General features: G+C 44.8%; 5 protein-coding genes across 9 annotated transcripts; 3 read left to right on the top strand and 2 right to left on the bottom strand.

Annotated features, from left to right (window-relative positions):
* Positions 1-5,809: 5,809 nt before the first annotated feature.
* CIMIP1 (ciliary microtubule inner protein 1) lies at positions 5,810-13,370 on the top strand. 2 transcript variants are annotated; one of them, XM_075993347.1, is made up of 4 exons: positions 5,810-6,011; positions 8,261-8,342; positions 9,808-9,909; positions 12,912-13,370. In XM_075993347.1, exons 1-4 carry the CDS (start codon positions 5,812-5,814, stop codon positions 13,071-13,073), a joined length of 546 nt encoding a protein of 181 aa, XP_075849462.1. In that variant the 5' UTR covers positions 5,810-5,811; the 3' UTR covers positions 13,074-13,370. The 2 variants fall into 2 exon arrangements, with proteins under 2 accessions (XP_075849462.1, XP_012625919.1); XM_012770465.3 differs by lacking the exon at positions 5,810-6,011 and adding an exon at positions 6,183-6,335.
* Positions 13,371-67,822: 54,452 nt separating this feature from the next.
* On the bottom strand, positions 67,823-77,646 carry ANKRD60 (ankyrin repeat domain 60). Of its 2 annotated transcripts, none has more exons than XM_020282062.2 (4): positions 77,198-77,646; positions 72,045-72,175; positions 70,350-70,524; positions 67,823-68,281 (listed from the first exon to the last, which is right to left on the bottom strand). In XM_020282062.2, exons 1-4 carry the CDS (start codon positions 77,619-77,621, stop codon positions 67,971-67,973), a joined length of 1,041 nt encoding a protein of 346 aa, XP_020137651.2. In that variant the 5' UTR covers positions 77,622-77,646; the 3' UTR covers positions 67,823-67,970. The 2 variants fall into 2 exon arrangements, with proteins under 2 accessions (XP_020137651.2, XP_075866961.1); XM_076010846.1 differs by having other exon boundaries at positions 70,359-70,524.
* Positions 77,647-80,089: 2,443 nt separating this feature from the next.
* On the bottom strand, positions 80,090-163,009 carry LOC105874526 (serine/threonine-protein phosphatase 4 regulatory subunit 1-like). 2 transcript variants are annotated; one of them, XM_012770455.3, is made up of 20 exons: positions 162,977-163,009; positions 162,801-162,845; positions 134,541-134,673; positions 119,836-119,942; positions 118,412-118,554; positions 108,141-108,287; positions 100,393-100,500; positions 99,526-99,591; positions 97,392-97,550; positions 96,597-96,781; positions 95,060-95,520; positions 92,808-93,001; positions 89,840-89,935; positions 88,768-88,953; positions 88,347-88,508; positions 87,331-87,431; positions 85,074-85,194; positions 84,136-84,270; positions 81,737-81,878; positions 80,090-80,916 (listed from the first exon to the last, which is right to left on the bottom strand). In XM_012770455.3, exons 1-20 carry the CDS (start codon positions 162,981-162,983, stop codon positions 80,759-80,761), a joined length of 2,856 nt encoding a protein of 951 aa, XP_012625909.1. In that variant the 5' UTR covers positions 162,984-163,009; the 3' UTR covers positions 80,090-80,758. The 2 variants fall into 2 exon arrangements, with proteins under 2 accessions (XP_012625909.1, XP_075866960.1); XM_076010845.1 differs by lacking the exon at positions 84,136-84,270.
* A 91-nt stretch (positions 163,010-163,100) lies between these two features.
* Positions 163,101-219,650, top strand: RAB22A (RAB22A, member RAS oncogene family). 2 transcript variants are annotated; one of them, XM_012770460.2, is made up of 7 exons: positions 163,101-163,427; positions 164,729-164,808; positions 197,010-197,091; positions 206,203-206,274; positions 206,360-206,466; positions 207,061-207,170; positions 212,541-219,650. In XM_012770460.2, the coding sequence occupies exons 1-7, from the start codon at positions 163,392-163,394 to the stop codon at positions 212,636-212,638; spliced, it is 585 nt and encodes a 194-aa protein (XP_012625914.1). In that variant the 5' UTR covers positions 163,101-163,391; the 3' UTR covers positions 212,639-219,650. The 2 variants fall into 2 exon arrangements, with proteins under 2 accessions (XP_012625914.1, XP_075866959.1); XM_076010844.1 differs by lacking the exon at positions 206,203-206,274.
* A 17,425-nt stretch (positions 219,651-237,075) lies between these two features.
* VAPB (VAMP associated protein B and C) lies at positions 237,076-285,807 on the top strand. Its single transcript, XM_012770453.2, has 6 exons — positions 237,076-237,290; positions 263,414-263,566; positions 275,567-275,670; positions 279,123-279,203; positions 281,106-281,282; positions 284,333-285,807. Exons 1-6 carry the CDS (start codon positions 237,233-237,235, stop codon positions 284,489-284,491), a joined length of 732 nt encoding a protein of 243 aa, XP_012625907.1. The 5' UTR covers positions 237,076-237,232; the 3' UTR covers positions 284,492-285,807.
* The last annotated feature ends 2,551 nt before the right edge of the window (positions 285,808-288,358 follow it).

The raw sequence follows: 288,358 nt of genomic DNA, 5'->3' as shown, positions 1-288,358 counted from the left end.
TGTGTCTGTGGGGCAGTGGGGACATGGTGGGGACACAGTGGGGCGGTGGTCCTATGACATGCCCAAAGTCAGCAAACCTGCACGCCAGACTGGACAGAGCTGTCCAGATGCACTGAGGACTCCCCACTGTGCTTGGAATAATGTCCTAACTCTGCCCCCCAAACCAGCAAGGCCCCTAGGCCCAGCCCCCAGGGACAGTCCCCTCTGCTGTTTCTCAGGATGGCCTCCCTGCGTCACTCGGGTCTCCGTCCCCACATCACTCTTTATATTTGTATAGCATGTATCCCCTTCCGAGACTGTCCTGGTGCACTTCCTTACTGGTCGGGAAGGTTCCTGGCGGTTGGAACTAGGTCTGTCTTGTCACTGCTGGGTGCCCAGGATCTGGTACGAAGCTCAGCACATACAGGGACCGGATAAATATTTACTGAATGGGTGAATGGATGAAGGGCCACTCGAAGCTGTCCTGCTTCCAGCCAGCAAATGAGAGATGGAGGAAGTTTGCCTAGCGCCACCCAGCGAGCAAACGAATGGATGCCCTAATTTTGTGGAAAAGAGCATAGAAACCATCTCCCTCCTCCCCCTTCTACCCAGTGATCCAATTTCCCTTGAGAACCCTGGGTCCGGCTCTGGGTGGGTAGGACCCAGGGCAGCTGCCCTCTCTGGGCCGCCCTTGCCAACCCAGCTGAGCAGAGTATCTCTGGATAACAGAGAACGACTGCACTTAACTTCCCGTTCAAGTTCAGCATTTGTGACTCGAAGCCACATCTGAACCCTTCAGAGGCGCGACTTCCCTTCCCAGAACATCCTTAATTTCCAAGCAGGCTCCTTCCCGAGCGTGCAGACGTCGTGGCAGAGGGAGATGGGCTGCCCGCCGCCAGCGCACGGGCTCCCTCTCTGCCGTCTCCTCAACAGCCACCCAAGGAGCGTCCTGGCCCTGGCACCCCGGATGCCCAGGACTGCCGAGCAGGATTCACACGTCCACATCCAGCTTGGTTCTTCTCCCTTGCGATCAGCTTGCTCTTCTTTTCACGCAGGGGTTGGGCTCTTCTCACATCCTGGGAGCTGGCAGCGGGGAGGGCGGGGAGGAGGGCGGCGGGAGGAAAGAGGGGGCAGAAGCCGCGCTCAGCTGCTGCGGGCCGCTAACCGGAGCGGTGACTGGAAGGAGGCCAGACGGAGAGGGAGGCTCCTGGGTGCCGTGGGAGGGAGGCTGCGTTCCGTCCTCAGCGAGACCCAGAGAGGGACGTTAATTGTTACTTTAGGTGCGTGGAGTGCAGACTATCTGTGAAGCAAGGGACGGGTTCTTGGGCTGAGAGTAAAGACAGCACAATGAGTGGGGGAAGAGGAGAACGTCTGAGTCCCCCAAGCCGAGGCTCGAGGGAGCCGTCAGATGCATCCCCTGCAAATCGCACTTTCCACTCCAGCCTGCGCGTTGCTGCTGTGCAGGGGAGGCCACGATCGCCCGTGCCGCGGCGAAGGCACGCGGGCTGGCAGAAGCCACCCAGTGCACAGAGCATTCTTTGGTTGGAAAAAAAAGAAAAAGAAAAAACTGTTTAGGCTTTTAAAACCAAAAGAGAAGCGGTTGGCTCCAGTTGTCGAAATGTTTTATAAAGCGAAAGCAAAATGAAAAAAAAATAAAAAGTAAACTGTCCCAGAGAACTGAGAGAGAGCCAAAAATATTAATACACGGGAACATGGTGAACCTTCTGCAAGCTGTAAATATTTTCTTAGTTTCCCACGTGTGATCAGCAAGCATGGCAGCCCCTTTTCTCCCTCTGCTCTTCCCGTTCGAGATCTCTGCCGAATAACAATTTTGCCAAAAAATAAAAAAGTATCAGGTAAAGAAACTGTGTCTGCCAGAGGCCCAGGAATTTCTTGTTTTAAATAACAGAGGGAGTTTCAACCCCGTGAGCCAGGAAGGAGGAGGAGGATCTATAAAACAAACAGCAAACAGGCCACCCAAGCCCAAAAATGCAATAGAATTGGGCATATGGCGTGCACACCGGCGAAGCAGTTCACAGGGGGTGGGTGGCCACACAAGACATCTGGCTAAGTCTGAATTTCAGATAAATGACAAGTAAGTTCTTGGGAGAGGCAGGTGTCGTCTAAGTATGCCCCACAACACTCAGACGTAAGTGGGCGTCCCGTGTTTCCGTGTGCTGGACCTGGCCGTCCCCGCCAGGCGGGACAGGTGTCTGGTGGCGGGAAGAGGGTCCTGGCGGTTCTGCTGGGCAGTGCCCGCCCCAACCGCCCCCACCTCGAGCCCGGGGCCGTCTGCGCAAGTGGAGGGGTGTCAGGGGGGACCCGGGAGGTGGGCGGCGCGGGGTCCCTAAATTCCCCGTCCTCTGCCTGGGAGCAGCTGCAAGGAGAGCCACGATGCGTGCTGACGGGTCCCCGAGACGGCTGCTACGGGGACTCCGCCTGTCACAGACGCCACCCCAGACACACCAGGGCCCGAGCTTCTTCCCGATTCCCGCTGCTCGGACCCACGGCTAGGCTGCAGCCGCCCGAACACGGCCTAGGGAGACAAAGGCGTCTTCGCCAGCTGAGAGAGAGGAAGACCCAGAGCGCCGCCCCATCTCCTGCCCCTGGGGAGGAAGCGCCACCTCTGAGGCCAGAATCCCCAGCTGCACAGTGGCCACAGAGGAAGCCCTCTGCTCCAGGTGGCTGTGACCACGGAATTGGAGACGTGGGGGAGCGCCCAGCCAGGGCCTGGTGAACGCCGGCCCCTGTCGCTCACCAGGGTGGCCTCGGGTGGCCCCGAGGAGCCCCCCATCCTCTCCCGCCTCTCAGGATGGAAGGAGCCCAGCCTGCCCAGTGCTGTGAACAGCCTCAAGGCGCAGACCCCGTTCCACGCAAAGCCCCATTGACCTTCCCCCCCTCCGACCCCCAGCCCTTAGTGCCGGGCGGGCGAGGAGCCCGCCTGAGCCAGCCAGGCGGCAGGATGTCCCGCCAGCAACGCTCAGAGCCCTTACGCTTGCCCCCACAGCCGCCGAGGAGCCCTACAAGGGAGGTGCAATCGTCGCCCCTTTTACACACGAGGACACTGAGGGCAGAGAGGCTAAGCAACTTGCCCAAGGTCACTGAGATGGCGCAGGGCCGGCACCTGAGCCCAGGTCCCCAAACCTGTGCATTTAACCACAATACGCTACCCGGTTCTGGCCCTGGACCCAGCCCCCAGACTACCTCGTGCAGATATTTCCGAGGAGAATTGACAGGCTCGACAAACTCTTATTCATCCTTCAAAACCTAATTCGCTCATCGCCTCCTCTGCACCTTACTGCCCCGTCTGGGCTCACTCTGAATCCCACACACCCTACCGTCACTCCGAGCGCAAGGCCGCACGCACTATCACGCAGTTGCATGCACATCTGTGTCCCCACTAGACGGCACTCCCGGAAGGCGGGGGCTTGCGCTTCCATTTCTGTGCCTGACTACTTCCACGCACGCCCCAGCGGCCCCGGCCCCCTTTGTGCCCCTCCAACACCCCACGCTGGTTGCCCTCAGGGCCTGCGCCCTGCATGGAAAACCATCTGTTCCCTTCCCGTGGGCCCTCCGTCACCAGATCTGTGCCCAACGTCACCTCCTCAGAGAGGTCTTCCCTGACCGCCCATTTAAAACGGCCCCTTCCTCGTGCCCGCTGTCCCACTGTCCCCGCTGGCTGCATGCCCTGGTGCAGGTCCCCCTGGCAGTATGTCGCACGTGCCTTCGCTTGTCTGCTTCATCATCTGTCTTCCCACGTGGCGTGCCAGCCCCAGGAGGACAGGGACTCGCGGGTCTGCCCCTCCTGTGTCCCCAGCCCTTAACTGGCACCAGCCACACAGCAGGTGCTCAACAAACATCTGTAGGGTGCATGAACCCTCCGTGTCTGGCACGCACAGTCATCAGGAAGTGAATGTATTCTTAATTAATCACTTTAACAGAAATGTCTTACAAGCTTCCCAAGGGCGGGGCAGAATGTGTCCTCCCCGCATGACGAATCTTGCTCTCTTCCTGGCCATCCCCTCAGTCCTCCCCAGGATATCTTCTCCGTTGCAGGAACGGGGATCTCGGAGAACAGGCGGGGATGAGAGCCCCAGTGCCCTCTTCCCTGGAAACCTGTCCCCTCCCCCAGCCCGCCGGCTTGCTACTGGCTCAGCCACCCGCTCGGGGTGCTACCCAGTCATTAATCAGCCGATTCTGCTCCACTTCCAGCCTCGCTAATGTGACAGAGGGGCAGTTGGGACCACCCCAATCTTGGGGCTCAGCCAGGCATTTCCAACAGCCAAGAAGAGCCACCGTGCGCCCTGGATGCAGGACCACCGTGAAGAGAAGAAAACACACCAGCCGAGCCACCCTCCCACCGCACCCAAGTGCACACCTGTTGACCAGGAGAAGGCGGGGCGTCAGGCCAGGAGAGTCCCAACACCCAGCTGGAGGATGGAACCCTCCTGCCCTCGTGGAGCGCTGCCTTGGTGACTGCCCGGGGGTCGGCCTGCAGGTCAGCCCAGGCACACGGCCTCCTTTCCCTCAGCCTCCTGAGGCTGCCGACACCTGCATGCCCTTGGCCGCTCAGCCAGAAAAAGGTCCCCATGCCCCCTGCAGACGTTCCCCTGGCTGTCGTCTAAGACCCATTTCCCAGTTCCAGGCCCTGACAATGTGGTGTGGGAGGGGCCTGGGGGTGTCAATGAGTCAATCAACGAACACCGATTGAGTTCCCCGGGTGGCAGTATGATTAATGCTGATGGGCATGAAAGAAGAGGGTGGGCCGGGCGCTGCGGCTCACACCTGTAATCCTAGCACTCTGGGAGGCCGAGGTGGGAGGATCACTCGAGGTCAGGAGTTCAAAACCAGCCCGAGCAAGAGCCAGACCCCATCTCTACCAAAAATAGAAACAAATTAATTGGCAAACTAAAAATATATAGAAAAAATTAGCTGGGCATGGTGGTGCATGCCTGTAGTCCCAGCTACTCGGGAGGCTGAGGCAGTAGGATTGCTTGAGCCCAGGAGTCTGAGGTTGCTGTGAGCTAGGCTGACTCCACGGCACTCTAGCCGCGGGAGACAGAGTGAGACTCTGTTTCAAAAAAAAAGAAGAAGAAGAAGAAGAAGAGGGTGTAGGCTGGTGGGGTCTGCAGGCAGTATCATGTGTGGACTTCATTTGGGAACGTTATAAAGAGTGGGCGCCAACAAGCGCACGTGTCCTCCGAAACCATGCGCACGGCAACGTCCACAGCAGCACTTCTGTGATGGCCAAAAACCCCGAGGCCGCGTCCGTCCCTGGCGGACCCGCGCGCCTCCCGGAGAAGAATGCGCCCACTGCCGCGCGCCTCCCGGAGAAGAATGCGCCCACTGCAGCCCGCCTCCCGGAGAAGAATGCGCCCACTGCAGCCCGCCTCCCGGAGAAGAATGCGCCCACTGCAGCCCGCCTCCCGGAGAAGAATGCGCCCACTGCAGCCCGCCTCCCGGAGAAGAATGCGCCCACTGCAGCCCGCCTCCCGGAGAAGAATGCGCCCACTGCCGCGCGCCTCCCAGAGAAGAATGCGCCCACTGCAGCCCGCCTCCCGGAGAAGAATGCGCCCACTGCAGCCCGCCTCCCGGAGAAGAATGCGCCCACTGCCGCGCGCCTCCCGGAGAAGAATGCGCCCACTGCAGCCCGCCTCCCGGAGAAGAATGCGCCCACTGCAGCCCGCCTCTCGGAGAAGAATGCGCCCACTGCAGCCCGCCTCCCGGAGAAGAATGCGCCCACTGCAGCCCGCCTCCCGGAGAAGAATGCGCCCACTGCCGCGCGCCTCCCGGAGAAGAATGCGCCCACTACCACGCGCCTCCCAGAGAAGAATGCGCCCACTGCCGCGCGCCGACCGACCGCTAGAGCACAGCGTTGGGCCAGAGGAGCCGGGCACAAAGAGCCTCTGGACGATTCCCCGAAGTTCACTAACCTCCCCGGAGGCGTCCGCACGGGCCAGAGCGGGTGCGGGCCGCGCCGTTAAGAGTGGCCGTGGAGGCTCTGGTTCCCAATCTCTAGGTGGCGGTTGCAGGTGGCGGTCAGGCCCAGGGGTCCCCCGGGGTTTTCCGCAGGGGAGCAGGTGGGCGAAAAGCCCCTACTCAAGCAGAGGGTGGCGGGCGCCAAGCCCTGGACCAAGGACGCGGCGGGGGCCCAGGGCCCCGCCCCCGCCAGGTGCGACCCCGCCTCCGCCTCCACGCCCTGCGTCGCCTGGCAACCGGTCTCCCGGGCGACGCGGGACGCCGTGCCCTGGGCCTGAGCTTGCCGGGCGCGCAGAGAGCCCAGACCCCATGGCGCAGAAACCCATCAGCACCGCCGCCGCGGAACGCATGAACTTGGTGGCCCAGGACCGGATCTGGTAACGCCGCAGGCCGGTTCCCGGTGGGCGGGGGTCCCACCTGGAGTGCGCGCACCTGGCGCCCTGTTTCCCCACGAAGTCCGGGAGGTGCTCGACCTCGGGCGCGAGGGGCGTGCGCCGAGCACCGTCAGGGGCCTCAGGAAATGGGGGACAGAGTTAGGGACACACGAGGGCGGCAGGAGAGCCCCCCTCCCTGTTCTGGCATGCCCACCGGGAAGGCGGAGAAGTGAGAGACTCTGCACCAGCTGGATTTGCTCTTGAAGGCCGACTATCGTGTTCTTGTTTTATAAATTGACCCGATTTAAAGAAAAAAAAATGAAAATCTTAATATTTGCCCAGTTTGAATGAGAGATACAAGTGTACTTTATCTCTCGATTTTCCTGGGTTTTTAAGTAATAAGAACTTTTAATTTAAAAAAAAAACAATTTTCTCAAAGATTTCCCATCAGCAGACATTTGTAATGGGTATTTTGAATTGATATTCTATCAGATTGCTAAATATTATCCCATCCCTTTGAAGTTTTAACCCATATGGGAAGTTACAAATTTAGGTTTCGTTTTAGTTACAAGGAAGCATAATTGCTTACTGCCTAAACTACCATTTCCTTGTAAAACCTGTGTTAGTCACTTCGTATTTGTCTTTAAATTGGGTTTTACTTAATAAATATATAGGCAACTTTACACACTCTCGTAAATGGAAAACCTGTATCATTTGGCATAATATACATAGCTGTTAATTTAAAAAAAATAACTTTAGCCAAGTAGCCCCAGTGGGAGATACTGCCATAGCAGGGTCGTTCCCTCTGTCTGAACTGCTCTTTCCTTCCTTCTCCACCAAACTCCTACTCATCCTTCAAGACCCAAATCAGATGGCTCCTCCTCCATGAACAGGGCACAGGGCTATTTAGCACTTGAAATGTAACTGGTCCAAATTGGGATGAGCTGTAAATGTAAAATCTACAACAGATTTCAAAGGCTCATACACACACAAAAAAAGGCTTATTAAAATGAATGTCATCTGTTTACTTATTTTATTTTTAATGTGGCCACTGGAACATTTAAAATTGTGTATGTGGCTCCTGTTTGTGGCTCACGTTTCACCTTGACTGGACATAGACTCTGCCTCAGATGCTCAGTGCTCAGGGCAAAGACCTTGGCCGGGGCCTCCAAAACTGTAGAGACCAGAGGGGCTGGGGACATGTGCAGATATTGGCTCCAAAATGAAAGGAAACTAGAAACATCAAAATGACTACATGTTTAATCAGATGTTTGCACAATGTAAGACACCAGCTCATCTACTGCAATTCAACTCTCAGGTAGTTGTGTGTAAATGACATTACTGGGGACAAAAGCAGGGCTGGATTAGGGTGGGCAAGTGAGGCCCCTGTTGCAATATGTAAGGAAGCACTCAATGTCAAGGTCATGCGAGTGCTGACGCTGCTGCGCTGGCAGGAACTGGGAGTGTGGGAGTGAGCCCCTCCCTACATTTTGCACCCTCGTGCCTCATGCACTCCCTGCGGGCTTCCGCCCTGAGGACAGGGGTATTTACTGCGTGCCTCCACAACCATTCGATATGTGCCCGTCGCTGTGGGCCACAGGGCCTCCAAAGTAAGGGCTCTGGTACCTAGAAGGCCCCTGGGGCAAGTCAGCCCAGACTTGTCTGCTCCTGGGCACCTTCCCCACCCCACCCCCGTCACGTCCAGCCAGTATCTGTCCGTCAGCCGTGGGAGTCCCTCGGGGGTGGGAGGTGCTCAGTGGTGGGGCCTGGCTCTAGCACCCAGCTCCGTCCTAGCACCCAGCTCCGTCCTTGGCACAGAACAGCTACCCGGTCAACGTGCACAAGGAAGGTGAGATCTTCCCCAACGGACCTTTGCTGCCTGAGCCCCTTTCAGAGGTTGCCCAGCGCTCAGGAACCTTCTTTTTCAGGAGATACCGTCTGAAGGCTGAAACCGAAGCACGGCAAAACTGGCCCCAGAACTGGGGATTTTTAACAACCCCCTTCGAGGAGGTAAATATAAATTTTATGAGCCCTGAGGTTATAGAATCAATCGTTTCGAAGCATGAATGGTTATGAGGTCTACGATTTGCGAGAATAAAATTAAAGAGCATGTTGTAGGCAAAGATTGCTAACTCTGAAACCAGAAGGTTTCCTCCTCCCACCAATTACCTGAGCACTTACTACGTGCCGGGCACGTTCCAGGTGCCTCATCGGAAACAGCTCATTAATCTGCACGAGGCCCCCTGTGCAGAGAGGGGAGCTCATTTAGGCCCATTTTACAGATTGGGAAATTCAAAGAAATGCAAAGTCACACAACTAATAAGGACCACGCCAAGGTGAGAAGCTGGTCAGTCTATTCCATGGCCACCTGCCCTTGGATTCCCATCTATAAAATGGGGTGATCGTCCTCCCTGCCTAATTGGGCAATTATGAGGTGCAGGTGGGAATAAGACGGTCTGTGGACACCTTAGTCATGCCTGGAGATGGAGTGGCAGATGAGGGGTTGTTGGGAAAATACTCTGGGCATTCCCTAAACCAGGGATGGCAAGTGCAGACGTCTACAGGGACAAGACAGGTGACAGAAACAGGAGAACTGCCATGCATGATTAATAGGGAGAGGTGGGAACTCGGGCAAAGAGACCACAGGCTTTGTCCAAAGTGGCGCCACCATCAGCCCAGCAGAGTGCTACCGTATGGGGAGGCCGACTGCAGATTCCCATTGCCAGAGAGTCCAGAAACCCAGGTGTTCAATGAAATCTTCTGAGTCTAGAATAAGTGGCTCGGATGTATCAAACACTGTAGAGACACACAGGCTGCTTATGTGGGCTTCAGTGGAGTGGTGGCCACCGGTTTGCAACCCCGAGCACTATCTCCAGGACAGAACACGAGGAAGGCACACTTTCGGAGGGACACGGTATTAAAGAACCGCATAATTCAAAACATTCATGATTCAGGGCAGCGTAAGCTCCATTTGTAATTCATCCCACCCCACTGGCTTTGAGATTATGCCATTCCTAATGAGTTTTGTTAATTCTTAGAGAGTTATACAGTTTGAAATTGTATGCATAAAATGAGTTCTTATTAATATAATATGCATAAAAGAGTCTATATTAATATTCCTGATATGTAATTAAATTGGGCTTTCAGAGAGTTCAAAATCACTTTAAAAATTAACAGGGGGAGTGGAGGCTTTCCTCCGGTATTTTAAAGGTGGGTCCTGGAATCTCTCTGGCACCTTTTGAGTCCATAACCCGTCAAGCTTTCTGCAGTTCCTCCACGGGGGAATGTAAATCAGGGGGCTGCAAGGAGCAGGGGAGGGGCTGCAGTCCCACCGCGCGCTTTCCTGGCTGCGTAACCGGGACAAGCCTGAGCCCCAGTCTCGTCACCTGCCACGTGTGGCTTTCTGGGGGGAGGATAAAGGGAACATGTCCCCTGCCCGGGCCTGAGGTTTCCGTCTCTGGGGATTCTGTTTCAGCTGATCAAGGGTGAAGAAGAGCCCGAGACCCCAAAGCCCAAAATCGAACTTCCCGAGCGTTTCCGCATCCGGCCGGTGACCCCCGTGGAGAAATACATCAAGGTTGGGAGTCATTGTTAAATACTCATTTTTCTAAGTAAGAAATAGGCCCCACTGGAAATGGATCCCTCCGGGTGTGCAAAGCCAACCGCCAGAGGTAAGAACCCAGCAGCGCCCGGCACGTGGAGTCCGGATTCCCCGCCCTTTCCAAGCCCAGCTGCGCGAAACTGGCCGGGTCCGGCGCCTCTGCCCACGCGAGGGCCGTCACTCTTGCTCTGCAGAAGTGGAGGGAAGCCAGGAAAAGGAGGGGCATACGGTGTTCTTTCCACTGACATTATAGGGTGTGGGCAGGAAAGCAGAGCGGGTCCGGGCCCAGGCTTGGAGGCAGACTGCTGAGATCCAAGTCCCGCTCTGCTGCTCATCTCCTGTGTGGTCTTGAGCAAGTGGCTTGACCTCTCTGTGTCTCCCTTTCCTCCCGGGTTAACGAGGCACCTACTTCGGGGAGCAGCATCGGGTTTCCTCGGGGTGATGTGGCTGAAGGACTTAGAACAGTGCCCAGCATTTCTAGAGTGTGGTTGGTGAGTCTCAGCTGTTACCAGGCGCCAGGTGCCTGGTTGGGCAAACGGTGATGAACAAGAAGACAGGACCCAGCCCATGTGCCTGAGTCAGGGGAACCGACATTAAACAAGAAAATCAGCAAAATCCTTACCTGCTATGCTAGTCGCCATGGAGGACACGGGCAGGTGGCATGTTGCAGGACAAGAGAGGATGGGGGAGTTGAGTTAGGAAACGCTCCCTGCGGAGGTGCCTTTAGAGCTGAGGACCCCCCAGAGGCCAGAACAAACCAAAACATCGTTTCTTCCTAAGTGAGACTCCTGCTTAGGGGAAAGGGCCGGAGGTGAAGGCCGCACTCAACAGACAGTGCCTGTGGGGTGGAGGGTGGGGACAAGGACCTTGATCGGGTGAGAAAGGTACTTGGCCTCTGCTTCCCTCCGAACCTAATTCCTTGCCCAAGAAACGTTAAATGGTTTCCAGAGAGAAAGAGTGGGGGCCAAACCACATGGCTTTCTTATACACTTGTGGACGAGGTTCTGGGGCCCCAAGAGAGGGGAGCCCCAGAAGTCACCTCCGTTTGAAGGGGCTGAGGCCTTTTATATCCTTTGGGCGGGGCTAGGGACTTTTGTCGGGAAGAGCTGGGGATTTTCCGTCGTGACCTTGGGTGGTCTTTTGAGAAACAGGAGGGACTGGAGGTATTTGTGGAATCCAGGAGCTAAAATGTTCTTACCCAGGTGTGGATCCTCTCAGCCAGTGGGGCCTGGCAGTTTTGTCCTTGGCGGGTCTGATCTCATGAGCCTTTTCTTTTTGATCTAGGGAGAGGAGGGGGCCCGCCACCAGCCTTACACCACCTTCCCATCCCCCTCTTCAGGTGACCAGAGTCTTTAAAAATATACCTATTTTTAACAGGTAACCTTAATACCCAAAGGGCAAGCTGTGAAAAGCCGCCTTCCCTCCTCCCGCCGTCCCCAGCCACCTGTGCCCCTGTGCCCTGGCATAGAAGCAATGCCTGTGCGGCTCCCCAGCCTTGCTTTCTCTTACTTACACAGCTTGTACCGTAGCTTGCGTATTTCTGTGTACCTCTTCTCTTAGAAGTTTCTCTTAGAGGTTGTTCCGTCTTGGAGCAGGCAGAGCTGCCTCCTTCTTTCAAACTGTGCTCCATGGTGTGAATGCGTCCCCTGTGCATATGGACACGTGGCTCCGTCCAGTCCTTTGCTGCACAAACAGGGCTTCGAGGTGTCTCTCGAACTCACATAACTGTGCACCTGTGTGGCTGCCAAGATATCTCAGGACAAATGCCAAGCGGTACAGTGTCAGGCCAAGTGGGTGTTTGCAGTGGCGTTTTCAGAAGACACTTGCGATATTGCCCTTACTCCTGCAATGCCCTGGTTAACTGGTGTTTTCATCTCTCTGCCAATGTGGTGGGTGACAGGTGACCTCTCAGGGAGGATTCCGCCTGCATTTCGTTTGCAAGCCGGAGAGGGGTGCAAGCCGGTCTCTGTGCTCCCGAGGGCCTGGCTGGATGCGCTCTTTGAGAACGGCTTCCCTGTGAGCAACCTGCCCCCAGCCGGCTCAGGGACACTTTGGCCACTCTGGCGCTCACTGACGACCCTCCCTGCACACACCCTCTCAGGAGACTGATTGACACTTCAAGAGCATGCGCTAAGGGGCTTCGTCCACCAGGGGCCGCTGGACCACCCAGGCCCCTCCTGCCACCTCCTCACTGCAAGATTCTGTTAGAGTGAACTGTAACCAAAGCATATTAAACCCCTCTATCCTGGGTCTTCCATTAGAGCAACTATCCCTCACTGCTGCCCTTCTTCAAATCACCAGAGAAGAGCAGAACAGATTATTTCAAAAGGAGACGGGGGAAACCTGCCTCAACATTTACCCTCGTTTTCCAAAAGTGTCAAGTCTGTCCAAGAAATTGACAGGCGAAGGTGTGCTTTTTCGTTCCGGGGGGGAAAAGTCCTTTTTCCTTTCGGTTTTTCAATTAAATTCAATTGCTTTCCATTCCCACGGTCTCTACGGTTTGAAGTGTGCGCCCAGGTGGACGTGCGTGTGTGTATAAACACGTGTCATAGAGCCTTCTAATAAAAACAGGGTGATTTGTAACTAACAGAGAGCCACCTAGCAACATTGCCCTATGTTTTATAAAGGGCAATGAGAACTGCAATATATGACGTTTCTGCATCTCACCTTTTTTTTTTAATTTTTAATGTATTTACTTATTTTGCTCTATTACCAAATAAAAATCATTTTGCCGGATGTCATAAATTAAATGTGTTAAGCATCACGAGATAAAGAAACACGTCTGATGTCCATGACTTCCAGGGAAGACGTGAGCCCTGGAGCCCAGCGATTGGAACGTGCTTATTTGCAGCACGCATCAGGGCCGCTGACTTTCGCCTCCACCTCTCCCGCCCCAGCCTCCCACGCCACGCGGGCCCTGGTCCCTCTGGGGACACGCTGTGGCCCAGGGCGTCTGAACCGCTGCCTTTCCATTGCAGGTCCTCCCCTCCCCGCCGGTCCCGAAGACGTCGCAGGGCTTCATCGGCTGGAGGTCCGCGGTGCCAGGCCTGAACAAGTGCATGGAGCACGACAACGAGATCCGGAGCTGCAAGGGGGCGTACGCCAGGGAGCTGCACTGGCCCAAGCAGGGCGTGCACTGAGTCCAGCCCGCGCCCGCCGGGCACCCGGGCCCAGGCCAGGGCAGGGAAGGACTCGCCCGCGTCCCTGAGGACCTCGTTCCCTGCAAACCTGCTCGTGGGATGTTGCGAAGAACACAAAGTGTGCCTCAGACGGCCCCAGTTCAGCAGCGCCTCCCTTCCAGAGTGTTCACGTACATACCCGGTCTCGGCTAATGTAATAAGGAAGGCAAAGCAGAGTCCCAGGTTTTTGGGTTTTTTTTTTTTTTTATACTTTGGGAATTTCCAGGTATGGCTTTTAAAAGATAAACAATAATTGATTTAATTTTTAAAATATTTGTCTGGGTCCATTAATGCGGTTTTCCGTTGCACCTGTCACCGTCTGTGCTCATAATGAACTTGTTGCTCAGGTATTCCTGTACCCTGCTGTCCCTGGGCCTGCTTTTCAGGAGGAATAAAACACTTAGAGGATCCCTTGACCCTCCCTTGCTATAAGACAACAGCTTCAAAGGCAGAAATGAGACCAAGATTTGCCAATGAGTGTAGATTTCCAGGAGAAAATGGGCTTCCCGGGCACTCTAAGAAAACCAGCCTGGCCAGCCTACCCCTGCCACCAGATCCCAGCACCGACAGCACTGGGCTGGCCCACTGGGCCATCTGCCTTCCCCAAGAACATCACCCTTAGTCAGTGTGTTATTTCTGGTCCCTGCCTAGCTCCGTGGGTCTCCTCCCAGTCCTACAATTGGGGGACAGGGTGTCCAGCTGGCCAGAGAGTTCCAGAACAAAAGGCAGCCTGTCCTCAGGCCTCATGAATGGGACCCCAGAAAGTAGGGGCACAGAGAGTGCAGAGGCAGCCCGTGGAAGCCGGTTTGTGCTCTGTTTCGTGGCAGCAGAGGACTGGAACATCCTTCAGACCTGGTGTGGACAGGGCAGGGGAGCCTGCTCAGCCACCTGCCCTCCGTGGGGCACCTGCCTCCCTCCCCGCGGTAGCTCAGGCCTCACTGTTCCCGGGCCGGAGTCCTACTTTTTCGTGGCCGGCTGTGGCCTGAGGGGCTTCCGTTTGGTGGGACCCACTCACAAGGCCCATCCACCCAAACATTTCCTGCCCACCTTCCTGCCCAGGCATGGGTGGGCGTGCTGCGGCCCATCCCAAATCTCTCCTGTTAGTCCTTTGCGAACCTTCCCAGAGCCCCGAACATGGGCCTGCACCCCCCCTGGCATGCTCTTAAAGGGGTTCCATGCCTCCGGGGACACCAAGCACTAGGGGAGCAGAATTCCTACCGAGTTGGAGTCACCCCTGCAAGTTCTGGGCTCAGGAGCCTCTAAATCCCAGAAGCCCCAGCAGAAGAGCTGCTTTTATTCAGGGACATTGTTCTCTGTAAACGTCTCCAGAGCATGATTTGAGGTACCAGCCTTCCCACTCCAAGGGGCTGGCGCAGTCACCTTCAGAGCCTCGTACCTGGCAGTGAGGGCACAGCCACACGGCAGACACCGTCTCCCCGCCGCCAGATGGTTCTCTGTCTCCCCACACCCCTCCTCCCAGCCCAGAGCGGGGAAACTCCGGGGTCTCCCGGGCTGCCCAGCCGGGACGAGCCATACACGAGAGAACAGCCCTTCCAGAAGCCTTGTCACTCCCTCTGAGTGTGGCACCCACGTCATCACTGGCGACAGGGGGCACGGACACCAAGAAACATCCCAGCCCTTTGGGCTCTGAGAAAGGGGGAGCAGCCTATTATGGGGTGAAGCGTGCCCCCCAGAAAGATCCGTCGGAGTCCAGCCTCCACCCCTGTGAGTGTGAGCGCACCTGGCTCGAGGGCGCCGCAGACGTGACTGGCTGGCGAGGGCGAGGCGCGCTGGAGCAGCGAGGCCCTTCTCGGCTGGGCCCGGCACCCGCGCGGGAGCACGAGAGAGGGCGGCACGGGAGGACGGGGGCACAAACCGGAGTGATGCCGGAGAGTCGGGGCGGCTGACAGGCGGACGGCCAGAAGCCGGGAAGAGGCAAGGAAGGGTTCCCCGAGACAGACTCCAGAGGGAGCGCGGCCCGCGGCACCTCGCTTCTGAGCTCCAGGATGGCGACGGAATGCGGTTCTGTTGCTGTCAGCCACGCGGTCTGCCGTGCATGGGACACGAGCGCGAGGACACGCCAGGACACGGACACAGCCTGGCACGTGTCTTGCCCCGCCTCTCGTCCCCTACTCGGAAAACACCTTCCTGCACCACTCGTCTTTCACTGGCTTGACCCGGGCCGTGTGGAGACCCGATCACGTGGCCCCTGCAGCTCCAGAGATGCTTCCAATCACCCGGGAGTTTAGCCCGATGTAGACTAAACAACCGCCGCTTGGCCAGGCCCGTCCCCGTTACATCCTGGTGTTTTGGCGTCTGGGTCCTCGCCGCGGGGAGGCATCTGCCCTTGCAGACACACTCGTCCCTTCTTGTGCCCAGACGCCTGCGGCGCAGACGGGCAGCGGGGCCGGCAAGAGCAACTGCTGGGTGCCCACGTCCGCCCCGGCCTCGCAGGGCCCACGTCCCCCCCGGCCTCTCAGGGCCCACGTCCGCCCCGGCCTCGCAGGGCCCACGTCCGCCCCGGCCTCGCAGGGCCCACGTCCGCCCCGGCCTCGCAGGGCCCACGTCCGCGGCCGTCACCAGGGGTCGGGCAGCACACTGTGGTGGGGGGTAGCCTCCAGGGCCCGGTTGTTGTTTTTTCTAATCCTTGATCACAAAACAAATCTGTGTCATCTGCAGGCCCCAGCGGTGGCTCACGCCTGTAATCCTAGCACTCTGGGAGGCCTAGGCGGGAGGATCTCGCAAGGTCAGGAGTTTGAAACCAGCCTGAGCAAGAGTGAGACCTGTCTCTACTAAAAAAATAGAAAGAAATTAATTGGCCTACTAAAAATATATATAGAAAAAGTTAGCCGGGCATAGCGGCTCATGCCTGTAGTCCCAGCTACTAGGGAGGCGGAGGCAGGAGGATCCCTGGAGCCCAGGAGTTGGAGGTTGCTGTGAGCTAGGCTGAAGCCATGGCACTCTAGCCCGGCAACAGAGGGAGACTCTATCTCAAAAAAGAAGAAAAGGCCGGGCGCTGTGGCTCACGCCTGTAATCCTAGCTCTTGGGAGGCCGAGGCGGGCGGATTGCTCAAGGTCAGGAGTTCAAAACCAGCCTGAGCAAGAGCGAGACCCCGTCTCTACTATAAATAGAAAGAAATTAATTGGCCAACTGATATATATATAAAAAAAAATTAGCCGGGCATGGTGGCGCATGCCTGTAGTCCCAGCTACTCGGGAGGCTGAGGCAGAAGGATCACTCAAGCCCAGGAGTCTGAGGTTGCTGTGAGCTAGGCTGACGCCACGGCACTCACTCTAGCCTGGACAACAAAGCGAGACTCTGTCTCAAAAAAAAAAAAAAAAAAAAAAAAAAAAAAAAAAAAAAAAAAGAAGAAAAAAAAAAATATGTCGTCTGCATGCCCTCAACAATTTGGCAACAAAAATGTCTAACAAACAAAGATGACCCCTGACCTGTCCCAGCCCCAACCCTGGACAGGGAATCAGCATGTCCACTTTGACTCTTCTGAAACTTGCGGGTGGACGTACGTCAATTCTGATTTTCTCTGGCCGGTGTGTGTTTACTGGCAGCCCTGCCGTTAGGGAGCTCTGTGGTCAGCAGAGGCAGTTGGCGGAAACGCTCAGGGTGGGGCGGAGCAGCCTGCTCCACTGCACGGCAGCTGAGCCTGCACAAGAAACAGAGATCCCCGGGGGAAGCCTCCGAGGCTGGCCTGCACTTCCAGAGCCCCCGGGTACCAGTGGAGGAAATGGGCGCGTGTGGACCCACAGCAGATCTGCTCAACTCTAGCTCCTCCTGACAACAAAAGTTCGAGAGACTCAGCTCAGAGTCTGAAGGCACACAGTCCTCCGACGATCAGCATGCAAGCACGCTTAAACATGTGGGAAACCATGTGATGCTTTTTTTTGCTACCCTTTAATTTAAATGAAGCTTACACCAAGTGTACGTACATGTATTCAATGCCCCTTGGCACTACTTCTGCCTGAAACAGTGCAGTACTGATTCTTTCTCAGCCTTTTGCTCCAATCAGTATACAGATGGTTAGATGTTTTCAACTAATCAACATCTAGGAAAGCTCAGTTGGTAGGTTTTTGGTTCTGTTTTTTTTTTTTCCTTTTGTCTCCAATAATTTATTCACCAACTAGCCACATGTGCCTTTCTGTAAAAAAATAAAAATGAGGCAACATTTCTGCAGGTGTCAAACTACACTGCCAAGGTCCTCTCCCCCGCCCCCCCCAGCACCCACCCCCCCACCCCCGACTCACGGTCTGACGTGTGGACGTGGAGCAGTTGGAACCACACGCCTGGGCTTGTGCCGCAGCTCGAACGTCCAGGCAGCGGCCCCAGCTGGGAATCAGAGTGGACAGTTACCCCAGACGGTTTCAGACTTGACACTTAATCTATGGAAATCGACCTCTTTGGGGGTGTCCAAATGGGCTCATAAATGTCACCACACACCGTAAAATACCACAACATTTCCAAGGTCGAGACGAGGCCAGCGAACCTGCACACCCGGCGCCGAGATACATCACGGCAATGAAGCACCCGACAGGCCTCGGCCAAAAGGAGCAAGCAGTCTCTGAAATGACACAAAGTGCAATTGGGTCAGGGACTCAGAATGGATTCTGTCACGAGCACATTTCAGTCCAAGACAAATTAGAAACTCCTCTGTGCTAGAAGACAACGGCATGATCAAAGGCAAAATAAAATTATTGGGAAACACGACTCTTGCTCTTGCAATACACGCCAGGGTGTAGCTGTCCTGACAGACTCTGGGTTCCAAGTGTCCAAAGTCTGGGGACCAGATTGTTTGGGAATTTAGAGCTTCGCACCTTTGAGAAAGTGCATGCACTATACGTTATATAATCCCTCTAGCAAGGTCTGGGGCAGCCCCCAAAATCAAAACCATTCGTATTTTTATACCCAAACTTAGCGATATTCACATCAAATGGAATAAAGGCTCAAAGGAGCCACATTTCAGTTTGTTTCAGATTTTGCCACCAAATGAGTGTTGGTGTCAAACTAATTAGAATATGTCTAGGTATTGGAGCATTTTGGAGTTCGGAACTGATAATCGATTTTGAATATAAAACGTTGCTAATCCAGAAAATATTGTGGGGGTGGTTCTTTCGGATCTGCCTTTAGTTATGAGCTTATATCAGAACTCTCTTGAATTTTTAAGAGGAAGAAACCCAACCCCAACCAGCCACAGCACGAGAGGGATGTAATGACCCACATACCTGGAAAGCCCTAGGGAAGGTCTGCTTCAGGCACAGCTTGATCAGGGCTTCAAACAGCATCACCAAGACCCAGGATCCTCCTGCTCCAGTTTCCCTCAGGTTGGTCCCCAACCTTTTTGGCACTAAGGACCGGTTTCATGGAAGACAGTTTTTGCATGGACTGGGGTGAGGGATGGTTTCGGGATGATTCTAGCGCATGGCATTTATTGTGCAGTCAGACCTCTCTGCTAGTGACAGTCTGTGTCTGCAGCCGCTCCCCGGCGCTGCCGTCACCACCTCAGCTCCCGCTCAGACCACCAGGCGTCAGATTCTCACAAGGAGCCAAAACCTACATCCTTGGCATGCACGGTTCACGGCAGGGCTCGCCCCTGTGAGATCTAATACTGCTGCTGACCTGACGGGAGGCGGAGCTTACGCAGTGCTGCCTGCGAGGGGCGGAGCTGCAAATACAAGGAAGGTTTGCTCCCTCCCCTCCCGCTGTGAGGCCAGGGCCTAACAGGCCAGGGTCCCTGCTGGTCCACGCCCTGGGGTTGGGGACCGCAGGTCTATCTGACTGCTTTCTACTACAAGTAGCATGGCTCAGCTACAACACAAAGTTAAAACACAGAAAGGAGGTCCAGAGGCAGGCTGAGCATAGGGCTAGTCTAGGAACGTAACGTGTGCGCTGTTGTTTTCAGCACACACCGTGTTTAAGATCTGGCCATTGCCAAGGCTCGAGAGGAATCTAGGTGTTGCTTCAAAATAACACAGAATAAATTAAACCCCGCCCATGTCCACATTTAAAAAAAAAAAAAAAAGCTTTAATATCTTTCTGAGGCCATTCATTTAAACTTTAAAAGTGGAGCCCAGAATAATTCCAAATGTTACGCTTGCTGCACTCAAGTGCATTACTGTGAGGGGACCTGACGGGGCTTCAGTTCCAGAAGACGGCCGGTGGCTAACGAGCTGTGTTCTGCATGGGTGGGTAATGCTTCTGATTAGATGAAAGTCTAATGATGACTCTTGGATAAGCCACAGGCGCGGAACCCCAGGCACCCAGAGAGAGCTGCCTGCTGCCCCAGAGAAATTAGACGCTCGAGTCAGCGACTGTTTTCTGAGTGCCGAGTGCTCTCGCCTGGGTATGATTGATTGATTGCTGTTCGGGAAGCTCCCTTTCAATTAGGAAGTAAATCTCGCTTCTTGATGTCTGACTACAGCATTCCATCAAGGATACACAGGGAACGTTGGCCAGGAGTGAAGGAGGAGCCACTCAAGCCGTGTGGTCGCCACAGAGCCATGGGGCAGGGCTGGCTCCACAGAGGCCTGGGCACGGGGTGCCCTGCGGATGGGGTGCATGGGGTGCCCTGCAGATGGGGTGCATGGGGTGCCCTGCGGATGGGGTGCATGGGGTGCCCTGTGGATGGGGTGCATGGGGTGCCCTGCGGATGGGGTGCCCTGCAGATGGGGTGCATGGGGTGCCCTGTGGATGGGGTGCATGGGGTGCCCTGTGGATGGGATGCATGGGGTGCCCTGTGGATGGGGTGCATGGGGTGCCCTGTGGATGAGGTGCCCTGTGGATGGGGTGCATGGGGTGCCCTGTGGATGGGGTGCATGGGGTGCCCTGTGGATGGGATGCATGGGATGCCCTGTGGATGGGGTGCCCTGTGGATGGGGTGCCCTGTGGATGGGGTGCCCTGTGGATGGGGTGCATGGGGTGCCCTGTGGATGGGGTACATGGGGTGCCCTGTGGATGGGGTGCATGGGGTGCCCTGCGGATGGGGTGCATGGAGTGCCCTGTGGATGGGATGCATGGGATGCCCTGTGGATGGGGTGCCCTGTGGATGGGGTGCCCTGTGGATGGGGTGCATGGGGTGCCCTGTGGATGGGGTGCCCTGTGGATGGGGTGCATGGGGTGCCCTGTGGATGGGGTACATGGGGTGCCCTGTGGATGGGGTGCATGGGGTGCCCTGCGGATGGGTACATGGGGTGCCCTGCAGATGGGTACATGGGGTGCCCTGCAGATGGGGTGCATGGGGTACGGTCCATCCCCACACTGGACCAAGTCCTGGGTGGGTCCCTCCTGTCTCTGCAGGTCGCCGGCTGGTCCCAGCCCATTTCGCCTTCACAGAAACCCTGCCACCGTGATCCCACAGGAACCCGCATTACAGAGGGAGGGATGGAGGAGGCCACTCGGGGTGAAGTGACTTGCCCAAGGTCACACAGCAGTGGAGCCGGACGGCGAACCCCGCTCTGCGCCTCTCCGGAGGCACCGCGGAACCACGTGAGCGTTCTGCAGCTTCACTGAGATCCAACCAAGCACCCACACCTGCGGCTCCCTCCACCTGGGGCTCACCTGCCGGGAGCGCTGTCCCCCAGGGGCCCTCACCCGCCGACCGCTCTGGCCAGGTGTGGTAGGTGGGATTCTCAATACACTCCCACGTGCACACCCAGATCCCACACCCTTATGCCCGGGACCCGACTACGGGAGACGTCATGGCCATGGTTTTGTGACATTGCGTGGCGCCTTTGACCTCAGCACAGGGAGCTGACCCCGGACCGTGCAGGTGACCCAGTGCGACCACGTGAGCCCTTGCGAGTGGAGAGTTTTCTCCAGCCGCCGGTAGAAAGAGAAGCCAGAGAGGCTGAAGCCCAAGGGGGATCTGACCTGTCGTTGGCGCTTTGCAGACAGCGGAGGTCACGGGAGAGGGAGGCAGCAGCCTGGGGAAGCTGAAAACGACGCCTGGCCGGCAACCAGCAGGGAGACAAGGCCTCAGTCTCGCAGCCGTGTTCCCCCAAGCCCGAATGCGCTTACAAGTGGACTCTCCCCAGGAGACCCCGGAAAAGAGATCAGCCTCTTGACACCTGGGCTGTGGCCTTGCAGGACCCTAAGCAGAGAATGGCAGCGCCCATCTGGATTTCTGGCCCACAGAGCCGCCAGATCATAAACGGGGGCTGTTTTAAACCCCGGAATCTGTGGTAATTTGTTAGAGCAGCAATAAAAATCTAAAAGCTGCTACACCGGGTGTGCCGAGTCCCTGGCCGTTCTTTACGCCGCCCTTCCTCAAGGTTGTCCCTGCGGTCGGCAACCTGGATGGGCACGGCAACGTCTCCCTCCAGGCCAGGCCAGGCCTGCTTCCCGCTTGCCGTAGCTCGGCGGGTTCCCAAGCCCGGTGTCCTCGGCTGCCGCACAAGCCCACCACCTCGCCCCGCGGGACTTGGGAACCGACACACAGTGACGCCGGCCGGTGCTGGCGACTGTGCCGTGGGCAACTGTGCCGTGGGCAACAGTCCCTTGCCCCTGACCCAGGAGTCCCGTGTCTCCCGCCAGCACCTGCGAGTCAGCAGTGGGCTACATTACTCGCTTACAAGTAAAGGAAGATCCAAGCCCAGACCCCACACCTGCACCCGCCTGCCCACGCTGAACGCCCACCCGTCTCTGGCTCCCGCCGCCGCCCTTCCTGAGAGCGCTCCACTTGCCCTGCAACAAGTACCTCTCCTTCGTAACTGCCGCCGGGAATTTTACATCCGCTGTGTGACTGTTTACTAATGCCTTACTTCCCGAAGAGCTCGGTGCTCCTGGTAGGCCAGGTGTCACGCCTGACGTTGCTCGCTCTCAGGTGCAAGCGCCCAGGACGATGCATGCCCAGCCCGTGGCCGGCGCTCCACGTGTGCTGAGTGAGGGGGGGCACTGCTGCCGGGAGGGCCGGGGGGGCCACGCAGCCTTTGAGACGGCCACAGCCCGACACAACTCCACAATATCGCATCGTAATAAATTGCAGACACCTCCGTGTTCGGACATAATGCTTTCCTGGAAGCATGTGTGAAGGCTAAGTGTTAAAATGCCAGCGATCCCCTTACATGCCATTAGGGAGCCCCTCTTCGCTGAAAGGGAAAACGTTTATACAAAGTTCCTAACTACGCCTTATCCTTAGATGTAATAGTTAGTGCTATCTTCCAGACTCAATGTCTGTTCTTTAGTCGTTTTTGTTTTCAAGACTGAACAGAAAACCATCAAATTTACCCCACCTGGGCCGGGCATGTGCCATGCTGCCACGTGGCACCCACCCTGCTTGCAATGGCATTGGTGTGGCAGAACTTGACCTCTCATCCCTGTTCCACATTTCCTGTTTCCCCTACTTGAGTTTATAAAATAACGATGCCAAAATATAGGAGGATATTCAAATACTCGCACCAACCAAAACCAAGCGAACTACCAAGAGGGTGCTGGGGCCCATCCCAATTTCCGGGGTGCAACAGAGACCAGGTGGCAGCTCAAATTCACCTGCAAGGGCTACCCTCCAACACACACCAAAACGAGCCACGTGTAAGAAGAAGTATATGCCACCCTCTTATCTTTAAAACCCAACCCTCTTGCACCAGCTTTCGTTTTCCAACTGTCAGTAGACACATGGGTGTGGAGAAATATTTCCGGTTTCACTCTACTACAAGGAAAGCCACATCCTGAGCAAAAAGGTAAATGGCAACTGACATGGAGATTCAGGATCGAGGGTCCTGCAAGGAGTGGCAGGGACAGAGGCAAGCCGTAGAGTTCACGGCGTGCTCAAAGGGGCAGTTTCTCCTCCCCCAGATCACTGCCCTGGGGAGGTAGGGTCCGCATGGCCAGATCTTCCAACTTTTCGAACAATTTGGATGTTATAAATGTAAAATCTCCCAATTTTTAATTTTTTTTTATTTTTTAATGTTTCAGTTATTACCAAATACTACGCAAGTTAAATATGCCAGCAGCCCCAAATTATAATTTCTAAAATTAACTCCTATTTCGAACTGCTTTTCTGACATCTCCCTTTGGATATCTAAGCAGCATCTCAAACTTGACACGTCAGGGGTGAAGCCCTTGATTCCTGCAGCCGCCTCTCCCTCCCACCCCAAGGCACCTCTGCCCCCTCCCCAGGACCCACAAGTGGCATTCGTGCCCAGCCCGGGCAGTCTCCTCTTCCTCTCCCTCAGCCCCACCCCGACAATCCTTCCAGCGTCAGTCAGCGTGATTCTCCCCCGCCCCCTGCCAGCACCCCCATCTCCACGAAAGAACAGGCATTTTAACTCCACGACATACACCTTTTGTAGAGACGGCAGTGATGGCAGACAGAGTGGTCCGTGATGGATGCTGTTGTTGTTTTCACTGCACACCGGCCCCAAAACGCTTCAGCCTGGAGGTGACATCTGTCTCCTCCACTCACATCTCAGAGCCCAAAGCAAGTCACCTGACTATGCCTAACTTCGAACGACAAGAACTCTTCATTAGCACTAGTAATGTCTACCACAGGGACTCGTAACTTCCACCACTGCTTAATTTCTATTTTTGCAAGTAAAGAACGTTTGAAAATACATCACCACCACCACCACTATCTATTAAATCAGGGGTGGGCAAAACGATGGCCCACTGGCCAAAGTCTGCCCCAAACCATTTTTGTAAATAGGGTTTTGTAGGCACACAACCGTGCTCCTTTGCTTGCACATCGTCTGTGCTAGGACAGCAGAGCTAAGTAGTTGCAGCAAAGACTGTAGGTCCCGCATGGCTGAAAATACTTATCATCTGGCCCTTTGCAGAAAAGGTTTGCGTGCCCTAGACTAACCCGTTTACTGGCATAATTATCTCATAGAAGAACACTGCAAGGCTGAGAAAGTAGAGGAGATGGTCTCTCGGAACAGAGGCCCATCCTTAAATCAACCTTTGATGGAAAAGACACGATGTCTTTATTTTCTTCCTATATCTGCAAAAAGACGAGACCCGCTGTGGGGCACAGACAGGTGTTTGGGAACCCCTGGACTGTGAAATCCTTGGGGTTACAAAGGCCAGGGCAGGCAAGGAAGGAAGCAGCAGGCAAGCAGAGTGGGCCAGGTGGGGCCCTCCGTCTGCAGAACTCCAGCTCACCTGAGGGGCGGGGCCTCGTAGCTGCAGCCAATGGCTGCCTGTGGGGCTGGGCTCCAGTGTAGCCTTGCCTTCTGATTGGCCAAAAGAAGATGGAGGCACGGATGCTCATCCTGGGCGATGTGTGTGAATTTTTTTCATGTATTTTCCCCAATTTCTGATAAATGTATGTGTGTGTATGTGTGTGTGTGTGTATATGTATATATATGTGTATATATATGAATGTGTGAACTGAAGTGAAATTTTAAGGCTCAACCCCCACTGGCTGACTGAATGGACCCCCCTCGTGGCCAAAGGAATATCCTAAAATTAAATTGTCTGCCAGGAGGAGGGAGGTCAGATGTGCCTTATGCCCCCCTCCCTTCTTAGAGACATCCTTTGTAACCCATTAACAGGCCTAAGGGTATTCGAGACACACCTGCAGGCCCTCAATTCACACAACAAATCTATGTCCTGGTGGCTTGTCTCTGATAACAGCTCCTTATGTTAAAACATTCCAAGCCTTTAGACAAAACTTCATGTCTTTAACGAATTACAAGCCAATGAATCTTCAAACACACCTATAACCTGTAAGCCCCCCCACCCCCAGCCCCGCCTCCACTTGGCCCACCTTTTTGGGCCAAACCAATGTATGCCTCCCACGTATTGATTGATGACTTTACCTGTAACCCCTGTCCCCTGAAGTGTATAAAAACCAAACTGTAACCCAGTCACATCGGGTCCACTTGCCCAAGGCCCCTTGGCAGTGGCTCGGGATCCTGGTCCTCAAATTTGGCTCAGAATAAATCTCTTTAAAATTATTTTACAGAGTTCAGCTTTTTCCGTTGACAAACGTATGGCGCCCACGGCACGGATCAAATTCTACACAGCACCGGCCGCGACAGGCGCCAGTTTGCCACATGGGTTCTCCGGTCCGAGCGGCGGCCTGGCATCCCGCCGTGGCTTCAGTCTTTGCCACCACCCACGGACGGGACTGCTTATGGGGATCGTTCCCCGCCTTGGGGAAAGTGCTCAGGTGGGGTTAGAGATGAAAGTAAACCTGGCGGGTGTTGGGCCAAAGATGCCGGACACGAGGGAGGACAGGCTATATGATTCCGTTTGTGCAAAGTGCAGACCGGCAGCACCCCCCGCTGCTGGCGGGGTCCCCGAGGGGCACCTGGGGGCGGGCTGTGGTGCTGGCCACGTTCTGTGTCTTAACCTGGTGCCGGTGACACACGTGTGTTCTGTCTGTGAAAATGCATCATCCAGCCGTGCGTTTACGGTGTGTGTGCCTTGCTGCATTCCTTCAGAAACATTTTAAAATAAATAATAAATGCACAAACCCACCGGATACATTTAATTTCCTGCCAAACCTTCAAAAAGGAGGCCCAGGCCTTGGCTTTGGGTTGCTAGCCCCCGAGGGGCGAGTTTGTGAGTCCAAACCTCCGGACTGCGGGGCGATGTTCAGACGTGGGTCTCACACGCCTATTAATAATACGGCATTTTTGTGCAAAGAGAAATTGTCTCAGCCCCACTCAGGCTCCCCTCTGGAGACCAGTCTCCTAAAAAGAAGGGTACGAGTGCAGTTTGCCACTGCAGCCTCGCCCAGCAAAGGGTCGGAAACCACACACGCCCTTCCTTGCGGACTCCGGGTTGGGAGGTTGCCAGCCCAGACCCAAACTGTTCCCAGCCTTGGAATCAGGGAAGCAGGCCTGCAGCTGCAGAGGGCACACGCTTCTCTGATTTTCTGGAAAGAATCTGAGTGCATTGGTGCGTTACTGTGTCCCCAACCCCCCCCACCCTCCCCCACAGAGGGAGCCCAGGAAAGGCTGTGAAGGGTGCACAGAGTGGCCTTCCAGAGGCCCCTCGTCCCCTCCCGGACGCAGGCGAGCCAGCACACCAGCCCTTGAAGGGGTCCCACGGCACCAGCTCAGAGGCTCGGTTTTCTCGGCGTTTGCGGGGCCACCGGGGCCTGGGTAAGGCAGTCGCCCCTGCTCCTCCCCTGGTGCAGAGAGGGCCAAGGCCTGGAGAGGGCACAGGGCACAAGCGCTGCCCCCGCCTCCGCCTCCCACCCAGGGCGTGAGAGGAGAGAGGAGAGGACGGAAAAGAGGGAGGGAGAAAAGGGGGGCACGGAGATGGGGGGCAATAAAAGAGAGAGGGAGACACACCAAGAACAGGAGGAGGGAGGGGGGGAGGTTGGGTTTGTCTTTTTTTCTTTCTTTTCCTTCTCTGAACTCCCAGCCAGGGAGTCTGCACTCCCGGGAAAGGAACCGCCCCAGAGCAGCACTGCTGTGTGCTGGGCGGCTGGGCAGGCGGGAACCAGACTGCCTGGGTCCTAGTCCCCGCCAGCACCCCTGGCCATGCTGCCCTGCCATCCCGGTGGGTGGGCTGCCTCCTGCGTGATCAGGGCCTCATCTGTGTCCTCCCTGAAGTCCAGGGAGAGGGTGGACTGATTCCACGTTTATGCCTTGGCATCCTGGCGCGGTCTCTCACTCTTTCCCTGGCGACGGATAGAGCAGGGTGGCGGTGGTGGGCCCATGCTGGTCACCCTCTGGGAGCCAGCCTGGGTTCGCGTCCCACCTCCACCTCTTACTCAGGCTGGCCTGGGGCACCAGGTCTTAGAGTTGGGCCTTGAGCAGAGCTGGTTCCATCACTGGCGACACAGGGCCCAGACGCCCCCTGTAAAGCCAGTGTCCTCATAAGGGCAGTTGAGACCAGCGTGGAGGGCCCTGATGGAGACCTCCAATTCCAGTCCCTGGACCCTCGCTCACCAGCAGTGCGTGCTGGGCAGCCCCTGATGGTGGCCTGTAAAATGGCGGCACACGGCTCACTTCAGAGGACCCTGGGGACACTTATGAGATGGTATGCAGGGTGGGTTTCCCCAGCGGGTGCCAGCTGTCCCCCTCATTGCCCTTGGAGATCACAGCCCAATCCAGCGAGCCTCCTGCAAGACAGGGCAGTGAGTCTGGGGCTCACTCATCCCTCCCCTTCCTCAACCCCCCAAGAAGTGCTCCAGCCCCCCTCCCACTGGGCTGCCGGGGAAGCCAACCCCAGCCGTAGGGAGGCCCCTCTTACCCCAGGCCTTCCCAAAGCGCCAGGGCCCTAGCGTGGGGCCCCACTCTCAGGGAAGCCCCAAATCCACAGTCTGCACTGGTCAGTCATTAAAAGAATAGCAAGGAGGGCACTTATTGAGCACTTGCTGTACACCAGGCACTGCTCCAGGTGCTTTGTGTGCTGAGATAACCCTCACAACAGATCACGGGTGGGCACTCCTCCAATGCCAGATTTGCAGATGAGGACACTGAGGCATGACGAGGTCCAGGGGCTTGCCTGAGGCCGCCAGCAAAGTGGCTGAGCCTGCTTCAATCCTTGAGGTTTGGCTCTGGCTCATGGACTCTGGGTTTACATGACCCTCAAGGTCTCTTGAGGGCAAAGGGCAAAGGGCAAAGGGCAAGAGGTGAGGCGGGGGGGGGGGGGACCTTTAGAGAAGCAGGGGCCTCTGTGTCCAGGCTCAGGCCGGGCAGGAACTCCTGGCGGCCCTGCCAGTGCAGACCCTGCCCCCTGCCCAGGAGGCTTCAGGCTGGGCTGTGGTCACCCCAGCCTTGGGAACCCCTCCCCAGCTTGGCAGCTGTTCCTTTCGCTCTTTTAGTCGTGCTCCCTCCTTTCGCAAATAAAAACCAGGAGTGGGGTTGTCCTCAGGCAAATTCAGTTTTCTACTCCTCACCACAAAGCCCTGACAAGAGTTCTGTTAGCTCCTATGACACACAGAGACAAGAATAGGTCACAGATTAACATCCCAACAAATCGGGTGGACGCGTGTGCGTTTTGGAGGGCACGCTTGGGCTCCGGAGCCTGCGCAGCCCTGGCCAGCCCAAGTCCCGCCAGCACGCACTTCCCGCTGCCATTTAACGGTGAGCCGGCGACCCCCCCCCCCACTTCTCTGAACTGTGCCTCGACAAATAGCAGTCACTTCTCAATCCATTCCTCCAAAAGGTCACCAGCCAGACGCCCAGAGAAAACCCCGCCATTGCCGCCACCAGCCGTCGGTCTTCCACCCCGCCCCCCCACCCCCCGTCCGGCTTGTAGAGCCCTGCAAGGGTCGGGGGGCACCAGCCCCGACCCCCACCTGCCGGGGCCTGTCACCTTCCCAACTCCCAGCATCCGTTCCTTCCCCAGAAACTGCCTTTGACCAAGCATCCTGCTAGGGGCATCCTTTAGCTACCTGTTCTCAGTTAACTTACATCTAAGTGGGCTTTTATCTGAAGTCTTACTTTTCTACGGTTTTCTTTTCAAATTATGAAAAGTAATGAAAACTCACCCACAGTAGAAAATAAGAAAAATAAAAAGTGCACATAGAGGAAAATAAGATCCCCCCACCAGAATTGGCTGGGATTGGGATGGGATCCCCCCTCTGGGGTGCGACTTTCAAGAGCTTTGGAATACGCCCGGCCTCCCCAAACACGCCCGCCGTCCTCTGGGATTCTCATCTCTGTCTTAAGGACCACCTGGGAAGAACCCAGGCCCCATCATTAATTCACCCCTGGATTCATTCCTGGAAAACCCCTTATTCTCTCACACCTTCATTGGACTTGCTAGGAGCGTCGGGCCAGGGCCCACCGGACCCAGGTTCAAATCCCCACAGCGCTTCCTCATCAGTAAAATGGGGCTGTTGTGAAGATTCAACGAGGTAAACCCCACAAAGACCTTTGCACAATGCCTGGCATCCAGTGAGTGCTCGATAAAACACCAGCAAATGTTAGCATCACCACCATCGTGGTGGTGTTCAAGGTCAGCTACCTTCGAGGCCCCCCCACATCATTGGCCCGGGGCTGCTCCGGGGGACCTTAACGGCCTGGCAGTGGGCCGGCCTGGGCAGGGGAAGTGGGGAGCTGGGCAGGTGGAGCGCAGTGCCGGACCGATGCTCACGGGTGGCACTCGGACAATACATGTTCTAGGCCAGGGGTCCTCAGACTTTTTAAACAGGGGGCCAGTTCACTGCCCCTCAGACCGCTGGAGGGCCGGACTATAGTTTAAAAACAACTATGAACAAATTCCTATGCACACCGCACATATCTTACTTTGAAGTAAAACAATGAACAGGCAAAAACACCCTCGCGTGGCCCGCGGGCCGTAGATCGAGGACGCCTGTCTAGGCTCTTCTCAAGGGACTCGGGCGAGGCTGGAAGGGGAGGCTCGTGTCTGGCTCCCGCCTCTGCAACCTGCCTGCTCGGAGGAAATCACGCAGCGTGGAGCCTACATCAGCCGGGGTTGACAAGACCAGGGGACAGAGGAAACGCCTGCACTCCCATTTGGACACTCGAGTTTGGATCGCCCCTTTCGCCCAGGGGTCCCGGGCCCCCAGCCAGAGACGTCACCCTGCTGGGAGCCTCAGGCCCACACCTACAAGGCGGGACTCGCAGGAGTGACCCTCTCCTTAGGGCTGCGGGGAGGAGGCAGCGGGAAAAGGCCCGGGGAGAGAGAGTCTGGCACGGGCAAATGTTCAATGCACGACTGGCAAACTTTCAATGCACAGCTGGGTAAGTGTGCACCTGATGAGTTTACCCCACTCAGATGCAAACTTCCAGTGCACAACTGGGTAAGTGTGCGCCTGCTGAGTTCTCCCCACTCAGATGCAAACTTCCAGTGCACAACTGGGTAAGTGTGCGCCTGCTGAGTTCTCCCCACTCAGATGCAAACTTCCAGTGCACAACTGGGTAAGTGTGCACCTACTGAGTTCTCCCCACTCAGATGGAAACTTCCTGTGCACAACTGGGTAAGTGTGCGCCTGCTGAGTTCTCCCCACTCAGATGCAAACTTCCAGTGCACAACTGGGTAAGTGTGAGCCTGCTGAGTTCTCCCCACTCAGGTGCAAACTTCCAGTGCACAGCTGGGTAAGTGTGAGCCTGCTGAGTTCTCCCCACTCAGATGCAAACTTCCAGTGCACAACTGGGTAAGTGTGCGCCTGCTGAGTTCTCCCCACTCAGATGCAAACTTCCAGTGCACAACTGGGTAAGTGTGTGCCTGCTGAGTTCTCCCCACTCAGATGCAAACTTCCAGTGCACAGCTGGGTAAGTGTGCGCCTGCTGAGTTCTCCCCACTCAGATGCAAACTTCCAATGCACAACTGGGTAAGTGTGCACCTGCTGAGTTCTCCCCACTCAGATGCAAACTTCCAGTGCACAACTGGGTAAGTGTGCGCCTGCTGAGTTCTCCCCACTCAGATGCAAACTTCCAGTGCACAGCTGGGTAAGTGTGCGCCTGCTGAGTTCTCCCCACTCACATGCAAACTTCCCGTGCACAGCTGGGTAAGTGTGCGCCTGCTGAGTTCTCCCCACTCACATGCAAACTTCCAGTGCACAACTGGGTAAGTGTGCGCCTGCTGAGTTCTCCCCACTCACATGCAAACTTCCCGTGCACAGCTGGGTAAGTGTGCGCCTGCTGAGTTCTCCCCACTCAGATGCAAACTTCCAGTGCACAACTGGGTAAGTGTGCGCCTGCTGAGTTCTCCCCACTCAGATGCAAACTTCCCGTGCACAGCTGGGTAAGTGTGCGCCTGCTGAGTTTTCCCCACTCACATGCAAACTTCCAGTGCACAGCTGGGTAAGTGTGCACCTGCTGAGTTCTCCCCACTCAGATGCAAACTTCCCGTGCACAACTGGGTAAGTGTGTGCCTGCTGAGTTCTCCCCACTCACATGCAAACTTCCAGTGCACAGCTGGGTAAGTGTGAGCCTGCTGAGTTCTCCCCACTCAGATGCAAACTTCCAGTGCACAACTGGGTAAGTGTGCGCCTGCTGAGTTCTCCCCACTCACATGCAAACTTCCAGTGCACAGCTGGGTAAGTGTGCGCCTGCTGAGTTCTCCCCACTCACATGCAAAATTCCAGTGCACAGCTGGGTAAGTGTGCGCCTGCTGAGTTCTCCCCACTCAGATGCAAACTTCCAGTGCACAGCTGGGTAAGTGTGCGCCTGCTGAGTTCTCCCCACTCAGATGCAAACTTCCAGTGCACAACTGGGTAAGTGTGCGCCTGCTGAGTTCTCCCCACTCACATGCAAACTTCCAATGCACAACTGGGTAAGTGTGCGCCTGCTGAGTTCTCCCCACTCAGATGCAAACTTCCAGTGCACAGCTGGGTAAGTGTGCGCCTGCTGAGTTCTCCCGACTCACATGCAAACTTCCAGTGCACAGCTGGGTAAGTGTGCGCCTGCTGAGTTCTCCCCACTCAGATGCAAACTTCCAGTGCACAACTGGGTAAGTGTGCACCTGCTGAGTTCTCCCCACTCAGATGCAAACTTCCAGTGCACAACTGGGTAAGTGTGCGCCTGCTGAGTTCTCCCCACTCACATGCAAACTTCCAATGCACAACTGGGTAAGTGTGCGCCTGCTGAGTTCTCCCCACTCACATGCAAACTTCCAGTGCACAACTGGGTAAGTGTGCGCCTGCTGAGTTCTCCCCACTCAGATGCAAACTTCCAGTGCACAACTGGGTAAGTGTGCGCCTGCTGAGTTCTCCCCACTCACATGCAAACTTTCAGTGCACAAGTGGGTAAGTGTGCGCCTGCTGAGTTCTCCCCACTCAGATGCAAACTTCCAGTGCACTGCTGGGTAAGTGTGCGCCTGCTGAGTTCTCCCCACTCAGATGCAAACTTCCAGTGCACAACTGGTTAAGTGTGCGCCTGCTGAGTTCTCCCCACTCAGATGCAAACTTCCAGTGCACAACTGGGTAAGTGTGCGCCTGCTGAGTTCTCCCCACTCAGATGCAAACTTCCAGTGCACTGCTGGGTAAGTGTGCGCCTGCTGAGTTCTCCCCACTCAGATGCAAACTTTCAGTGCACAACTGGGTAAGTGTGCGCCTGCTGAGTTCTCCCCACTCAGATGCAAACTTCCAGTGCACAACTTGGTAAGTGTGCGCCTGCTGAGTTCTCCCCACTCAGATGCAAACTTCCAGTGCACAGCTGGGTAAGTGTGCGCCTGCTGAGTTCTCCCCACTCAGAGGCAAACTTCCAGTGCACAACTGCGTAAGTGTGCGCCTGCTGAGTTCTCCCCACTCAGATGCAAACTTCCAGTGCACTGCTGGGTAAGTGTGCGCCTGCTGAGTTCTCCCCACTCAGATGCAAACTTTCAATGCACAACTGGGTAAGTGTGCGCCTGCTGAGTTCTCCCCACTCACATGCAAACTTCCAATGCACAACTGGGTAAGTGTGCGCCTGCTGAGTTCTCCCCACTCAGATGCAAACTTCCAGTGCACTGCTGGGTAAGTGTGCGCCTGCTGAGTTCTCCCCACTCAGATGCAAACTTCCAGTGCACAACTGGTTAAGTGTGCGCCTGCTGAGTTCTCCCCACTCAGATGCAAACTTCCAGTGCACAACTGGGTAAGTGTGCGCCTGCTGAGTTCTCCCCACTCAGATGCAAACTTCCAGTGCACTGCTGGGTAAGTGTGCGCCTGCTGAGTTCTCCCCACTCAGATGCAAACTTTCAGTGCACAACTGGGTAAGTGTGCGCCTGCTGAGTTCTCCCCACTCAGATGCAAACTTTCAGTGCACAACTGGGTAAGTGTGCGCCTGCTGAGTTCTCCCCACTCAGATGCAAACTTCCAGTGCACAACTGGGTAAGTGTGCGCCTGCTGAGTTCTCCCCACTCAGATGCAAACTTCCAGTGCACAGCTGGGTAAGTGTGCGCCTGCTGAGTTCTCCCCACTCAGAGGCAAACTTCCAGTGCACAACTGCGTAAGTGTGCGCCTGCTGAGTTCTCCCCACTCAGATGCAAACTTCCAGTGCACAACTGGGTAAGTGTGCGCCTGCTGAGTTCTCCCCACTCAGATGCAAACTTCCAGTGCACTGCTGGGTAAGTGTGCGCCTGCTGAGTTCTCCCCACTCAGATGCAAACTTTCAGTGCACAACTGGGTAAGTGTGCGCCTGCTGAGTTCTCCCCACTCAGATGCAAACTTTCAGTGCACAACTGGGTAAGTGTGCGCCTGCTGAGTTCTCCCCACTCAGATGCAAACTTCCAGTGCACAACTTGGTAAGTGTGCGCCTGCTGAGTTCTCCCCACTCAGATGCAAACTTCCAGTGCACAGCTGGGTAAGTGTGCGCCTGCTGAGTTCTCCCCACTCAGAGGCAAACTTCCAGTGCACAACTGCGTAAGTGTGCGCCTGCTGAGTTCTCCCCACTCAGATGCAAACTTCCAGTGCACTGCTGGGTAAGTGTGCGCCTGCTGAGTTCTCCCCACTCAGATGCAAACTTTCAATGCACAACTGGGTCAGTGTGCGCCTGCTGAGTTCTCCCCACTCACATGCAAACTTCCAATGCACAACTGGGTAAGTGTGCGCCTGCTGAGTTCTCCCCACTCAGATGCAAACTTCCAGTGCACTGCTGGGTAAGTGTGCGCCTGCTGAGTTCTCCCCACTCAGATGCAAACTTCCAGTGCACAACTGGTTAAGTGTGCGCCTGCTGAGTTCTCCCCACTCAGATGCAAACTTCCAGTGCACAACTGGGTAAGTGTGCGCCTGCTGAGTTCTCCCCACTCAGATGCAAACTTCCAGTGCACTGCTGGGTAAGTGTGCGCCTGCTGAGTTCTCCCCACTCAGATGCAAACTTTCAGTGCACAACTGGGTAAGTGTGCGCCTGCTGAGTTCTCCCCACTCAGATGCAAACTTTCAGTGCACAACTGGGTAAGTGTGCGCCTGCTGAGTTCTCCCCACTCAGATGCAAACTTCCAGTGCACAACTTGGTAAGTGTGCGCCTGCTGAGTTCTCCCCACTCAGATGCAAACTTCCAGTGCACAGCTGGGTAAGTGTGCGCCTGCTGAGTTCTCCCCACTCAGAGGCAAACTTCCAGTGCACAACTGCGTAAGTGTGCGCCTGCTGAGTTCTCCCCACTCAGATGCAAACTTCCAGTGCACTGCTGGGTAAGTGTGCGCCTGCTGAGTTCTCCCCACTCAGATGCAAACTTTCAATGCACAACTGGGTCAGTGTGCGCCTGCTGAGTTCTCCCCACTCACATGCAAACTTCCAATGCACAACTGGGTAAGTGTGCGCCTGCTGAGTTCTCCCCACTCAGATGCAAACTTCCAGTGCACAACTGGGTAAGTGTGCGCCTGCTGAGTTCTCCCCACTCAGATGCAAACTTTCAGTGCACAACTGGGTAAGTGTGCGCCTGCTGAGTTCTCCCCACTCAGATGCAAACTTCCAGTGCACAACTTGGTAAGTGTGCGCCTGCTGAGTTCTCCCCACTCAGATGCAAACTTCCAGTGCACAGCTGGGTAAGTGTGCGCCTGCTGAGTTCTCCCCACTCAGAGGCAAACTTCCAGTGCACAACTGCGTAAGTGTGCGCCTGCTGAGTTCTCCCCACTCAGATGCAAACTTCCAGTGCACTGCTGGGTAAGTGTGCGCCTGCTGAGTTCTCCCCACTCAGATGCAAACTTTCAATGCACAACTGGGTCAGTGTGCGCCTGCTGAGTTCTCCCCACTCACATGCAAACTTCCAATGCACAACTGGGTAAGTGTGCGCCTGCTGAGTTCTCCCCACTCAGATGCAAACTTCCAGTGCACTGCTGGGTAAGTGTGGGCCTGCTGAGTTCTCCCCACTCAGATGCAAACTTCCAGTGCACAACTGGTTAAGTGTGCGCCTGCTGAGTTCTCCCCACTCAGATGCAAACTTCCAGTGCACAACTGGGTAAGTGTGCGCCTGCTGAGTTCTCCCCACTCAGATGCAAACTTCCAGTGCACTGCTGGGTAAGTGTGCGCCTGCTGAGTTCTCCCCACTCAGATGCAAACTTTCAGTGCACAACTGGGTAAGTGTGCGCCTGCTGAGTTCTCCCCACTCAGATGCAAACTTTCAGTGCACAACTGGGTAAGTGTGCGCCTGCTGAGTTCTCCCCACTCAGATGCAAACTTCCAGTGCACAACTTGGTAAGTGTGCGCCTGCTGAGTTCTCCCCACTCAGATGCAAACTTCCAGTGCACAGCTGGGTAAGTGTGCGCCTGCTGAGTTCTCCCCACTCAGAGGCAAACTTCCAGTGCACAACTGCGTAAGTGTGTGCCTGCTGAGTTCTCCCCACTCAGATGCAAACTTCCAGTGCACTGCTGGGTAAGTGTGCGCCTGCTGAGTTCTCCCCACTCAGATGCAAACTTTCAATGCACAACTGGGTCAGTGTGCGCCTGCTGAGTTCTCCCCACTCACATGCAAACTTCCAATGCACAACTGGGTAAGTGTGCGCCTGCTGAGTTCTCCCCACTCAGATGCAAACTTCCAGTGCACAACTCGGTAAGTGTGCGCCTGCTGAGTTCTCCCCACTCAGATGCAAACTTACAGTGCACAGCTGGGTAAGTGTGCGCCTGGTGAGTTTTCCCCACTCAGATGCAAGGGAGACTCGCTGCTGAACCCAGAGGCCCGGCCCTGCCCCCCAGGAGCAGGGCCTGAGCGGCCAGGGGTCAAAGGGCAGGCTCTGTCCCTTGGTCAGGGTGATCTGCAAGGAGGGCAGCAAAGGCGCCAGGAAGGAACGTCCCCAGGGTGCAGGCTGGCACTTGCGTGTGGCCATGCCGCCTCCTGCTGGGCAGACGCGCAGCTGCGGGCGCCGGCGGCCGGATTCCGCAGGCGCGTTGCCACGGCAACGGCGGGAGCCAGTGTTCCAGCCAAGCGTCGGCTCCCAGGAGGAAGGGCCCGGCCGGGCTGCGCGTTGCCTGCAGCGCCGCGCACCGGCCAACTCTGGCAGCGCCGCGGCCCCTCCCCGCGCCCGGGCCGCGCCCCCGCCGCCCCCGCGCCCGCCGCCCGGAGAAAGTGGCAGTAGGTGGGAAATGTAAGGGAGAGCCGGAATAAAAAAAATAAAAGAAAAAAATCAGTGTCCAAGATAAACAGTGTTTTAAAAATCCAAAATCAGTGCAACATATCCACGATGAACAAAATATGGAAATTTTAAATGAGGACAGGATCAGTTGTTACTGATTCTCCCTTTGCCTCGAGCCGCAGCAGGGCTCTGCTCAGCACTGTTACTCATCTGTCTTTATTTAAAGCTCTCGTATTCTGTTTACCATGAATTTTTGCATTAAGTTTGATTTTAAAAAAAATAGCACTCAAATGTCATTTATCTTGATTACAGAGGGATTATTTGGTTTTTGTGGAGTGTGTTTGTGTGTGTGTGTGTGTGTGTGTTTTCTTTTTTGTCACCTCCTTAAATTTTGTGCCCAAAACAGGGCTGTCACCTGCTTCACCCAAGTGCTGGCCCAGCAGTGGCCCCTCGTGCCCTGAGGTCGCTTCCGGTGGGCTCTGCGTCGCTTAACTCCTCGGCCCCACTTTGGGGCGGCCTCCAGAGTGGACAGGGTCCTAGCCTGTAGCCTCCAGACCGGGACACCGCGACACCTCTATCTGAGCGCCGCAGACTGAGACAGATTGCTGCCCTCGGAACCGTAGGGCCTGAGCCCTACGTGTGTGATAATTTTTTAGAGCAGCCACAGGCACCCAACACAGTGGCCTCCAGGGTGCTTTAAGGGGTGCCAGGGCCCCCAGAGAAGCCTCCAGAGGAGGTCTGGGCAGGGGAGCAGGTTTGCCCCACTCGCTCCCCCCAAGGGCCTGGATTTTTCTCCCGGGGCTGTCACAAGGGATGACGCAGACTGGGGGCTTAGCACAGACTGGTTCTCTGGCAGTCTGGGATGGACGTGTCAGCCGGGCCACACCCCTCCCGAAGGCTCCAGGGGAGGGTCCTTCCAGTTTCTGGCGGTTCCAGGTGCCCCTCGCTTGGCCAGAGGCTTCGTTGCCCCAAAATCTGCCTCTGAGGTCACATCGCCCTCTCTCCTCCTCTGTCTCAAATCTCCCTCTGCCTCCCTCTTTTTAAAGACACTTGAGGCCGGGTGCGGTGGCTCACGCCTGCAATCCTAGCTCTCTGGGAGGCTGAGGCGCCACCACATCCTTCAAAGATGTGGCGTGTCCCATTTGACATGGTCAGCTGTCATTTCACCAGATTTCTGGTGACGGGTACTCACCTCACGGACTCCCCCACACACACGCGGCAGTTTATGGTCCCTGCAGATGGAATTACAGCCTTATTATGAATAAATAGCCGTGTACAATCCCATATTTTATTTTTATTTATTGTTATTGCTAATTATATGGGAAAACCCTTGTCACTTAGGGGAGCATATGAATCATCTCTAAATCATTTGTGTGGAGCTCATTTCCAAAGAAAAGAAAGTTGACAGGCCCATCTGGCTTTGGGGAGATTTTATACATATATATTATACATATAGATGCTGCACATGCATATATATTTATATAGGCACATGCTCATACATATACATGCATTTATATATCATATTTTTTTCCCACCACCTCCAGTTCCCCTGGGTTTGGGGGCATATTTTCAAAAGAAGGTGGGAAGAACACAGTTTGACTTGTCACCCTGGCGAGGCCCCAGCAGTTCAATCAGACGGCAGTCAGGTGTGCTGCGGCGGCGTTCTGCAGGTGGGACCCAAGCCCGTCAGCCGACTTCAGCTACAGGAGTTTGTCCCAGGTGGTCTGGGTGGGCCTGGTCCAGTCGCTGGAAAGGCCTTAGAGCCGGGCTGAGGGTGCCTGGAGAAGGAACCCCTCCTGTGGACCCCACCTGTCCCCACGGCCTGCCCCGTGGATTCCAGACTTGCCCAGCCAGACCCCACAGTTGCCTGAGCCGACTCCTGGCAGTACATCCCTTGATATCAGCCTCCTACTTGTTTCTCCTCGGCGTGAGCCCCGGCTGGTACAGGACCCTGGAGAATCAGCCCTCACGAAGCCAGGCCACACTGCCAATGAGCAAGAGCTGGGACAAAACAGCTTCAACAGAGTAGTTGGAGTCCTCAGACCCGAGCTGCCCTCTGTGTCCGGGGCAACCACAAGGAGACCGGCAGCATGCTGAAGCGTCTTCAGATTCCTTTAATCCACCCTTTTGGAGGGAAACTGAGGCTCAGAAATGGTGCAGTACCACCTTGAAACCACTTGGGACGCCCACGCTGCCTCCAGGACCTCAAGCTCCCCATCCATTGACTGCTTTGAAGCAGGCACCCTGTTCCCCGATTTCAAAGCACCTCCTTGCAGCTGGCAATTATAGTGTCACCTGCAGGGTCTCTCGAGAGCATCCCTCCTGCCAGGAGCTCACCGTGGTGCCCCTGGGGCCAGCACAGGAAACATTCAAACCTAAGTTGCTTAACGAACTACTCCGAAATGGATCGACTGGCTCGGTGTACAAGGGCCTGCCCGCCCCAGCGTCACTGGACCAAGATCTCGGGGGCTGGGCACCTGGGCTTTGGGGGTCAGGCTGACTTGCTCACCTGTGCACCTGATGAGCCTCAAAGTGGCACCAATGCTTCCTTCACTGTGTGCTCCAGGAGACCCCAGGGGCCCCCCAAGGGCCTGTGGAGCCAGACATTTGGGTAAAACAAACCCATCCCTGGTGTGTGACTACCCCCAGTCCCACCGCCCGCAAGCAGGCAGGCAGTTCCTCCCCTCTCTGGCCCCTGAGTGGTGGGCGCTCTGAGCCACGCGGCATGGCCTCTCTGCCCAGGGGCCAGGCCCTGCCAACCATGTACCTGGCTGAGCTCATCCTGTCCCCACCACCTGGGTTCAACCAGCCTTGTTCCTTAGGGGCTGAGTGATCTGAAGTCAGTCCCTCCAGTTCCCAGAGCCCAGCAGTAACCCCTTTCTCACCAGGTGGTCCGGAGGGTTCCATGGGGCAAGGCTAGCAAAGGGCAAGTGCTCGATTAACTCCAGGAAGCCTCCCAGATCATCATAACTAAAGTGGCTTCCACTGCCACCCCCACTCCTGGCCACTCTGTCCTGTCACCCTGCTTATCTCTGTCATTGCCCTGGTCACAGTCTGTTCTTCTCTGATCTGCTTGTTTGAGGTATGAATCCCCAAACTCTCCCCACTAAATCCCTGCCCTCCACTGGGGTAAGAGAGTTTCAGTTATTTGGTACTGCATAACAAATCACCTTAAAATTTAGTGGCTTAAAATAAGAACCTCATGCTTCTGTGTCAGGCATTTGGACAGGGCTCAGCCAGGTCGGCTCATCTCTGCTCCACACAGGTGACTCTACCTGGGGCTAGAGCACCCAGGACAGCTTCACCTTCATGTCTGGCACTGTAGCTGGTGGGGCTGGTGGGGCTGGGACCTGGCTGGGCACCTCTCTCTGTTTCTCTCTCTCTCACTGTCTCTGGTCTCCCAATTATTTCTCTTTCCATCAGAGTTGTCAGATTTCTTTGCATGTCATCTGAAAGAACCCAATAGAGTGAAAGCAGAAGCTGCCAGGCCTCTCGAAACCTAGCCCCAAACTGGCATGGTCTCAGAGCAAATCACCAGCCAGACCAGATTCAAGGGGAGGAAAAATAGATGCACCCAGCTCTGACTGGTAAGACTGGCACGTGCATATGGGGGCAGGAGGAATTGTTGGCAGCTGTAGGAGGCTGAATAATACCTCCTCCCTCCCGCAAAATGTCCAGGTTCACAGGTGGCTGTGAATATGTTGCCTTACATAACAAAAGGGACTTCATAGGTGTGCTTACAAATCTTGAGATGGAGAGATTATCGTGGATGGGCCCTAAACACTCAGGAATGCCAACAAGAGGGAGACAGAGGGAGACTTGACTGCAGAAGGAAGATGGCAATGTGACAACGGAGGCAGAAAGAGATCTGGGGGTGCTGCACTGCCCGCTTTGAGGATGGAGGAAGGGGCCATGAGCCCAGGAATGCAGAAGCTTCGAATCCTGCGGCCACACAGAAATGAATCCTGTCAATCACCTGAGGAAGCTTGGGAGCAAATCCTTCCCTGGTCGAGCCCCTGGATGAGAACGCAGCCCTTCTGACATTTCGCTTCAGCCTCGGGAGACCCTAGAAGAGAAGCCAGATAAGCTGTGCCCAGACTTCGGGACCTAAGAACTACGAGATAATGAATGAGTGTTGTGCTAAGCCACTAATTTTGTGCTAATCTGTTACACAACAATAGAAAACTAATATAATGAGCCTATTAAAATCTCTTTAAAATGCAATAAAGCAAGTGATTAAACTGTGAAGATCACTGACTCACACCTACAGGACAAATGGGGAAAGCCGTCCTAATATTATGCAAACCTGCCTTACAATGCAACGCTGAGTGACAGCCGCACAGGGGGGATTTGAAAAGCGCCGTGTCTCCCGCAGCTCGGGTGGGAGTGGCGGCTCTGAGCCACGGAAAACACAGCTCACTCCCCCGAGGAGCTGCTGGTGACCACCGTGCCAGAGGAAGCCCAGGGAAGAGTTGACATGAAACTGACTCACAAAGTGTGCGACAGGGAACTGGCTGCATTTCCAGATTCACAGCTCCTGTCCTGTATAATGTGATTTTAAATATATGCATACAACTGGTTAAATAAACATTCTAAGTAGCTTTATCTATTTCACCTACATCTATCTTTGTTTTTAGATCTTGTTAGAGAAGTGGGGAGAACCTCTCTGTCTTCTCTCTCTCTCTCTCTCTCTCTCTCTCTCTCTCTCTCTCTCTCTCTCTCGGGTCCCCATATATTTGAGCATATATAGTATTTGTTGCAAGTGAATTCATCTGTTTCCCAGATAGGGGTAGAGTCCCGGAGCTTAGGAGTAGGAAAGCCGGGACACAAAGCAATCGCATTCTTTCCAGACCATCCTTTAAAGACTACCCTGGACAAACACGGAGAGAAGAAAGTTCCCAGGAACCTCAAGAACCGGCAGACGACAGGGCCAACAGGTGGCCCCGAGGCACTGCGTGGTCCGGACCCCTCCATCAGAACCACAGGTGGCCACAGGCGGCAGGGCGCCCCTAGGGCTCCCACAAACTTCCCACTCTCCACGCGAAAACTCCCAACTCTTCCCCACCACCTGCCTGAAACTCCTCACCTCCCAGAGATGAAACCTTGGCTTTCAGAACAATTTCAGTTGTGTTAATGGAAGAAAAAAAAATCCTTGAACTAAAGCTTTTAATGACCAGCCGTATATTTCTCATTCCCCAGCCCACTGGGGAATGGATCTTGTCCATTTACTGTCCCTCCAAGTGATATTTGGGGTAATGTGTCCCAGGAACCTAATTTTCAGACCATAATGGCAAAGGAAACCCATTTGGGGGCCACATTTTGAGTTAGTGATCTGTACTCATCTAGCGCAGGGACGGCTGAAAGCTAAAATGCAGTGGCTGGGAAATTACTCTCAAATTCTATCTTCTTTGTTTCACTTCGTTTTATTTTAAGTTCCATATGTCACAAAAGTTCTCAAAGTTAGATAAAAGCTACACACCAAGTTTGGCTTCCAAACTAGGTAGGTCGTACTGGGAACAGAAAGAGATGTTGCTTTTCGTAATTATGAAAGAATGTAATGAACAGAAATATATGTTCTTTCTTCTCAACACTCCTTCCTTCAGAAAACCACCTCCTCCCTAGCAGGGTCCCCATTTATGCAATCAGTTGTCAGGCGTGCTACCCCACCCCCAACGCATGTATGGGGCGGGCCATGAGCCAGGCTGGCCAATTAGAATCCTCCATCCTACTGGGCCACAGGGATTGGTTCCAAGAAGGGCATGTGACCCAAACAGGTGAATCAGGGGTTCGCTGAGATTTGATGCTACAAGAGAGAGTTTCTCCTTCTCCCTGGGGTCTTGAGCTATGAAGACCATGTAAGCTAGCGCTTCCTGCTTCTACTGTCCCCTGACCCGTCTACAAGAAAAGAGAAGGACGCAAACACATAAGAAATGCAGATTTTAGTGCAGATGAGAGAGAGGGGGAGAACAATCTGATGGCATCATCTGACTCCCTGGAGCCATTAACCTACCGTACCACTGAACTTCTCAGTTTTATGAGCCACTAATGTCCTCTTTGGACTTAAGCCGGTTTGAGTTGATTTTCTGTCAGTTCCACCAAAAAACGTCCTGAGTGATACAGAGAATTTCTGTCGGTCATTCACGTGTTCAGACAAGAAAGACACAGTCCCCGGTCCCCAGGGAGCACAGCTGAGCAGACGCCACGGCCAGCAGACAGACAGTCGCACGGGGAGTCCGTGGGACACGGGTGTGACAGGTGCCACCAAGGAGAAACCGCTGTCTTCAGGGAGTGTGCAGAGAGATCCCAACAGGACTGGGGGCCTCGTCTTCCTCAGAAAGTGACCGTGATAGCTGGCAACAGCTCCTGAGCCCCCTGGTTTTGTGTGGAGAGTTTTCTTTCTTGAGCTCGGAAGTCATCGCTGGCACTGCTCTGGGGGAGAACATTCGTCGTCGTTCTCTCTTGAGAGAGCCCTTTGCTCCCCAGTACGGAGACAGACACTTTCCTCACCGGCTGCGTGGAGGCCTGGGGGTACACGGAGCTGCCCGGAACAAAATCTGGAGGGGCCCCGGTAGCCCGGGGCTCTCCTTATCTGCCCCCTCCCGCGGAACCCACCGGGAGTCTCCCAGAAGAGAGGAGGCCCGCCAGCCAGCCCGAGGGCCGTGCGGTGCTCCCGTGGTGGCTTGGGCACAGTGGCCTTAAAAGTCCCCCATTCAAGCCAGGGTCACACAGGAAAACCTCCTAGAGAAGAGCAGCCTTCAGCAGGGTCAGGCCCCAGTGGCCACAGCAGCGTGGAGAAGTGCCTACGGTTTGGGGCGCAGGTGCCAGCCACGGAGACGGCCGGCCCGGCCCAGCACGCTAAGTGCACGCGTCACCTGCCGCCCGGAGCAGTGGCCCCGCGCACTGTGGGAACACCTCTCAAGCAGAACAGCTCCCTGCCACCAAGGCCTGCCTGCCAGACGCTGCACAGAGTGGTCCTCTGCCACCCAGCAGGAGGCCACACTCCCGCCCATCAGGCCCCAGGTGGGCCAGGGCATCCCCTCTTCAACCCCCCACTGCGCGCTCAGACTCCCCTGCCCCAGCCACACTGCAGTCTCGCCGTGGTGACCCGCATGTGAGCCGGTGTCACCTACAGCCTGGACACTGCTGGAGCTTCGTCCCGGGGTCCCCTCAACCCAGCCCCTCCACTCCGCTCTGCTCTACTCAGAAGGCCTCCCGGGCCTCCCACACCAGTCGGAATTACCCAAAGTCCTTGCCGCGGCCCGCCAGGCCCTGCACGCCCGGCCCTCACACTCCGCGCCTGCTCCATCGCCACGGCAGCCGCCTCCAGCGCTCTCCGACCCGCCGCACCCACTCCTGCCCCAGGGCCTGGCCTGGCTGCTCCTGCCGCCGGACATGCGTCACCAGATGGGCACGGCACGCTGAGGAACAGATGCACGTTCCCCGACCAGTCACCTCCTTGAGGCCTCCTGCCTTCCCTCACTGGAAGGACACACGCATGCGCACACATGCCCACGCACTCAGACACACAGTGCACACGAGCTCGAACACAGAGATACACAGGCACACACACGTGCCGCCTTGCACGCGTGCCCTGGATCCCTGACGCAGAGCGCGTCGTCGAGGCTGAGGAGGGGCTGGGTGCGAGAGGGAGGGAGAGGAGCAGCAGAACCAAGGGAAGAAGGGACACGGTGGCTCCCACGTCTGCATGTCACCCCAGGGGTGGCAGTACTGGGGTCCTCGCCGGGACTAGACCATACTTCAGCTGCATCTGGGTGCGCTGGACAAATCGGATTCAAGTTCTGGCTCCTTCCTGAACGCCCCAAACCTCAGGGGGCTCTTCCGAGAGAGACGGCAACCCCGCCCGCCCGCAAGTGTGCCCACTTGGAGGAACGCTGGGACGGTTTCAGCTGCCGCCAGTCGTGGCAGGGCAGGGAGCCGGACGTGACAGAGATATCCCTACTCCTTAATAATGAGGGAAAAATCATGTCGGAATCAGAGAGCAAGTCACATGGGAAAGGGTGCCTCAAAAAAAAACTCAATAACCGTCAGCAGTCCACTGCTGGGGGCCCCTGAAGCGTCGCAGGGGAGTTAGGGTCTCACGCTCCCCTGTCCTGCACCAGGGACACGGCCATCCCCTCCAGACCCAGGACAGCCGGCTCCCCAGCTGTGTCCCTGGCCCAGCCGCCTCCAGAGCCCTCATGCGTCTGGCTAACGCGTGGGGCACAGCACTGCAGCTCTCTGTCCGGCCCACTCACAGAAAATGTGGAAGCCACCAAGTAACAGGCAGGAGTTGCTAATTAACTTATGGAGTGCGGCCAGGGACACCAGCAGAGGGCAGTGGTGGATTAAAAAACAGTCCACCAGCACGTGTGACAGCAGGAAGACCCCTAGAAAAGTTTGCAGAGGAAAAGGCAGGGCTCTTCCGGGACCCCAGGAGAGCAAATGAGCAGCACCAGACTCAGTGACGTCTGGGCTATCACTGTGGCCGTTCGTAGCCACAGGTTGGTGAGAAATGCGAAGTGCAGGTCCCGTCAGTGGCACTCGTACTTCCTCTTTGCAGATGAACACAACTGGGCCCAGAGGGGCCTCAGTTGGGAGTCGGGACCCCAGAAACTCATGGATGCGCCCCACGCAAGAGCAGGGCTCTCGGCCAGGCAGGCAGAGAGCACCCAGGGGCCAAATAGGAGCCACCCACGGTGCCAAGAACATAAAAAGACCCTGGCCCTGTTCCTCTCTCCTCTACCTGGCCAGACTCTGCCCACCCCTTAAGGGCCTCTTCCTCCAAGGGGCCTTCCAGGAATCCTCCTTCCTCCACGGCTCAGCCACTTCATCTGTCAGGCTTGGAAATGCCCATTCCCAATCGCTATTGCTATTCTTCTCCACCTGTGCAAATCTCTTCAGTCCTGGAGTTCCTCTGGGCTCAGTCCCAGGCCTCCTTTTCTCCTTGCTGTCCCCCCATCCTGGGATGACTGTGTCAGTCAGCAATCACCACCCAGTGCTGCGTAACAAGTAGCCCCAATCTCACTGCCACGCCACCAGAGCACGCAGAGCCCGTGTGCGGACGGTCATTGAGGGTGTGGCTGCGTGCTGTGGGGGCTCCGTGTGCCCCCCGTCCTCCTCCTCCTGGGACCGGCAGAAGAGCCTGGGCATGTTCCCCTCACACCCACGGCAACGACAAGGGGTTGGGTGGGGACATGGAGGCCTGGCGAGGCCAAGGCTGGCAGCAGGGATATTGTCTGCTCTGCCTGATTCTAGGGCCAAAGTAAGGCACACGGCCAAACCCAAGGTCAAGAAGTTATAAAATATATACCACCCCTTTTTTGGCAGAAAACTGCATAATTACCTGGCAGAGTGTGGGTGTGGGGAGGAAGGGAAGGGCTGGGACGAGCCGTCCCCTCCAGACCCAGGACAGCCGGCTCCCCAGCTGTGTCGCTGGCCCAGCCTCCTCCAGAGGCCACCTGCACCTGGCTAACATGTGGGACACAGAACTGCGGCTCTCTGTCCCATCACAGAAAATGTGGAAGCCACCAAGTAACAGGCAGGTCATGGCTAAGAAACTTATAGAGTGGGGCCAAGGACACCAGCAGATGGCAGCGGTGGCTTAAAAACCTGTTCAGGAGCACGTGTGTGACGGCAGGAAGCCCCCTAGAAAAGTTTGCAGAGGACAGGGCAGGGCTCTTCCGGGACCCCAGGAGAGCAAATGACCAGCACCAGACTCAGTGACGACTGGGCTATCACTGTGGCCGTTTGTAGCCACAGGTTGGTGAGAAATGCGAAGTGCAGGTCCCGTCAGTGGCACTCGTACTTCCTCTTTGCAGATGAACACAACTGGGCCCAGAGGGGCCTCAGTTGGGAGTCGGGACCCCAGAAACTCATGGATGCGCCCCACGCAAGAGCAGGGCTCTCGGCCAGGCGGGCAGAGACCACCCAGGGGCCAAAGGAGAGCTACCCACGGCGACAGCTACATAAAAAGACCCTAAAAAGACCCTGGCCCTGTTCCTTTCTCCTCTACCTGGCCAGACTCTGCCCACCCTTTAAGAGCCTCTTCCTCCACCGGGCCTTCCAGGAATCCTCCTTCCTCCACAGCTCAGCCACTTCATCTGTCAGGCTTGGAAATGCCCATTCCCAATCGCTCTTGCTGTTTTTCTCCACCTGTGCGAATCTCTTCCGTCCTGGAGTCCCTCTGGGCTGCGTCCCAGGCCCCCTTTTCTCCTTGCTGTGCCCCCGTCCTGGGATCACTGTGTCAGTCAGCGATCGCCACCCAGTGCTGCATAACAAACAGCCCCAGTCTCACTGCCACGCCACCAGAGCAGGCAGAGTCTGTGTGCTGACGGTCATTGAGGGTGTGGCTGTGTGGCGTGGGGGCTCCGTGTGCCGCCCGTCCTCCTCCTCCTGGGACTGGCAGAAGAGGCCAGGCATGTTGGTCTCACACCCACGGCAACCACAAGGAGTCGAGTGGGGACATGGAGGCCTGGCGAGGCCAAGGCTGGCAGCAGGGATATTGTCTGCTCTGCCTGATTCTAGGGCCAAAGTAAGGCACACGGCCAAAGAAATATACACAGTCCCTTTTTGGGAGAAAACTGCATAGTGACCTGGCAGAGTGTGGGTGTGTGGAGGAAGGGAAGGACTGGGGAGAGCCGTCCCCTCCAGACCCAGGACAGCCGGCTCCCCGGCTGTGTCCCTGGCCCAGCCTCCTCCAGAGGCCACCTGCACCTGGCTAACATGTGGGACATAGCACTGCAGCTCTCTGTCCAGAAAATGTGGAAGCCACCAAGTCAGGACTTGGCTAAGTAACTTACAGAGTGGACTTGCAGGAAAATGATTGACAACTATTAGTTGTTTAAAAGAATGCAGTACTTTGTGGAAAGACGCCCACCATAAACCTGTAGCACACAGTGTGGAGTAAAATCTAACTGTTGTATACAGATAGCGGCCAGGGACAGCAGCAGAGGGCAGCGGTGGCTTAAAAACACGTTCAGGAGCACGTGTGTGATGGCAGGAAGCCCCCTAGAAAAGTTTGCAGAGGACAGGGCAGGGCTCTTCCGGGACCCCAGGAGAACAAATGACCAGCACCAGACTCAGTGACGTCTGGGCTATCACTGTGGCCGTTTGTAGCCACAGGTTGGTGAGAAATGCGAAGTGCAGGTCCCGTCAGTGGCACTCGTACTTCCTCTTTGCAGATGAACACAACTGGGCCCAGTGGGGCCTGAGGTTGGGAGTAGGGACCCTAGAAACTCGTGAATGCGCCCCACGCAAGAGCAGGGCTCTCGGCCAGGCGGGCAGAGACCACCCAGGGGCCAAAGAGGAGCCACGCGGAGCACCAGCCACATAAAAAGACCCTGGCCCTGGTTGCCTCTCCTCTACCTGGCCAGACCCTGCCCAGCATTTAAGGGCCTCTTCCTCCACTGGCCATCCAGGAATCCTCCTTCCTCCACGGCTCAGCCACTTCATCTGTCAGGCTTGGAAATGCCCATTCCCAATCGCTCTTGCTGTTTTTCTCCACCTGTGCGAATCTCTTCCCTCCTGGAGTCCCTCTGGGCTGCGTCCCAGGCCCCCTTTACTCCTTGCTGTGCCCCCGTCCTGGGATGACTGTGTCAGTCAGCTATCGCCACCCAGTGCTGCGGAACAAGCAGCCCCAGTCTCACTGCCACGCCACCAGAGCACGCAGAGCCCGTGTGCGGACGGTCATTGAGGGTGTGGCTGCGTGCTGTGGGGGCTCCGTGTGCCCCCCGTCCCCCTCCTCCTGGGACCGGCAGAAGAGCCTGGGCACGTTCCCCTCTCACCCACGGCAACGACAAGGGGTTGGGTGGGGACATGGAGGCCTGGCGAGGCCAAGGCTGGCAGCAGGGATATTGTCTGCTCTGCCTTATTCTAGGGCCAAAGTAAGGCACACGGCCAAACCCAACGTCAAGAAGTTATAAAATATATACCACCCCTTTTTTGGGAGAAAACTGCATAATTACCTGGCAGAGTGTGGGTGTGGGGAGCAGCGGAGGGGCTGGGACAAGCCGTCCCCTCCAGACCCAGGACAGCCGGCTCCCCGGCTGTGTCGCTGGCCCAGCCTCCTCCAGAGCCCACCTGCACCTGGCTTATGCATGGGACACAGAACTGCGGCTCTCTGTCTGTCCCATCACAGAAAATGTGGAAGCCACCAAGTCAGGACTTGGCTAAGAAACTTACAGAGTGGGCTGGCAGGAAAATGATTGACAACTATTAGTTGTTTAAAAGAATGCGCTACTGTGTGGAAAGACGCCCACCATAAACCTGTAGCATACAGTGTGGAGTAAAATCTAACTGTTGTATACAGACAGCGGCCAGGGACAGCAGCAGAGGGCAGCGGTGGCTTAAAAACACGTTCAGGAGCACGTGTGTGACGGCAGGAAGCCCCCTAGAAAAGTTTGCAGAGGACAGGGCAGGGCTCTTCTGGGACCCCAGGAGAGCAAATGACCAGCACCAGACTCAGTGACGTCTGGGCTATCACTGTGGCCGATTGTAGCCACAGGTTGGTGAGAAATGCGAAGTGCAGGTCCCGTCAGTGGCACTCGTACTTCCTCTTTGCAGATGAACACAACTGGGCCCAGAGGGGCCTCAGGTTGGGAGTGGGGACCCCAGAAACTCATGGATGCGCCCCACGCAAGAGCAGGGCTCTCAGCCAGGCGGGCAGAGACCACCCAGGGGCCAAAGGATAGCCATGAGCAGCACCAACCACAGAAAAAGACCCTGGCCCTGTTCCTTTCTCCTCTACCTGGCCAGACCCTGCAAACCTTTAAGGGCCTCTTCCTCCAAGGGGCCTTCCAGGAATCCTCCTTCCTCCATGGCTCAGCCATTTCATCTGTCAGGCTTGGAAATGCCCATTCCCACTCGCTCTTGCTATTCTTCTCCACCTGTGCGAATCTCTTCCGTCCTGGAGTCCCTCTGGGCTGCGCTCCAGGCCCCCTTTTCTCCTTGCTGTGCCCCCGTCCTGGGATCACTGTGTCAGTCAGCAGTCGCCACCCAGTGCTGCGGAACAAGCAGCCCCAGTCTCACTGCCACGCCACCAGAGCACGTTGAGTCCGGGTGCGGACGGTCATTGAGGGTGTGGCTGCGTGCTGTGGGGGCTTCGTGTGCCGCCCATCCTCCTCCTCCTGGGACCGGCAGAAGAGCCCGGGCACGTTCCCCTCACACCCACAGCAAGGACAAGGAGTCGAGTGGGGACATGGAGGCCTGGCGAGGCCAAGGCTGGCAGCAGGGATATTGTCTGCTCTGCCTGATTCTAGGGCCAAAGTAAGGCACACGGCCAAACCCAACGTCAAGAAGTTATAAAATATATACCACCCCTTTTTTGGGAGAAAACTGCATAATTACCTGGCAGAGTGTGGGTGTGGGGAGCAGCGGAGGGGCTGGGACAAGCCGTCCCCTCCAGACCCAGGACAGCCGGCTCCCCGGCTGTGTCGCTGGCCCAGCCTCCTCCAGAGGCCACCTGCACCTGGCTAACATGTGGGACACAGAACTTCGGCTCTCTGTCCCATCACAGAAAATGTGGAAGCCACCAAGTCAGGACTTGGCTAAGTAACTTACAGAGTGGGCTGGCAGGAAAATGATTGACAATATTAGTTGTTTAAAAGAATGCGGTACTGTGTGGAAAGACGCCCACCATAAACCTGTAGCACACAGTGTGGAGTAAAATCTAACTGTTGTATACAGACAGCGGCCAGGGACAGCAGCAGAGGGCAGCGGTGGCTTAAAAACACGTTCAGGAGCACGTGTGTGACGGCAGGAAGCCCCCTAGAAAAGTTTGCAGAAGACAGGGCAGGGCTCTTCCGGGAGCCCAGGAGAGCAAATGACCAGCACCAGACTCAGTGACGTCTGGGCTATCACTGTGGCCGATTGTAGCCACAGGTTGGTGAGAAATGCGAAGTGCAGGTCCCGTCAGTGGCACTCGTACTTCCTCTTTGCAGATGAACACAACTGGGCCCAGAGGGGCCTCAGGTTGGGAGTTGGGACCCCAGAAACTCATGGATGCGCCCCACGCAAGAGCAGGGCTCTCGGCCAGGCGGGCAGAGACCACCCAGGGGCCAAAGGATAGCCATGAGCAGCGCCAAGAACATAAAAAGACCCTGGCCCTGTTCGTCTCTCCTCTACCTGGCCAGACCCTGCAAACCTTTAAGGGCCTCTTCCTCCACGGGGCCTTCCAGGAATCCTCCTTCCTCCACGGCTCAGCCATTTCATCTGTCAGGCTTGGAAATGCCCATTCCCAATCGCTCTTGCTGTTTTTCTCCACCTGTGCGAATCTCTTCCGTCCTGGAGTCCCTCTGGGCTGCGCTCCAGGCCCCCTTTTCTCCTTGCTGTGCCCCCGTCCTGGGATCACTGTGTCAGTCAGCGATCGCCACCCAGTGCTGCGGAACAAGCATTCCCAGTCTCACTGCCACGCCACCAGAGCACGCAGAGCCCGTGTGCTGACGGTCATTGAGGGTGTGGCTGTGTGGCGTGGGGGCTCCGTGTGCGGCCCGTCCTCCTCCTCCTGGGACCGGCAGAGGAGCCCGGCACGTTCCCCTCACACCCACGGCAACGACAAGGAGTTGAGTGGGGACATGGAGGCCTGGCGAGGCCAAGGCTGGCAGCAGGGATATTGTCTGCTCTGCCTGATTCTAGGGCCAAAGTAAGGCACACGGCCAAACCCAAGGTCAAGTGCTGGAAAATATACGCACCCCGTTTTTCGGGAGAAAACTGCATAGTGACCTGGCAGAGTGTGGGTGTGGGTAGGAGGGGAAGGGCTGGGGCCAGCCGTCCCCTCCCGACCCAGGACAGCCGGCTCCCCAGCTGTGTCCCTGGCCCAGCCTCCTCCAGAGCCAATGTGCACCTGGCTAACACGTGGGACACAGCACTGCGGCTCTCTGTCCGTCCCATCACAGAAAATGTGGAAGCCACCAAGTAACAGTTAGGGCTTGGCTAAGTAACTTACAGAGTGGGCTCACAATAAATGGTTGACAATAATTCATTGTTCAAAAGAATGCGGTATTGTGTGGAAAGATGCCCACCATAAACCTGTAGCACACAGTGTACAAATCTACAAATCTACAAATCTAACCTTTGTAGATATATAGGTATTAATATAGTGGTAAAAACCCAGGAAAAGTATAGACTATATCAGTTAGGTAGCTCTTGGCTGAAAATAACATAAGAACCCACTAATGTGGCCTTGGAAAAAATTAAGTTTGTTTTCTCACAATAGATAAAGCTGTGTGGCAGCTGCTAGCCCTGGCTCAGCAGCTCCATGGAAAAAGAACTGCAATCTCTGTGATTTTCTTGGTCTTATTGATGATGAAGTGGCTGCTTCATCTCCAGTCATCACATCTGTGTTCACAGGCAGGAGGAAGAAACAAAGGGCGGCCCAGCCATGCCCATCCTTTTACTAGGGGAGCAAAGCCTCTCCCAGCAGCCCAGGCAGACTTCTCATTGGCCAGAGCTTCTCACATGGCCACCCCAGCTGCAAGGGAGTGTGGGAAACTGAGGGTTGGGTTTTTTTCTGCCTTTACAGTGGAGTCAGGCAATGGAGGAGGAGGTTGGGAACCAGTGTGAGGACAGCCAGACTCCCTCATCTGCCCTAGACCCACACTGAGCTGATTATCTCTGGTGGGATAAAAGACGTAGCATCTCTACTTTTTATTAGATTCGTGCAAAAGTAATTGTGGCTTTAGCATTGTTGACATTCACCTTTTGATACTGGAATACATTCTTAAGTAAATGTGGTTACGTGATATATCATTTTAATGCTTATTTCTCGCTTTGTGTTTTTCTGCTAATGACTTATTGCTTGCTGTTTATTTTATGTTCACTTTAGGCTGTGGACATGATGTTAGGCATAAAGCAAATTCAGGCGGTTTTCTTATTCAAGTTCAAAATGGGCCCAGAAGCAGGGAAGACACCTGGCAACACCCGCAACGCGCGGGCCCAGGAAGTGCCGAGGAGCAGACAGTGCAGCGGGCGGCGCGGGAGGTTCTGCAGGGGACACAGGGCCTCGAAGACGGGGAGCGCAGTGGCCGGCCATGGGAAGCTGACAACGACCAGCCGAGAGCCGTGGAAGCTGATCCTCTCACAACTACTCGACAGGTTGCCGAAGAACTAACGGCCGCCATCCTACGGTGGTTCGGCACTGGAAGCAAATTGGAAAGATGAAAAAGCTTGGTAAGTGGGCACCTCATGAGCTGACTGCGAATCAAAAAAAAAAATCAGCGTTTTGAAGTGTCGTCTTTTTTTATTGTACGCAACAACGAACCATTTCTGGATCGGGCTGTGACGTGCGATGAAAAGGGGATTGTATAGACAACCGGAGGTGACCAGCTCGGTGGCCGGACTGAGCAGAAGCTCCACAGCACGCCCCAAACCCAAACCGGCCCCATAAAAAGGTCTCGGTCCCTGCTTGCCGGTCTGATCCGCCACAGCTTTCCGGGTCCCGGCGGAACCGTCACATCCGGGCAGGGCGCTCCGGGGACCCATGGGCGCTCTGCAAACTGCGGGCCGGCAGCGGCGCTGGTCAACAGGGAGGCCCGAGCCTCCGCCACGGCCACACCCGGCTGCACGCCGCTCGGCCCACGCTTCAGAAGTCGAACGCATCGGGCCGCGGAGTTTGGCCTCATGCGCCACATTGCCCCGGCCTCCCGCCACCCGCCTCCTCCTCTTCAAGCGTCTCGGCAACTTTGGGCAGGGAGAGCACTTCCACAACCAGCAGGATGCAGAAAATGCTTCCCAAGAGTTCGTGGAATCCCGAAGCACAGATTTTTACGCTACAGGAAAAAACAAACGTATGTCTCAATCAACAAAAATATGTTGATTGTAATGGTCCCTATTCTGATAAAGATGTGCTTGAGCCTAGTTGTGATGATTTAAAATTGACAGTCCAAAACCTCAATTCCTTTTGCACCAACCTACGGTGTGATTCATGTCTGTACTGTTTAAAACTTGTTATGATGAATATATTATTTTTACAATCCTCCCGGCCAAGCTGCTGGGACTAAAAAGTGGCAAGAATCTGCACTTCCTGCACCAGTTTCTTCACGTCCATGCGTTTTCTCCCGCCGGTGGTCACCCATTACCTCCCCTGCCACCTCCACCTGCTCCCGACTCCTCTGAACCGCCCGAGAACCACCCTGGGGCCTCCACTTCGCCCAACCCAACCACGCTCTCCGGGGCTCACCTCCTCCGGTCGGGTGTCGACCTTACCCCAAGTGCAACGGGGGCCGTGGAAGGTCCAAAACAGAGGAGTGACGTGATCATGAATTTTTTGGAAAGATCATTCTGACGGCTGGGTGGAGAGTGGAGGGTGGCTGGGAGCTGTGTGGGATACCGGGTGACAGGAGGGGTGGGAAGGCTTGCCCGGGGCCTGGGAGGCGGTTTGGGCCTGGGAACGCAGGGAGGAAGGACGGCACCGGCCCGTGCTCCGGTCATCATCTGATGCACAATCTGGGGCCAGGGCTGCAGGTGACTTTCAGGCCCCAAGCTCATCATCACCTAACAGCTCAGCCGTGAACTTGCACGGGCCACTCATCCACGTGGTCCTCAGGGCTGGGGTAACTTAGAACGCGTCTGGCCTGCTCCTGCGAGCGGCCGCCACCTTGCTATTACATGTTAGCAGCAAACCGGCGCCGTTGTAAAATTATGCTCCACTCCTGGTCAATGCATTAAACTTAAATGTTTTCCATAACCACTGCACCCTGTGCCTGCTTTACTCCCAACTGATTTATCTACCCCATTTATTACCAGGGCTCAATTCAATCAATGCTAGCTGGGGTTCAGCCCGCAGAGCCCCCTGATTTACGCATGCAGACACTCCTGGGGTGACATGAGAGTCCGATCCTTTTTCACAGACCCCCCCATTTATGGATCTACTGGCATCAGCGTCCAAATGACCCAGCCATAGACCCTCTGGATGCCTCAGGCACCTTCTCCCCACCCCAGGGGGCCTGCAGCCCTCGCCCCAGTCTGCCCGGGGCTGGCCCTGACCTCGGGGCTCCCTGGGAAAGGAAAGTTTCACAAACTGCCCTCCGCGCTAATCTGGGCAACAGGCTCTGGGAAGAGGGAAGACGTGCGTGCCCTGTAAGAATTGTGTCTCGCTGCACCAGGGTCAGGGTCTAAATCAGATCCTTATCTTTCGTTCTGGACAACATATAAAAACAGGATGTTGGGGTTTCTTGTTCCCAAGGATTTAGCAAAAGTTTTGTTTAAAAAAAAAATAAAATAGCAAAAGATGCCAGACAAGATATTTTTCTGTCCTTCCAAAAGGAGGGTCACGGGGCCCGAAACTGAATATAGGAGGTCAAGGTCTTCCCTCTTGAACTTGCTCTGGCGCACGTTCAGCAGAATCACATCCTCCGGTTCTAAATCTAAACTTCCTGGAGAAGGCGCCACAGGGGCCCCCGCTCAATCTATAGCCTTTCTCAGAATAAATCACCGCAGCTCCTGGCATCAGCAGTTTCCCAAATATTAAATTATTTAATTGCGCCTCCATGTTTGTCACGTCCCCTTCTCTTTAAACAGACTTGGAAATGCCTTTATTCAGGGAGAAAATCCTTAACTTTTTAAAAGCCTAAGCCACTTGTCTAGTATTAAATGCCTCCCGGGACAGGGCGAGCGTGCGGGCGGGTGGCCGGGCAGGGCGGCAGAGGCGAGAAGGAGGCAGGTGTGGGGCAGACTCGGGGAGGGGCAGCACTGCACCACCCCAGTCCGAGCTGCCTGGGAAGGGGACTCCAGGTGGGCACCTTCGCCCTGGCCCCATCAGGCACCTAAGGACCGCTGGTCTCCGGTCAGCACCTGCGACCCCGCCCCTCGGAAGGCAGAGTCCCTAGGACTGGCTGCAGCCCTCAGTTTACCTCCATCCCAGCAGGATGAGGCCATCTGCGTCGAAGGACCACTGTCCCATCTTCCTTGTCACTCATGGCCCTTCTCCTGGTGCGGGGACCAAGCACTGGCACTCTTCTCTGAGCAGGGAGGATGCCCCAGAAACAGATGGGAGCCGGGCTTAGCTCTTGGCTCTTGGGCTTCAAAAGTCCCACTTTCAGAGGAGGGGAGAGAACTCGGGGAGCACTGAGCTAGGAGTAAGGTCTGGTGGGGCGCAGGGCTTCCTGCCCCTCCCCCTGAGGTGTGCACCTCTCACAGGCTCCTGGGGGAAGCCGACGCCACCCTGAGGACTCACCTCCAGCATGGAGGTTCTAGAAGGTGCTAATGGAAGACCCAGAGGAAGCCCCGAAGGCATTGGCAGAATCACAACAGATTGTCCACAGGGCTGGCTGCCCAGACGGCAAATGCCAGCTCATGGGGCCTTCGGGTGCAGTCTGTCCCTTGGGATTAAAGTTAACTGACAAAGCACACAGTTGCCATCTTAAAATGTGAGTCCCATGTTCTCAGATTGTATGGTGGTGAGGACTGCACAAGTAAGTTTACTAAAAATCACTGAATTGTACAATTAAGATGTGTCACATCCCACTGGCCAGATTTGGGGGTTATCTGAGCATCAGAAATAATAATAATAACAGCAGCTGAAAATGGTTGGAACACACAGAGTACGTAAATACACAAGCATCCATAGTGATCCAGAACTGAGCGTTTCCCTTTTCCTTCCGTTGGAACTGCCTTTTAGGGAAACCAAATAGCTCCAGAGGATGGAGGAAAGCTCTTTTTCACAAAGAATGCCAGCTAATGAAATGTAGGAGTGACAGAATTAGAAAATCACCACTTTGCAACCTCCATGAAATAATCGGCTCAGTCAGAGAGTATCAGTTTGATAAAAGGTAGCTGGAGACACCGATTCACACCCACTGGGGTGGCTGTAATCAAAAAGACCGCTGATGGCAAGTGTTGGTGTGGACTGGCGGCATCAGACTCTCACGCACGGCCGGGAACACTGCAGCCGGTCCTCAAAAGAGTGAGCACAGTGTGGCCGCATGCCCCAGCAGCTCCGTTCCTGGGTATGTACACGCACAAAAATGGAAATGTATGTTCACACAAAGCCCCGTATTAATACATACATGTTCACAACAGTATTACACAGCCAAAAAGCAGGGGTGGGGGGAAAACAAACGACCATCGCTGATGAATAGATAATCAAAATGTGGTCCATCCATACGAAGAAATATTAATAAACCATAAAAAGAAATGAAGTGCTGATCCATGCTACAGCATGGATAACCTCAAACACATGCTAAGTGAAAGACACAAAGAGCCACCTGTTGCACAATTCCACTTCTATAGAACGCCCAGAATAGGTAAATTCATAGCCACAGAAGGTGAACTAGTGGTTGCCAGGGTCTCAGGGCCCAAAACTGAATATAGGAGGTCAAGGTCTTTCCTCTTGAACTTTCTCTGGTACAAGTTGGCCCAAAACTGAATATAGGAGGTCAAGGTCTTCCCTCTTGAACTTGCTCTGGCGCACGTTCAGCAGAATCACATCCTCTGGTTCTAAATCTAAACTTCCTGGAGAAGGCGCCACAGGGGGCCCCCGCTCAATCTATAGCCTTTCTCAGAATAAATCACCGCAGCTCCTGACAGCAGCGCCAGGAGGTGGGGAGGCAGGGCAGGGGAGCAACTGCTGTACAAGCACAAAGTGTCCTTTGGGAGCAATGCCAAAGTTTTGGAGTTAGATGGAGGTGATAGTTGTGCAACTTACTAGAAACTATTGAATTGTCTACTCAGCGTGGGTGAATTGTATGGCATGTGAGTCAGATCTCAACAAAGCAGTTTTTTTTAGAAGGTAGACGGGAGGGCAGGCACTCGTAAGTGGTCTCTAAGAATGGTCAGATTCACGGGGGCAGACAAGAAAACGGTGTTTGCCAGGGGGCCGGGGAAGAAGTTCTGCAGATGGACAGTGGTGGCGGCTGCAGGACAATGTGCATGTACTCAGTGCCACCAGACCGTCCACGCAACAGCAGTCAACATAGTGGATGTTACGTGTTTTGCCACAATAATTTAGAGAGTAGATGGAAAACTGGATGTTTGCAGGGTCGTCCGAAATCATTCGCTAGTCCCAGTGGAGGAACGGAACCTCCCCGTGGACGGGACAGCTGCCAGTGCCGCAGGCTTTGCAGGTGGACGGCAGAGCCACCAGCAGTCAGTGCCCCGTGGGGACACCTTGTGCAGCGGCGTCACCCACAGGGTGGCCCGGGGAGAGACCGTCTGCCTGAGTCTGATCCTGCCTGAGGAGCCCAACCCAGCCAGTCCCTAGGAAGCAGGGGGACGGGGAATGAGTCCAAGGGCCCCACGTGTGACCACAGCACACTCGGGGGGGGGCGGGGGCTGCCACAGGACCCCGGGCCGGCCTCCGCAGGCCAGTGCCATGGAAGCACGGGCTGGGGCAAGTCAGAGACGTGTTGGCCAAAGGCGACAGCTCAAAGAAGGGAACCCAGCCCGGAGCAGCCAGCTTTAATAGACATCTGGGGGCACCATTTACTTGATTTCAGACCAGCTGTGAGACCCTGTGGAGGCTGGAAAGGGGCCCCTCCAGGAAGCCCGCACCCTAATCCCCGGAACTGGCGAGCACAGGACCGAACGTGGCAAAAGGGCTGTGGCAGGTGTGACAACGGATCCTGAGCTGGGGAGGGGCCTGGTCCAGCCTGATCACAAGGACCCTCACTAGGGGGAGCAGGAGGATTCCAGAAGAGGAGAGGGGATGGCGGAAGTAGTCAGCCTGATACAACGCTCCCCCTTTGCAGACGGGGACGGGAGACAAGGGAGGCAGTGGCCTCCAGCACTGGCCTTGGCGGGAAGTGGGCTCTCCCAGGAGCTCCAGCCCGAGCCACCCCTGCTGGGTGTAGCCCAGGAAGAGACATTTTGAACTTCTGACCTTCAGAACTGTAAAACAATAAATCTGTGTTGTTTAAAGCCACTAAACCCCGGGTGATTTGTTATTAATACATACGGCAGCCCCGGGAACGAACACCGATGCTCTCTGGCGACGCCTGTCCGTCTGCCAGAGTGCGTGTGGCAGCAGAGTGCCCTGCTCTGTGGGGGTGCAGTCTGGGGGGCTTAGGGGTGCAGCGTCAGTTGCTCAAAATCGCGCTATAGACCAGGCAAGTGTGGCAAAAGTGCGCACCCACGGCTCGGCTCGTGCTATTCTGCGGCTCTATATGCCTCAAAGTTTTTGCAATGAGAAGTTTATAAAGTCTTGATGCAGGAAACCTCTCACCAGATCTGGAAGTTGGGGCCTGGGCAGGTGGAAGAGGCCTGTGAGCGCCAGAGCCACCCAAGCCCACCCCTCCTCCGTGGGTCTCGCAGGACCACCCTGCCCCCCGGAGACCCCTCTCCCTCCTGTGCCGTTGGCTTGTCCCTCCGGACTGGCTCCCTCCCGCTGTGGCTCCCCTGGCAGGACATCTCTGGGGAGTGTCCCTCCCTCGAATCTTCACTTCTTCACGTCTGCCATTCGCTCTCCGATCCCCCTGAGTCAGACTCCTGCGCCCGGCGCTCCACAGAAACAGAAAGTGTCCTTGTCAAGTGTCGCCAAGTCTGACGGCCACCCTCTGCCTCAGCCGGCTCAGCCTCTCCGCAGCTGAGGACTGTGCTGGCCACGCCCCGCACCGTTCTCGGGGTTTCCCTCCCAGCTGGGGAGCACCTACGTCTCCCTCCCTTGCCGGCCCCTTTCCCTGAGCCCTGAGTGCAGGAGAGCCGTGGGCTCTCTGCTCTGTGCAAAGCCCTGTCCTTGCGTCCACCTGCTTTCTGGGAGCCCTGCTCGGATGCCTGGGAGCCATTGCAAACATGACAGCCGCAGCAGGTGGGACGGTGGCCCCACCCAGAACCTGTAAACCTTTGTTTGGAAGAAGGGTCTTTGCAGGTGTGATTAAGTTAAAGATCTTGAGATAAGATCACCCTAGACCCTGGATGGACTCTGACGCAGGCTGGACCCTGGCCCACTTTGACACTTCTTGTTTTATTTTTACTGTGTAGGTACATCCTCAGTCTTTCGAATGCACAACTTGGCTTGTGATTATCTTGCAAAAAAAATTTTAGAGCAATTTTTGTGAAAACATGGATAGGTCAAAAATCCGTGTTATTTTCTAATATGAGTTCCATGTGGAGCCAGTGCAGTGCAGAAAGCGCGACATAGCAGTGAAGTGTTGGGGAAGGACGGGGCTATGAACGCACAGTACGTCGATGGTGTGAGGAGGTCCATTCTGGTGATTTTAATCTTGAAAATGAGCCACGTGGGAGACCTGAGACCAAGGTGGATAATGATGAGCTGAAAGCTTAGTGGAAGCGAATCCATCTCAACCTATGGGTGAATTAGCAGCAAGGTCTGATGTTACTATTCCAACAATATTGGACCAAGAAAATTTGAAACAAATCAGCAAGGTAAAGAAGCTGGAGCGATAGGTTCTGCGTGATTAAACGAGCGTCAGAAGAGAAATCGTCTCCACGCTTGCCTTTCTTTGCTGTCACGACATAAAGGTGAACCATTTCTATACCATATTGTTACATGTGATAAAAAACGGATCTTTTTGACAACCACAAGTGTTCAGCACAATGGTTGGATGAAGATGAAATGCCGAAACACAGTCCAAAACTGAATATCCGTCAAATACAGCTAATGGTGTCTGTGTGGTGGTCCAGCACTGGTATTATCCACTCAGCTTCATGAAACCCGGTCAGTCCATTACAGCGGATGTCCACTGCAACCAGCTGGATGAGATGGTGGGGATGCTTGCGACTAAGCGGCCGAGATGGGTAACAGAGAAAGGACAATCCTCTTTCATGACAATGCTCAACCGCATGTCACACAAACGACACTGCTCAAACTACAGAGGCTGGACGTGGGAACTCTCAGTCATCTGCCATACTCACCAGACCTTGCACCAACCGACTGCCACTTCTTCCAGCCTGTGGACCACTTCTTACAAGGAAAAATATTCAATTCTCAACAATCCGTGGAAAACGCCTTTCGAAATTTCATCGCTACTCACTCTATAGGCTTAAACCATAATTCTTAAACTAAGTGTGAGATCAACCAGGGATAAAATATACTGCAGTTTGCTGTAAGTTGGAAGTAAATCATGAACTTCTTTGGAAGTATACTTCGGTAAAAATAGTAATTCTGACATGTGCTCCTTTTAAATCTCAGCCCTTCCCTGCACAGCATGGCGTGTACAGTCGTGTGCCACAGGACACACGACTTCTTGGTCAACGACAGACCACAGACAGGACTTTGTGATGTCGTAGCCATCATAATGTTGTAGTGCAGTTACTTGATTTTTAAAATAAATTTAGTGTACCCTAAGCGTACAGTGTTCATAGACGGTAAACGGTAGCGTACGGTGACATCCGGGCCTTCACTTTTACTCACCAACCACTCACGGGCTCGCCCAGAGCAACTTCTGGATCTGAGAGCCCCGTTCATGGTAAGTGCCCTACACAGGTGTGCCATGTTTATCTTTCATATCATCTTTTTACTGTGCCTTTTCTGTTTCAAAATGTTTAGAGACATAAATATTTACCATTGTGTTGCGATCACCTGCAGTATTCAGTGCAGTAACACCTGAGCAGGTGTGTAGCCCAGGAGCTGCACAGGTATGTAGCCCAGGAGCTGCACAGGTGTGTAGCCCAGGAGCTGTCCAGGTGTGTAGCCCAGGAGCTGTCCAGGTGTGTAGCCCAGGAGCTGTCCAGGTGTGTAGCCCAGGAGCTGCACAGGTGTGTAGCCCAGGAGCTGCACAGGTGTGTAGCCCAGGAGCTGCACAGGTGTGTAGCCCAGGAGCTGCACAGGTATGTAGCCCAGGAGCTGTCCAGGTGTGTAGCCCAGGAGCTGCACAGGTGTGTAGCCCAGGAGCTGCACAGGTGTGTAGCCCAGGAGCTGCACAGGTATGTAGCCCAGGAGCTGTCCAGGTGTGTAGCCCAGGAGCTGCACAGGTGTGTAGCCCAGGAGCTGCACAGGTGTGTAGCCCAGGAGCTGCACAGGTGTGTAGCCCAGGAGCTGTCCAGGTGTGTAGCCCAGGAGCTGCACAGGCGTGTAGCCCAGGAGCTGTCCAGGCGTGTAGCCCAGGAGCTGTCCAGGCGTGTAGCCCAGGAGCTGCACAGGTGTGTAGCCCAGGAGCTGCACAGGTGTGTAGCCCAGGAGCAACAGTTCCGACCACACAGCCTAGGTGTGGAGTAGGCACCACCTGGGCTCGTGCGAGCACTCTGTCCGCACACCTGCCCTCATTTCTTAGCACACCTTCTTCTTGTTAAGCGACTCGTGACTGGTTCCTTGCTTGGGGAGGATAATGTTGAGAATCTGGGGCTTCAAAACACCTGAGTTTAGTTACAATGCCTACTTGCTTTTCTTGTTACAGCCCCTCCTCAGTGGTAGAGATAGTCATTGAATGTTAATTAGTGTTGAAAGAAAGTTTCTAGATTTTTCTTCCCATGGGTTAGAAATGTTGTAGTTTATCTCTAAAGCTGGCTGGCCCTTATCCCTGACCCTAAAATCATAATCTGTGAACCGCTAGAAGAAGACTCTTTGAACAGGAGGACTGTGTTCCTTTCTAAACTCTTATACTATGAATTCTATGTGAAAATACGATCCATTAGGTATTTTATAAAATAGTCTATGCTATGCAAAGATCAAAACAGCATGAAAGAACCACGAGTGGAAAATCCCAGGGGTAGAGTAGTCTATGGGGAGAGGGAAAGAAGTAAGGAATTGCACAGGTTCTACCATTTGGGGGGGGCGGGGGGGGCAGGGGGCGCGTCCTCGAGTCTGGCTCCAAGCGCGTTCCCGCGGGCCCATCTGCGGTCTCGCTGCGCCACCTGGCGGCCGCCACGCCGCCACCTGGAGCAACAGCGCCACCTAGCGGAAGCCCGGCCTGGAGGGCTGGTGCCGTGTTTTCTTTGTGAAGACAGAGCGGAAGCACGTGCTCAGGACCCCCGAGGGTGTGTGTACCCCGGGGGGTCGCCGGGGCTCTAAGAGGTAGGCATCCGTGGGGTGTATGAGTACCTGCAGGTCCACCCTGCCTTCTGCACTGCCTGGTGGAGCCCAGCCTAACCTATCTGTCCTGGCCGGCACTCCCACCCAGCCATGCTTGGCGAGTGCCAACACCTTCTGCCTTTGACAGTGGGGGAGAGGGGGCTTGGAGGAGTCACTGAGGCCCAGAAGGGGCAGGTTCTGTGAGCTGGGAAGCTTCATCCTGGGAAGTCCTTGTTAAAACCACAGCACAGGGTCAAGCAACCTTACTCTGCCATTTGGTCGCTGTGTGTTGCTGAGCCTCAGTTTCCTCAATGGCAAATGGGCCTGGAAGAGAACTTGCCCAGGGCTGCACCCGCATGCCCGGGAATTTGTTAGAAATGCAGGGTTTCAGGCTCTGCCCCCAGACACCTGCATCTAGACTCTCTGGAAGGTGGGGATCTGTTGGAACAACCCCCCTCCCCCCGCGATTCTGCTGCTGATTGAGACGTTCCAGGCCTGTTGAAAAGACTAAATGAGATAATGTATGCAGAATGCCGGAAAAGTACTCAATCAATGATTGCTATAATTCTCCACCTTTGGAGAGCCCAGGTGGGAATTTTCTGTCTCCTTCCTTTTTTTTTTAAATATTGATTTATTACAAAAATAAGACATGCTGTTAAACACATAATTAGCATGTGACCCAGCAGTTCCCCTGCAAGGCGCATAACCAAAAGAACTGAAAGCAGGAAGCCAAACAAATCCTTACACGGATGCTCACAGCGGCACTTTCTACAGTAGCCGAAAGGTGGAAACCACCCAAATGTCCACCAGCGGCAGACGAATGGATAAACAAAATATGAGGTAGCCATACAGTGGAATATTATTCAGACATAAAAAGGAGTGAAGCACTGAGACGTGCTACATACAGCACAGATGAGCTTCAAAAACATTATACTGAGAAGCCAGATACGAAAGGTCACCTGCTGTATGGCTTGATGGATAGGAAACATCCAGAACAGGGGAACTCGGAGGCAGAAAGTGGATCGGTGGTTGACCAGGATTGGAGGAAAGGGGGTCTGGGGGTGATCGGGAATGGGTATGGATTTGGTTTTTGGAGTAATGAAAATGGTCTGGCACTAGATGATGTGATGGTTGCACAACATTGTGAATGTACTAAATGCCATTAATTGTAAATTTTATGTTATGTGTATTTTGCCACAATAAAAACAAAAAAGAAGACATGCCGGTGGTAACGATTCAGGGGGCGTGTGGAGCAAAATCTCATGACCTGGCACAGCCATGCTGGGTCTGGGGTGTCTCCTGGCATCATTCTTCATGTTCAGATAAACATATGTGGACATTTATTGGATCTGCCTCTTTTTAAAAATTGTAACTCAATGAGCTCATACACATTTCCTGGGCAACTTGGTGTTTTTCGCTTAATGACACATCCCAGATATCTCTCATGTTTGTTCCTGGCCTATACATACAGGCTAAGTGATTCTTTAATAGCTGCAAAATACGTCACTATCACTCCCACTGGTGGGCATTTGGAGTGTTTCCAGACACCTGCTGCCATAAAGAGTAGTCACGAGCATTTGCAAACAGGTCTCATTATGTACTGGGGTTTTGTCTCTGTAGGGTGCATTAACAAAAGTGGGGGGCGCTTGGCTGAGGCATGGGCATTTTAACACATTAACTACCAGGTGAGTTGTATTTAACTCATGCTAGTTTTGAGCCCAGAGCCTTGTGAAGCATATTAATTCACCCATCTCTTTACCTTGGGAGTCACATGGTGCTCAGGCAACTCACGCTGCCAGGCTGTAGCATACGTGTTACTCTGTAATTGCAAAACCCTGCAATTGGTTCTGAAAATCTTGTTGATGTTCTTACTGTTACAATTAATATCGACAATTTAACTGCATATATAACTCATGCACAGAAAACAATAAAAAATAACATATTTTTCATTAAGTTAGAAACGATCATTTTGTTTTCAGGGTTTTTATTCTGTAATAAAACATCGTGGCCCCAAGGAAAACTGTTTTGTTCTAGTGTGGCAGTCAATGCGTTAAATACATATTGTCAGGTAGTAATTCTGCAAGGCTACAGGAATCTGCAAGCTCCCCTCTGCAATGTTGATACATTTTTCAGGTGAACGAACACACACATGCACACACACGCACATGCACACACTGGCGCATGCACGGGAACACACACACACATACACGCACACACACACACATCACAGCCCCAGATGTTGCCAGCATTTATCATTTTTCCAATTGTAACATGATGATGCAATCCAGCCAAATAGGTAGTGTGACATGGTACCGATGCACTGATTTGATGACTTTGACAGCCCACCGGTGTGCTTGAGGTCCTTGTCACCCTGGGGTAACAAGGATTTGGGCCCTTGAGGCAGGGGGTGGTCCACAGACCCGTTCAGGGTGTGTGCTGAGACCTGTGAGGCTCTCCCCAGGAGGAGCGTGTACAGACATGCACATTGTGTGGACGGTTTCAGGGGTTCAGGCAGAAACGCCTGTCTGCGAGCCCCTGTTGCTGGGCCTCACTCTCAAGTTTCTGAGTGACGCAGACTGCAGCATCTCTGACATTTCCAAGGAACACAAACACGGGTGTTTTTCTAAATGTTAATGGGTTTCCGTGCCCTCTGCTGGAGGCATCTGTAGTCACTGCGGCACTGCGGAGGCAGAGCCCGGTGACTGGAATTTTCCTTTCGCCTGAGAGCTTTTTTTTCTCCCCTGCAGAACTGGCCCTGGAGTTTCAAGTTCACTACGCACTTTTTTTTCAAGTTGCTGAGAAAGGGCTCTGCTTAATACCAAAATCAGCAAATTTAAAGGAAATTATTTATCTCCCACTTTGGGAATTATTAGTTCTGGACGGAGACTCTTATTGTATAAGGTTTGCTGAAAATTTATGAGGCTATCAGGAGACCAGGAGAGCATTGATTTCCAGTGAGCAAACATTTTAAGCAAAGTAAGCAGTGGCAGTAATCATAACAACAATAGCTGCCGTCTCGCAGGCGTCCGCTCTGCGCCGGCGTTCGGCCCCCCCAGCGATGACAGCAGGCAGGCTTCCATGACCAAAAACTACAGAGGAAGACACTGAGGCTCTGAGAGGTGCCCCTGCTTGGCCCCAGGCCCCCACACAGCTCGTGGGAGAGGAAAGTTCTAGACTGCAAGCCCAGGCCCTTCCTGCTGCACTGCGTGATCACACAGAGGGGGCTCGGGGTCCGGAGAGTTCCACCTACCGTGGCCATTTCTATTTCCCCAGCACGACCAGGTGATGGGGCTCTTGGGGAGGTGACATTGGTCCCAAGGTCCCACGACTAGCCGGGAGCGGAGGAAGGAATGGAATCTTGGCCCGCAACACGCTGAAAACAGGACGCTAGGGTTCAATGCTAGCGAAATACCACGGCCCGCGCCGGTGGGCTCCACTTCTGTGGTTTTAAAGGGGAGATCGGCCAGGGCCCAGGAGGTGTGGAAGACACAGTGGCACGAAAAGGAAACTTCCTCCTTGTGGGCAGTAAAAGGCTTGAGAGCAGTTTGAACAGGGAGGAACTTTCTCACCCAGAGTGTCAGTGTGAGTTCACGCAGGGCCGGCGCCACCAGCGGGACGCCCTCCCTACACTCTGGGAACCCGGCGGCGGGTACGTGGGAGCGAGGGCCACCCAGGCCTACACGGAGGAGCCGGTGCGGGAGCCCGGCGTGCAAGCAGGGCCTCGAGGGGGTTTGCGGAGAGAAGGCAAAGCGCCAAAGCCGGGGTAGAGCCCTGGGCACCAAGGGGCCGGCCCAGGGTGTGCAGGGCCCAGAGAGGGACCTGCCGCGGTTGCGGAGGATGCTGGCGACCGTGCAGGTAGGCGGGATACAGAAGAACGGCTGTTTCGCCACACAGGACCGTCCCCGGGGCCGCCGGCTCACGCGGGCTTCGTGGCTCCAGGAACATGTTTGGGATCGACACCGCCCCCCCCATACCCCGCACCACAAACACGCACACAAAATTTTTTTCTGCCTCCCAAAGCATGACATCTTTTTCTTCAAATAAACGGTTAGTGAAATATCTGCAAAATGTAACATGTCATTCAGCTCCTCTATGGTTGTGGACATGTTTATTTAGTATGTGATGCACACTTATTTTAATATAATAAGTAGGATGCGGAGGGTGTCTGAAAGGAAGAGTTCCCCAGGGCCTACGAGAGTGCTCACATGACCCTGCCCCACACCGAGCAAACGGCACCACGGAGAGTCTGGAACTTGCCCGAAGCCCGGCCAAGTGTTTACCTGCACTGGGGCGTATGAAGACAGAGGGTTTGCTCCCAGATTTTTAGGTACGGGTGTCAGGCAGTTGCCACTCCTAACAGCAAAGATGGCTTAGCAAGGCAGCTGTCACACATGTGGCTTGGAGTAATGCCACTTGTTCAGTTAAAAGGGTGCCCAAGCCGCACCCTGAGCACACCTCATTAGCTCAACGACTTGCCCTGTTGGATGGGGGTGACTTAATATCTGCCTGTTGACTTTGCGGAACGCCTGCCAAGAACGAGATCCCAGTTTTGACATAGGAGGTGCTGAGCTATTTCTTCCCCGCCTGCCATTTGTCAGACAGATTGCTGAGCTGGACACAGCCACGCACACCAAGTGTAAGGCCACAGCATCAACACGGGTCTCGCTTGCTCTGACAGCAGGAAATGCGGCCAATTAATTTAAAAGCTGACTCTTGTTACTGGGATGTAAGTCGGAAGCAAGGGCAGCCAGGAAAGACTGTCATTTCCTGTCACTTGCAAAACAGAGCCTCGGTGGTCGAGAAACCGTGGCCACACGCTTTGATTCCAGAAGCCTGTTAGAAGATGGGGCCTTTAGAGAAACACAAGTGGCCTGGGGGTGGGGGGCCATCGGGAGTGGAGGGTACGTGTCCCCAGGCAAGACCCACGGCCCGCCCTCACTGTGGCTTTAGGGCTGGGGACGATTACAAGGAAACACACATTATTTCTGCCACTTTTCTCAGGGACACAAGTTGGAGTGTGACATCCAGAGACAGTCCCGTGGGTGTGCCCACTTCTTCTCCCTCCTTTTGTACCATACTGCGTTCCTCAAAAATTCAAGTCAGCATTTAAAAAGCAGGAGTTATCCCATCAAAAAGCCGAACTTCTGGAAAGTTCTGGAGAGATCCAGCCATCTTGGGCTGGCATTTCTGCTGAGGCTGAGTCACAGTGCCCTCTTCGGACAGCCGCCGGTCCTGGTTCCCACACCCAGCCTGGGCACCCACTGGCAGGCCAGGCCCTGCAGGCACAACCGGGTGACATTGTGGGAGGCAGATCCAAGGGCTAAGGCACTCCCAGGTGGCCTGCCCCAGGGAAAGGACAAGGAAGCTGGTGGGAGGGGATGCTCCGACCACCAGGGTTGGGACAGAAGGGAAGGTGCGGCCAGCTCGGCTTGTCTTCCCTACGGACTCCCCAGCCATCTCTGCACTGTTCCCTCCACGTCCAGTGTCAACGTGTCACCTCCCAACAGGAGTCACGAGGTGCCCCTTTTGCAGAAGGTGTTTGGAGGACCAAGCTCTCCCCAGCTTCACTTCTGCCGCCCCCAACTCAAGAAGCAGACCCCTCGAGGATGGCTCAGGGAAATTTCCAGAACATTCCTCTCTGGGGAGCATTTGGCTGCATGGATTTTACAAACCAAAATTCACAGCCCACGCTACGCACGATCTCCCAAGGTTTGCTGGGACTTGTTTTGTGCAATAACAATAGTGCTATTATCATTGCTGTTATTACCCCTATTACGCGTGCATTAGACCGCCAGCTGCATATGGGAGAGGAGGTAATTGGCTCCCTTCCACCCGAAGCCTCGTTACTGGATACAATGTACAAATAGCTTAAAATTAAAGGCTGGCATTGCAGCCTGCTAGGTCTGTAATGGATTACAAACTCACCTACTTTCAGCAACACTCTCCAAAGTCATTTGCAAACAGGACAGATAATTTAGTATCTGGTTCGAATTAATTGCCATGTTTACCTGCATTTTTGCTCACCAAGGGCCACCACGGGATTAAACTTGGGAAAGTTAGCCGAGTCCGCTTCGGCGGGCAAACGTGCCCAGCAGGAGCTAATGTGGGGTCTTCCTCGTGGGCCCGGCCCCAGCCTTGACACCCTTCAGAGCCTTCTTCACGGTCACGGTCACGTCCTTCGCGTCCACCGACCTGCTCTGGGCCAGCCAGTGCAGGAGGAACATCCGCCACACGCTCTGCTTGCGGTTCAGGCGGCGGGCGATGGAGATGGGGGTCTCCCCCTTGGCGTCTCTGTTGTGGATGAGGGCCCCCCACTTGAACAGGAGGCTTATGCAGTCCAGCCGGCCCATGGCTGCGGCCACGTGCAGCGGTGTCCTGCCCAGCGGGGACCTGCCGAGGGAGTTGGCTCCTGTAAAATAAGAAAGCAGGCTGGGGCCCGGAGGGGTCCGGAGCCGTGAGGGGAGTGCTCCCCGGGGACAGGGGGCTGCGGGGGGTACTGCTGCCTCGCCTCCAATCCTGTTCCCCTTGCAACAGCCAACAATCTTTCTAGAATGCTCCTACCACACTCCTGCTCAAATCCCATCACTGCCATCCCCCTGCCTCAGGGTGAGGTCTTTACTGCCTCACGCCACCTCCCCCTTACAACAGCTCCGGCACCCCCTGCCCCCATGCTCTTCCTCCCACCCCCACCGCCAAGGCTCCGCCGACACCTGCCTCCCATCTTTAGCCCTTAAATTACCCTGCTTCGCATCCAGCCCCAGGCCCTTTGCACGTGCTCTTCCCTCTGCCAACAACACTCTCACCTTTTGTCCCAGGCTAACTCCCACCCTTCTTTAGGTCTTGTTCTCTTCCTCAGGAAGACCTTCCTCAGTTTCCCCCTGAACGCCCCCCCCCCACCATTGCAGACTCAGGAGACACTGCATTTTCAGAACATCCTGCCCACGCATGGCCATGCACTCAGTCATCCGTCATAATTTGCTGACTTCCCCTCATAAGCTCCACAGGGGCAGAAAACACACTTGTTTTGATCACTGTTGTTTTCATCCCCAGCACGTAGCTCGGTGCCTGCAGGAGACAGGCACTCGGGAAATGGCAGTCAGGGGGCAGCCTGAGTCACAGACAGTTTCGCTTCGACTGAATTCCTCGCCGCCCCCTGCGGATGGAGGGGCTAATGACAGGTGTCCAAGACGGACTTGTTGAATTGAATCAAACTCTGGGTGACAAATATTACGGCACACACACACACACACACAAAGGCAATTTAATTAAGTGCAGGTGACACTTCAGTAGCCCGTCTCCGTGAGCTGCGGCGGGTCGGCGCGGTGAAGTTCTAGACAGGCTCTCCTCACCCGGCGCCCACCCCGGGGGCCCTCGCGGCAGCCGTCTGCAGACGACAGAAAACTTCACGAAGCTGGCTGTAATTTTCTAGCTGGCGCCTTCAGATGCATCGCGGTTCCATCAGAGTGAAAATGACTTTTTAGGGGCTTAAAGGACTGCTCGGCTGTGAAAAGCCCATATTTCATTTAACAACAGGGCCAGGGCAGACAGGCAGCGGAGGCAGGCGGGCCGCGGTCGAGGCGGCCGGCGCGGCATGGAGGGGCACACTCCGGCGCGGCCCAGGCGTCCGGCCCGAGACGGCCCAGCTGCCTTCCACCCTGCTCGGTGGAAGCGGGCCAACGCGAACACGCAGCCGAGAGAGGCTGGGCCAGGGCCGCGGGCAGGAGAGGGCCTCCCTGGAGGCCGGTTGGCACACGTGACCCTCGACAGGCCCCGTCTGAGCACCCGACGGCAGGCCCACACCACGCAACTCGTTCTTCCTTTTCCCAAGGAAGCCAGTGGCCCGGCTGTCCGCAGCTATGGCCTACTGTTCTTGAAAAGTCTACATCTCAACCAGCGGCGTCTTTTCCCCAAAAGTATCCCACACGCAGGGAGGACAGGTCCCGCAGCATCTCCTGCAAAGCTCAGAGGAGGCTTCGCGTCTATCAGCCGAGGGGGGCTGAGAGGAGAGTTGGGGCAAACGTTCCCTGAGGGATAATCCCAGGGTTTGGGGCAAGGAGCCCGGCCAGCCTGCCGGCCGCCACAGAGCTCCGCGGCACGGGCTGGACCACTCTGGATCCTCGCAGGGCCCCAGCCGCCGGCGAGGCTGGAAGTCTCGCAGAGAGCGTGGGGACGGTCCCAGCACTGTGTCTAGTGGGAAATGCCGAACCGGGAAACCCTTTCGGCTGCTCCCTGAAATTCCCATCTCACCAGGGCAGGAAGAATCCCCTTGAGACCTGGCTGAGAGAAGGGGCGCAGCCTCTGGCTGGCACGCCCTAGGACACCAGTGCAGACAGGGGCGAGGGGCCCCATGGGGACCAGGATTGAGGCCTGGCAAGACGCCGTGCAGGAAACCGCTGCTGAAGGGACTGGGAAGCCAGGCCCCTCCGTCCTCCCTACCAGCGAAAGACCCCAACTCCTGAGCATGCTGAGCTGCCTACCAGAACTACCTTGCTCTAGAAGGTACTGTGTCGCCTCGGCGTGGCCTCTGTGCGAGGTGATATACAACGCCACAAACGCCCTCTGAGCGCGCCACTGCCTCCACTCCTCATCTCTAAAACGTTCTGAGTTCGGGGTTCGGTAGTAGCAGTCCTCGGAGACGCCGACGCAAGAGAGCTGGGGGAGACAAACGGCGTGTGAGTCATGCTCAGAAGGGCAGCCACCCCGTGCGGGAGGGCTGACGGCGCACTCCCAGGGGAAGCCGTGCTCGATACCGAAGTGGAGGTCATGGTGGGAAGGGAGGGGGGCAAGCCCGAGCAGAGGGCTCGGAAGCCCAGGGAAGTATGGGGGACGCCGCCCGATGCTGTACATGCTCAGGAAGCAGAATTTGCCATCCGTCAGCTCAGGGGACAGGAGGGCCTTCCTGTCCGTGTTTTGAAGACAGAAAATAGCTTTGCTGGGTGGCCAGAGGAAGCTGGCTGTGGCCGTTAAGGAAGACACCCTCCAACATGCAGCGGCCTCCCCAGAGGGCAACGCACTTCTCTGGAGACTTGATGTCTCCTGGCCTTCCGACCTAGCTTTGTGCCCATCCGTCCCCTTAGCATCGGGGCGCTCTGAACTCCGCCCGCAGACACAGTGCTCCAGAAAGTGCTCATCTGGTATCACAAATTAGGTCTTTGAGCTTGGGAGGAAGACTATGGGCTCCCACAGGGCCAGGAACTCTGTCCCAGATGTGGGAGTCAGGTGCGGGGCTGCCTGGAGGGAAAGGGTCGAGCCAAAGGTGACAGCGGTTCTGACTCAAGACCCAAACGGGAGGGAAATAACCCCACGTCCAGAGCAAGGGCTGGGAAACTGAGGCTTGGACCAAATCGCTGGAGGGAGGGGAGGCCGTGGAGGCTGAAGGGGCAGAGGCAGGGGAGCAACCGCACGCAAGGAGTCCTGGATGGGACCCCAGCCCCCCGCCCAGGCCTGATGCCTGCAGTGGGGAGGGGGGCTGTGGTCCTGGTCCTGCCTGCCCAGAGCCCACCCCTCCTCCCGGCCTCACCCCCTTGCCCTTGTCCTGTGCTCAGCCTCCCGACCCTTCCCAGCAAGTGAACTCCACTCCTCCGCCCCTTGAGCTCGCAGCTTTCCGTCTGAGTCTCTTCTCTAGGGAGAATCTACACTAGCCCCCTGTCAGAGTGATTCATCTTCCCTGCTGGGTAAACATCCTGGTTTTGAGCGCCTGGCCCCCACCGCCCACCCCCAGAGCCCCTGAGAGCAAGGCCTGCACCAGCGGGCGCCGGCCGCGGCTCAGCGAGGAGCAGGGCTCCCGGCGCTGGGCAGGGCCACCCCGGCACCCCACGCGTGTACGGCCCTGGCGCCGGGCTGCGCATTTGCAAGTTCTCTGAAGTTCTTCGCTCCGTGTGTTAAATTAGATTTTCAACTTCATAAAATACACACATGAATGGGCAACTCGCTGCCTTGATTCCTGGGGCGGGGGGCGGTACGTGGGTTATAAATCATATTAATAATTAAGTAAACCCAAAGAATGAACGAAAGCACTAGGTACGGCATTTGCTAATTAAACATGGGTTGTTATCTTTTTTCCCTGCTCTGAAACTTTTACTCACATACCCGTATTAAAGACTGATTTTCCCCCCTACGATTCACAGTTGCTTTGTAAAGTATAATATCCATGGAAAGAAGCGTGAAAACACCTTGCTGGGATCTCCTTCCACGGCTGCCACCACGAGCTCTGTCCATCCGTCATAATGCCAGATACATAATGAAACAATTCCACCAGGAACCACATCATGGAACTTCAACGTAGCACCATCCATCAAAACTCCTACGAGGAATAATTTTTCCGTTAAAAAAAGTTGAGTATTAAAGATAAACTATCGCATTGGTTAAGAGATTATCTGACCTTAGATACCACAAAGATAATTTTAGACCCTTGAACACAAATCCCATTTGGTGATTCCACACGAGTCTGTTTTGGTGTCGTTAATGCTTTTTAGAAAATTAATTTGGCTCAGCTTAGATAGAAGCCAAACAAACAAACAAAAGAACGACGGCAACAATTGATAAAATTCTGTAATTATAACTTGTCCTATTGTAAAAAAAAAAAATACATGAGTCAGTAAAGTCATTTTATGAGGCAAATTCTACAAACAGAACTACTTAAACTTGCAGTAACTATACATGGTAGACACGGACAACGTAGTTGTGCGAGTTCTCTATGTTAAGCTAAAATACGACCCTGGTTGATGTTGTCATTAGCTGGCTAAAGAAGTAACAGTGACAAAAAAAAATTGTTGGGTCTTTCAAACTATAGCCTAAGGCAGAGTTTCTCAACCTTGGCCCTACTGACATTTTCCACTAAATAGCTCTGGGCGGGGCGGGGGCCGCCCTGCTCATTGGAGGACGGTTAGCAGCTTCCCTGGCCTCTACCAGAGAGATGTGGGCAGCATGCTCACCCAATGGCGACAATCGAAAATGTCTCCAGAGAATTGCCAGATGGGCCCCGGGGGACAAAATCACCCCCGCTGAGAAGCTAGGGTAATTAATGTAAGAAGTTAACGCTGGTATTTGCCGTAGTTTGGACGTGGCGTGTCAGAGTTCTTCTGCCTGGACCGTCACCCAGAACTGCGTCTCACTCACATGAAAGAACGAGGTGGGTCAAGTCACACTTCATAAATTCACACTCTCTGGGGAAGACTGTCAGCATCAGCAGAAGGGAATTAGGCACAGAACCTTTTAAGAACGTGCAGTTGTGTTTATCTTTTTAAACACACACACATTTTCTTGCACGACCACTTAGAGTCAGGCTTAAAAGAATAACAGTATAACTTGCGTTCTTCGTAAAGTCTCAGCTCTTGCCCGGGCTCGATTATCATATATTCCAAGTGGGTGGAATTCATGAGCACTCTGGTTCCCCGGCTGAGTGACTGATGGCTTTGTGCCCGTGCTGAGTCCTTGCATTCTTCGATTCTCACGACAGCCCTGCAAGGTCGCTTTGTGATCTCCGTTTGCCGAGGAGCAAACTGAAGCTCGCTAGCAAACTCCAAGCCGCCGTCACCAGACCTGCCCCCCTCCAGGGCCACGTGCATGCGTGTCAACGGTGCGTTGGCACCATCCGGTCACCAGAAACTCAGCGTGGTGGATATAAAAAGAACCGTGATTAGCAGACCGGTGAGTGTCCTATTCGTGGTTTAAACAGGGAAGATCATCGGTGATTAGTCTATGTAAGACAACTTGACTTCCTAACAACTTTGAAAATCTTGAGTAGGGCTGTGTTTCCCTGAAGAAATACAAGAGCACAATTCAAACATGCTCAACAGCTCGTACAGAGATCAGAGCACATCCTCTTTTCACGGACAGGCGGCCACTGCCTTGGGCTTAGACAAACACTAATTATCACCAGCTAAATAAATTATCAGAGCTGACAACAGATGTGTAACGGCGACCCTCGCCCATGAATCTGCTCACCCCTTTTAGATTTGTGTATCTCGAGGTTACCACACACATGATCTCATCTGATCTCGACCCCCACTCCCTGCCCCGCACCCTCTGAGATGGGTAGAAGAGCCCCCACCCCCACCCCCTGCCTGTCGTCAACGGATTATTTAATAGGCAGTGGCCCAGATTTCTTCCCACAGCAAAGTAGCGCCTTCCCTCTTGCCATCCACCGGCAAGGACTGCACCCGCGGAGGTCGAGCTTCTGGCGGCTGCCGAGCGTCTGTCGGGTGATAGCATTGTGACATCACTGTTAAGTCACCCCATCTCGCTCAGTCCCTCTTAGCTTTCCTGAATTTACAGCCCGGCGGAGCTCATCAGTGAAAACAGGCGAACAGAAGGGGTGCCAGACATTTGCAGTTGAGGAGACATAATTTTCAGGTTACTTGCCTGGGAACTCTTCACTAAGTCCTTCAATAACTCACCTTCAATTCCTAACATTTTAGATACAGGCTAGGCTCACAGCACACTGCTTTCCAAATAAAGCCTCAAAGATAGATGCCCAAGAGCATCTTTCGAATACTCCTATTGGAAAACAAATATGTCGTGAAAAACGCTTCCCCTGTTTGAAAGACAGCAAATGAAGGTATTTTGGCCTTCACTGTACATCGTGACCTTCTCGACTCATTTCTGACCACAGCGGGAAACGGCACTGAGAAACCTAGAGCTGACAGGGCTCCGCTCCACGGGTTAGGAAACTGAGCCCGGAAGGGCAGTGCCTGGGAGCACCGGGCTGGTGGGGACAGGCTGCCCACAGAGCTCCGTCTCCACCCCGTCCGGGCCCCTGCAGTGCGACTGCAGTCTCGGCGTTTGCATTCTCTGTGCCCAGAGATTCTTTTATGATTTCATTTTCTTGAAGGGTTTTGCATTTTTTTTCAACCAGGAGGGGAGATGATGGAGCTCAGGGGCTTTGCTCCTATTCTCATATCCTAAATATTGTAGGGAATCGGGATAGGGAAGGCCATGTCCTCAGGTCAAGGGAAGGAGACCAATGGAGGGAGAGATGGGCTTTTAAGGTCCTTGGCCTCCACCAGGTACCTACGACATGGGACTTGTCTGGACAGGGGGCCCTTGGGCTCCTGATTTAGCGATGGGGAGCTTTTGAGTACTGGGTTCTGATACTGGCGGGGCTGGCTTTGAGCTCCTGATGTGGGCAAGGACACAGCTTGGAATTCGGGGTTCTGATATGAACTGGGTTAGTGCCAATATTTGGGGTCCAATAGTGGATAGGGTTTGCTTTGAGATTTGGGGTCTTGACAGGACAGAACTTACTCTGGATTTGGGGTTCTGATTAAAGCAAGGTTTGTTGTTTGGGGGTCCCTTCCCAACATGGGAAGGGTCTGCTTTGGGATCTGGAGTCCTTGTATGGGTAGGACTTATTTTCAGATTTGGGGTTCTGATGTAGCCCTGGGTGGGTGGCAATTGGGGGTTAGAAATCGAGCACATCTGCCCTGAGATTTGGGGGTCTCAATGGTGATAGGATCCGATACAAAATTTGGGGTAATGACATAGGCAGGGTTTGGTCTAGAATCTGGGGTTCTAGTATGGATGAGGTTGGCTGAAGGATTTGGGTTTCAAATCCAAGCAAAGATTGCCTTGAGTTTGGGGGTCCTCACGTAGGCAAGGCTTATTTTGAACCTTGACTTCCTTACATGGACATGGTTAGCTTCAACCTGGGAGTGTGGACGTAGACATGGTATTCGTGGAGATTTGAGCTTTAGGGTACTGTTGTGGGCAGGGTTTGTCACAGTCTTTGGAGCCTTATGAGGATATGCTGCTTGAATTGGGGTTCTGATGTAGTGACTGGAGCCGACTAGCTTTCAGATGTGGGCAGAGGTGACTTTGAATTTTGGGGTCCAGATGTGGGCAGGGCGTATTTTGAGCTGTCATCCTTATGTAGACAGAAGTAGCTAATGATGGGGTTCACACAACCAAATGGTTAGCTAGAGACTGGGGACTCGGAATCGGGCATATTTGCTCTGGAATTTAGGGTCATGATGTGGGTAGAGGCTGCTCTGGGATGTAGCTTGGAGGTTCAAGTGTGAGCAGAGTTTTCAGAAAGATGGGGTCCCACAGTGGGCAGGGTTTATTTTAGGCTTTGGCACCCTGTGGATACGGTTGTGGAGGACTGGGGGTTCTGATGGTCATAGGGTTAGCCTAGGGATTGGGGGTTCAGATTTGACCAGGTTTGTTCTTGGTTTTGGGGTCCTAATGTGGGCAGGATTTGTTTTGAGCTTTGACATCCTTCCATGTACACTGGAGGATTCGGGGTTCTGAGGTAGTCATGGTTAACCTGGAGATCTGGGGTTCAGTCTTGGGCAAGTATGTTCTGGGTTTTGGGGTTGTGAGGTGGGCAGTGTTTGCTTTGCTCTTTGGCGTCCCTGCAAAAGTAAGGTGGCTGGAGGGCTCGGGGTCCTGAAGTAGTCAGGGTTAGCCTGGGGATGTGGGGTTCAGTCTTGGGCAGGTAGGTACGCTATGGGTTTGGGGGTCCTGAGGTGATCAGGGCTTGTTCAAGCTTTGACATCCTCATTGGACACAACTGCTGGGCGATTTGGGGTTCTAAGGGAGCTATGGTCAGCCTGGGGATTTGGAGTGCAAATTGGGCCAACTTTGTTCTGAGTTTGGGGGTCTTGAGGTGGGCAGGGTTTGAGTTTTAACATCCTTGTGTGGACACAACTGATGGAGGATTCGGGGTTCTGAGATAGTCATGGTTAGCCTAGAGATTGGGGGTTCAGCCTTGAGCAAAGTTTTTCTGGGCTTGGGGTCCTGAGATCAGCAGGATTTGTTTTAGACTGTGGCACCCCTGCACAGACATGGTTGGCTAGAGATCTGGGGCTCTGATGTTCACAAGTCAGCATGAATAAGGACTTGGGGTTTGCTGTTTGCTTTGTGCTTGGGGTACTAGGTTTGGGGTTCTTGCTGAGGGCAAGCTCTGTTCCAGGCAAGTCTTACATGAACACATCTGGCTTTGGGACCTCTGGTCCCTCATGAAAACATGGGAAGCTTGAGTCTGGGCTTCTGGGGGGGCTTTGAGATCTGGGGTCCTGGTTGGGACAGGATGTGCTCAGGGTTGGCAGTGAAGCCTGATACAGCAGGACGTGCTTGTGGATTAGGGTCCTGCTACGGTGATTTGGGGTCTGATGGGAACCTGGTGTGTTTGGGACTGAGAAGTCTCTCTATGGCCAAGATCCTAGGTGGCTCATCCATGTGGGGTTCAGGGCGGTTGAGGTTTTCTTGGGCATCTAGGGGTCCTCACTGGACAGAGTTCTCTTGGGACTTCAAGTGAATAAGTGGACTGGCTGTCTCGGGAGCACACGTGACCAGAGGAAAGGTCGGGCGGGGCAGGAGCCACCTTGGTCGAGGTACTGGAGCCGCTGCAGGTTGAAGGGGATGCCAACCATCAGGTCCAGCTCCTCCTTGAGCTCCCGCACGGTCATGTCGCCGTGGCAGTTGGTCACCCGGAACATCTCCCCGGTATCCTCCAGCCGCACCCGCAAGAAGAAGACATCAGGGGCCAAGTCAGGCGACAGGCTCCCGGACTGCACATCTCCGACGACCGGCCGCTCGCCGCGGCGAGCCCGGGCCGGGGACTGCGCGGGGGGGGGCCGCGAGCTGGCCGAGCCCGCCCTGGACCCGACGAGCCCCTGCGCAGTGGCCCCCGAGCCGCGCCAGCGGCCCTCCGCCGGGCCTGGGCGCAGCGAGCCCCCCGGCGACCGCGCCGCCCACGCTCCGCCCGCGCCCACCGCCGCCGCCGCCGCGGCCACCGCCCGCCACATGGCCCCTCCGCAGAGCGCGCGTCATCCGCTCGAGCGTCATCGCCGCCCCCGCCCGCCCGCGGCCCCGCGGCCCCCGCCCGCGCCACTGTGACGCGCCCGCCCGCGGCCCCGCAGCCCCCGCCCGCGCCACTGTGACGCGCCCGCCCGCAGCCCCCGCCCGCGGCCCCGCAGCCCCCGGCCCGCGCCAGTGACGCGCCCGCGCGCCCCCCGCGCCCCCGTGACGCGCCCGCCCCGCCCCGCCCGAGCCCACCGACGTGAACAAAGGCGCCGCTTCACGTGGCCGCGGGAGACGGGCCCAAATGACAAGGAAGGGCACCGGGGCTTCCTAAAACCCCGGGGTTACTGGTGTGAGCGCGGGCGCGTCGCCGCGACCCCCGCCCCAGCCCCAGCCCCCACCGCAGGCCGAGCCTCGTTCCCAGCTCCTTCTAGCAGCTTGCAAAGCTGCCGTTAACGTCAGTTCTTCTCACTGGGAAAATGGGAGGACGATTCTTGCTGCCATTAGGAAAATGGTTCCCTCTTCTCCGTGTCTGTCTAAAATACAATCTTTGCATAATTTGGGGCTAATCGCGTGGAGGGCTTATTTGTGAATAGCGCCCTAAATCATCACTGCATGCGTGGGTCACAACCTTGCAAGGCGCAGTCTTCAGTCATGCTTAAACACATTTCTAGCATGAATGAAAAACAAACACTGCAGAAGTATGACTCCTTCCGGCAGATCGAGTCAAGATCTGGTCCCCACCGTGGACCCGAGAGTAGGAGACAGACCTTCATGGAAATTTACAAAGCTGCATCAAAATCCATCAGCTTTGAAAATGCTCTTGAAATCTTGGAGGGAAAAGGGGCTGGTAAAAACACTTAACAAGAGAAGAAATGTCCACTTGGGAAAGCAGTGATGATGTCTATTGTTAGGACACCTTTTGAGAGAGCTCTGTGAGAAACCCATCTGTGTTTTTCCATTAATTCACCCGGAGATGAGGCTGAGCGTTCAAGTAAACAGGAAGCTTACATGTGGTGGTCAAATCACAAACACTCAACACCTACAAACAACAATTAAATACAAACAGAAGCTAAAGTGATGCGGGGGTGGGGGCGGGGGCAGGGAGGGAATGCTAGACAGAAAGGCTAGGGAAACCAGAACAATCTTAAAAAATTTTCAGTTGTTACAAAAAAATAAAATATAAGCCTTAAAAATTATTTTTGCAGAGAAATTACAGCCATAAAAAATCTGTGTATTGTAATGGCATTCATATTAAATTACAGAAAAATTTTAACATATAAACTGAAATGGTAAAGGCTAGATTATTTACCAGAGAGCCCTATGATCTCTGCAAGCATGTTGTGACCAAACACGCAGACCCTACAGGTCACAACACAAACTGAAGCTCATTTTTTTCCTTAATGGAAAATTAAGCTCTGCATAAAATACAAGATTCCAGTTGCATGATTCTACTTGCTACTAGATCAACAGATTTTAACAACATGACAATCTCAATTTCTAGGCAATAAAAAAAATTAAAAAGTGCTTGTTACCGAAGCAAAACAGTATCTCCATCAATTTACTTTAGGCAAATATTAAACACAAGAAGGATTTTTTTTTTTAATATGTAGCCTCCAATTTATTAACTCAGTCTTTGCTGAAGTTGCCTGAATGCTACCCTGGGTTATAATTTAGAATTCTCACATATGTACCTTATTTACTTTGGCACAGTATAGATTCCTTCCTTTCTTTTTAAAGCATCAGTTCAGTGGAATTTGGGAAGGGGGTGGGAGAACATCCTGTATACCAGGAAATTCAATACATAGCTTCAGAAATATTATTTTAAAAAAAGAAAGAAAGAAAAGACAGATAAGAAAAAGATCAAAGGGAAGACTAGAAATAGCTTGCATGCCCTTGGCTGCTAGCTCCTGAACCCCAACTGGGCTGTTCCTTCCTTCCCTTATGCCTACCTCAGAGAACATAAAAATAGGAACAAGAAAAATAACACAAGCATACATGCATGCAGAACTTAATGAAATGTTTATAAAATCTTAAATCAATGAAAAATCTTTTAATTAATGAAAAACCTGGTTAAATTCTAGAGCATCTTTCTCTTAGTCTAAATTTTAAAAGCATGAAGTATAGGTGCTGTATACTTAAGTTAATTTGAAAAGTACATAATTTAACCTCCAAAATCACTGGTGGGAAGAATTTGTGGCCAAGTTCTGATCAGAACTATGTTTTCCTAGTTTTCATTAAGATTCTAAAGCATTAGATAAAAAGTCAATATCCATGCATCTCAATTATCAGTTTCTCTCCCAAGTTCTTAAGCATATGATACCACATACATATAAAAATGAAAGATCTCTTAGGTCTTTGCCTCTATCAAAGGACAACACATCTTTATAGATACAGTTCCTACCAAAAGGGGAGGGGTGAGTATATGAGCAAAAGTTCCAAGTACAGTTTATAACAAAAGTACAACATTAGATTGCCATAAATCATTCTTTAACAGTTTCTTTATCACATTTTTTGAAAGGAAACAAATTGGACTATATTTGTAGCAACTCAAAGTGGAGCATAAATTTAAATGATGTATTTGTTCAGCTCACTGATAGGGGCTAATATTACATTAACGTATTTTTCTTCCTGTCAAGAATTATTTACATATGTACAGTATTTCAGTTAAAAATAAAATATAACACCATAAACTATATGTTATAAGAAACCATAAGGGAAGCAAATATGCAAGTCTATTAAAGACTTAAAAGCTTCTAATAAACTCCTTTATTTCAGGGGGAGGACTTCAAATAATATAGTCTGTAACAGAGAAAACAAATTGGTGGCAGGTAATATGATGGTATGGAGACCTCAATACCCAGGTAGCTGCCTGGGTCTGCAATCTTTCTACAGACTGTTACCTATCAGGCTTGCAGGGGTAGGGAAGCACAGAGCAGGCCAAGCCTTCCGGAATAAACCCCCATGGGGGTTCTGTCCCTTAGGGCTGCAGATGGGAAAGGGGCCAGTCAATCAAGTGCATGGTGGGAAAGGTTCAGAAATTTTTCTTCCTTAGCACGTATGATATAGTAAGTTCCCCTTCAAGTTATAAGCAACACATGCCAAGCATGAAACGATCAGACTGCAATTCACCACAGAGTACTTATTTCTGTTTTTCTAGTACAGTCATGTCTGTAATATTCCGCCGCTTTGGTTCTAGGGTGGCAAAAAAGGAAACGTCTTGGTCCCGGTCAGACTGCAAAGTTAAGATGGTCTCTTCTACGACTTCAAGATGAGGGTTACCGGCATTTCTAAAATAGGCTAAAGAGAGAAACCATGAGTCTGAATCACATGTGCCATGAACTGTGTTGAAAAACACACTCTAGTTTTGTTTTTTGTTAACCACATGTCAGGACAGTAAATCATTTTTCATGGACAATCACATACATATGTCTTACTTAAAGACTTAAAGAAATTTATTTCTTAAATTTTAATGATGATCTCCAATAGTTTACCCATATTTTAAGAATTATAATAACTAACAAATTTACTTTTGCCTTTTTTTCCCTACAACACAAAAGAAATGGCAACGTGTGGAACAAAAGAGGAGGAGTAGGTTGCTGGAAGGGTAGGGCAGGGGATGAAGTGGCAAGAAAGGTACATGCAGGGCAGAGTTGAAGACATTCTCCTACATATGTGGTGTAGAAAGAAACTATCCAAGGGACACAAAGCTTATGTTAAGTCCCATTCAGGTTTAAATAACCAAGTAGGTTGGGTTATAAATGTTTTTGTACTGACTACAAAATAATACCATTACAATTTAATAGCGGTTAGGCTTAAGTTTGCTACCTTTCATAATCTATCATGTCATAACTCAAAATTGACAAAAGTTTCCCTCATTTCCAGAAGGTGTATTTTAGTATCTGGTTAGTAAATGTAAAGACTGAATTATATTCATGTCCTAGTCATTTTATAAAAAACATAAACTCATGCATAAAAAACTAATATACTAATTTACATAACAAATCAGAAGTATGTTATCACACAACTTGCCGCACTTTCCCAAAGGAAATCCACATGCTACCTTCCACAACCGATGGGGTTTATTCAGAACTTGAGATTAGAGAGACACTCCACGCACCCTTCTCCAGCAGCGTCTGCCGCAGAGCCTTGGCCAGCAGCAGCCTCACGTTGGGCACGGGGTCCGACGCAAGGCCCAGAAGGCTGGGAAGCAAGAGCTCGACAAACTGGTCCGCGGGGACACACTCCTCGCTCACCACAGCCTGTGACGAAAAAGCCACCGCCAAAAAAGCAACGTTTTTCAACAGTTTCTAAAAACATACACCTTTTTAACTCCAAAGAAGTAATTTCGCAATCTGTAGGTTTGAGGTGCGTGTGTGAGAATTTTTAAATCCCAGCACGAATATAGTTAGAAACACAATCAGTATTTTATTGTAATTTACTACTAAGCACTGGGTTACAAGTAGTATAAGATGTGGTGGGGAAACCACAGGCTTCGGAGCCAGACAAATCTAACTTGATCACTCACTAGCTATGTAGCCCCTCAAGTAAGTGGCTTAACCTTTTATTTATTTAGCTATTTAATTTTTTTCTTTTTTGTTTAGCGACAAGGTCTCACTATGTTGCCAAGGCTGGTCTTGAACTCCTGACCTCAAGCGATCCATCCTTCCAAAGCGCTGGGCATACAAGCAAGAGCCACCTTGCCCAGCCAGCTTAGCCTGAGCCTCAGTTTCCTTATGTGTACAATGGCACGTCCTTTATCCATCTATCACAGTGCTTCCAAACTGTATGCAGCCGGCCAATAAGGGTTAAGAACCCTCACCTGCTACTCACTGGAATGCTGGCTCTGAGGGCAGTGGCCGTGGCTGTTTAGTAACAGCCAAAACCTGAACCCTAACCCAATGCCCAGACCTCTGTGAATGACACGGAAACACTGCTCGTGTAAGAATCTGCAGCATCTGCACACTGCTTTTGCACTTACAAAGAGTTGTAGATGTCTTCTCTCATTTAATTCTCAAAACTAGCCTTGGAAATCAAAATTACCCTCCTTTAACAAGTGAGAGAATTCTGGTCCACTGTAGCGGTAAAAACCTAAGGTCTCACGACCAACAAGTGGCAGCAGAGAGTTAACCATAAGCCAGGCGTGTGGATTTTAATGCTTGTGGCTCTCCTGCTACAGGGCGATTTGTGTCATGGTGGTGAGCACTGTGTCGACAACACTGATACCCATCCCCCAGTGTCCTCCTCCTGGCTGCCAGGCACCATCTAGGTAACTCGGATGCGTCAGCCCACTGAAGCCTCACGACAACACTAGAAGGCAGGTACACAGCACTGTCCCCACTTGACAGAAGTGCCAAGGCTGTTTTGCCCAAGGCCACTCTCAGGGAAGTGCTGGAACTGGGCTTCAAAGCAGGTCATTTTGACTCCAAATTAGCCCTCTGAACCTTTTCAAGTTAGTCTTTTTGTTTATTACAGATTTTCTAAATCCCAGATAAAGAATTAAAAAATAAAAGCAAAAATTATTTCATCTACACTTTCTCTGCAAAATGATTTGGAGGAGTGAATTTCTTCTTCACCAAAGGTTGTGCTGTCAAGTCTACGGTGAATTTGGTATTTACTCTGCCATCCACTGCACTTCTCAAAGGGGATGGCCAAAGTACTCCTGTAATTCCCCTCCAGCCCACCAGGGGGCGGTAGCAAGTCCTTTGTTGGGGGTGCTTATGAGGGAGAGAAAGTGGGCTTTGGTCAGGGGTCAGGTATAGTCCAACCATGGCTTTACTGTACCATCAGCAAAGCTGGGCAACGGGTTTGTAGAGATTCAGTATACTACTCCCTTCACCTTCGTATATGCTTGAAAATGTGCATGACAAAAAGTTAAAACGTTTAAAATAACACTTTAGCAACAACAACAACAAAATCATGGTTTTATACTTCCTGTGTGATCTTGAACAAGTTACTTAACCTCTCTGTGCTTCGGATGCTTGATCTAAAAGAACTGGTCTAAAGGTAAATGGATATACCAGGCTCAATATATGTAGTAGCTCTTATTAGAGAATCAGATGTATGATGAAATGCCTGGCATACAAGGCATTTAAGAAATGGCAGCCATTATCATTGCCACTGTCCCCAGCCAAACATAAATCACACCCTCATTTCCAAGATGCTAAGTAGAAAGTATGATCTGAGGAGCTGGACAGACTGACACGATCATCACACATTTACTCCAAAGAGGTTATATAATCCCTGCTGGAACCTGCTGCTCTGTTGTTCACCCCACTTTCCCTCCAAGGCAGCTGGCTAAGGTGAGGCACAATGGCAGACACAGCCCTGGACTGTGGGCCCAGCCCTCATCTTACCAGATGGAAGGTGCAGAGAGAGTAGGGTCTTGTTCACGGTCTGTCTTTAGCATCCAGAGTATATCTGGCATATAGTACGTACTTGATCAACATCTGGTGAACCTGACATTACCCCATGGCAAGTGTATACCCAGGGTAGATTCTCCCTGCAGGTCTTGCTAACCTGACAAATGAAAGCGAAAGCTTGTCTTCCAACCCACTTAGAACAGTGCCGGAACCTTATGATAAGTTCATTGATGAAATTTAACCCCAATGCACTTTCACTGTTGGAGTAGAATTTCTGCAAAATTGCCACAACCTGTGAAAAATATCAGAAGACCAAATTTAAAATGCTGCCATCTATTTGAATTATGAATACTACTTTACATGGAAACTAGACATTTTTATGTACCCTTCCAACTTTAAAATGAATTTATAAGCTTGGGAGAAAGTAATTTTTGTCACGGTCATCATTAGAACACAGAGAAAAAAGACGTTTAAATATATAGCAATCCACATATAAAATCCTTCATTAAAATGGAATCAAAAAGGGGACTGGCATTAGAAAAATATATTACTAATCTTAAGGTTCCAAATTTTAGAATATGTCCCCTTGCATAATAACTAAATCATTACCTTTTATAATTTGGTCATTTTTATAAAATTTTAATACTATCAGAGTATCTCAAAATCAATATTTTCAAATGTGATTTTTTTTCATCAGTATTCAGCCGGTATTAAGCTCACATAAAACAGGATCGGCTTTTCTGCACCGGAGTCTTTGCTTACTACTTTTCTATAAAACCAAGCTACAGAGGAAACTCAACTTTATTTAAAAAAACACTAAGCTATTGTTTAAAGAAGGCTTAAAGAGTTTTTAAAAAGGTTTTCAAAAATATATAAAATGATTTATACACAATTGCCATCACTGAAGCATATAATTTGACAAAAAGGCTATCCTGAAAATTTATAAAACTATAAAACAGTTCTTAATTTCAAAATTTAAAAGATGGTTTCAAAAGTAAGCTGATAAATTGAGCTCAGAAAAGATAAAGGAGTTAAAATGGAAAATAAACATTTCTATTTGCAAAAATCACAAACAGAAAAGGCCATGATTCTTACTAGTTTGAAGGAGATCCACCGAACTTCAGAAACTTTATCTGCACACAACTTTAAGGCAATATGCATTAGGTAATCATAAACATCATTGGGATTATAGAGTTCCAAAATCAGTATCAGCTGTCTGAAATTAAAAAAAAAAAAAAATTACTTGGGGGCCCCAAACCACCTTATTAATTTCTCTTTATTCTTATTTCATTTTACATATAAAAATATGCTGGGAAATGAAAGGCAATAAGGACCTAGCAAAGGTTCGGTCAGTAAAATGCCTACAGCAGAAAGCTGAGAGAAATGGCCATGCAAAGAAATACAAAAAAAAAAAAATAATAATAATTCTGTATCTCATACACACACACAAATCAAACAAAAAGGAAATAAATTAAACTCTGTAAAACAGAGGCTGAGAAATTTATGAATACAGGTTTAACATTCCAATTTTGGGTTATCAGCTGAAAAGCACATAAAACTTTAAAAATCAGATAACATAAAAACAGCCGGAATGCTGAAGCGCCCAGGACCAACAGATGGGGAGACTGGACCGCGGCGTGGCCGCGGCGCCCGCGCCTGCAGACCGAGCCCGGCGCCCCGCGCCTGCAGACCGAGCCCGGCGCCCCGCGCCTGCAGACCGAGCCCGCGCCCCGCGCCTGCAGACCGAGCCCGGCGCCCCGCGCCTGCAGACCGAGCCCGGCGCCCCGCGCCTGCAGACCGAGCCCGGCGCCCCGCGCCTGCAGACCGAGCCCGGCGCCCCGCGCCTGCAGACCGAGCCCGCGCCCCGCGCCTGCAGACCGAGCCCGGCGCCCCGCGCCTGCAGACCGAGCCCGCGCGCCGCAATCCGGCGGGGTCCGCGTGCAGAGAACGCGAGGTCTGCTCCTCGCTCCGAAAGACGGGGGAAACCGCGAGAGGGCTGGTTGAGAAGACCTACTCCCAAAGCTCTCGCTGTGTTTTAGATGGGGCTAGGGGAGAAGGGTGTGAGAATAAACGGCAGCATTTTCGCCCAAGCAACTAAAGGAAATGAAAAAGAGATGGGGAGGGAGTTAGACCCAGGAGCCAGGAGTGCCGGTGAATACTTTCATATCAAAAAGCACTCTTTTCAGAAAAATGACACCAATATCATGGGCACGGGAGCACAGAATTCATATCGGCAGGCCGGGCTGCAATAAGCGCGGGGAGATGGGAGATAGCGAGCGGGGAGATACGGATCGCCGAGCCGGAGCCGGTCCGTCTCCCCGGGAAGCGGGTCAGCCGGCTCGGCCGCCGGCCGCACGCCCGCGCGCGGCCGCTAGAGGGCGCGGTGCCTTCGTGGAAAACCTGGGCCTGTTTTTCTCGGTGCCTCAGACCAGGACGCCGGGAACATGGAATAATGACTAAAACCTCAATCTCTCAAATTAAGCATAATGATTAAAGATCACAGCAAAGAGAAAATCTTTCAGTTTGCCCCTGGCATCAGCCGAATCATATCCCGAATAGCTGCAAAAAAAAAAAGCCTGATGAATTTCTTCAGGGCAGACAATTATTTAAGAGATTTCTATGCTACTTGTGGATAAGAAAAATGGAAAGTAAAGATACCCAAATGAATCTCAACAAGGTGAAAACTAAAAAACAACAACCCCAAACAAATTCCCTCATTACCACAAAAAGCACATTATATATCTCTGGAAGGGGAGTTATTGAAAGCAATGCTTTCACTCTTTCATAATCACTAAAACCTGGAACATTCCTTCTGCAAGCACATGATGGAATTAACTCCTTCACACACAAAATGATGTACAGATATAAGCCACCTTGGGGACATTTTTATTTCGTAATCATCTCATCTGGGTTAGGTCTTTTCATATCTCCCGTGGTAGCCTGATTTTCTCTAGAAGCTGAAGTACATAAAGTATGCTGTACCCTACAGAGGACAACACTCAGAATGTTCACAAAAGCTATGGCAAAAACTGCTCTGATTAATAGGAAAATATTGAAGAGTGGGTGATTCATCTTTTATTTGGTTCGAATAAATTGCCTTATAGAACAGCAGAGCACTCTAATTCCAAAGTGACTCTAGCCCTGTCTTCATCTGAAAATGAATGTCTCCCCGGAGACTGTGGTATTTGTAACTTAGGGCTCTGAAATTCAGTTTATACCTTAATAAAAACATAATCTCTTTATCCAAAAGAACATTATTACTGCTGGTTTAGAAATCACTTATAAGGTAGGAAAATTAAGAATTATTTCATCTAATTTGCCTTCTCATATCCCCAGAAAGGTGTTTACTTACTCTGCTAGTTCATATCGAAACCTCCAGTTCCTGCTGTTACCGGTCACTACAAATTCTTGAAGCTGGTAAAGATATTCTCTCCTCTTATCTTCATGAAGCAACTATTTTTTAAAAATGTATATAAATAAATATAAATAAAAATCTATAGCCCTCAAAATGACCCCAATATACTCCCTTTTATTATGCTTCAGATTATACATTTCTCACCAGCAAGAAGTCTGCATTTCCCCAATGCTACCTCGTCTAGGGCCCAGCGTGGCTGTGAATTAACATGGCTGTCCACTGATATCGAATGCATCCCTGACTGCTTCCAGCCTTTCCCTCAGCTAGTACACGTGCTTATATACTTCTAGACACCCCCAGGTCTTCCTCCTTTCATAATTTCCCACCTAAAGACCCCAGTCTGTGTGTGTTCAGATGACAAAGCACCAGGGCTGCTTCCCAGAGAGCAGAGCCTGCTCTTCTGCCCCAGGACAGGAAAATCTGCACTGGTGCATCATGCACCAAAGTCCGTCAAGGGCAGCTCTTGGTCGTGTGGGTGAGAGTAATTAGCTTCTCTAGGTCATTTTTAAACTCTTGTTTTTACATTCATCAGTCCTTTGGGTGGGGGGGGAGGGAGCAAGAAGGGAAGCAGCAACGTCTTGCAGAAAAAGCCCTTCATGTAGAACTGAGGTTGGACTTCGGCCCAGGCTCTTCCCCTGGGTGACTTCTGGACAAGTCAGGTCACTACCCAGGGGCTCAGTCTCTCCTGCACAGAATGTGCTAGGCTGTGTGTCTACCATCCTCCACAGAATTACAGCTCGAAAGGACAAGAACATTAGGAGGAAAAATATAAAAAATATTTAACCCATCACTAAAGGAATACTCACTGGAAGATTCTGAACAGTACATTTCAGCTGAAGACAGCAAGACAGCTGCATTGTTTTTTTACACTGACACCACACATATCCAGGATTTATAACAGGACTGATTTGGAGAGAGGAGGTTTGTTTTTTGCTTTTAACCCTTCTTCCTACCTTTAGAAAATCATACAGATGTTTAAGAACTCCTATGCGTACTTCATCCAGGTCCTTTAAAAACCCATTGAAGATGGGCACCAGGTCAGCTGCTGTCAACTGATCCCCAAGAATTGCAGCCAGCTCATGGATAGAGAAGGCCAGGGTCCGACGCACTGTCCACTAGGGGTGCAAAGCAGACACACGATCACAACAAGCAAGGGGAAGTCACTGTTCTCATTATCTTGGGTGGCATTTCGGGAGCAAAACGAACACTGCCAGGTGTTGGCCATTCAAAGCATTGTTTTATCAGAGACCAGTAAATATGCCAATTTGCATCACACAGACTGCAGGTCAGTGAGCCTTGCTGCAGCTTCCCTTTTCTTCCTACTCAGACAACCCACCATATTTCTGTGCATGCCTCTGAAAAGGCTGCTTTTACCTGTACATCAGAAGCCAGCGTTTCGTACGTATCTTTCAGGCAATGCCAATTTTGCCTGCCCAGGGTCAGTGCCACCCCTGGGAGGCTGTAGGCACAGTGCTTGGCTATGTCAGTATCGACAGTCTGGGCTCGAGCTGGGTCAGTCATCGACACGTACTGATCCAGCAGAGGCTGAGGGATTATATCCTGGGAAACAAGAGAGAAAAGAAGCCATCATGCTTGCAGGAGAAAAGAAATCAAAGAAAGGAGAATACTCAGGAGAAACAAAGAGTTTAGAATCTGAAGATGAAAACAACAAAGCAGAAATCTGAGAGGAACAAAAGGCTTTTCGAAAGCCAAAGGGCTTCAGATTGGCAACCTTGTTTTCTCCAGGGAGTGGGTTTTCAATTTTGACTGAAGTTAAAACAATGCCCACAACTCATCTTTTTTAGATTGGTACAACGTTTGGTATCAGAGTGAACAGTCTAGACAGCAATGTCTGCTTAGTGTGGTACCCCCGGCTCTCGAGAACGGAGACAATCTTCTCCTCTCTTACAAATGCTCCAAGAACCTGGGGCCTGAGACATTACACTCTGAAAATCATGACTGTATTTTTCCAATTGATGGGCTATTGTTCTCATAAGACATCACCCCATTTCTGTTTATCTCTGTAAGAGCAATGAACCCCAATCATTTAAAACATTGAAGGGAACTTACATGGCACAAGAAGCCAATCCACAAGATACAATAAAATCAAACATGGTTCAACAAAAGGAGCTATTATCAAAATCTTTTCAAACAAAAAAAGCAAAACAACTTGTAAACAGACTAAATATTAATGTCTGGCATCAAAATTTTTTCTTATTGGTTTGCTTTATTAAAATACTATTCTAGATTATTCAGAAGATTTTAAAAACAATTTTAGATTTTTTTTAAGTTGGAGAGGAGCTATTAGCAACACAGAATATGAACTAAGATAAGATACATAATTAACACTGATAGAAGAAAAATATTTGGTTCCAATGGCCATTTTTAAGGTTAACTTTCAGAAAATATAAAGTTTTGAGCTGCTTTTTTCCCCCAAGGAACAAACCTGTAATTTAGATTTATTCTCCTCGAGTAGGATGGGGTCATGCCTCTGGCCAGTCTCCAAATGGTCACTGGTTCCATCTGGGGGTTCTCCTGGATCCTACAGAGTTCATCGGACATGTTACCAATTTGCTTCAAAGGAAGAATCTGTCCAACCACTTCCCCTTCTAAATGTCCTTTTTCAATGCCAGAAATGACTTCTTGTGCAAGCCAAGACAAAAGCTATCCTTCAACTCAATATTTTTCCAGATGCTGAAAACTGCATTTGCACGGTTATATATGATATTGTATAGACCAGTTATTTTAAGTGCTAAGGAAAATTGGCTTCATACATTTTCATTTCAAGATTGCTTGAGGTCCTTATAAAAAAGACAAGGTCTGAAGTTAACGTTGGTGAGTACCAACCATGTGAGTCTGCATCTACTACCTTTTAAGTCCTGGGGTCTCCCGCGTATGGCTAACCAATGCCCTCCAACATTCACACTAGGCACAGACCATTCCAGAAGGAAGGATGGATTTGCAAGAAATGGCAGAACCAGCAGCTCCAGCATTTCTTGGGAATCAGAGATTGTGGCACTGGTAGACCTCAGAGAGAGAATGGAGCATGGGGGCCCAGTGAACTTGAGTGAAAAGATATGGCTGATGAAGGAGTATTTACTTGGAAAACTGTTCTCAGTTTTCACATGTGCAAATACTCCTAATGTTTGCTGATGAACTTTTACATTAGCTTAACAATTAAAATGAGCAAGAACATTCAACAGTGACATATTGGTCTCTGATCATTGATTAACATTAACTGAGATGGATCTGACCTTCTCCTTCAACCATAACATGGATTTCCAACTTGCACTTGAAATGTCATACTGTCTACCAGCTTAATGGATTCTGACAAATCAGCTCAATATATGATCCGGGAAAGTCGATTAATACACCGATAGATGCTTCGTTTGCTCTGAGGCATACTACCCAGAACCTTCAGTTCCCAAGGTTTTCACTGAAGTATACTTTTATTTTAACAGAGGACATGGTAAAACAGAAATATTTTGGTACGATAACCTAAGACCTCAAATTCTCCTTGCACCATTGGAATCCTTCTTATCCTTTGAGGAATTAATTTATCCCACAGTCTTCAGTGCAGGTGTTATATGCAGCACATACTCCAGAAGCAAAATCAAGGCAACCCCAAAAGATTATGTGAATTTGCTTCTCCAAAGCACCCTTGAGCAGGGCAGCACACTGACTGGTGACCTGTGCACCCTCACTCACCGCCCTGCAGCCTCCTTTCTAGTAAACCCAACAGCTGGGGCATTCCCCTGTTTTCTACTCAGCCCAGCATGCTAAACCCAAGAAGGCACAACACAACTGTGGCCAGTGAAGGGAAGCCGAGGAAGAGGGCAAGGGGTGGGTCTCTGGCCCAGGGTTTCCTTGCTCTTCAAGACAGACAGGTGGGAAGACACAGGCCCGTCCTTCCCCTGGACGTCACACACTGATGGGGCCACCACAGCAGAGTGGAGGGCAGAGGGGTGAGTGCCCAGGTATGCAGCCCAAGCCCTGGAGCCCCCCCAGCCTTAGCCCTTCGTCCTATCATTTTTGCAGGATGACGTTTTCCTCATTGTTCAAGCGCTTGTGAGTTTTGTTTCTTTTTCCTTCTTTTGCAACTGGATGCAACCTGACCTTGGGGAGGAGAACCTTGGAGACAAAAGCTGCAAATTCAAAAGCTCTGACAACCACAGCCATAAAACAAGGGCCCAATTATACAAGCCCCTCCACATCTACCATGGAAGAGACCCAACTTGTAGGAATCTGTTCTTTTTTTTTTTTTTTTGGTCACTTCTGCCTACGATAAAGAAGCCCAAACATTATCACATCCCCACCAAGATAAATGTGGCCACATCTTTCTACCTAACACATGTGATTTTTGTACTACAGGTAACAAGGGTAACATGAGTTTTCTTGCCAATTTTTTAGAAACAAACCAGCAAAAAAGATTATCTCATTTCTTGTTAATCATAAACAACTCTTGAACATTTTATATTCAAGTTTTGAAAATTTGTTGCTTTATTTTGCTTTATTAGAGCAGGCCTAGGGGGTAAATGAGGGGATACATTACTTTAATCACCAGTATCAAATTATAAACCATGTCAACAGAGAAACAATCGGTATTCTGGCCCTGAGACCGTGAGTTTGAAGAGATTACCCATTGTGGCGCATAGCAATGAAAGGTGCTGAAATACCAATGACTGCAGGATCACAGGCTCCTTCCTACTTTTAATTCTCTATTCTTACCCCTAACTGTGAAAGATCCCAGCTGAAACTCGTCCAAGTGGAAGCTCTGTAGAAATTAATAAAGCACAGGAGCCTCCAGGCATAACAGGGTAAAGAAGTTTCTGGAGAGACTCCAAGTAAGAAACAAGGCATGGGCCCCTCCCTATCCAGCTTCGGGCCTCAAAGGGGCTGGTTCCAGGCTGTGCATGAACAATGGTCACTGCTGGCTCTCCCAAACCTCTCCTCTGAGATCAGCAGGCCAGCGCCACTCCTGGAGCAACCAGGTATTAACACGCTCCTATGAAATGAGGGGCCAGGTGTGATGATCATTTCTGAGGCCCTGTCAACTTTAAATTCTAGGAATTGCATGAATTCGCCTCCCACTATCATTAAAAGATGTTAATATCTATTAGCAGTGACATAGAGTGTTTATATGGTTAACTCCCCCCACCCCACCCTAGAGTAAGTTGTTGTCATTGTTAGAGAAGAGATAAGGTACTTTTTGGGTCCCCACCCTGTTTTTGTGGAAGAGAGTCAGCATTATCAATCATCTGATTGATTGGTTGTCTAGTTATCTAAAACATGACCTTAAGAATAAAATGAAATTTGCCATTTATCATCTTTGCCGGGATGTATTAATAAAAGAAAATGCAGCTTTGGGATTTCTGTCACATCCTCAGTGGCTGAGGGATAGGGCAAATACTTACTGTGCTTTGTAATATCCTGGCCACGGAGAGCTCATTCTGAGATGATGAAGCTGACAGAGCGATCTGATTGTCAGAGGCAGAGCCGGGGTCTGAAATGGACACTGCATTTAGCCCTTCTGTCGGCTTGCTCTCGGGTTCATTCACGGAGTCAAGCTGTGCAGCTCTCAGTGCAGCTGATAATACCTGAACTTGAGCTACAGGGAAAGAAGTTTCAAGAATTTTAATAACTTTATTTGGTTTGTGGGGATTTACTTCAGAGAAGTCTTCAAAACAACACCATCTGCTCCAGGCTGTACAATGTAGGTATACTACACACATACCCTGTATCTGCTCCAAAGCTGAGGGCTGCACGGTAACAGTGTTCTGGAGTCTCAAAACAAGCTCTCAGCAAGGTGGTGATGTTTACAGCCATTAACAGTAACTATTTCAACTAAACGCCAGCCATGCACAGAACATCAAATCTGAACCTGAAAAGCCTCAATTAGGAAAAATCAGAGTTTGACTGCACCATCTTTCACAGACAGACAACATGATGCTAATGAACAGTGATGTCTGGGAGCCCACTGCCTCGGTGAAGGTGTCCTGCTTTCCCATATAGAAAGCAGCTGGCTGCCAACCCTGTCACACACACACACACATACACACACACACACACACACAACGTGCAGACTCACATGGCCGAGCATGAATAAATCCTTTACACACAGATGAGCAATGATCTCACTCACCAAGCCTCAAGGACTACCCATTTTTTCTGTCCACAGTATGACTGTTTGAGACCCTCCAAACAGTAAAGATTACACATTTTGCATATCTTTCTATAAAAACAAACTAGATATTTTTATGTCCCCCAACTTCCCAAAACACACACACACACTACTTCCTGCATCCTCTTTTCTACTTGTTAAATTCAGTGGACCCCAAGATTCAGTACAATGTTTAGAGCTTGTAGCTGGCTCCCCCTGTGCCCAGGGCAGGTCCCACCTCCTCAGTGCGGCACACCAGGCCTTTCCCAATGGCCTAAGCAACATTTCCTGCCACAGCTAGTTCACAGATAAAACGTGTCATGTCATTTATTTCTGAATCTTTTGGGATAATAGAATCTCTCTGAGCTAAGAAGAAAGCTGTGGGCCCTTTCTTACATAGAAATTAAGTATGCACATACATATAAGATTTTACACACGATGATTCCAGGGAGCTGAAAGAACCCTCTGAAACTCACCCTCTGACTTTTCTGGACGGTGGGTTCCCAGCCACCCTCTAAAGCCCGGGGCAAATATGACCTGCTCGTCTTCTCCCAGACGTTTCCTCTGCACAGTGTGTTCCCTCCCCTTCCAACCTTCCCCGCACCCACACAGTGGCTGCCTGCACAGTCCCCTCAACCAGACCACTAGGGCCTCTTGCTCCAGTCATTGCTCCCCCAGCCCCCAGCCCAGGCCTTGGCATTGGGGATTAAGACAGCTTCAGTAATGTGTTTTCCAAAAACAGACCTTTGTCTATAGCTATTAGAAGTGGTATGTTACATGTACTCATTCCTTTAGCAAACATTGATTTAATTTCCTTCATAAACTTAAGGACAAAAGAATAATCACAGGGCTAACTAGATTTTCACATTTCCCTTCCCGAAAGCTTCACACAAATCTCTGCCCAGAAACAGCAGCAAGTGTTGTTTTTTCCAATTTCCCCAACTCAAGGAAGAATACAAATACAGCACTGTGCAGAGAAAGAGTCATGACAATGGATGTGGATTACAGGCCTGGCTCCCAGGTCAGGCGCTCAGAGGGAGCACTAGTCATGAAATGAGAAATACCCCAAAGAAGAAGTTGTATTTTTCCTTGCTGTACAAAGACCAAAACCTTAAAGTTAGCTACGGGCTGAGTTAATAGGCTCCAAAAGGAGCACCATCCTTAGCTTTTCATAACCAGAAAGGGCATTATACGTGGGAAATGATGTAATCGTGTCTAAGGAGCTAATAAAATTTATAGATATGCTTATAGATATGCCCAAGAGCTATCCACTTTCCTATCAGAACTGACTGCAGACTGTGGGCATGTCTGTCTGCAAAACAAGGAGGCAAAATTCTTGCATGGAGGTATCTCTGGCTGTTCTAGATGTAGAGAGATTGGACAAGTCTGTGCACAGTGTGAACGAATACAGTTACATACATGCGTCAGTAGACAGGCTTAAGGAAGAAGGAATGCACAACACAGAAATATCCCATCTTCTCTTCAGTTACAATGGACAACATTTACCTTGAACATCTGGATCATTCATCATATGTTCCTGCAAACTCTCGAGGACTTTTTGAATCTCACTCCTGGCCACACAGCTATTATGCACAGTCTCAGGTGTGCTGCAGTCTTCTTCCTGTGGCCCAGCCTCACTCAGAAGTAGCTCTAAGTCCACGCTTATGTCAGGGAGAGGAGGTCGCCAATAAAGGAAATTACTGAACATATCCTCAGAGCTCCCTGGGAAGGCCCAGGAATCTGGTCCAGGGTGGCGGCTCATGGGGACGGCGTTAACACCAGGGAGCTCAGAGAAGGCACTGGCCACCGAGGAAGGCCTGGCCGACTCAGCCCCAACCAAAGCAGAACCTTCCACTGGGTTTTCCATTAGGCCCTTCGAGAAGCTTGTGATATGCAGGAAACCACTGGTTTCTGTTGATGTCCCTTCCATGGGTAGATCTGGCTCCATCTGCAAAGGCTTTGTTGAACTAGGTTAAATTTAGAAAAGCAAACTTTTAGCACCATGTAATAGACTGAAAGTAACAGGGAAAAACATGAGACCCACATCCTTGCAAGGCCAGTCTTTTCCTCTAGCTGGCCACCTGCCACCCTCGTGTCTCTTGCTGTCAGAAGACCAAAACCTCACAAGAGGATAAGAGCTTCAATGATCTCCCACTGTCCTACTGGGAGTGTGATATGCACTGAAAATACCACGTGAAAGTTCGGCCCCCCCTTCCACTATATTCCAAGCCCTGGCTCCTGCCCAAGCACCTTCAGGGGCATGACTTCATCCCCACGCTGCTCTCTAGCACTCCCGCCAGGGCAGGCTTGGGAACTGAAGGGCTGAGCCTGGGAGAGCTGGTGACTTGCTAACTCCTCCAAAGGTCTTGATGAGGAAGACACTGAGTGTGGGCCACGGGCCTGACATACAGCAGGAGTTCATGAACTTTGATGGCAGAAGGAAGGAGGAAGGATGGGCCAATCTTTAAAAGGATCTGTTATCATGTGAGGTAACAATTTCCCACTATCACGCTCCTGCGTACCATTAACAATGGAGAGATGGTTAGAACCACCTCAAATAGTTGTCTTAGTACATACCCATCATCCTCATAGGAAAGATATAAAAAGCTAAGATCAATCACCACATTAGAAAAACAGTGCAGGGCCTACTAATGTTGGTCAGAAACATCACCTTTATGTGCAACACCCTATGTCACAAAAGTACATCTACAAGACATCACATTTTTCCCTATGTAAATTACCTGAAGAACTTCATTAATCAAAAAGTGGAGAAAATTTTCTTTATGGGTTATTTAATCACTACTCTCAATGAATATTTTATCTAAATTTAGGAGACACAGTAGCTTCATTATTTATAACCCAGTAGTCATGTTTCAAAATCATTATTGCAATTACTTTTTGCTTCTTTACATAATTAAAGCTCTAATATTCCATCTTGCCCAGAAGGTCACTGTTACTAAAACTAGATGAGATAATTGCTAGAATTTTAGGTGGCTGCTTGAGGTGAAGCAGAGGTCCTGGTACTGATCCTGCAGGAGCGTACCTGGCTACGGAAGTGTCAACACTGCTACCGGGAGTGGGTGAGCCAGAGGCGAACTCGGAGTCCAGATCCTGGGCTGGTGGTCGGATGCTCAGGGTGCCATCCTCTCGAATATAAAGGCCAGCCCTGGAGGGGTTTGCAAAGGTGGAAATGAAGGGGCCAAGGGACTGGAAGGCAGCCTGGCGCACCTGCAACCAGACAGAAGAGCGCAGTGAGCGCAGCGTCAGCCTGTGGTGGCCGGGTCTGATCCCAGGCTGAAACAGATGCTGCTCACCAGACAAGCCACTGTCACAACATTATGTCTATGCAGATTTACTACTTTCTAAATCATTCCCTAAATTCCAAATAAACTATTTTTTCTACAAAAATAAGGAAAAATTTAGCCCTATAATGTAGTTCTTATTCTTCCAGAATATTAATTTCATACTGAATAATATCAGATTTTATAAAGTAGTAGGACAGACCCTATTAGTTGCTACAGGCATGTTTATGATAATACAGAAAAGGCTAACAGTCTAGCTATACTGCTTCCTTCTGTGACAGTCATTCAATCTAAATGTCAAGCCTGTGCCACTTTCTTAATATCCACCCCAAAGCTTCTGAGCTTTTAGTTGTTCTAACTTATACCTCATAAGGTCTAAATCTGATGACGCCAATTAGTGAACTGAAAGGACAAAATATACAGTTCCAAGTCCAACCCACAACGAGACCTGGAGGCCCAGCATGGCGGCACACCTCGACAGACAGTTTGATGGGACAGAGGCCAGTGTCACCACTGACAGTGCTGATGGCACTCACCCATCGACAGGGGTCGCTGACAAGTCTGATGAAGAGCGGTGAGAGCGTGGTTCTGCGGGCCGCGGGGGAGGTGCTGTAGGACACCGCCATGAAGCATTCTGCGCAGGCTTTCCGCATCCCCCACACGTTATCTGAGCAGAGCTGAAAAAACTTTGGGATCTACCAAAACAATAAAATAGTGTCACTCAAATCTGAGTACACTGAGAAAGGGAAGAAGCTGTTTTAATAATGTAGTGAAGGCATATCCAGAAATAATTGACAAAGAAAAGGGAAAATACACATTGGTCTGAAAGGAATCATTTGAAACAAAAACTATAAGTAGAAGAAACATTTCCTTTACCACCTAATTTTAGTGAATGACTTGGTGAAATGTAATAGATAATAAAGAAAACCTCAAAAAAGGCAGAATGACTGGTATTCATTATGTGAAGTACAGAGAAAGATTGTGAAAGACTTTGAAATTAGTAGATGTCCCAACTAACTCACCCATCTAGGTAACCATATCTTTGACTAGAGTATTTTATAACTCTAGTGATAGAAAGTAAGTTGTTAAAACTGATAGTATTGCAAATAATTTCTTCCACAGCAATGCAAACTGTGTCCAGTGGAATGCAATTGACCAGTTTTAAATCTATGTGTAAATTCACCTTAGTATTCCTTGGTTATCAATGTGTAGTGCTTTGTGTTCTCCATTAAACTGACTGTAATATCTTACAGGTTTCCATCATTAATACATGAGTTAAATAAAATCTTTGATACATGTTCATTTTATATCTGTATCAATCATGATTACATCTTCTTTGAAAATTTATCCTTTTAAAAGGCTTTGTTTTTAATATCCTAATGTAAAATAATTAACCTAAAATGTTTTATAAATGGAAATATGATATGATCATGGAAACATCTACCTACAGAAAAATTAATATGTTGGTCACTGTTGCTCTTCATTCGGATAATAATATTAAGTAGAAGATAATACTCACTGTATATTCAAAGCAATAGCCCATTAAAAATTATTCTTGACTTAGAACTATGTTGACATGGCTTGTACTTTAAATAAAATAAAATGAGCTCTGAACTTAAATTTAAAAATTAATTTAAACATCACGTTTGAGGTTGAGTTCCAACCACACAGGTATTATAGTATATTCTGTCAAAAGTGACGAATGCTCATTGAACATGGCAGTCTGAGTGCCAGCTACTGGGCAGACAGACCCTGGGGAACAAAGACGGGCATGACACGGTCCCTGCCCTTGAGAAGCTCCCCGTCGGCAAAGCTATACCGAGGCAGTCTGGACAAAACGTCCCTGGAGAGCTGGAGAGAGAGACATTCCTTCGGTCTGGCACAGGGGGTAGGCAAGTTTAGACAAGGAAAGAACTTCACAGAGGTGTGTTCAGGCTGGTGTGAAATGTGAGTAGGGTCCCACCAAGTAGGGAAGACACTCTCAGGAAAGGGACAGTCCTGAGCAGAGGCCCAGAGGTGTGAAGAGCAGGAAGCCTCATGGAAGGTGAAAGGTCACCTGGCTGGCTGGTGAAGCTGTTTTCTACCCTGCTGTACATCAGAATCGTGGGAATTTATCAAAAATATAGTTATAAATTTAAACATATTTTATGAATACGTTTGACTGGCCCACCAGGATTCAGGTGGGACCCACAGAGGGCCAGAGTGGCACTCAGAACTGAGGACAGCGACTGGAGGTGAGGCAGGAATGGCACCTGTGAGGGACCAGGAAGGCCACTGAGGCTCCAGATTTTAACCTGCAAACCAAGAAAAACATCCCAATGGTTCTGAGGCCCGGGACTGAGGTGGTCGAGTGGTGCTCCATACAGAGCAGTGGAGAGGGGGTAGAGACGGTGGTTTGGACAGTGAGAAGAAACTGGGGGAAAATGACCTGTGAGGAGTTGACAACAAAGTCCATAGGAAAGAGGATGGGCTGCTTCCAGCTCATCTCACAGACCAACTGCCTAATACTCAAGAAAATGTTAACTTCAGAAGTCAAGAAAGTTGAACTGATGAATGCAAAACTGAGCTGCCACTCCAAAGTAACAGACTCATAAATATAAAACTTAACAACTGATTTTGAAAGTGCACTGTGAAATGAATCAGCAATTATAAGTGACAAAATTCACATACCAAAAATTTCTCAGTGGCTTCTTGTCCAACAGCATGACAAATATCACCAAAATTTGTAGCGCACACCTTTAAAAGGCAAAAGGCATACCTATTATTATCTTTCTTTTTGTCTTAACAAATTGGAAAAGCTAACAAGCAGGCGCCCTGTGAGCAATCATCCCTCTAGTCAGGCAGCTAATAAGCCCTCACCAGCCCGTCGCCCACACAGCACTGTGCTCGGTGCCGCCACTGCATCGAAAACAGAAGATTTACAATAAGGTACTAAAATTCTAAGATTTTTCTGGCTCCTAATTGATTTTGATACATAATGCATTTGGTTAGCAATAGGGCAAAACAGACCCTTAACATCCTCTGCATGGTAAATGGGACCTAGCGTGTCTCACCTATGCAACACCACGAGAGACCAGAGGGGCGATGGCCAGTTACGCAGCTAGGGTGTTCAGGGAGTGATAGCAACGGCCTTCAAAAGAAGAATTTAACAGCCAGTGACAAGGAACTAAAAGGGAAGCTGGGGTTTGAGTTGGAAGGTACAGCAAAGAGAGTTCTGGAACAAATCACCCCAGCTCATCAAAGAGCTTGCATGCCTGGGTAACAGCATGTAACCACAAGCCAACAAGGTCCCACAACTCCCGTCCTGTGCCTGAGCCCAACAGATTTACTCATCTCTACAGAATCTTATCTCTAGGTCTCTATGCATTTCCTATGCATTAAAAATTGGCAAGACTGCTCAGATATTTTTCTTACATACTTTACACTAGCCACATTTTTTCCTACAGGCAACATCTACTGAAGAAGTCCAGAAACTTTAAAGAGAAATTGATTTGGAATTTTTTAACTTAAGGAGTTTTGAAACTTTTATGTTCCCACCTTCCGAACTTGAAAGGGCTTCCCGTCACCGCACAGTTCACAGAACCGAGGGAGCAGCAGGCGTTCAACTGTGCTCTTACTCAGCATTGAAGCCATTTTGCAGATGATCTATAAAGAACAAGAAAATTAGAACCGCTTGAAATACCAAAGTGTGTAAGTCACATGTACCAATAACAAGGTATGTTCCAAAAGACAATATTCAAAATACTGCCAAAATATCCAAGAAGGAAAAATTAAGTACACCCTCTTTTGAGTGTTGTCAAGTTCTGTGACAAACAGAAAGCCAAATATTGGCCCAGTTAACTCAGGTAAGGGTTTTCTGAAGCTCAAGAGCTACCATTTGCCAAGTACCCACCCTGTGCTCAATACATAAACAAAATTTCTGTACATTGACTCATTTTACCTTCCCAAGAACCCTCTAGCATGGGTATTATTTATCTCCATTTTTCCTGATGAGGAAACACTGAAAGAGGTTAAGTAATGTGACTAAAAACAAACAGTGGTGAAGTGAAACATATTGTAATAGCAGGTCAAGGCATAAAAAATGATTTGTAGGCACTAGGAAATAATCAAACCCTGGCAGCAACTAAAGCAGAGCAGACCCTTGTAAGAAAAAAACCACACTGGGTAAAATTTGCATTTATGCAGCTTTCTGCCTGAAGGCACTTCCCATTCTGCATGGGTATGCAGGGTAGCTAGAACTCAAGCAAAAGCTACAGTCTTATTGGCTCAAGAAGTCAGAGAACAGAGATTGGGGCTGTCAGGGCAGCTGGAAAGTGAGGGTAAAAATCCTGGGAAGGAAAGGAGGGAGCCAAAGAAAGGAAAGCCCTCAAAATCTGTGATTAACTCCTACCCTAATATTTGGCAGATCTCTGAACTATGTATTCATAGGGGAGATGGTGAGGTGCACAAAGAAAAGCAGTAACTGAAGGATGAAAGAACTGACCTCTTTCAGGTGCTGCCTGCTACAGGGGAAAACAGAATTGAACTGATTTCTAGAACAAAGCACTATTCACAGGGAAATAACAAAATCCAGACCTTCTACAATGTTTTATCAATAAGATACAATAGAAAACAAAAAACAAGCTACAGCCATGAAAAGATACAGGAAAATGGGACCTATATATAAGAAAAATATCAGTCAATAGAAAAAAAAAAAAAACCACAGAAAATCCAGATATTGGAATTAGCAGACTTTAAAAGAAATTTAAAGCAGCTATGCTTGAGGACTAAAAGGAAAATAGCATCATAATGAATGAACAGATTGGGAATCTCATCAAATAAATGAAAACTATAAAAAAGAACCAAGATTTCTAGCAAGAGCACAGTAGCTTAGTCAGGCTAACCCTTCTATAAGTAACAATTACAGAATTGTGACAAAACAAAAAACAACCATTTAAAAGCAGTGAAAAATGACCAAAAGGCAGGAACTGGAGGGTAGGCTACCCTGAAAAGATGAACTGTAATAAGAGAGATTTGCAAGTAAGGTCCAAAATCTATGCATAAAATTGATTAAATCTTAGGCTGATTAATTATATATGTGTGGGGGAGAGCCCAGAAGAACTACAAAAAAGCAGCAGTCAGAAATTAAAAATGAGCAAATATTTCAGCTGATGCTCACCACAAGGGATACAGTTTAGAGTTGGGAATCAATCAAGGTAACTACCTACAAGGAAAAAAATCTACTTTAGAGAAATGTAACAAAATCCAGAGTCTCTAAAATATATTATTTATAATGTCCAGTGTCTAACCAAAAATCACTACTTGTGTTAACAGGAAAAAAGTGACCCATAATACAAGTAGTCAATGGAAATCAATACCAAGATGATCCAAATGTTGCAACTACCAGACAAGGACTTCAAAGGAGCTGTTAAAAATATATTCAAGGAATAAAAGGAAAACATATGCATAAAGAAGAGGAGATAGACTATATATCAGAGATATGTAAACTGTAAAGATTCTATGAAAGAACAAAATGGAAATTCCAGACCTGAAAAAATATAATTGAAATAAAAAATTTATTAGATAGCCCTAAAAGCAGATTGGAGATGTCAAAAAGAGTCAATGAACTTAAAGACAGATTAATAAAAATTATCCAATTTAAAAACCGAAGAGAAAAAGGATTTAAGAAAAATGAGCAACAGAGCCTCAAAGATCTGTAAGACAATATCAAGGGTCCCAACTTTGTGTAATCTAAGTCACGGACTGAAAATAGAACAAAAGAATAGCACAGAAAAAAAGTATTTAAAGGAACAAAAGCCAAAAACTTCCCAAATTAGGTGAAGGGCATCAACCAACAAATCCAAGAAGTTCAGCAAACACAAAGCAGGATAAATACTCACTCTGCTAAAATCCAAAGATAAAGAGAAACATTTCAAGAGCAGCTGAAGGCAAAAAGTAACTTTATATATAGGAGTATGATATAAACGACAGCTGACTTCTCATGAGAAACAAAGACCAAAAGACAACCAAATGGCATCATTAAAGTGCTAAAAGAAGAAACAAAAAACTTGTCAACCCACAATTCCATATCCAGAAAACTATCATTCAAAAATGGGCCGGGCGCGGTGGCTCACGCCTGTAATCCTAGCTCTCTGGGAGGCCGAGGCGGGCCGGATTGCTCAAGGTCAGGAGTTCGAAACCAGCCTGAGCAAGAGTGAGACCCCGTCTCTACTATAAATAGAAAGAAATTAATTGGCCAAATAATATATATAGAAAAAATTAGCCGGGCATGGTGGCGCATGCCTGTAGTCCCAGCCACTTGGGAGGCTGAGGCAGAAGGATTGCTTGAGCCCAGGAGTTTGAGGTTGCTGTGAGCTAGGCTGACGCCATGGCACTCATTCTAGCCTAGGCAACAAAGCGAGACTCTGTCTCAAAAAAAAAAAAAAAAAAAAAAGAACAAAAATGATAGCAAAATAAAGACATTTTTAGATTAAAAAAACCTGAGAAATGTCATCATCAGCTTACCTGAACAACAAAAAGTACTAATGTAAGTTTTTCAGATTTAAGGGGATACAGGTGATAACACGGGTCTAGGAAAAAATGGAATGATAATCACTAAAAATGGTAAAAATGGGAATATAAAAGGTTATTTTTTCTCTTGTATTCATTACTTCAAAAGATATAACTCTTTAAATCAAAAAGGATAACACTGTGTTTCTAGGTTTATAATGTAATATATATGAAAATGACAGCACAAAGGATGAAAGTAAGTGAATGGAACTGCACTGTTGCCAGGTGCCATATATTTTTTAAATCCTCAAGAGAGAAATTAAAATGCAATATAAAAAATATTTAATTAGCCCAAAAGAAAGCAGGAAATAATTAACAGAAATACAAAAACAGATGAGACAAATGGAAAACAAATAGAGAAATGGCAGAAATAACTCCAAACACATCAATAATTACATTAAATATAAAGGAACTCAAACACATCAATAAAAGACAGAAACTATCAGACTGGATATAAAAGCAGGACCCAACTATATGCTAATGGAACACTTTAAATATAAAAACATATAGGTTGAGAGTAAAAGAATATTAATAAAAGTACTATAATAAACAGTGAGCATAAGAATGCTAGAGTGGTTATACTGATACAACAGTAGACTGTAAAATATGGATTACTATCAAAGACATTAATGGAACCAAAGAGATATGGACAACTTAGTACAATGAGTGATACAAGATTAGATCCTGGGCTAATGACAACATCTGAATAGGAGCTATGGATAAGACATCAGCACTTGTATCAGTGTTTAATTTTCTGATCTTGATCATTGTACTATGCTATGTAAAAGAGAATTCCCTTGTTTTTAGGATATATACACTGAAGTATTTAGATATAAAGGCAAACATTGTCTCCAACTTAGTCTCAAACAGCTCAGAAAATATATATAACAGTACCTATGTATATATCTTGGCAGGGGAGGGAAAGAACAAGATCAAGTGAATGGAGCTAAATATAAACTACTTGAGAAGCTGCATTAGGGGTACACAGGAGTTTATATTACTATTCTTGCAACTAAGAAATTTAAAAAAAGTTACCAAAAACAAAAATTTAAAAGAATTCTCCCACTGCCCCAAAAATAGAAAAAGGGAAGAAAGAAGGATGGAAGGGAGTGAGGGAGGGAAGGAATGGAAGCAAGGAAGGGTTAAAGGGAAGGACTGGATGGACAGAGGGAGGGAGGACTTCCTGTCTCTGCAGTCTTCATTCTCACTATACATACGTCACTGCTGTTCTACAGTAGAAGAAGGTCCAGGGTTAATAATCCACCCATCATTCTATTTGGAATCTGCACATAAGCAGACAAAGAGGGGAAGAAAACCAATTGGGGCAAAGGGAAGGGGAAACTGGCTCATAACACAAATAAGGAAAAGGCTTGTGTCTTCAGAACTTAGAGTACACATATTTCTGATACGATGCTTAGCAGAGTTATACAAAGTGACAGCCACAATAAATGAGGATGTGAGGCTTCTGTCTCCAGGGTAACAAGGAAACTAAAGCTTTCCCACTATCTCCATCTACCCCCTCCATATGCCACACCCACATGACCTTATTACTACACAGTATAAAACAAATCCAGAATCATTAAAAGTCAGCACACCAAGTGACAAGAACCGATATTCCCGTGGCTCTGGGAACCACCTGTATGGAATGAAGATCTTCACTTAGTTGCCTGGAGCCAAGTATTCTTTATAGCATATAACCACAACATTCTTCTTAAATAAATGCACAAATAAAAATGAGCTTAAAAATAGGAATGATGACAAAAAATGAGGAAGCCTTAATGTGAAAACGTGTTGAGAGAGAAAAATAGGCTTCTGACAATTAGTTATAATCTCAGAATGCTAATGGCCTCCCTGCTAGCAAGAGGAATTATAATTGGTCTCCGGTGGCCTGTTTATCCTGTCTAGATATAATTACAAGATACAGCTCTTGCAGTTTTTACCGATTCATTCATCCAACAACTAACATTTATTTAGGACCAACTCTGGGCCTGGCACTGTGCTGGGTGCTGATGGTGCAAAGATGCCATAGCTCTGTATTTAAGAAGCTCACTGTCTTGAGGGAGAAATAAACAAACAGAACTTCACAACTCAGTCGCTAAGTGATAGAATAGACAGATATGAACCAACCCTTCTGACTGCATAAAGGAGAGAGTTACTAACGTTGCTTGGGGGTATCTACAGCCTTCACAAAGGAAAATGCATATATATGTGAGAAAACAGGAATCCGTGTACCCATGTCCCAACATGTAAGTTGTCCTGCATCACTCAATTTTAAAATGCCCAAGACATGTGTAGTTAGCTATCTTTGGTTTTCCTAATCATGCATGCACTAGAAGGTGTAAGCATCAGAATCAAATGACTGCAAGCTCCAATGAGAATGAAAAATGAATCAGACAGACATATATTTTGTCCATGCAGAGATGTAGTTTCCTTGGGAGTAAAAAGCAATTCCTTCAGAACAGCACTGTTTTGAGTAGGTGTGCGTTTATGTGTATACAGATGTAACAACATTCACACCATATGGCTGCAAAGAGAGCCCAAAAACACAGAGGACATTGGACCAGCACAATTTGCCTCTTTCCTCATCTATCACCCTTCAAGCTGACAACTCCCTTAATCACCTAACAAACACACATTGGTGTCCGCAATGTTTGCGGTATCACTCACAGACAAGCTAAATCAGAACCCTGCCCTCCTTGGGGAGCTCTAAAAAGCACAAATGTGGCCTTCTCTTCCTTGAATAATAAAACCCATACTCCAACCACAGTGTCATTTCCTAGCTTAAAAGAAGATATTTCTGTCTGTGCTCCACCAGTCTCAGGTGCCCAAGGGGAAGTCCTCTCTAAGGCCCGTTGGCCTCCAGGCTCTGGGGAAGGAATCAGACTAAAGCATGTATGGGCCAAACAAGACACCCCACATTCTGTTCCCATCGGGGCTCCATGAGAAGAGAGGCAGAGGTCCCCCAGACATGAGGGAGAACACAGACATGTAATCAGCCTGGGCCACAGAGGGCAAGGGTTCAAGACCACTTCTGCTCTTGCAGCCACATTTGAAAGTTTATACATTTGAGTAATGATATCGGCATCACACTTTGAATGAAAAATACAATTTATGGGAACTAATTTGCTCTGCAAGTGATATGTGGGAATAGCTTTTTGAAGGCTTGTTATATTTTCCAAATATTTCTACCAAAAAAAAAGAAGAAGAAGAAGGATATTGCTGACAAGAATGGAGTGTGTGGAAACAAAATAAAAATCATGCAAAAACGCCTTTAGCATTATTTTTCATGGTATTATCAGTCTTTAGGGATAAGATATTTGGTTGTCAGTCGTAACCTTGGAAACTCGCCTAACCAACTTCCAAATGAAAAAGAAGATCTAGTTGGTAAAGTTCAATGCTCAACTGCCAGATACCCCAACTAAATGATATTATCCAGGTTCATTTTGCAAAATTAATTTAATTTCTTATAGAGAAACTTGAAATTTATAAAAGAACCTTGGAGAATTTGAATTTTAATAATCAATTATTCTTCAGCCTGATTCATCCTATAAACATATGGGATATGCAAAAAATTAAATTAGTTTAAAAAGACAGACCTTTAACGCGTAGTTTAAGAAAACTTTTACATAAATGAAGAATAATTGCCGAATGTTCTGAATGTTCTACAATTTTTTAGCTCCATGACGTATAATGTTTCTGCATTTAAAAAAGAATTTCTTTTTCTAACGTTGTTCTCTTCCAAACAAGAAAACAACTATCTTCTTTATCTTTTATTGTACTTGTAATTAATGCTTATGATTTTTTAAATCCTTTGTGTACAAATTTGTCCTAAAATGCTAGAATAATCCGGAGCTATTTACTTGTAATGCAAACACAAAGGGTCATGCCACACAGCATCATTTGCACGGGTCAGTGGAGGAGCAGCAGCCAAAGAAAACAGGATGGCCTGTGACGACCTCCCCTGCAGCCACAAAGAAAAAGGCGCAAGGACAGGCTGGGGCATCTTGGTAAAAGCCAGCACTAGCTCATCAACCATGGCTCCAGAAGCCAGTAGAAAGTCCCAGTTGTACAATCATTTAACAATGGGTACAGAATCTTACGAACCCAAGGACACCATACTATTAACTAGAAGTCACAGAGCATTTATACTATTCCTCTCATTGCATGTCTTTAAGTGACATGAGCACAAACACATTAACAGAGCAATTCCCAAACTGCTACAAACACCGTGGCCATGTATATATTCCTCACAGTGACTCTTGTTTGTTTACATACCTACTGTGGTCTTCTCCTAATGTATAAAATAGATACATATATATCTATTAAAATTTTTTCTTAACTGTTCAAGTACCACCTAAAATTATCTCACATCCCACAGGAGGTTCCTTACTTTAAGAAACAAGGCCCATGGTCCAAGTAGGTGCAAGGATTTACATATAAATCTCAGCATCTTGCCCAGCAGAAGTCTAAGCCTCAGCTATGCCCAGATTACTCTCATTTTCCAAGCCTTGCCTTCTTAAAACAATTGGTGTTTAGGAGGATGATCACTCCAAAACATGCTCAGAGCTGAGCTTTGAGCTTTCTCTGACCTAGGTCGAGTCACTGGCTATCTTGTTCATTGGAACGTTGCTGGCCAAAATTGCAAGCATGTAATACTTCAAGTCTTGTGTAAGTCAACTTATGGGATAGTGCCCACAGGGCTGGGCAGTAAAAAGTCATTCCATGGACACACTTACACTCACGGCTTCCACTTTATATTCATCATCGCTGTCTGCAGCAGAGAGCTCCAGCAGAATCGGACATACTTTGTTTTCAATATCATGCTGGAAAATTAGGTCTTGTTCCAGAAGAATCAAGAGTACTTCCTGACTTGATTTTCTAACCTAGGAGAAAAAAGGCAAAAGGTGAAACACTAAATGAGTAGAAGTGTTCTCAAGATCAAGACCAAACTCCCTAAGCAGAGCTGGCCCCTGCCTCCCTTCTCTGCTCTCTGCATGGTGGGACCACTGAGTCTTCCTGCTCTCTGCTGCCCTTCCTTCCCAAGGCTTTTGAATGTGCCACTGCCTCCACCACTCTTCCACCCCCAGCCCAAAGGCCCTGTGTTTCCTGGACCCTGTCCAACCAGGTCCCCAGTCAACACTTAAATAGCTCTACTTCAGACTTCTGCATAGACATACATACTCAGGTATATATGTATTTTTCTTTTCTATATGATTCCATAATTGCTGCCTGTCCACCTGTTTCAGAGTGAACTCAGAGAACAGATACAACATCTGATTTGTCCCTTGTCCTCCACTGCACTCTCAGGACCTGGCAGCATGCAACACAAAATGTTTGTTGAACAAGTGGATGACTTAATGCATTTTCTCCTCTGTAGGCACGAGGATTGGAAAACACTGCACCACCTTCCTACTACTTTGTAAACCCTGGCATGCCATACTTGAGGCATGAACTATGTCTGATACAAAAGAATGCCACAGGGAAAGGAACCAAGGAAGAGCCACTGATAAGGTGGGACACTCCCATAGGAAACAAAGACTCTGCAGCCTACAGGAGACAGAGGTTGAAGAGGTCTTCACCTTTGCAGTCTGCATGGAGTGAGCGGACATTAGAGTTCAGAGGGATCCAGAGAAACTTGGGAGACATTTTTGGGAAAATGAAAGCACATAAAATTCCAATTTATAGATAAAACAATGAAATATGCAACTAATTGCAGGGATGGAAGAGTAGGAAAATAGGTATGGGAGCCAGAAGTATGAGGACAGAGTTGCAGATGATCAGTTGACAGCAGGTTACAAAAGAGGGCAAGCCTGTGAGACTAAAGCCTCAGAAGCAATATGACACTAACGCTTCTGCCCTAGTGACAGATGAAAACAGTATTTTAGAAAGATCATCCTGACAGTGGTGTTCTGAGTCAAGTGGAGGCGATGAAAGATTGAGAGCAGAAAGGGCAGCAAGGTAGCTATTGCAACAATCCAGGTGGGAGGGGGAGGCCTGGGCTGGCTGCCAGCAGTGAGGAAAGGTGATGCCCCAGCAATATTACCCAGGCACAGTGACAGGACTTGGGGTCTGATTACAAGAAGCAAAAGTCCACGATAGCTCCAAGGTGTCAAACTCTGACTGCATGTCCAGCATGTGTCGGGGACTGAGAACATGAGAGGACCACAGACAAGGAGAGACAAGCCCACAGGTGCCTTGCTGCACAACACCATCCCAGGTGATGGCCTGAGGATGCACAGAGCCTAGCAGGCATGGGGAGGTTGCACCAGGCAAGGAGGGGAGGGCCTGAGCAGTGTACACAGGGCCAGATATCAGAACACAGGTAGGAGTCTGCTAAGGGTAGTGGGTTGAACAGCAGCCCCCCAAAAGGTATGTCTGCATCAAATCCCTAGATCTGTGAATGTGACCTTCTTTGGAAAAGGTTCTTCGTAGATGTGATTAAGTTAAAGTCCCTGAGATTATTTGGGATTAGCCAGGCGGGCCCTAAATGCAATTGCAAATGTCCTCATAAAGACAAGAGGAGAAAATACTGACAAGAAGAGAGAGGCTGTGCGAAGTCAGATGCAGACTCCACTGCTATGGCCACAAACCAAAGAACCCAGCAACCACCAGCAGCCGGAAGAGGCAAGGAAGGATCCTCCCCCAGAGCCTCCAGAGGGAGCACCACTGCGACAACACCCTGATAACACCCTGATGTTGAACTCACGGCCTCCACTGAGCAAGGGGAAGGGAGAAGAAGGGCCTTCCAGGCTCAGAGAACACCACGCTCCAAGGTGCAGTGATGCACTCTGGGGCCAACACTCTGGAGGAGTGTGACAACTCTCAACAGCACGAACAGGGCAGCCCGGTAGAATTACTGAGCAGAGGCCAATGGCAAGCTGAGGTCAACCGGGGTAGGTTTTCAATGGCCCACTATGACCTCTGGTGACCATTATAGGAGCAATGGAAGCCCCCAAGCATTGAAAATCTGAGGAGTGACAAGAGCACTTGGTTTCAGTGAGGGATACAGTTTGGAAACCTACAAAGGTTCCAAAAGCTCTGCCAGCAGGTGAGGGGCTCATGGGCAGAGATGGAGAGGTTTGGGAGACACTGCCACAGATGGCTGAGTGGCCACCCGGGATGCTCACAGAAACCCAAGATGACTCTGTTATCTTTGCCTAGGCCCCCAGTTACTGAAACAGAGAAAAGCAGAAGGGACTGAAGGCAGAGAGAACAGGACTGGGTGCTAGAGTGAGAGCTCCGCACGGTTCCCCGGCCCTCTGGGGAGAGCCCTCCAGTGGGATACGAGATGAGGGGCAGGGACTCACAAGCTCCCGAGACCTAGGCACCAGGCTGCAGCCTGGTGTTCACCTGCACATAGATTCTCCCCAGGGCCCTGCAGATGAGACCACGGAGGGAATCCTAATGCTGCAAGAAAAAGAAAACTAAAGACAATACCCTAGAGAACACCAGCCCTGAGGGGTTGGAAAAGACCAAGGGCTAGTGATGGAGATGGAAGGAGACACAGACAAGAAGTGAGGGAAGAGGTAGGGGAGGACACCTGGGAGCTCAAGAGGTGACACTGCAGTGCTTATGGGTTCTGCTGCAGAATCTGAATGCTGTATTCCAGTCTGTGTTCTGCATATTATTAGCTAAGTCATCTTGGGCAAGGGCCTTGGCCTCTCTGAGCCTCAGTTTCTTCATCTGTAAAACTGGATAATAATAGTACCCATCTCACAGGGTTGTAGGGATAAAAGGACTTAATATATGTAAAGGGTTTAGAACAGGGTCTAGGACACTGAATGCCCCAAATGAATGATACTATTACTATTTTTTTTTTTTTTTTTGAGACAGAGTCTCGCTTTGTTGCCCAGGCTAGTGTGAGTGCCGTGGCGTCAGCCTAGCTCACAGCAACCTCAAACTCCTGGGCTCAAGCGATCCTCCTGCCTCAGCCTCCCGAGTAGCTGGGACTACAGGCATGCGCCACCATGCCCGGCTAATTTTTTATATATATATATCAGTTGGCCAATTAGTTTCTTTCTATTTATAGTAGAGACGGGGTCTCGCTCTTGCTCAGGCTGGTTTTGAACTCCTGACCTTGAGCAATCCGGCCCACCTCGGCCTCCCAGAGAGCTAGGATTACAGGCGTGAGCCACCGCGCCTGGCCACTATTACTATTATTAAAACCATTATTAGGCCAGGTGTGGTGGCTTACGTTTATTAGTCCTAGCACTTTGGGAGGCTGAGGTGGGAGGATTACTTGAGGTCAGGAGTTCAAGACCAGCCTGGGCAACAAGTGATACCCTGTCTCTACAAAAAAATAGAAAAATGAACCAGGTCTTGTGGCATGTGCCTGTTGTCCCAACTACTTGGGAGGCTGAGGCAGGAGGATCACTTGAGCCCAGGAGTTGGAGGTTGCAGTGAGCTGTGATGACACCACTGTACTCTGGCCTCGCCAACAAAGTAATACCATGCCTCAAAAAAACAGAAACAAGCCAACAAACAAAAAACTCACTATTATTAGAAGCCAAGGGAAGGAAGTGCTTAGAGGATCCTTATCCAGAACCCAGAAGGAGCAAGGGATGTGCCCTGTTACCTTTTCATCCCACTCTCTGGCCTAGAGCAATGTTAAACGCCTAGTACAGGGGTCCTTAAACTTTTTAAACAGGGGCCAGTTCACTGTCCCTCAAGACTGTTGGAGGGCCGTTGGAGAGTGCGGCACACATTCCACACATGCGCACTATGGGCCCAGGACAAGTCGACTGCTATGCAGGACAGGCAACGGCAGCAAAAAACACCCGGTGGGCCGGATAAATGTCCTTGTGGGCCACACATGGCCCGCGGGCCGTAGTTTGAGGACGACTGGCCTAGTGGGATCTAGTGAAAAAGATTTGTTTAAATGCCCAAAAGTGGTCAACAGTAAAAAATGGTGCAAATGGACCAAGCAAAGGAAAAAAGAAGTCACTGAATAAATAAATGAACTGTGGAAGAAATATGAATGCAATGATATAAAAGAGTTAAAATGCATGACCAGGAGCTATCCAGGTCAACGTGGATGGATCTAAAACACAAAGAAATAGAAGCAACCAGCAGAATATGTATAATCTGATGCCAACTATGTTAGGTTTTAAAGCACCCAAAACAAGACACTGTCTATGTAGGGCAACATACACAAGTGGTGTGACTATGAAAACCCAGATGAGAAGGTAACACCCTGAGCTCAGGATGGCAGTTTCCCATGGAAAGGGAGGGAGAGAGAAGGATGGGATGGAGGAGCAGTACAGGGGAGCTGTAACCATATCTGTAACCTCTAAATAAGAAATGAATGGGTATGCAGCAAATATGTAAAATGCTAACATTTGTTGAATATGAGTGGTAGGTATATGGCTGTTTATTACACAATCCTCTCTTGTGTGATGAAAATATTTCGTGGCACTTTAAAAATCAGAACTATTTTTTAAAAAACAAAAGCACTGGATTATACAACGAGAAGATTCATTGAATCATGGCAAGAGGCCTATCAACCAGCTTTCGGAGCATCAGCTGCAGCCCAAGGAACGGGTGCTCAAGTGGGAGCCCAGAGGTAGGGGTTATGGAGGTTCTTCTCTCAAGAAGCTTGGCAGTAGGGAAAGGACTGGGTGGCCAGCTCTGGGTCAAGGCCAGGGAACAGAGAGATAGGGGAGACTGAGGCATGATTATAATTGAAAGAGAAAAGCCAATGAGAGAGCTGGAAAAATAAGCAAGCTCTGAGATAAGCAGATGGGACCACAGAGAGAAATGGAGATGAGAGAGAGAAAGAGAGAAAGATTGTTAAAGGGAGACAGAAACTGACAGAAGTAAAAGGGGAGGAGGCATTTGGGAACAGCAAGGAGGTCAGGATGAGCAGAGCAGAGCAGAGGCAAACACCTGTAGAGTCGAGATGGGATGGACAGGAGGCCCATGAGGACTTTGAACTATGTCTTAGGGCATTGAAGAGTCTGAGGGTGTTCAGTGAGATAGAACTTTAGCACATGCGTGTATAGGGGAGGAGACTGGAGGGGCACCTCAAGGGGTTATATATTTATGATGGAAACAAAGGAGACATAGCTTGGGTCCAGCTGAATGTAGAAGGTAAGAGGGAAGGATTTCGATGATTCCCAGGTGGCAGCTCTGGGGAATTGAATAAAATGGATGGTGGTTCCCTTCATTGCGATAGGGGATGAAGATTGAAGGCCTCTATTTTCTCTGTGATGTAAAAGGCAAGGTCACCTGCTTGGTGCAAGACAGGGAGAGGTAAGGGAGCCTGATGAAAGTGGCAAAGGTCTAAAAGAACTGTCAAGGATAATGTGAAAAGCAGCTGATGAGGGACAAGGGGAAGGATTGCCACGCAATGCTGCAAATCCAGCAGCACCTGGAAGCTATACATTTGCAATGGCATCCATCAGTGCATGATGATACTGGCTCCACCGAGCTCAGCAACCAGCAATGCAATGCATGATGGGACTGACTCCACCAAGCTCAGCAACCATAGTGCAATGCATGATGGGTCTGGCTCCACTGAGCTCAGCAACCATAGTGCAATGCATGATGGGTCTGGCTCCACTGAGCTCAGCAACCATAGTGCAATGCATAATGGGTCTGGCTCCACCGAGCTCAGCAACCACAGTGCAATGCATGATGGGACTGACTCCACTGAGCTCAGCAACCAGCAGTGGAGGAGGCTGGGGGGCTGGGCTGGGCAGGCAGGGTCAGCATGGTAGGAGCACTGTCAAAAAGACAAAAAACTGGCCGGGCGCTGTGGCTCACGCCTGTAATCCTAGCTCTTGGGAGGCCGAGGCGGGCGGATTGCTCAAGGTCAGGAGTTCAAAACCAGCCTGAGCAAGAGCGAGACCCCGTCTCTACTATAAATAGAAAGAAATTAATTGGCCAACTGATATATATATAAAAAAATTAGCCGGGCATGGTGGTGCATGCCTGTAGTCCTAGCTACTCAGGAGGCTGAGGCAGGAGGATCGCTTGAGCCCAGGAGTTTGAGGTTGCTGTGAGCTAGGCTGACGCCACGGCACTCACTCTAGCCTGGGCAACAAAGCGAGACTCTGTCTCAAAAAAAAAAAAAAAGACAAAAAACTGGAGGATGGCAGCAGGAATGGGCTTGGAAGGGTGGAATGAGACAGGGAGCAGCTGAGGAGTAGCAGGAAGTAAAAGCAGGCAGAGGCCAGTGGCTATGTAGTCAGTCATCTGCAGGGTAGAAAGGAGCAAAGAAAGCGGAGCAAGTTGTGGTCAGAGGTGGCCTTCCACCTTTGGGAGGGGGAGGTGTGGCAGTTCTGAAGGCACCAGGTGGCAGAGAGTACCTGTGGGTGTGGGTTCAGAGGGCGATTAGGGTGAATGGGAAGATGTTGGGGTGTAGGTGCAGCTTGGGCTGACAGTGGGAGTACCTGCTTTTGGCCCCGAATACAACTCCTCAGCAAATACACACTGGGAGTCAGGCACCATGCTAGATCCTAGGGTCAAAACCATACTTCCTGCCTCTATCTTTCTGGAACACAACATATAGCAATGCTGTATGACAAAGATCAAGAAAATGACAAATCCCTGAACCCAATATAATCTTATTTTGAAGAATGGATCCAAAAGAAAAAGAAAAGTCAGTAAAAGAACAGAACTGCATCCTTTACAAGGCTCACTACATCCATAGTACAAAAAAGCTGAAAGAAATCTAAGCATTCAACAAAATTAAAAATAAGAAGATTATGAAGAAACACAGAAAAATGTCTATGACATGTAGATGAGCTTTCTGAGGGCAGAAAATCTGTCCTGCTCATCTCTTTATCCCCAGGCACAAAGCACTGTGCTGGGCTCATAATGGACACTCAGAAACTGTCAGAATAAATGAGTGAATGGGAAAAATCATATCACATTATCATTAGACCTATGTGGGAAAAAAATGTAAGCACTTAGAGAGGAAAATGCAAGAATAATCAAAATACCAATGTTAGGACAGTGGAAATAGGATGACTTTTTTCCTTATTTGAAAACTCCATTTAATCCTGTCACACTGCTTAACAGTTAAAAATAAGTGTTTGCTCTTTTAAAAATGCTTGGATCAAGGGAGAAGTACAAGCTAAATTTTTAAAATTTCTTACAAATAATAATAATGAAAAACTGATATATCATTAAAAATTAAATACATTTGCCCTTTGTGGAAAGCCATCCTCAGAATACACTGGCACAAACAGAAATGATGCAAGGCTATTTGCTGCAGCAATTTTAAAGTGGCAAAGGACTAGAAATAAGTCAAACGTCCATCCATAAACTCTGCTCCGTCCCGCCTGATGGAGCACCACACTGAGAGGAATGAAGCACGGAAGACCCGGGCTCCCGGGCACTCACTGAGGAAAAGGCAGACACAGCGCAGCAGGAAGGAGATGGCACCTTGCATCTGAGAAAGGGACAGGTAGCAGACACAAGGACATAACCCGAGAGCTATTTACATACGTGTGTGTGTGTGTGTGTGTGTGTGTATGTGTGTTTCAAGGCAAGAATAAACCAAAACCTAAAAGAAACAGTTACCTAGAAGAGAGGGCGAGAACAGGTGGGAGGATAGGGATGGAAGGCAGATTTCTCTCAATGTACTTTGTTTTAGAGTTTTGACTTTGGAATCAAGTAAACATTTTAAATAATTATAAATCAGGCCGGGCGCTGTGGCTCACGCCTGTAATCCTAGCTCTTGGGAGGCCGAGGCGGGCGGATTGCTCAAGGTCAGGAGTTCAAAACCAGCCTGAGCAAGAGCGAGACCCCGTCTCTACTATAAACAGAAAGAAATTAATTGGCCAACTGATATATATATATATAAAAAATTAGCCGGGCATAGTGGCACATGCCTGTAGTCCCAGCTACTCGGGAGGCTGAGGCAGAAGGATCACTCGAGCCCAGGAGTTTGAGGTTGCTGTGAGCTAGGCTGACGCCACGGCACTCACTCTAGCCTGGACAACAAAGTGAGACTCTGTCTCAAAAAAAAAATATATATATATAAATCAAAATGTAAAAGCTAGAGCAATCCCTAAAATTAAAAAAACAAATAAAAACAAAAGAACATAACTATTTATTAAGATGGTGGCTTGACCACAAAAAGAAGGGAGCATAACTATGGCTAGACATCTCTAGTGGGATGTGGCCCTGAAAACAGAGGGAATTGCAAAGAAACCTTACACTATTTTTAGTAATTCTATCATATTGTTAGTTATAATTCTGATCATTTTATTTTGGATACACACACACATTAATGCCATTAAGAAGCAAGATTTATATCATTAAGTAAAAAAAAAGGATATAAATATAAAATCAATATTAAGTAAAAGCCCTAAATCTGAGTTTGAAATCCCAGTATAAATTCATGAGGAATTTTTACTTAGAAAAAAAATTGCTCTGTTACTAGAAGCAATGATTGACCTCACAGCACTGAGAACTCCCAGGACCCACACTCTGGTTTCTTACTATCATTTCTCATATAATGGAACCGTGGCTTTTTAGAGAGATGGTCAGTTTTAGGTAGAGGTGTGCTACTATAGTCTACTGAGTCATGTCAAAAAGATTCTGGATTTCTCATTTTTATGGCATATGTGGAGGAAAAAAAAGGAAAAAAATTTAAAGAAATAAAAATTATAAAAAAAAAAAAAAAGATCCTGGAGCCAACCTGAAGGGCTCCCACTGGTCAAAGCTGAAACAACTTGATCATTAAAAAGAATAACTACAATGGGTTGAAACATATCTAGTATGTTAAAATTCAGGAGTTCATAATAATACTCAAAACACATTATTAAAACCTAACTGGGAATGTTTGTAGATTATTAGAATACCAACTAATTATTGTGGAAACTGGTAAATAAAGGGATAAAATAAAGCATTTATTCTGTCTTTCCTATACAAATAGGTTTTCATGGTTAACAAAGAGTTGATAGGGGAAGTTCTTTAAAGAAGAATTCCAACTATTAAACTAGAAAGGAATAATGGAATTATGGTGTCAGAATTTTACAACCTCTAATCAAACACTGGATTTAGGCAATGATCACCAAGAGCTGCTCACAGGTTGACAGGGGAATTTTATATGAAAGGGTAAGGCTGACAACACCTGAATCCTGTGATCAAACTCCACATAAGGAAAACAACCATGCAGAACTTTCGTGCCTCCTGATTCGATGTAGCAGGAAAACACAGAACCATCTAAAAAGTATTCTTGATAAAACAGAAAATATGAGTCCAATCGAGCCTTTAGATTTCAACTGCTAGTTTATAGGAAATACCTGGACTAGAAGAACATCTTAACACTATAGAGATGCAATCAGCCAGATCTCAAATGTGGGAAATTCTATAAAACTAATGAGCTGGTTTGCTAACAAACAGCAAAGGGGAAAAAAGGGAGGGATAACTATCATAAATTTAAAGATATTTAAAAGACTTATCAACCAAATTCAATGTGTGGACCTTATTTGTATCCTGGTTGGAACAGACCATCTGCAAAAAACACATTTATGAGAAAACAGGAAAATTTTACCAACGACTAGATATTAGATGATATTAAATAACTACTGATAATTTTTACACTTGCAATAATGATACTGTCATTATGTTTTTTAAAAAGAGTCTTCAGTCTTAGACAAAAAGTATTTACAGTTGAAATGATACGGTGTCTGGGAATTGCTTTTATCTGGGTTGGGTGCTATCTGTGTAAGAGAAATATAAAACGATTGGTCAAATGTTAATGATGGTTGAAGCTGAGAGAAGGGCACATAGGCATTCATTTTAATATTCTCTCTACTGCTACGTGTGTTTGAAAATTTCCATAATAAAAAGTTAAAGAAAAAAAGAAATAGCTCATGATAAGAATGAGTGCTGTCTATCTTCCTACATGATTAGAGGAACTGGGCACAAACAGACCTTTTGTTCTTGCATCACTTAACTCTTAAGAAGCTGTTTTTGGAATTACGTAAATCGGCTAAAATAAGACTAAACAGAATTGCTAAAGAAATCTGAAGGTTACAATTTTTCAAACCTGATTGTTTGGATCTGTGAGGTACCTCACTACAATAGGTATGAGATATTCAGAGAACACCACTGGAAAATCTGATCTGTTTTCTTGTAAAAAAACAGCAATAGCAGGAATCTGTTCCATCAGCTCAGTCCGCACTGTGGGCTCTGCAGCAGTAAAAAATAAATAAAAAAAAAAGAATTATATTAAGAATAAGCCAAGCATCTTATATAGTATATACTGATAGTTTCTAGCTTTTCTTACTAAAATACTTCATCAAGGAAATTAGACAAATGCAGTTTAAAAATCATTTTCCATTTAGAGTATTTATGCTACAGACAGGCTTAAAAAGCTAATAAGCTATACAGCAATATAAAAACATAAAAAGAAGAGAGAATGACAACTCTATTATAACAAGCCATATATAAATCGAGGAGGGAGCAAGAAGTCTGCATGCTGGGCCAGCGTCCAAAAGCCATTACAACTAATAGCTTATATGCCAGACCTATGGGTTGTGCTTATTTAAATTCTAGCCAGAATGTATACATTATAAATAATTCTTTCATAAATGCACTCCCCCACAATCCACGCATCCCAATTATTTCTAAGGCATAGCATTAAACAAAAGAGCGGCTCTAGCTCCAATATACCACATTAAATTTAACACAAATATATAATTGCTGCAGCACTGTAAATGGTGACTCATTTACAAAGACAGTAAATGAGTAAAGACTCAAAACATCCACTTGGGCCTTTTTAAAAGCGTTGTGTCATATTCATATGAATATTTTAAATAAATATGGGAGCTATATGGAAGGCTTATTTTTCTATTTTCAGTTAAAATGATCAAATTCTCAGACCTAAAATTTCTAAAACTTTCTGAAGCTGCTCACCATTCATTATGAATGCGGGGAAGTGGAGGGCTGTAGAGCAGCTGTCAGTACTAGCAGCCCCACCACTAATTCATCTGACTCATCTTTACGGGGGGGAAAGATAACGTCACAGTGTCTGCTGTACAGCAATGTGTTTTTCTTCTAGAATAGCAATCACAGAGAAGTGGAAAGAGAAAGAAAAATCAAGATTAGCCTACGAAGATCATAGGTGAGAGAAACTAATGACTGGAATTGTTCTAATCCAAAGGACTTCTTTTAGTTTAGCATTTCTTAGCAACCGATAGTCAGATAAAGCTTAAGAAATACAAAAGGCCTAACTGCCAGGACAAATAGCACTCAGAGCCATTAGTCATTCTAATTTTCTAAAAATAAGGACAATTTGAGTCATATTCAAATAAGATGCCCATTTGGCATGCCAAAATCCATTCATGGTTAGACAATTGCTTAAACTTTATCACTTTATAAACATGTATTTTAAATTAGCTATCATTGGTTACATATAATTTCTTAGAAATGCATAAGTAAAAAATAGAAATATACCATACTTATACAAACCTGCATCTTCTGATAATCTGACTATAATCTCCATTACTGTTAAGAAGTCTTCTTCATTGTTACTGAAGTCTCGGAAGATATCGAGTAGCCCTCTGGCAATAATCTGACTATGGAGATAAGAAATGATCCATATGGTTATTTGGGCAATACTGAATGAAGGGCTGCTAAGTTGTGGTAAGAGCAGGTAATATTAATACAACCATAGAGCAAAAGAAAGTCAGCAACCTAATACCCAGAAGGAGAACAGACACTGGCAAGGAATATCCAAAGATGATCCTTCCAATGGAGATCAAAATCCTAGAATGGGGACCCACATCATCCAGTCCCACAGTCATCAGAATCTGAAACTGGCCACATGCAAAAAAGAAAAATATTTTTCTTTTTTTCTGACTGATTCTTCAGGCCTAGACAGTCTTAGAGAAAAGTCCTAGGACAGTGGGAAGGAATTAAGTGACCAATAAATGCAGAAGGAAAAGATCCAAAGAGGCATCCGATGGCCCTCTCAATGACTGAATGAAGAACTACAGTTCTTGAGAGAATTTTTTAAAATTTAGACATTTCCCCATGTTTATTATTTTTACTTTCCCATCTTCCTGTGCTGATTAGCCATAAAACTTGTAAAATGAGAGGGACCTATAAATGCCTATTTTGAGGGGAGCAAGGAAAGAAAGAGCTGGGGAGACCCCACTCATGGGACAGAGTGAGCTACTGAAAGGAAAGAGGAGCCACCCAAGTCCCCTGAAGCAGCACACGGGACAGCAGTAGGTCAGCCTGCAGCTAGGGAGCAGTCCTGGATGTGGCAAAGGAAAGTTCCACCACAAGGTGGCAAACAGCAAAGGAACTGAGTGCACTCAGGCATTCCAGAGGAAGCTCTGGCCATTAAGGGAAAAAATGTGATTGTCACTGTAAGACCAAGTGACCATATCCCATCATAAACATGATCTGAGCTACTGAAGGCCTACTGAAGGAGAGACTTCACTATCTCTGCTATAGCTAACCCAAGAACATGCTGAAGGGCCCCTCTAGTCAATAGAGGTGTACCCTGAGGTGGGGCCTCTGACAGAGTGGACCCACGAGCTCAGGAAACCAATGTGAACTGTGGCTGGCCTTGGACTACCCAAAGACAGGAAATCAAAAAGGAATAAAGATTTGTTTAGACATTCAAAATGGAAAGAATACATCACCAGCAGATCTGAACTACAAGAAATGATAAAAGAAATCTTCCAGGCAGAAAAGAAAATGACACCTAATGAAAATCAGAATCTACGTAAAGGAATAAAGAGCACCAGAAATGGTAACTACATGGGTAGATATATAAAGCTTTATTTTATTACTTAAATCTCTTTAAGAAGTAATTAACTGTTTAAGTGAAAATAATAATGTATTGTAGATTTATAACATATATAAGTAAAATACAAGACAAAAAAATCATAAAGAGAGAAAAAGAAGGCATACTATTATAAGGTTCTTACACTATACATGAAGTAGTAAAATATCACTGGAAAGCAGACTGATGAGTTAAATATACATACTATAAATGCTAAGACAACCACTAAAATAACAAAACAATGAGTTATAGCTAATAAGCTATCTAAAAAGACAAACTAAAATCACCAAGAAATTCAATTAATCCAGAGAAGACAGATAAGGAATAAAAAGGGAACAAAACAGATGTGACAGTTAGAAAACAAATAGCAAGATGACATACTTAATTAAACCTAATGACATCAGTAATTACATTAAATGTAAATGGTCTAAACATTCCAATTAAAAGACCAAGATTGACAGAATGGATATAAAAGCAAGAACCAACTACACAGTGTTTACAAGAAACACACTTTAAATATAAAGATGCAAATATGTTCAAAGAGAGAGAATGGAAAAAGATATATTATGCTAACAACGGGGAAAATAAAGCTAGGCTAGTGACATTAATATCAGACAAAAGAGATTTTAGAGCAAAAAAAATCACCAGGGATAAAGTAGGTCATTTCATGATGATAAAGGGGTAAACTCATGAAGACATAATAATCCTAAGTGTTTATGTACCTAATCACAGATCTTCAAAATACATGTAGCAAAAACCAATAGAACTGCAAGAACAAACAAGAGTCAACACCCGGGGTCCTCAAACTTTTTAAACAGGGTGCCAGTTCACTGTCCCTCAGACCATTGGAGAGTGCACACTGTGGGCCCGGGATGAGTCGGCTGCTAAGCAGGAGAGGCAGCGTGGCAAAAACACCCAGAGAGCTGGATAAATGTGCTAGGTGGCCCGCATGTGGCCCGCCGGCCACAGTTTGAGGACGCCTGGTCAAGACAATGCAAGGGTCCAGAAACAGACCCACACATTTATCATCAAGTTGACTGTTTCAAAAAGGAGAACAGGGAAAGGATAGTGTTTTCAAAGAGTGGTGCTAGAATAAATAGTCACGTAGGGAAAAAATTAAGCTTGACTCTTACACTATACACAAAAATTAATTCAAAATGGATCATAGATCTAAAGTAAGAGCTAAGACATAAAACTTCTTGAAAAGAAAAAAAAAAAACAGCAAAAAATCTTTGTGACCTTAGGTTAAGCAAATATTTCTGAGGAGCCAAAATATAGAAACCATAAAATAAAATAATTGATAAATTGGACTTCATCAAAATTAAAAGCTTTTGCTCCCCAAACCACATCATTGAAAAAATGAAAAAGCCATAGAAAGGAGATAATAATATCTGACAAAAGACTTGTATCCACAATATATAAATAACTCTCATACTCTTACAATTCAGTAATAAGACAGAAAGCCCAATTAAAAGAAAATGTGTTCATAAATTATCCCAGCAGCATTATTAATAATAGCCCAAAGCTAGAAATAACCTAAATATCTATCAACTGATGAATGGATAATCAAAATGCTATATATCCTTTCAATGGACTCTAATTAAAGGAATGAAGCACTGACACACGCTACAGCATGGATGGACTGTGAAAACAGCATGCTGAGTGAAAGCAGACACATGAGAACACATATCGTATGATTATATTTCTATAGAACGTCTAGAAGAGGTAAATCAATGGAGAGAAAAGTAGATTAGTGGATGCCTAGAGCTAGGAGATTGGGGATAAACAGGAAATGACTGCTAATGAGAACAAGATTTCTTTTTGAGGTGATAAAAAATGTTTTAAAATTCACCATGGTGATGCACAACTCTGTGAATATACTGAAAACCATCAACTTACATACTTTAAGGTAATGAGTTATATGATATGTAAGCTAAATTTCAATGAAGTTGTTTTATCTTTTAAAAGTGCAAAATATTTTAACAGCTTCACAAAAGAAAATATACAAACAGCCAAGAAATACAAGAGAAAATTCTCAACATTGCTAGTCTTTAGGAAACTACAAATCACAATGAACCTGACAGACACCACCCTAACCATATGATCACAGTCAGCATTACCAACCAATGACAAGCAATACTGATGCCATGGAACTCCTTATACAGTGTGATGTGAAGAGCATATCACCTATGGGGCATTCTCCCCAAATCCATATAACCTCAGTCTAATTATAAGAAAAGAAGTGACCCCAACTTGACAGACATTCTGCAAAACACTTGATCATTATTCTTCAAAACTGTCAGGGTCACAAAAGAAAGGACAGACCAAGAAACTGTCATAGACTGGAAGAGTCTAAGGAGACATGACAATTATAAATGTGATGTGGTGCCCTGGATGGGAGCCTGGAAGAACATCAATGGAAGATGTGCAATCCAAGTAAAATCTGTAATTTAGTTAGCAGTATTGTACCGATGCCAATTTTAATTTCTTGGTTTTGATAAATGTACCATGTTTATTTAAGATGTAAACATTAGAGCAGTATTTCTTGACCTCCGCACTATTGATGTTCTTAAGCAGGCAATTCTTTGCTGTGGGAGCTGTTCTGTGCAATGTAGGGTGGTTAAAAGAGTCCCTGGCCTCTACCCATAAGATGTCGGTAGCATTCTCTGCCCACCAAGTCACGACAACCTAAAATATCTCTAGACATTGTCAAAGGCACCTTGGGGGCAAAATCACCACTGGTTAAGAGCCACAGCATTAGAAGAAGTTGGGCAAAAGGTATAAGGGAACTCTTCACAACTCTTCTGTAAATCTAAAGTAATTTCAACATAAAAAGCTTAAAGACAAAACAAAACACAAAGACTAAAAAACAAAAAGGTATAATAAGATGCCACTACAACCACTAGAAGAACTAAAATTATCATGACAATACCAAGTACGGACAAAGATACAGAGTAACAGGAATCCACAGACAATCTACACTTCTCATTGCAATCTAACAATTTCACTCTTAGGTATTTACTGAAATGAAATGAAAATGTATGTCCACACAAAGTGTTGTATGTAAATGTTCATAATATAAGCATTATTCATGATAGCCATAAAATGGAAAAAATCCCAGTGTCCATCAACTAGTGAATGTGTACACAAAATGCAGAACATCTGTAAAATGAACTACTACTCAGCAATAAAAAGCAATGAACTGCTGATAATGCAGGGATGAATTTCTAATGCATTTTGCTAAGAAAAAGAAGCTAAACATGTCTATGATTCATTTATATGAAATTTTAGAAAAGGCAAAACTTTTTGAAAACATCAGAAACCAGGTCAGTGGTTCCCTAGGCCCATGGTGGTTGGAGAGGGACTAACTGCAAAGGGACAAACAATGGAACTTGTTGGATGACAACTCTATTGTGGTGATGGCTGCATGCATGACTATACACATCTACCTAAACTCACCCAAGTAGATGCTTTAAGTGGTCAATGTTATTGCATGTAAAATATGCCTCAATAAAGTTGTTTTAAACACAGACACTGATGAGGAAGAAAATTCAGGGCCATCAGCAGGGCCTGGAGGTCTCAGTGTGCAGGAAGAACTGGAGGTTCTGATGGCTTCCTTTGAGCAAGTGGAAAGGGACCCCCACCTGCCTGTCTGTTCCCCTGAGCAACTGACAGTCCAGGAACAATGCACATCATTCTGGCCATGCATGCATCAGGAGAATTGGCTGAAGCTGAAAACCCACCTTGATCTGCAAGAAAAGAAGACTAGAAATGTGGAATTCAAAGAGGCAGTCCTTTGGCCCAGCACACTGTAGAAAGAAATTCATCCTGTCCATGGAGAGACTTATGCCACCCTTGGGATAAAAGGTTGAGATCTGGCAGCCAGGATGTTTAGGAAAGTCAAAACAGACACTACAGAGAAAGTCACTGATTACATTTCACTGTACCACATTCATGTTAGTGTCCCTTGGGAAATCAAGCAACTAGGATCCCCAATCTGCTTCTAGGGCCATAGAATGGATAGGCAAATCTGCATCCAGCCTCAAGTGGTCACGAGGGACCTACCCTCTAAAGGAAAGAGAGGAAAGAGATAAGAGACAGCCCCTGATGCAGGGACAAATCCACTGCAGCGAATACATAACACAAGACAGCTAAAGACTCAAACAAATTGGTGTTTTGGAACTAACACTTGGAAAAAGCTGGGTGCTTTATACTGGAATGACCTGGAGAAACCATAGTGGATGAGCAGAGTCCAGAAGCATCAGCCTCAATACTTCTCACTATCAGCTGTGTTAATGAGATGAAGAAAGAAAGGAGCCCTCTGAAGAGATTAACCAGGCCTACCTGTAAGCATCAGGAGACTCAACAAGATACTAAGCTCCAGCAGGGCATCTGGCACACAGTCAGCCCTGGAGTGTCAGTCATTGTATTACAATCCAAGCAAAGAACTGTAAACAAACTTTGTATCTATCAATGGAGGAAAGCTTAAATAATCATGATATATCTATACCTTGGCATACCATACAACCATTTGTAAAGATACTCTAGATATGTACTAAGCTAGAAAGATGTCCCTGATATAGTAAATGAAAAAAGGTGAAGAATTTTACATATGGTATGAGCCCATTTCTTAATACAAATTATACTTAAGTATGTATGTGCAATACATGTGCAAATAAATACATTCATATATACATACTTATTTAGGAAAAAGTCTGAGAGGATATACACCAAACTGCTCACAGCTCTTACCAAGATTGCAGTGGGAAAGAAGGGAAACTCTATTTATACTCCAGCAATTGTTAAATATTTTAATAAGCATGTAATATTTTTGTGAATTTTTATAAATATAAAGAGAATGCATCGATTTTATATGGCAACATAACCAATGTTCCCTGGAAATATTGATATAATCATGGAAGTAGTCCTTCCTGTTTTTGTTCCTTCTTTTCCTCACTCATTCATTTAGATACAATCATGTGTTGAACACAACCAGCTCCACACTCAGTGCGGGAAGCTTGAGATACAAGGATGAGCATGGTCCATGCCCTACCCTTAAGAGCTTACCATCTAAGCCCCAAAGTAGGCAAGAAAATAAATGATGACCAACAGAGACAAGATCCATAAGAAAATGCCTATAGGACACTACAGAACAGAGAAGAACGTGCAGTGGCTAGCCAGGGAGATGAGAAATGTAAGGATGAGCAGAAGTTAGGCAGAGACTCAGACATCAGAACGATGAGACAACAACTTTAAAATAAATGTGACCAATCATGCTAAAGGTCTAAGTGGAAACAGTGGGCATGCTTGAACAGTTAAAGAATATGGGAACTCCCAGTATTTGCCACTTGATTTTTCTTTAAACCTAAATACTCTTAAAAATAAAGTCTATTCAGCCTGGGCAACATAGCAAGACCCTGTTTCTAAAAAAAAAAAAAAAAAAATGAAAAAACAATTAGCCAGGTATGGTGGCATGTACCTGTAGTCTCAGCCACTTAGAAGGCTCAGGCAGGAAGATTGTCTGAGCTCAGGAGTTCCAGGTTGCAGTGAGTTATAAACATGCCACTGCACTCTAGCCTGCATCACAAGCGAGACCCCCCCATCTCAAAATAAGTAAATAAATAAAAATAAAAAATAAAGTCTCTTAAAGAAAGAATGAAGATGAAATAAAGACTTCTTCAGACAAACAAAACCTGAGTATTCACTGACAACAATCTTATACTAACAAGAATTGTTAAAGAAAGTTCTTAAGACAAAAGAAGATACCTGATAGAAATGGACATTTTACAAAAATAAATAAAAAGCACAAAAAATGGTAAAAAATGGTGGCAAATATGAAAATTTTTTATTTTTAATTTTTAATTCCTTTAAAAGATAGTTGATTGTCTAAACCAAATAAAGTAACAAGGAGTGTAGAATTTATAATATATATAGAAGTAATATACAGGATAACAACAGCACAAAAGTTAGGGGAGAGGAAATGGAAGTATACTGTTGTAAGGTTCTAATGCTCTATCTTGAACACTTATACAGTATGCAACGCAGTATAATTTTATTTGGACATATATTGTGATAAATGGAAAAGTATATTACAATCCCTAGAACAACCAAAAAAAATTTTTAAGAGGTGCTATATAACTAATAAGCCAACAGCAGAGAAAAATGGAATTTTTAAAAAACATATTATTTTAAAAAGGCAAGAAAGGAGAAAACAAGAATAGCTGAGATGAATAGAAAACGAATAGCAAGTTGGTAGATTTAAATAAACCAAATCAATAGGAACATCAAATGTAAATGATTTAAACATTCAAATTAAGAGGCAAAGATTGTTAAACTGAATAAAAAAGCAAGACTCAACTATATGCCTTCTACAATAAACACACTTTAAACTTAAAAGACATAAATAGGTTAAAAATAAAAGTATGGACAAAAATATACCATACAAACATTAATCAAAAGAAAGCTGGAGTGTATATAATAATATCGGACACAGAGGCCAGGCATAGTAGCTCATGTCTGTAATTCCAGTGTTCTAGGAGGTCAAAGCAGGAGGATCACTAGAGGCCAAGAGTTCAAGACCTGCCTGGGTAATATAGTAAGACTCCATTTCTATAAAAAAAAATGTTTTTAAATTAGCTAGGTATGGTGCCCAGCACCTTGTAGTACCAGCTACTCAGGAAGCTAAGGATGGAGGATAGCTTAAGCCCAGGATTCGAAGCTGCAGTGAGCTATGATTATACCTGCACTCTAGCCTGGGTGACAAAGATAGACCGAATCTCTTAAAAAAAAGAAAAGACACAGAAAGATTCAGCAAAAGGACTAAAGGAACATTGCCAAAGATAAAAAGGGACATTACACAGTGATTAAGAAATCAATTTATTAAAAAAACTAGAATACTAAATGTGTATGCAACCAACATCAAAGCTTCAAAATCCATAAAATATATGAAATAAAAATTAAAAGAAAAAAAGATAAATCCACAATTGCAGTTGCACATCCCAAAATTTCTCCCCTGGTAATTGACAGAACAAGCAGACAGAAAGTAAACAAAATATAGAAGATCTCAATAATGTTTTTAACAAACTTAACCTAAATTATATTATTAAGATACTCTACCCAAAAACATTGGAATTCACATTCTTTTCAAGTATACATGGAATAAATAGGTTTACTAAGACAGAACATATTCTGAGTCACGAAACAAATCTCAATAAAGTTAAGAGAGAAATAATATAATGTATGTTCTCTGGAGACCAAAGAATTAAACTAAGAATCAATAACAGAAAGATACTTGGAAAAGCCTCAAATATTTGGAAATTAAACAAAACACTTCTAAATAATTCAATAATGAAAGAACTCATTATGAACATTAGAAATGCTTGTATTGAAAAGTAATGAAAATATTATAGATCAAAACTTGATGCATCTAATATAGTACTTAAGAGGAAATTGCACATGTAAAATGCAGATGTTAACAAAAAGCCAAAAATATAAAGAACTAAGTATTCTACACAAGAAAAAAATGAATAGCAATTAAATTCCCAAAAGCCCCCCAAAATATAATAATACAGAGTAGAGCATAAATTATTGAACTAAAAAGCAAACATACAATAGAATCAAAGCCAAAACTTGATTCCTTGAAATAACTAATGGAATTCATAACGTTCTGGTAAGAATCATGTGGGGAGAAAGAGAGAAAGGCACAAATAATAAATAACAGGATGGACAATGGAGCCATACTACAGATCTCACAGCCAATAAAAAGAAAATCACCATTTTCCAACTCATGATGAAATAAGATCTAAGCAATGATTAATTGTAACCACTAAAATCATTAGAAGAAAGGTTGGTGAGGAATTTTATAATGAAATAATAAAACAATTGAGCCTATTGCTCAGTATTAACATCTGTAAAAGTACACAAAACAACATAGAAAGTATTATTTAAAAAAAAAAAAAACTGAAGCAGAATCTAATCAATTCTTCAAATGTAATTTTCAATTTACAGAAAAGACAGGACAAATTATATCACTATAATAATGACCACCAAATCCAGAATGTGGAAAATTCTACAAGAATAATGACCCCTTCAACAAATAAATAATATGGGAGAAGACAAAAAAAGAGAAGCATTAGAGATTAAAAGAGGTTTAAGGTCAAAAGGGAAAAAAAAGTCCAAACAAAAAGGGACTTAAGAGACACATCAACCTAATGAATTATGTGGACCTTATTTGGATCATGATTCAAACAAATCAACCATAAAAAGGCATCCTTGAGATAGTCGAGGAAAACTCGACACAGTGGTAGACTGGAAAGTATTACTATTAATTTTGTTGAGTGTGATAATGATACTGCCATTAGGACTTGTTTTAAGTCCTTACCTGGAAAAAATAGCTGTTTTAGATTTTCTTTAAAATATATACCAGCAAAAACCCCCCACAAAACCACAACAGAAAATAATCAGACTTTATTGGGACATTAAAGAAAACCTAAATAAACAGAAAGATATACTATGTTTATGGACTGGAAATCTAAACATTGAAAAGAGGACAATACTCTCCAAATTGACCAACAGATTCAATGCAAAACTATTCAAAATCCTAAGGTGTTGTGTTTTGTTTTGTTAGAATCTGACAAGCAGGATTTAAAATTTATATGGGAATACAAAGGACCAAGAATGACAGACATGTCAAAGAAGAAAAACAAGGTGGGAAGCATTACTCTATCGAATATCAAGACTTACTATAGGGCCAGGCCCAGTGTCTCATGCCTGTAATCCTAGCACTCTGGGAGGCCAAGGCGGGAGGATCACTTTGAGGTCAGGAGTTTGAGACCAGCCTGACAAAGAGCAAGATCCCATCTCTACTAAAAATAGAAAAAAATTAGCCGAACAACTAAAAATATACAGAAAAAATTAGCCAGGCATGATGGCGCATGCCTGTAGTCCCAGCTACCCAGGAGGCTAAGGCAGGAGGATCGCTTGAGCCCAAGAGTTGAAGGTTGCTGTGAGCTAGGCTGATGCCATGGCACCCTAGCCAGGGCAACAGAGTGAGACTCTGTTTCAAAAAAAGAAAAAAAAAGACTTACTATAAATCTGTAGTAATCAAGACAGTGTGGTATTGGCTGAGAGGGAGACAAATGAACTGCTGGAAGAGAGGAAAGAGCCCAGACAGCCTGTTCATTAACAGAGACTAGACGACAGCAGAGGTGGCACTCCAGAGCTGTGAGGAAAGAATGTACTTTTGATAAATGGTACTGTGACAACTAGGAAAATGAAGCTTGACCCATCTTTCACACAATAAACAAAATTAGTTTCAGACAGGTGAAAAAAAAAACAAAACCAAAGCCTTTAAAGCAATATAAAAGAATAGAGAAAGAAGCTTCAAAATGCACTAAGTATAAAGGAAAACACTGATAAATTTAACTACATTAAAATAAATCATAAAGGAGTTAAACCACAAGCCGCAGAATGAGGGAAGATGTTTATCACACATAACTAACGAAGGGTTGAAATCCAGAATATATACAGAACTCCCACAAATCAATAGGAAAAGACAGACAATCCATCTTCTCCCTACCCCTCCAATGAAAGATCTGAATAGGTACTTCACAAAAAGAAATACAGACGTCCAACAAACACAAGAAAAGGTGTTCATACTCACAGTAAGGAAAATGCAAATTCAAATCATTAAGTGTTATATACTACCAGATGGCTAAAATTAAAAAATCTAACAATATCAATTGGCAGATAAAACATAAGTGAAAGGTAGGACGGTAAACTGAGACAACCACTTTGGAAAACTGGCGTTATCTACTAAAGTAGGAGGCAAGCATACCCATCACACAGTAGTTCTTTCCTGGACACATGCCCTACAGAAATGCATACTTAAGTGCTCTCAGACACACAAACAAGATTATTCATAACAAAATTGTTCATAGTCAAAAAACTTAAATTTCTCTAAAAACAGTAGAAGCATAAATGTCAGTATAATCAAGAACATAGTTATTTAATACAAAAGGAACAAACTCAAGCTATATGCAAAATTTACAAAGTAATATATGACTTTACACATTTCAAGTTCAGAAACAATAAAATTAAATTATAATATTTGGAGGTAGACACAGGTGCTAAAACAGGCAAGAAAATGAAGGATGTGATTAACATAAAAATCAAGACAGTGGTTATTGCTTGGTAGGGAGGAGGAAGTAGTCAGGAAGGGGGAAGGGCAATTGAGGATGCCAGCAAAGTAAGATTGTTTGACTTTGGTACGTGGCTACATGGGCATCTGCTTCACAAAAATACCTTAAACTCTATATTTATGATTGATCCAATTTTCTGTGTTATATTTCATGATAACAGAAGTTTTAAAGTTTACAGAAAGTTATAAAGGGCTTTTAAAGGAGAAAAACCATCTGATAATCTCATTAGATATAAAAGAAGCATATAAAATCAGACCTCACTGATGATTGACAAAACTCTTCGTAAACCAAGTTTATTTTACAAAGTAAATGATCTATACTCTTCAAAAATGTCAATATCATAAGAGGCAAAAAATGGTTGAGAAACTTAGAGACTAAAGAAACATGAAAAATGAACGTAATACATGGTGCTGGACTAGATTCTGGACCCAAAAGACAGGCACACAAAAAAGAAGATATAAAGCACATTATTAGGACAACTGGCAAAATTTTATTAAAATCTATATATTTGATAACAATATTATATCAGTTAAATTTTCCTGACTTTGGTAATTGTACTACGATTATATGAGTGAATGGTAAATGCCTTATTCTTAGAAAAATGCACACTCAAATATTTAAGGGAAAAGAGACATTATGTCTGCAACTTACTCTTAAATAGTTCAGATAAAAACAGCATAAAAATACAGAATGATAATGCAGCAAAAGCTTAACTAATGAATCTGAGTGAAAGATACATAAGAATTCTACTATTCTTGAAACTTTTTAAGTGTGAAATTATTTTTAAAAATTTAAAAATAATCTCTTAGCAAACCAGAAATATAAACTAGAAATGTAAACTTTCTTAAGCTGATAAAAGTGTAATTAATAAAATTATAAAACAAGTGGCTCAAGCCTGTAATCCTAGCACTTTGGAAGGCAGAGGCAGGAGGATTACTTGAGGGTAGGAGTTCAAGAATAGGCTAGGCAACACGGTGAGACTTCATCTGTACAAAAAAAAATTTTTGTTTAAAATTACCCGGTTGTAATGGTGCATGCCTGTAGTCCCAGCTACTTGGGAGGCTGAGGCAGGAAGATCACATGAGCCCAGGAGTACAAATCTACAGTAAGCTGTAATCAAGCCACTACACTCACTCTAGCCTGGGTGACAGTGAAACCCCGTCTCTTAAATAAATAAATAAATAACAAGATAGGAAAGGAAGAAACGAAATTATCCTTTTTCACAAACGTCACTGTAGTATGTAGTAAATTCAAAGGAATCCATAGGAAAGACAGTAAAATTAATAAATGAACTTAGCATAATTATAATAAGACAAAATAAAAATATAAAAATTAATTCCATTTCCATGCAACAACTAGAAAGTTTTAAAAAAGACACAATTTGCATTAGCACAAAATATCAAATACCTAGAACTAAATCTAACAAGATACAGATCTCTACAAAAGAAAAGAATGTAACATAGTTTTATAATTATTTGTGCATATATATGTGTGTACACACAGACCTGAGTACACACACAGAAATTGAAGAAATCTAAAAAAGGAAGGATTGGAAGATTAATATTGTAATGATGTCAATTCTTTACAAATTGATTTAATAGACGTAATACAATTCTAATGAAAATCCAAGCAGATTTTCTTCTAGAAAATGATGAACTGGTACCAAAATGTATTTGGAAATATAAATGGCCAAGAATAGCCAAGACAATCTTGAAAAAGAACAAAGTGGAGGACTTAATCTATGTGATAATAAGAATTTTATGAAGAAGTCACAATAGTGAAGAGAGTATGGTACTAGTGCAGTGACAGATAAATAGTCTAAAAGAACAGACCAGAAAGTCCAGAAGTGGACATTTGATTTAAGACAAGGGTGACAGTGCAGAGCATAGGTAAAAGATAATCCTTTCAATAAATGACACTGGGCCAACTGGATTCCACATGGAAGGAAACAAAACCTGATCCCTACCTCACATCTTAAGCAAAAAAAAAAAAGTAATGCTAGGTGGATTATAGATCCAAATGTGAAAAGTAAAACAATAAAACTAGAAGACAATACAAGAGAACATCTGGTGGCCTCAGAAGAGGCTAATGTTTCTTTTATATAGCATAAAGAGCACTAACCATAAGAAAAAAAGTTGATAAATTGTGAACTACATTTAAATTAAGAACTTTTCATCAGACGACACCATTCAAAATACCATCATTTCCCTATCTGTAAAATGGAGATAATAATTAGACTTATCAGGGAAGTAATACTGTTGTGAGTTTTCTGTGACTTAATAAATGTAAAGGATTTAGGCTATGATTGGCACAGAATATAATTTTTAAAAAGTAAGAGTAAATGGAAGGCAAGGAAAGAGACTCAGCGAGTATCAGCCAGTCTTCACAGGAGAGCAATGTGGCCAGGGATATACAGTTAGAGAAGGCCAGAGGACAGTTCAGAATGAGAGATGAGCCAGTGTTCCTGAGAGGAAGAAAGGGTGTGACTCACAGGTGAGGAGAGACAGAAGACACAAGGAAAACCCAAAGGAGGCAAAGTCTCAGGGAGAGACAGAGAGGCAGGGATGGAGGACAGGTCGAAGGGGCAGAGCAAGAGGAGAAACACTTCCCCTCTGAGATGGGAGGAAGAATGCTTTCGTTTTCTGGGAAGTTTGGGCAGAGTGCAAATGGAAAGAGATGCCTGAGTTTCTCCTTTCTTCAGGAAATAAGAACAAAGGTCATCTGCTGAGCCAGTCCGAACCTAGAGTTGAACCCTCTGTTGTCCAAAAGAAGTGACAACAGAGCATGTCCAGGAAGCACAGTGCACTCAAGACCAAAGCGAGCAGATGAGGCTTCCAACTGACGCTTCTCCGAGCTTCTCAATTAAGCAATGTGTTTTACTATTCTGAGCACTGCATACGTGAAAGAAACCCAGTGAGCAATCCTCATCACTTAAACACCATGAAATTTCATCACCTTTCCTTCCTGACTTACCAGAGGGTCAGTAAAACAGTAACAAAAATAATGGATGCCTAATGAAATGGTGTCGTTCAGAGAGAATCCCAGCATCCTGAGGATAGCCTGTATTCCACCTCATCATCCAAGTCTCCTCAAAGCTATTACAGAGAGATGGCCACAAGTGTCAGCTTAAACCAAACACAACACAGGGTGTCAATGTGCAAAGAACTGGCTGAGCTCACCGGTTGAAGATGTTCTCACTGAAAGCATACTTCTCCAGGCGAGTGAGTGGAGGCAGGTTATCCTGGCCTGGAATGTCCAAGAAGGCCGTTACCCTCATGTTGTCACAATCTGGACCATAGTCTTCAAATCCATCTAAAGGGGAAAAGGAAAAAAAAAAATGTACTCACAAGTGTGCATCAACTGTGACAAGTCACACTTGACCAAAGACATGGCCATGTGGCTTGCTTTCTACGTTCATAGTCCTTTCCAGCTCAAGCATCTAAGAATCGCAAACTTGAGAATTTGTCTAAAATGAAGTGAGTACTTGTAGAACCCCAGAAGAAAGGTGACAAGGACCAGAGGCATAGAGCAAAGCTGGGCACCTTTCTTTCAGTGCTGTCTGATGCAGTTACTCTCGCCAGCATGAATGGGAACCACGCCCTCACTGGAAACTCAGAAGCAAGTGGACAAAGAGACTCACCTCCATGAAGAATGGCCACATAGTGCTATCCAAATAGGTTTAAAACAAGTAAGTTTGACCCTGTTAGCAAGAATCTGACAGCAAGTCCACCCTGCATGTGTGCTGTCATAAATGTACTCACACAGCCTCATCCACTCCATGACATCAATTCCCACCACTGCCACTGAGGCGTGGCTACACCCAACCAGACCCCTTCACATGGATGTGTCTAATAGGCTCCTCCAACTTACTCAGGTCCAAAACAAGCCGGTTATCCTCCTTACTCTTTCTCCTTAAACCTGCTCTTCCCTCCAATGTAGTGGGGTGGCTGAGCTCATGGGCTTTGCAGTCAAACACACCTGGAGTGGAATGAATCCCACAACTACTACTTACTAGCTGTGTGGCTACAGTAAATCACTTAACCTGTCTACACTTCCATGTTCTCACCTTAAGGGTGGGGACAAAACCCTTCCCCTGTGCCAACAGGATGCTGGAATACGTAAGTTCACACACGTGAGGACCTGCGAGATCTGGCCAACTTTGACACACCCCACGCTTCAGTTTGTAGGAACTGCCAGTGGCCCTCTCAACCCCCAAGGCATTCTATTCTGCAAATGCTGTTCTCCACCTACTCTCTCCTATCAGGCCTTTAGGTCTCAACTAGGGTGCAGACTTTCTGGAAAGCCTCCCTCACCCACTCTCCTCACACCTCAAGTGCTTCTGGTGGCGGCAACCTCTGCCAATCTCCTGCTATGTTAGCGTTAATGATTTATCTGCAGTAGAAGCTCCCAAGGGCAGGATTGTGTCTACTGTTGGATTTTCCAAACCTAGCATGATGCCCTGGCACATTAAGTAGATGCTCATTAAACACACAATGTATAAATTCACTTTAAGACTATGCATTTCACCAAGGATGCTCTCCAACTAAACAGCAGAAGCTCTTAACCAACCACTAAATTAACTTAATCTTTGCATCCACTCTATAAAACACATTGACTAATCCCAGGGCACACTGAGCATGCATAGCTAAGAGGCTACTCTGTGGGAATGATAGTGGTAAGAGGAGTTGTTGGGATAGTAACACAATTAAAAATAATGGCTACATTTTTCCAGCACATGTAATGGGCCTGGGCCCGGGCCAGGGAGGTGCTTTGCATACGTGATTCAATTCCCATACCAACCCAACCAAGTGAAGACTATTCCTATCTTCATTTTACAGATGAGCAAACCAATACCTAGAGAGGGTATGTGACCTTCCCTCAGTGGCTCACCTAGCTAGCCCTAAGCAGAAGCAGGCTCATGCACAGCTGTCCTCTCCAGGAGTCCTCTGCTCACTAACAGGCAGTTCTCTGTGCTTCCAGCGCTGCTATGCCCATTGTCCTTTCTACTCTAATTCAGTAATTTAGTGAAATACTGTGTAAAACAATGACATACAACTGTCAAACAAAAGTTGTTATTTCTGAACATTAGTTTGAATTCTTCAGAAAGATTCAATAAAGATGAGTTACTAAAACACAGCTGTCAAATTAGGAGTGGGTAAAACAAGTGGAAAATACTGTAAACACGCTGTAAAAATCAGTAAGGGCTTACATTCATGTTGCCTGCACAGGTCTTCTCATCCCACACGAGACACTGAGCCTGGAAATGCAGGCAAGGCCTTATGGGCGTGGTCTATGGAGGAAAGGAGAGGGTGTGTATTCCAAGACAAGGCCTTGGTTCAGATCACAAGATCAGCACATGAATATGCATTTTGGGGTTAAAATTAAAAGTCTTAGCCTTCTTTTTTTCAGAATCCCTGCTATAACCAACTTTTTCTATTAAGCAGATATCTCCTTATTCCATGCCTGCAGAAGAGGCCATCCAATGAAAGGATGAGGCAGGTAGGAACTGCGCGGACTCAAAGTACAATTATTAAGAGGACTTTTGCTGTTTCAGAGAAAGCCTGGCTGGAGTTTGTGCACAATAAAGAGAAATATACTTAGCAGAGCCCTCCCTTCCCTTACTATCCCCACCCATCCTTTCCATTTTTGATCTAGAAAAATAGAGAAAGGAAACAGGCTACCAAGGACTTCTCTGAGGCTAATTTTGTCAAGAGAAGTACTACCTCAATTGTTATTTCCAGAAAGATTACTTGGCACCTACTACAGAGGTGAAAACCAGATAGCTGGGCGAGCAGTACTACTGGCATGAGAATGCAGAGGAGTCCTACCTAGCAGAGAGGAAAACCAAGGTCAATTTTGACAGTAACTGACAAAAGTTTAAAGTAAGAGATGACAAGTTTATGCCTAGGTTCTTACTTCTTTGAAATACTAACCACATTTTTTCTCACCTAATTATTTTAGGCTAGTAATAAAAGCTTATGAAAAATTTATACTGTGTAACATTTACTCAGAGAATTTTAATAAAAGAATTATGTATTTGTAGAAAAAAATGTGCAACATAATTAAATATGCCCTTTCTCTGCACCCTCACTGCCTCAGATGAACAGGTCTATGCTGGATCACAGCCAAGCCCTATGACCAAAGTCACCCGATATGAGCTATTCTCAGTGTATTTCAGAGCCCAGTAGGAACCTGCAGCCTTCGTTCCACAGATATTTACAGAGTACCTGCAGACCCAGCCTGGAGCAGACTTGAAAACATTACGTTTCAAGCAGTAGTTCTCAAATTTGGAGGGTCACAAATAGTTTTGGAACCTGAAGATACCCATGGACATACACACTCAGAACTTTTCACACAGATGCTGGGCATGGTGGCTCATGCCTGTAATCCCAGCACTTTGGGAGGCTGAGGCAAGACGCCCACTTGAGACCAGGAATTCAAGGTTACAGTGAGCTATGATGGAGCCACTGTACTCCAGCCTGGGCAACAGAGTGAGACCCTGTATCAAAAATATTTGTATGTTTAAAATATTTTTTATAAAAAACCTTTCCATACAGGATCAGGAATTTCAAAAGATACTTTAAGGCCCACTGTATACTTCATGGGTTAAGAACTTATTGTTTTAAAGTAACAAAATATCCAGACACTCTTCAAGAAACTGTTTAGTCAGAGAACTAAGAAACTAACTTAGCAATTAGTTCCACCAAAGAATAGTTGTTACTGGAGAATATTAATAATCCTACACACTAATTGTATAAAACAATGCTAACTATATACAAGGAAATAAAAGGTATAAGTCATAAAATACTGGATAATAATTTACCCTTATTGGTTACTTCCAGTAAGCTAGGAACTATGCTAACAGCTTTCTGTGTAGCAGTACTTTGTTAAATCTTGACAACTACCATATTATTCTCAATGTTTCTACTAAAAAAAAAAAGCCTGAAGCTCAGAAAGGTTAAGAAAGTTGCTGAAGGTCACACAGCTAGAGAATGGTAGTCAAGATTTGAACTCAGACTCCAGACATTGCACTGTGCTATACTGCTAGAGAGGAAACCTACATTTTAATTTTCAAAGAAACCCTTCCTGCCTCCCACTCTAAGCCTCACTCACCGTGTCCTTTAGTTCTTCAAATGCACCAAATCCTTCATCTTGATTATTTTATACCTGCTGCTCCCATGGCCTGGGACACTCTCATTTATACTCCCCTCCTCCCACCTGAGCCTGGGTATCAGTGTCCAAAAGAGCCCACCAAAGAAGGCCAGTCTCCCACTGCAGCCTCTCCTGGAGCTGGGGGCTCTGTCTTGCCAACATTGGCCATGGAAGTACCGCTGCAAGGATCACTATTATATCATGACTAAGACTGCACAAGGGCACTGTGACCCCAGTATCCATGGCAGTACCCAACAAGTAGTAGGTGCTCAACCAACAGGAGCTCATAGAAGGAATGGCACCTTCAAAAGAAACCTGAATGAATGAAAACAAATACTGAAAAAAAATGTTATAATAGAGAATCATAAAACAAAGAAATAAGAAGAAGCCTTAGAACATGCTTGACAAACAAGTAGAGAGATGTGCCCTAAAACCCAGCAACAGAACTGGGATTCTCAGAACCCAAATGTTCTACATGCCAGCCCAGACTTCTTTTGATGGATATGCAGAAGAACTTACTGAGAGGGAGGCTAAAAGACAACACAGGCCAAGAGAAAGGGGATGGTCTCTGAGGCAACTGATGACAGGAGGGAAAGACTCCCACTTCTAGCCAAGATGGCTAAAGAGGGACCTGACTGACCCTCACCGTTTACACAACCAGAAAAACAGAACAAATAAATGTAACAACAGTTTTCAGGCACCAGACAACTGGCAGCACAGGATATGACACCTCAGAGTAGGGACACAAGCAAGGGGAGCCCCAGCGGCAGCTTCCAGCAACAGAGAGCCCATTTCAGGAGGCCTGGGAGGCTGGAATTTGCAGGGGAGGGAGCACAAAGGTCAGCAGAGTTGCCTCCTTGAATCTCAGCTGGTCCACGCACAAGGGAGAAAAAGCTACCTGCGGCCGGGTAAAGAACCAGCCAGCATTAACATGGAGTAAGAAGCTCAGAGAGGTTGTAATATGTGGCACACCACCTTGTAATATGTGGCACATGGATGAGAATCTTCAAAAAAGTACTGAATAGCAGGGCTAAATTAGTCTACAGTGAAGCCTTATCTAGATCTGCCCTAGCAGAGTTTTAAAACAAGCCTCGATGGAATACAGCTGAATCCAAGAAACTTAACTAGACATTATAAGAAAACCCAACATTATTGGATTTCCACAATTTGTACAGTAAAACCTAGAATCTCATCACACAAAATTCTTAATGTCTGGCATCCAGTGAAATATTACTAAGCATGAAAAGAAGCCAAATAATATGACCATAACCAGGAAAAATGAATAAACAGGAAAAGTTCCCCAAAACCTTAGGGATGATAGAATAGAAAATTATCTTTAATCACCAGTTAAGAGAATGTTCCATATATTCCAGAAAAACATGATGACATTGAGGAGAGAAAGAGAAATATAAATAAGACCCACATGCACATTCAAATGGTGACAAACACAATGAATGAATCAAAAGATAAACTGAGGCCGGGCGCTGTGGCTCACGCCTGTAATCCTAGCTCTTGGGAGGCCGAGGCGGGCGGATTGCTCAAGGTCAGGAGTTCGAAGCCAGCCTTGTGGGGCGCGGTGTCAACGCCATCTACAAGTTGGCGCCTGTTTCCGGCTTTGCCTAGAGCAGCTAACAAGTTCAGCGCACGCACAATTGTCGGTTGCCCTGTGGCGCGAGAATGCAAACAAAGGGTCCTGATATGGACTAATGCTTTGGTGGCTCGACAGTTGAGCGGCCTATCGCAGCTTAGGGGTTGTACTTCTGGGGTATATAGCAGCCTGCACGCTGCAGGGCTGGGTCTTCCGCATCATGTAAGTTTAAAGGGAACCCCATTAAAGCACGGTCAGAAGAACTCCTGTTGCCGCGTCTTCCTTGCTGGCGAGGCGGGCGCGACACAGCCTGAGCAAGAGCGAGACCCCGTCTCTACTATAAATAGAAAGAAATTAATTGGCCAACTGATATATATATAAAAAATTAGCCGGGCATGGTGGCGCATGCCTGTAGTCCCAGCTACTCGGGAGGCTGAGGCAGAAGGATCACTGGAGCCCAGGAGTTTGAGGTTGCTGTGAGCTAGGCTGACGCCACGGCACTCACTCTAGCCTGGACAACAAAGCGAGACTCTGTCTCAAAAAAAAAAAAAAAAAAAAGATAAACTGAATGAAATGAAGAGCAGATAGCAGAAAAAAAATCAGAGAACTTGAAGATATAGCAATAGAAGCTATCCAAAGTGAAGTACAGAAAGAAGTGAAATGGAGAAAAAATAAAAAGAACAAAGCAGCAGTTACCTGAAAACAAAATCAAGCGCATAATATATGTGTAAGGGGAGTACCAATGGAAAGGAGATAGAGAAAACAAAAAAAGATTAGAAGAATGGCTGAAACTTTTTAAGATTTGATCAAAACTATTAATATAAGCCTACAGATTCAAGAAACTCAATAAACCCCAAGCAGAACATACATAACAAAACATCACACACAGCACATCATAATCAATTACTAGAAACCAGTGATAAAGAAAAATATGTTCTAAAAAACTTTTGGTTTTAATTGACAAATAATAATTGCATATGTAAGAAAAAAGTCTTTAAAATAGTTTGAAAAAAGACACATTACATAAAAAGTGAAGAAATGAAGAAAAATAATATTTTTCATGCAATGAAGAAAATGGCAAGATATCATTAGAGTATTAAAAAAAAATAGCCAAGAATTCTTCATCTGGAGAACTATCTTTCAAAATATAAGGGGAAATATAAGGGGAAACACAGACATTTATTTATTTATTTATTTATTTATTTATTTATTTATTTTGAGACAGAGTCTCACTCTGTTGCCCAGGCTAGAGTGCCATGGCGTCAGCCTAGCTTACAGCAACCTCCAACTCCTGGGCTCAAGCGATCCTCCTGCCTCAGTCTCCCGAGTAGCTAGGACTACAGGCATGCGCCACCATACCCGGCTAATTTTTCCTATATAGATTTTTAACTGTCCAAGTAATTTCTATTTTAGTAGAGACAGGGTCTCGCTCTTGCTCAGGCTGGTCTCAAACCCCTGACCCTCAGCAATCTGCCCACCTCAGCCTCCCAGAGTGCTAGGATTACAGGCGTGAGCCACAGCGCCGGCATAGACTTTTAAAAACAAACAAAAAGCTGGAAGAATTCATTGCCAGCAGACATATACTATGAGCAATGTTAAAAGTTCTTCAAAAAGAAGGATTATGATACCAGATGGAAATCTGAAGCTACTCAAATTAAAGAAGAGGACCAGGAATGGTAAATATGTATATAAACAATATTTTTTCTCAATTTTAAAAATCTCTTTAAAGAATAACTACTGGCCAGGCACAGTGGCTCACACCTATAATCCTAGCACTCTGGGAGGCCAAGGCGGTTAGATTGCTCAAGGTCAGGAGTTCAAAACCAGCCTGAGCAAGAGTGAGACCCAGTCTCTACTATAAATAGAAAGAAATTAATTGGCCAACTAAAATAATAATAATAATAAATATATATATATATATATATATATATATGTATGTACATAATTAGCTGGACATGGTGGTGCATGCCTGTAGTCCCAGCCACTCGGGAGGCTGAGGCAGGAGGATCACTTGAGCCCAGGAGTTTGAGGCTGCTGTGAGCCAAGCTGACACCACGGCACTCTACCCCAGGCAACAAAAGTGAGACTCTGTCTCAAAAAAAAAAAAAATAACTAATTACTAAAGGAAAAATAATGACAATGTATTATGGGGTTTATAGCATATATAGAACTCAAATAGCAATAAGGCAGGAAAACAAAATAAAAGGAATGCAAATTAGAAGGGAAAAAGGAAAACTATCTTTATTCACAAACAACATGATTGTAGAAGATCCTAATGAATTACAAAGCCGAATAAGTGGGTTTTACAAGATTACAGGATACAAATTCACAAAAAGCAGTTGTATACCAGCAACACATAACTAGATACGGAAATTTTTTAAATACTATTTATGATAGCATCAAAAATATTAATTCTTAAGAATAAATTTAACAAAATATGTGCAAAACCTATACTTAGAGAAATCTTTTAAAAATTCTGAAAATAGTTATCACATGTCTCAACATTGTTACATCAATTCTTCCCAAATTTACCTATAAATCCAATGTTATCCCTATAAAAGCTTAGCAATTAATTTTTTATAAGTTAAAAAAAGTTTATTCTAACCTTATATAGAAATTTCAAAGGACCTAGAATAGCCAAAACAATTTTGAAAAAGAAAAACAAAGTAGAAACACTCATAGCTTCCAACTTCAAGACTATCATGACACTATGATATCGGCTTAAGGATAAACATATATACTAATGGAACAAGAGAGAGAATCCATTAAGAGGTCCACAAACCTAAGTTCAATTCATTTTTTACAAAGGTGCCAAGGTGATTCAATGAGGCAAGGACAACCTTTCCAGCAAACAGCACTAGAATAACCGAACAAACATGGGAAAAAACGAACATGGTCCTTATAGCACGTAAAATAATTAACTCATAATCTATCAGACATAAATTCAAAACATAAAATAATAAAATTTTTAGAAGAAAACACAGAAAACCTTTGTGCTCTTGAGTAAGGCAAAGACATAAAAAAATGTGCCATAACAGAAAATACTGATAAATTAAATGCCATCAAAGTTGATAACTTTCACTCTTCAAGAAGTAAATGGAATACTGAGACACAGACTGAGACAAAAATATTTGCAAAACATGTATCTGATAAAGGTTCTGTATCCAAAATATATATATTAAAAAAACTCTTAGAGCTTAATTTCAAAAATGAGCACAAGACTAGAACAGACATCTCACCAAAGAAGACATACAAATGACAGATTAAGTACATGAAAAGATTTACGTCATTAGTAATTAGGGAAATGTCCGTTAAAACCACAATGAAATAATACTACATGACCACTAGGAAGGCCAAATTTTTTAAAAAACTGACTATACTAAATATATTAACAAGGATACGGAACAACTGGATCACTCACACATTGTTGGTAGAAATGGAAAAGGGTACAGCTACTAAAATGGTTTGGCAGTTACTTAAAAAAATATATAAATACATACTTGCTAGATGACCCAGTAAACCCCACTTTTAGGTACTTATCCAAGAGAAAAGAAAACATATGTTTACATGAAGATTTGTACTCGTATGATAACAGCAGCTTTATTCATAATAGCCAAAACCTGGAAATAAGCAAAATATCCATCAACTGCTAAATTGATAAACAAATTCTTGTATATCCATATGATGGGCTACTTCTCAGCAATAAAATGGAATGAATTACGAATATGCTACAACACAGATACATCTCAAAAGCATTACACCAAGTGAAAGAAACTAGACACAAAAGATTTCATACAGCATAATTCTACTAATATGAAATCTTAGAAAAGACAGAAATATAGTAATATTTAGAAAATCAGTGGTTGCCTGTGATATAGGTTGGATATCTGTCCCCTCCAAATCTCATGCTGAAATCTGATCCCCAATGTTGAAGGTGGGGCCTCCTGGGAGGTGTTTGTGTCAGGGGGGAGGGAATATAGCTTGGTGCCCTCCTCTTGATAATCAGTACGTTCTCACTCTATCAGTTCCCAAGAGAGATGAGCCTAGCACCTCCCTGCCCTCCCTCACTCCCTTCCTCTCGCTATGTGGTGCCTGCCCCTCTCTGCCTTCTGCCAGAGTGGGACAAGCCTGAGGCCCTCACCACATGCAGATGCTGGAGACATGCTTCTTGTACAGCCCGAAGAACCATGAACCAAATAAACCTCTTTTCTTTATAAATTACCAGGCTTCAGACTAAGACACCTGGATTGGGGGTGGGGAGGAGATGTGATGGCAAATGGGCATGAGGACACTTCTGGGGGCTTTGGAAAATGTCTTGTATCCTGATTATGGTACCATGGTTGTGGTCACACAACTCTATTTGTTAAGACTCATCTTAACAAATTAAACTTTGGTGAATGTTATTGTATGTGTATTGTACATCAATAAAAGTGACTTTAAAAAAATCAAGAAAGATGAGCAGAAGACATAACATCTGTCCATTCTATTCTTCCCAAGCCAGGTCTTATGGTGGCAACAGTGAATCTATCTCGCAAGTTGCTGGCACTGCTGTGATGAAAACAACCCTGAAGAGCATCAAACTCCCTTTGCTCTCATCCTGTATTTATGAAGTGACCTTGTGATCCTAACAATCTCCTTGAGAACCCCAATTAAGATCCAGTGAATACATAGTAATTACAAGACTACAGGGAGATGCAATGCCCTTAGGGACACCTTCATTTCATCATACAGATATGCAAAGACATAACTTAAAATTGTCAGGCTCCTCATGTCTGTCAGAAAGATCCCATTTGCCCCTAACTGGTGCTGAAAAAGCACCGTCAAGTTCTTACTCCTGGCTTTGTCCAGTAGGAAGCTGACTTGTGAACCCAGATAGTTCAGCCTTCTAGGCAAATATTTATCTCATTGTTACAAATAATAAATTGGCATTCTGTTTTGTATTCTAACATCAGTCCCCTTTTTCACTGCCAGTATCACTACCCTACCCTAGTGTGGTATCCCAGAGGGGCATTAGCTTTGGACAACTAGGTTCAAATCCTTGTTGCTCTGATTTCAAACAACATGGCAATGGAGTTGAAGAGAATGGAACTGCCTCAAACACACACACACACACACACACACACAACCCCTCAATAAAATATTTTAAAACATAGAAAGACAGGAAGTATAATCCCAAGGCCAGAAAAGAAGATAGAAATCAAAGTGAGATTAGTCAGCAGAGGTTGACACCCTATGGTAATATTTAAGATCTAGATACTGGTCTATAGGACTGCATTTCTCATACACACATGGAGATAAAAGATATGGGCAATCAATTTGAAATCCATTTGCCGCATTATAAGACAGCTGTGTATATGGGACTATATACAGTTAGGGTGGGAGTGGGAGGAGGGGTTAGTCACTTTTAAGAAATCAAAACAAGAGGTCAGCACAGCCTGTGAGTGTACAGTCCAAATTCACACTAACCCCACATACAGGATACTCAAGCTGAGCTACTAAAAGGATCACTGACACAATTCATTAAAATTGCAGGCATCCCAGCAGAAGCAAACAAGAAATTGTTTTAAAGAAACACTTTCACATCCAAGACACATAGGACTTCATAAAACAACCCCTGAAAATAAACAGGTAATAAAAAATTTTAAACTAAACATGGCTACAACCCATAATCAGAAGAGTTAGTAGACAAATTGTATGTACAAAAGAATTCATACCCCAAGATTAGAAATATTAGAAAAATCAAAAATAAATTTTCAAATAACTATGCCTAAAATGAGTAAGATTTTAAAATACAGACATCATAATAAAAGAAAAAGAGAACAGTGTGGGGGGCAGGGCAGAAACATTTTAGAAAAAATCAAGTAGAAATGAAAAATAGAGACACGTAATTAAGATTTCTGTAACTGACTTAAGTAGCAGTTTAGACACAGCTCAAGAGAGAGTTAGTGAGCTGGAAGATTGATCTGACAAATCACCCAGAATGCTGCACAGAGAAATAAAGATATGGAAAATATGGGACAGCAATTAGAACACATGAAGAACAGAATACTAAGGTCTAAGATAAGTCCAATAGGAAATCTGGAAGGAGGAATTAGTAAAAATCATAAATGGCAATATTCAAAGAGATAATGGCTAATAATTTTCCAGAACAGAAAAAAAAGATGAATATTAAATTTGAAGTAGAAATCCTAAACTGAATAATAACTAATCCATATCTTAGATCCACTGCAAAATACCAAAGACAAAGATAACAGAAAAAATTAAAGATGAAGCAGCAGATTTCCCACTGAAAAGATGATTGAGGCACAACTATATAATCGATAGGAGTGTGGAGCCCTGAGTCAGAATACCTGATTCTGAAATCCAGCTCTGCCTCTTATTGGCAAGTAACCTTGGATAAATATCTCACCTCTCTGATTCTCAACTTCCTCAGCTTAAAAAGGGTATAACAGTGCCTACCTTAGATGACTGCTGTAGTGCAGTCTGAATGACATAAGACAGATATAATTATATAGCACCTGATACACATAAGCACTTTGAAAAAATCAACTGTTGTTATTATTATTAAATCACTGAGCATATTATATTACTGATATTGCTTATGTTTCTATCTCCAGAGTTCAGGGCAACCATAGCCAATAGAAAGTGTGCAGGAGGGCAAAGAGGGGGAATCCCAGGAAGGAAACAGAGAGGTGAAGCCTTTGTATTAAACTCTGCCCAAGCCCTGGTTCAACCATGCATTTGTGTGGCAAACCCCAATCAGCACAGCTAAAGCTAAAAGAATTGAATTGAGATTTGGAATATTATCCACCATAGGAGTGATGAGTTAACAGTTTGACCCCAGTCAATTTAAGTGCCTATTAAAAGAAAACAAAACAAAACAAAATAATATTCTTTGGAGGCACATAGCAGAATCCAGAGATTCTATAACACATAACATTTATAATATCCAGGTTACAATCCAAAATTAATACATGAATAAACAGTAAAACATGAACAAGTTGAGAGAGAAAAGAATCAAAACACACTGACTCAGATAGTACACAAATATTGAAAGACAAAGCTTTTTAAAGCAATTATTATAATAATGCTTATGGATATAAAGGAAAATATGCCAGTAATGAATGAAAAGATATGGAATCTCAGCAAAGAAATGTTCACTATAAAAAGGCACCAAATAAAAATTCTAGAACAGAAACAATATCTGGAATTTTACAATTCACTGAGTGGACTTAACAGAAGAATAAAGATTACAAAATAATGACCAAAAATTCCCCAAATTTGGTGAAACCATAAATGTCCAGAATCAAGGATCTTAATGAAGAGGATAAAGACACAGAAAACTTGACCTAGACATATCATTGTCAAGCTGCTAATAATCAAATGTGACAATCTTAAAAGCAGAGAAAACAAATATTACATACATGAAGTAATGATTTAAATGACTTTGACTCTGACCAGAAACAGTAGAGGCAGAAGACAGTGAAATCACAACATCTAAAGGATTGAAAGAAAAAACTAACAATCCAAAACTTGATATCCAGTGAAAATGCCCTTCAGGAATCTGAAAGGAATCAGAAGCAGTAGAGGCAGAAGACAGTGAAAACACACATCTAAAGGATTGAAAGAAAAAACTATCAATCCAGAACTTGATATCCAGTGAAAATACCCTTCAGGAATCTGACATTGTTAAATTAAAAAAAAAAACTAGAGGCTGGGCGCTGTGGCTCACGCCTGTAATCCTAGCTCTTGGGAGGCGGAGGCGGGCGGATTGCTCAAGGTCAGGAGTTCAAAACCAGCCTGAGCAAGAGCGAGACCCCGTCTCTACTATAAATAGAAAGAAATTAATTGGCCAACTGATATATATATAAAAAATTAGCCGGGCATGGTGGCGCATGCCTGTAGTCCCAGCTACTCGGGAGGCTGAGGCAGAAGGATCGCTGGAGCCCAGGAGTTTGAGGTTGCTGTGAGCTAGGCTGACGCCACGGCACTCACTCTAGCCTGGACAACAAAGCGAGACTCTGTCTCAAAAAAAAAAAAAAAAAAAACAAAAAAAAACTAGAAATTTGTTTCTAAAACCCCCTTTTTAATACTGCCAGCCAATGCAGACTACAAGAAATGCTGAAAAGAAGTTCTGCAGGCTGAAGTGGGATGGTATCACTCAGAAACCTGTATCTTCAAAAGGAATCAAGAGCACTGGAAATGGAAAATATAAAAAAACAATTTTTCCTCTTAATTTAAAAAAAATCACAGTTTAAAGCAAAAAATATAACCTTGTACAGTGGAATTTATAATATATATACAGGTATTTAAAACGATAACATAAAGTGAGGGGGCAATAAATGGAACTACATAGTTGTCAGGTTTCAACATTTTACATAAAGTGGTATAACACTAATGCTAACTAGACTGTTTCTGTCTCTGCAGCTAGACTTGAAGGTCCTTCAGACACTCATGTTATATGATGCCTGGCACACAGCACACACTTCATAAATATTGGTTTCTATAGAAATCAGTCTCCTGAGACTCTGATTACCAGGATTCAATTCAAGAGAGCCTAGGAGCCTTTGAGAAAGCTGAGAAAATCTAGCTTTCACAAAAATAACCCTGAGATGCAGCATCTAGCCTAAAACCACCTGGAGCTATACCCACAGTGTGAGTTACAAAGTTTTCCACTTCTGCTTGCAAAAATGAGATATCTCAGTTTCAGAAAAGAGAAAACAGGTCAAAAGCTATCATATAACTGCTAAAATAAAATTAATGAATTCTACCATTTAATACAGTGTACATGAGTTAATCAAAGTATTCAATTATCCTAATAAAGAATATAGTACAGTTAAATTCTGGTGATTCACATTAAGTACATAAGGAGGGACAAAGAGAGGAAAGATGTTTTAAAACTCATCTGAAATTGTAAGAAATGTGAATAATAGGAATTTTTGCTTTAAGAGATGGAATTATAATTTTACAAAGAACCAGGCTGTCTAACTGCTACCTCCCTGGGAGAGTTTTGCATTAATAGATTGTTGGTGGACAATTGGCATCTCCACTCTATCCCTCACGGGTTCTACACTCTCAGATTGCAGCTTTGACCCCAGCTAGCCCTGCTAAAAAGGCACAGCCTGGTCAGAGCACGGACAGCTTAGGCCAGCATAAGCCAAAGTGTAACAGATGGCAGGTATATTAAATGTCATTAAATCAAACGGTAGGAAAGTCACTCCCCATTCTTTATTCTCTAATTAAGTCAAAGAAAGTATCATTTTGATGCTAATGCATCTTGAAAACTTTCCTAAAACTGGTAATCTTCCTTTTAATACAAAGCAGGTCTCACATTCAGAATCTTTTGCAGGGGCACTGTGTGTCTCTAGAATTTAATAATGTTATTTTATTTCTGTTTTATGATATTTTGGTTAAGTTTCATTTAAAGCAACTGATACAAGTTTCCCAAAATGTGTTTAGATAAAAAGTGATTTGAAAGAAAAATACAGGTGATATAGTGACAGAGTAAAAATAGAAAAAGTGGTACACAAATGATTGGTTTCTGAAAAATATTGGATTGGTGCAATCCAAAGAAAATACTCCTACTAATAACATCATATTCATATGCAAAAAATAGTGCCTCTTATTACAAGTACTGAAAATCAATTTTTTTATCATACAAGTAAACATTTTCTCTTGTGTGGATCAACATGCTTTCAAAATTAGAAAATCCTATTTGAGTGCAAATTAATGAGATTATGAGTAAGATTATTACTATCTACCTGTGAATGATATGTTAGATTCTTTTTTAACTCCTTAAAAGCACCAGGTTTTACTAAAATGTACATGCAGTATTTGGATTTCCTTCCCTCAAATTGAAAGGACAGAACCAGCGTTGGCATCAATGTCAACTGTGAAAGCATTTTGACCAGGTTCTGTGATTAATAACCTCTTCCTGGGACATTTTAATGTTTTTTTCTTTATTAAGTCTTTAAAGACAAACTAAATCAATCAATAGCTGATGAACTATATAATAATAATAGAGTAGGATTTCTCAACCTCAGCACTATTGACGTTCTGGGCCAGATAATTCTTCGTTGTGGGGGCTGGGCACTGTAGGATGTTTAGCAGAATAGCATCCCTGGCTCCTGTCCACTACATGCCAGGAACCCCCCACCACAAGTTGTGGCAGTCAAAACCATCTCCACACATTGCCAGATATGCCTGGGGAGGGGGGGCGGCAAGAGAATAACCCTGCAGTTAAGAAACACTGTAAAAGAGAAAGACTTATGAGGTGTCAGTACCTGAGGGGTTTCTGGTCAGTGGAAAAGATCTGGCCCACCCTGACCTCTCTGCCCTCACCTCCCACTTACTAATCGCCCTCAACGTCTCCAGCCACCAGGTCTCCTCTTTCCCAAACACCCCAGTCACTTCCCCAGCCAAAGGCCTTTGCAGTGGTTGATCCCTCTACCTAGAAGTCTCCTCCCCAGACGTCCTCTCAGGTAAATTCATTCTCCTCTTTAAAATCTTTGCTCATTCATCACCCTCTCAATGAGGCCCTGACCGCCTTATTTTGAAATTACGCATCCCCCACCTATACCCGCCTTACCCCGATCTAATAATACTTTTCTATTTTCCCACAGAACTCGTCACCTTCCAAAGCACAAAACATTTACTTCCTATGTTTACTCTTCATCAGCTGTGTCCACCCCGCAACCCCGCCCCCAGGGTAAGAATCTTTGATTGATTCATTGACATGCCTGGCCCACCACAGGTACTCACTCAATATAAGTTGCTGAATAAATGAATGAAAGGTAAAGTTCTGCCAAGCGAATTTGCTGTGGCCCGTGACAATGGCAGTAGCACAAAAAGTGATTCCTGCTGTCAAAAAGAATGTTCTAGAATTTACATTTCTAGCCACTGCTAAGATGGTATATTGTCTGGCAAGTGTTCACAGGAACAAGGGGTTAAGGTCCGCATGGCCATATCACAGCAGTCAATTATGCTGGGACCCGACAAGTCGAGACCACACATAAACATCAGGAATCTTAAGCATTCAAGTTAGAAATGAAATATGAAGTAGCATATAAATAATTCCTTGCTCAAACTTTTTTCATTTTTTTTTTACATTTTAAAAGTTACCAATTCCATTTATGAAAGCTTAATACAGTGCAGAAGAGAAGAGTTTTCTGAAGCAGTTTCTAACAATAACTTCAAGCTGCCTTGACCCAATGTAAAATATAAAATAAACCAGTATTGATCACGTTTTGACTTCAATATCTACACTATGATAAACTTTTGAGCAGCAGCTGCTTTCTACATTTCTGCCACTGTCTAGGTCTACTGGCAAGTGTACAGGGGACATCACTGACTCTTTATCAAAAAAGATTAATACTTAAAGCTAGCAAAGAAAGTACAGAAAGGGCTTGGAGAAGCATTCCTGCAACTCGCAGGGGTTGATGCCTCTCTCATCATCCTATATGCAGCTTGTGCGTGTAGCTGCTGTACACACACGAGACGCCCTATTTCCCTGAACTGGGTGCCTAACATACCTGCAGCTCTGCGGCATCACGGTCAGTGGCTGTGGCTGCTACCTGCCCTCCAGGGAGTTGGTCCAAGTTTAAAAACGCACTTCAATAGGTAAGGCATAGCTCACCTCCACCATCCAGAGTGGTTCTGTGGTTCTGAGCACACACACCAAAAACAGGAGCAGCTCCTCTGCAGGGAGGTCCTGCTCACTTTGCAAAGAATAACAGAATTTATTATCTTTTCACCCTGATGCCAGGTAACAAACGAAAAAAAAAAAAAAGGAACTCTTCTCTAATGAAAAGGCCCACCAGAAAAACATATTTCTGGACCCTACAACTCTGAAAAAAAGCATTTACCCTCCTCAATGCTAACTACTTACCCAAGGGCCAACTACCAACAATAATTAACACTGTCAGTATTCCTCATTTAAAACAAATTGGGGTATAAAATAAATCAGATGAGGATGCTGCAGTAAAAACACACTGTGGGCCCTTGAATACTTGCCAGTATGTCAATGCTTATTACCAGACACCAATTTGTCTTAAAGCAAGCTAAGCACAAATTAGTATCTTAAGTATATTGTTAGGTGAATGTGCTTCACAGATTCAAATACAGTAGGTATTATCTAATAAACAGAAGGAAAAAAAGAAACTTTACAGGTCATTTTGCAGCAAGAAAAGGATCAAGAGTTCTGCACAAAAGATAACACGTTGACAGCCAACCCACTTTGAATATATTCTTCCCTCATGGCCAACTTCAGGTAACAACATTAAGTTGTAATTCAACAGAGTACTGGCGATTCAGAGATGAAAAGGCAGGGTTCCTGGACTCCAAAGTTCCCAAGGGAACAAAGATCATCATAACCGTAACATCCCTCAAGGCCACCATGGCAAGTTCCATGGGACACAAGTATAAACCAACACAGGAGGAGCATTCTGCTTGGAGGAGAGTGGACAAGATGGGACACAGCTTTCCTAGGACAGAAGTGTCATGTGAGCTGGGCCTTAAAGACCAACTATGAATCTGCCACACAAGAAGACAGAGGATCTGGGAAAGGGAAAAAGAACATTCCAGGTGAAGGGATGAGCACAGCAGAAGAAAGTACACTCTCCGCCACCTTCAGTGGGTTAAGGGATGCTGGAGATTTCACAGGCACCCACCAAGCCCTGACTGAGCAGCCACACTATAATTGGTTTTAAGTGAAAAGGTAAAAAAATAAAATAAAATAAACACAACAAAACATACCCAGTGAGATACCTTTATTGGCCCAGACATGAGCAGAGCTGGAGCTGGAGGCGGAATGCTATAGCACGTCTACCCTAGCAAGCATTTTCATTAAGAACCCGTTCTACAGGCATTCCCAATATTTACGATTCTCCATTCAACATGTCATCCTGTCACTATAACTCTACATGAGATATGCCACCCTGGGCCAGACCAATTATCCATACGATCAAATATTCTGTCTCTGACATAGCACTAGGGGACATTGGATGGGGAACATGATAGACATGGTCCACTATGTCTATGTCTGACTCAAAATATTAGAAAATAGGTTAATGGGGACCAGGAAGAAGTTTAGCCTTATTGATAAAATGTGTACTTAAAAAAATACCAGAAGAATACATTAATGTAAAACTTATAAAAATAAAAAATAATTTTTAGAAGGTCTCATTAGTCACTCTTCAATGAACAATAACTAAGTCTATGTAAGGGAGAACTAGAATAAACCATTCCCATAATGTGTTATTTGAAGTGTTTTTGCTCTTCTAACAAGCTTATAAATACTAACACAAATTGCTAAATTGGGACTATTTCTAATAGCTAGATTAGACAAACCTGACCCATCTAACAGATAAAGAACACTCATAATTTTTCACGACTTTTGGAAGGGAACTGACCTCCACACTGCAGGTCCTTGTTGACTTAACTAAATTTCAACGGCAAGTTGCACAGGCAAACTTTCTCTATATAAATGTCATTCTCTAACAAGATCCACACTGATTTATTAGCTCTCATATAAGCAGATCTGTCCAATGCATAATGTTTTATATTGCAAATCTTTGAGGGCTACTGATGGTTATTACTAGCACTACACAATGGGCTGGCTGAAAAGACCAACTTAATTCATGGGCAGCCGTCCTTTCTACACCATGCATACATGGAAATTCCTCTTTGATTTGTGGCTTTAATCACAGCTTCCAAAACCCGTCATTATTTATGGCTCTGACTTTTACACCGACGGTCAATGGGAAGCATTTACTCAGGATACCTGATGAGAAAGCACTCCGCAGCTCATAGCAGTTCACATGCACCATTTTGATATTACACATCTCAATTTTCCTGCTGACTTGCCCAGTCTGGGGACAGAGTTGGAAAAGGTGAGGGTGGTAGAGTCTACACGGAATGGAACAGTATTAATTAAAAATCCAACGAGTGCTCTAGTCAGACTTGAGGCAGATGCAAAAAGAAAAGAAGGTTACAGAAGAAAGCCAACAACCTTGAGGATGAGTGTGTAGGGCAAGAGGGAGCCTCTATTTTCCTGCTATTCAAAATATTTGAAACAATCAACCAATGCTGACCAAAACAGTCACTTCCCTACTGACTACCTTGACCAAACTGCTAGGAAGGTCACCCTTGTCATTGTAGAAAGCAGCAAATCCGCCACAGATGTGCCAAGTTCCACTCAAGCTTCACCCCACCCTCCCCCTACGTTCTGCTGTCTCCACCGTCCTTCCCTTTTCCTGACTCCTTCCCTCAGTCCACAGTTATGTCCCCCTTACCTGGATTTTTTAAATCCTTACTTTTTAAAAAAATTGAAGTATAACACATATACAGAACTATGTACAAATGATAAGCATTACACTTGATGAATTTTCACAAACTGAGCACTTCTGTGTAACCAGCACTCAGATCAAGCAAGAGAATTTTACCAGTGCCTCCAAAAGCACCTCCTCGTCCCTTCCACTTATTGCCTCCTCCAAGAGCAACCACCTCCTGCCTTCTACTTGGATTAGCTTTGCTTGGTTTTGTGCTTGGTTTAAATAGAACCATGTAGTAAGTGCCCTTTTGTATCTGGCTTCTTTCCGGTGTCTGTGAAATTCATCCACATTACTGAGTAGAGTTGCAGATCATTCTGTATGAATTGTATGGACACAGCACAATTTATAGTCCATTGTAATCTTGAATGTTTGAGTAGGTTCCAAGAATAGTGCAACTATGAACATGTTTTTTGAGAACATATGTTCATGTTTTGTTGGACATAAAACCAGGAGTAGAATTGTTAGGTCATTCAAATTCTTTTTTTTCTTTTTAAGGCTTTCAGAATAGATATAAATAATGCAAATGTGTTCTGGAATCTTCCATTTATGAAGAAAAGCCCCTCCAGCTGCTCCTTCTTGAAATGGTATGCATTCTCTTGCTAGGCTATGTGGCCCAAGAGCAGTGACTACTCCCCAAAATGCCCAATGCCTAGCCAGTACCTAGAACACAGTGGGTGCTTAATAAATGACCACTGACCCACTAGACTACAGGCTACATTGCCTCAACTTCCAAAGCCTACCCAACTAATTCAAATCTGACTCTTGCTCCTTGCTGAACTGACTCACTTCTCACTGAGTTCACTGAAGACCTTCTAACTGCCAAACTCCACAGCATGTCTTCAGTCCTCATCTTACCTGACACTTCTAGGGCAAGTGACGTAAGTAAATGATCACCTCAACAAAATCCTGGCTTCAAGGACATCCTGTTTTCTTATCTCCACAGCTAATTACTAGAAGCTTCTGCTGCCCAGGGAGCTTACCCTCCCCTTCTTCTTCAACACCCTCCTCTCATCTTGTTCAATGGCTCCAGCTACCACCCACCACTAATGACTCTCACAACTACTCTCCAAAATTAACTGTGCTCCAGAACTAGACAATGCCACTAAGATTTCCTGTAAGTATCTCAAAAGAAACTGTCTCAGATGGAAACCTTAACCCCACCCACTCAACCCCATCGCCCATAGCAAGCTTCTCATGTGCTGCCCAGTGCCATTCACTATGCTGGACCACACTGATCCAAAGATAGGCTGGTCCAAGGACAGTGGTGCTTACAACCAACTTATCACAACCAATTACAGATTTCTTTCTTCCTTCTTCACTCCCACTGCTTCACTTGACTAGCCTAAAAAATAAAATAAAATAAAATAAAGTTTAAAAATATGGGTAAGACCCATTCTAGTGGACAGGAGTAGACATTTGCTTGCGCCTGTGTTAAATGCTACCATGGGGCAGTTCAGAGAACACAAAGAAGGGGCACCTAACCCAATTTGGGTACAGGGGAGTGGAGGTGTCATAAAAGTTTCCCACAGGATCTGTCTCTGAGTTGACTCCTCTCCCATCAAAAATATATCTATCAGCCCTACTCCCTGCTCTCATGTCTGCCTCCTCCACTGAGACCCCACTCCCCTTGCCTAGATCCCTGGAACACACCGGGAGTCCCATCTTGGCTTGTTTTGCTACCAGTCCGTCCTTTCTTTAAAGCAGAGCTCAGCTCTCATCACTCCCCTGGTGCAAATTCTCTAGTGGCTCCCTGCAACGCTTTACCTCGCAGTGGACGTATGGCCATGCGCAGCGCAGCCCTGCCTCCTCTTCTCACCTCCTCTGCCTGCTGCTCACCACACTCCAGACACACAGGCCTTCCCACTAGTCCGTGATGAGGAAAAGCTATACCCGTGATGCATTCTCTGGACCTTCCTGTGAATACCTCCAGCTAGTCACTCAAACCTCAACTCAGGATCACCTCTTGGAGCTCCAGAGAAGTTTTCCCTCGCCACCAGACATAAGCAACACCTACATCCATCCAACCACACTGTGCTGGCCCTTTTGATCACACTCACCTGCTATGCGTCCTTCACAGCACGTACCACAACCTGACATTACCTCACCCATTTATGTTTACCTCTTTAATGTCTGTTTCCAACACTGGACTGAAAGCTCCATGAGAGCAGAAACCCGGTTTGTCTTATTTGCCTATGTCTACAATGCCTAAAGTAGTGCCTGAGACTTAGTAGCCCCTTAATAAATATTAATCACATGAATGAATCGATGAATATATCAATGAATAAGTCCTCCCAAGTATAGTGGCTAAGATAAATTCTGCAACCAGACTCCCTACTTTAAATTCCACCTCTGCCACTTGCTAGCTGTGCTATTTTGGGCAAGTTACTTAGCCTTTCTGTGCCCCTTGTGAGCCTTGCTCAGCAAAACAGGTTAAAGATACCTGCCTCATAGGGCTTTTGTACTTAAGTTGTAATACTGTAAGCACTCAGAACAGAGCTTGGCACATTATTAGTCCTAAATAAATAAATGGCAGTTTTTGTACCACTACTTGGTTGCCTTCCCAAGACATCAATTCAAGCAAAAGATTTAAGGACTCTCTACTGCCTCCCAAGTTAAGTCTAAAATCACACTGGCTGGTGAAGCAGATTCTTCACTAACAACCTTCAATTCCATCTCCCGGTCTCCCTGACTCCTTCACTCCTATGCACCCCTTGTTCCCAAGTCTCCAACCTTCTTACTCCAAGCAGATTGGGCCCTCAGGAAACTCTACCTCTGTACACATTTTGCCTGGAATGCCCATGACCTTCCCTGGCCTAACCCAACTCAAACACCACCTCCCCTCAGAAGGCTTCTCCTCCTGCTCCCTGCACTCCATCCTCTTAATGCCCCAGCTCTTCACTCACTCGCTTGCCTGACACGCTGGAAACCTGACACGCTGCATCCAGGCCATCTCTACCGTCCACCCACCTCCTCTACAAGCAGTGGGCTCTCGGGAGCTGAGCCTAAGGCTTATTCATACCTCTGTCCCCAGCACGTCTGGCAGGGCTGGTACATTGGAGGAGCTGGAGAAACACTGGGTACAGAAATGAATGACTCTCCAAACGTGGAAACCAACCACTTGCCCATCCCTCTTTATTGTTTTCCCATCAGGATTAAGACTAACTGGCATTTTGAAGGTCACAACTACTTTTCCTTCCATTAGCTAGGTTTTGCTGCAAAATTTATTTAAAAGAGATTATTTTGTGATGAAGAAAGCCATTTCAAACTCGTCTTTTTAAACAGAGACAATTTCAGGGAATTTCTGATGCTCATGTTTGCCTCACAGGAAATGGAAAACATAGAGCAACAAAAGTAAAATGCATTATGATGACCAGAGGGAAACAAATTTGATTCTGCTTCCACCACTCTGACTCCTTTGTTCCTTGCTATTCTCATCCCGCTGGGAGAAAACAGGTACATGTTTTTAATCCCCAACACGCCAACAGGAAAAATGAGACATGAAGTTTGAGCAACTTGTCAAGGATTATTCAACAAAGCTGAGGTTGTCCTAGCAAAAAGCTCAGCTCTTCTAACTAAACCTAGTGGGAAAGACGCTAGCAGGTTGGCTCAGCTAATCGACACACTTAGGGGCTCTAATGGAATAAAATCAAGTTTGATTTAGAGAAGGAGTCAGCAAACCACCTCCTGTGGGCTAAATTCAGCCCACCGCCAGTGTTTGTAAAAAAAAGTTTTATCAGGACACAGCCATGCCCATTCGTTTGTGTTGTTTATGGCTGTTTTCAAGCTACCCTGGCAGAGCTGAGTGGTTGCATCAGAGACCTTCTGGCCAGCAAAGCCTAAAATATTTATTATCTGATCTTTCACAGAAAAAAATAGCCCATCTTGGATTTAGAGAATAGTTTGACGTCCGGGTTTTGTTCTATTTCCCAAGCATTCAAATATTCCTATTCAAATAATTTCACTTGACAGGGAGATTTTCATAAAAAATAATCGACAATCTTTGATGCAAGTTTATATTACAGTCCAGAGGAAACGTTCGATGTTTGGTTTAGGGCTCAAACTAATACAGTATCGCTGCTTTGGGAATACGCAGCTTGGTTGTGGTCCTTGAAAAGAACAATTTTGCAAATGTAGAACAAAGTGGGCAGGTGAAATGGAATGTTTTCTGATCTGGAAGATGTCTTTTATTCAAGGTTGAACATACACTGTTCCTTCTAGCAGTAAGATTCGAAGAGTCTATATATATTTCCCTGGCTTAGCTAATCCTATTTTCACCAAAGGTCCAGCTATCATTTGTTGGTACCTAGCTTTTCTCATAAGTAAAAGCATGCCCTCTTCCAAGTTTTTTCATAGATACCTCTTGAAAACTAAACACTTGAAAAGAAATACGCTGTCCCCCAAATACTAATGTATTTCACAAGTAAGTCTTTTGAAGCTAAATGGATCTTATAATAACTCTGCAGTGATTTCAGAATCGAAATCCAGCCTTCCAACTCTTCCTGCAGATGTTTGATCAGATATGACACTTTCATCTCATTTTTTTTAAACCTTTTACTGTGGAAATTTTCAAACACACACAAAAATAGAGTAGTCTCCAGCAACCAGATCCGCCAAGTATCAACATTCTGCCGTTTATTTTTCCATCTATCCCTCCTCCCGACTTTTGTTTATTTTTTGCCACAATGTTTGAAAGCAGACTTCACACATCAAATAATTTCACTCATAAATGCTTGTTTGTTTCTGTTAGATAAGGCCTTTTTCCTTTGAACAAAACCATGACACTATTACCACATCCAACAAAATTAATAATAATTCTTAATATTATCTACTATACCCAGTCCAGGTTCAATTTTCCCCCATTGTCTCTATAATGTCTTTTTATAGTTGGTTTGTTCAACTAAGGATCCAAATATGACCACATACTGTATTTTGTTGATAGGTCTCTTAGGTCTCTTTATATCTGCAATAGATTCTCCTCATTTTTTTTTCAACCCATCATTGGCATACATTTAAATTCTAACTGGCAAACCTTACCAACAGTATAATACCTTTTCAGCCCCCACAGGCTATAAGCAAACCCAGTCATTCATAGGCCTTTGGACCCTTAGGCATAGACTCATATAGCTTTACCTTCCACGTGCCATTTAACGTGAAAACCAATATGCCAGGCTATCCCACACATTTTCTGCTCTCAAGAGAAGGAATTTAGATCGCTTCGGCAAGCCAATTCTCTAAAATCAAATCTCTTCTGTGCTGTCATGGACTTAAGACTCTGAACGATTTAAAAACCAAGACATCCATTCATCATGGCTTTTTTGAAATTAGCCAAACATAATCAAGAATCACAAAATATATCAGACAAGAGCCTCACAATCTATTACTGATAACAGTAATCATCTTAATTGAGCACCTAGATCATGTAGAACATTGGGTTATAAAAAGGATGACCTGTGTCCTCCCCGTCCAAAGGGACCTGCTGTCTAACTGGAGAGGCATCACATCATTTACACAAAAACGTTCATGGAGGACAACAGACACAGTACCACCCAAACCGACATCCGTGCCCTGACCACTGGGTTAGGAATATTTGAGAGGTCAATCTGCACGGTGGAATAAAAATAACAGCCTTTGAATAGAAAAAATATGAGCTTTACCACACTAGGTAAGTTACTCAACCTGATTCTCAGTTTTATAATTTGTAAAATAGGAACAATCCCACCTACCTCACAGAGTAGCAACTGTTAACACTGAATCAGATCTTATGTGAAAACCCAGCAATGATGAAGATGATAATAAAAAAACTGAATACAGTACTCACTTTGCCAGGCACTGTGCTTAAATGTTTTATGTGTACTATCTCCATTTAACCCTCACATCAGTCATGTGAAGCAGTTCCTATTCTTATGCAATTTTCCAGACAAAGAAATTGAATAGAGTGGGTGAGTGATCACCCAAGCTAACACAACTTCAGGCATGAAGGAACCAGGATGTAGGTGATAGAACTTCAAGATTCTTGCTGTCAATCATGGTGTGATAATGCCTCCTAATACAACCACAGTGAGGTGGGGGGCAGAGGCAGGTAGGACCCAGGGCAGTATAAACTGGGGAAGGGGGGAGACAGGCCCTCCTATTACAGTTATTAGATCAACTACATTATAAAGTCATAAGATACAGCAGCCCACAGCTCCCATCCCTGCCCAAAAAGGAAGCCCCCAGGAGGCTCCTGGAATTGTCCTCTCCAAGGTGTGTTTATGTTCAGAGCCATAATGGTGGTATACATCCTTACCAGGGCAAGTCTTCAGCTGTTTGCTAAAGAATACGTAAGCCTTTTTAATTTTTTTAGGAGACAGTCTTGCTCTGCTGCCCAGGCTGGGGTACAGTGGTGTAATCATAGCTCACTGCAGCCTTGAACTCCTGAGCTCAAGTGATCCTCCTGCCTCAGCTTCCCAAGTAGCTGAGACTACAAAGGCACACCACCACACCTGGCTACTATTTTTAGAGATGGGATTTCGCTATGTTGACCAGGCTAGTCTTGAACACTTGGCCTTAAGCAATCCTCCTACCTCAGCCTCCCAAACTGCAGGGATTACAGGCATGTGCTACCACACCCCGCCTAGCCATTTTTCATTACAAGTCTCAAACACCTAATATTTGTTCAAATAGGGACAAAGTAAAATCATAATTTTTTCCTGTATAATCTCCTACTTCCCTTTTATACATGTATATATACAATAAATGACTGAAGGAAACTAGCCACCAGAAAAAAGACTCTACCCTGTGGACACCACACTGTGAAAAGACCAACCTAGCCAAGCAGAAAAGGTACCTGGAGGAGAACTGGGGCCTTGACCAACAGTCCCAGCACCTCTCCCAGCCAGCAACCAGGACCAGTGCCACCTGTGTGAGTAAAGCTACTATGGTTCTTCCCATTGGTGACCACCTGAAGCAGAAGCATCACCCACAGCTTTGTAAGACATAAAATGCTCTTGGTTTAGGCCATGCAGTTCCAGGTGAATAGACAAAGCTAATGGCTAAAAATCACCTTTTCCAGCCAGACCAAAAATCAAATCTATGAATGAGAGGCATGTCACAGCAGATCAACATTGTTTATCAATGGGAATGGAAATTCCTTCGATCAGAAGACGCCCACTGACTGAAATGTTCGGCTCTGTAAACCTGGTTCTACGCTGTACTTGGCTCATTAGTGTTAAATAGATGTTAATAAAGAGCGTACTAATAACAATAATAATGGTAGCCAAGATTCACCGAGTGTTTATTACACACGAGACTTCATGCTAAACCCTTTATTCACTTAACCCACACAAAAGCCTTTTGAGATGGGCCACTATAATGCCCATTTTACAGATGAAGTCTTAGCGTGGCACAGTGACTTGCCCAGGATCACACAGTAGCACAGGGTTTCACTCCCTGGCCACCTAACTCCAGAAACGGAGCTCTTGGATTGCTCCTTCAAGTGTCCTACTATTTAATAAAACTTCCCCCTTCTAAAAAAAAGTTAATGTAAGCGAAGGGTTTAACACTGCGTGGTCTATGCTAAGTTTTCAGTAAACACCGACTCTTATTAGGAAACTTGCAGCTGCGGAAGGGAAGGAGGGAGAAAGTACTGCACATGACTGGCACACAGTAGGCGCCCAATTATGTTAGCCGTTTGGATGGTTTGTACAGGGCTTCTTCACCAGCATGCATCCGAGTTTGGTAACTTTTTTTGTTTAGTCTGCCCCCTCCACCTCCGGCCTGAGAGCTCACTCGTGGGTCCAGAGCCCAACACGCGGCCCGGCCCCGAGCAAGGAGGTGCTCAAGACGTGCCTGCAGCATGGAAAGGACGAGCTTCGGTCGCCACAAACGAGAACTCGGAGTTCCTCGGCGACACGTACCCCGGCTACCGGGCCTTGAGATGATCCCAAAGAGAAGAAGGCAGGAGGGCTCAAGTGAAAGGGGCCCACCCGAGCAACGCGGGCCGGTGGGCCCCGCGGGCGGGCGACGGGCCCGGCGTGCGGCCGGGACACGCGCGCAGAGCCGGGCCGCCCCGCGCCCGCGGGGACCCGCACTACCCACTCCCACTCCTCCCGGGGCGTCAGGCGGAGCAGGAGGAGGAGAGAGAAAGAAAGTGACAGGAAGTGAGAAAAGTTTCCCAACTACTGCAAAAGTCCTGCCCCGGCCGGGAGGGCTCCCCCTCAGCCCGCCACGCCCAGTGAGGAGGGAGCGCCAAAGTGGATCGGGCAGTTGGGGGTCCCGCGGTTCCCTTCCCAACATGGAGGGCCTGGCCCGTAGCTCCCCCAGCGCTCCGTGCACCCCGAGTTCTGTGAGAGAGCCCAGGAAGGGGCGGGGACGCCCCAACTGTTACTTACAGTCGTCTAAGTCATCCTGCAAGTCCACAAAGTAGAGGGGGATCTCTGAAAACCAAGAAACACACAGGAGTTACCAGGGGGCTGCGGCGGGCGGGGTCCCCCCGGCCTCGCGGGGTGGCCACGGGGCGAGGGGGAGGGGTCCCACCCGGGCGCCCCCAGAGCCCGGCCCCACTCACCCGCCATCTTGGGATGGGTCTGGGGGCGGGGCAGGGGCGGGGGCCCGCGGGAGGGGGCGGGACCACTGACTTATGGCCCCGCCCCCAGCCCGCGCCGGCCGGCCCCGCCCTCGCGGCGAAGGTGGCTGCCGAGGTGGGCGGGGAGGTCAGGTGACCCGGCTGGCGTCCCAAGATGGCGGCGACGGCGGCGCCCGGAAGGCCGCGGCGGCGTCCGGGCTACTGAGGCGGGCCCCGGGTGGCTGTCGGTGGGCCGGCCGAGCTGAGGGCCGGAGGACGGGCGGCCGCGGTCTCTGTGCTCCTCGCGGCTGGGGCTGGGCCGTGTGGCGGCAGCGGCGCCGGGGGATGCTCGTGTTGGGCCCTGACTCTCCCTCCTCAACTTAGGGCGGCGGCGGGCCCGCGCCCTGGCTCCCGGGCCATGGCGCTGAGGGAACTCAAAGTGTGTCTGCTTGGGGTGAGTGGCGGTGGGTCCGGCCTGGAGAGTCGCGGGAGGCCGGGCGGGCAGGGGCCCCAGCGCCCCCACATCCCTTCCACCCTTGCCCCCCGAGACACCGCCTGTCCGCCCCGTGGATACTGCCTCCAGCCCCAGGGCCGTCCCGCCCACCTTGTTACACTCTCCTGAAGGTCCTGGAGACAGGAGGGACCCTCCTTCCACTCCCTGGAGCCCTTGGACTCTTCCCGCCCCCCAAAGTGCAGACAGTCCCCTCTGCCTCTCCATTGCATTAGGTTAAGAGCAGCTCTTAAAATAGTTTTCTCCCAACTTACTAAGGTACTAACTGGGAGTTGACCAAGTATCCCAAAGTTAAACTAGTAACAGGTCTTTAGGTTTTACAAGCAGCCTTATCTTTCTTTTTGTCTCTTCAAAGTTTTTGAACTTGTGGGATACCCGTGACACTTCTAGAAGAGTAAAGTAACTCTTCCTATGGAGGAAAAGAGGGTGTTCAAATAGGAAACCTCAAAGACTAGTTCAGCTTCCTGTCTTATCAGGACAGCTTGACCATTTCAAAGCCACCTTTCTGAGGTTGATGTTCTTTTTTCTGAGTTTGTGCCTTAAAGATTGAAAAGAATTCCAATAACTAGTCTTTTTTACCCCCAAGTAAGGTGGGGCTAGGATTCATTTGGTGATTACTCAGGAAGTAATTCAGGAGTTCACAGTTTACTAGTATGTGTTATAATGCAAATGGGCTTGTCACTTTTCTCTGGAAGCATAAACTTTGGGTCTTTCAGAAGGTCCTAATGTCTCTTAAAAAGTGCAAAATCTGTGTAACACCTTTGAAATCTTCTAATTGACGAATTTTTATGGAAGCGTCTTTTGTGTCCCTCAACTTATAAAATTTACACATCTAGGATTATTTTTATAAAAATCCCGAACTTGGCTAGGTGCAGTGACTCATGCCTATAATCCCATAACTTTGGGAGGCCAAGATGGGAGGACTGCTTGAGGCCAGGAGTTCAAGATCAGCCTGAGCAAGAGCAAGACCCCTGTCTCTCCAAAAAATATTAATAGAAAAATTAGCTGGTCATGGTCGGCTCCTGTAATCCCAGTTACTTAGGAGGCTGAGGCAGGAGGATTGCTTGAGCCCTGGAGTTGGAGGCTGCAGTAAATTATGATCATACCACTGCACTCTAGCCTGAGCGACAGAGCAAGACCCTATCTCAAAAAAAAAAAAAATCCTGAACTTATGCTACAAAGTAGTTTTCCATGTCTGTAAGCAGGTAAACTTTTTCTCAGTCACACATCTCATTGTCTTTCAGGATACAGGTGTAGGAAAATCAAGTATTGTATGGCGGTTTGTGGAAGACAGTTTTGATCCAAACATCAACCCAACAATAGGGTAAGAGATTAAGTTCATTTAATATATATCTAAAGATGCATTGAAAGTCCTTCCAAATAAAAACTGTGTTGCTGCTGTAGGCCCTGCCATTTTACACAGTTAACATGTTTTGAGTTGCTGATTCCTCCGGAAGGGCTTGAAAAAATACAGTGTGGTTTGGTGTATTTTAGGAAAATTATCTTAAGATTTGTGGGGAATGAAAACTTCAAAATGAAAATGCAAATTAAAGTTGTAAATATTATTAGACTAGACACAGAAGCTTCAGTCTATAACTATCAACAGCAGTTACACCTTTAAAGAAGGCAGATGAAAACAAGTTCTGGTTCTATCCTTTTCAGGTATGTCAACTAAAAGATATTTAGATGGTTTAAGTCCTTCCTGAAAAGTAGCAGGATGCGGTCTAAACCCTTCTTACACATTCCTATACTGAATTAACTGATAAATTAATGTTGAAATGTAAAGTTTTTTCAGGTCTAATGTTGAAATCTAAGAGTTTTTTGGATCTAGTTCTGGGATAAGGGCAGATGATTATATGTTTTTGACTCTGTAAGGAAACTTCAGAGTATTTAAAAGTCACAGTACTAATACTTTCTATATGTGAGAAGTTGTGTTTTATAGGTTTCAATACTGTTAGGGTTGTAAAACTAAATAGCTGCTGTGCTTTGTTTTTGCTGACAAACCCCCAATCAAATGGTTTCCTTCATTTAAAGAAAAATTCAGTATTATCCATCTTAAGATAAACATACGCCTTTGTGCTGTGTGCAGATCATTCTCTAATAGAGAAATATTTTACAGCCCACAAGGGAAACTGCTATAAGATTGTTCCCTGAGAAGTTATAAGCTCCTGTTTTCAGTTTATGTGCTCAATATTTTTTAACTACTTTCTTAAACTCTGTGGGTTTCCTACACATTTGAAGGCATGGGGATGAAATTCACCAATAAGTGTTTCTGCAATTAAAATGATTTTCAATATTCTTCAAGAAAAACTGGGTATGTCCGGGTTTAAAACGTGGCCTCACCTTCCTCAGGGCCTGCCTGTTGCTACCTGCATGGGAAAGTGGTGATAGGAAGTGACAGCAAGTAGTGCTAGTGATTCATTGAGTGACATACTTCACACTGAGTCATAGCTGAAAATCCAGAACCCACAAGTCACCCAGACATAACCTTGGCTGGAAGTGTTATCTCAAATGAGACAGAAAAATGAAGGATGTTGTTTTATCGATCTTGGTGAGCCCGTGGCCATGGCTCCCAATGTTCCCTGTTTGCCAGTGGCTCCCAGTCTGCCAGGTGCTTGTGTTCCTGAGCCTCTTTTAATCCATTCTTTTCACTGGGGGTCTTGGCTTACATTTTACAGGAAATAAAAATGCAAGGCTTTCTCATTTCCTTTTGTCTACCTTGTTTCTTTTTCCTCAACCTCAGAAGGTGGCTTCCTCTTTCATGACCAACCCCCCACACACACCCCAGGGCTCTGGAACCCCACCTCTTCATCAGTTATCCCTTTCGTTCCCCAGCCTGATTTTTGTGTCCTAACGTACAAACGTGTTCCTAATCCACCCACCCCACTACAAGAGCACCATTCATTCCTCAACCTGCCACTCAAATACTGGAACTCCTGAAAGTTACCACTTCCTCCCCTGCTGACTCTTCAGCCCTCTGTCCTTTCTTTTCCACCTCACCATGCCACTAATACCAGGTTTCCTTAGTACCAGCTCCCATCTAATAGCCAAAGCTAATGACTTTTTTTGTGTGGCTTTATTTATTCACAGAATATCTACTATTTGCCAGGTGCTAGATTGGTGCTGGTGATGTAGCCCAAAGATATGCAAACTATGGTTCTTTGGCCTTCTATTTTTGTAAATAAGCCACACCCATTTATTTACATATTTATCTTGACTGCTTCAGGTTATGATGAGTGAGTTGAATAGTTAGAAGTAAGACCTTATGGCCCACAAACTCAAAAATATTTACTATCTAGCATTTTTCAGAGCAAGTTAGCTGATCCCTGGTTTAGATAAATCCAGTTCCTGCCCTCATGAACCTTACCTACAAGGAGGAGAAAGACATATTCTATGACTAATGTACAGGAAATGATTTATTCAACCCTTTTTTGTGCTACAAAAGAGAAATGTGGAATGCTGGGAAAGCATGTGACAGGGGTCTGACCTAGGCCTATGGGGATAACTGATTCCTACTGAGATCGGTGATGTTGCGAAGCACTGAAGTTTAAATATTCAAACTTCTTCAGTAAGAAGTTTTAAAAAAAAAATGTTTGTGAAGAGTGGAAGTAAACTAGGTGGTGGTGGTGAGGGGCGGTGACTAGAAGAGAGCTGGACCAGGCATAGAGGACAACAGGGATTGCGAGGCAGGAGGACAGGCAGGTTGGAAGAGTGCTCAAAAGGCTGGGTTGGTCAGGGAGGCCGGGGAGGCAGCAGGGACCAGCCACGGATGCAGAGGCAGGGTGGGGCGGTGGTACTGGAGATCAAGAGAGATGCTGACATCACTTACTATAGGACCTGTCCCTGACTCTTGGAATGAAACTACTCTGTCTTCCCTAGTGACTGTGCCTCCTCGCTGTTGTCTCCTGGCCTCTCCTCCTGCTCATTTGGTAAATGTGGGTCTTCCAGAGCTATATCCTGGCCCCTGTGTTTCCCATTAATGCTCACCTCCCCTCCCACAGCTCAACTTCACCTGGGTAGGGTAACCTCCAGACCCATACCTCCAACCCATGATTTGGACCTACTTCCCTGCAGTACTCAGTATCTGTCCCTCCTCCAGTCCTAAACACCTCACCTATATTGGTGTTCTTCCCTAATTGCCCAGCTGTGTTGGGCCCTGAATAACCATTCTGCCCTGGACTTAAATTAGGGCATTGGCCATATGCCAGCTGGGAGAACATCCATGCAAGTGACTGAGCCACTCTGTTGGGGTTAGGGAGGTAACAGTCCTGACTACTTCACAGTGCTATTGGGAGAATTCCATGACTTGATACTTGGAATGGGCAGAGGAAGTGTGCAGTGAATGTCAGTGGTTATTATAATTACAATCATCCTATCTTGCCTGGACTGTTGAGCCAGTTTTGTAACTGATTGCCCTGTTCTTGGCTTGGCTACTCTAGTCTGTTCTTGTTATTGCTGCTGTGTGAGCTTCCTTAAAGACAAGTTCATTTCCTTGGTCAAGACCATGCCAGAGGAGACCTTTCCCAATGTGGGCCCAGCCTCTTCACATCTGCCCTACGCCATTCTTGCTCACTTCTGTCCCCAGTACACACCAAGCAACACCCTTTCCATATCTGTGTGCTTTGCACATGCTATTCCCTCTGTGGGCCCTTTCTCTTCCTTGTCCCCTTGGCAAATTCTTGAAATTCTTGTTTATTTGTCAAGACTCAGGTACACTGTTAGCCCCTCTTAAAGTTGCAGACTCCAAGGTCAGCAAGGGCCCGGCAAGAATGTAAATGGAGACAGGCCTGGTGCAAACATGAGGTGCTCAGGTGTGAACTGCCCAGCTTCTCTGTACCATGCCGCCTTTGCTCACCTTCTGTCTCCTTCAAGTTCCTCATTACTTTATGTGTCTGATTCCCAGGGTTCTGAGGCAGACCGCTTCTCATTGCATATTGTCTACTCTTGCTTGATGACCTAATCTGTGTCATGAAACTCAGTTAGCATCCATAGTTGGCATCCATATAAGCATAGCTTATATGCTTCAGGTCCCTCCTCCAGGATTCTGGGAGCCCCATCCCTCCACAATACCCATATGCTGGGGGAAGACAATGCTCCCGTTAAAAGCACTACTGTAGTGAGCAGTGGTCACCAGAGCTTATTGAGTTCCTCAAGTGTGCTGGAGCAGAAAAATGGTTGACTCACCAGTCTCATGTGGATGAGCCCCACACCAGTAACACCCAGTTCTCTCTTAAGCCTAGACTTGGAGATTCCACTCACCACAAGGCCTGTGCCCACAGGTGGCCCACAGATACCAAGGGATTCTACATGTTTGTGACTAGGTTCATGTTCATGAACACCCTCTCAGAGGCTTGGGATTCTGCTCACTTACCGTGGACCCTGTGGTAAAGAAAGGGACCAGCATGTCCTCAGTTACTCAGACCGACAACCTGGGCATCAAATCCCCTCCTAACTCACTATCTCTCTCCCCCCACCCCCAGCCAGCGGTAAGTGACTAGCTCCTGGCTACACCATCTCCATTGCTATTACCTGACTTCTTTCTAGGCCTTCATTTTCCCTGGTGAGGGTGAGACATGACTGGACCACAGTTCTGCTGCTTGCTAGCCAGTTAACTCTGGGCAGTTTAATCTCTGATCTGTGTCTTCATCAGAAAAAAAAGGATACTGATAGGACTGGCTCTATATTGTTAGTAGAATTCCATGTGTTGAAAATGCTTAGCAAAGTGCCAGGGACACTGGGGCTCAATAAATGGCACCTTATTATTCTTTTTTAAATATGTAACTTGTTCTTAAAATTTTTTAAATTATTTTTGTGATAGCAATGCATATATGGTTTTTAAAACATGCAGTGGTGTTTAGCTATATTTTCTGATCATTCCTCCAGATTTTTTCGTAATGTGCATATATAAGTTGAGTATCCCCAATCTGGAATGCTCCAAAATCCAAAACCTTTTAAGTGCCAACATGATGGTCATTGGAGGGTTTTGGATTTCTGGATTTGAAATGCTCAACTGGTAAAATGCAAATATTCCAAAATCCAAAAAAATCCCAAATCCAAAACACTTCTGGTCCCAGGCATTTCGGATAAGGGATACTTGGCCTGTACTGGTAGCTATTGATCCCTGTCTCCTCTTCCCCTGCCCCTCAATTTTAGGTATTACCTACTGATTTTTTTGTTTGTTTGTTTGTTTTTTGTTTGTTTTGTTTTGGAAGCTGGGAATTTTGCCAGCCTCCTCCTCCCATCTCCTTCTGCACATCTGCTCTCCCCCCCCCCCATCTTTCCATTGAAGTTCTGCCATTGCAAGTCAATGTGCCATGGTGCTTAGAACACACATGCTCAAGCAGGGCTGTTGCCTTCACCTCCCAGATCTAGCACTTAGTTGTGGACGAGTTATTGAACCTCTTTGTGACTGAGTTTGCACATTTGGGAATTCTCTGTGGCATCTAAGTTATAGGGATATTAAGAAAATTGAGTTAAAATACACAAAACTTGGTTAGAATGATACTTGCCATATGGTAACCATTTATTTCTTAGTAATTGTTATTTTTTAATAAACTCATAGTTTTGAACTTTATATAAATGGAATTAAAATATATACATACAATGTGTGCTTATTTCAAACATTGTGAGATTCATCTGTTGTTGCATGTAATAATAGTTCATTTCCATCATCATATAGTAAATATCCCACTGGATGAATATACCAGAGTTTATTTATCAATGCTACTGTTGGACATTTTGTTTCTCATTTGGACATTTGCATCTATTACAAATAATTCTGTGAAGATCCTTGGACATGTCTTTTGTGCCAATATCCATGAATTTTTTTTGAGGGGGTGTATAACTGGCAGTAGAATTGCTGGGTTGCAGGGAACATGTATCTTCAACTCTGGTAGGTAGCTTCCAAAATATTGTACCAATTTACACTCCCACCAGCAGTCTAGTCTATAGGAGCTCCAGTTGCTTCATATGCTCTGCATTGGGTATAATCAGTCCTTAATTTTTGCAGTTCTGGAGGGTGTATGGTAGTATCGCATTCTAATTTTAGTTTCTATTCTCCTGATAATTAAAGGTATACTTTTTTTCACATGTTTATTGGCAGTTGGTCAACTTTTATAAAGTGTTTAAGAATCTCACTCATTTTTCTATTGGCATTATATATTGCCACTAGAAATATGGCAGTTTTCTTATTGATCTGTAGTCATTATATGTTTTCTGGATACTAGTCATTTGTTGGTTCTGTGTATTGCAGATATTTCTCTTACTCTGGACTAACCTTTTCCCTCTCTGAAGGGTCTTTTAATGACTAGGAGGTCTTTTTTCTTCCATATTCTAAATTTATTGTTTATTCGTTATACTTAAGGGTATTTTTGTTGTTGTTATTGTTGAAGAGACAGGGTCTTGCTCTGTCTCTGAGCTCACTGCAGCCTCAAACTCCTGGGCTCATGGAATCCTCCTGTCTCAGCCTCCCAAGTAGCTGGGACTACAGTGGTACTGTGCTGGGCTAATATTTTTTTATTTTTTGTAGATACAGGTTTCACTATGTTGCCCAGGCTGGTCCTGAACTCCTGGCCTCAAGCAGTCCTCCTACCTGAGCCTCCTTGTGTGCTGGGATTAGAGACAGGAGCCACCATGCCTGGCCAAGGGTTTTTTAAATTTTATTTTTTTAACTGGCACATAGTAATTGTAAATATTTATGGGGTACACAGTGATGTTTTGATATATATGATTTGTAATGATCAGACCAGGATAAGTAGCATATCCTCATCTCAAGCAGTTATAATTTCTTTGTGTTGGGAACATTCAATATTATCCTTCTGGCTATTTGAAACTATTGTTATTAACTATAGTTATCCTACAGTGATGTAAAACACTAGAAGTTATAACCTGTCTAGCTGTAATTTTGTATCCTTTAACAAATCTCTCCTTTTTATTACTTAGTATTCCATTGTGTGGAATATACCAAAATTTATTCATTCACCAACTCATAAATATTTTGAGTTGCTTACAAATTTTTTGCTATTATGAATAAAATTGCTATACTTTTTTTTTTCTTTGGGGTATATATCTGGGAGTGGAATTGCTGGGTCCATATGGTAAGTATGTGTTTATAAGAAATTGTCAAACTGTTTTCCAAAATAGTTATTTTACATTCAATCCAGCATTATATGAAAGTGCAGTTGTCTATATCCTTTCCAACACTTCATATTGTCAGTCTTTTGGTTTTATTATTATTTATTTTTTTTTTAATTTTTTTTTTTTTTTTTTGAGACAGAGTCTCACTTTGTTGCCCAGGCTAGAGTGAGTGCTGTGGCGTCAGCCTAGCTCACAGCAACCTCAAACTCCTGGGCTCAAGCAATCCTTCTGCCTCAGCCTCCCAAGTAGCTGGGACTACAGGCATGCGCCACCATGCCCGGCTATTTTATATATATATTAGTTGGCCAATTAATTTCTTTCTCTTTATAGTAGAGACGGGGTCTCGCTCTTGCTCAGGCTGGTTTTGAACTCCTGACCTTGAGCAATCCGCCCGCCTCGGCCTCCCAGAGAGCTAGGATTACAGGCATGAGCCACCACGCCCGGCCAGTCTTTTGGTTTTAACAATTCTATTGGATTTGTAATGGTATCTCACTAGTTCTGATTTGTATTTTCCTCATGACTGATGTAGGTGCTCTTTTCCTGTGCTTATTTGTGTCTATTTGAGTCTTTGTCAATTTCTCATTGGGTTGTTTTTCTTAATTCTCCCAATCTATAGCTTTTCATTTTCTTAACAGTATCTTTTGAAGAGCAAAAGTGTTTAATTTTGATCATGTCTAACTTAATTTTTTTATGCTTCATGTTTTTAGTTTTCTGTACATCCATGGTCAAAGGATTTTCACTAGTATTTTTTTCTAAAAATTTTTATAGCCATATGTTTTAAATTTTGGTCTGAGATCTATTTCTAATGGTTTTTGTTTATTGTTTGAGGTAATGGTCAAGGATCATTTTTTTTCAGGTGTCAGTCCAGCAACATTTGTTAATATTGAACTCAACATTTATTGAATTAAATTACCTTGGCACCTTTGTCAGAAGTTGATATATATGTGTGGGTTTATTTCTGGATTCCCTGTTCTGCTCCATTGATGTATTTGTCTAGCCTTATGCCAGTACAATACTATGTTGAATGATGTAGATTTATAGACATTCTTGAAATCAGTACATCATCCAGTTTTATTCTTTTTTTCAAATCTCTTTGGCTCCTTTGGGTCCTTTGTATTTTTTAATACAAAAAAATACAAAAGAAGGGAGGGGGGAGGAGGGGAGGGGTATATACAACCATAACAAGTAAGATGTGCAACATTTGGGGGATGGACATGCTTGAAGCTCTTACTTGAGGGGGGAGGGGGGCATGGGCAATACAAGTAACCTTAACACTTGTACCCCCATAATACGCCAAAATAAAAAAAATTTTAAAAAAAGAATCCTGTCATGGCCAGGCGCAGTGGCTCACGCCTGTAATCCTAGCACTATGGGAGGCTGAAACGGGAAGATTGCTTGAGCTCAGGAGTTCGAGACCAGCCTGAGCAAGAGTGAGACCCCCATCTCTTCTATAAATACAAAGAAATTAGCCAAACAACTAAAAATAGAAAAAATTAGCCGAGCACAGTGGCCTGTGCCTGTAGTCCCAGCTACTTGGGAGGCTGAGGCAGGAGGATCACTTGAGTTGGAGGTTGCTGTGAGCTAGGCTGATGCCACAGCATTCTAGCCTAGGCAGGAGAGTGAGACTTCAGTGTCTCAAAAAAAAAAAAAAGAATCCTGTCAAATTTTAATAAGTAGTGTTTTTTCATATTTTGAGCTATTCATAAGCTTTTTCTTTTTTAGTCTATTAAAATGGTGAATTGCAACCATTGATACTAAAATACTAAACCACTCTTGCATTTCTAGGATAAATTTCTCACATTATCTTTTTTACACATTGCTGGATTTAATTTACTAAAATTTGTTAAGGATTTTTATCTCCATGTTCATGAGGGATATTGGTCTATAGTTTCCTGTAGTATCTTTCTCCAGTTTGGATATCAGGTTCTCATCAAATGAGTTGGTAAATGTTTTCTCTTCTTCCACTTTTTTGGAAGAGTTAATGTAGAATAATTAATATTATTTTTTCCTGAAAGGTTTGGTAGACTTCACAGATGAAGCCATCTGAGTAGGAAGTTTTCTTTGTCAGAAAATTTTTAACTGCAGATTGAATTCCTTTAATAGGTACTGTATAAGCCTATTCAGGCATCTGTTTCTTATTGGGTAAGCTTTGGTAGTTTGTGTCTTTCAAGGAATTTGTCCATTGTATCTATGTATTTTAAATTTATTGGCATAAAGTATTGATAATACACCCATTATCCTTTTAGTATCTTTAGGATCTGTAGCAATAGCCCCTTTTCCATTCTTGATAGTAGCAATTTTTGAGTCTTTTCTTTTTCCTGGTCTATCCAGCTATAAAGTTATCAATTTTTTTGGTCTTCTCCAAAGAACCAGTTTTTGGTTTCATTAATATTTCTCTGTTTTCTACTTCATTGATTTTTATTTTTGCCTTTATTTTTTTCTTCCTTTTGCTTATTTTCGCTTAATTTGTTCTTTTTATAGTTAAAGTAGAAAGCTTAAGCCATTGACTTTAAGACTTCTTCCTCATATGAGCATTTAGAACTATAAATTTCCCCTTAAGTGCTGGTTTAGGCAAATCCCACAGATTTTGATATGTTGTGTTTTAATTTCCATTTAGTCCCAACTATTTCTAATTTCCCTTGTGACTTCTTTGACCATTGGTTGCTTAGATGTATGTTTTCTAATTTCCGGTTATTTGAGGATTTTCCAGAAATCTTCAATTATTGATTCCTAATTTAAATCCATTGTGGTCAGAGAACATACTCAGTGTTATTGCAGACCTTTTACATTTGACATTTGTTTAATGGCCTAGGATATGGTCTGTCTTTGTGATTGTTCCATGTGGGCTAGAGAAGAATGTGTGTTCTGCTACTGTTGTGTAGAATGTTCTATAATGCTAAGTAAGTCAGCTTGGTTAATAGTATTGCTCACATTGCCTGTATTTTTACTGATTTTTCCCCCTCTTGTTTGCAATGAAAGGAGTGTTTGAAACAACTCTAATTGAGGATTTGTTCATTTCTCTTTTTAGTTTGATGAGTTTTTGCTTCGTGTGTTTGGAAGCTTTTGTTATTGAGTGTATATGCATGTAGCATTGTTATTTATGTTTGCTTGATGACTTGACTCTTTTACCATCATGAAATGTTTCTGTTTTTCCCCTACTAAGAGTACTAGTTCTGAAATCTACTTTGATACTGATTTAGGCTCTTCGGCCTTCTGTTTGCATCTCTTCCTATCATTTACACTTAACCCATTTATAGCTATATATTTCAAGTGTATTTCTTGTGGACAGAATTATAGGTTCCCCTTTTATATATAATCTGACAGTCTCTGCCTTTTAATTGGAGTGTATAGACCTGCACTACTAATACACTTGCACCTAGCCACATGTTAAAATTAAAAATTCACATCTTTAGTCAAAATAGCTACATTTTAGTCCTCATCAGAAAGTTCTGTTGTATAGCACTGGTTTAGACCATTTTTACTTATTGTAACTGTCAATATGGTTTGCTTTAAATCTACCACCTTGCTATATTTTTCTCTTTGCCCCATATTAATGATTCCATTTTATTTCCACTATGGTCTTATTAGCTCTACCTCTTCAATTTAAATATTTTAGGGGTTGTGCTAGGGTTTGCAATTTATCAATCTATGTGCAAATAACATACAATTTCACATGTTAGAACCTACAGGGAACCTTCGATTTCCCTTCTCCCATCCTTTGTGTTTTTGTCATGTTTTACTTCTCCATGTTATGAAGTACACTTTTTTTGCCTTAAATAGTGATCTTATAAAGAAACATTAGTCATCTTCTATCTACTACTCTTGTGCCAGTATCAAGATTTCTTAATTTCTGTGTCTTTGTAAAAAGTTTTAATATCCAGTGATGTGAGTCTTTTGTGTTATTCTTCAGGAATATCTTGGCTGTTCCATATAAACATTAAAAGTCATCTTGTCCATTTTTCCACACACCAACACGCTAATTGCCACTGTGTTTTTGATTGGCATTGCATTGAGTTTATTGATTAGTTTGGAGAGAAATGACATCTTTATAATATAACTGAATCTTTTAATAATATGAACGTAGATTATCCTTTCATTTATATTAGGATTCTGTACTATCTCTTGGCGTTTTTTTCTGCCTCTCTGTATAGTAGACTTAGATATCTTTCATTAGATTTATTCCAGCTGGTTTGGTGTTTTTTTTTTTTTTTTTTTTTTTTTTTTTTGAGACAGAGTCTCACTTTGTTGCCCAGGCTAGAGTGAGTGCCGTGGCGTCAGCCTAGCTCACAGCAACCTCAAACTCCTGGGCTCGAGTGATCCTTCTGCCTCAGCCTCCCCGGTAGCTGGGACTACAGGCATGCGCCACCATGCCCGGCTAATTTTTTATATATATATCAGTTGGCCAATTAATTTCTTTGTATTTATAGTAGAGACGGGGTCTCGCTCTTGCTCAGGCTGGTTTTGAACTCCTGACCTTGAGCAATCCGCCCGCCTCGGCCTCCCAAGAGCTAGGATTACAGGCGTGAGCCACAGCGCCCGGCCGGTTTGGTGTTTTTAATACAGTTTTATGTTGTTAATGTGGTGAATGATGCTGTTTTGAAATTTTCGTTTTCTTTTCACTTGTTATATACAGAAATACAACTTATTCTTTTTTATTTTTTTGAGATAAAGTCTCTGTCACCCAGGCTAGAGTGCAATGATGTCATGGTAGCTCACTATAACCTCCAACTCCTGGGCTCAAGAGATCCTCCTGCCTCAGCCTCCTGAGTAGCTGGTACAGGCTTGCACTACTACACCCAGCTAATTTTTTCTATTTTTAGTAGAGTCGGGGTTTCGCTTTTGCTCAGGCTGGTTTCCAACTCCTGACCTCAAGTGATCTTCCTGCCTCAACCTCCCAGAGTGCTAGGATAACTTATTCTTTGAGTTTGTATGCAGTGACCATGCTGGATTTACTCATTAATTCATAGAGCTTATATATATGGATTCTTTTGTGTTTTCTATGAATATTTTTATATCATCTGGGAATGAGTTTTTTTAATCTTTATTTTTAATCCTTAGACTTTCTTATTTTACTGGCTCGAGTAGGATCTCCAGCACAATGTTTGAATAGAAATGGTAATACTGGGTATTTTGATCTTATTTTAATCTTGGGGGAAAAGCTCTTACTATCATACCAGTAAATACAATTTGCTATAGACTTTTTGTACATACCCCTTATCACATTACAGCAGTGCCCTATTTTTTTTTTTTTTTTTAAGAGACAGAGTCTCACTATGTTGCCTAGACTGGACTCCTGGGTTCAAGATATCCTTTTGGCTCAGCCTCTGGAGTAACTAGAAGTACAGGCATGCACCAGCATGCCAGGCAGAAGAGCCCTTTTCGTTTGCTGGGATTTTTTTTTTGTAAGCATGGATAGCATTAACTTTATCAGATTATTTTTCACTGTGCATTTGGCTCATGACATAATTATTCTCTTTTATAATATGTCAGTGTGGTAAATTACATTATTAAATCTTCATGGAACAAATCACTTGGGATATGACATGTTATTTTTATATATCACTAGCTTTAATTGGCTATTATTTTTAGGATTTTTATGTATATTTATAAATGAGATTGTCATGTAAATACCTTTTTTGTAATGTCCATGTCAGGTTTGATATCAAGGTTATGCTTGCCTTATAAAACTGGTTGTGAAACTCTTCTATGAAAGAAATTGTTTAAAATTGCTCTTATTCCTTCCTTAAATGATTAGTAAAATCCATCAGTGTTGCTGTCTGGCTTCAAGTTGTTCTTATGTAATCGTGTTTAATTAAGGAGTCAGTTTCCCTCATAATTTTAAGATTGTTCCTACTGACATTTTCTATTTCTTCTTGTGTTGGTTTTGATAGATTGGGGTTTTTTGAAGAATTTATTGGAATAAAGATAAAATTCTATACTGACCTCTCTTTTTCATTTCTAATATTATTAATAGTTTTGCCTTTGATCAACTCTGTGGTATGTCTATTCTCTATTTTACTAATTTCCACTTCTGTCTTTATTGTTTATGCCCACGTTCAATATGGTATTCTTTGTCTAACTCAGGCGTCCTCAAACTAAGGCCTGCGGGCCACATGGGGCCCAACGAGGACATTTATCTGGCCTGCTGGGTGTTTTTGCTGCTGCTGTCTGTCCTGCTTAGCAGCTGATTGGTCCCGGGCCCACAGTGCGCATATGTGGAATGTGCGCCACACTCTCCAACGGTATGAGGGACAGTGAACTGGCCCCCTGTTTAAAAACTTTGAGGACCCCCGGTCTAACTTCTTAAGACATGATGGTTATATCACTCATTTTAGTCCTGCTTTTCAGTTTGTTCCTTATGTTTAATAGCCTTAACTATAACTTAGTCTTAACTTCTAGCCTTAACTATAACGTATAGCCTTAACTTCTGCTGGATCCAACAAGTTTTTTTATATCGTCATTTCATTATCATTTAGTTCAAAATATTTTCCAATTTCTATTATGATTTCATCTTTCTTCCAAGTGTCATTTAGATGTGTGTTTCTCAATTTCCAAGTATAGGGATACCTTCTAGTTAACTTTTTGTTAATGATTACTGGCATAATTGTTTTGAGGTGAGGCAACATATTTTGTATGATTTAAATCCTTTGAAACCTGGTACAGTTTGCTATGTGGCCCAGCATATGGTCAATCTTGGTGAATGTTCCATGGTTATTTGAAAAAATTGATGGACACTCTTGAAGCTCTGACTCAGGTGGAGTAAAGGCAATATACATAACCTAAACATCTGTACCCCCATAATATGCTGAAATAAAAAGAAAAAAAAAAGAAACAATTATATACTCTGCAGTGTGTTCTGTGAATGAAATTAGGCCAAGTTTATTAATCATGTTCATTTTTTTGTTATCCTTGCTGGGTTTTTGGTATACCTGACTATAAGTTACTAGGAGAAATAGGTTAAAATATGCCACTATATGGTTGTGAGTTTATTTCTCCTTTCCATTCTGTCAGTTTTGCTTTATCTATTTTATAGCTGCATTAGGTACATACAAATGTAGAATTTTATATCTTACTGATAAAACCAACCTTGTAACATTGTGAAATGTACTCTTGTAGCTCTGGGAATATGTTTGCCTTGAATTCTAATTTGTCTATTATTTAATATAACAACACTATTTCCTTTGGTCAGTATTTGCATGGTGTATCTTTTTCCCATTTTTTTTTTGTTTGTTTGTAGCCTTTCTGTCTCTTTATATTTAAGGTGGATCTCTTATAAGCAGCTTATGATTTGATTTTTGATAAAGTATGTTCTGTATAACCACCACCCTAATCAAAGTGCAGAAATTTCCGTCACCTCAGGAAGTTCCTTCTGTGAGTCTTGCTCTCCATAAGCAACAACTATTTTGATTTCAATCACTATATGTTAATTTCTGTATTCTTGAATTTCACATAAATGAAATAATACAGACTTTAGTGTTTGGTGTCTTGATTTCTTCCTCATGAAATGTTTTGCAGACTCAACCTTGTTGCATGTATCATATTCTTTTTTTTAAATTGAGATGTGATATTCTCTTATATGAATACACCACAATTTCTTTATTCCTTCTCCTGGTTATAAACATCCATGTTGTTTCTAGTTTTTGACTATTACAAATATAGATGCTGTGAACATTCATTCGTTTACAACTCTTTCAGTGGACATAGGTTATCATTTCCTTTGAGTAAATAACTAGAAATATGATTGCTAGTTGATAGGGCAGATACATATGTAACTCAGTAACTTGCCAGTTGTCCAAAATGGTTGTATCATTTACTCTGCCACCAAGGATGCATAGAGTTCCAGATGCTCTACGACATTTTTTTGTCTTTTACTAATTTGTAGAAATTCTTTTTTTTTTTTTTTTTTTTTTTTTTTGAGACAGAGTCTCGCTTTCTTGCCTAGGCTAGTGTGAGTGCCGTGGCGTCAGCCTAGCTCACAGCAACCTCAAACTCCTGGGCTCAAGCAATCCTTCTGCCTCAGCCTCCCGAGTTGCTGGGACTACAGGCACGAGCCACCATGCCCGGCTAATTTTTTTATATATATATTAGTTGGCCAATTGATTTCTTTCTATTTTTATAGTAGAGACGGGGTCTCGCTCAGGCTGGTTTTGAACTCCTGACCTTGAGCAATCCGCCCGCCTCGGCCTCCCAGAGTGCTAGGATTACAAGCGTGAGCCACCGCGCCCGGCCTGTAGAAATTCTTTATTCCAGATATAACTCTTATCAGATCTATTTATTGTGAATATTTTCTTCCATTTTGTGACCTGCCTTTTCATTTTCTTAATGTCTTCTGATGAAGTTTTAATGGAGCCCATGGTATCAATTTTGTCTTTGATTCATGCCCTTTTGGGCCTCCCTAAGTAATCTCTGCCTACCCTAAAGTCTCAAAGATACTCTCATACATTTTCTTCTGAAATCTTCAGTTTTAATTTTACATTTAGTTTTCTGATCTTATCTCAAATTAATTTTTCTATATTATGTGAAGTAGAAGTAAGGTTCATTATTTTCTCTTGTTAACAATTATGTTAACATTTTTTGAAAGACTTTTTCCCCATCGAATAGCTTTGGCCCATTAATCAAAAAATCTAATACTAAGTCTTCTGATCCATGAACATGGTATATTTCTCTCCATTTACTTAGGTCTTCTTTAATTTCTCTCTGCTTTGGTGTATAGTTTTTACTGTAGAAGTGTTAAAAGTATATTTATTAAAGTTTTTCCTACATATCCATTTTTTAGCTATTATAAATGAAATTGTATTTTTTTGTTTTTAATTACAATTGTATGTTACCATATAAGGAAATATATAGACCTCTATACTTTAATCCTGTTAAATTCATTTGTTCTAGGAGCTATCTTGTAGATTCCTAGGATTAGTTATGTACACAGTCATGTTGCCTGAAAATAAAGAGGATTTTATTTCTTCCTTTCCTTTTAGTTTTTCCCATACCTTGTTGCACTGGCTAGAACCTCTAGTACAATCCTGAATAAAAGTGGTGAGAGCCAACATCCTTGCCTTTTCCCAGGCTCTTAGTGGGAAAATATTAAATATTGCATTAAGTTTGATGTTAATTGTAGATTGCCCATTATTAGGATAAGGAAGTTTCCTTCTGTTCGGGTTTGCCATGAGTTTTTAGCAAAAACGGGTCCTAAATTTTGTCTTAATACTTTTTTGCATCTGTTTAGATAATGTTGTTTTTCTTTTTTATTCTTTTAATGTGATAGATTACTATATTATATGTTGCTGATTAACAGATTATCCTAGTATTTAGTAGCCTTGAAACAACAAACATTTTTCATCTCACATTTTCTATGGATCAGAAATTCGAGTGGCCCAACTTGTAGGTTCTGTCCCAGGGCCTTATGGTGTTTCAATCAAGACGTCAGGCAGTGCTGCAGTTTTCTGAAGGCTCAGCTTCCAAGATGGCTCACTCACATGGCTGTTGGCTGGTCGCCTCAGTTCCTTAGTTCTTTGCCATGTGACCCTTACAACAAAGCAGCTAACTTTCCCCAGTGCAAGTGATTCAAGAGAGAGCAAGGAGGAATTTGTAGGTCTTTTATAACCTATTTTTGGAAGTCACCTACCATGGCTTCTGTTCAGTAGAAAGAAGTTATTAAGTAAATCCCCAACTCAAGGGGTAGGTGATAAGCTTCACTTTCACTTTTAAAAGGAAGAATATTGAAAAAAGTGAATTGAATTATTAATTGAATTTCAAAAGTTTAACTTTGCTTGCAGCATAATCTGTATCTAATTGTAAGTAAACATTAGACAAACCCAAATTGAGAAACCTTTGACAAAACAATGGTTTGTAATCTTCAACAGTCTCAAAGTCTAAAAAGAGAGACTGAGAAGCTGATTCAGATTGAAGGACAGTAAAAAGTCCTAACAACTGTTAATAAATGCAACATGATTTTGAATTGATGTTTTGGGAGAATTAGCAAAACCCATTTGGGTTCTGAGGCATAGATGGTACTAATGTGTCAAAATTTCACCATTTTGATGATCATATTCTGCTTATGTAGTAAAATAATCTCACTTATAAAAAATGTACACTAACCTTCCAAGTTCTATACTTGCAACTTTTCTAAACCAGTCGAAAAAAAATGAATTCTTTGTGTTGTACTTGGAACTTCTCTGTAAGTTGGAGACTGTTTCACAATTTTAAAAAATGATGGCTGTTTCACTGTATTTTCCTCCCATGTCATTAAAAGACAACTGGTTATTTGATGTAAAGAAAAAAAAAAAAAAGTTATAACATTGTGATGTTGATGCCCTCTTCATGGGATACAAACCCTGCCAGCCCAGACTCTACCCCCTTGCTACCCCTGCAGGGGCACTCTACTCTGGTCAGGCTTTGATACTCCATTCTGGCCATCATGGCTCTCCCCTGCCTCAAGCCCCAGGAATATCTACTTGCTTGGCCTATCTAATAGCAGCTTTTGGGCTAAATAATTTTTCACACCAGGAAAAAATGAGGAAGGACAAAAGTGGTTTATTTTACACATACATTACCATTTCTATAGCTCTTCATTCCTTCCTATAGAATTGAGTTTCCATCTGATATCATTTAAGTGTAAAGAAGTGTTTTTAGCATTTCATGTATCAAGGCCACTGGTGACGCATATTCTCAGTATTTGTCTATCTGGTAATGTCTGCATTGCATCCTCACTTTTGAAGAGTATTTTTGTTAGATGTAGATTTCTGGCATTTTTTTTTTTTTTCCTTTCAGTACTTTAAATATGTTATTCTATTCTTTCCTGGCCTGCATTGTTTCTGTTGAGTGGCCTGTCATCATCCTTAACATTGATCCCCATTATGTATTTTTTTTATTCTCTGGATGCTCTTAAGGTCTGTTCTTTATCTTTTGTGTTTTAGCAGTTTACTGTAATATGCTAAGTGTTCTGGGTTCACTGAATTTCTTGGATCTGAAATTTTTTTATTTTTACAAAATTTTGGTCATTTGCCACCATTATTTCTTTTAAGTATTTTTTCTGCACCATTATCTTGCTCCACTTATGGGATTCCAATTATATATGTTAAACTAGATATTATATCACAGGCCACTGAGGCTCTGGGTTGGTTTGTTTTACCCCCAGCCCCATCTTTTTCTCACTGTTCTTTGGATTACATAATTCTATTGATCTGTCTTAAGTTCAACTGATCCTTCTATTGTGTGCCCAGTGCAGCTGACTTTCCTTATCCATGGGTTCCACATTCATGAATTAAGCCAAGCAGAGATCAAAAATTTGGGGGGGGAGGACAAAAAGATGGTTTTATCTGTACTAAACACATAGAGACTATTTTTTCTTGTCATTATTCCCTAAACAATTTATTGGAACAAATATTTACATAGTATTTACATTGTATTAGGTGTTATAAGTAATCTAGAGGCTATTTAAAGTATACAGGAGGATGTACAGCAGTTATATGCAAATACACCATTTTTTAATAAGGGACTTGAGCATCTGCAGATTAGAGTATCTGTGCAGGCTCCTGGAACTAATCTGCTGTGGATGCCCAGGGATGACTGTATTCCATTCAGCATTTCTAACTTTTTTTTCTTCTTCTTCCATTTCAGATACTGTCCTTAATTCTAGAATTTCTATTTGGTTCTTTTTTATATTATATATGCATAGGTTCCCCATCTGCTCACTCAATATTACTTTATTTAAGTTTGATTTTATTTGTAATAGCTATTTTTACCATCCCTACCTGCTAATTCCAACATCTGGATCATATCAGGATCTATTACTATCTACTGTTTTTTTCTCTTGACCTTGCATCACATTTTGTTTACATCTCCAATAATTTTTTATTGTATGCTAGACACTGCAAAAGATATGTTGCAGAAGTTTTAGATTCTCTTCTGAAGAATACAGTCTCATTTTAGCAGAAAGTTAAACTGTAGGCTAATCATCTTGAACTTGTGGGAGCTTTTTTTCATACTTTGTTTATGGATTCCACAGTAGATACAGTAGAAGGATCAGATGAACTTAAGACAGATGAATAGAAATTATGTAATCCAAAGAACAGTGAGAAAAAGATGGGGCTGGGGGTAAAACAAACCAACCCAGAGCCTCAGTGGCCTGTAGTATAATATCTAGTTTAACATATATATAATTGGAATCCCATAATTGTTCAGATGTCCAAGAAGTTGTGTTCCAGAGTTGCCTAATGAAAAATCCTTATATCTGGGACATTGTCTTTATTCTAAGATATATCCTACCTAAGTTGTCATTCAAGGTGTTCAGTGAGCCTCTATAACTTGGCAACATTTAAAGTCCCAGCTCTTCTGCCCTGTACTTGGGAACAGCTAAATTCTCTGCTCAGCTTTTCTCAGCCTTCCAGCTGTTGCTGTTAGCCTCCTTGGAGTCTTCCCAGTTGCATGTGCAATTTAGGAGTTAGCTGTGGATTTGAGAGGAGTTTGGATTTGCAGCTGCCTCCTCTGTAGCTCCTTTTCTAGGACATCCCCTCTCTATTTCCAGCCATACGGTCAGCCCTGAACCTCATCTTCTGACACCTCCAGCCAGTGCTGGTGGTTTATACTTACTGTGATTTTTTTTTTATTAATTTCTTTCTTTCTACTACATTTCAGCCATGTAGTCCTTCTTTCCAAATACCTGATATTTTCTCCCAGCTCAAGGCCTATGCATTTATTACTCTTTCTGAAATGTTCTTTTCCTTCTAGACACTTTTTTTTTTGAGACAGAGTATCACTCTGTTGCCCAGGCTAGAGTGCTGTGGCGTCAGCCTAGCTCACAGTAGCCTCAAACTCCTGAGCTCAAGCAATCCTTCTGCCTCCCAAGTAGCTGGGACTACAGGCATGCGCCACCATGCCCAGCTAATTTTTTACATATATATTTTTAGTCCAGCTAATTTATTTCTATATTTTTTAGTAGAGGTCTCACTCTTGCTCAGGCTGGTCTCAAACTCCTCAGCTCAAAGGATTCACCCGCCTCAGCCTCCCAGAGTGCTAGGATTACAGGTGTGAGCTACCACGCCCGACCACTTGTAGACACTTGAATGGCTGGATCTTGTTACTTTTTAGGGTTCACCCAAGAGGTTTTCCCTGCCATTCTATCTCAAATTACCACCACAGTCACTATCACCACACAGTGTTTTATCTTCATAGTAGATATTAAAATTTATAATCATCTATTTATTTGTTTACTTAGTTGTTGTATCTTCCTGTCACTCCAATATAAGATTTGTAAGAAGAGGAACCTTATCTGAAATTACCACAGCTGTATCCTCAGCTCATAATAGGTGCTCAATAAAAAAATTGTTCTCAGCCAGGCTGGTTCCCAGCCAGATAGGTCATTTAGAAGAGATCCATTGTTCTCAGACATCTATAATCCTGTTACTCTGGGAGGCCAAGGCAGGAGGATCACTTGAGCTCAGGAGTTCAAAACCAACCTGAGCAAGAGGTAAACCCCATCTCTATCAAAAATAGAAAAATTATCCGGTGGTGCATGTCGGTAGTCCCAGCTACTTGGGAGGGTGAGGCAGGAGGATCACTTGAGCCCAGGAGTTTGAGGTTGCTGTGAGCTATGATGATACCACTGCACTCTAATGAGAGTGCATGGGGAAAAAAATTGTTCTTTAAGATTTTCATAGTTGTTGTATACATTCATTGTCTATATTTACCAGTCTCTTCTTTACTACTGACTGTCTTATCAACTTTTGCCCCCATTATTATACTGAAACACCATTGTTGCAAAGTTTAACATCAACTTGTGAATGATGAAATATAATCCACAGATTGTTTTTTATTGTACTTGTTCTTTCTAGAAATATCTGATGTCATCTTTATATCCTCTTTTTTTTTTTTTTTCATTTTTAATCCTCTTGTTCCCTGGGATCCAGTTCTGATTCTCCTTTCTTCCCCTTGGAGCAGTCCTCCTCCTCTTATTCCTCGGCTTCAGTCTCTACCCCTAAAATGCTGACAGTGAGGATTTCTGTGTCTTCCTAGGTGATTTCATTCACTGTCACAGCTTTGAGGGCCATCTTTCTCCAGGGACTCCAAATGACTGCTTTCAACACAGAGACACCTAGGACTCACTGAGCTCCTTTCCACCCTCTCATCCCCAAAGACCTTGTCCTGCCTTGTCAATAAGAAGCAGTGAACAAGTCCATGATCAACTGTAAATTGGCACAACCACTATGATGACCAACTTGGTAAAGTCCATCAAAATATAAGTAATAGAAATAATGATGTACTTATTATATTCTTTAAATGTAATAACTCAGTCCTTGAAACAACCCTCTGTGCTTCCAATTCAGATATAAAAAGTCTCAAGAGATTGTCAATCTCATGCAAACAAAACAAGTAAGGTAAGTGTTTAAAAGCCCATTAGACAGCTGAACACACAAGAAAACATAAATGAAATAAACTTCAGAAAGTGATAGGTCATTTAGAAGAGATCCATGGTTGCTCTTCTCTACTGAAACAGGGGCAGAGAGAATCTGCCCCAGATGGGAACATGTGGGCAATCAGCTGCAGAGACTTGAGGTGGAGCTGGTGAGCTCAGAGCAGCCTCTCCACGGGAATTCCTGCCTTCACTGGACATAGGGTGATATTTAATAGCAACTGAGGTACAGCAATTCATGGGTAGAAATAAAAATCAAAGAGAATTCTTCAAAATCCTGATCCAGTTTACTAATCCTCTTCTCTGCTATGCTCAGTGTGCTATTAAGCTCATCTCATAAAAATGTCCATTTAAAGTCAGGTAGACAGTATCCAAACTGAAACACAAAGAGGAAGAAAAAGATTTAAAAAAAAAAACAACATCCAAGATCTGTAGGATACTATCAGTCTCTCATACACACATCTGGCTTCCCAGAAAGAAAGGAGGAAAAAGGAAGAAATGAAGAATTCAAGAGATAAAGGGCAAGAACTTTCCACTAAAACTGATAGAAGTGATCAGTGTATAAATCTAAGAATATCTGCAGACTCCAGGCAGGATAAGTTAATACAAAACAAATCATAGCCTAGGCATGTTATGGTCAAACTGCTAAAAACCAGATGTACAGAGCAGATCTTAAAAGCAATCCAAAGAGGTATAAAAAACATATTACATGCAGGAGAACAATGATAAGAATTGTCATTGACCTATCAGAAACAGTGGAGGCCAGAAGACAATGATAGGGTATCTCTAACACAGTTTAAAAATGAAAACAAACAAACCCTGCCAACCAAGAATTCTATATCCGGCAAAAACTTTCTTTAAAAATGAAAGTGGGCCGGGCGCTGTGGCTCACGCCTGTAATCCTAGCTCTTGGGAGGCCGAGGCGGGCGGATTGCTCAAGGCCAGGAGTTCAAAAACCAGCCTGAGCAAGAGCGAGACCCCGTCTCTACTATAAATAGAAAGAAATTAATTGGCCAACTGATATATATATATAAAAAATTAGCCGGGCATGGTGGCACATGCCTGTAGTCCCAGCTACTCGGGAGGCTGAGGCAGAAGGATCACTCAAGCCCAGGAGTTTGAGGTTGCTGTGAGCTAGGCTGACGCCACGGCACTCACTCTAGCCTGGACAACAAAGTGAGACTCTGTCTCAAAAAAAAAAAAAAAAAAAAAAATGAAAGTGAAATGAAGACATTCTCAGAGAGACGAAAGCTAAAAAATTTTGTCTACAACAAGTCCCTATGACAAGAAATACTAAAAGAAATTCTAAAAAAGCTATTGGCTTTTAAAACAAAAGCAATTTTGTTTATAACATAAGAAGTTAAAGGCTACAGGAATGCAATAGGTGAGAGGAGAATATGTAGAATTAGGCTGATAGAGTCTTATGTTGTTCATGAAATTGTATTTTATCATTTGGGAATAGACTGAAATTTAAAGATGCATACTGTAATCTCTAGAGAAGCCATTGAAAAAATAGACACAAAGAGGTATAGCTAAAAATCCAATATAAGAAATAAAATAGAATACCCCCCCCCCAAAATGCAATTTATCCAAAGAAGGCAGAAACGGGAACAGAGAAACAAATACCAAAATGGGACAATTAAAGCTTGCCATATAAATAATTTCATTGAACATCAGTTTTCTTATTTCTAGCATTTATATTTTTAGACTTCATGGTTCGCCTAGGATAAGGACAAGAATTAACTGGAAATGGGTATGAGGAAACTTTCTGATAATTAGAAATGTTGTTTATCTTATTTTGGACAGTATCATGCAAGAATATGTTATATTTTTTAGACTCCATGATATAAAAAATATTATGATGTCTATAAGAGTTTTACTTATTTTTACCATCTTTGTACCTTTTTTCCTTTTCTGGCCTTATTGTGTTGGCTAGACCCTCCAATACAATGTTGAATAGTAGAAGTGTCAAAGTACATGTTCATGCCGTATTCTTAGTAACAACCAAAATGCTGGCAAGAATGTGGAACAACTAGAACTCTATAAATTTCTGATAGTAGTATAAAATGGTGTAACTACTTTGGAGAACTCTTTTCTACTTTCATATTAAGTTAAACATACCTCTACCCAATGACTCAGAGCTCCACCCTTAGATATTTACTCAAGAGAAATGAAAATACATGTTTACAAAATGACTTGTACAAAAAATGTTTATAGCAGCCTTATTCATAATAGCCAAAAACTTGAAACAACTGAGGCCTCTCAACGTAAGAATGGACAAAATGTGATATAATCCTGCAATGTAATACCATCCAACAATTTTTAAAAATGAGCTACCAAGCAATGTAGATGAATTTCAAAAACATTGTTAAATGAAAGAAGCTAGACACAATTGAGTACATATTTTCATTCCATTTATATGAAATCTAAGAACAGTTAAAACTAATCTATGAAGTAGAAGTCAAAAATGATTTGCCTATGGTAGGGGTTATGAAAATGCTGTTCATCTTATTTTGGACAGTAGTTACATGAAAACATGAGATGTCAAAACTCGTTGAACTGAAAACCTATACTGCATTTTATTGTACATTAATTATACCTCAATAAAATATATGTAATTTGGTAGAGCTTTGTATTGTAGGTACCAAAGTTATTCCTAGTTTTCAGATGAGAGAAGTGTGGCATAGAGAGTTTAATTGACTTGTCTACTGGTGCGTAGTTGGTATGCAAAACTAATAAACAAAGCTGGGTGGTCTGCCTTAACAGTCTGCACTGTTCACCAGTGTGGTGTTGTCTCATACCCTTTGGTCCAGCAGTTCCACTTCTAGGACTTTATCCTACAGATAAACTCATATAAGTGCCAAACAACAGATTAATAATTATACAAGGTTACTACTCATAGCATTGTTGATTAGTAGGGGTCTGATTATGTCAATTATAATGCAAGTACTCAATACAATGCAGTAAAGGAAAAAAGCCAGCTTAAGAAAACTGTATACCTGTATCGGATGATCTCCTAGGTGTACTATAAAGTGAAAAAACCAAAGGTATGTAGTGTATGTTACCATCTGTGTTAAACAAACAAAAAAAGAGGATATAGGGGAAACTGTATATATACATGTGCTTTATAGTTAAAGTGTTGCTGAAAGGAGACCTAAGAAACTGCTAAGATAAAGTTTCCAGGGAAAGGAATTGGATGGCTGTAAAAAGTAAGAAGACATTTTAGTCTATCCCCGTTTTTTACATTTTTGATATTAAAGTATATGAATGTATTACCAATTCAAAAAAGTAAGGAATACAATTACAATTTGGAAATGACTGAAATAGTTCATCCTACACATAATTGCCTGAACTGACAGAACCCTGCTATAGACTTGCTGAGGACTCTCCCTTTCCCTCACACTAGTCAGTACCTCACGGCTTTTGTGCATCAGTCTTAAAACTGATGTCCCTTTGTCCTTTCCGACGTAATAAAACTACCCATCTTTCTCCAGGATCATTTCCAGGGGCCACTTAACTTGCTTCCTTCCTTGCTATTCTTTTTTATTCTGTTCCCTCTGTCTTGACTGTGCTTTCATAGTGCTGAATATTCCCCCGTTTTTGTCTGTATGTCTGTCTACTTCTGCTCTGGAAGATCTTTAAGAGTAGAGATCCAGCTCACTCATCCAGGGCCTGGCATCTGGGTAAGGGGGACCCCAAAGGTGTGTTGCCTGCTTGCAAGGTTTACTTTCTAGAACAAATCTGATGGCATCATCCCTTCCTTCCCTTCTCAGTGGCTCCCCTTCACTTTTAGCCATCTTTTCCAAAACATCTATATGAGATGATTTTTTTTTTTTTTTGAGACAGTGTCTCATTCTTGCTGGGGTTACAGTGCTGTGGCATTAGCCTAGCTCACAGCAACCTCAAACTCCCAGGCTCAAGTGACCCTCCTGCCTCAGCCTCCAGAGTAGCTGGGACTACAGGCACGCACGCACCACCATACATGGCTAATTTTTTCTAATTTTTAGTAGAAACGTCTCGTTCTTGCTCAGGCTGGTTTCAAACCCCTGACCTCAAGCGAGCTTCCCACGTCAACCTTCCAGAGTACTTGGATTACAGGTGTGAGCCACCACACTGGGCTGAACCAAATACATCTTAATTTGTATTGTTAGGTTCTTATTGTCTCTTGGGAAAAATAAAACTAGTTCGTGAAACCTGTGAGTTTTTAATTTTACCAATATTATTGCTTGGACAAGGCTCAGTTTAAAAAGTGATTTTTTTGAAATATTCAGTAGTAATAAAAATACAAATGAAGCACTGGCCTCTGGGGAGATGCTGGCTTATAAGAAACAGGGGCCCACACCAAGGAGGTGCTCGTCACCAGCCTTCACCAGGTGTCCTCTGCCTGCCTTGAGCCTTTCCTGTGGTCACCTAACTACACTCACCACCCCACCCACCCAGTGTGACCCTGCATAATGACCAGACTGTTTCTGGCATGTTCACAGTTTTGTCCTCTGCTTTGGTTCCTGCTGGTGCTCCTCATGAAACATGACCCCCTCCCTCATCCCATCTGCTAGGCAAACTCCCTCCTTAACTTCCTGGTTCAGCTCACACTTTACTACTACTCTGATTTGTTTCTTCTTGCTGCTATAACAAATCACAGCAAACTGAGTGGCTTAAAAGAACATTTATTCTTTTATAGTTCTAGAAGCAGAAGTGCAAAATCACTTTCACTGGCTTAAAGTCAAGATGTTGGCAGAGGTAGTTTCTTCCAGAAGCTCTGAGGGGAGAATTTATTTCCATACCTTTTTCAGCTTTTAGTGGCTGCCTTTGCTTGTGGCCTCTTCCTCCAAGACTCATATCTGCATTCTCCACTTCCGTTTTCACATCAGTTTCTCCTCTGGCCCTGACTCCTCCTGCTCCCACGTGAGTAATCCAGGAGCTTCTCCCCATTTCAAGCTCCTTTGCCTAACCACCTTGGACAAGTCGTCTTTGCAATGTAAGGTAACCTACTCACAGGTTCAGGATGGGGAGGAATTACTCAGCCTCCACACCTGCTGTTGCCACTCTCCTGGGTACTTCAACTTGGCTTTGCCTCTGTGCCCCCACCCTCTCTGTCCATTCTTCAGCTGTCTCATAGATTATTTGCCTGTAATTATATGTTTACCTGAGCAGTACCCCCAATGTGAGCCTCTTGAGAGCACCAATAACATCTTGCACGCCTAGCGTTCCTACCACATGGTAGAAGCCCAAGTGTTTGAAGGAGTGGCAAGGCTGCCCCGTGCAGGGTGGCACTGCAGTTCAGAGCACAGGGATGGGGCTCGATTGTCTGGCCTTGGGTCCAAGGTGCACCACTCTAGCTCTGTCTCTTCATGTTCTCTTCTGTAAAATGGTGATGAAGAATCAAAGCCCACATAGAGGCTTGTAGTAAGGATTAAATGGGGTCACATGTGTGAAAGTGTGAGAAGAGTACCTAACACTAATGAACACTTAGTCAAAGCAGCTAGTTTTGTCATTGTCATTGTTGATTTTCATTGTTTATAGTATAAAAGTGTATACATTTTTGTAAGTTATTCTCCATAGACTTAGGAAAGGAGAGGCTGTTTGTTATTTAGTTATCTTTATATTTAAAGAAACATTTTTCTTAAATATTTTCCAAAATGTTTTTAGACTATAGGACAAATAATGTAGAAAGTAATAAAGGATTTGCTTGGGATGACCATGAACCTGTGGAACGATCATGAACCTGTGGAACGACCATGAACCTGTGGAACAGGTCTATTGTGCACCCCTCTGGTTTAAGTAGTTAGTGAATGCTTAGAAGAAAGAACCATGCACAGTGATACGTTAACCCTTAGATCTCTTTGGCCTAAGAGGTGGTAGAGTTTAAAGGAAGGGTTAAAGATATGTGTGACTGGGATGCACGTAAGTCACTAAATTTATGGATTCTCATGAGACTTCTGGCTTTTTGCTGCTACTCTAACATAAGATACATGTAGCCTTATGCTCCACTAACCCTCAGTGAGCAAGTGTCAAGTTCCTTGCACCATTCTAAACCTTCCTGAAGGCCCGTTGGTATCTCTGTTACAGGAACTACCAGATGTTACCTTTGGTCTTTTTATGTCTTGATCTTGGTATTCAGCTGTATTTCTATCAGTATATGTAACCTAGAGATCCAAGTGTTGTTTGCATGAGATTTAGAGTGTTTAGCAGTTACGGTCCTTTGTTAATTTTAAAATGAGCTGAATTGTTCATCCTGAAAAGGCACTATATACCATTATGGAGATGACAGCATTCCATGTGCTGTGCAGTGGAAAGAATGTGCGGTAACGAGAGGTACTTGAATACAGTGTCAGAGCACATCTATATTCCAAGAGAGCCAAACAAGTCTATTGCAGTTAAAGAAAAGAAATTTTTAAAACACCTAGTAGCAAGTATTTTCATTGGAAACACGTACTCTGACCAAAGAACGTGACTATTTGGTGTGCGTGAAAGTCATATTTTTAGAATGTCATGAAAAATGGAGAAGTATATGAAAGGCATTCTAGCTTTAGGAAATAATGCTAGTAGGGATTTTAGATTAAAGAGGTAATAAGATCTGCCTAGGCAGAGTGAAGAGAGACAGTTTAGTAGTGAAAAATAAGGTTATCAGACAAGTAAATGGCAGGCTGGAAAATAAAAATGTATCATTTGAATGGCAGGGAGCCATTGCCTGTTTTTCAAAAAGCAAGATACTGAAGTTATCATACCCTCCGCATCATTTAACTTGGACGTTAAAGGAGTGATCCTGGAGTTGGAGTGACAATGGGAGGGAAAAATTGTAGTAGTCCCACTCAAAGATTAGGGTCCAATTTATGAATTTATCTCTGTGGTTGAGGTTCAACTGTAGATTAAATATAAAATAAAGAACCAGACAGCTCTGCTACAAAATTGGATGTAAGTAACAAAGGACAGTGAATAGTTGCAGACTAGTTTCTGTTCTGTGAAAGGCAGACATAATGTTCTATGACTGAGAATTTGGAATTTGGGACAGTTGTGGAGGTGGAGTGGAAATAAGCCCTGTTGTTACCATGTTAAGTATGAGATGGTGATGAAGTATCTAGATTGCATAATTAAAGTAAAATCAATCAGATTTAGAAAAGTGCCATCCTCAACAGATGAAAACCTGAAGCCACAGGAAGAAATTCATGGTCGAGTCCTGCAAGAGGCCTTCTGCCCAGGGCCAGACAGCAAGCAGCACCCCTCCTGAGCCTAAGCCTGAGTCCAGCTACAGAGAAGGACCAAATCCAGATGCTGAGGAAAAGGAAATGGTTCTTACCCAAGATTTCAATCTCAAAAATCAACAGAGATGCCCATTGAAATAAAGAAACATTGTGGGGTTTGGGGGAGGAGAGGTGAGAGAGATTGGTCATCTCACCATAGCCGCCTGAGCCGGGACCCGGAGGTGGGAGAAAGCTCCCAATTCAAACATAAGTAAGTGGCAGAGAGACTCTGCGTAAAGTGCCATGACTTCTTTCTTAGCAGAATTCCAGAGGTCTGAGTGATGGAGGGACACAGTGGCTCTTTCCTGCAACTCCTGGGTTTTGCTTGTTTCCCCTTGGCTGGGTAGGGTTGGAGCTGATGGCTGAGCCGGAGAAGGCAGGAAAGACATTCCCTAGGCATAGTCAATGCTGTGCTACTTAAACTACTTGCCTGGAGCCCGAGAGGCCACAGCAAAGTCTCCTTTCATCTCACCTCTTTCCCTGCACTGCAGTGGTGCTTCTCACCTTCTGCTTTAGGAAGTGCTTGGCCAAGACTCCCTAGAACTGCAGGAATAATAGGCAGCTAAGTAGCTTGTGTATAACATGATAAATGTTTTGTTAGAGTTCTAGGATAGCAAGGAGGAAGAAGATGAAGAAGATATCCCTATCACAAAGAAAGAGGTCCCTCTTGAGGGACCCTCAATGAGAGGACCCTCAATGAGAGGTCCCTCTTGAGGGTAGGGCATGGTCCCTACCCTCATGGAGCTTATAGTTCTCATGGGTGAATTAGACATTGAACAGGGGAATTTAAAATAAATTTAAAAAAAAAAACATAAATAGCTAATCAGACATTGTGGTAGGTGCTTTGATGTGTTAGGAAACAGAGTTGGACAGGAGATTGCCTCATTTGGGTGGATGGCACAGACATCTAGGATCATTGACACTTGAGCTGAGACCTGATGGATAAGAAGCATCTGGCTGGGGGAGAGCCAGTGGGAAAGCTTTGAAGGAAAAGGAGTGGTCAGTGGGAAGGTAGACACAGGGACACTTTGAAGGATTTGAGCCTGGGAGAAGACCAACTTAATGACAGCAGTGGCCCATGCAGGATGTGCTGGGGTCATGAACCTGGGCAGCAGTGATGCATGAGCCAAAGAAGATACATCTCTGACTTAGCCAAAGTCAAAAAAGTAGAAATAACAGCTAGTATGAACAGAAATTTGTCTGCTTTCAAGCTGGGAGTATTGACTGGGGAGCTTATTGGGAGTCTTAGGGCTTATAACCTGTGCTTTCTCTTAGAAGGCTGAAACAAGCTGTGGTCCTGAAGAAGAGGGTAGCAGGAAGTGGTAGAGAGCTGGAAAGGAGGCATGAAAATGAGGCCTAATTGCTGTGTGGGATGGGAGAAGGCCCAAGAGGCAGGCTCAACTGACATAGGATAGAATCTCCATGGTAGTCCACATGACTATGTGGCTTTCCCCCAGCAAGGCCACTGCCCTACCATTGGGTGGAGGAAGCAGGTATAGAGGCTGTTGGGGCTTGTCTGGGTGGTTGAGAGAAGACAAGTAAGATGCTAAAAGAATCGACATGGTCGACAGTGATGCTGGTGATAAAAGGACAAGAGGCCAACAGACATGGACATAGACCCAAGAAGACCTCATGGTAGAAAGGAAGGGAGGCATGGTGAGAGTGACTATGAGAGAGAGCTGGAAGGGTGGTCCAGGGCCAGAGATAGGGAGTCAGGTTTAGTCTTTTAAGTCACTTTCATTACATCACAGTTGCCAGTTGTCTTTCTCCTGACTCAGTAATAAGTAATGTTTTCATTAAAGAGAAATGGTTGGCAGGTAGGTTGAACTTTAGTGAATTCTGATCCTATAATGAAACATTTCCTTTTAATTATTGCATATACCTTTCTCAGCTTTTTGTCTACTTGAAGCATATTTCTTCTCTTGTCCTTTGAGCAGCCAAAATGGATGTGTTGGATGTGTTGGCTCTGTTAATAGGCTTCTGTTGGATGCCTGTTGTCACTCTTAAATGTAGCACCACAGCATAATTGATGGAATGTTGAGTTGCAAGCTTTTAGGACTAATTGCAAACTCTAAACTAAAACATTTCCTGGAGCTGCCTTTAAATAATAATAATAATAATACCTTGTATAGATATAGTGCTTTACAATTTACAAAGCACTTTCACATACATCATCTCATTTAATCTTTACAATAAACAATGCTTTTTGAATGCTTAGATCTTTCCTAAGTGAGAAATCATGTTGCACATCCTGATTTAATCATAGAGAGTCACCAAAAGTTCTTGATACAATAACCATTTATCGAGTACCTTCTATCCACAAAGCACTTTACTAAGTATACCAAGGGGTAAATATTCAGTAAATAAATATCCAATAAATACGATCCTGCCTCCTAATTCACTTTTCCATTCCTCATTGCAGTCACTATTTTGGAGGCTACTTGCTACGCCATAAATTTATATAAATACTGCCAGGAATTCATTGTATCAGAGATGAAATTTTTAAAACTAAGGATTCTGATATTTGTCTGAGTTCAGTGATTTGTCAAAAAGTCATTGTATTTTAACTTGTACTTTCTTAGAGATTATCTGTTACTTGAATCTCAAGAAAAATATTTTGAGCTCTCAGCATATATGAAAATACCACCCATTGAGTTCATTATGCTGAGTGGAGTGATTGGGGTACAACTTGGCCCTTGGCCCCAGAAGACTTATCCAGTAGAAAAGAAGACATGGTCATCTTCTGGGTTCTGCAAGCCAGACTGGGATGCACTGAGGAGACTGGGAGACTAAAGACTTCCTGGGAGGCTGCCCTCTAGGTGAGGTGGGAAATTGGAAGGTAGTATTGGAGCCAGGCCCAGGACAGAACTCCTGAACCTGTGTCCTAGAGCCCCTAGAGTGTCCAGGCATGTGCTCTGGGCCACTGTGGCTCCTTAGGATATGCAGGCTTTGAGGTCCAGCTTGAGATCCTCTAAAACATATGGAGCCCCCAAAGTAATAGAACCCTGCCATCGAAGCCTCCTGGGCAGAGTGGCTCTTTGAGTGAGTGTGGTGTGACCTGCAAACCATGATTCATTTCCCCTCAAGGGCTGGATGAGGCCCTGGGGGCTGATGTGGAACCTCAGCTGAGAAGCCCATTCTGTCAAAGAATCACAAGTGATCATCAGGGGTGCTGATAATGAATCAGGTCACCTTATTACAGCTGTTACTTCTCCAACTGTCTTCCTGCTTGTTTGGCATCTTAATTTTAATAACTATGGTGTTAACACTCGTTCTCACTCAGGTATTTATGTGGGCATGTGGTTTGGGAATTGGGGGAGAACAAACCCCAGTGGCCTAATTTTAACTAGTGCACACATTTCCTGGACACCCTGCTTTTTCAGAAAGTTTTCCCGCGATAACATCATTTTAAATAACAGCTTCCATGTTTTGCAAAAGAGGCTCATGTCTGGATTGCCGAACTCTCTCTTGGTTCTTTTGGTACTTTTGATATGGAACTTAGACAATCAAAAGCCCAAGAACTCTTACTTCTTTGTGTTGGGCAGATGTGCCTACTGCTTTATTTTGACAGAGAATATGCAGCCAGCATCTGAGCATCCCATAAATACTCCAGAGAGGAACACTATTAGGATTTAGTGTGGAGCTGGGAGTTTGAGCATTAAGTCTAAGTGATGTTTCCGACTGGGGCTGGAAACGTGCTTTACATAATTGTATTCTGATTATTTAGGTCTCTCTTTATAGGGCATCTTTTATGACCAAGACTGTCCAATACCAAAATGAGCTACATAAATTCCTAATCTGGGATACAGCTGGACAAGAACGAGTAAGTCACTCTTTAATTTACTCTGTATTTTTGAGGCCCAAATGAAAGCTCCAACTAAACTGTCAATGTCCCTGTCATCTCACGTTACTCACTTCTCTTCTGTGCACTGGAGACACATTTGTTTCCATTTGCATAGGCCAGCCTTTTTCTTTTCAATTAGAACCACAAAGTCCACTGATGGAGAAAGTGATAATGGGCACTGAGGGCATTTTTATACTTTGGAGTGTCTTAAAGTACATGCTGACTAACAGGCCAGATAAAATCCCACTCAGAGCATTGTATGTAGTTTGGGGCTCCATCCTCTAGTTAGAGATATATAAAAGAATTAGTAGTAGAAAGGGAGAGTTAAGCACAACTCACTTATAGCCACCTTTTAAAAGCTAAAGAGGGAACTTTACAGTGTATAAAGTTTGAGATTTAAGTGAAAAGGATGAGCTAACACGGTGCAATAGATACTTAATAATTGCCTGATGATAACGTTGACCATGATGCTTATCCCTTTAAGGAAGAGCCTGAATCAGAAGTGGCGCCTGGCCACAGCAGCACAATGTTGAAGAGATTTGAGGAAGCCCTGCCAAAGTTAGAAAGGGGGCGGGAAGGCAGGGGAGGGGACGGACACATGCCTGCTGCTTCATCTTCCTTCTGGGTACTGAGGCCGATTTCCCTACCCAGGTGCCTCTGACAGCCACCCCATTATTCAGCTGCCGTTTAATTTTGTTTTCAAACAGTACCATCTAAACAGCACAGCTGATGGATGCACAGTGCTATCTTAAGCTCTTAAAAGTATACCAGAAGTAATCAGGAAAAATAGTCTGTCATCACAGTCTTATCTAAGACAACATAGATACTGTGTATGGTATAAAATCTGACAAGAATCATCACAGACGAATGGAGGGAAACAAAACAAGCCATTAGTGTTCTCCTAGACATAAACGCTATGCATTTGTACAAATTTCATGGTTGCTCCTGTTTTTAATGCGGCTGCCGTGCCCCTGTCCAGTTACTCATCTGAGATACTTCAGCTACACTGTCTTCCATCCCCCACTTCTCTCCTTTGCTTGTGTTGTGCATCTAGAATGGACCATTTAGGACAGCTAGACCTTTGCCAGCCATCCCTCTTCCGCCCTTCAGAAGTGTCACTTACCACAGGGTCCTCCTGAATATATCTGTAGACATAGCCCTGGGGTCTGTCCTATTAGCCACAAACTCATTTGGCTCTTCTTCCTAGTAATATATGTACCTTCCACTGAATCCCAAGTTTCAATTACCCCCTCACATATATTTGATGAAATAGCAAAGCCCTCATCATAAAGAAACATGCTATAACATAGATTCCATTATGCTTTGAATCAGAGCCTCTCCTGGTATACACAGTGATACATAATAACATCTCTTTTTTCTAGAACTTGAAAACAGAATCACCCAAGAGAGTATGCCTCTCCCTTTCTGTTGGCAAGATGGTGAGAGTTGGTGAAGTTTTGTGATTAGCCAGTTTGCCTGTCTGTTGTTTGCCCACTTCTAATAGGTTCCACAATTAGAGATGCAGTTGCTCTGAGAGGCAGAGCTGCTTCCGCCCCACCTGAGGCATCATCACATAGCCCAGAGCTGCACAGGAGGTGTTCTTGGGGCCAGGGGCAGTGACCAGGAGGCCCTGCACTGGGGAGACAGGAGAGGAGCACCACCTGGCAAGCACTCACTCTAGCCAGTTGTTGCTGGGCAAGAGCACATGTCCAGGATAGCCAGATGGCAGTGCCTACAAAAATCTAAACATCTGACAGCTAATCACAAATGGTTTGAAATGCTGAGAGGATTGTGCAAAACACATCTGTGAGCCTATTCTGGGTCAAAGACTGCCCATTTGTCCTGGGCAAGGCATTCAAGGCCCTGAATGTGCCAACTGCAGCCAGACTCTCCATTTTTACCTCCTCCCACCAGTCTGTCCTCTAGCACCAAACTGCTTTGTAGTTCTCCGGCATGCCATACAGTTTCACACCCCCATGCCTTTGCTCCCACCTTTTGCCTGGAAAGCTATTCAGCTTTTAAGACCTACCTCTGATCTCACCTATAGGGAGGTTTTCCTAATCATCCCTGCTGCTCTCTGTTAAGTGAGCACTTTGCCACACACTCATGTTGCTCGTACCTGAATCTGGAGGTTGCCTTGAATTCCTCGCTCGCCCTCATTCCTCCATACTTGCTCCAACAGGGTGTCTGACAACCCTGTTTTCTAAGTATCTTTCAAATACATTCACTTCTCTATTTTCACTCCCAGCACCCTGCTCACAGCCACCTTTATCTTTCACCGTGTATTCCCATAGCTTTCTATTTGGTCCTACTGCTTTGCCTCCACCCAGCCCTGACCTATGACTCTTCTCCTCACAGGACCCAAAGGAACCTCTTAAAAACGTAAAGCTGACCCTATTATCTTCCTGCTTAACACTCTTCAGTGACTTCCCACTGCTCCTCTTATCAGAGCCACATTCTGAACAGAGGCCTGCAGAGGCCCCCATGACCTGCTCTACCTTCTCTCCTCAGTGCTCTCTTGGGCCCTCCTCTGTGTCTCTGTCCTCCAGCACTCCTTGCCCAGGCCTTCACACGCACTCTTCCTTCTCCCTAGAACTTTCTCTTCCCTGTACTCGGAGCATGGCCAGCTGGCTCCCTTACCAGCCCTTTGGCCTCAGGTTAAATGCTACACCCTTGGAGTTTTCCCTAACCCTCCTGTGCCTAAGCAGGGCCCCCTTTTCATTCTTCATCACTGCCCTTACTCATTTTCCTCAGAACACTCATTAGATGTCTGCAGACTTACCGTGATTGACAGTCTCCGTCCCCCACCACCAGACTGCAGACTGTAAACTTCCAGAGCTGGGACTAGTGTCGTGCTCACTGCTAGATTCCCAGTGCTAGTATAGCGCCTGCTGTAGATACTGGGTGGATGAATCCACAAATGAACTGTCGGGGCAGTCCTTTGTTTCCTAAACAGTCTTTGATTGACCTCATCTGTGGGATTGTCACCTGTTTCCTTACTTGTCAGCCTTCCATTAGAGTGTGAGCTCCTTGAGAGCAGGGACTTCCATCATATCTCTGCTCTCAGCCCCTGGCACATGGTGTTGATGCCAGTGGATTTATGTCAGCTGATTGCCAGCCCTACTTAGGCACAAATAAGGACAGATCCTCTACCTACTTTTACCATGTGAGTAGTGCATGACTCAAATAATAAATTTCTGGTGTTTGCATGTTAATTACTTAGTTCTCTGTAGTTATAAGATTTATTATGGAACCAAAAGTCATCATAAAATGAAAACACTTTTTTGATGAACTGACCATTCAAACATCCTCCTCATTCAACATCTGTGGCCGCACACCATTTTGACAGATGGGTTGTCCTCTGATGGTCCAGTTACAAGTGATTGCAAAGTGATTTCATTAAGTCGATGAAGGTGATTTTGGAGAATTTCTCAAATGTCATATAAAGCCCTTGACAGTAGCGGTCTTGTTAAATTAAATGAAGAGGAAAAATACTGATCAGGATGATGATGTAAGTGCTTCAGAAGATAATGATTTGTGTAGCAAAGGGTTAAGAAGGGCCTAGGGAAAATTGATGGAGCCCTCAAATATTTTTGCAAAAGTTTTTATGATAAAACTGTGTGAAAGTCAAACACAAAATGAAGGATTTTGTATTTTGCTAGCATATAGTTTTATAAAAGTGAGCTTTGACTCAGTGTTCATCCAAAAAAAATTAGCTTTTGGCTACAGTAAAAAACCTAAGTTTTTCAAATACCAAGTAAGATGAAACTTGTTTTCATGATTTTAAATTTATCTTCTCAAGATAGAGCCTTTGTGAGACCTTTTTATCCCTATTATTTGCTGTCCTAAATGAATTCATTCTAAGTCATCTTTTTCCTCCAATTATCCTTCATTAACAAAGACTCGTGCAGTAGTATTGAGACACACAGGATATACATAAATGACCACCATAAATGCATATCATAAATATACCATAAATATAGCAAAAACATTTCAAATACTTGCCATCAGTATGTAATGATATGAAAGAAAACTTCTTAACCAGAAAATAATAGACACTGCATATAGTCCTTAAAGAATATATTTCTGCATCTTAATTGTACTTTCTCCTTATGACTGTTTCCACAGAGGTCAGGACACCAGGAAGGCACAGACTCGATTGTCACAGTAGTCGTGTAAGAAATTGTTCTCGTGTTTAAAATCAGAAGCAATTATAGTGGCTCAGTATCATCTAGAGCTGGGGTCGACGGTAGCAGAAACCAGAGTCCGCAGTGTGTCATCCGCACTGTCCAACACACAGTTAGAATTGCTACATATATGGAGAAACGCAAAAACATAACCCGATGAGTAGAACTAAACCCCATAGTGAACCTGTTACTAGAATTTGCAAACACAGAATTTATAATATATTTTTAGGCCAAATCCAACCTGCTGCTAGTTTTTGTATATGAAGTTTTAGTGAAATAGCCATACTTTTTTGTTTACATATTGTCTATGGCTGCCTTCACAACAGTAGCGTTGAGTAATTGTGACAGAGATCATATGACTCACAAAGCCAAAGTATTTACTATCTGGCTCTTACCTGAAAAGGTTTGCCACCCCTGATCTAGAGCCAGGTCCTACCAGAGCAGAGATGTGCTAACATCTTTTGAGTCTCTTTATGTGCTTCCACCTTCTTTCTTTACACCAAAAGAACATGAAAAGACTTCGATGTCAATAATGGCAGAATGGCTTATGCCAGACTAATTCTCCCACAGATAACAATTATATAGAAACTCTGGACAAAACATTTGAAAACAGTTGTTTGAAGGTACTACAAGCAACCAAATGCAGTCAGGGATTGAAAAAAGGAGCTATATTGGGTGAAATCCACATTTTTATAGCTTTTCCCCAGTAGGCACTTTTCAATCTGTGTGGCACAAGATAGCTAGAACTCAAGCAGAAAGTCTGTCTTTTTAGCCTGTTATTATTTGAGGACAGACTTTGGGACTGCCAGAGCAGCTGGTAAAAGAGGAGGCAAATCCCAGAAAAGGTGGATCCAACAAGGAGGGAAACCCCAAAATCTATTTATAAATGTCCTTCAGGCCTTTGGTTGACTCCGAAAGTGTGAATACAGAGGCGAGACATAAAACCCAATAGAAACCAACAGCTAGAAAGGGTGACAAGACTGAGCAGAGGTTTCAGCTGCTGCTCATTACAACAGAGCTAGACTTTGGAGTTTGAATCCAGTCCTGCCATGTTAGAAGGGATTGCCAAACACCTTGAGCATTGCATTGAAACTTCAAAAGGACCACGCCTTAGGAGTCGAACACATTCTGGGACTGAGGACAAAACCAAATAGACCCACCCTAACACCATGTAAAACCAGTCAGAAGAGGGTCTGCCAGTAATGTAACACTCTGAAGAGAAGAAAAGCAAACCCAGAGTCTGCAGTGTGTCATCCGCACTGTCCAGCAATCTGAATTACTACACATATGAGACAGGAAAACGTGCTCCAGTGAGTAGAAACAAACCCCAAAGTGACCCTGTTACTAGAATTTGCAGACACAAAACTTAAAGCATATATTTTAAATATGTTCAGAGAATTAAAAGCAGTCCTAATGACTAAACTACGGTTGGGAAATCTCACACAGAAAGAAAACTAATAAAGAATCAAGTGAAAATGCTAAAACTGAAAGTTGCAATATCTAAGATGAAAAAAGTCACTGTATGGGTGATAGAACAGATTAATCAAAAAAATGGGGAAAAGAATAGAAAAATATAAATAAGGTCTTAATATCACAGGGACAAATTCATACATGTACAATTGGAACGTCTAAACACATGTACAATTGGAAAGAGGGAAGTGGGCACGGAAAACAAGACATTTCAAGAAATAATGGCTGAAAATTTCCCAAATTCAGTGAAACATAATCAAATTAAAAATCCCAGAAGTCCAGAAAACCTGTAAGTAGAAAGAAAACCACATCTAGGTGCGTCAGAATCAAACTGCTAAAAACCAAAGATAAAGAGAAAATCTTGAAAGCAGCCAGAGATAAAAGACAGGGTAACAACAACATGAATGACAGTTAACTCCATAGAAACAGTGGAGGCCAGAAGCATTAGAACTGTATCTTTAAAGTGCTGAAAGCAAAAAAAGTGTCAACCTGCCAAAATTGTTTTTAAAATAGGAAGTTAAAATAAGGACGTTTTTATAAAAACAAAAACTGAGAATTCAGCAGTAGCAGTCTCAGAAACTTTTTCAGGCTAAAGAGAAATAATACCAGATGGTAACTGAAATCAGTAGAAAGAAATAATAACCACTGGAAATGGTAAATATGAAAATATTATTTTTTTCCTCAACTTATTAAAATAACTGGGCTATTTAATTCAAAAATTACAACATTGGATTGTATAGTTTATAGTGTAGATAGATTTGAAATATTTGACAGCCATAGCACAAAGGATGGTTAGATAAATTCCTGCAAAGTTCTGATATTTTACATGAAGTGTTACATTTTAAACTCTAAGTAAACTGTAGAAAAATGTACAATATGTATTGTAGATGCAAGAGCTACCACTTAAAAAGTAATATAAGTAAGTATAACTAAAAAGCCAATGGAAGAATTAATATATTAAAATTGAATACTAAAAAAATTCCGTTGATGCAGAAAGGCAGGGGGAGGAAGAGGAGCAGAGGAATTTAAAAAAAAAAATGGAACAAATATAAAACAAATCAGGGCCAGGCGTAGTGGCTCATGCCTATATATTCCCAGTGCTTTGGGAGGCTGAGGAGGGAGGATTGCTTGAGGACAGGAATTTCACGCCAGCCTGGGCAACACAGCAAGACACTATCTCTATTTTTTTGTTGTTTTAAATCAGCCAGGAGTGGTGGTATATGCCTGTGGTCCCAGCTACTTGAGAAGCTGAGGCAGGAAGATTGCTTGAGCCCAAACCTTCAAGGCTGCAGTGAACTATGATTTTGCCACTGCACTCTAACCTGGGCAACCTTGTCTCTAAAAATTAATTAATTAAATAAAATAAAATAAAACCAATGAAGTGGTAGACCTAAGCCCAAATATATCAGGAAGTACATGAAAGGAAGTATGTGAAAGAACTAAACATTCCACTTAAAAGACAGAGGTTGTCAGATTGATCAAAAAGCAGGACCCAAAGTATATGCCTGTTATAAGAGAATGACCCTTTATTCCCAATTATTGCGTTAAAACAAAACAAAAAAAAAAAAAAAAAAAAAAAAAAAAGAGAATGACCTTAAATATAAAAACAAAGAAAAAGAAGATAGATTGAAAATAAGAGAATGGAAAAGGATATTCTATGCAAATTATAAGCAAAAGAAACCTGTTATGGTTATATGAATAGCAATAAAATAGACTTGAAAAAGAAGGTTATTATCAAGGTTAAAAAAGGACATGATAAGGATCTTGGGGAATTTTCCTTGTTGATAGAAATATTTTATATCTTGGTGGATGGTGTTTACATGGAGGTATACATTTGTCAGTTTATCAGATTGTCCTAAAATCTTTGCTTTTCTCCATGTGAATTTTACTTTACAAATTTGAAGAAAGAAGAAAAAAGAAACCAACCTGTGAGGGACATTGCCAACATAAGTACATCAGAAATGAAAGCTAATGCCATAACCTTTGTTCCATCGGTGTTTCTGTCTCATTTTCTCTTATGCTATAGAATTCAATCCAACATATTAAGTCATTTTTACCTCATAATGTAGTTTCCTTTTCTGTAGTGCTTTCTTGCTTACAACCTTTATTTTTGTTCTCTTTAAAACTTAACGTATCATTTTATTGGAAGTTAGTAGGCTTTCAGCCCACAGGCAGGGGTTTCTCTCACAAAGACCAGTGAAAGTTTCTGGGTCTGGACATCTGGGACTGGCACTTAGTTTGATATCCCCCCGTGCTTATGTAGTTCCTACTCATGTGCTCACCACTTCTTGGTTACCTACAGTGTGCCAGGTGCTGGGCCCCAAGACAAAATGGCATGCTCAGCGTGCATGCTGATTTCCCTCATGGAGCTGCAGTCATAATTTCACTTCCTTTTGTAAAACTCAAATTAATATAAAAGTTTAAAAGCCAAAAGGTTAAACCCATTGGATAAGAAGTTACAGAATTCATAATTCTGTATGTGGATTATATGTATGCACCAAATGCTTCCTGTGGTGACAATTCTTGCCTGTGTTTGGAGGTAAGTCACCAGAAACAGCAGAATGCGAGCTGATTGGCGTCACATTATATGTAGATCTGTAGATCAAGTGTAGGCAAAATTCTTACAGTAAATGTTGGCATCACATTTGGTGAGTGAGATGCTCACACTGGAACTGTGTCCAGGAATTGAGGCTGGGGACAAGCTTCACATTTTCCATCTCACACTTATCTAGAGAAGTGGCCTGCTAAATCACCCTTGCTATTCAGCTGGTTATCCCTCTCCCTTTCCACCTCCTCCCTTCCTATTGTGTGTGTTGGGGAGGGGAGGTGGTGGGTGGGAAGAAACTCCAAGTACAGAGTTGAATTCATGTAAATGAAATGAGATCTGTACCCAGCATTTGGGAATTGCTACGTGCATGGAGATATCAAAAAAGCAAGTTGCAAACTCATCCAAGTAGTGAATGTAAATGTGTACTCATTTCTAAAGGACAATCAGCATTTAGATTACAGGGTTATCTTTACGACACCCAAATGCAGCCACTTCTCTGGAGAACTATTTACAGCATTATTTTTATTTCCATGATAGTTTGTTTGGGAAGCCAAAGTTTAAAGGACTATTGAACAAATGAATTTGGGAATTATAACATTGAGTTCAATTAAAAAGCCTTTTTAGCTGAAACAATTGTTTATAGCACCATATTTAATTCCTATAAAGCTGCATTCTAAACTATCTTCTGAGAGACATTTCGGTGTTACATTAAAAGTTTTTGCCTTTGGTAATTACTGGTTCATTTGCTTTAAAGCATCATGTCATCTTCTTTGGCTTAAGAAAAAGATTACCTTTTGTGCAGGGATAATGGCTTAAAAGTCTAGTAAAAAACATATTTAACCAGTTTTCCCAATTTTGTTGTTTATTTTTCCCCCTCCTCTGCAGTTTCGTGCCTTAGCACCAATGTACTATCGAGGGTCGGCTGCAGCTATAATCGTTTATGATATCACAAAAGAAGTAAGACTATATATAGTTTTCTTTAGACTATTTTGAAAACTTTTTAGTTGCTTAGCTCGCCAGTTCTCTTTTTTGTGTGTTTCAGGAGACATTTTCAACATTAAAGAATTGGGTAAAAGAACTTCGACAGCATGGCCCACCTAATATTGTAGTTGCTATTGCTGGAAATAAGTGCGACCTTATCGACGTAAGGTAAGTTATTAGAAAAAGAAATTACAATGCCAATTATGTGTTCCTGTTCTTAATGAACAATATCCAATATAAGAATCTTTTATTTAATCTCTGACTTGAAAAATCCCTTTTGGTTGTGTGGTTGGAGTCCTGAAGTTTCAAACTACAATTAAGATTTCAGGCATTTGGAGCTAATTATATTATATATATAGACAGGTGTGTAATTTACTTAAACACTGGTCACATCACACTTGACATTATGTGAGATCAGTGTGGCCCCCAGGTTCCCGTGACATAGAATACTTGAATTCAGAAAGCACATTTATTGGCAGTTTTTTCTGGGCTACTTCTATGATTCCCAAAGCAAGGGCTTTTTTTTTTTTTTTTAATTTGAGGGGGAGAGAAAATCCTGCCATTCCCTGATCACTCCGTTAGCTACATTGCTATGGTTTAACCAAAGAAGTGGCATAAATGGGAGGACCACACATCAGAACTCACACAGCAACCATTCAAGACATCCTTTGTCATCATAAATCTGGATAATTACAGGGTAGGAGGGGATGACATTAAGATGTTAATGTGTAGAATTTCTGATTTGCAATTGTTGCCTTCCAGAGAAGTCATGGAGAGAGATGCTAAGGACTACGCCGACTCCATTCATGCAATTTTTGTAGAGACCAGCGCAAAAAACGCGATAAACATAAATGAACTCTTTATAGAAATTAGTGAGTATCTCTGCTCCTTATCGGTTTCCTCTGTGCAGAGCAACTTAAAACAGAATTATCTTTCTGGTTAGAATTCCCACCTTACTTAGCGTAGTGTACTCTCTGAAATTGTCCTCAGTGAAAAGAGATTTGAGAATGTAAGAGTAATAACCAGCTTTCATATCATGTTATAATTGCTGGAGAGCTGCTGCCTGATGAGTACAGCCCTTCTAGAAAGAGTGTTGCTGCTGAATAAATAATGCACAGGGCACTGAGGTCGTAGAAGCTGTCATCTCTCCCTTTTTCTCTATTTAAATGTGTTTCAATTAGTCATCCAAGGTCATCGAAAATGAACAAAATAAATAAAAGAAAATGAAATGCAGGTGTAATTTCACTGTAAGAAAACCCTCAAAAATTAATACCAGGCAAGTGAAAGGTAAAATTTCATTTCCCACCCTTCCCTTTCCCTTTCCAGCAGTGTTAATGGGATGGCACTAGACTGGAGAAAGGCTGCTGCATACCTTTGGGATCCTCTACAGATTGCATCTATGTTTATTCATTTCATTCAAATTCATCAAAATATTTATTGGGAGCTGTACCAGGCTCAGGGGAGACAGCGGTGAAGAAGATAGATGCAGCCCTTTCTCTCCTGGAGTGCACATTCTACAGAGGGAGACAGGCAGTGAACACCAAATAAATAGGATCATTTCAGATAAAACTAAGTAATATGAAGAAAATAATTTATAGGATGAAGTGGAAGAATGTCTGCAGGTGATCGGGGAAGGCTTCTCCGAGGAGGTGCTCTCAGAGCTGAGGGAACAGGCCCTGCAGAGATGTGCAGATTCGCATCAGAATTCCAGAGGGGAGAGACACAGTGAACTTACCCATTAAGGTCCGCTGTAGGGTTGAGATCCAAGGTGACTGAAGCTGAAAGGGCTTTTGGCTGTGGTGCAGAGGAGGGGCATGAAGCCCAGTGCTCACCAAGGCCAGGCAGGGGTAGCCCATGAGCAGAGCAGGCTCGGGGACTCCTGGGGACCCTGAGAGGTGGCAGCTCCAACAGTTGGGGCCACTCTAGAATATGGGCCCCTGGTTGCCTAATTGCTGGGAGTTACTTTCAGAGTTTTTTACACATCCCATGTTTAGATTTGGCTGCTAATTCGAATATTTTCAGAGTATTTTGTAGGCCTAAGGAGCCCACTTGCCACCAGTAAACTGCTGATTGCACCCCCTGTGTCAGCTCCTTTATTTCAATATTAAAAAGTCATGGTGGGGCCGGGTGCAGTGGCTCACACATGTAATCCTGTTTCTCTGGGAGGCCAAGGCAGGCGGATCCTTTGAGCTCAGTTCAAAACCAACTTGAACAAGAGCGAGACCCCATCTCTATTATAAATAGAAAGAAATTAGTTGACCAACTAATATATACAGAAAAAATTAGCCAGACATGGTGGCATATGCCTATAGTCCCAGCAACTTGGGAGGCTGAGGCAGTAGGATTGCTTGAGCCCAGGAGTTTGAGGTTGCTGTGAGCTAGGCTAACGCCATGGCACTCACTCTAGCCTAGGCAACAAAGTGAGACTCTGTCTAAAAAAAAAAGTCATGATGGGCCAGGCGCAGTGGCTAGCACTCTGGGAGGCCAAGATGGGTGGATCGCTCAAGGTTGGGAGTTCGAAACCAGCCTGAGCAAGAGCGAGACCCCCATCTCTACTAAAAAAAAAAAAAAAAAATAGAAATAAATTAATTGACCAACTAAAAATATATAGAGAAAAAATTAGCTGAGTGTGGTGACACATGCCTGTAGTCCCAGCTACTCAGGAGGCTGAGGCAGAAGGATTGCTTGAGCCCAGGAGTTTGAGGTTGCTGCTAGCTAGCCTGATATCACGGCACTCTAGCCTGGGCAACAAAGTGAGACTGTCTCAAAAAAACAAAACAAAAGTCATGATGTTTGTTGTTGTCCTAGGAGTAAATAGCAGGTACCCAACTGCATTCTTGAAAGGCAACATAAGGCTAGTTGGGAATTTTTCACAATTCAAGCTAGAATATCTAAGTGTGTGATGTCTTGAGTATGTTAAAATTATCTATTTTTTTCCTTTAAAGTGTTTTTTACTATAGCAGTATTAAAAACAAAAAGGTGGCGAACTATACCAGCAATGAAAATTCTTATGTAAAAACTAGTCTGTACATACTAATTTTTTAACTGTGAAAAATAAAAATATATGTTCACAAAGATTAGAAAAATTGGGAGAGATGTAAACAGACTTTATTGTTGACTGGATGTTGTAAAATGACATGTGCACAGTGCCTGGCATGCTTTGTGCTGAAGCATAACAGATACACAGAGATGTGCACGTGTCAGAAGCGCAGAGCTCAGTGAATTTTCACAAATTGAATATACTCCTGTGCTTAGCGTTGAGGTTGGGACATGGCAGTTCCTGGACACCCAAGGGTAACTAACCACCATCCTGACTACTAATTCTTCAGATTGGTGTTGCCTGTTTTGGTTTTACATACATTTTGTACTTTGTTTTTTAAAGCACAATGTTTCCTCTTTTGTGTCTGGCTTCTTTTGTTCTGCATTACATTTTTAGATCATCCATGTCATTGCATATAGTGGTAGGTTACGCATTCTCATGGCTGGTGTGTGTGTGTGTCCGTTTCAGAGTCAGAGTCCAGGGTCGGGGGAAGCAGAGAATATCTACAGTGTAATTATCCATTCTGCTGTGATAGGCATTTGGGTAGCTGTTTCCAATTTAGAGTTACGATACGTAATACAGCTCTGAACATTCTGGTCGTATTCTTTGATGAACATCTGTACACATTTTTGTTAGGTATATTTATACCCACAAGAAGAATTGCTGGGTCATTGAGTATGCATGCATTCAGTACAACTTTACTGACAACCAGTTCTCAAAGTGGTGGTTGTCCTAGTTGACACCCACACTAGTGGTGCATGAGAATCCCAGCCACTATCTGTCTCTGGTGAGGAGGTTGTGATCTGCATTTCCATGGCAGTTAATAAAGTCAAACATTTTTCTAGAAATTTATTTGCATTCATATAATATCTAGATATCCTCTTTTGTGAAATGCCATTTACATCTTTTTTTGCCTATTTTCCTTTTGGGTTACCTACCTTCTTAATGTTTTATAGTTCTTTGCTCTGTGGCTTTGAGTTTTGAATCAACTCCTTCAATGAACTAAAGTTTTTAATCTTAATATAATGCAGTTTATTTTCCTTTATGATTACCATAAAGGTTTTGGTAGCTTTAAAGAAATCATTGCCTATTCCCAGTTCATGAAGCTGTTCTTGTCTGCTTTCTTCTAAAAATGTTATTCCCAAAATTTTTATGTCACATTTCCCAGATGCCTCTGTTATACCAGGTGTATTTTAGTATCTATTTATTGAGAAATAACAACAAGAAGCTTCAGTAAAGCTTTTAACTAAATGTGTAATTTATTCACAACAGTATCTTATAGGCATTTGAAAAGCAGTTGTAGGACATACTGGGGGGACACTTTCTTGTCGATGTAGAAAACATTGCACTGCCCACACAGATTTGTAGCCTGCTCGAAATGGTGGCGGTTCAAGGACCTGAGCGTTGGCAGAGATTCCTTCTTATCCTCATGAATGTCAAAAGATATATATGTCCATTTATTCCATGTTTACAAAATATCTCTGTGCCAGGTACTATGCTAAAAAGATACTGGAAACACAAAGATGGAGAAACAGGATCTCTTCCCTAGAAGAGCTTAGAGTCTAATTCGTAAACAAATATGTAAGAGCATGCTTCTGGTGTCCTAATTGATTTTACTGTCTGAGATGTGGGAGAGAGTTAGGAAGTGGGAGGGCATCAGGAGTGCCTTTGTACAAGAAGCAACCCTTGAGTTATCGGTCAGGTAGGTGGATGGGTGATTTAAGGATTCTCTCGAAATTGACATTATGCTTCATGGAGCAGTAAAGTGAAACCTGTTCATTCTCATGCATTGTTGGTAGGAGAATAAAGTGGCGCAGCCTCTTCAGAGAGCAATTTGGCAGCATCTGTCAAAATTTAAATTGCACATTCTTGCATTTGTGCTATACAGACACTGGGAATACAGTGTATGTATCAGACAAATCCAGGAGTAGAATGCATGACCTAGCTCTTCCTCTCCTGGTAATTTATCCAGCACATATACTCATAGGTTCACAAAGACACTTTCTGTACCATTGTTTTTTGTTTGTTTGTTTGTTTGGTTGGTTTTTTAAGAACGTGTTCTGTAATATCTATACTATTGTTAACATCCAAATATTGGAAACTAAATATCCATCAGTAGAGAACTGGTTAAATAAATTATGGTACATCCTGGCCGGGCGCTGGCTCACGCCTGTAAGGGGCCAAGGCGAGTGGATTGCTCGAGGTCAGGAGTTCGAAACCAGCCTGAGCAAGAGCGAGACCCTGTCTCTACTATAAATAGAAATAAATTAATTGGCCAAGTAATATATATAGAAAAAATTAGCCAGGCATGGTACCACATGCCTGTAGTCCCAGCTACTAGGGAGGCTGAGGCAGTAGGATTGCTTGAGCCCAGGAGTTTGAGGTTGCTGTGAGCTAGGCTGATGCCACGGCACTCACTCTAGCCTGGGCAACAAAGTGAGTCTCTTGTCTCAAAAATAAATATAAATAAATAAATTAAAATAAAATAAATTATGATACATCCATACAATGCAGTATCTTAAAGTGATTAAAAAGAAAGTAGCAGCCTCCATATGCTGTGATGGAACAATCCCCAAGATTATTCAGTGAAAACAGCAAGGTGGAGAACAGTGCACAGTTTGCTCCCATTTGGGCTTAAGAAAGGGGAGGTTGGGTAGTGATATAGGTAGACCTGTGAATGCTCATGCACATCTATCTCTGGAAGGCTGCACGAGAAATGGGTCACCATGATGGCCTCTGCCCCGAGACAGAGGGACAAGCTTGTTCTGACTGAATTTTTTTAATGTGTTTTACCTACTCAAAACAATGTTTTTAATTAAATTTTTTTTACTAAATTCTGTGTGATATCCTTTTTTGGATTCTGAGACAGAAACAAGAAACAGGACACTAGTGGAAAAACCAATGATAACCTGAAAAAAGTCTGAATAGTGATGTGGCAATGTTGATTTCTGTGTTTAGACAAATGCCCCATGGTAATATGTCAGCATTAAGGGAAACTGGAAGAGCGGTACATAGGAACTCTCGTATATCATCTTTGCAACTTTTGTATAAATCTAAAATTTTTCCAAAGTATAAGTTTATTAAACCTTTTTCTTTTTTTTCATGAAATCTGTCAAATTGCATCTGCAAAATTGTTGTGTCTGAGCGTGAACAGATTTGGAAAGTGAATGCTCATTCCCTTCCCTCCTCTCATCTTGGTTAGGTCGAAGAATTCCATCCACAGACGCCAACCCGCCATCTGGCGGTAAGGGCTTCAAACTCCGAAGACAGCCTTCAGAGCCAAAGCGAAGCTGCTGTTGACTGAGCTCCCAGACAGTGGATGAAGTAGGTGGTCCTGAAAGTTAACAGGAGGGCTGGGGTCCCTGCCACCAGTTTTCATATAGCTGGTCTTGAGTCTTCTTCATGCAAAAAGGATTCACAGAAATTGACCGGTTCTGTTCTCTCTTTGAAGACTGCAGCAGTATTTCAGTCTGCGGACTTCTGTTGTGTAAAGAATTTCTGGTGTACAAAGGGACTACATCATTGGCTTTTGACCTTGCCAAAAAGGAACATATAATTGTATGGATGGTAGGATTAAGTTGTTGAGTAGTTTTGTAATCAAGATTTTATGTAACATTTGTAAAGGGAAGATTAGCACTTTCGTGGTCATCGGGGGAAAAAAAAGACCTTGTGGAGATTGTAATTTCCTTGGTTTCTGTTACCACTGTTAGAGGGGGGGTTGTATCGTTTAAAATGTGATAGGATATCATAAGTGAAGAGATGGCAATTATTTGAGGCTAAAATGGGTTATTTATAGGACTGGTGGAAACAATTTCATCTCTGCCATCTCTAAAGCACTTTTCATTGAATTATATTAGCCTAGGATGCATACAGTAAATTAACAATGATAACAGTAGGTGCCTACCTCGCTCTGGGTTTGCTTCTGACCCTGTCGTGTATGTGTCACCAGACACATTATTGGCACCTTTTTAAATAAGCTCTTGTGATCGGGATGGTGATGGTAGAGAAGCTGCCTGGAATAAATTGAATTGCATATGTTCCAAACTGACTAGTGGGAGTTTAAAAAAGAGAAGAAGAGAAAAAGTAAAGAAAGTATGTAAATGCTGTCAATTATTTAACCCAAGTATTTTAGTGGGGAAAAACAAGTATCTGTTGCTTAGCATATGTAAAGTTGTAGTCTGTATTTATGAGACCATTGCTTAAAGATTATAAATTATGTAAATACATTAATAAATTTTAAAGTTTCATTCAACATTCCATTTAATCTTGCACCCAGTCTTGCATATGCCTACCCATTTTTCAGCTTATCCACGGGAGATTCAGAAACACATTTGTGTTGTGCGCAGGCATAGAGCTCTTAGCTTACAGTCTTTAAAGATTTCTCTGACCTCCCTTCCACCCACCCCTCTTCCCTCCACATCCCATCTGGAAATCATAATAAAGACATATGCCATTTTGACAAGCCTGACTAGTCCTTACTAGCCTGGGGGTAAAAGATTAAGCTCCAGCTCAAGTCATTTACCTGGTCCTGGTAATAAGTTTATTTTAGCTGTTACAGCGACCTCAGACCAACTGTCTTAAGAGAGCTTTCCTTGTTAACAATTTAGCTTATCTGCCCGTTTCCTTTATTTTCCCCTGCCTCTGTTAGTGGTTAACACTCTTTTCCCTCAGGGAGCCTAATGAGGTTTTTAATATAATCTAAAAATAAAGCACTGAAGTGAAGTTGGTGAAAATTTGTTCCTGGTCTAATTTGGCACCCTTCCAACCTGAGTATTGTAAGGGAAGGAAATTTACAAGATTAAATAGGAAATGAAACAGCTTGAATTTCAAACTAAATTGTGTTTTCAGAGCTATCCTTAAACTGAACAGTCAAAACTTTTAAAAATAATTGTTATTTCTTTGTGGCCCCCCCCACTCATTATGGATAGATTTTAATGAGAAAATTATAACTCAGATTAAGTAAAAAACGATTCCCTTTTCCCTATTGTATATCTTAAACATTTGAAATTATTTTATTCTTTTATTGAAATTAAATAGAAAGAATGTAGTTAGTGAAAATCCTAAGGTTGTTTTGTTTAAAATACATGTGGACTCTGTACCCATAGGATATTGCTTCCTACCCATTGTTAAATTAGCTGCTAGAGAAAACATGTGATTCCCAGGGCTGGGCTCTTTACACCTGAAGGTGGTTTGACTTTCTTTTATATACATCCAGATGGATCCAGGGCCTCTGACCACCGCCCTGGTATGTTCCTAGAATTCCCACTGCTGGGCCTCTATCTCCATGACAACAAAATAAAAACAAAGGTTGCCTGACTCATTACTGAAGAGGCAATGCGTGTGGCCCTTTCTGTCTTATTTCACCAAAAGACGCAAATATATGACCTTAACATTTTTTTCACCTAACCGTCCAGTAGGTGTTGGTGACTATGTGGTAGCGCAGTGCACAGAGAGAGGCAGGGTCAGAGCCTCATCTTGCTGGTAAGGCATCTGAATGCCTCTGATCTTACTGTGATGTTTCACTGCATTTAGCCCCTCACGGGTCCATCTCTTCAGCCTCTTGCAGTTTCATGATTTCTCATACTTCCTCCCAGATGTAAAAGTTTTGTTACAGCCACATATTTTATCAACAGAGTGAGTGACATGGAGCTTGTGCCCAGGCACTTCTGGGGGCTCTTTTTTTTTTCTCCCCTCGTTTTCCTCAGTCTGTCTACAAAATTGCCATGTCACTGTGTCTCATGCAGTATCTTTTTAATACTTAGCAACAGCAAGAAAAAATTGCTATCTCAGATACATAATCCATACTCAATGAAAACGGAAAAGATGTTTTCATTTATTTTGTTTGCTTCTAAAATGCAAAGATGAATATTAAAGTGAGAAGCAGTGCTTTATTTTGAACACATTTTGAATTTTTAACCTAAGCAATGATCTCATACACATTTCATGTTTTCTTTATTATTTCTTACTGAGAAAAGGCTAGATTTCAAAGGAATTGAGTCATAGCTCATCTTTAAAAATCTTATGATTCCCAAATGACGCAGGGCCATTTTTAACAACTTTTAGGACTGAACAGGAGAAAAATTATTAATTGGCTGCAAGTGTGTATTGATTTGGAGAAATTGAAATAAGCTCTTTGCAGGTGTCCAATCCTGGGAACCATTGGTCTCCAACTCTTTCCCACATAAGTGTTTTTCTGATTCTGTGATAACTAATTAACTATCATTTGGTGATTAAAAGAACATAACGTAAGTATGATTAAGTGTCCTTCATTTTAAACTCTCTGTAAGAAGTGATTGGGGAGAAGTACCTATTGCAAGCTCTTCTGGTTCCACAGAAAATCTCCATCACCTGCTTGTCAGCCACAGTCAGGATAAGTTCTAGGCAGAGCAGCTGAAAAATTTAGTTCCTTTTAAAGAAACCTCCTTCCTTGTTAACTGTTTGTGATGTTTGAAGTGCCTGCCTCCTGTTGTGCTCACATTTCCCAGGTGCTTCTTGGTCTGAAGGGATTGAGACTTTTGTGTCACAGGCTTGATTGCCACCTTTTAAGTAGACTGGTGTCCTTCTCGAGGTCATCCATTCCCCTTATTTAAATATCTAAAGGAAAAGAAACCACATTTAATATTGTAAGTTCTCTTTAAGTCTTGTATGTATTGCTTTTCTGTTCTCAAGGAGGAAAATAGGTCTAGGAGGCCTTCTAAATTGAACTCTGGGAGGTATAGTAATGAAAATATCCTTTAGGTAACTACTCCCTTGCTTTCCTGGAGCTGTCAAACCGAAATGTCTGTATTTCCATGGCATCGTGCTAAACTGGGCAGGTTAGATTCAGATGACGCTGCACTAATTGTCATGTCAGCCTCCCAGCTCAAAAAGGTATTTGGTCATTATTATATGCATCTTTTGAGGTTATATAATTTCTTTTAGCACTTTTTCACTCATTCTTTTAGAACATACCGAGAACATGATTCATGGGCCCTCATCATATAAGATACAGGTGCACAGTATGTTATTTACGTAACAGATGAGCCCCCTACACATCCAGATGTCTCTGTGGAACCTGTGTAAGTCAAGAGAGAACCTGTTCTTTCCAGAGAACAGTTATTGGAGATCCCGGAACAGATCTGTACTAGGTCCCTGCTTTAGAACGTTCAGGAAATGATAGCCACAGACTCAGGCTGGCTCTCCTCTCTAACCTCACTCAGCTGTAAACATTCCTCCTAACTCTATAATGGAAGCTCAGTGATAGTGACAAGCAAGATAGTGTGAAACTATAAAAATCTTCATTTAAATTTGTTTTAAAGGGTCTAATTTTAAAGGGACAGTTTTACTGTTTGGCTTCAAGAGATTTTCTACCTCTTAACAGTTAATATTTTTTAATAGAAAAAAATAGAAATGGAATGTACCTTCAAGAGTGAAGCTGTTAACTATATACCTGCCTTCAGCTAGCTTAGCTTATCAAAATTCTTTTTAATGATTCGAGGTATGTTTAGGATATTTGTTTTAATTCCTATGGTATTATGATTAAAAAAAATAGTCCAAGCAACAAATTTATTCAGGAGTTGAACAGTATACTTCATAGCTTTAGAAAAGGGACCTGGGCAGGTAGAAGTTAGCCTAGAACTTAAAGAAACAACCTCTGCAAATTTCTCTTGATAGCAGAGTTGCTTGTCTTGACTTCTAGTAATAGAAATCCTGGCAATTTGATTATCTGATTTGCAAGAAATGTTAATGGAATTCTAGGGTATTTGTCCTATTTTATGAGCAAATGAAAGTCTAAAAAATATTAGAAGGGCATTACATTTTTCATAAGCCTCCATTTTTTTCATCTAAGAGAATGGTAAGTGGGAGACCTGTTGTGATGAAGTTTTATTAGGCATAATGAGGAAAGTGACTAAATATAACTGAGAACTCCATACTTCTCAGTTTGTCCTTTAGGATTCTCTTAGCATACAGGAAAATGATTTACCTTGCAAATCTAGAAGGATGTCCAGTAGCATAGATCAAGATTAATTTGATGGTCTATACCATCAGAAATAACTATGATCTGTTATTATTTAGTGTATAATCAGTTATGCATATGCTAGAATATTTTTGGCTTCAAAAGGATTCAGAAGTTTAATTTTAAAAATCTCGAACCTTCCATCTATTGCTTCTATTATGTTGAACATTTTAGATAGTAAAATTAGCATATATCATCAGTAGATGGTGAGATTAAAACCATGGTGTCTAACAAATTTAACAAAAAATGTTTTTAATTTGCTGCAAGTTCATTTTTAGATCTTTAGATCTGTATGGTGCCCTGTGCGCTGTCAAAATGCTTCATAATTGCAGCAACAAAATTCTGGGTCACTTTTCATGAACAGGAATTGAAGTGCCAAGTTCTATCAGCCAATTAATGGGAAGCCCTAAGATAGTAATGATATTTTAAAAGAGGCTTTTTTAATTGGCAGTTTTAAACTGTAGACCTTCATGCTCTCCTGAATCATGCAATAGAACTAAAATATGCTGGGTTTACTGATGCCGCTTCTTGATTCAGGAACCTTTCAGTGTTTTGGAAAACTCTTTAATGTAGTACTTTGGAGGAAATCATCTTTATAATAACATTTCGCACATAGGGCCAGTAATTTTTAACTCAGAACTGGAATTGTCAAGGATCCCCGACACACACAGCATCTAATGTCATGTTGCATGAGCTGGGCAGATCTCTTCCCCAAGGTCAGTTCAGAGCCCACTGCCCACCCAGCTGGTGTGGGCAGTCAGTCCTGTGCCTGTGTCCACTTGGGTCAGCCCCTGGCCCACAGCAGTGTTTGGCTTTGCTTTGGGGCTTAATCCTAATACCATTAGGCCATTATTAATCTTTCATTAAGTTTATACTTGAATTATCAGTTTTATCCCTGAAAATTTTGGAAAGCAGCATTTGAATTTGTTTACGTCCACTTAGTGTATGAAGTTATTACATAGTTGATGACACTTTTTATTAACATGGATCATGCTAATTATGTCAGAGAGACCAGTTGATTCAGTGAGGGAAAATTATCGGCAGCTGGCTAGTCAGAGCAACTGATTGGTGGCTCTATTTTGAAACCATTTGTTGTACTGTGTAGACAGAGCTTTATTGCCCTGGAAAAGATTTTTTTTTTTTTCACTCTCATCCAGCTCAGTCTTTCCATCATTTCACTTTATGAGTCACTCACATAATCGTCAGTCATTCCTCTGACCTTCTTACAAATTTACGTCTTGCCTTCTCTGTAATCGAAGCAGGCTTCTTGCCTTACTCCCTGTGCTCTTCTCATTTTTCTGTCGGCTCTCCCTTAGAGCCACACAGCCCCAGCCACCTCCTCTGCATATGTGACAAGCCTTCCCGTGCAACCTTCCGTGGTCGCAGCGGCAGGGTTTGCCCACCCGTCCGCCTGGGGAGTCAAGACATAGCAAGCGCTGGCAGAAATGCAGAAGCCAGGAGTGGGGATGAAGAGATTGTGGTTAATGGGTGTGTGACAGTACAGCCAGGTGAAAGGAGTGAGTTCCCGCATTTGATAGCACAGTAGGGGAGCTATAGCTTACAGTAATTTATTGTGTATTTCAAAATAGCTACAAGAATTGGGCCAGGTGCAGTGGCTCACACCTGTAATCCTAGCACTCTGGGAGGCCGAGGCGGGTGGATCACTCAAGGTCAGGAGTTCGAAACCAGCCTGAGCAAGAGCAAGACCCCCGTCTCTACTATAAATAGAAAGAAATTAATTGGCCAACTAATATATAGAGAAAAAATAAGCCAGGCATGGTGGCGCATGCCTGTAGTCCCAGCCATTCAGGAGGCTGAGGCAGCAGGATTGCTTAAGCCCAGGAGTTTGAGGTTGCTGTGAGCTAGGCTGATGCCATGGCACTCTAGCCTGGGCAACAGAGTGAGACTCTGTCTCGAAAAAAAAAAAAAAATAGCTACAAGTATTGGAATGTTCCCAACACAAAGAAAAGATAAATGCTTAAAATGATAGATATCCCAGTTACCTTCTTTGATCATTACACATTGTATATGTGTATCAAAATATCATATGTACCTCAAAAATATGTACAACTATTATATATCAATTAAAAAAAAATTTTTTTTGAGACAGGGTCTCATTCTGTCACCCGGGCTGGAGTGCAGTGGTGTCATCACAGCTCACTGCAGCCTCCAACTCCTGGGCTCAAGCGATCCTCCTGCCTCAGCCTCCCAAGTAGCTGGGACTATAGGTGCATGCCACCACGCCTGGATAATTTTTTTATTTTTTGTGGAGACAGGGTCTCAAAAAAAAAAACATTTTTTTTTTTTAAAAGAAAACCTACAGGAGCATGGGGGGTGGGGGGGAATGCCAAAGCCAGTTTTAGGTAAAGAACTCCAGTACTTCCAGAAAGGGAATAGCAGCAACAGCTCACTGTGGAACACAACTGGTTGACAAATGCTTTTTTACTATTAGTGATAGGACAGTTAACGTAGGTGTCAGAACTTCACTGAGTTTATAATAGGACATTTGTTAAAGTATGTAAAAGTTCAAGTCAAAAGTCTTGAAGAAAAACATCTGTAGAGGTGAACCTAGATATTAAAAAAAAAAAGGCTAAGCCGTCCTACCAGCAATTCTTATTTCTCCTAAGAACATCATGCCTTTTCAAGATCTGATGCAAGGCGTAAGATATTTGTGCCTTTTTGTAATAGCGTCTATTATGAAAAAAAAAAAAAATTAAGTTGCTTACAGTTTTGGCTGCTTTGTAGCACTATAAACAGCCCAGATTTATAGCTTTGGCTTCACTGCATGACACCTCGCCTGGTTCCTTGTAATGAAATACTGTAATGATGGTTTGCCAAGCTTATATGGATGTTTGAAGACTTTATTTTTTCAGTCTTAACCTTGGGCTGGCCCTAAGTCTATGTAAACTGTATGATGTCTGTATTGTTTGTAGATGCTGACAAGAGAAAACTAGACCTCTTGATTTTTGTTGTAAGATATTTCTTTTCATACTTGAGTGGTAGTAAATAGTTTGCAAATGAAGGTTGATTTGGCATACTTTTAAATGATACAGTTTTAGCTTGAATATTCTATAATACACTTTTATAGAGTGTAACATGCTAATTCACTATAAAATTTGTTGTAACAGGGTGTAAACATTTGTTAATAAAATGCTATGTTTACAAATACATGTATTTGCCTTTCAAATGGTTTCTCTTTGTGATCTTATTCATCACGTGTTCTTCTTAACCAAATATTTTGAAGCCATTTCAAAGAGATTTTTGGGAGCTGAAGTGCCAGAACGTTGATAGCCGTGGTGGTCTGGTGAGCGGCGAGGGTCCTGCCTCCCCTGCTTCCTGCGTCCTTCGTCCTTCGATGACGGTAAAGATGGGGAGGCAGGGGGAGCTGGAAACAGGTCTCACCACTGAGCACTTGGAGGGAAGGCTGCTGTCCTTGGGGAAAAGCAAGAGTGAGGTCCATTGGTTCATGGAAGAAAAGGTTTTCACTCATCTTCCATTATTAGGGGGATTTCATCAAAGATGCCAGTATTTCCACCCTAGTGTTAACTTCAACTCTGGACCCTCGGTGCCTTTCATTGCCAGCAGAAGCACAGCTGCACACGCTCCCTTGTTCTCTTTGCTGTCCCTCTCAGAAGCGCATTTGCCTGTATGCTGTAGTTGTGCCAAAAAGTACCTACCTGTCCTAATAGGGGAACCCGAGAGAGCAGAGAGAGCTCGAGACTGCCAGGCTTCAGTTTTGGTCTCAGCTTAGCCCCCTTTCCAGGCTGTGTGGCCCTAGACAAGGTCCTTAATCTCTCTGAGCTGTGTTTCCTTCGTCCTCACCAAGGAGAATGAGAAGAGCTTACCACTTGTGGCTGTTTGGGTGGGATACCTATGTAACTGGCATTTAGCACAGCACTGACAACGAGTAAGCATCTTGTATAATTTATTTTTACAAGCTGTCTCTCTGATAATCCCTTTCTGATTCAGTTAAAATAATGATTTGATATTTGGTGGTGTGCTGTTTTGTTTTTTACATTTTTTTTTTAACTACAATGTGTACCAAAAATGCCATAAAGCTTGTATTCAGCTCAATAAAATTACATGAAGTTTACCCACATAACCAGCCCTCAGATCAAAAAGCAGGGCATTATTCACATCCCAGATACCCCACCTGTGCCCCCTTTCTAACATCACAGATTAATTCTGTCTGGTTTCGACTCTATGTACATACCATGTGGGTCTGGCTTCTTGTACTCAACATGGTATGTAGTATTCTCATTCATTCTCACTGCTATGTACAGTTCCGTGGTATGAATAAACCACCATTTATTTATCCATTCTATACTGGCAGGCATTGGATTGTTTTGATTTTTGTTGTAAGGTTTTTCTTTTTATACGTGGTAGTAATTTGCCTATGTAGGTTGATTTGGCATACTTTTAAACAATAGTGCTTTAGCTTGTGTATTCTATGGAATATAACATTTATAATAGACTTTTGCTATGATGCATGTACCACAATGAACATTCTTACATGTGTTTTTGGTGTATATATACAGGTTTCTCTTGAACATACACCTGGGAGTGGAATTATTGGGTTGTAGAAATATATCTATTTGTATTCCCAGTATATATGTTTGCTTTTGCTTTAGCAGCTACAGCTTTCTAAAGCATATATCAATGTAACTCCCACCAGCAGCATATGAGAATTCCAGTTGCTCAGAATTGGTGCCAGCCCTTCATTTACTCTTCTCTGTTTTAAGTCTGGAAGTCTGTACTCCAAGCTGTTAACAGTAGTTGTCTCTGAGGAGAGAGGCTTGGGCAACAGAACTGTCACCTTGTTTTCACTTCCTGCTTTATATATATATTTCTTTACTTTTAAAATTTCTTACCATGAGTATATGTGAATTTTTTTTCTATTAAAAAAAATCAGGAACCCTTGCATCCTAATCCTGTCTTCAGATCCTTAATGACAGTTGACTCAATAGATAACACCGAAATTGCATTTGTCTTATTTTTTTCCCCCTCTTAAAAAGTACACACAACACATCCTCTTCAATTTGGTCAGTAAAAAGCTTACAGCCAGATTTGGGGCAAGTGTAAAATTTCACAGTGCACATTTATTTCATTCTGATATTTAATACATATTTTTTCAAGCTTCCCTAAATCCTCTTGGATGAAAGGGGGTGGGGGAGTATAAATAAATATATTTAAGAAGCAGAATGTTAGTTTGGAGCCCATCGTGGTGGTACTATGACAAGCTAGTCTCATTTATAGATGCCAGGACAGAGAATCACTATGCCAAAGAGGAAGAAACAAATTAGCACACAATGAATTGGCCCAAAACAAACAGGGTTATTTTAAATGCATCCACAAAACAACTTTGCTTTGTTTTTCCACAGCCACCTGGCTGCTTGCCTTAAGAGCACATAAGAACTAAATTATAGACCCAGGTTTCTAAATAACATCAAAATGTATTACAGATTTTTTTTCCGTTAGAATTTAAGAAGCTGTTTTCCAAAGAGATGGTAAATTATAAAATAAAATGCAGAACCTTTTAAATCTTTCATTTGTTTGGCTTATAATAATATTGGCCAAAAACACGATTCTCCACTGAAAATGTCACTGTGAGTTGGGAAGCCAAGCATCATCAGCCTTTTAGAATTGACCCACCAGAAGTATTAAATTATCACCTTTCATTATAGCACTGATGGAGCTTGTAAGAGACAAGAGAGGAAAAAACTTTACAGCTAACACCTTGTCCAAAGGCATCACCGTGTTAATTATGATTTTAATCCGGCCTCTGGTCACTTAGATTTTTTTAATTTTCAGCACAGTTTTCAGTATCCTCTATGAAACAATGTAAGAATCCAGGACTGTCGTTGAGAAATGTGCAGGAAGATGCTATAAGTTCAGACACTACTGTTAAGGGATGGGGAAGAGAAAGCGGGAACAGACTTCTCTGTATGAATATTCAGTGCAGAATGGACATTCAAGCCTCTGTTAAATAAAATGTGTGGGAAAGCTACCATTTTTCTAATGGTTCCAGTCCACTAGTAAAAGGACATTTTCAAGAAGAAAATTGTGGGGTTGTGAATGTAAATTTGAGATTAATGAACAATGTTAGGGCACAGAATCTGCAGCAGTGGTATACTATCATCAACATTAAAATTGCCATCAGCTGCTCAAGTGGTGGGGTCAGGTCATGTCTCGTTTGCATATAAATGAGAACACATAATAGTTTAAACAAACAGAGGGGAAAAAAGCAAACACTACAGCAGAGTGGCCCAAATGACATAGATGCTCTCTGCCAGCTGGGCAGTTTGCTGTCTGAATCAGTCATTAATGTCCAGTCCGCCGAATCATAAAATTGTCCACCAGAATGTTTTGCATGTTTGAATTTGTTTTTGTGTTTCCTACTTCCAGTGTGATAACCCCATGTTAGACAATTGGGATCCCTGTAGGTTTTCTTTCCCTGTCCTTAAATTACTTCTGAATGCAATAGGAGAGGGGAGCATTGGTGGCCAAGTGGCAGTTTTTACAAATGGCCTGTTCATGACCTCTTGGGTGCTGAAAGGACAGCAAGTTTTGAATCCTCTAATAGTATATATATGAAAATGATTATTGGGAATATCAAATGCTCCCTCAAAAAAACAGCTACCTGGAGGGGAGGAGGAGGAACCTGCCAGCATGGTAAAGCTCTTCACCATTAGTTGCATTAAAATCATGTGCAAGTGTAAGTAATGCAGAGATCTTAAAGAGAACATTTCAAGAAGTGAAATAAAATTGTATTTACTTAGGATATTCTCTGAAATGAATGACCTTGGCCGATGAGGGGGAGTGTCATTTTTCAAAGGGGGTTTCAAGGCAATCTGGAAGACATTCCATGGTATTTTGCCGAGTCAGTGAATGTGCTTAAACTTTGCCTACCTCCTCCGTGAGTTGGTGTGTGATTTTAATTGCTAAATGACAGCGGTGCCAACTGTATAAGGCTACTGTGAATACCTAATGATGGCAAGCAGTCAAGTTATATAAAATCAGTGTTATTAATTGCACCAATAATAAACATACAAATTCCGTTATTAGCCCTAGCGTGCAACTGCTTGTTACCAAAACCATGGACATTGAGTGCCTGCTTTTTTCACCATGGATCCATTAGAGACTTCTATATTGTTTTTATATTAAAGCCTAAAAAATATAAAAGCTTGTCTTTATTTTTCATAATGCTGTAGTGGTTTTTTTTAAAAAAAAAAAAAATACACCTACACATGCTTGTGTGTGCACACACACACGAACACAAAATGAAGAAAAGACAAATGGCTTAAATTGCAAAGGAAAATGAGAAAGACAAAAGGTTCCTTGTAGCCCCAGCTGCAGGAGAATAATAGGTTCGGAGGGGTTTCAGCAAGAGAAATCAGGCTCAGAGCAGGGAGCAGAGAGAAGCTGGAAATGGACAGGGACAGCTGAGGAGGCGGAGTGCCCTGCTGCCACCGACAGCTGCGGGTCAAATGTCGCCTCCCTGCCCACCCAGGTACCAGCTTTGGGAGGCTGATCCGTCATCATTTATTATTTGTATTGTGAAACGCTCGCACGTTCCTGCCACTGCAAAATCCTGTGTCTTAGACTCCGAGGAATAAATAAATGAAAAACAGGACAGAGTTTTAGGACTCTTACCACACACCACACGTCATCACAGCACAAATAATTAGGCCCCCAGTAGGGAATTAATCTTCTGAGAAATAAAGAGGGAGAAGTTTCTTTTGTGACAACTTTCCCATAGGAGCAAATAACAGAAGGTGTTTACTACGTTTTCCTTTTCCTAGCTGCTGCAGATTAAAAATCATTTGCTTTTACCAAATAACGTTTAAAGATTGAGGGAGAGGAAGGGGGGTATCTTGGCAGAGTTGCAGAGTGCTGACGAGGCACTCGGTTTTTAACGCCTCGATGGCTGGAGTTGTTGGAGTGTTTGGGAGGAGGGAGATTCACCACCCCTGCCCGTGCGCTGAGCCCATTTCCTTCGTAAAGCACCAAAAGACCAAACCCACCCACCCTGTAACGACTAAAATCCCAAGCTCACACGCCACGCACCCCCAGATTCTGACACAAGAGGTCTGGGGCGCTCTGTGAAATTCACGGCAATAGCTCCACTGTGTGCTGCTCCCAGTAACGGCTAACATCACTGCACCATGAACTTCACTTGCATCTGTGCATCGAATTCATTGAATCGTCCCCAGACTGAGAGGCAGAAACTTCCCTCATTCCCCACTGTGCGGACAGGAACGAAGGCTCAGCCGGTGAGAAAGGGCACAGCGGCCCCGGCCGCCAGGAGCCACCCGGCCACCTCCTGGCTGGCCTTGTGATGCTCTCTCCTGCTGGACGTCAACACTCTCGAAAGACGCTGGCACCACACGAGGCCACTCTGACCATATGGGTCCAGATGAAAACAAGACCCCTCTGTCATCATGTCAGAGCCCAGGCAGAACCGCTTTGTCCAAACCCCTACAACTGACCAGACAGCTAATCTGACCACCGCTGCTGCTGTGTCCGCAGCAGTTGTAGCCCAGCTCCAGTCCCCACGGGCCGACCTCAGCATCACCCATATCCTGACAGCATCTGGTGCAAAGCAAAGCTCGGCTTCCTTAGCCCCTCCCTCAAATCGCCTAACACAGCTGACACGTCTTGCTGAACCGCACCCCCCACTTCCCCACCGTGTACCCAGCAGGCTCACCTACAAGGGTGTCCCTGGGGGACGTTGCCAGCAGCCTGAGTAACTTGCCCAAGGTCACACACCCAATGTCAGGGAGCTGCGAGGGGGCGGTGGGGACCCAGGCAGTGAGTCTGCAGAGCTGGCCTCCCAGCCCCTGCGCCTTCAGGCAGGGTGCTAGCAAAAGCTCTCTCTGCCTGGAACGGTAGGGCCCACTGCCGCCTCTGGGATTTCCTGAGAGCACGGCATTTACTTTACATACTGTCATCGCTTGTTTTGGGTTTTCCCCCAGCTAGAAAAGCAAAGTGGTGACAGTCACTTGAGAATCCGTGGCTCTAAGCTGTTCCTGGGAGTGGGGAGTGGGAAAATGGAAATGGAGAAAGCACATTTTTAAATGCCATTGGTAGTCTTGCCTGCTCCCACCCCATCCCCCCGCCTCCCTGTGTCCGCCCGTCTCTCCCATCTCTCTCTGCATCCTCCTCCTGTGGCATCCAGGGCATTCATGCTTCCCCATGATGCTGGAGACCAGTGGCTGCCGCACGATTTCTATTCTCCGGGGCCTGGGGGCAGCCAGCTGGTCAGAAAGACGGTGGGAGCAGGGACTCACTGCATTTGCAAGGCAGGTTTTTAATCAGATCAATGAAAATAGCGAAGTTTTCTAAGGATGCTTTCACTCACTGGCTGCATAATTTTTTTTTTAATTTTTACATATTGTCATTTCTCTGGGGTGGCTTGGGCAGACGGAAACAATGGGGGGAGGTCTGCGCATCCTGCCGCAGCTGCTCCTTAGCGGGTCACTCAGGTTCCACCTTACTCTGCTTTGTCTCCTGGCGAGATGGCGAGAGACAGGAGTCTGTGTGTCTCTTGTCTCTCCGTCTGGTGCTCAGCCCACGTGCCCTCCACGAATGTCTGCTCCATGAATGAAGGCCACACAGTGGAAAATCACCAGGGCTTGGGCGGGAGAGAGATTTGCAGATTTTGCAAACACACAGATGCACCAACGAATGCAGCCCCTGTCCTGCTCCTCGACACGCTGGAGATGATCTGTGGGAACCCTATAAACTCTCCCCACTACTAAGACCGCGCTCGTTCACTCCCTCATCAAACATTTATCATGTAGTTCTTCTGCCGCGCACTGCCGGGGGGGACGGTGAGGTAAATATGCCGTCCTCGCCCCTAGGGAGCGTAGAATCTAATTATTTTCTAGAGATCCTTTGGGGATCTGCTTAATAAATCAATACGAATGATTTGTAATTAGAATATCAATTATTTGTATGCAAATGTGGCCTTCTGGGTGCTTGGGGACAATTCCTAAGGATTGAAAAGACTCTCCCCGCACTGCGCCCTCTCAAATTCTTAATTACATTATTTCTTTAATTCATCAAACATTTATTGAGCACCTTTTACGTGCCCTGCACGGAGATTGGGACCAGGGACCCAGCCCTGGCTGCTCTCAGTCAGGAGTGAGGGCCCACGGGACCTCGGGGAGCACCTACTCCCGAGGAGGGGAAAAGCATCTTCCTCCTCCACTCCCCAAACCTCCAACATCCACCCAGTTTGCTGGGACCCTCCCCGTCCTCCCGCCTGAGTTCGGAGGGGCCTCCCCCACCTCGGGCAAGTTCGTTATATGACTGCACCCCGTTGTGCAGAGACACAGGCATGCCCGGCTCTGTGGCCACCTCGCCCCCATCCAGGCCAGTTCAGAGGTGCTGGGGCTGCACGGGCTGCAACACACCCCTTGCACCAGCTTGCCCTGGAATGTCAATCCCCGCAGACCCTGCACCCTCAGTCACCTGTGTCTTCATTCGTTCATTCATTTCTTCCCTCACTCCTCCATTTACTGGGTCTCTGTTGTGCTCCAAGCCCTTCCTAGGTGCTGGAGGTGGGGCGTTACCCCAAACTGAGAAGGATCGCACCCGCGGCTTGCCCTCTAGTAGGGAGATGGACACTAAATAAACGAACCCATGCCTCCAACTCTCTCCCTACGGCCCCACGTCTGAGCAACGTACCCCTTCGCCTGCCCCGTGGTCTACTTTATCCGGGTCCTCATCCTCCGTCTCCAGCTTCTCACTGCTCTTGGGCAAGTTACTAAGCCTCCCTGTGCCTCGGTGTCCTCTCTTGCACACCAAAGAATATTCTAATGTTATTCCCTCATCGTCATGAAAATGTAGGAGTAAGACACCGGTGCTCTGAGAACCGTGGCCAGCATGGGGCCCTTCATGAGTGGCAGCTGCAGTGTGGTTGTGATGACCGTAAGTTCACCCTCCGGTCAGCTTCCAGAGCATCTTTGCTCACGCTTGCTCACCTCTGAGAGGCTGAGGCGGAAGGATCATTTCAGGCCAGGAATTTGAGACCAGCCTGGGCAACACAGCAAGACCCCATCTCTCAGAAAAATAAGTAAATAAATAAACTTTAGAAAAGAAAGAAACTTTCTGAATGCCCTGTAGTATTTTGTATTTGACCCTGGAACAAGAAAAGGACATTAATAGAAACACTGGTGACATCCAAAAAAAAGTCTGGAGCTTAGTGAATAATAATATGCCAGTGCTAGCTCCTTAGTTTCGACAAATGTACCAGGGTCACGTAAAATGATAACATCAAGGGAAACTAGGGGGTGTGAAAGAACTCTTGGCTATCTTTACAACTTTTCTGTAAATCTAAAATTGTAAAATATTAGGAAACAAGAAGAAAGGGGTAGGCCGGACACAGTGGCTCACGCCTGTAATCCTAGCACTCTGGGAGGCGGAGGCAGGAGGATCGATCGAGGTCAGGAGTTCAAAAGCAGCCTGAGCAAGAGCGAGACCCCTGTCTCTACTATAAATAGAAAAAAATTAATTGGCCAACTAAAAATATATATAGAAAAAATTAGCCGAACATAGTGGTGCATGCCTGTAGTCCCAGCCACTCGGGAGGCTGAGGCAGGAGGATCGCTTGAGCTCAGGAGTTTGAGGTTGCTGTGAGCTAGGCTAACGCCACAGCACTCTAGCCTGGGCAACAGAGTGAGATTCTGTCTCAAAAAAAAGAAAAAAGAGGGAGGCGGGAAGGGCAGACAGAGCAGGTGGCGCAGCGATGGAAGCAGGGGTGCGGGAGGGAAGGCTCCGCAGACAGGGGCAGCGGCCATGCCCCCAGGAGGGTGGGCGCCTCTAGAAGCGGTAAGGGCAAGGAGCAGATTCTTCTCAGAGCCTCCAGACAGAACGCAGCCCTGCCAAGACCTCGATTTCAGCCCCAGAAGACCCAGTTTCAGATGTCTGACCTCCAGAACTGTGAGACAATAAACACGTGTTGTTTTAAGCCACTTTGTTTGAGACCATTTGATACAGCCACCATAGGAAACTAACACGTATACTGATGCAGTGCCTGGACAGGAGCTAAACACAAGAGGGTGACGCTCACCGCTCCCTGCCTTCGCCCTGGCAGGCCCCGCAGCCCGTGTACCGCAGGACCTTTGCATATGTTCTTCTGCTTGCAGAACCCTTTCTCCTTTTTTCTGTCCGACAAGATCTTTTTATTTTTTTTCTCTCCCAAGACTGCTCTCTAATGCTCTCTGAGCTTTTCAGTTTTCTCCCAGTCCCCAGCGTAAGACTTACTCTTTCTTCATGGCTTTCTGCTCATCTGTGTTCATATTTGTCACGGATTGTGATTACTTTGGGGTTTTTCTTCAATGCCCTGCACTAGAGAGTGAGGTCCTTTTTCACCAGGGCCAAGTGCGTCTGCTGCAGGACGCTCACACGGCAGATCCTGAGGAAATGCAACAGATAAATAGATAACAAATTAGATAAAGAAATACAATAAATAAGTAGGAAATTCAATTAAAATTCAATTATAAATTTGATTACAAATGCGCATGAGTGGCTGGGTGTGGTGGCTCACTCACGCTTGTAATCCTAGCACTCTGGGAGGCCGAGGCAGGTGGATCGTTTGAGCTCAGGAGTTCGAGACCAGCTTGAGCAAGAGCGAGACCCTGTCCCTACTAAAAAATAAAAAAAAATTAGCCGGGCATGGTGGTGCATGCCTGTAGTCCCAGCTACTCGGGAGGCTGAGGCAGGAGAATCGCTTGAGCCCAGGAGTCTGAGGTTGCTGTGAGCTAGGCTGACGCCATGGCACTCTAGCTGGGGCAACAAGAATGAGACTCTGTCTCAAATACAAACAAACAAAGAAAAACCAAATGTGCATGAGTGAATGAATGAGAGATGGAGTTGTAAGCAGTTGAGGCCATGGAGGATAGCGGGAATTGGACAGCCTGGGGTGGTGGCATTTCCAAAGGAGGAAATGGGACGAAGTGATGACACCCATTTGGCAACGTCACCCATTCCCTTAACATGGTTCAGCATCACGAGTTCTGGCCAACCAAAGGGTCCAAGTGCCTGAGAGCAACAATCACAGTTTGCCCACAGAGAACACCAATATAGGAGGCTGGAAATCCGACTGAATCTTTTTAGAAAATTTTCAGTATTAGAACAGTTTTAGAGTTGCAGAAAAGTTGCAAAGATAATACAAAGAGTTTCCATGACCCCAAAACCCAGTCTCCCCTGTTGTTAACATCTTATAGTAGTGGGGTGCCTTTGTCACCACTGAGGAACCCTTATTGATAGGACTAATATGTTATTGTTAGCTAAACTCCATATTTTATACAGATCTCCTCAGTTTTCCCCAAATGTCCTTTCATTTTTTGTTGCAGGGCACCACATTGCATTTAGTTGTCATGTCCCCTTGGGCTCCTCTAGCTTCTAGGACTTGCCTTGGTTTTTTTTTGTTTTTTTTTTTTTTGAGACAGAGTCTCACTTTGTTGCCCAGGCTAGAGTGAGTGCCGTGGCGTCAGCCTAGCTCACAGCAACCTCAAACTCCTGGGCTCGAGTGATCCTTCTGCCTCAGCCTCCCAAGTAGCTGGGACTACAGGCATGCGCCACCATGCCCGGCTAATTTTTTCTATATATATTAGTTGGCCAATTAATTTCTTTCTATTTATAGTAGAGACGGGGTCTCGCTCTTGCTCAGGCTGGTCTCGAACTCCTGAGCTCAAGTGATCCGCCCGCCTCGGCCTCCCAGAGTGCTAGGATTACAGGCGTGAGCCACCACGCCCGGCCTTGCCTTGTTTTTGATGACCTTGGTGGCTAGAGGAGAACTAGCCAGGTTTTCTGTAGGATGTCCTCCGGTTTAGATTTTTCTGATGCTTTTCTCATGATTGCATGGGGGTTGTGGGCTTTTGGGGTGAAGACCACAAAGGTGAAGTGTACTTCTCACCACATCGTGTCAAGGGTACCTCCCTCTGACACACTCTTCAGTGAGGACGCTGGGCTTGACCCCCTGGCTAACGCATCCCTTCCCAGGTTTCTCCACTATAAAGCTGCTTCTTCCCCGCTCCCCACACTGTGCTCACTAAGTGCGGCCCTCGGTTAAGGGGCGGGGAGTCATGTTCTACCTCCTGAGGGAAGAGAATCTAACATAAATTATTTGGGGTTGTTCTGCATGGGACAGTTGTCCTTTCAACTTATTTAATTATTAAATCATTTATTTATATCATTATGGACTCAACGATACTTATTTTCTACTTTGGGTTACAATCCAAGACGGTGTTATTTGTTTTGTTGCTCAGATGGTCCCAGTGTTGGCCAGTGGGAGCTCTTTCAGTTGGTTGGCTCGTATGTCCCTTTGACATACTGCTATTGTTTTATCCTTTGAGCACTTCCTTACTTTCTGCCATGACAAGAGGCTCCAGGTTCACCTCATATATTCCCTGCTCCAGGTCCAGAATCATCCATTTTTCCAAGAAGTCCTGGTCTCATTCACAGAGGCCCGGGTCCAATAAAATATTTTTAACATGAAAACTCTCCTCAGGAGACTCGTGTTTCTGGCAATACGGAGAATGAGATATGCTGGGAGACCCTTCCAGTCAAAACAACCCACACGCTGGACACACCATTTCAACTGCATCGATGAGCCAACACAAGGAGTGCTCTGAAGCCAAGCAGCAACGGGAAGATGAAGCCCTTGGAGACAATCTGATTCCCAAAGCTGGTCTTTATCCCAGGGAAGTTTGGAAGCCTGCAGATGAGTGCTTTCATTTTCTGTCTTTTGGGTTATACAGGACAGAGGACAAAGGTCAGGGCCCACCCAAGCTGGGGAGTCTAGCAGGATCCTTCAGTGTCCAGTGACCCTAAAACACTGTCCCCAGCTCCAAAGGACAATTGCCAGCAGAAGGCACTCAGTGAGGACAAAAGGCCATTTCTCCTGAGACTCATGAACACGGGTCAGGCTTCCCAAAGGTTGGTGGCCCAAGTTCACACCACTTGGGTGGTCAGAAACCCTTTCACTGAGAACTGAAAGCTACCCTGGCCGGGGCCCAACCTCTGCCCCTACCTGGCGGAAGCCAAGGCAGACTCTTCCGGGAGGAGCCACCCTCAGCCAGGCATGGCAGGCTGGGCATCCCGCAGATGGCCACCATAGTGTTTCCTGCCGATGAGCTCTCCTAGAAACCTGTCACAGCCCCACCGGGAGGTAATGTCTCTGTCCCCACCCTTTGAAATGGGCAGGACTCTTGACTGCCTCAAAGGGGTGACCCCGCGAGATCTCTGAGGCTGGGCTAGAGAAGGTGATGCAGCCTTTCTAACCCAGCTCGAGCCTCTGTTCTGGGATGAGGGGCTCTGGCACCTACCCTCGTTTTTGTTGTTTTGGGGGGGTAGCCAGTCCATACTTGACCCAGAGCTCGGGCCTGGAAGCCCAAAGAAGGGCCTGCCTCAGAATGGAGAGCCTGGAGTCCCTCCCGATGACGTTATCAGTGTGACTGGCAGAGCATGTGACTGGCGGAGTTTCCCCGGGAAGCAAGGGCCTTGGGGAGCTGAGGCTACGCCCTTAGGTAGTTGTGATGACTGCAGGACTGCAGGTTGGGACAGCAGCTTTGGAGTTCCCGGCGCTATTACAGAGAGTAAAGGACAAGCTCTGACCTTTCAACCCTCAGCTTAAGTCACAGAGAACCAAAGAGATTCTATGGAGCCCTAAAATAATCCTTTATTTCTTACAGCTGTAGATTGCCAACATTGCCCAAAATCCCACCCCCAGTTTCACTGGATGGGCTGCACAATGACAACCTCAATGGAATTCACAGATACCAGAATCTCAAGCAGCGTGCTTGGTTGTCTGCTCTGTGTGGCTGAGAGATGACCAGGTGCACAGATGTACACTGACTCAGCCGCAGCAGATGGTCGGAGAAGGAGCTAGCGGATGTGGGTGGTTGGTGACAGGCCTGGGGAGGAGGTATGTGGCTACCTGTCAGGACAGGACAGTGTGAAGCTACTGGAGTCCCATGTGAATGCCCACCCAAGGGCATCTGCTGCAGCAGTGACTCTCCACTAATCAAGACACAAGATAACACATTCCATGGATGACAGGCAGTCTTTTTTCACAGCTGCGCCATTGCTCGCTGTAAGATCCTATCTACACAGTGGCCATGGTGGCAGGTGGAGGCTGTGCATGGGCTTAAGAACATGGACTTCCTCTCACCAAGGTGACCTGGCTACTGTCCCTGCTGAGTACCCAGTGGGTCAACAGAAGAGACCAATGCTAAAACTGTTATAGCACCATTTCCTGGGGGAGGGAGGGGTGTTTGGAATCAGTGTTAAAAACCTATCTGTGTGACCACTTAGTTATGTAAAAGAACAAATTGGACCTACAGACTTAAAAATAATAGCAAATTACATAAAAAAAAAAAAAAAAAACCTCCTGGGACCGGTTTATCAGCAGCCTAGGGGATAATTAGTGAATGGAAAAAAGATCTAAAGAAATATCCAGAATGTGGAACATAAAGATGATAGATTAAGACATGATTGAGAGATTAAGAGTCAGGTAGAATGGTATGAGAAAGTCTAAGTGTTTTACACACCCTTCATTCTCTCTCTCTCTCTCTTTCTCCCTTCCCTTCCTCCCTCTTTCCTTCTTTCCTTCAATGACAGGAGAAAGTCTGAGTGTTTCACACACTTGACTTGCTTTCTTGCTGCCTTGCTTTCTTTCTCCCTCCTTCCTTCCTTCCTTTCTTCTTTCTTCCTTTATTTACAACCCACAGTCATAATGCATTTCACTTGTGACTCACTATACAGATAGGTGTATAAGTATGTTAACAAATGCAACTGGAATAAAAGTTTCATGAAATAATACAATGCACTGCAATATTTTCTTTTCTCTTTCTTTCTCAATGCTGGTAACAACCTAATACGATTATTTTATAGGCCACTCTTGGAAAACAACCTACAGTTTGAAAACTATTAGTTGAATAAACTACCAATCAGACTTCCTGATGTTAAAGAGAGAATGAAGTTGAGATAATATTTAAAAGAGATATTTTCATACATACTACAACATGGATCAAACTTGAGGTCTTTATGCTAAATGAAATAAGCTAGGCCTAAAAAGAAATATTGTATGATTCTACTTATATGAAGTATCTAGAGTATTCAAATTCATAAAGACAGAATGTAGAATGGTTGTTGCTGGGGGCGGAGGGAGACGGTCTGGGAAGTTACTGTTTAAAGGGTACAGAGTCTTAGTTTTATAAGAAAGGAGTTCAGGAGAGGGATGATAGGGATGGTTGTAGAACAGTGTGAATGCACTTATGCCACTGAGCTGTACAACTAAAATGATAGATGGTAAATTGTATGTTATGTGTATTTTACCACCACAAAAATGTAAAATTAAATTTTAAAAGTACTGTCTGAAAATTTTCAATAATAATGAAAGACACCAGTCAATGAATTCAGAAAACCCAAAGAATTCAAGGCAGGATAAATCAAAAGATATATCATGGCCGGGCGCGGTGGCTCAGGTCTATAATCCTAGCACTCTGGGAGGCCAAGGCGGGAGGATCGCTTGAGGTCAGGAGTTCAAAACCAGCCTGAGCAAGAGTGAGACCCAGTCTCTACTAAAAATAGAAAGAAATTAATTGGCCTACTAAAAATATATATAGAAAAAATTAGCCGGATATGGTGGTGAATGCCTGTAATTCCAGCTACTCAGGAGGCTGAGGCAGGAGGATCGCTTGAGCCCAGAAGTTTGAGGTTGCTGTGAGCTAGGCTGATGCCACAGCACTCTAGCCAGGGCGACAGAGTGAGACGCTGTCTCAAACAAAACAAAACAAAACAAAAAAATACATCATTATAAAACTGTAGAACATGAGAACAGAGGAAAAAAACAGATAATCTTTGAAGGAAGGATGTGAGATTGTCATCTGAGTTCTGAGGAGTGATGAGGGAAGCAGGAAGACAGAGGATGGTGTCTTCACTGTACTGAGAGAGAACTGTCATTCTAGCAAGTAACCCAATACATCTTTCAAGAACAAGGGCAAAATAAAGTCATTTGCAGACACATAAAAACAGAGTGTGCACCAGTGAACCCTCACAAAAATATTTTTAATTTTTTGTTTTAGAGATTGAGTCTTGCAATATTGCCCTTCCCTTCCTCCCTCTTTCCTTCTTTCCTTCAATGACAGGAGAAAGTCTGAGTGTTTCACACACTTGACTTGCTTTCTTGCTGGCTGGCCTCGAACTCTTGGGCTCAAGCAATTCTCCTGCTTCAGTCTCTCAAGTAGCTGAGACTCCAGGCACACTCCACCATACCAGGCTCAGGGGGTTTAAATAGAAAAGATTAAACTTAACATACACTACAATTAAGGCATGTAATTTGGGAGACAGGTGATTAGAGTTAAATTATTCTAAAGTCCTAATAATTTAAGGGAGCAGAAAAAAGGTATTTTAAAGATATTGGAACTTCATAAGTATGCATATCAAAAATTTTAAGGAAACCAGCAAAACAATAGAAATAAATCTTTTCTGAGAAGAAAAACAGGATGAGAAAAAAGTCAACCCTAAAGAATCAAGAAAGGAGAAGGGGGGAAAAACAGATGGGATAAATAGAAATAAGATAGTAGAAATAAATCCAGATATATTGGTAAATATAATAAGTGTAAATGGACTAAATGCTTCAGTTAAAAGACAAAGATTATTCTTTAAAAAAGCTTTTTATTATGAAAAATGTCAAGTACATGGGCAAGTGGAAGAACAGTACAAAAAACATCCATATACCTGCCCTGTAGAATCAACCACTGTTAACAATTTGCTATGCTTGCTTCACCCACCTATGTTTGTGTAGGAGATTATTAAAGATACCTATGTTACATAACAAACATAATATAATGAAATACAATTTAAATGGTAATAATAGAGTGTCCACTTTTGAGGTCAAGCAGATCTGGATTCCCAGCAATTTTTATTCATGTAATTTATTTGTGTCTCTTCACTCGGCTCTAGCAAGAGGGTAGGAATAAAGGTCAACTTTTCTGATCATTATACTTAAAATATTTGTTGCATAAACATACGGTATTTACCAGTAAAGCGTTCAGCACAGTGCTTGTTACATAATAAACATATACTGTAGAGTAGCTTGTATTTATTATAGTTGCTGTTGTCGTTACTGAAAGCATTCAGCAGAGTGGGACAAAAATCAGTAAGCAATAATAATTGGTAGTTTATGATATTTATAATTATTATTTACGATATGTCGCAGTGCCTAGCACATATCACTCACCATAAACACCATGTTTCTTACAAGAAGTACTTTCATTACCATTCAAAGTCTCTCACAGTGTCTGGCACTACATAAGCAATATAAAAGTGGAGGTTTATTCTTATTATTACTGAATAAAGCACTGAACAAAACGGCTGTCCCCCAGCGGGCCCTTAATAAATACTTTTCCTGGTGGCTGTCATCATTTCTGGACACCCTGACAGACCCCTCCTCCCGAGCTGGGCGAAGCCCCGCCCCCTGCTGCACAGCCGCCCCGCCCCCATGGCTGTGCTGCGCCTGCGCACTGCGCCCGGAGGTGCTCAGCGCGCGCAGCTCTCCTCCCCGCCCCCGGAGCAGGCGCAGGGTGCAGCTTCCCGCCGCCGGAGCCGGCCGGCCTGCTGCGTGCGCGCGCGCGCCGCTGCGTGCGTGCGTGCGTGCGTGCGTGCGTGCCGTCACTCGCCGGGCGCCGCGGCCTCGCCCTCGCCCTCCGCCCCTGCGCCTGCACCGCGTAGGCTGCCCCCCCCCGCGCGCACCCCGTCGACGACCCCCGCCCGCGCCCCGCCGGCCCCCCCCCTCGTAAAATTTAAAGGGGGCGCAGCATTAACGCTTCCCGCTCAGGTGACCTCTCAGGGGTCTCCCCGCCAAAGGTGCCCCGCCGCCGAGGAACATGGCGAAGGTGGAGCAGGTCCTGAGCCTCGAGCCGCAGCACGAGCTCAAATTCCGAGGTAAGCCCCGGAGGCCCGCCACCTTCCGGCCCGCGGCCCCCACCCCGACTTTCGGAGGGACGTCGGCCCGGCCCCCGTCCCGACGGCGCGGCCGCGGGGGGCGGCGGGTCCGGGCGGGCCTTGGCGTCCGCCCCGCGCCCCGGCGCCGTCAAGAGCTGCCCGGACCCGCGAGGGCCATGTGCGGGAGCCCGGGGCCTGCTCCTCCTCGCCCCGGCCTGCCGGGGCACTTGTCACAGTTGCCGTGGTAACTTGTGAAGACTCCGTGGTCTCCTGCGCTGCAGTGTGAGCATTGGCGGCTCCCTTTGCCTGCAAGCTTCTAACTGTGCTCTGCACAAGGTTGGCCTCCTCGGGTCTCAGTTGAGATGTCCCCGGCCCAGAGAGGCCTGCCGCGACCCCCCAGCCCGCGTGGGCACCTGCTGTCATGCCCTGCCACACCACCCTGTTCCGCGGTGAGCCCCGCACTGCGCGCTACCCGGCATCACTGTGTTTGGGCACTAAAAGGGAAACTCCATGAGGACAGGACCTTGCCAGTTCTTGCCCAGTGCCCAGCACGTGTTAGGTGCCTAATACATATCTGTTGAGCCAATAAAGGAGTGGAGCTTCCTCGGGAGTTCTGATGGGACTGGCACAACTTTCCCTCAGTCTTCCTCATGCTCACTGGCCTCCGTGCAGCTGACGGAGGAGGCTGCCAGGGGTGGGACATTTTCCTCTCCAGAGCTGCCTGGAGCCTGAGGAAGCCTAGGGCCACACCTGCGTTTGGGGGAAGCCACGGTCCTCCTTTTTTCCTTGCACTTATCACCTCTGTAATTTGTACCCGTATATTTTTTTATGTCATTTTTTCCTGTACCTTCTCCACCAAAATGCAAGGGCCACGAGGTTATAAGGACCTTGTCTGCCTTGCTCATTACTTCTTGTCCCATGTATTGACCAACTGTGTGTGGTAGGCACTGGGGAAGTGAAGGATGAACAAGAAGGACAAGGCCTCTGCGCTCATGGAGCTTGCCTTCCAGTGAGGGGAGGGAAACCAGTGAACAAGGTCATTGCGGAGTGTTAAATGCTGTGAAGGAAATAAAGCAGGCTGACCTGGTGGAGGTGTACTTTAGACTGGATGGCCAGGTCTCCAATCTGTATCACTAGCGCCTGGCCCACAGTAGGTGCTCAGTCGGTATTTGTGAAATGAATACTGGCCAGAGGCACCCCCGTTTATATATCCCGTCAGGAAGTAGTCTAGGGCAACTTGCCCAAAGTTACCCAGTTTGAAAATGTACATTTGAGCTCAGACTTAAGAATTCACTCTTAACCATTATGCTTTCTGACCCCAGGGGCATACTACAGAAATGTGGCTGTCACTTTGTCTTCTGGGTTAACAACCTGAAATGACTCTGAATGTATAAGGAACCAAAGGCTTTCCACTTAAAATTTAAAAAAACCCAAAAAACCCCCACAAAAACCTAACACGGGTCATAATTCCATAGTAGTACTTGAGATGGCATGATGTTCGTTCTTAGGGCCTTCTGGTGGAGGAGCCAGGCTGGAAAGGAGTCCAAATGTTAATGTGAATGTGGTGAGCAGTGTCCTGCATTGTCTGAAGTTCTCTGCCCAGGAAGCCTGGCTTGGCTACTCCTGTGAATTGGCATGTTCAGTTAGTCCACAAACATATCTGAGTACCTGCTCCATGTGTCAGGTACCAGGAGAAGCCAAGTCACATCAGTTGTACTACCCTGTTCTCCCTCAACCGCCTGCTTACTGCCTTACATGTGGGGAAGGGGGATGAGAAAATCAGCCAGAATGGTGCAGTGATGGGTAATCCAGAGTGCTCCAGGAGCACGAGGTCAACTCCTGAAAGAGGTGTCATTTGAGCTGAGTTATAAAGATCAGATATAAGCAAGCTAAAAGAAGAAAGGGGTGTGGAGTGTTTCAGGAGCAGGAAGTTGCATGCGTAGAGGCACAAACACTGGGATGGCTGGACTCCTTTGGGATGCCACTAGTAGTTCTGAATCACAGCGGCAAAGAGCATCGTTGTGGTTGCAGGGCACGGGAGGAGACAAGGCTGGTGAGTATACAGGAGTCAGATCTGAAGGCCCTTTGTGCATAGACACAACCAGTGTTTAAGTTAAAATTGTGTTAACTCTCCTCAAACAGTCTCTCTTCCTTGGATTGACTCCCTCAAACCCCAAACCCCTTCTCTAATGTTATGTTTGTAAATTCAAGTTTTTGTCCCAGTTCTTTCACTTAAAGATATGTGACCTTGGGCTAGCCAGTTCATTCCCCAAAGCCTGGGTCACTCTTCAGTCATTGGGGATGATATGCGTGTCTACCTTGCCTCCTATAGAAAGTTTTGTTGTTGTTTAGGGGTGATACTATGGCTGTTCAGGTGCTTTGTAAATGTATAGTACTATAGAGAGATTGGTGGTTGTATTTAGACAACTGGTTTCATCACTTCAGACTCTTTACCTGAAAGATATAGCAGAGAAGAGAGTGAGCTCTCTGGTCTTGGGTTGGCCAAAGTAATGATGGCCCAAGTCATTGGATAATTTTGCTAGGGAAGTGGTCCAAGAGAAGTGGTATCAAATTGTTGACTACTATTGGCTCATAACTTTAGAAGAGGTACCTGCCGGCATGTGTAAATCCCCTTATGAGGTGTTTTGTTTGTTGATTGGTTGGTTTTAAACTCAATGCCAAGACAATAAAATTAGAATAGAGACTCAGTACTCTGGTTTACTATATAGAGATAATTCATTTCAGGGTTAGGACTGGCACATTTAACTGGTTTCTTCAGGTTACTCAGGGTGATGACTCTGATTTCTGGTGGTTCATCCAGATGAATCGAACTTCTAAGATAACTTTGCTTAAGAAGGTAATAACTAAAATGCCTATTTTAAAGGTTTCAGAGGGAAAAACAATATCTTTTAAGCCTAAGATGATGGTATAGAGTTGTATACCGTCAAATTCTTTTTAATCTTGGGAATTCTGTGTGGTATATTAAATTTAAGAATGTTACAGAAGAGAAACAGAAGACAAATTTATATGACCTTTTCAAGTTTTATAGAAAGTACTATGCTATATTGTGTTAAATATCAAAAGGAGAAAGATTGGTGGCTTCCTAAAAGAATCATGCAACAGTGGATTTGCCTAGATTTAAAGTTGATTTTTCTCCTCGCTAGTATAGTGGTGAAAGATGAAAAAGAAACAAACAAAAAAAAAGAATTTAAAAATAAAAGAAAATTTTAAAAATGAAAAAAAAATAAAGTTGATTTTCATGAGGTATTTTTCAGAAGTCAGCATTAGTGGAAGCTCTTTCAGACTAGGGTATCTTTCTGAGAGTAGAGGTATTTAGAAACCTGTGGAATGTATGTGTGTTGTTTTTTTCATTGTTGCTGTTTCTGTTGATCTCAGTTCTTCCAAGGCCTAATCCTTTCTGTCTCCTCACTCTAAGATCCAACTTGTTGTCCAGCTCAAGAAGAACTGAATGAGTGAGTCACTTTCAAGGCATTAAATATCTCTTCTTTCTTCTCTCCCTCCCTTTCATCAGATTCCATCTGTGGTAAATAGTGTGCTTTGTATTTTTTGGTCATTGTCCAAGACTTGATCTTCCTTCATATCGCAGCACACCCCTCTGGCAATGATACTGTCACTGGGAGTGGTCTGTTAACCATTCTCACCCGCTGAAGGTTTAAACCCACTGTGAAGCCATTTACCTTTGCTTTATTTTGAGACTAAAACAGTGGCCTTCAAGAAGTCTTGGATAGTACTGTCATTGGTCAGCAGGGCTCCCCGGTAGGATAGCACCAATGGATTGGTATGGTTGATTATCACTTTTGGGAGAAAATGGAAACTTAGGCACTATAAATGATAGTTTAGGGACATTATCTTTTGTGTAAGGACAGTAGGCTTAGAATCCTTATTTCAGCCATTCAAGTTGATGTGTAATTTAGGATTGTTTAGGAAGTTTAAAAAAATCTAAAACCCTGTGGATATAGTCCATTCAAAGCAGAAATTGTCTTTCAGATGCTAAGTACAGCATTAATTCTTTAGCTTTAGTATAGCACTGATTTCCTTAACATTTCATGATCACATAGAGCAGACTGTGTTTTACAGCACAACAAAATGTCAGCAGTGTGCTTAAGATTCTTTATGGTAGTGGTTTAAATCCACCCTGAATAAATTATCTTCATTTATTTAATTATTAACCAGCTTGCTAATCAAAAGCAAGCGGCATTAAACTTATTAAACTTGAGTCAAACTTAAATCTTCATAGATAGTACTGTTTACTTGTGAAATCTTATTCCTGGGAGAAAAATGTGAACAAGAAATTAACTTGCTTTTATCTACTTATTCACTTCCTCCCCCCCCCCCCCCCCCCCCCCCCCGCAGCTAACTCCTTAGGGGGAAAAATGTATAGTTCTTGGGCATGTGCTTATATTTGGAAAGTGGTAATGTTTCCTTGATGTGAGTGGTTGTAACAGACATCACAGTTATCTTCATAATTACCTGGTTGTTTTTCATCCAAGCGTGGATTTATTAAAACAATTAGTCTGAATTGATGCTTATTAAAGAGCTGAACTCTTAAACATTATTAACCCCATCTCTTATTTATTACTATTATATAACATCTTTCCTTCAAATGCTGAAGGCAAAAATACCGAGAACTTCGACCCTGCATTATTACCACTAAGTAGTTGAAAATTAGGGGAGGAGTCAAGGGAGTAGATTATATTGGCTATCGTTCAAATACTACCCCTACGCTCGATTTTTAGAACCTGAAACTTGAATTTTTACATAAGGAATTATCTCCAAGATTGCCTCATATATCGCCTATTTGTTGAAAAATTTGCTGTCTAAAGAGTGACCATGATTTGGAACAAATGAGCACAGCTTTCTGCAAGATGACAAGAAAGATGAACACAAAGAGTGCTGAGTTCCATTAGTCAAGACAAGGTTGCCATAGAGTGTCTTTAATAAAATAAAATAAAAGCCTTCCGCACAGTTATTTTGCACTGGGGATTATGTTAAAAACAAAGTTGCATTATGGTTTCCAGGCTGGCTTCTTCATTTTTCTATCATTTTAGGCCCCTTTCAGACTGTCATCAGCATGGCATAACTAGGATTGCTTTGGCCCTTGCTCAGTGGGTATGTGCATTCTTTGAAGTTTTTACCTGGGCAGCTGGCTTAACAGAAGCAGGAGTTGTTTGAAGACCTTTGTTATGGAAACAAAGTTACTGAACTTGTTACTGAACTCATTTTTAATTTTTTAAAAAAATCAATTGTGGCAAAATAGTATCTCTAGAATATCTATTTTTCAAAACGTTAAATGCATTGTTTTAACAGAAGCTGTTGTCTAGAAATGATGTCTTATGGTGCTTTAGAGTTTTCCCTCTGAGCATGGGAGGTGGGGGGTGAGGAAGCTGTTGAGAAAGTGGTACATGGACTCAGGAGAACCTCGAACAATTTTCTTTTAATAATACATTAATTATACAGAACTGTAAAGCTATAGAAATACTTTCCTAGAATTTTCTATCATCCTTTCAAAAGGTTAATATCAATTTTTGATTAGCTGGTTAGTTTTTATTTGTGTCAAATATTGTCTTCATCAGGCTTCTGGTATGTGTGTGCATGCCCATGTGGGCACCAAGTGTTGATGGTGGGGACGCATTCTGCTGATGCCAGTAGTGGGTTTGAATTACCACACTGTTGGCATTCCATTAGGCTCCTACAACTGTCGCCCATCTTGGAAGGGGGGTTAGGGGAATAAGTATTTTGGGGGTGGGATATTGAGACTGCTGCTGTTTGCATCTTTTAGATTGTACTTTAAGACAATAGATTGTATCCCTGGACCATTTACCTAGATTTGAATTACCTGAGTTGTCTTTAAAGGCTGAAGGGTGCTCAGAGAATGGAGGGGAAAAGAAAATGGAACCTAGGGAGCTGGGAGTAGAGGGAATATTTGCAGGGGATAAAGTGGTACCCTCCCCATCCCCATTGGGTTGGGTCTAGAGTTAAAAGCAGTTGACATACATTTTGCTAACATACATTTTGCAATATGAGGGTAAAGAAAAGGTATGGCAAGAATAAACATTTCTGGAAGATAAATGCTTTAATTCTAGAAGATAGACACAGAGTCTGGGGACTATGGTAGGTATATGCTATGTGTTGTTTATCTAACTATTTAATCTATTTAACAATCCAATAAGATGACTTACTCAAGTGCCCTAGATAACTTGCCCCTAGATGGGGCCACAGTAGTAAATGGTGGTGCAGGAATCTAACCCAGGTTTGTTAAGTGCCAAAGCCCTTGTACTTTCTCTTATACCACTATCAACTCTTTAGCATTAACTCATAAAGGGGTTCATTCTTGAGGGAGGGAGGCAGAGAATTTATAACCATTAAGGAAGTGTTAATGGCTGTCAGGATAATTTCATAAAAACATCAATTCATTAAGAGATTTCTTTATCATACTTAAAAAAAAATTCAGGCTGATGACTCCAGAGTATGCTTTGATTTACCTAGTGAATATTCACTTTTATATCAGATTTTGGCGGTATTTCATGATTCTATATATTTAGAAAACGTTAACTTGTGAATCATAATTCTCCTATCCAGTCTTTGGAAGGTAAGGCAGAGATCGTGTGCGATGGAGATTTCATAGGCTTGCAAATTTGGAAGGCAGCTGTGCTCACCACTATACCACCAATGCAGGCTCGCAAATTTGTAGAGGGGAATTAGAGAAGTTCTAAAGGGTGTTTATTAAGATAAGGATGTTATAAATGGTCTTTATAGGTGCCACCTTAAACTTTATAAGTGGAGCAACAAAGCCTTTAGTTCTGCATGCGCCTGACCGGCCATTGCCTTGGGCAGAGAAACAAATAAAGGTAAGTTAATACATAACTAGAGACTTCTCTCAAATGCTGAAAGAGGTAGACTTAAGGTGACTAAAGAGTACTGTTTTATTCTGTATGAGGTATACTTTGGGAACTTCCCAAGCATATGAATTGGATCAGAAAGGATTTAGAGACACACACGGATGTAATCTTGTGCAGATGCTCATCAACATATGATGGTGTTATGTCCCGATAAACCCATTGTAAGTTGAAAATATCCCAAGTCAAAAATGCATTTAATACACCTAACCTACCAAACATCATAGCTTAGCGTAGCCTACTTTAAACAAGCTTAGAACACTTAGGTTAGCCTACAGTTGGGCAAGATCATCTACTACAAAGTCTGTTTTATAATAAAATGTGTTGAATATCTCATTACTTCATATTGCTAGCCTGTGAAAAGATCAAGATTCAAAGTATATTGAAATTGTGATGGCTTCACACCATTGTAAAGTTGAAAAATGGTAAGTGAAATTATCATTAAGTTGGGGGCCATCTGTATACAATAGATGATTGTCCAAATTGGAGGTATTTTGAATTTCTTCATTTTGCACAACTTATCGTTTGAGGTTTTCTTCATGGATGCATGATTCCTTTTGGGGAATTTAACATGACTGTGATTCAGCTTTGGTTCAGTCACCATGTTCTGAGAGCTTCCTGTGGGCCAGGCGCTGGATTGGGTAGAGAACTGGGGAAGAAGTCCTGGTTCTTAAAGTTTCCAGCCTTTAGTTCTTGGGGGCAAGGAAGGAAAATGGGGACTGGATACTTATGGCCTGTCCCCATGGGTAGCTTAGGAAAAGCTTTGTTAATTCTTCTTTGGACTTTGGCTCTCATAGGGAAAATGGCATTTGAGGTATGTCACTTGGTGAGCTTATACTGTGTGCTAGGCATCTTTCTAAGTGCTCATATATTTAATTCTTTTTTTTTTTTTTAACTTTTTTTATCTTATAAAATTAATTTTCATTAAATTTTTTGTTTCATTTTGTCTTTTTCTTATTTGCCATCTCATCTCATCATATGTTTAATTCTTACTGCAAGCCTCGGAAGTGGGTACAATTATGATCCTTAAGTTATTATCGTAAGTTATGATCCTGAGTTAGGGTGAAACTGGAATTTGAACCAAGGTCAGTCTGACTGCAAAGCCCATGTTGCTTAGCATTATGCTGGCTATATTCTTCCCATAAAAGGTGAGTGGGGATGTGACTGCCTTTGGCTTTCCTGTTTATTATGTTGTTAAGAAGATGCCAGGAGGATTAGGAATAGGAATAGAGGAAGAGGATTGAAAGAGAAACAGCACAGAAAAAGAAAGGAAACGTGCTTTGTAGTCTAGTAATTGTCTTATTGGCACCTCTTACATAAAGTGTAGTTGCTCTGGGACATTAGAGTGACTGTGACTGACTTTCAAAAAATCTTTCTGCAAATTCTGTGTTTCCCCCTAAGAACTTAACTTGTGAACTAACTTGATCACTTCTCATTGTGAGTCATTTATTTATTAGTGTTGAAAATTATGTGCTAATACTATCAAATATGTCTTCCTTCTGTCACCCCAATCCCTACTCTCTTTTATTTCCTTAATACCTATCATACAAACTGTGTGTTTCTGGGTTAGTTGTGTACTGTTTTAGCCAGTCACATCATTAGGCATTTATAATATAGTAGAAAAAGGGAAGGAATAGAATAGTACCTACTTGAGAAGTCAGTATTATGATCATCTGTGTTTTGGAGAGGAGAGAACCTAGGCCCAGGACTTGCAGTGGAATGTAAGTTCACCTTTTCAGACTCCTGGGCCTGTGTGCTGTGCATTGCCAGGGGAGCCTTGGGCTCCTATCCTTGCTGTCCCCTAAGGCACTTGATAGCCTCCTCAGCTTTGGCTTCCTGGATCATGTGAGGAGGCTTGAACACAGTACCTTTTAGTGTTCCTAGCTTGAGAACTTGAGATTAAAGTTTATTTTAGCTGAAGAAGAAAGGTGGAAAACCCCTTGAGATTAGGAACCACACTACTAGCACTTTATCCTAGTGGGCTCCAGCATATTTAATTAATGAACCTTTTTTTTAAAAGCTGATTACTTCTACTGACCTTTCCTGAGTATTCTTGGATACATTTTGATCCAAAATGTATCCAAAATGTATCCAAAATGTTTTTTGATACATCACCTCAAATCGTACAAATTGTATATCACTTCCATGCATTGTTTTACTCTCCCTGTGCTTCATTTACTTACTGGTGGGTCTCCCCTGTGAGAATGTAAGCTCCTGTAGGTTTTTGTTGCAGTATTTCCCAGCAGTGACTAATAGACTATATAGTCTATATTCTTGTCATTGTTTTCTTCTCCTGGCAACTCAAAGAAGGGATATAACCCTGGACTTTGTCATCTTTTCAGTGTTTGGTATGATCATTTGAAATAGAAGCATACACAAGAATAAAAAAGAGGAATTTGCTGAAAAACCTAAGGTTTGTCCTTGTGGAGGCTTATTTGAATTCTCATTCTGTTGGTTGAATTGATTTTTTGGCATATAAATGTATCCTGATGGACTCCTCTGAAAATATAAATCTGTGCTGTGACCTTTGTAAGTCAGGCACTGCTTTACTAATTGGGTGAAGGAGAGCCTAGGCCGCTTGTGAGAGTCTGCATTCAAAACTCCTCCTGTGGTTTGAGGGCAGGGCATCCCGTTTTACTGTGAGTGCCTATTCGCCTCTTGCCTTGCTCAAAACTAGGCAGAGGTTGAAGAAGCATGAACAGTCATCTAGAGAAGTTCAGAGAAAACTTAGCTCATTTGAGCATTTTAATTTTATTCTAAAATTTTTTTTTAAAATGAATGCTTTTGTTGCCTTTCTCCTTCAAAGCAAGGTTCTTTTTCTTTCTTTATGTACCTGGCACTGAGTGTAGTGCTTGGCAATTAGTCATCTTCAGTAAACATCTCAGTATTGTCTCTTCTGCCTTTAAAAAAGAAAAATTGTTTTCTCAGTTGTGTTTGCCCTCTCTAGCTGCTCCCATCACTTTCCTTTCTACCATAGCAAGCTTCTGGAAAGAATAGTATCATGTATTTTCTCAGCATTCATTCCCTCCGAAAGTCATTGCCCAGGAGCTCAATGACTGCTTCATCACATCTCTTGTTGCGTCTTTATTCTTCGTCATGTGTGCTCTCTGTAGCATCTGACTCTGGTCATCCTGCTCATCGACACCCTTCCCTTGACCTCCCTAATTGCTCCCTCTCTACTTTTCTTCTACCCATGTGGCCACTTTTACCCTGGCCTCATTCAGTCCTGTTGATAATGCTCAGGGTTACAGGTTCTCCTCCTCCCCATTTTCTCTCTCCTCTCTGTCTCTCTCAGATTTCCTCCCTCCCTCTCTTCCCTTCTCTTCCTTGGGGAGCTCTTCTGCCAGTACCCTGAGCTTCTAACATCACTTGTGTATGATCCCAGTCCTGACCCAAGCCATATATAAGGCTGCAGATACTTTAAATGCAGCAGGCCCCCAGCCGCACTCCTCACCACTGCCTTTTCCTCTTTCCTCCAAACCTCCTCTTCCTGCCGTCTCACTGAATGGCACCCACATTCACAGAGACTCAGAGCCCATCACCCGCATAGGCCCCTTCTTCCTGTCCTCTCTGTGGCTGCCTCCTTCCTCTGGTTGACTGTGGTGGCCTCTCCCCTGGTCTTCCTGTCTGGGTCCTCTCTTTTTCTCCACCCTGATAGAGCTTTCCCAGATGCAAATTTGAGCATATCTCTTGCTTGTTTAAAATCATTAAATATCTCTCCATTGCCAAAATAATAAAGCCTAAATCCTTTAACGTAACCTGGACAATCAGTTATCCCCACCCCATCGTCTCCCAGCGCCAGCCATCTTTCCTCATGCTTGTGCTCCAGCCTGTTAGTTCTCCCTGGCCACAGGGCTTTGGCATATACTGTTTCACCACTGAAAATTAGTTAATTCCTCCTTCTCCTATTTCACTGCTTCCTCCTGCTTACCCTTGAAACTCAGCACAGGCTTCACTTCTTCAAGGACACTTTTCTGATGCTCGCATTGTGCCTGTTCCCCTGGCTCCCACCTGACACGGTGTGTTGTTGGTTACTTGACTCCCTTCCCCATTAGTCAGCAGCTCTTTGTCTTTGTTGGACTGTGTCTCTTCTCCCTAGGTCCCAGTGTCTAGCACTGTGCATGGCACGTGGCGGTTCTCCAGGGGTTAATGGGACCCGAGTCTAAGGTATAGGTGAGGAAGGGGTGGTGTTTAGGAGAATGCTGAGTAGAGAAGGGAAGAGAGAAGACTTTCAGTGGTGCCAGTAAGGAAGTCTGTCAGCAGGGCCTGCTGTGTGCAGCTGGTTAATGTGAACATAGTATCTTTGCTCAGTAAATATTCAAGGGTTTTCTACCAAATGCTTGTTACTTTTCTCCCTTATACAAACTTAAGTTTTCACTTATCCTCCTCTTCTCTTTCAGAGGGTCAGGGCTACCTTTTTGATGTGTGTTCTTTATGCATTCCTTTCCCTTGGTTTATGGTGTCTCGCTCCACTAGTTATCCTCTGTTTCTGATCTCTCACATTTCCTTTCTACTTGATTCCTCCCTGTGCCTGCAAACACACTGATTTTGCCCCTTCCTGAAAAGAACCCTCATTCTCTAGATTGTCCACACTTAAGCGCATGCCCAGTCTTCTATCACAACTAATTTTTGGGAAGCAGTGAATCTCACTTACTGTTTCACATCTTCACTTTTCTTTCAATTTTCAGACCTCATCCCTCCACTGAAACCCTTCTCAGTTCCCCAGGTTTCTCTCTGTGACACTTGTTTTTCACTCTTCTGCCGAATTCCACGCCTCTTCATCTCTTACTGGATGTTGGCATTTCCCAGGGTTCTGGCTTTAGTCTTCACAGTATAACTATTCTCTGTATGTTACCTCATTAAGAATGCCTTAGCTTCCACTTCTGCACAGAAAATTTCTAGATCTGTATCTCCAAGCAGATTTCTTTTTTTTTTTTGAGACAAAATCTCACTCTGTTGCCTGGTGCTAGAGTGCCATGGTGTAAGCCTAGTTCACAGCAACCTCAAACTCCTGGGCTCAAGCGATCCTTCTGTCTCAGTCTCCCGAGTAGCTGGGAGTACAGGCATGCGCCACCATGCCTGGCTAATTTTTTCTACATATATTTTTAGTAGGCCAATTAATTTCTTTCTATTTATAGTAGAGACAGGGTCTCGCTCTTGCTCAGGCTGGTTTTGAACTCCTGACCTTGAGTGATCCAGCCCCCTCGGCCTCCCAGAGTGCTAGGATTACAGGTGTGAGCCACCACGCCCAGCCTCCAAGCAGATCTTTTGCATGGACATCCCTGCCTATCTGGTCACAGAAGCACCTTAAACTCAGTGTACTCTACATTACAGTCACAATTTACCTTCTCATCCCTACTGAATGTGGCTTTCCTATCTGGGAGTTGCCCTTGCACCCAGTTGGGTGAGCCTGAAATTGTAGACTCATCTTCCACTCCCCTTTCCCACTCCTCTCACATCTGGTCTGTCCGTTTAAATCAGCAGTGTCTCGTGTACTCCGTTGCTTCCTTTTATCCTACCGCCAAATCCTGAGTGTGGGCCCTCTCCCTTCAGGATTACTGTAGTGGCCCCATGTCCCACCCCTCTGTCTCTAATATTTCTACCTGCTTCCATCACCCTTTGAACTGTCCTGTCCACAGTTTCCAGAGATACTTTTCCAGAATCAAAATTTGATGTCATTTCTCTTTTTAAAAATATTCATTGGCTTTCTAGGTCTTATAGGTTCGTGCCTAAAATTCTTAAAGACTGGCATCACAGCCTTTCAAAATTGGGCCACACTGCATGTTTGCAGCCTCAGCTTCATTCATCTCCCTGGTGCTTTTCCACCCTAACCATGGGGGACACCAAGAAGCCCTGTAGGCTCCTCACACTGTGCTTTCACTTGAGCTGCTTCTCTGCTCAGAATGCACTTTGCTTCATCTGCCTTGCAGACTCCAGGGCTCCCCTCAATGTTTAATTCCTTGTGCTCCCCACCCTCCTGTGTTGACGTGACTCTTTATATATTACCTTTCAAACAGTGTTCAGTGCAGTGAGAGATAAAATACAGCCCAGCAGTTAAGAGTGTGAACTGTGAGGCCAAACTGCTTTGGTGTGAATCCTAGATCTGCCACCTGAAAGTCACATGACCTTCAATAACATTTGACCTCTCTATGCCTGAGATTCTTCACTTTGGGGTATATTAGGAAGATAAATTAACACATGTAAAGTGCTTAAGATAGACCTGGCACTGTTAAATGTTAGCTAACGTCACATTTGATAATGTTTTTAAAAGATATATTATTATAGAGTCTCAGTCCCAGAGATTCTGATTCATTAGTTCTGGATGGGCCCCAGAATGGTTCTCTTAGTGTGTTTACTCTGTCTTCCTGGTGTTCTGGGAGGGAGCAGCAGGGCCCTGTAGCTTGAGAGTCTAGCACAGCCTACCTGGACCATTCTGTGCATCAGTTACTTACTGAGCACTGGCAGCTCACCACGCATTGTTCTGGATACTTGAGAGGCCGAGATTAAAAAAACTGAGAAAACCTTTGCCTTCATGGAGCTCATTTCTCGTGGGGAAGATATATACTAAGTAAAAACAGAAACTATAAATGATGTGGTGTCAGGTAGTGGTAGGTGCGAAATGAACAAAAAAGAAAACAATGCAGGATAAAGGGATTTGGGAGTGGATTCTGTTTTAAAGGTTGACCAGGGAATGCTACTTCCTCGAGAAGGTGGTATTTGAACTGAGGTCTGGATAAAAAGAAACTGTGTGAACTGTGCAGATAGCTGGGGGAAGAGCATTTCAGACTGATGGAGTGGCAAGTGCAAGGCAGCGATGAACTTGGCGTGTTCAGAGAGCAGTGGGGTCATTGTGCTTGCACTGAAGTGATGGGGGGCCAGCTAGGAGATGGTCTCAAAGAAGAGAGCAGGAGCCTGCTGGTAGGCAAGACATGAGAGGGACTTCAGATTTTGTTGCGAAATGGGAAGCCATGGAGGATTTTGAACAAGAGACTATTTTTAAAAGGCCGTGGCTGCCGTGGGGACAGTAGGGTATGGAAGACATGTGGATGGAAGCTTATGTGGAAGCTGTAAAGCTACTGCGATAATCGGGCTGAGCGTGTGAGAGAGATGGTGCCGTAGACCAGGGTGGCGGCAGTAGAAAGAATATGGTGAGAAGTACTTAGATTCTGAGTCTATTTTGAAGGCAGAACCAACGGAACTTGCTGATGGATTAAATGTGGAGGAAGAGATGAAACCAAGGTAATTGCTTTTTGGCCCCACCAGCTGGGTGAGTGGTGGTTTCTTTTCCCGAGACAAGGAGCAATGAGTTTGAGGGAGAAGAGTGGGTTCAAGCGTGCTGTTTGGACCTGATAAACTTGAGATGCTCAGAACACTTGCAAAGACGGATGTTAAATGGGCAGTTGATTTCTGGAGCTCAGGGGAGAGGCCAGGCTGCAGATATACATTTGGCAATCATCAGCTTATTGTTGGAACATAGTATAGTAAGGAATAATTTCTTCCGACTGGAGATATTAGGTAAGCCTTTCCAAAAGAACAGGCATTTGAGCAAAACTTTGAAGAATAAGCATAATTTCCAAAGACAGAGAAAGGAGAAAACAGAAGATATTTTCCATCCACGTCTCACAGCCTTTTCCCCTGGCCTCTTGTTGAATTTGTTTAAGAAGCTGCTGACCTGGTTGATAATCTGTTTTCACTGGGTTAGCCACTTAGGTTCTCTATTGAAAGGAAACCGGACCAGATTACACACTAACTGATAAACTACATTCTGCTATTTCTCATTGTTCACAGATTGAAAATCCCAGCTGGACTGTCGAGGTGCAGAATGCTAAACATGCTGTGCTCTACTCTTCGTGTGTCTGGTGTGAATTGGGCTGTGTGATTTTGGTGTGGAGGCTTTTCACATGCTGTCTGTCATCTCCACTAAAGATGGAGCACATCACGGAAGTTTCTGCTTCTGTTGATACTGACTTCATGCACTTGAACTGTTAATTTATAACTCAGTCTAGTTAAAAATAACAATTACAACCAGTAGTAACTGGGACCCTTTGCTATTTTATCACTCATACCCATAACTTAGGGCATATTATCTGTTTTGAGTCATCCTGCTGTATGTAAAAATGAATATTTTGGCACCTTCCTGTTTAGATAGAATTTTATTTGGAGTAGAATATAGTTTATCTTTGTGTTTATTTTTGTGATCACTATAATCACAAATTTTGGTCTTTTATTTTTTTTTTTCTTTTCTGCCTCTAAGGGGAGTTAATACAGTTGTAGGTCTTTTAAATAAAAAAAAAATTACTAGATATTTGTTAGTTGATAAGATAAAGATTGTTGAAAAAATTAAGTTTATTAAATTGTCTAAAATCCATCTAGAACTGATACATAAAATTTATGAATAACCTTTGACTGTGTACCATAATCTTATTGCTGAATGTAGATAGAATGTATAGAGCCTCAGCTCTTATATAATACTTTTAGCCATTTTTTTTATTTAGAAAAAATATATAGTATATTAAAGAAAAGTAGTCATAGTATTTATCTTTAGATGGGTAAATGTTTCTAGGTTCCAAAGCTCATATATTAGCTTTCATAAAAATTGTAGGTGTGAGTCTTTGTCTTGAATTAATGACCACTGCTATTCTAGATATGTTTTAAGTGATAGCCTTGATTTTAATAAATTATACAAGAGTGACTATCAATGTAGGTATATTGGTTTTTAACAACTCTACATGTCTGGACAAGAAGAAAATTTTTTAAAAGAACATTGTTTTGATCTCATGTAAACTACAGGTAGCTTTCTTTATGTGGAAAAAATTGAACTACGGAAAAGTATAGATAATACTCAAATACAGAGTAACTAAAAGTTAATACTTTGTTAGGCTTGTTTAAAATCTTTCTTTAATAAAACAAGTAGAAAGTTCACTAATAATTTAAAGACATGTCTGTATTCCATATCTGCCCATTTATACTCCTTCCTTTTTTTTTTATTCCCCATAGGAATTTAATGTGAACTATTTCCATTTTTTTTCTAGATCCCTTAATATAGTATCATAGTGTATATATGACTTAACATGTCTTTGAGACCCATCAGTTGTTGAAATACAGATCTAGTCGATTCTTTAAACTGTTGTATGGTATTCCTCCATAAGAATTTTAGCACATTTATATGTAAGAGTTCTTTATATATTTTGGATTCTAATCACTTATTTGTTTTATAAGCTGCAAATATCTTAGTTTCCCAGGCTGTTCCTTACTGTCTAACTTTGTGTTTTTTTGGTTAGCTTTCTTGAGTTTGATCTTAGGCCTTTCATAGGCACTTTTATCTATTGAAGTCTTACACTACAATAGAGTGCCTTGCGGTCTAGTTTTCCCCCCTGTGGAGGTGGTAGCAGGCTGAGCTTTCTTTCTTTCTGCTCTGAAGGAGCTAGGAAACCAGTGAATTGAGTAAGCAACCTGGAAGGTTGGTATAGTCCATTTCAATCAAGCTGGCTTCAGGTGTGCCTTTGATGGCATCATCAGAGAGAGTTCTTGGTGTTGATTTCCTTTGCTGTAACGGGTGTGATGTTTCTCAGTAGCTGGCTGTCTCCCAAGGATATCAGGGAAGATACTTTATTCATTTAGAACACTTTGCATTCTAAAATATCTTTAGGAAAATTGTATCTATATGTAGGGTTCTTTATGTGTAGTTATTTTAAAATAAGAGCTATACAATTAGGCTTTCTGCTAAAATATTAGAGTACAATGTCTGCCTTTAAAAACTCTTTGGTTGCAAAGCTTTATTTTTTGTTTCCAAAGCATTGATTTAATGTGTGAGGTAACAATTCAGTCAAGAAAATTAATTTTTTAAAAAACTTCTCCAATGTCCTTAATCTTGAATTCATGGTTATTTAAGAGCTTATCCTCTTTGAACATCTGTACTATGCTATCTTTCTTCCATTTTTTTGGGGGGGGCAAATTTTATTAATAAAAAATAGAATAATTATGATGAAAGCATAATTGGCACAGGCGAACATTTTTAATACCTTTAACTTGTATATGAACAGCACAAATTTATGATGATTTCAGATCCAGGTTTTGAAGTAGGCATCTGTTTACAGGAAATGCAGCAGAATCAGAGTACATTTATCTCTGAGGAAGCCTGACATTCATGCAGCACACATTTATGGAGTCCTTTAACTACATGTATTGCACTCTTCTAGGCTCAGGGGATCCGGTGAGGAATAGGATAGGCACAGCCACACCCTCTCCCACCCTGTTCCTGTTTCCTGGAAACAGGAAAAGAACAAACGAAATGTGTATGTGCTGTACAGAAGATGAAAAGGGTGATAATGCTGGAGAGGGAGCGGCAGCAGTCTCAATGTTCATTCATCCGGAGCCTGGATGTGCATACAAGGGATGCATGTAGGGAGGATACAGCCATTGTGCAAAATAGATAGAAGCATGCATGGCCATTTGTTCATTCAGAAATGTATTGAGCATCTGTACTATGCCTGTTAGTGTTTTAGGAGCTGATGATAATTAGTGAACAAGTACAAAAATGTCTGTTTGTGGACTTTCCACTTTAGAAGGGGAAGATTTACACAAACAAGAAAACAAATAATGTGGGAATTGGTGCATTGCAGATGGGTAGAGAAGGCAGAAAGCAATAGGATGCCTTTTAATGAAAACAGACTGTCAAAGGGTAAAATTTAAAGATATCTATAAGATACTCAACAGATTTTACTTTAGAGTATCCACATCCCTCCATTTTAATATACAGAGTGTATTTTATTGAAACCTCAAGCACAATTTTATCATCTTAACAAAATCCATCAAAAGTCTGAGGCTTCTGGAGACAGATTATTACCTTTCCAGAAGGTAATCTTTTTAGAGTTGAAGTGAAATATGGTAACTTGTTTTTTGGAGGGGCTGTGAAAAGGAGAGATATTGTATCTAAATTGTGTTTGCAAGAGTATAGAATAATACAGCTCTATTTATGCAGAGTGAATAAAACTTGTGAAGCTATTAACTTTAAGCTTACATCTGGAAAGCTGAGACCTGATAGATTATGTATCAAATTGGTATATAACTTATTTGGTAACACATATAGTTTGAGTTTGAAAGTATTGTAGCTACATCGAGAGATGAATTACAAAAGAAGGATATTTATTTGTGACACCAGAATTTCATGAACTTTAGGAAAGGAAGAGAAGCAATCTCTCTGCAAAACAAAGCATCTTTATTCATGCACACACGTGCACATATATTTTAAAAATCTCAATACTTAATATCAGAAACATGGGGGGGGGAGGTGCCACAGAAAGTGAATTAATATAAAAGGTCAAATATTTTTTTTCTGCCTCCCTTTCTTTAAAAAATAGACTTTATATTTTAGAGCAATTTTAGCAATTTTTCTCACAGCAAAACTGAGCAAGAAGTGTGTGCAGAGTTCCCTTATACTTTCTGCCCCCACACATGCATAGTCTTCTCCACTATCAGCATCCCCCAACCCAGGGGTACGTTGGTTACAATTGGTGACCCTAGATGGGCACGTCATTATCACCCAAAGTCCATAGTCTGCATTAGGGTTCACTCTTGGCATTGTACATTCTGTGGGTTTTGACAAATGTATTAATATAATGACATGTATCCAGCATTACAGTATCAGAGTAGTTTGAACTTCCTAAACATCCTCTGGGCTCCACCTATTCTTTCCTCCCTCAACCCCTATCAACCTGTGATTTTGTTATTGTCTCCATAATTTTGCCTCACCCAGAAGGTTGTGCAGTTGGAATCATACAATATGTAGTATTTTCAGATTGGCTTCTTTCATTTTATAATATGCATTTAAGGTTCCTCCATATCTTTTCGTGGCTTGATAGCTTATTTCTTTTTAGCAACTGAACACTATTCCGATGTCTGAACATATCACAGTTTATCCACTTACCTACTGAAGGACATCTTGGTTGCTTCCAAGTTTTGGCAGTTGGAATAAAACTGCTGTAAACATCTGTGTGCAGGTCTTTGTGTGGACATATGGCTTCAACTCATTTGGGTAAATGCCAAGGAACATGATCGCTGGATTGTATGGTAAGAATATGTTCAGTTTTGTAAGAAACTGCCAAACTGTCTTTTAAAAGTAACTACCATTTCACATTCCCACAGCAGTGAATAAATTCCTGTTGCTCCACATCCTCACCGGTATTTGGTATTGGCAGTGATTTAGATTTGGCTATTCTAATGGAGTGTAGTGGTAGCTCATTGCTTTTTCAATTTGCAATTCCCTAATGACATACGATGTTGAATGTCTTTTCATTTGCTTATTTGCTGTCTATATCTTGCTCTCCACATCTGGTGTCCGTTCAGATCTTATGCCCATTTTTAAATCAGGTTGTTTATTTTCTTATTGTTGAGTTTAAAGAGTTCTTTGTATATTTTGGTTGATGGGTCTTTATCAGATACGTTTTTAAAAAATATTTCCTCCCAAGTCTGGCTTACTTTTTATTTTCTTCACAGTGTCTTTTGCAGAACAGATGTTTTTATTTTTAATGAAGTCTAGTTTTTCAGCTGTTTCTTTCATGGCTTGTGCTTTGGTGTTGTGTCTAAAAAGTCAAGCCCAAGGTCATCTAGATTTTCTTCTGTTATCTTCTAGGAGTTTTATAGTTTGGTGTTATAAGTACATTTTAATCTTTTTTCTTGTAGAATTGAATTGCTGGGTTAAAAATAAAATTGTATATTTGCCCCTTAAAAAATTCCATCCTGCCATTTAATAGATGGGATGGCTTGCTATGCTTGAGGTCATACAGCTAGGAAAGGCCACGGTTGAGCTTAGGGTTCAAGGGAAGTTTTCACTGTTATCTTTTATAATTGGTATATAACTCTTAAATTATTCTTTTGTAAAGATGGTATTTATATTTCCTGAAGGGGAGATCTTTGTTTTAATTTTTTCTTCCATGGGTCTCTGAATGAACAATTATGGAAAAGAAGTATTTAAATTGTGCATAGATCACGATAGTATCTCAAAATTTAATGTAATACTTTTTCCATAAAACACTGTTTTCCTGATTGATAAGTTTATCCAGCCATTTATGAAGAAAGTTTCAACACCTGGAACCTAACCTCTTTTGAGAAGTTTGCTGGACTGTGACCATCTTCTTCAACCTTTAAACCAGCACTTTGTAAATCTCAGACCCCGTTTTAGTAACTAAGACTAGAAAGCAATGGTTACTCCTTTGACTTTTAATTGTGTGCACATTTCTGCTGGCATTATATTATTTGCTTTCTAAAACAGGTCAATTCTGGGTCTTTTTGCTGTCTTAAAAAAACACAAATTGAGAAAAATCCAACCAGTAGGACCTTGGAGAAAATGGAGGAAATAGATTATGCCGTGCTTGGCTTTACCAAGATACCTTCCAGAGCTTGCCAAGGAATTTATGTTCAGTTAGTGCTATTTCATGGGCATCTTTATCAAACTCACAACAGTTTCCACAGATGAATATATGCCTAATATAGGACATAAAGAATAGAAGATAAAAATTTTAAAGAGTACTCCCAAATTCGTGTTTCTTCATTTTTTTTAAGCTTTCGTTTCACGTTTTAGATGCTTAGTTCCTAGTTTTGTATGGCTGTTATCTGAAGGAATAAAAGATTAGAAAGAAAAATGATTAAAAGTATACACTATGGTTCCAGAGACACAAATCATCGTTTTCATCTCTTAAAAGAAAAAATTCTAACTTTTGAAGGAGATTTCATTTGTAAAATTGACTCTGTATCTTATAAGCAATGTTTAAATTCATTGGTGATAAATATGCATGTTGGTTAGTAAAATCCCATTTTTTACATAATGCTTTAATGGAAATGGCAGTTTTATGAAATGAAAGTGACTAGTAAAAATCTGAATGATGCGCATAAGACTTTATATCATTTTTATTGGGGTTTTTGTGTATTCTAATTCATTAATACAGGGGAAAGGAGAACACTAACATGCTTTATCTCCTATAATTACTCAAATCGAATAGAATTTATTTTCAATAAAATTCTTAGAGTAAATTGCCCAGAGTGGGGAGATGGGGTTTGACCTGTTTTTTACAAAGTGTCTTTTGCTATTTTACCAACAATGTTGTTCCATTGAATATGATTTTCACTATAGCTCCCTCCAGATTTTTACAAATAAAAGCCTATGAAAGCCCAAGAAATCCCTAACACTTAAAGACTCAGGATTGTTGAGGGAGAAATCTCAGATGCTTATCTTATCCTGTTTATTATTACAAATATTGCTTGTCTTTTAATAATTTAGACTACCTTTTATGTGACTCAGGTAAGTTGAAACACCATTTAGATTGCTTTGTAATAGATTAACCTGGGAAATTTCCAAAAATAGCTTAGTGTTTCCATTTAAATTTGGTTTATTTATTTATTTATTTATTTAAATTTGGTTTATTTTTGTAGAGTGCTCTGAAGAAAAGATCAATGTAAGGGATAAACAAATATTTAAATTTGGGATCCCCATACCCCACCCTCATGGGGGGGGGAGATACTCTAGGTAGTGAATTAGAAGTTAATAAGTATTCTTAATTTTATTGCATTGAAATCTTGCCAGCATCCTTATTTTCTGCTCTCTCTATACTTTGAACCATCTTAGAAAAATATCTACATATTTTTGGATGTTTTGGGGGTGGCCATTGTGAATTCTTGGCATTCTGGTCTAAAGATACTTCCATGTTCTTGAGGCAGAATCTTGTTGAAACCAGTAATTTTCAACCTATATTAATATTTAGAAAGCTTTGAGGCCTGATAGTTTTTGAATTACATTCATACTTTCATTGAGTACCTTTTCCCCCCAGGCTTTGTACTTGAAAGCTCATCCCTTTTTAGCTATCTCTTTATGTAGACACACATTTTTCCACTTTTTTCTCCCTTCCCCCAGCATTGTGTGGCTACCATGCTTCTGTGGGGTTCTTCTGATTGGCAGTTTTTATGTGAGGACCAAGGAATTATTATTATTATTATTTGAGACAGAGTCTCACTGTGTTGCCTGGGCTAGAGTACCATGGCATCAGCCTAGCTCACAGCAACCTCAAACTCCTGGGCTCAAGCAATCCTTCTGCCTCAGTCTCCTGAGTAGTTGGGACTACAGGAATGCGCCATCATGCCCGGCTAATTTTTTCTCTATATATTTTTAGTTGGCCAATTAATTTCTTTCTGTTTTTAGTAGAGACGGGGTCTCGCTCTTGCTCAGGCTGGTTTTGAACTTCTTACCTTGAGCCATCCACCCACCTCGGCCTCCCAGAGTGCTAGGATTACAGGCGTGAGCCACCGCGCCCGGCCTACCAAGGAATTATATATGTGGTGATTTGCTTGTTTCCTTGTAGGTTTGTGTGCCATTTGTGTGCATGTGTGTGTGTGTTTTATTGCTTTCTTTGAGACTACAAAGTCATAGTTGTGATTAACTATTCTTTTTTATTTTTCCTACCATTGCTGAAGTGATCGCTGCTTTAAGCAAGCAAAGAGACTTAATAGGAGATCAGACTTTCTCCATCTTTATTGTGAGTCAGACTGCATGTGTTGGAGAAAGGGTAGTCCCGGAGAGCTGCTGCCTCCGTAGTCTCAGACACTGCCTCAGCACCAAGTGTCCTGTTTCTCCCTTGATGCCAAGAACTGGATGCAAGGATGAAGCATCGTCAGCACCTGGCCCTCCCTCAGTAGCTGAAAATCCTCTTGGGCCACAAGTACCTGCCCTCCTGTGTAAGCTTTTTGTTCTCAGTAGGGAGCTGGCCGAAGTGTGGAGGGAGGGTTGTTTGTGATGGACTTAGTAGGTGAGGTGCAGTACGAAAGACTCTTCCTTTCTCCACATCTGGCTAAAACTGTACCTACAGGCCCTTCAGATGCCTCCTCTCATAGCTTCCGGCAGGCCTTAGTGGAAAGGTAAGCTGTTTTGGAAGAAACTCTCAAACTGTGCTTTTCCCCTACTCTCACACCACAACCACCAACACGGAAGACTTCTGTGACCAGATGGGGGGTTTTCTCATACACACCAAGCAGTGGACACCAGCTGGGCATCCTCTAATTCAGATCCAGCACTGTCTCCCCAGAAATAGCATCAGGTTGCACAGGTTGAGGGCTCAGTCCCCAAGACTGCCCCGTCCTTCCCACTAGTCACAAGTCTGGGCCTCCAAAACTTCAAGTTGGGGTTCCCTCGACCCCCTCTTTGGGTTCAGTTAATTTGCTAGAGCAGCTCACAGAACTCAGGGAAACATTTACTTACATTTGCTGGTTTATTACAAAGAATATTATAAAGGATTCAAATAAACAGCCAGGTGAAGAGATACATAGGGCGAGGTCTGGGAGTGTCCTGAGCACAGAGCTGCTGTCCCCGTGGAGTTGGGATGTGCCACCCTACCGGCATGCAGATGAGTTTTTTTTTTTTTTTTTTTGAGACAGAGTCTCGCTTTGTTGCCTAGGCTAGAGTGAGTGCCGTGGCATCAGCCTAGCTCACAGCAACCTCAAACTCCTGGGCTCAAGCAATCCTACTGCCTCAGCCTCCCAAGTAGCTGGGACTACAGGCATGCAGGCATCCACCATGCCTGGCTAATTTTTTCTATATATATTAGTTGGCCAATTAATTTCTTTCTCTTTATAGTAGAGACGGGGGTCTTGCTCAGGCTGGTTTCGAACTCCTGACCTCGAGCAATCCGCCCGCCTCGGCCTTCCAGAGTGCTAGGATTACAGGCGTGAGCCACTGCGCCCGGCTACAGATGAGTTCTTGTTCACCTTCCTGCAAGCCTCCATGTGTTCAGCTCCCAGAAGCTCCCCAAACCCTGTTTTTTTTTGAGACAGAGTCTCGCTTTCTTGCCTAGGCTAGAGTGAGTGCCATGGCGTCAGCCTAGCTCACAGCAACCTCAAACTCCTGGGCTCAAGCAATCCTCCTGCCTCAGCCTCCCGAGTAGCTGGGACTACAGGCACGAGCCACCATGCCCGGCTGATTTTTATATTATATATATTAGTTGGCCAATTAGTTTCTTTCTATTTTTATAGTAGAGACGGGGTCTTGCTCAGGCTGGTTTTGAACTCCTGACCTTGAGCAATCCGCCCGCCTCGGCCTCCCAAGAGCTAGGATTACAGGCGTGAGCCACCGCGCCCGGCCCCCAAACCCTGTTTTTGGGGCCTTTTGTGGAGACTGCATTGGTTGTCCATGATTGACTTTGTCAGTGGTACCCGTACAAAGATAAAAGCAAATACTGTAGCAGATTCGGCTCTTTACTTTGAAAAGGCCTGAAGTTTGCCTGTGTATATAGATGTCAGAAGAGTTGTGTTCTGTGAGTTACTGTCATGTGGAGGAAGGAGGATTACCTGAAATTGGACATAAAGTTGTAATGCCAAGTGTGGACAGGTGTGACTCATTGCCCACAAGGTGAACTGAGGCATCCTGAGGCGGTGGAGGTGTGTGGGTGTGTGTGTTGTGTTCTTCTGTGTGGCTAGATGCAGCTGGGGACAGTTTTCTGCGTCCCCCTATTGTTTTTGCAGACAAAATCATGCATAAGCAAATGTGAAAATCGTTTTATGCTCAGATTGTCCCTCTAATATGCACATCAGTCAAATTGGAATAAATTTGTGTTTTCAAAATAAGCCTTATAGCAGAACTAGCTGTAGTTTATTTGATTTTGGAATTGAGTCCCATTTCGTTTCTTCCTTTCCACCATTATTGGTTTCTTAATTTCTGTTTAAGTTAAGCCCATATCAAGTTGATTTTTCATACCCTGAGCCCCTCAAGAGGAGAGGAACCAGCCTGAGATTTTAATTCTGCTAGAGATAATTGACAGGTAGTTTTCTTCTTGGTGAATAGATATTAATATATTGAGACCTTTATTCCATGTCGGGCACAGTGCTGGGATACGGAGATGGGTGAGGTATAATCCTTGCCCTCAGGAGCTTGGAGTCTCATTGAAAACTTTTCAAAGCACAGATTCAAATGTCTTTGTTGGATCTTCTTAAGGTATAGATAAACCAACATTATGTACTTCTTTGGGAACACACAAGCACACCCCCTTTCCACCCCATTTCCTACTTCCTTGTAAAGACAGAAGAACTTGCCTAGAGGGAACACAAAGATGTTGACTTAACCTGTTGAAAATAAGTAAATTTGAAAAGGACCTAAGAGGTCTTGTAGTTCAACCTCTCCCACCTGACTGACTAGTAAACCTAGATCACATGTCTACAGTAGACTGGTAGACTGGTAAATGAAAAACAAGTTTCAGAGTAATGTGAATAGTATTATCTCATTTTTGTTAGCCCTCCATCCCCCACACCTGTATGTATGCATTGTTTGTGTAAGCGTAGATGATGTGGAAAGATCTCCCATATCGTTAATATTAGTTACCTCAGGGGACAAGAGAAAGCTTATTAACTTCCTCTTTATACATCTTTTATTGTTTGGTTCGTTTTAAGAAGCATGTTTTACTTTTTTAATTAAAAAATCTAATAAAGTAGGAAATGAATAAATAATAGTAATAAAAAATATCTTCAGGGCACCGAGCTTTGTTTCAGTCTTCCCAGTAGCCTACGCAGTTAAAAATGAATGTGATGTTTCAGGTGTGGACTGCCCAGCAGGGCGCCGGACTTCTTGCTGTAGCCTAAGATGATATTAACTTTTCTAGCAGCAGCACTCTATTATTGGGGGTTTCTGTGTTTATAGACCATTAACACCTCAAAGTCTTTCTTATATCTGCTGCTCTCGGCACCCTATGCCCTTGATAATCATTTTGGACCAAGTTTAGTCCTTTATGCTCTTTCTGTTAGATTTCTTCTTGTTACTGTGGAAATCAGTATTTAACATAGGTAAGAACTGGCCTTGGATTCAGGCCATCTGATTGTAGATCCTAGCTGCCACTAACTAGCATGAAAACTTGGACAAGTAGCTTGTCTCTGCCGTCCTCAATTTTCTCATCTGTAAAACAGCAATAATCATCAAATTGTGAGGTTTCAGTGAGATGCCATATGTTAGAACACTTACTAAGTACCTGGTGAAATAGTAAGAACATGGTAAATATTAGCTGTTACTGCTAATGCATTAACCTCAGCTCATCTCTCCCATCCATTGGCATGTTAATGAGATAATTTTGGATCTCAAATCTTCCTTTAAGTACATTTACTTCCCTCCCTGCTATTAATAAGCCAATCTTCTAAACCTTCCTCACTAGATCCCCAATCAGTCTCTGTCTTATTCCACAGGTCCCTTCACTGATGTTGTCACCACCAACCTAAAGCTTGGCAACCCGACAGACCGAAATGTGTGTTTTAAAGTGAAGACCACAGCACCGCGCAGGTACTGTGTGAGGCCCAACAGTGGGATCATCGATGCAGGGGCCTCAATTAATGTATCTGGTAAGTCCTGAGACTGGAGCCCACGAGGGCAGGCTCAAAAGGCCCCTAGAGCCAGTGGGTTTTCTTAAAGTTTGTATTTGCAGCATAGCAAAATAAGATGATAGAATTCTCTCCAGCCCTCATCCTCCACCCCCTGATTAAAAAATCTTAGTGGGTCCCACTCACATCTTTTTCCCCCATAATTAATGCCTCTTTATTTTAATGCTTTCAGCCTTTGCGCCTCAATAGTTAAAGCAAAATTAAAGTGGTAACTTTAGACTTCACTTCAGAATGAGTTTGGTTTTCACTCCCTTGAAATTAAATCTGCCCTTTGGCAATAAATAAAAAAGGGCTAAACAAACTTAATTTTACTTTGTGGGAGAAAGCTAAATGGAGTTATTTTCTTATTTAAACTAAATGATTTCTGACATTAAGCTCATGTCATTTCCAATGATTGGTCATTGCACTTTACTGATTGTGAGACGCTAAGGGAGATGAGGGCTGAGGAAATTGGAATATATTCAAGGGTGTCAGCTTGGTGCATGTCTGATGGCTTTTCCCCACTTCTGTCTGAGAGTGCATATATTTTCCAAAGTCCAACTTTTGAAAAGATGCTGGTAAAGTGCCCAAATTGAGAATTGGATTTCAGAATTAAGGAGATGTAAGTGATGGGTTGGAGTTTAAATGTGTTTTAGAAATGGAATAAACTTTTAGCTCATTAGAACTTCTGGAGACAAGGGGGAGCTCTGGGGGCGGTGTGTTTGCCCTTTAACTGTCAGGCGGCCCAGTGTCACAGAGGCTCTGCAGCAGTAGGAGCTGCTACTCATTTGAAACGAGTACATGTCTGGCTTTTTTTTCCACGATAGATTTTGATTGTGATACATTTGGCTATTCATTTGACACCTAAAAGAAAATGATTCACCTTTTTGGAAAGATATAAGGTGTTTCATTATCTGATCGTTTCTGCAAACTCTTATTCCCTGCATCTGTTGCTCTCTCTCATTATGGTGCACCTGCGCCAGCTCTTTCCCGTGCTTCTGAGGCTGCACGGCCTGATCTGGACTCTCAAATCAGGGTGTTATCCAGAAGCCAGGAGGGCGGAAGCCAGCATTGATTGAGGGGCTCCTCTGTGCTGGAGCTGCACATGTACTCTCTCATGTCATTCTGCTGTCTGCCCTGGGAGGCATGCGTTGTTACCTCCATTTTACAGAGGAGGCTAGTGTCATAGGGTCACGAAGCTAGCTAGTGACAGAGCCAAGGTGTGGATCATTTTGTCTGGCTCTGAGGGCCATGCTCTTTCTGCAGCATACTGGAGACAGGAAAAGACCTGGGATGTTGGCATTTATGTATCTTCTGGATCCATATGCTTTAAGTTTTTCCCTTGATATCAAGGGTAGCTGAAATCTTTCATTCTCCTCTTTTACCTACTCCCCCTACCCCTTGATTTCCTTGTCCACATCAAATTTGAGCAAGGTTGTCAGTAGCTGAAAATTACCAATTTTCACAGTAAATACAGGGAAAGCAGCATGATTTTCTGAATATAATAATCTCAGTAGGTAGTTGTATAATGTAGATGTGCTTTCTGATGTTAAGTATAAACATGTGTGTGTTTATGTGTGTCTCTGTCTCTCTTTTAGAAAGACCCATTCCTCTACTGTCATAGGAATTTTTTTAAAGTAATAATTAATTGCACATTTGTTTTGATTTATGATTACTTAAGGAAGACCAAGATTTTGTGGTTGTGGCCTTCATTTTGCAGATAAGAGAGCAAGTTACAGAGTATGGGTGTGTGATCGTTTGGAGTCCAGAGAGTGGTTTAGAGGCAGATGTGGTATTTGGGTCTGAATCTCGGCTCCTGCTCCAGTGTTCTTTCTAGGGTGCTGACCTGCCTCACAGTCTTAGGTGATGGCCCCACCCTCACAAATGAATATAAAGTGTTAAGTTCCATTGTTCTCAAAATTCAGTTTATTTGGCAGAAAAGCAGTTACATAACAAAATGTCCAGGTGTCTGCAGGCTTTCCTCCTAGGTGACACAAGGTTATATTTGCATATGAGAAAGGGCTTCTTTGTTTTTATTTGATGTTTAATCAGTGTTTGAGGGGAACTTGGGTGAAGCCAGATGTCATTGCATTCCCAGGACAGCCTCACAGTCAGCAAAGAAGGCTAGCCCCCTGTGCTGCAGTAGTATGTGCTGAGGGGCCACTGCATCATTTATTAGACATACATACCTTGGAATAAAGAGCACTGCCCTTTTCCAGGGGTCCTCTTAGATGCAGCTACACGATGATATCTTGGTGAGTCAGTAGTGCTCCCAGGTTCCTCTGGGAGAGAGGACATCCCCAGGAGGTGGAGGATGTCGGGACAGGCAGCACATATCCAAAGGCCTGCCTTCCTGTCTCCCCAGGGGCACACATAGCTAAGCTTGGTTTTACCCACTCTGTTCAAAGATCAGTGGGTTTGAGGTTAGGAAACCTGAGCAGAAAGCCCAGCTCTGCTCTTTAACCAGTTGGCTGGTCTATTAACCTGTCAAGATTCTAGTTTTCTCATTTGTAAAATGAGGAGAATAGTTATCTGCCTCACAGAATATTTACAAATACCATGTAACTGAAAGCATGATACAAGAGTGGAATTGCATCATTCTTCTCCTAGCTTTGACAAAAACTGGGTAGATGGATTGTTTAATCTTTGAAGGTGGAAGTATAATATTTGAATTGCCTTTTTGGAAATAAATTAATGCCACATTTTAATTTATGAGCCCTTCCTAATTTTGAGAAGAAATAAGAGTTTTTCTTCTTTCTATAATGTGCTTTTGTTTTATAGTGAAAAGCTGATAGTAAATTTTCAAATATAATCTATAAAAAGGTGGCCAATCAAATCAACTTAAAATACTACCAGCATTGGCCTGCCTGCCACCCATAGTGTCACAGCATACCTGAAAAGGACATGCCTAGAGTGCATCTCCTATTTCTGAAAACCCTTGGGATGCACTAGCTATTAGGGAAGGTTATAAATCATTCTTCTAAAGAGAGAGAGGTGGGGAGGCAGGGAAGGAAAAAGAGAAAGGGGAGGAGAGGGAGGGTGATCGTGGAGCTGGGGTTTTGAACGCACAAAGGTCTGGGTTGTGACAAGGAGAGCCAGATATCTTTCAGACATACTTTGTGAAGCTCTTCTCATCTTTCAGATTAACCTGATATTCAAGGAACCTTATATTGTGCTTCAAAAGTTCAGTCTCTGACCTGTCTTCTTCAGAACATGGCAAATCAATAATTATTGGGTTCTTTACTAAACTCAGGTGGTAAAGTATCAGTTGGACACAGGCATAACCCAAACTTTTTGTATCGGTGGATTATACTGTGTGGACTTTGCCAAATTGCTTTGGGATCTGGTCCCTTTGACCTGTAATTTGAGTGCTTTTCTTTGTCCTTTACATAGGTGTTCATCTCGTCTCATTCTTATTGTAGCCCTTTCTGGCATTTGTGCCTATTGATTGAAGCAATGTGGTAGGTGAAGGGGGTACAGAGCTTTCTGTTTGCATTAATTGACCCAAAATGCCATGGTTTTGGCCCCTTCCCCCTTGATACATATACTATATACTAGAGATGCTTTTGAATTATTCAAATCTGGACCTCAGCAAGATAGGCACACTCAAATGGAGGTTGGAGAAGAGGAGATTGGATTTTTTTTTCCCTTCTGAGATTTGAAATGCAAAGAAAATAGAACTTTTTGAATTAATGAATTGTTTGAGGCAGTGGGGGATCTCCCCATTTGTTCTAGCTTTGCAAAATTAAATCTATTTTCTGAACTGTATGGTGGGAAAATATTTTTAAGGTAGATAATTTCTGAAAATGTCTTTGTAGTAAGCTGTTAGTGGTTGTGGGTTTTTTTTTTAATACTGCAGTTTAATAATGAGGGAGTTTTCCATTAATATTCCAAACCATGTTTGCCAGCGGATACAGCAGGTGAAGTGGTAAAATTATGGGCCCATCAAAAATACTTACGCTTCCTGTAATATGATATTAAGTTTAATATTTTTATAACCTTCACTGAATTCTAATTTCACTAAAGTAGCAAGCACGCTTCCATTTGCAGTTCAATTATGCACATTGGTTGCCTGTGTACCAAGCAAATTAGAAATGCAAAATATCTGTGGGGGGGTTGCTAGAAAGAGTCATTAAAGATACCAATATTTAGGTACAGATACACTTTACTAAGTGTACCCTGGGAATTGAAAATGGATTAAAGACAAACAAACACAAATCTCCCAGTGTCTGAATCTGTGTTTTAAATTAGAATTCAAAGAATTAAGGAGCAGTATTCATTTCTGACGTATAGCTCTTTTCAGCATTCTTTTCAATCACATTTAATGCATAAAGTTCGTCCAGTAAAATGAGGACAGAGAATGAATATCAGCAACTCTTCTTAGTTGGAAACATTGGCCAATTAATGTAATTGGGTAGTATTGCAGTTGATAATTAATCCTTCTAAGTTTTGCTGACTCCATTTAATGTAGCCGTTTGGTGGCCCTGGACCAGCCCTGCTTGGGGGCCACTTTCTGGTGATTCGCACCAGAATGCAAGTGCACAGAGCCCTTAGATAAAGAAGCCAGGCATTTATCCATCACATGCTGATAGTGGAAGCTGCATTTCGAGTTTGGTCGTTTTAGCAGCAACATTCTTCTTTGTTTGATCGTTTGCTTTGGAAGTCTCTGATAAGCGAAACCTTCTTATAAATGGTTTCCATGAACCAGGCTTATTACTCTCAGATAAGAACAACACACATTCATACTTAAAAGATGTCTTTAATCTTTTTCACTGGATGAGATTCTGGTAAAAAAAAAAAATTACTGACAAAATTTCAGCTTAATTACGCTTTTAAAGATTAAGTTTATTGTAATATTTAGATTCGTATGTTTTACTATTTATGATACAATTCTTTTTTTTAAACATCACAAGAGAACTTACCAAGTACGTTCAGGACACCTCACTTAGCTGAAGGTAGCTTCAGCTCCCCACAACATGGCTGAGAAGCAGAAAGAAAGTAAAATTTTAGAGCAGCCAGAGGGGATGTTCTTTTCCTTCATTACAGTTTCTTGCATACTTACACATTTGAGGGCTCTCTAGCCTTGAATATTATCCTGTTTACTCCTACTTTACACTTAACTGTTAACTCTGCTCTGGTTTCCAGCTCATTACAGACTGGAAGGAAGGGAAAGGGCTGGAGAGGTGGCCCCATTGAAAGTGGCAGTTGTGGCAGTACAGATCAGACAGCGGTGGACTGGGCAAGAACACTCCAGAGAACAGGCTCGGGGGAGTCCAGAAACAACAGTGTAAACCCTGGGCGGACTATTCTCCGTGTTTCAGGCGCCGAATCCCAAGAGACGTGGCTTGTAGGGTTCACTGAGTCAGTGCGTGATGGGAGTTCTGTGTCACAACTTGAGAGTAGTCAGAAGAGGCTACGTCATGCTCCATTATTGAGTGTTATAGGAGTCAGGAATGTGTGTTGGAGTTTAAAAAGAGATTTATATTTTAAAAGCTATTTGTAAAAGAGAGTGAGTGAGCCTTGTTATCTGGCCAATGCCTGTATATAGCAACACCTCATCTTCCATTGATACCACAGAAAGGAGACCTCACTGTCAGTACATTTGTACTAGTCTCTACCAAGCAAATTAATGAGACTATGAGGAGTTTGTTATCTAGGACAGACTACACGAACTGGAAAGTCCTGTATTGAATACAAAGACAATTCAGTGTTAACTTATTTATAACGAGATAAAATTAATTATTGACTCACTAGACTCAGTTCCATCCATGGGTCCCTGAATAGACAGAGGTCCAGGAAGGTAGTCATGATTTCAACATCTTATTAATCCTAAAGGAAATAATAAATTTACTCATAGTCTAACTAAAATGTCAAGCTTCTTTGCTTTAGGCTAGAATTATCCCACCTCACTGTGGTAATACTGGTTATCTTTGGCTAATCAGGAGCTCTGGTTGGCATTTATTTATGTATGCCTTTAATTAGTTTCACAGTGGAGCACAACTTCATTGTGACACCATGAGTGCAGTGTGGTGGAGGACAGCCTTTTGCCACTGGGCTGTGTGAGAGCAGGCAGAGCTGGAGTTGGGGGAAGCCACCTTGAGAAGCTGGGAGGCACTGTCTTGGCCACATGGAGGGGGCAGGTATGGGAAGTGGGACACACGAGAGCCCAGCTTGTGAGAGTTAGGGAGGATTCCCTCTTTTGGCTTCCCCAAGGAGATTTCTAGAGGAAGCATGATTCAGGAGTGCTTTGAATTTTGGAAGGGAAGAAGGTATAGACTCCTCAACTAATGAAAACATGCAAATTAGCACCCAGAATTTGAGCTATCAAAACATGAAGTCCTGGTCTCGGTCTAATTGGGGAGGAAAGGCAAACATGTAGGAAGAAGCTCAGGAGTCTCAGTGTCGATGTCTCCCAGTGGAGTGAGGCGGCATGGTAGATCCGGGGTGGGAGATGGCATGCGTTCCCACAGGAGCTGCCACTGGGGAAGCACATACAGCACAGCACAGTTTGCACGGGGCCAGCAGCAGCAGCAGCACCTCAGACCCACCCAGGCCTGCTAACTCAGACTCTGGAGGTGGCGTCTGTCTAGCAGTCTGTGTTTTAGTAAGCATTCCAGGTGATGCTGACACATGCTGAAGTTTGGGAACTTCTCCTTACAGAGTTCTGCTAGTGGATGAAGCCCTGGAAGATGCGGTGTGGGGAATGCGAGTAGGGGAGGGGAGAATCAGAAAGAACATGCCAGGCAGGGCCAGTGCGGCACGAGGAGACTTCAGTGATGATGAGAACATTACTGGGTGTGAGGATGTCGGGACTGGGTGTGTGGCCTGAGCAGCGTGCACACCTGTCGGTCCAGAGGGAGGCCTGCTGCTGGGAGATAGCAAATCTGAGGAGGACCAGAGTGTGAAGAGCTGAGCTGACTGTCTCCTACACGGGGAAGAGTTGTTTTTTAATAGGTTTTGATCTGAGGAATTGATGTGGACAGGATGTTGGGGGAGATTACATTTCTGGGGCTTATTAGGGGGTATGCAGGGTAATTTGGATGAGAAAGAAACTGGGAGCATGTCGGAAAATCTCCTAGCTGGCAGAGATCTAGAGGTGAGTCAGTGGGGCCTGAGCTGAGATTGTGGGCCTGTAAAATGTGGAGAGACGCTGTGAAGATAAAATTCTGAGATTAATAAAAGCATGTGCCATGGTGCTTGTTAGACTTTTATTCATTTGCTCTGTTATCGTTATGATGCAGATGAAAATGATCTGTGACTTGCTTGGGTTCTCAGAAGCAGCATTTATGCTGTATTTAATCAAGTCATCATTTCTCTAAGGAGTGCGTGTGTTTTAAGTAGCATATAGATCGCATTTCTTCTCTATTGAAGAAAGTCTGATCTTATTGATCCAATGTTTTATGACCCCAAAGGCCCTTTCTTAACAGGATCTCACGTTTGCAATCTGTAATACAACAGGCATTGTATCACAAAGTGTTAATGCGGCTGAGTAGTGACCCTGTCTCCAGGCCGTCTCCTGGTAACAAGCCTCTTTTTAATGTAGTATCAGCAGATACATTTTAAAAGTAGGATAGATGGTTCAGTTAAGAGGGTTTTATCATCAGTGTCTCTGGTATTCAAGTGAAATAAATTAAGTTAATGGGAAGCTCTTTTATAGCCTGTCATGGAAAAAAGTACGTAATTTCTGTCACAATTTGCATGTATGGAGCTGAAAGAACAAACGATTAGCAACATTTATTCTATCATGTTCTCATAAAGTTCCAGCTAGTAGGGTATAGCAAATTGAGTCCGACGTGAGATGATCGTAGGGAGAAATACAAATTTTTGTTGTGAGTTAGGGGCCCTGATAAGCAGGGTGTGGATGCTGAGGTGCTCTGACAGCCTGTGACGTTTCACAACATCTGGGTGGCCACCTGACCTTCTCACTCGGGCTTGCCTATTTGGGAGCCCATGAGGCACAAAGAGACGGTGGGTGGCAGACACCTTCTCGGCTTTCTGCTCCAGGTGGGAGGAGAGTTGTTATAGTTGGGGAAGGGCTGAGCGTCCACCTTACACCCAGAGTGAAAGTTCACAAGCTTCAGGCCACAGGTTTATTCCCAGTTGAAAGGTTTCCACTCGCCAGCGGTCACCTGTGCCTCTCGGCGTCTGTTTTTCTGTCTCGAGGGTCCCCTGCTTTGCAGGAGGCTGTTTGACCTGCTGCCTCAGGCCCTCTCCACTGTTCCCTTAAAGCGAATCTTGGTAACCACCAGTACCTGCTGCTTTGTGTGCTTGCATTCCTGTTTACGTCTTCTCCCCTGCCCCATTAAATGGTCCTTCCAGATCTACACTGTGGTGACTTGGCAGGAATGTCTTAGGCCTGGATTTGTGCTGGTGACAGCTGTAAGGTCCCCAGTGAGGTGGCAGTGCATCAAAGACAGCACCCTTCTGCAGAGGCAGAGCAAGCAGTTGCCAAGTCATTCGATTAGAGGAGCACAGGGAACCCCAGTTCCCTCCACGAGGGATGGTGTACGTGCACACATGCTCTGTCTCCACCTGGGAGCCTGGTGCACCCTGAAAACCCAAGGCTTGGTTTGTGTAAAGCTCCTTTCTCTTTTTAAGCTGCGAATTCTCCCAAAGGGGGTACTGCACAAAGCCACCAGTGTGTTCACTTAAATTATTTAATCAGATCATTTTCCTCCTGGAGAGCACTGTGAGGCGGCTTGGTGCAGAATGATGGTCCGCAAACCTTTTGGTCTCAGGACCCCTTTACACTCTTGAAAATTGAAGACCCTGATGAGCGCTGTGGCATTTGTCTGTAGTTCTAGCCACTCCAGAAACTGCGGCACAAGGATTGCTTAAGGAGTTCAAGGACAGCCTGGGCAATATGGCATGACCCCATCTCTTAAAAAAAAAAAAAAAAAGACCCCCAAATCTTGTTTATTTGTAGGTTGTATTGATATTTATCATATTAAAAATTGAACTGAAAAATTAAATTATTAATTCATTTAAGAATAATAAATCACACATTATCAAAGTAACATTTTTAATGAAAAATAATCTTTTTCAAAACAATCAGTGAGAAGACTGACATTATTTGACAATTTTTGCAGATTTCTTTAATGTCTGTTTTAATGAAAGACAGCTGTACTCTCATGTCTGCTTTTGCATTCAGTCTGTTATGATGTGTTCTTTTGGTGAACATACGTAAAGAAAAGGTGCCTTCATCACAGATACGGAGTTGGAAAAGAGAAGCATATGTCTCATAGACTTTGCAGGTAATTCTGGACATTCTCCTTTGATATTACACCAAAACTTGACAAATGTACTTTCTTAAAATGTTATTAGTGTGGAGTGGAATCTGAAACCATGTCTGTGAGCTTTTTGAACTTTGTTTCACCAAAATATATCAGCCTTTCTTATACTTTCAATGGATTTTGTAATATCATGTACGGCTCGGTTTGGACAATTTTAGTTGAGTTATACAGGTCTTTCAAAGGTTGACACGTTTCATTGTACAATATCAAAAAATTATATTCATTACTATTCCCACTGATTGGTATCAGATGTAATAGTTTCCCACAGTTATAATTTTTCCTTGAAAGCCTGGATTTTGTCATTGGCAACAACTATTACAAGTTGTTTTCCTCGAAGTTACAGGTTTCATTCATTTTCAAGAAAATATATGCCATTTACCCAGTTCTGAATAACCACAGTTTATCTGGTAGTTGTTTGTTCAAATAAAAATGGTATTCTGTGCGAAAGTTCAGTTCTCCGTTCAAACCACTGCCCCTGTGCTTGTCCCAAGACAGCCATCCTACTTTGGGAGAAGTGCAATTTCGTCAGAAACAGTGTTAAAAATATGTGTTGTAAAGGTTGAAATTTAGTGAAAATTAATGCTTTTTATTGCTTCATCAAGGATATTAAATGAAATGGCTTTTTTCTTTTTAAGCTGAGCAGGTGTGGTGGTGCACAGTGCAATGGGGAGAACCATTCTGCTCTGCAGCCTTGACTTGTGCTAAGGCACCTCTATTGCATTTGCACCATCAATGCGGTGTCAGCATGATGGAAAATGTCTCGGTATTATAATGATGGGGTTTTTTTTGTTTTTTTTTTTTGGTTTTGTGTTTTTGAGACAGGGTCTTGCTCTGTTCTCAGGCTGGAGTGCATGATCATAGGTCACTGTAACCTTCAAACTCCTGGGCCCAAGAGATCCTTCCATCTCAGCCTCCTGCGTAGCTAGGACTATAGGCATGTGCCACTATGACCCAATAATTTAAAAAAATTTTTTTTCATGGAGACAGAGGCTTGCTATGTTGCCCAAGTTGGTCTCAAACTCCTGGCCTCAGGCAGTCCTCCCACCTCAGCCTCCCAAAGTGCTGGGATCACAGGTGTGAGCCACCGTGCCTGGCCATGACCATAGTTTTGATTTCATGGAATCACCCCATGGGGGACCCTTGGGATCTTTGGATCCTGCTTGAGAATGTGTGGTGTGTAAGGCTGACTCTGGAGTCAAAGACAGGTTGGAGCGTTGTCACTGTTGCTTATTATGCTGGCCATGGGACCCAAGTGAGGCAACTTAGCTTTTCTAAGCCCTTATCTTTTTATCTAGAAAATGGAGATATGAGCTTCTTTGATGGATTGTTGCGAGGATTAAATGAGAGAACTGAGGGAGTGTGCCTTCTGTGGTACCTAGTATGGAGTGGGCACTAATAAAGGTTGTTTTCCTTTCTTTCCTTCTTGGGGCTTTGTGAAGGTACTAGGGATGGGGAAGGTGGAGGTGGTGGAGAGATGGAGAGGAAGGGCCTGTTGGCTGTGGGGTGTGCCTAGAACCCAGGCAGAACTCTGGCAGAGTGCTCTTGGCGGCTCCCTCCTTTGCACCGACTCTGAGAAGGCGGAGAAGACAGGCAGAGAAGGCCGGGTTTCCTGCAGCTGCTCATCTTGGGTGGGCTCTGTTCCCTGGGCCCATCAGTTTTGTGTTTCATCCAGAGTGCTGGCTTCTCTAAAAACAAGCATGGTCTTCAGATTGCTGTCACCTGAGCATCCGGGCTCTTTAGGAATGATCCTCATTCATCTTCAGAACTCTCCAGGGCAGTGGAGTAGGAGCAGAGCAGCAGTTGCACGTGGCCACGCTAAGTCCACGTTGGCTCTCGGGACTGGGGCCACGGTAGGCTTTTCCTGCACATGAAGTTATGTTTCAGGGAACTTAATTGGATTTGTGATTTCGCCAAAGCCTCGTGTTAATAGCAAATAACACACTTTAAAGCAGCTGTCATTTAGCAGGAGAAGGCCCTCATCTGCTCCAGGAAGTGGGCTGAAGGAAGCCGGTTGGAGTGGGCAGGCACTCCCGCTGTGCAGTGGGTGGGGCTCACCCGCAGGCTCCTCTGTGCCAGTCCTCTCCGTTCTGAGGGGCGAGGGTGGGGGCTGTAAGTTGGTGGTGGTTTTCCCCTTCTGTGTGAATGTCCTGGTTGTGAACATTTCCTCGCATTCTATTGGCAAAATTGTATTTCAAGCATTACCTTGATTAGCTATATGGGAAATGGGGTGGAGAGAAGCTAAAACAGTTTCTTAAACATTCTTAAACATCTTAGATTATTCTATTTTAGTTTCTGAAAAGACCATTTGGATGTTTTCTTCAGCAAAATAGGCATATGGTGTTTTACACAGTTTACTGATTCCGTAAGGCCTGTTGTGGACGTTTGTGGTAGGTTTGTGGGAGTGAAAGTTGTCGGTGGACTAGGAATCAGAAGACAGGCCCTTCTCCCAGCTCTGACACTGTATGTTGTCTGACCTTGGGCAAGTCCCCAACCTTCTTGGACCTTAGGTTGGTGGCCTGCAAAATGGAGCAAGTGTTGGTCACTTCTTGCTTATGTCACCAGGGGTGTCCTGAGGGTCAGCTGAGAGAATGCTGGTAAGCTGCTTTACAGCCTAAGTACAGGTATTGGCATAACAAACGGCACTGATGACCAAGCTCTGACCCTCCTAATGAAATATTTTCTTTCTCAGTGATGTTACAGCCTTTCGATTATGATCCCAATGAGAAAAGTAAACACAAGTTTATGGTTCAGTCTATGTTTGCTCCATCTGACACTTCTGATATGGAAGCGGTAGTAAGTACTGAATGCTTCTTATTTTTTTCAGTAATAGTCATTTAAAAAACTGATTAGTTATAGAATTAATTGTGGGTGCATGCATTTCAAAATGTGTCAAATTGTTTAAAGGGGAATGATGTTTTCAAGGAGATTTGTACTTTGACTACCTTTGTGGTTTTTCTAAAACTTCGATGAATAATTTTAATATCTTATATAACTTCCTTGAGTAGTATTCTTTTCTGACTTTTATAAACTCCATTTTCTTAGCAGTTTCTTGCTCTGATAGATTTTAGTGTAAGTGGTTGGGAATCCCTCCCCCACCTCACTCCCCACAGAAAATGGTACTTTTCATCTTAGGGGCTGTTTCTTACCTGTCTTCCTGTCTGCCCACACACCCAGAGGGTTGTGGGAGTGTTGATTCTGAATATCCTTCCTGACTTAGGCTGGCTTTTTTTTTTTTTTTGCTTGGTTCTAGTAAGCACGAGTATTTGTTTTTCCCTAGATGCTTGTATTTTTCCCCTTGCTTGTTTAACTACATACATGTTTAACTTTGTCTCTAATTTTGGTAAAATTAAGATGACTTCATTTTTATAAAATAAATAAGTGATATTATATTATTGATATTTCTGGACAAAAAGAGGTTATAATGGAAATTCTCCCCAAAGTAAGCTTTTTATATACTTGAAAAAATCCACGGGCATTCTGGTGCCGTGAGTGTGAGTCCAAATCTATAGACAAGCTTAACAGTGCACGGCGCTGCAGGGAGAGCCTTGCAGTCCTCACGGCTGGGGAGAGAACAGGGCTGCCTTGGACCACTCTGCCGCCAGCCTAAGCAGCAGACCCAGGTCACCCAAGGCATGTCTGCCGATTTGAGTTAGCTGTCCCACGCGATGCTGTGGCTTTGCTCTTGTCCGAGTTTTATACCAAAGGCTGCTTCACGCCAGGCCCACCTGTGTCCCTCATGTTGCCACACAGCCTTTTCATTTAGTTCTAGAAAAGTGTAACTCACCATCTCCACTGATGTTTCACTTATAAGCAGAAAATGAAGGGAAAGCCAGATATTTTTGAGTTTGAGAGAGATCAGTGATCACAGGCCATCTTCTTTTCGTAAGAGCAAATGATTGAGGCATTCATTACTTTCTCTTTTATTTTCTGGAACATGATGTGTCACTTCATGTTCATTTATGTGATCAAGGAACATTTATGTGATCAAGGAAAGGTATGGCAGATGCAAAATATGGAATATCCAAGAGTATGCTCTGTTTGGCTTTTGCTGCATGGCGTAGTGAAAAGAGCATGGCTTGGGTGTCTTGGTTTTGAAGCTGAGTTCTGCCTTTTACTAACATTATGGCTGGAGCAGGCTTCATTAACCCTCTCAAGGTTTTGGTCATTTGTAAATTAGGGATAGAAACACAGCTGTCACGATGGTGAGGATTAAGTGTGCCTTGTGTAAATCCTAGTCCGGTCTGTGACACTTGTTTATCAGAGTATAGGCTAGGCACTGCACATACACTAAAGAGCCGTTCAATTTCCTTGGATGATTATTTTTATAACAGTTTAAAACAATTTTTATATAAAATGTACATTGTAGGAAGTTTTAGAAATACACAAATGACAAAAAATAAAACTAAAAGAGACCTGTAATTCTTTCATACTAGAACTTAACTGCTATTAATATTAATGGGAGCCTGGTGCTTTTTCTTTATTTTGAAATATTTTAATTTTAATATATAGAAAGTTGAAAAAATAGCACTGTCCACTTTACCTATATTTACCATTTGTTAACTAACATGTTGCCACATTTACTTCTTTTCTATCACAGATTTTCTTTTTTGCTGAACCATTTGAATTTAAGATGCAGACTTTATGACACTTCACTCCTAAATATTTCAGAACAAGGACAGTCTGTTATATAGCCACAATGCTATTAATTATAGCTGAGGAAATTAACATTCATTCAGTATTATTACCTAATAGACAAATTCATATTTATCATTTTCCAGTTGTTCCAAAAATGTCCTTTAGTTGTTCTTATTCTAGTAGAGGACCCCTAACCGTTTTTGTTTTTCAGACTTTGAATTTTTTAGAGTCAGACCAGTTGGCTTGTAGAATGTCCCATATTCTGAGTTTTTCTTATTTTCTCTTGATTCAATTTATGTTAAGTATTTTTTGGCAAGAATATTCCATAGTTGATATCGTGTGTACATCACAGCAGGAGGCATTTCATGCCAGGTTGTCCTTCTATTTGTGACACTGTTTGATCACGTGGTTAAGATAGTGACTACCAGCTGTCTCCAGTGTCAAAGCTCATTTGCCCCTGTCGCTAATAGGTATCTGTGATACTCTGAGTCATCTGATACTTTGAGACTACGTCAACATCCTGCTTGCCAGCAGTCTTTCAACGGGTGGTTTTAGCATCCAGTGGGGATCCTTGCCTGATGTTCTTTTGACACACACACCCACACACACACACCCCACAGCCCCCCCCACACACACACACACAGGTGCGTGTGTGCGGAGGAGCAGGCTTCGATATTGTCTGTAGTTTCTTCACCGATATTGTTTGCAGTTTCTTCACTTAATATTCTGGACTTTTCCCCCATGTAATTGAATGCTCTGCAGCATCATTTGAGTGGCAGCATGCTATTCCATTGAATGGATCTACCATAGTTTATGCGGCAGTCCCCTAGTCTTGGTATCTATGTTGCGCTCGCTGCCTCCTGCATAGTTTTGGGGAGGAGCGGGGGGGGGGGGGGGGTTGCCTTTTTTTTCTGTGTTATGTAACCTTGCTGCCATGCTAGTCTGCGATACTCAGAACACCTTGGAGTTCCCATTTTCCGCTGCCAAAAGGAGTTGTAAACCAGGAGTGCATCCTCCTAGAGCATGGGATTTAGCTAGGAAGGTGCTCTTACCACAGACGGGAGGGATAGGTGTGGGCCCTCAGGGCGGAGGCAGCCCAGATGCAGCCACAATGGCAGAGGGGGGCTAGCTAGTTAATGTGCTCTGTCAGTAGCTGCAGAGTTGTTCTATTGTGAAACCACTCCCAGGTAGTATGTGCTTGTACTCCCTAAGAAAGGTATACTCTGTAAAGCAACTTTTATTTCCTTAAGAAAAGCCAAAGTTACCTCTGGTCATCCACACGTGATTTAGAGAGTCCCTCTGTGCTCAGCAGTGGTCCCTTCTCCTGCACGTGCTTCCCACAGACCACCACACCGAACCCTGGCTGGCTTTGGAGGAGGCAGGCAGCAGGATGTCAGGGCTTGTGAATTGTAATAAATATTCAGGAAAGCTAGTGTATTTAATCTTGTCATGTTAAAAATATCGAAATCTCAGCAGACATAAGTTCTTTATTTGATATACATCAGAGCTTTCTCATTAAGAGTATTTTTCTGAAATTGTCAGTTTTAGGAAGAAAATTATTCTTCCAACAGCTTTATAATATCTTGATTATTAAATTTAAATTGTTCTAGTGGAAGGAGGCAAAGCCAGAAGACCTTATGGATTCAAAACTCAGATGTGTGTTTGAATTGCCAGCAGAAAACGATAAACCAGTAAGTATGTTTATAGTTAACAATAATTGAATGTTGCAAGCTGATACTTATTTGCATACCATCTCCTGCAAAACCAAGATTTAAGTTGGCAAATTATTTTCCTCCCTCTGGTGTCTGAAGAAAAAAAATAAGCTGAAGTCAACAAATAAGTGGGCCTTTATGAAATCAGCCTTTGAAAGACTTTCAGAAAGACAACTAATTGAACCAATTTTTCCCCTTGAAAAGTGCAACCCGATGGTTGTTTGAGATGTCATAAATCCTGAAGAGCTTGTTTGGCTTGGCAAAGTTATAGGTTGCTGTTAAACAGTGGGTGAGACTAAAACGGAATAATTTGCCCTTTATCACAGTGCTAGGTGGTAAGCTCTTAGTTTCTGCTGTTTTACAAAGTGCCCCTGTCAACACCACCTCTCCCTACCCGCTTACTCCACTTATCTCTTCAACCAAAATCTGCTTTTAGATCAGGATTTCTTAGCCTCAGCACTGTTGACGTTTTGGGCTGGACAGTTCTGTGTAGCGGGGCTGTGCTGTGCACTGCAGGGTGTTCACAGCATCTAAGTACCTCGCCACTAGACACCAGTGGCACTCCCCAGCTATGACAGCTAAAAATGTCTCCAGATACTGCCACATGTGTCCTCGAAGAGGGTACCTCCCTGAACTGAGAGTGACCTGAGTCTTGTGCTACAGAGGGGGAGGGGGAGGGGACCCCTCCCCCAGGCTGTCAGCTCACTTTCTCTTTGCCTGAAGACAAGGGATATGCCTGTCATGGTCTTCACTTGTGACCAGTTGAATAAAGGAGACTGTATCTGAAATGCTAATTTGGACCTCCCTTCAACCTAGTCAAAAAAATTTAAATTGTATTAAAAACACAAAGAATTTAAAACACACACAGAATATAAACGACCCTGGCCATTAATAGCTAGAGTTGGGAAATAGAAATGCTCTGAAGCATTCTGTTAACATTTTCCATAATGATCTCCAGGAATGCTGTTGATTTGTGTCAAAACTACACAGTTATTTTCTTTCTGCTCGATAATTGACCACTATCATTATCATGTTTCTTTGGTGGATAGAGTCATTTTTTTCCCCCTTCCCAGAGTATATTTTGTCATGGGAAGGTCAGTTTGGAAGTGGTGAGAACTATATTCTGGTCCCAGCTCTGTGATAGGTTCTTCCCCCCCAGGGCCACACTCTTCTTATTTGGAAAATAAAGGGCAGAGCCAGATGCCCCATCTTCAGTCTGCTACCCAGAACCCCCAGGGTAATGACCCCCAGGCACCACCCTCTGGCATATCTGAATGCTTCCGTGCCCTCCCCCACTGACTGACTCTCATCCCCAGTAACTCTCAAGAGAGTGTCCTAGCACAGCCTTGGCAGGGGACATGGGGGTGTATGTGGCTTCCCCAGATTGAAACCTTAACAGACATTGAGCTTGGTTCACCTTCATCCCAGCTTCCAAGTTCTAAGTTGGTAAAATAAATTGCCCTCTATGTAACGTTCTCCCTGGCCTCCCTCCCCCACCCAGCCAGTCCTGGGGATGTTCGCATCTTCCTGGTGACAGTAATTTGTGGCTAATAATTCCTGAGCTTGCACAATTACAGTATGCTAATTTTTGCATGGCAGGAATTTGATAGTGCAATATGCACAGCCCTTTTTCTCTTTCTTTGAAGTATTAGTCTCAGCCGAACTTCATTATTTGCCCTTATCCATAATTTCTAGGGCCCAGTTGCTTTAGATTATTAAGATACTAGATAAAGTGATCCATTTTTAAAATAAATGTGACATTTTACAGTGTGGATGAAATGCTACCACGTTTGGTGTTTGCTGAGAACTACTTTACTTTGCATAAAAAAGTCCTTTATTACATGGTTGGTGACACTTGGGCTTTCATTTATTTCTGAACAGCATGATGTAGAAATAAATAAAATTATATCTACAACTGCATCAAAGACAGAAACACCAACAGTGTCTAAGTCTCTGAGTTCTTCCTTGGATGACACTGAAGTTAAGAAGGTGATGGAAGAATGTAAGAGGCTTCAGAGTGAAGTTCAGAGGCTACGGGAGGAGAACAAGCAATTCAAGGTAATGCAGTTTATTTTCTGATAATCTAGAACAGGGGCAATTTCCCTGGGATCTTGGGTGGGGAAGTTGATGAACCCCCGAATTTATAGGGTTTTTTTGTTTGCTTGTTTTTGGTATTTGCTTATTTTTCCTTAGCAGGGAGAAATTTCCATAGCTTTCATCACGTTCTCACATTAAGAATGACTGTCCCTTGAGCAGAATTTTCTCAACTATTTAAATTTTTGAGAATTCTATTCTCAAAGCAACCTCCCACATCCATTAGTATAAATTGAAAATAAATTTTGAGACTTAAAACAGCAGTGTTTTGTTTTTGGGGTTCTTTTTTGAGACAGAGACTTGCTCTGTCACTCTGGGTTGAGTGCAGTGGCATTATTGTAGCTCACTACAACCTCAAAGTCCTGAGCTTAAGTAATCCTCCTACCTCAGCCTCCCAAGTAGCTGAGACTTCAGGCACCCGCCATGACGCCTGGCTAATTTTTCTATTTTTAGTGGAGGCGGGGTCTCACTTTTGCTCAGGCTGCTATCAAACTCCTGAGCTCAAGTGATCCTCCTGCCTCGGCTTCCCAGAGTGCTGGGATTACAGGCAGGAGCCACCCCACCCTGGACAGCAGTGGTTATTTTGAATATGCATTTTTATTTTATTTATTTTATTTTTTATTATTTTTTTAAGACAGAGTCTCACTCTGTTGCCCGAGCTAGAGTGCTGTGGCATCAGCCTAGCTCACAGCAACCTCAAACTTCTGAGCTCAAGTGATCCTCCCGCCCCATCCTCCCAGAGTGCTAGGATTACAGGCGTGAACACCTGGCCTGAATATGTATTTTTAAACCTTTCTCTGTCCCCATTAGTTTGAGTGAGAATCTCTGTAAGAGGGTAATGTACTCTGTTTTAACACAGTTCTGGTTTTTAAAGCCTCTAAGTAGATCTGGGCAGTCATTGGCTTATCAGACTGTTGATGTGGTGATAGGACTAGAAATGGGATGCTGTCCCAGTAGATAGGAGGTGGAGATTATAGAAGAGGCTCTGGCTCATTGACAAGCATTTGCACTGGCCGCGGAAGGCCGGCCTGTGCTAGGGGGTGAAGGGAGGCCTGTGGTGTGGAAATGACTGTGACCTGTTGGAACTGGCTGTGAGTCTATGCTAATCACAGCATCTCCTAGGCTTCCGTTTGCCGAACACCTCTAAGGCCCCTTCCAACGTGGAGAACATTCCCAAATATCACCTTATAGAAACTTTGTTGCAGCTTAAATTTTTAGACCTATCTGTTCTCTTCATCTTGATCATGCCACCCAAGCATGTAATAGGCTTTCACTCTTTAACTGCCATTCCACCAGGCACATATAATAAATTCATGTAAGTTGACTTTTCCTACTTTTTTATTCTGACAGTGAGGTAGATATAGGAGAACTGACGGAGTTTGGGAAATGGCATCATCCTCTTCCTTTGCAGTAATCTTGATTTGCCTCATTCAGGAACTTCTTTAGTCTAGAGTAAATTATGAAGCTGACACTGTACTTTCTAGCTGAAAATCTGAGCTTAGCCTGCAGCTTCTCCTCGAGTCTGTTTCTCTTCAGAAACAGAGTTCTGTGCCATTTAAAGTGATAAATAGATAGAAATAGCTTCTATATAAACGCAATAAAATAAATGCTGTAGTTTGCTGTGCCCTTTTTTTTTTTAAAGTTAATCGAACAACGCCAGTCATTTATCACTGTGCAGTGTTATTGTCCATGCCCCATGAGCAGCATATCTTTAAAATATTATCAGGCCACTCTTGACGTTAGAAGATTGTTTATCCTGCTAAACACTGATTTCTTGTTTTGTGTTGATTCATTCTTTCCCTTGGCCAACAGATTTACTGAGGGTCTAGTATGTGCCCAGCACTGTGGGTTCAAACGTGAGCAGTCCCTGCCCTTGAGGAGCTCCCTCTTGAAGGGGTAGCAGAGAGAGACAGACACAAATAATTACAACCCAGTGTGGTAAATGTCCCTTAGTGATAGCAACAAATCGCAGGAAAGGTCAGCTCCATGGGCTTGTCTGCCTGCGGACTCCAGGACCTACTAGGTACTACAGTAAATGTAAGTGAATTGAAGGAGAAGAAGAAGAGAAAGTAGAGCTGGTGTGTGGAGTTCAGGGACAAGTCGATAGGGAATTAGTGAGAGATTTGGCTGTAAAGATGAATCTGGGCCCTGGGCCATGCATTCCCCTCTTCGGGAGTGTGGGCTTGGCCTTGAGGGCATGGAAGTGGCATCGTAGGTCTAAAGAGTGACTTGCAGGTTCTTAAGGCAGTGCAAGGCAATGAAGGCGCAATGGCAGTGGAGGTGAAAGAAGAAAAAAGTTTCTATTCCTTACACATCCTCGTAGTTGGGGGGGAAATGTGGTCAGTTACCTGTATATGTAGGAAAAAGGATGTTGCTTCTTTAGTGAGAAATTCATGCATTCAGTAGAAAATATTTGAGTATATCATTTGATCCAGCAAGCAGTCTGCGTGTAATTCATCAAAAGCAACTATGCACAGAGCTCTGCATTTGAAAGCTTCCATGTGTCCCACTTTGTAGATTGTTGTGATTTGTATATTTGCACCTTGGGAAATGGCTATGACTCAAAAATCAATGACAGCTTGATTAGGGAAGCCTGTTCATTACAGACAGCATTAGAGGCAGGAGGGACGGAGAGTTTGGGATCGGATGAAGCAGAGCAACTAGGAGACCTGGCCAAAAAGGTTGGGGGACAAGGGTGTAAAGGTCCTGGTCAACCCTCTTAAAAGCTTTTTTTCATCTAAGTCTTGGAGAACCAAGGAGTGCCTGCTTAGATTTGTGTCATAGAAAGGTACCTAGCTGCATCGTGTAGCACAGATGAAAGAAAAGAGGGGCTCTGGCTATAGGCCAGTCCCTTTCTCTGTAGGCTTCAGTTTCTCCATTTGCAAAATGAGGCTGGACTATATCATATCATCCAAGCCTGGGTGTAAACAGCCCACCCTGTTGGGCTGTACAGTGGATTCACCTTTCTTTCTTGTGCCTTGGGTCCTCTTTGAAATGTGCATTTGCTCCTGTAGGAAGAAGATGGACTTCGGAGGAGGAAGACGGTGCAGAGCAACAGCCCCATCTCAGTGTTGGCTGCAGCTGGGAAGGAGGAGGGCCTCAGCACCCGTCTGCTCGCGCTGGTGGTTTTGTTCTTTATTGTTGGTGTAATTATTGGGAAGATTGCCTTGTAGAGGCAGCATGCAAAGGATGGTAAATTGGATTGATGGATCCACCATATCATGGGATTTAAATTTATCATAAATAACCATGTGTAAAGAGAAATTAATGTATGATGACATCTCACAGGTCTTGCCTTTAAATTACCCGTCCCTGCACACACACTACACACACGCACATATAATATAACAATCTTTTAGAAAGTTAAAAATGTATAGTAAATGATGGGGGGAAAAAGAATAATCTTTATTAATGATGAGGGAAACCATGATTAATGCCACAACGGCATATTGTAAATGTCATTTTAAACATGGGTAGGCCTTGGTACATGTTGCTGGATTACCTCTCTTAAAACAAGACACTCTTCCACGCCTGTTGGTGCTGGCATGTGGGAGCCGGAGCCCAGCACAGAGGGGAGTGCGGTCGGCTCCATGCAGTGGTCCCACGCTGCCCACACCCGCCCCAGGCTGCTTTTCCATGTCTTCAGTTCTGTCCAAGCCATCGGCTCCTTGGGACTGATGAACAAAGTCCGAAGCCAAAAAGAATTGCACTGTGGCAGCATCAGACGTACTTGTCATGGACGAGAGGCATGTGTTGACTGATTGACCCAGTACTTTGGAAATAAATGTCAATGCTTTGTTCTCTTAAAGGGACCAAGCTAAATTCCTGTTGGTTCATGTAGTGAAATCGAACTGTAATTCAGAGATGTTTAATGCATATTTAACTTATTTAATGTATTTCATCTCATGTTTTCTTACTGTTACAAAATCACAGTGAGTGCTACGCGCTCCCTAACGCCAGTGCGTGAAGCCGGCTTTGCTGTGGGAAGGCCGTGGCTCCTCTGTCTCCGGAGGTTCCGGGCATGTGGAGCTGGGGTTTGTCGGAATGTTGGAGAAGAGTGATCAGGAAGTGATTTTCAATGTCAATAAATAACAGCTATTGTAGGGAGGGAAATTCTTAGTGGTGACAGTCAACTCTAGGTTATTACCCTTTTTAATGGAGAAGAGTGTCAGTCTCCTAGATTGTTCTTTCACCACCTCTCAACTACCATGCATACTGCTAGTGCACAGGCCCAGGTGTGGTCCTGACCTCCGCTTGGGGCCCTGGCTTGGAGTCAGGACGAATGAATGAGGCTACAGGGGCCTGGGGGAGCGGGCACCGGCAGGTGGCAGTGGGAAATGGTGAGAGAGAGACTCCTCAGCTGATCCACCTAGTAGTAATTTAGAGTTTGACTGTGAATTAATTTTATGCCATAAAAGACCAATCCAATTCTGTTTGACTATGTAGCATCTTAAAAAGAAAAAAAATTACAATAAAGCCCCAAAATTAAGAGTTCTTTTGTCATTTTGTCACATTGGCTATATGGGGGTAATTATTTTATCATCTTTATTATTTTGCCATTGGAAGGTTGATTTTAAAATGAGCCCATATGTATGCTTAATGATTTAACTATACACATACATGTGTGCGTGCGCGCGCCTGTGTGTGTGTGTGTGTGTGTGTGTATTTTTTGGAGTGGGGAGAATTGGCTTTGAGGAGTATGAAAAATAAAACTGAAAATGCAAGCACCTAGTCACCTTTGGCCTTCCGTTGCTTTGGCCTGCAGTAAAAAGCAGCCTTCCTTTTGGGTCAGGGAACCATGCCACAGAGACTGGTGACAGCTGTGCTTGGTGTGACCCCAGTGGGTGCACAGGTTTGAGAGGACAAGTTTATCAAAAGGAGAACACTTCTAAGACACATACCTCACGCCACACTGCTCCTGAGCCTGGCTTTGGCGCCTGGGTCGGGGCCTTGACACTGGCAAAGTGGAAGTCTGCGATTGGCCTGAGTAAGTGACTTCCATCTTCAAGGAAAGAAGTTGATGACAAACCCCAGGGGTCTAACCGAAATGTCTGTGGCTGGGACTGTGTTGAGCAGGAGGACAGGGAGGCCATCCAGTTGTACATTTGTCCCCAAGACCTCTTCCGTGTGGCCCCCAGTGCTTGTGAAAGGACTGAGCTCTAAGGCACATGCCTTCTGCCACCTAGTTTTCTTAGTGGACTCACTTGCCGATTGTAGGCCCTGTAGCAGATTCGTCTTTTTGTAGCTCCCAGTCCCTCATGGTCTTGAAAGAAGAGTGATTAGAGATGCTCCAGCAGCACCTTGGGGTGCACTGCAGTCCCATTATGCTAGAGCAGGGGTCTGTTTTTTCTTAAAGGATGTGGCTGTGTGTTCCAATCAAAACAGCGTGTGGGGTTTGGCCTGAGTCTATGACAGTTCTTAAAAAGAGTGCCTGGGAAACTATTCCGTTTAGGTCTTTGTAGGTGATTTAGGGTTTCGTGTATATCTAGGAGAAGGTGTGCAGCTTCTCAGAGGTTGTAGACATTTTGGTTGTAGCTAAAATTCAATTTTTAGAATCCACTTGTTTCTTCCTTCTAACTAATCATCCTCTGAAGTCTCTTTCCCTTCTAGAGATTAGGATGTGGTGAACACATGTTCGTTTGTGGGGCATTTTTAACTGAGTGAAAGAAGGAAACTCCCCAGGGAGAGAAGTTAGGCATTGGTGGGATGGTTGTTATTTTCTAATCAGCCTGATTAGCAAAGAACGTGCCAGAAAAAGAGCATGTGTGTGAAGCAACCAAGCACTGCTCCTTCATCAGAACATGGAGGTGCACACGCATTTGAATATCTTTTCTAGAATAACAGAAGGGAGAAAAATGAGAGTAAGGTAAAGAGGAGGTGACTGTGAGGCTGTGTCACAATGGTCAGAGAGTTGGGAATAAACTGGCCGGGAAAGAGCGAGGATGCCGGCCAGTGAGTGAGCCTGGCGGGTCGCAGGCAGGCTGCCCTCGCACCTGCTCCCGGGGGCCAGCACCTCCAGACGGCTGCCCTGGCTTTAGAAGTACCTACTGTAGTGCTCACAAATACAGAAGAGGTGGAAGGAATAACAAAGTCTCTTAAATTTTTATTGATTGAATTTTTAAATTGGTAATTTAAGCTTTCTTGGCATGATGCAAAATACCACTTAAAGACAGCAGGCTGTATTATTTGTAGGTGCGAGGAACTGGCTTTAATTTTTTACTCGTAGTTTGCATGTTTTCCCTCTCCAGTCTTCTAAACTGCTGGCACCAGCAGTAATAAATACTGATAAAATCAAAATTGATTTTTACCAGTGGACAGTTTATGCCTAGAGAGACAGCTTATACCCACATAACACAGAAGGGGGAAAAATGAAGAACCTCCAGTGATCCGTGAAAACCTAAACGCTTTCAAACAAATCCCAGGAACAGAATTGCTATCAAAAGATATCAGTGCCCAGCTTGCAGGCTGTGTTGAGTCAGATATAACTGAATGCAATGAGAGTGCAGAGCTAAATAGCCTTTCAAATTAATTTGGAAACAAGCTGTGTGTGTGTGTGTGTGTGTGTGTGTGTGTGTGTGTGTGTGTGTGTAGCATATGTACCATATGTTAAGTAGCTTGACAGTTTTCAAATGGTGCCTATATTTTTTGCATACACAAATCTTTGTAAACTCAGAATCCATGCCAGAATACAATGCTATTTGTCGTTTTCAGCTCCTTCCCTAAAGACCTGGCCCATGTACACATTTCTGGCTATGGTTTGTAAATTCGTGGTTTAAAAAGTATATATCAAAAGAAAGGGGTCTTGCGCTTGCCAGGCACTTTGAACACCTGAATAGCAATTTAACCTCCAAGACCTCAGTGGCGAGGCCACTGCCTCCCCTGCTGGAGGTGGCAGTTCACTGAAGGGCGTCTGGCTGCCGCGGCCCCTGTGGAGCCTGGAGGGGGAAGAGAACTAAGCAAAACTGTGCGGCTAACCAGAAGTCACCATGGTGAGGAGACCTGTCTGTCTTAGGCTTGGGCCGTGTCTGCTGTGGCCGGGA

This window comes from Microcebus murinus, chromosome 16 (assembly GCF_040939455.1).
Source record: "Microcebus murinus isolate Inina chromosome 16, M.murinus_Inina_mat1.0, whole genome shotgun sequence".
Lineage (NCBI taxonomy): Eukaryota > Metazoa > Chordata > Mammalia > Primates > Cheirogaleidae > Microcebus > Microcebus murinus.
Note: the sequence above shows the minus strand (reverse complement) of the source record. Positions and strands in the feature narration are given on the sequence as shown.

Coding starts and splice junctions, on each gene's coding strand:
- VAPB (XM_012770453.2), top strand. CDS start 237,233: ATGGCGAAGGTGGAGCAGGTCCTGAGCCTCGAGCCGCAGCACGAGCTC. Junction 237,291..263,413: donor GCACGAGCTCAAATTCCGAG/GTAAGCCCCGGA, acceptor CTTATTCCACAG/GTCCCTTCACTGATGTTGTC. Junction 281,283..284,332: donor AGGAGAACAAGCAATTCAAG/GTAATGCAGTTT, acceptor TTGCTCCTGTAG/GAAGAAGATGGACTTCGGAG.
- CIMIP1 (XM_075993347.1), top strand. CDS start 5,812: ATGCGCCCACTGCCGCGCGCCGACCGACCGCTAGAGCACAGCGTTGGG. Junction 6,012..8,260: donor TCTCTAGGTGGCGGTTGCAG/GTGGCGGTCAGG, acceptor CTTCTTTTTCAG/GAGATACCGTCTGAAGGCTG. Junction 9,910..12,911: donor CCGTGGAGAAATACATCAAG/GTTGGGAGTCAT, acceptor TTTCCATTGCAG/GTCCTCCCCTCCCCGCCGGT.
- ANKRD60 (XM_020282062.2), bottom strand. CDS start 77,621: ATGTGGCGGGCGGTGGCCGCGGCGGCGGCGGCGGTGGGCGCGGGCGGA. Junction 72,176..77,197: donor GCTCCAGTACCTCGACCAAG/GTGGCTCCTGCC, acceptor TATTCCTCGTAG/GAGTTTTGATGGATGGTGCT. Junction 68,282..70,349: donor TCTAGAGCAAGGTAGTTCTG/GTAGGCAGCTCA, acceptor CTTATTTTACAG/GAGCCAACTCCCTCGGCAGG.
- LOC105874526 (XM_012770455.3), bottom strand. Junction 118,555..119,835: donor CAGATTATCAGAAGATGCAG/GTTTGTATAAGT, acceptor TTACTGCTGCAG/AGCCCACAGTGCGGACTGAG. Junction 97,551..99,525: donor AAGCCACTGAGAAATTTTTG/GTATGTGAATTT, acceptor TTGTTTTGGTAG/ATCCCAAAGTTTTTTCAGCT.
- RAB22A (XM_012770460.2), top strand. CDS start 163,392: ATGGCGCTGAGGGAACTCAAAGTGTGTCTGCTTGGG. Junction 163,428..164,728: donor TCAAAGTGTGTCTGCTTGGG/GTGAGTGGCGGT, acceptor ATTGTCTTTCAG/GATACAGGTGTAGGAAAATC. Junction 206,467..207,060: donor TGCGACCTTATCGACGTAAG/GTAAGTTATTAG, acceptor GTTGCCTTCCAG/AGAAGTCATGGAGAGAGATG.